This window comes from Oncorhynchus masou, chromosome 5, assembly GCF_036934945.1.
Source record: "Oncorhynchus masou masou isolate Uvic2021 chromosome 5, UVic_Omas_1.1, whole genome shotgun sequence".
In the NCBI taxonomy this organism is placed as follows: domain Eukaryota; kingdom Metazoa; phylum Chordata; class Actinopteri; order Salmoniformes; family Salmonidae; genus Oncorhynchus; species Oncorhynchus masou.
The window spans coordinates 63,369,269-63,657,626 of record NC_088216.1 but is presented as its reverse complement, the minus strand read 5'-3'; the positions used below and the strand labels follow the sequence as shown (position 1 = coordinate 63,657,626).

Below are 288,358 nucleotides of genomic sequence, written 5' to 3'. Positions count from 1 at the left end.
ATTGGGATGAGTCAAAACACAAGGCAGACCATTTTTCTGGGGGAGCAGATAAGTGGTGCTCTGAGGGGCACAGAGAATGTGGAGGACAGCCCAGCATAACCCCTGCTGAGCCACATGAAGACAGGCTCACCATGTGTCCTTGTTAGCCTGGCGCACCACAGCCCACACAGGCCTTCAGTACACTGCATTACCACTGTATGCATTTGTCTGCCTGCTTTATAATGAGCATTTGAGAGTGTCTGCATATTAGCCTACTGCTCATTTCTGTGTGCCTTATGTGCATACATAACAGATACAGCACTAGTTGTTTTTTTGTGTAGCACATTAGTACTAGAGATTACTGTGATACATTACTGTGATACATAATGGAAAAAATCATGGAAAAAGAACCAACAGTGAACCTTGGATGGAATACTAATTATTATGCAGTTGAATGTATGCTGATAATGTTATTATCAGCTATATAATTAGGACTATCCATTTGTGTGTGTGTGTGTGTGTGTGTGCGCGTGTGTGTGTGTGTGTGTGTGTGTGTGTGTGTGTGTGTGTGTGTGTGTGTGTGTGTGTGTGTGTGTGTGTGTGTGTGTGTGTGTGTGTGTGTGTGTGTGTGTGTGTGTGTGTGTGTGTGTGTGTGTGTGTGTGTGTGTGCGCGCGCGCGCATGTGTAATGTCGTGCGTGAATGTGTTCTGCAACTAATAATTTCAGTACACTGTTATTTCCTTTAGCTGATGCTATCTGTGTCAAGATAAAAGGGTAAAATATGTGTGAGGAGGAAATAATAGATTCAATTGAAGATAGAATTACAAAGAGATATGAAAGGAGAGATAATAAGCCAGATAGATTAGAAATAGAGATATGCAGAATGTATGGCAAGATGATTGGCTTCACACCGATTCATGCATTTCCAAAGCCATACCTCACCAAGAGAAAAGAGACACCGTACAACAGCTGTCCATGTGAAATAATGCACAGGAATAATTTACTTTGAAAATTAGAAAGATAATTGTGCTTTCTGGTTTTTGCTAAATTACAGTGGCTCAAGGAAAGATTGTTGATTTAAAATCATACATTTGTTCTGAAAATGTCAGTCTTAGGCACCATCTGTCAGATTAGAAGATGTGGCTAAAGATGGGTTTGGACTTGTACACTTGTAACTGTTACATAAACACTTTGAACATCAATCAATTAGTTATATACAGTATGGTACCTATAGCTCTGTTGTACTTGGTCACGCATAATGTATTTTTTCTCTGAAAAATATTATGAAAGATTATACTGATGTTTCATAATTATATACAGTATGTATAATATGCTAAACATTCTAAATACACTGGTTAAATTTACAATATTAATATTCAATTAATGGAAATCTGTATGTGACAATCTCACATGAAGTTTAAGGTTGTTCACCAGTGGTGTGTAGGCACTTAGATTTTTTTATGCCACGATGTCCATTATAATAGTCAAAGAATGCACTGCCCAATAAAATATCTATTAATCTTTGTTACATTCACAAGGACAAACAATGTTTTCTTTTTAAACCAATCTATCAGGCTTAGTAATCTAATATCACATAGCGAAGCCTATCACTACTTCTGTCACTACACCATAGCTGTCCGTAACAGGCTGACTACACCATTCGCGTTGCGTCCACGAGTGTTGCAAAATAAATGTAGTCAGTTCTATTTTTGACGCAGATTGGGCTGCAAGTCCTGCCTCTCCCATCTCCTCATTGGTTTATAGAAGCAGGTACCCACGTGCATTTCCTCATTGGTTATACCCACAAAGGTGACTGAAAGACGAACGAGGTCGGTGGCGGTAATGCACCTAATTTATGAAAGTTGCCAATCGCAATATAAAGTCCAAAGGAGAAAAAGCCTGGAAGGAGGAGAGATGACTAGAAACAATTTGTTGACCGTTTTATGTGTGGATTAATTGTCAGAGTAGAGGACCTTGTGCATTTCAGGTAAAATAACAACTCAATGTTTATATCCCAAGACAAATTAGCTAGCTTCTTATGGCTGAGATCCCGCTAACGGGATCGATATGACAACAGCCAGTGAAAGTGCAGGGCGCCAAATTCAAACAACAGAAATCTCATAATTAAAATTCCTCAAACATACTTAGGCGGCCATATTTAGGCGGCCATATTCTTTGAGTGTTTCGTGAATGATTGTTCCTGTCTCTGTGTTTGTTTGCACCAGATAAGGCTGTTTCGGTTTTTCACGTTACGTTTAGTGTTTTATTGTTCGTTATTATCTTTATTAAAGATTTATCGAAATAACCATGCTGCATTTTGGTCCTCCTCTCCTTCACCGGAAGAAAACCTTAACATATTTTAAGGATACATGTCTTGTTAATCCCACCAAAGTGTCCGATTTCTAGTAGGCTTTACGGCGAAAGTACCACAAACGAGTATGTTAGGTGAGTGCCTATTCACAGAAAAACACAGCCATTTTTCCAGCCAGAGGAGTCACAAAAAGCAGAACTAGAGATAAATGAATCACTAACCTTTGATGATCTTCATCAGATGACACTCATAGGACTTCATGTTACACAAAGCATATATGTTTTGTTCGGTAAAGTTCATATTTATATTAAAAAATCTCAGTATATATTGGCGTGTTATGTTCAGTAGTTCCAAAAACATCCGGTGATTTTGCAGAGAGCCACATCAATTTACAGAAATACTCATCATAAATGTTGATGAAAATACACGTTATACATGGAACTTTAGATAAACTTCTCCTTAATGCAACCGCTGTGTCAGATTTAAAAAAAACTTTACCAAAAAAGCAAACCATGCAATGATCTGAGTACAGCGCTCAGAGACCAAAACAAGCCAAAAAGATATCCGCTGTTATCCATGTTGTGTAGTCAACAGATGTCAAAAATAGCATTATAAATATTCACTTACCTTTAATGATCTTCATCAGAATGCACTCCCAGGAATCCCAGTTTCACAATAAATGTTTGATTTTTCGATAAAGTTCGTAATTTATGTCCACATATCTTCTTTAGTTAGCGCATTTGCTAAACAAATCCAAACTCCCGACGGATGTGCAAGTCCAGCGGAAAGTTCGGATGAAAAGTCCAATAAGTTATATTACAGGTCGTAGAAACATGTCAAACGAAGTATAGAATCAATCTTTAGGATGTTTTTAACAAAAATCTTCAATAATGTTCCAATCGGAGAATTCCTTTGTCTGTAGAAATGCAATGGAACAGAGCTCGCTCTCACGTTAGCATGCGAGACTGAGCTCGTGGCTCTCTGGCAGACCTCTGACTCATTCTCCTCTCATTCACCCCCACTTCACAGTTGAAACATCAAACATGGTTCTAAAGACTGTTGACATCTAGTGGAGGCCTTAGGAAATACAATATGACCAATATCCCACTGCATCTTCGATAGGCAATGAGTTGAAAACCTACAAACCTCAGATTTCCCACTCCCTGGTTGGCTTTTTTCTCAGGTTTTTGTATGACATATGAATTCTGTTATACTCACAGACATCATTGCAACAGTTTAAGACACTTCAGAGTGTTTTCTATCCAAATATACTAATAATATCTTAGCTTCTGGGACTGAGTAGCAGGCAGTTTACTCTGAGCACCTTATTCATCCAAGCTACTCAATACTGCCCCCAGCCATAAGAAGCTAGCAACAGCAAGCTGTCTTAATTGGACAAATTAGCTAGCAAGTGCAAGCTAGCTAGCTAAATTTCCATATATGTTTAATGCTTTTCAACCTGTCCCCAAATTAATGTAATTGGTTCAGAGTTCGTTTTGATATTTTAACCTGCGTGTCGTGATTGCGTTTGTTGTGGGGGGACAAAATAAATGTATGCACGATGGCGCACGATGGCGCACAGCCGGTTTGGTTTCCGTGTAAGACAACAGACAGATAAAAGTAACAGCACATAACTCAGGCATGAATGCAATTGGCACTGAGTGCCAAAAAACACCAGATGTTTTGATAGTGTAACTCCAGTCTTGACAGATTTTAATTACACTGTGCGTAACACAAGTCAACTCACCTGATTGAGGCAAACAGTGTGATTGTCAGTACATTTCTTTAATCTCTCCCAGAAGTTACTTTTTATTTAATTAAAGTGTGGCACTTGTGTTTGGTACAGTAGCTCCATCTGCTCCAGACAGCCTCTCTGTGTGCCAGGCCAGCCCAGCCCAGCCAATAGCGCGGCTCATGGACAGCCTTCAGACACACACTGTTTCATTTAATGGTGTTGCTTTCAGGGTGACCACACAGAGCAACCCTGTCAACCGCCGACCTGACAGCCAGGAGGAACATCTCATTGAGCGCACAGTGACAGAAGAGAGAAATATCTGCTCCAGAGGGAGCCAACTGATTAACCATTACTGTCAGGTGCCTGTAATTATTCCCCTCCATTTAAAAACTGAAGACAGTTGAATTCAATACCTTGCTGCTCCTACAGTACTCTTACTGCAGAGGCTAAATGTTTTACCCGGGATATCACCAAGTACCACCTGCCACATAAATGTGCTTTAAGCTTGAGGGTGAAACTGCAGATGCTCTTATGTCAAACTGTAGCAAATGCATACCGTAGTGTTGTATCAAACACAGAACCTCTCTGGTCTTTAATACAAAGGGAGAACACTCTTCCTCTGCTTGTCCGCTCACTCCCACCAAGCCACAGGCAGACAGACTCTATTAATCTTGTTGTCCCGATGTTGTATATAATTGCACTATGACTGCATTTTTTAAGAGGATGGAAAATAGAGAGATAGTAGCCTCACCAGATTTCTCCACCTTTCTGTAGGAATGGCTTTGTTGGCTTTGCGGTTCACCACAAATACATTTATTTACAGCCCTCCAGTTGAGCACGTGTAAATATTCTTCATGAGAGAAGAGGCTGTCACCAAAGCACTGCACTTCATAAAAAACAACCCTTTCCTGTCAAGGACTAATGTGGAGGTGTATATCACACCAGGAACTCGCTCTCCAAGCAGCGAGCAGTAAAGATTGTGGGTCTGTTAGGGAGCAGTGGCGCTCCCAGAGAGACCATCCACCTCCACTGAGTGCAGGTCCCGCTCTACTGGGTGGTAATTAGATTAATTGGTCTAGAAAATAGACTTTCTAGACCAGTGGGATGTCTTTAAACCGATGTTTCAGCCAAGGAAACAGTCATTTGGAGTAGGCTACTGTACAACAGGTATACCTGTAGGTCTGATCATGTTGGTGAGTTGAGGTGAGTTGATTAATACAGTACATTGCTTGTGCTTTAACATGTCAGTGTCCACACAGACAGGTCATGCTGTGTGACAAATAAAGATATGACTTAGTACTGAGAGTGCTGTTCTAAAATGGCACACCCTCCTAGGCATGACAATCATCATAATTGCACTGGGTGATCATAACCTTACATAATGTCCCTGTAATGCCCTTGTGTTCTGTGAGAGAAGCCTAAGGTTTTCAGCATGACCCTCCTAAAGGAGTCCTTATTGGATTAGCCTGCCATATCACCAGACTGATGTGTGATCAAACACTTTTATTTTCTTCTGCAGTCTTTATTACACACAATCTTCAGGGAAATGACTCATAAAGAGCTGTTATGAATCACTTGCAGATGGATGGTTAACCTGCAGTTAGTAATGGATAGTACAATATGAGACGGAAGGATCTAATTTGATTTCATTATGTGACTATTGTGGCATTATCAGGTCGCTTTAGTCAGGTTTAGAACCATTAGTACAGATTCAAAAAGTGATTTTATGTGTCCTATAGGTTGTAAATGGAGTGCTGCATTGGTATCCAGACTAGAGGTCAGGATCCACCTGTATCAGAATACCCCAGACTCAATCCGGGACCAGAGCGGGACCAGATCCAGAATTCTAAATAATGTCACGGGTCCGGGTCGGATCTGATATGGGGAGATCTCTCTCAGGTGTGTGTAATTTTAACTGACTTTTCCTGAAGAACCCTATAGAGCCGAATGTGACTGCTGCAGTAGAGACCAAGAGAGAGAAAATTGTACTGTGGAATTTATTCTGCTGCTTTTTGCTTTCCTTTAGAGTGGCGCATGTCTTTTTTTCTTCTTTTTTACCCCTTTTTCTCCCCAATTTCGTGGTGTCCAATTGTTGTAGTAGCTACTATCTTGTCTCAATGCTACAACTCCCGTACGGGCTTGGGAGAGATGAAGGTTGAAAGTCATGCATCCTCCGATACACAACCCAACCAGCCGCACTGCTTCTTAACACAGTGCACATCCAACCCGGAAGCCAGTCTCACCAATGTGCTGGAGAAAACACTGTGCACCTGGCAACCTTGGTTAGCGCGCACTCTGCCCGTCCCGCCACAGGAGTCGCTGGTGCGCGATGAGACAAGGACATCCCTACCGACCAAGCCCTCCCTAACCCGGACGACACTAGGCCAATTGTGTGTCGCCCCACAGACCTCCCGGTCACTGCCGGTCACGACAGAGCATGGGTGCAAACCCAGAGTCTCTGATGGCACAGCTGGCGCTGCAGTACAGCACCCTTAACCACTGCGCCACCCGGGAGGCCCCAGAGTGGCGCATGTCACTTGATGTTGCTGTTGTTGTTGGCCAATCATAAGTAATCAAAATGGCAACAGGCTACAGTCCTAGAGCCTCTGGGCAGAAGTTAGGAGATATCTAATCAATGGAAGATGGAATTAAAAGTTAAAGGACAAGGATAGGCTACAACAACCAAGAGCCAACAGGTAGGCTGCTACTTAATATTCTGAATGGAGTTGTTGTTTTTAACTGTGTAGTATGGGATAGCACATGCAGCCTCAATTAGCCTAGCTAGTTAGCTTAATTAGCTTCTCCCGGTTTGATGGAGTCAAGACAGGTACTTCATAATCATATGGGATGATAAATAACCTGTAGTTATGGCAGATATTTGTCTACTACAGCGCAAGTCTGCTTGGCTGGTTGCAATCTCTCATCTGCCCCTCCCTCCTCCCATGTCACTCGCTCACACTCACAGTAGCCTACACACACATAGCAGGCCCCTGCTGGAGACTCACCTATTTCTACCTCCGCTCACTTGCACTTTATCAGCTCTGGTGAATAAAGTATCTTAAAAATTGACTTTTGTGCTGCTTCCCTCACTTGGATCAGAGCAGACCGGGTCTAAACGGAACGGGTCTAGTCTCTATATTTAAACAAATATTTATGCATATCGGTTCTGGATGGGAAACCTTTTGAACCCGTGAAGGCCTCTAATCTAGACCACCTATCCCATGAAGAGGCCTCCTGGGGCCTAATGAGCTCAATACTCTAGAATGCATAATTTAACCATATGCCTCATTCTTCCGCCTCTCAGTGTGTTAGAATATTTTTAATATTCATAGGTTATTTAATCTGGCACATTTATAGATCAGTTTACAGCTCTGAGAGGACAAAGGGGTACGAGGGCACAGCGTGGGAGAAAGGAAAGTCACTGGCGAGGTCACAGTCCAGATAGTATCAGCAGGACCTTTGACTTCAACACTTTTAAACAGCTCAGAGTATATGCAGAGGAATATGCAGTGGTGGTGGTGTACAGTTCCGCAGCTTGATTCAACTCCTGAGTGGCACAGACTCTGGCATCTGAAAAAATAATGTTATCCACAGTCTGATACATTTCATCTGAGTGTTTCAAAAGACCAAAGCAAAGGGAACATCAATCTCTGTTTTACAAAACTGAAAATAATGAGTTTGAATCCAGGGTGATAACGTACTGTATATTTACAGCTTATCAACCTCATGTCAAATTTGATAATTACTCCTGACAACAACAATAAAGACAACTATATTTTTCACAAGACACTTTGTTATTCCCCCTCTCTATATTTATATTTGGGGCCTCGATCTTTTGTGTTCATTAATTAATTCCATTAAGCCTTCTTATGTTTTGCAATTATGTCAAGCATGTATTTGTTGTACTGATTTAAAAAAAGAAACACTGTTAAAAGACAGTCCTTGGTAAAGAGGAACAATAGCCTTCCCCAGGACATCATCCCTTTGGTGCATCATCCAGGGGATATATAGTACCTTTGTCATTGGTGATGAATGCATACATTTAGGTCACAATGATAATTGCCCCATGAAAAGTACAGTGGTATTACAAACATGTTGTCTAATTTGTGTATTCTACAGTTAACCTGACAAGGGGCTCTGACTTAGACGTGGGTTGATGAAAAAGGGGTATACAATAAAACATTTGAAACAATTATGTACAATAGAAGGAAAGATATGAACACTTTGTCATGTGCCCATAAGTATCCATTGAGTGGAGAACACAGGTGTGTAAAGGGGTTGCCCATAGTGACATCTTTAACCTGTAATATAACTGCATTCTGTCAGTTGTTTCTGTAATGATATCCCATAAGACAACCCCCGTACTGTATATGAACAGTGATGATACTGTACATTTCACACCTCTCCTATCTAAAATGGTTTATTTCGTGGTAATGTAATGAGGGGAATCTAGATTCAGTTGTTGACTTTTTGGGGCATCTGTTGTATTGAGCTGAATTTCCTTCCAAAACCATTTACATGGTAGTTTCACTGGCTTTTTCAGGGGGATGAGCTTGGCTGAAAGGGATTGTCTGCTTCTGTAAGTTGCAAAGCTGTCTCTTCTCAGCCCATAGGATGAATCACAGACTCATTGTAATAGCCTGCCTCTGTCACAGAGCGGATGTACCTGTCAAATCATTTAAATTACTACACATATTTCCGTTGGGGTAGAAGTGCTTGGATCAGCGCAGCAACTCTCTGGAATTTTAAAGACAGAGAAAGAACTCAACTGTATTTGTGTGTCCCAAAACCATAGTAATGCTGGGTGGCATGTCTCTGTCCTCATACACAGTAGACTCAAAACTAACAAACCACAACATTAACCCACTGATGACAGTAGTGTTCATGGACGCATGCACGTACGCACATATAGACACTTGCAGTAAATTGCTTCCTGACACGTGAGCGGTGGGTGAGTAGGGTGGAGTCAGGGGAGTTGTAAAGTAGTTTTTTTTTACCTCAGTGAAGTTCAATCACACTTTCATAAAAAAAAACTAACTTAGAGAGAGGGATGAAATCTTGCATTTTCATTTAATTTATACATTTCTCACTCCTCATGTCTCAATAGTTAATGGATTCTTGAATAGGCCCTTGACTGTTCATAAATCAGAAGTCCAGCTCCGGCGCTGTTATAAAAGGAGTGATCTACAGTAGCAAGACCAGCTCCACTCATGAATCTCCTGGGCTAGGGGGGGGGGACTGAGAAAAACACAAGCTACTATGGAGGCCCTGTTTGTCAAGACTCACAGATCTCCATTCACTTACCATTGGAACATAATTAAACAGAAATAGGAAATACTGCTGGATCATGATGTGACAAACCGTGGTCTTCCTACTCACAGTCTCCATGCTGAAAAGTTTAAATGGCTTAAATTGTACTTTCTCCCAGATCCAATGTTCTTTTTACAAAGAGGAACTCTATCTGCGGTTTGGATCTCGAGGACGTCTGTTATATCTCTCAGAAAATGCCTTGAGTCTGAAGGTATCAATGCAGGGAAGGAAACAGATGAGACTGGACACTCAATTGATTTTCAGCCAACACATCCTTCACATAGTATTTATGTGTTAAATTATTCAAAGTCTTATACTGCTTGGGAGGTGGGAGTTAATATCCCCCCAAAGGAGTTGGCAACTCAGATTCATTGCTTATAACACATCAAGCATTTTCATTCATTTTTACCCTACAGTAAGATGTTCAACCCAGACTGACTTAACATTACTAAGGAGAAGAGTTGAAAAATGTAATCAGGTGTTGAAACACTCTCCCTGATGAGAACATGGGTGGGTTCAGCCTTTGTTATATGGTGGGGATGTGCTTTTATCACAAAGCTGCAGTTGATTCATACCAAGTCAGCTAATGTCAATTCACCAGCGTCTTCCAGTGTAAAGTAATTGGTAGTTTGGTAAACTATGATTTCAAAGTAACTTCCCCAACACTGGTTACACTCTTAGAAAAAGGGTTCCAAGGCTGTCCCTATAGAAGAACTCTTTTTGAATCCAGGTAGAAACCTTTGAGTTCCTTGTGGAACCCTCTGTGGAAATGGTTCTACCTTGAACCAAAAAGGGTTTTTCAAAAGGATCCGCTATGAGGACAACCGAAGAACCCTTTTAGATTCTAGATAAAACCTTTTTTCTAAGTGTGTAGATCACTCATTTAAACTCTGTCTTGACAGTTGTATCCACAACCTTGACCCTGTTTGTAATGATATTGATGGCTGAGGGATCTCTCACAGCATCATACTTTTGGGAATGGCTCAGTTAAACTCATTCCTACTGGCCACTCTGTCTTTATCTTCACACATCAGCCTTCCAACAGCAGTATTCCCCTGCTAAATGACCACATTCATTATTCATCAAGGATTTCTGTCATAATCGATTTCTTTCGAGGCGCCTGCGTCACACACTGTGTTCTTAATCCTTACCCCGAGAGACTCTGAACTTTGTCATATCTAATTAGGCAGCTGGAGTCAGCTGCATTGAGACAGCCTCTGAAACCTACCTATTATATGCATGTTAATCTAGCCTGTCTGTTCTTTTGAATTGCATAACTGCCTCTACATATTTTCAACATGGCCAGTCGGATGATGTTATTTGACAGCGGAGTCATGAAGAGTGTGACGGGAGTTTCTGGGCTCCAGCACTCTGAGATCACTGAGCGGGTATTCCTCCAGTGGATTGTGAGTGTGTTTGAGATGGAGCAGTTTCTCAACCTGAAGGGAGGTTGGTGTTTGTCATTCATGCTGAATTAGACCACAGCATGTGATAATGTTAACTTCTCAAAGCCACCAGGAGCACTTCCAATAAGCTTTATACATTTTTCTCGGGCTACACAGAAACAATCAGTGAGAGCTACAACAAATAATGAAGGGAAAGTATTCTTCCTAAATTCAGAAGATGGTAATTCATTCACTTTGACGCACCCTCCCTGCCCTCCCGTCCCCCTCCTGTGATTCCTTGTGCCTCCTGTAATGTGATATGTGTTCTCTTCACCATTACGAGGTGAAAGCTGGGCCTGTGCTGCATGTGACATCTGAATCTGCCACTGTCCATGCTGAGCTGGCTGTCACTCACCAGTGTCCGTGTCTGCGTGCAGCTTGGGACAAGAGGCATTCATGGGTCCAAAAAGTTTGACCCATTCCGAAATGGACCTGGGGCTTTCCCATCCAGAATCGATATAAATAAATACATTTTTTAATATAGAGACCCGTTCCTAACGGTCCCGAAGACAACTCGACCTGTTCCGTAAAGACCTAGTCGAATCCAGACCCGGTCCGATCCGAAGGAAACAGAAAAGTACATTTTTAAGCTACTTTATTAACCGGAGCTGATAAAGCATGAGGGAGAGAAGGTAAAGAGAGGTGACGCTGTAGCAGGGACCTTGTTGTGTGTATCGGCTACTGTGAAGATGAGCGAGTGACACATAATGGGGATCAAGGAGGAGGGAGGGAGGGAGGGAGGGAGAGATGAGAGACTCAGGCAGGAAGGAAGGAGAGATGAGAGACTTGCACTATAGTAGACTAATAGCTGCCATAGCTAGGTTATTTATCATCCAATATGATTAGTAGTATCTGTCTTGACTGCATCAAACCGGGAGAAGTTAGCCTAGCTAGCTAGCTTAACTAATTGAGGATGCATGCACTTTCTCATTCTACATAGTTACAAACAACAACTCCATTCAGAATATAAAGTTGCTTTTTGTTGTAGCCTATCCTTCCCCTTTAACTTTTAATTCCATCTTCTATTGATTAGATACTGTATCTTCTAACTTTTGCACCGAGGTTCTATGACTGTAGCCTATTGCCGCTTTGATGATTTAGGATGGGCCAACAACAACAAGCTACACGTGGCACTTTCGTGAAAAGCAAAGAGCAGCAGCATAAATTATACAATTTCTCTCTTTCTACTGCAACAGTCATGTTTGGATCTATATGGGTCCTTCAGGACATTTACCTGTGACAATCATATCAGATCCTACCCAGACTAGTAATGTGATTTAGAATTCTGGATTTGTTCCCGCTCGGGCCCGGATTGGGTCCAGGGTATTCGGGTACAGGTGGATTCGTGAAGATCTCTACCTGCGACACAGCCATCACTGGGACACAACGAGACAGGAACAATCTGCAGGTCCTCTCATCCTCTTGTCTGCTTGGCAAACTGATGCAAACTGATGTTTTTGAAAGGATGTGAAATTCAAAAATTCATGAAATCACTCACATTATTTCAATATCATCTGATAATTAGATACATGTGGTATTATGTATTCACATTTACTTAACCATTTTCCTGTGTGCAGGTGGGCACTGTACCTTAATTGTGACTGACCAGCTCAATTCGGTCATAGGTAGCAAAATTTGAAATGTTTTTTTAAAACTTTGGATAAAAGTAGAGACTCAGAGCTAGACAATTTTATATCATACACTACAGTTAAGGAACAATGGGAAAGTAATTCTGCTTTGAAAGTTGATTAACTTGTAACTTCACTTTTCTTAAAATGGCACTTGAATATTTTGTTACCTACTGGAGAGCTCTTTTTTGTCTACTCCCATTCAGTATTGTTCACAACTTCTTAAGCTTTAGCCCCACTCATCTCTTTAAGGATTCACATGTGAGACTATTGTTGTGTATTTATATTCTAGTTGTGTCCCTTTAGGGCACCTGTAACCCCCCTTGCTTACCTAAATGCTTGGAATGTTGAAAATGCTTGGAAATGCATGAAGCAATGCCCACGTTAATTTCTACTCGTCTCATGTCCTTTCCTTATATTAGTTGTATAAGTAATACAGTGTGCTATACAACAAAGCTGGCGACGAGGAAGAAATGTTTTCACGTTTGTGCTCATTATTTTTGGCAGAAAGTCTGAATTAAATTCGTTATTTTTTTGCTATAGAAAGAAGCAAACAAAACGTGGAGCTAGCCAGTCGAGTGATGCGAGCTAGCTTTTGATGTCACAGCAACGAGTGTGACACGGTCGTCATATGGAGGAGACCAAGGCACAGTGTGGTAAGCATATATACTTTTTTAATTAAAGAAGTAACACTGAACAAACTATACAAACCAACAAACCGAACTGATATCCAATCTAGGCAACCATAGACATATAAACACCTAGACATACAAAAACACATAGACTTACAAAAAACCCTAGACATACAAAAAAACTTAGACAATACAAAACCTAAACAAACCACCGTCGTCACACTCTGACATAACCAAAATAATAAAGAAAACAAAGATAACTAAGGTCATGCGTGACAGAGAGCCTCGAGGAATTGGAAGAGTTTTGCTCCGGGAGTAAGTGAAATCATGAGTTAAAAGAAGAAGAAAAATGGTCTGGGAGTAAGGGACTGTCTGAAAAGTGTGAGAAAAAAAAATAAACCGAAAATGTCTGCATTGGTTGGAAATATAGGAACATTTGGTGAATCTGTGGAGTTCTTACACAGAATGTTTTGAGTACTTTGTGTTGGCAAGTGGAATTAAAGCAAAGTCATTGTGCCAACATGTTTGACTGTTATGGGAGGAAAAACATACAATCTACTGCGCAGCCTAGTAACGCCCTTGAAAAACCTGATGATAAATCATATGATGAAATTGTGCTTACCTTAAAAGGACATTCTTTTCCCAAACCACTGATAATTGCAGAGAGATTCAGGTTTCATAAGAGAAATCAAGAGGAGGGGGAATCAATCTCACAGTTTGTGGCTGTATTGAAACAGTTATCTGAACACTGTGAATTTGGGCAATCAATGAGTGACCCAATACGTGACTTTTGACTAAGAGTAACTTAACATTGCAGAGATCAATAGAAGTGAGTACGTCAATGGAAATTGCAAATAAAGACGCACAACAGCTGTGCATAAGGTGTTGTCGTGTCTTTACTATCATTAAACTGAAAACGTATAGTTTCTATGAAAGATTCTCTGTAATTAGTATTACGCTATGAAACTGATTAATCATGTGACTGTAATTAACTAGGAAGTCGGGGCACCAAGGAAAATATTCAGATTACAAAGTTCTAATTTCCTAATATAACCTTTCAGATATTTTCATATCAGATCAATAGTCTTCTGATTAATGAATTATTTACTTTAACTCACGCTAGTCTCATTTCAAACGTCGTAAATTGTTGGTTATCTGCACAATGAGTCATCCATACATCAATTGTCTTAAATAATTTATTTATTAACTAACTAAACAGTCACAGAAGTGCACACACAAACAAACAAAGTAAATATGGTTACAAGAAATGACAGGAGAATGTGTCCTAGACCGGCATCGCAGCTTGGTGGACAAAAGGGGGAGTGGGGGTCAGCTGAGAAGTCACTACAGAGTTGATAATTATAACAATTGAAATGCTAATCCTTTGCACATGAATGCTCACTCATTCGGGAACAATTGCAATCAATATACAGTGCCTTGCAAAAGTATTCGGCCCCCTTGAACTTTGCGACCTTTTGCCACATTTCAGGCTTCAAACATAAAGATATAAAACTGTATTTTTTTGGGAAGAATCAACAACAAGTGGGACACAATCATGAAGTGGAACGACATTTATTGGATATTTCAAACTTTTTTAACAAATCAAAAACTGAAAAATTGGCCATGCAAAATTATTCAGCCCCTTTACTTTCAGTGCAGCAAACTCTCTCCAGAAGTTCAGTGAGGATCTCTGAATGATCCAATGTTGACCTAAATGACTAATGATGATAAATACAATCCACCTGTGTGTAATCAAGTCTCCGTATAAATGCACCTGCACTGTGAAAGTCTCAGGGGTCCGTTAAAAGCGCAGAGAGCATCATGAAGAACAAGGAAGACAACAGGCAGGTCTGAGATACTGTTGTGAAGAAGTTTAAAGCCGGATTTGGATACAAAAAGATTTCCCAAGCTTTAAACATCCCAAGGAGCACTGTGCAAGCGATAATATTGAAATGGAAGGAGCATCAGACCACTGCAAATCTACCAAGACCTGGCCGTCCCTCTAAACTTTCAGCTCATACAAGGAGAAGACTGATCAGAGATGCAGCCAAGAGGCCCATGATCACTCTGGATGAACTGCAGAGATCTACAGCTGAGGTGGGAGACTCTGTACATAGGACAACAATCAGTCGTATATTGCAGAAATCTGGCCTTTATGGAAGAGTGGCAAGAAGAAAGCCATTTACTAAAGATATCCATAAAAAGTGTTGTTTAAAGTTTGCCACATGCCACCTGGGAGACACACCAAACATGTGGAAGAAGGTGCTCTGGTCAGATGAAACCAAAATAGAACTTTTTGGCAACAATGCAAAACGTTATGTTTGGCGTAAAAGCAACACAGCTCATCACCCTGAACACACCATACCCACTGTCAAACATGGTGGTGGCAGCATCATGGTTTGGGCCTGCTTTTCTTCAGCATGGACAGGGAAGATGGTTAAAATTGATGGGAAGATGGATGAAGCCAAATACAGGACCATTCTGGAAGAATGGAGTCTGCAAAAGACCTGAGACTGGGATGGAGATTTGTCTTCCAACAAGACAATGATCCAAAAAATAAAGCAACATCTACAATGGAATGGTTCGAAAATAAACATATCCAGGTGTTAGAATGGCCAAGTCAAAGTCCAGACCTGAATCCAATCGAGAATCTGTGGAAAGAACTGAAAACTGCTGTTCACAAATGCTCTCCATCCAACCTCACTGAGCTCAAGCTGTTTTGCAAGGAGGAATAGGAAAAAATTTCAGTCTCTCGATATGCAAAACTGATAGAGACATACCCCAAGCGACTTACAGCTGTAATCGCAGCAAAAGGTGGCGCGACAAAAGTATTAACTTAAGGGGGCTGAATAATTTTGCACGCCCAATTTTTCAGTTTTTGATTTGTTAAAAAGTTTGAAATATCCAATAAATGTCGTTGCACTTCATGATTGTGTCCCACTTGTTGTTGATTCTTCACAAACAAATACAGTTTTATATCTTTATGTTTGAAGCCTGAAATGTGGCAAAAGGTCGAAAAGTTCAAGGGGGCCGAATACTTTCGCAAGGCACTGTAAATGCAATTTGGACATGGTTCACTGACTTTTGGCTTCGACTTTGACTTCCTATGATATGATATTGCAAATGTACAAAACATCCTGATTTGGCACTTTTGATACTTTCATATTGCATTTGGACATTTCTTATGGCATTTGGCAATGGTTCATCGACTTTTGACTTCGACTTTTGACTCCCTATGAAATCATATTGCAAATGGACAAAACATATGCCTTATGGACAAGTAAAAAAAAATATGACAATAGAATATGACAAAAGTATGTTCATACAGTTGCAATACATGTATAATTGACAAAACAATTGCAAAGAATTTCGAAAAAAAATCCAGAAAGCACTTTAAGGTGGTGATAAGTTTTTCAAAAATATTTCACATTTTCAAAATTTGACCCTTGGGTCTTGACTTGATGTGCATTTGCAATATGAACATTTACTGTGGAGCGCGCTCGCCATCTATTGGATTTTTGCTGTGTGACACTTGGCATTTGTCATACGACATTTGCAATGCGTTTTGAATTAAATGGCATCCATTTGAATGGTATTGTACATCATGTATATGTTTCATATGGTGCCAATAAGTTCCCATTCATTTTTGTCCATTTCAGGGGGATATTCCCTTATATTCCCTTAATAATTAAAGGGGAAAAAAATAGAGAGAGCATACTTAAAACCAGTTGCGACGAGCAAACCCGTATCCGGGAGCGTAATCATAGCCTCAAACGCATTAGCATAACGCAACGGACATAAATACCCCTATAAACTTTTCCTATTCATGAAAATTGCAAATGAAATTCAATAAATATATTCAAACACAAGTTTAGCCTTTTGTTAACAACACTGTCATCTCAGATTTTCAAAATATGCGTTACAGCCAACGCTAGACAAGCATTTGTGTAAGTTTATCATGGCATAATGCTATGCTAGGCTCTGCTGGCAGCAGGCAACATTTTCACGAAAATAAGAAAAGCAACCAAATTAAATCATTTACCTTTGAAGAACTTTGGATGCTTTCACTCAGGAGACACCCAGTTAGATAGCAAATGTTCCTTTTTTCCAAAAAGATTATTTTTGTAGGCGAAAAAGCTCCCGTTTCTTCACCATGCTTGGCTGAGAAATCGCCCGAAAAATGCTACAACTATAACGCCAAACTTTTTTCAAAATTAGCTACATAATATCGACAGAAACACGGCAAACGTTGTTTAGGATCCATCCTCAAGGTGTTTTTAACAAATATATTCGATAATATATCCGTCGAGGCAGTTGGTTTCTCATAAGAAGCGATTGGAAAAATGGCTACCTCAGTATTTTACGCGAGGTTTTCTGCATTAGACACCATGTGACCAAATGCCATATATGGTCCCTTACGGCCATTCTTCAATGCAAAAGCCTAAAAAGACGTCACAATGGAGTAGACACCTTGGGGAAAACGTGGAAAACATAAGCTCATTCGTAGCTCATTCACAGCCATATAAGGAGTCATTGGCAAGAGGCGGTTTCAAAAAATGCGGCACTTCTTGGTTGGATTTTTATCTGGGTTTCGCCAGTTCTGTGGCACTCACAGACATTATCTTTGCAGTTTTGGAAACATCAGAGTGTCTTCTTTCCAAAGCTGTCAATTATAAGCATAGTCAAGCATGTTTTCATGACAAAATATCTTGTTTAAAACGGGAACGTTTTTCATCCAAAAATTAAAATAGCTCCCCCTAATTCCAACTGGTTAAATTCACACAGGACACCGGATAAGTCAGGAGAAGTATTCCAGATATAACAAACTGACCCTAGTCCCAGCATAAGTACTGGAGGCTGAGACAGGAGGGGTCAGGAGACACTGTGGCCCCATCCGATGATACCCTCGAACAGGGCCAAACAGGAAGGATATAATCCCACCCACTTTTCCAAAGCACAGCCCCCACACCACCAGTGGGATATCTTCAACCACCAACTTACCATCCTGAGACAAGGCCGAGTATAACCCACAAAGATCTCCGCCACGGCACAACCCAAGGGGGGGGCGCCAACCCAGACAGGAAGATCACATCAGTGACTCAACACACTCAAGTGACGCACCCCTCCTAGGGACGGCATGAAAGAGCACCAGTAAGCCACTGTAATAGGGTTAGAGGCAGAGAATCCCAGTGGAAAGAGGGGAACCGGCCAGGCAGAGACAGCAAGGGCGGTTCGTTGCTCCAGAGCCTTTCTGTTCACCTTCACACTCCTGGGCCAGACTATACTCAATCATATACTCAATCATATGACTCAGAGATGAGTCTTCAGTAAAGACTTAACCTGTTGCGCCGAGCAATCCCGTATCCGGGATCCTATTTATAGCCTCAAGCTCATTAGCATAACACAACATTAACTATTCATGAAAATCGCAAATGAAATGAAATAAATATATTTGCTCTCAAGCTTAGACTTTTGTTAACAACACTGTCATCTCAGATTTTTAAAATATGCTATTGAACTATAGCTAAACAAGCATTTGTGTAAGAGTATTGATAGCTAGCATAGCTATAAGCCTAGAATACAGCCGGCAACATTTTCACAAAAACAAGAAACGCATTCAAATAAAATCATTTACCTTTGAAGAACTTCAGATGTTTTCAATGAGGAGACTCTCAGTTAGATAGCAATTGTTCAGTTTTTCAAAAAATATTATTTGTGTAGGACAAATCGCTCCATTTTGTTCATCACGTTTGGCTACGAAAAAAACATGTATCCAGTTATAGCCTCAAGCTCATTAGCATAACGCAATGTGAACTATTCATAAAAATCGCAAATGAAATGAAATAAATATATTTGCTCTCAAGCTTAGCCTTTTGTTAACAACACTGTTTCTCAGATTTTCAAAATATGCTATTGAACTATAGCGAAACAAGCATTTGTGTAAGAGTATTGATAGCTAGCATAGCTATAAGCCTAGAATTCAGCCGGGAACATTTTCACAAAAACAAGAAAAGCATTCAAATAAAATCATTTACCTTTGAAGAACTTCAGATGTTTTCAATGAGGAGACTCTCAGTTAGATAGCAAATGTTCAGTTTTTCAAAGAAGATTATTTGTGTAGGACAAATCGCTCTGTTGGCAAAAGTTGTTTAGAATCAATCCTCAAGGTGTTTTTCACATATCTATCGATGATAAATCATTCGTGGCAGTTGGCTTTCTCCTCTGAAGCAAATGCAAACGCGCATGGAGTTGGAGATTACGCAATAATTTCAGAGGAGGACACCGGGCGGACACCTGGTAAATGTAGTCTCTTATGGTCAATCTTCCAATGATATGCCTACAAATACGTCACAATGCTGCAGACACCTTGGGGAAACGACAGAAAGTGCAGGCTCATTCCTTGCGCAATCACAGCCATATAACGAGACATTGGAACACAGCGCATTCAAAATCTGGACCATTTCCTGTATGAAATTTCATCTTGGTTTCGCCTGTAGCATTAGTTCTGGGGCACTCACAGATAATATCTTTGCAGTTTTGGAAACGTCAGAGTGTTTTCTTTCCAAAGCTGTCAATTACATGCATAGTCGAGCATCTTTTCGTGACAAAATATCTTGTTAAAAACGGGAACGTTTTTTATCCAAAAACTAAAAGAGCGCCCCCTATCTCTAAGAAGTTAAAGGTTGAGACCGAGTTTGCGTCTCTCACATGGGTAGGCAGACCATTCCATAAAAATGGAGCTCTATAGGAGCCCTGCCTCCAGCTGTTTGCTTAGAAATTCTAGGGACAATTAGGAGGCCTGCGTCTTGTGACCGTAGGGTACGTGTAGGTATGTACGGCAGGACCAAATCAGAGAGATAGGTAAGAGCAAGCCCATGTAATTCTTTGTAGGTTAGCAGTAAAACCTTGTAATCAGCCCTTGCCTTGACAGGAAGCCAGCGTAGGGAGGCTAGCACTGGAGTAATATGATCAAATATTTTGGTTCTAGTCAGGATTCTGGGAGACGTATTTAGCACTAACTGAAGTTTATTTAGTGCTTTATCCGGGTAGCCGGAAAGTAAAGCATTGCAGTAGTCTAACCTAGAAGTAAGAAAAGGATGGATTCATTTTCCTGCATCGTTTTTGGACAGAAAGTTTCTGATTTTTGCAATGTTACGTAGATGGAAAAAAGTTGTCCTTGAAACAGTCTTGATATGTTAGTCAAAAGAGAGATCAGGCTCCAGAGTAACGCCGAGATCCTTCACAGTTTTCTTGAGATGACTGTTCAACCATTAAGATTAATTGTCAGATTCAACAGACGATCTCTTTGTTTCTTGGGAGCTAGAACAAGTATCGGTATTCATCATTTCATTTAATTTCAATGTTTAAAATAATTTCTCTGCACTGTTTGGAGCCCATCTGTACGATTGGTTCAGGTTGTACAGTTTATTTTTTAATTGAGTATTGCTGGTTAATTTCTTCAGAAACATGTCGATTGAATGTGATCTGACAAAGGTGTCTATGGTCTGAAAGTGAATGCACTAATGGAAGAGGGGTCCATGTCAGTGATGACATAATCGACTACAGTTGAACCAAGGGCTGACCAGCAAGTAAACTGACCGAAAGATTCCCCTCTGATTCTACCATTAAGCATGTACATGCCTAAGGCACGACAGAGATGTAACTACTGTACAAGGAGAGGTGTCCAAATATGTGGTGGTCACCTCCCACATCAGTGTAGTCAGGCTCTGAACTTGTTCTCACATTGAAATCTCCACGAATAAGTACTTTACCCTCTGCCAAAAATTGAATGATTTTTGTTTGGAGATTGTAAAACAACGGATCATAATATGATGAATCTGAAAGAGAATAAGCTGCGCATCCAGTACCAGTCAAAAGTTTGGATATTCAAGGGTTTTTCTTTATTTTTACTATTTTCCATGATGTAGAATAATAGTGAAGACATCGAAAGTATGAAATAACACATGTAGTAAGCAAAAAGTGTTCAACAAATCCAAATATATTTTATATTTGAGATTCTTCAAAGTAGCCACCCTTTGCCTTGATGACAGCTTTGCACACTCTTGGCATTCTCTCAATCAGCTTCACCTAGACTGATTTTCCAACATTCTTGAAGGAGTTCCCACATATGCTGAGCACTTGTTGGCTGCTTTCCCTTCACTCTGCGGCCTAACTCATCCCAAACCATCTTAATTGGGTTGAGGTCGGGTGATTGTGTAGGCCAGGTCATCTGATGCAGCACTCCATCATGCAGCACACCTTCTTGGTAAAATAACCCTTACACAGCCTGGAAATGTGTTTTGGGTCATTGTTCTGTTGAAAAACAACTGATAGTCCCACTAAGTGCAAACCAGATGGGATGAAGCTGACGCAGCCATGCTGGTTAAGTGTGCCTTGAATTCTAAATAAATCACAGACAGTGTCACCAGCAAAGCACCCCCACACCATCAGACCTTGTCCTCCATGCGTCACGGTGGGAACCACACATGCGGAGATCATCTGTTCACCTATTCTGCATCTCACAAAGGCACGGCGGTTGGAACCAAAAATCTTAAATTTGGACTAATTTGACAAAAGGGAAGATATCTACCGATCTAATGTCCATTGCGCGTGTTTCTTTTGCTTATTTGAGCTGTTCTTGCCATAATATGGACTTGATCTTTTGCCAAATAGGGCTATCTTCTGTATACCACCCCTACCTTGTCACAACACAACTTATTGGTTCAAACGCATTAAGAAGAAAATAAATTCCACAAATGATCTTTTAACAAAGCACACCTGTTAATTGAAATGCATTTCAGGTGACTACCTCATGAAGCTGGTTGAGAGAATGCCAAGAGTGTGCAAAGTTGTCATCAAGGCAAAGGGTGGCTACTTTGAAGAATCTCAAATATAAAATATATTTGGATTCGTTTAACACTTTTTTTGTTACTACATGATTCCATATGTGTTATTTCATCGTTTTTTATGTCTTCACTGTTATTCTATAGTGTAGAAAATAATGAAAAACCCATGAATGAGTAGGTGTCCAAACTTACTGTATGTATACATCATTGTCACAATTCATTGCACCTATGTTAAGTTTTTGCCAAATGTGGTAAGTATCTTTTTAAATTTAATTCAGTGCTAAGTCCTTCTTCTGCCAAATGATGATTCCACCCGAGACCTATCCCGGTTTAACATTTTTATGTTTGATGGTAGTAAACTTTCACTGTAGCCTGAGGGACACTGAGTATCATCGCTCTCTCTCTGTGTATAAAGTAGGGTAGCAGCAGTGGTTATTTTTATTCTGTTAGGCTTTCCAAAGTTTATTTGGAAAGGGTCTAACCATCCCTGTCAAGGCTGATCTTTAATCTGAGTAAGGAAGTACGGTGGGATAATGGACTTTTCCACAGGGCCCCTGGACTGACTTGCACATATACTCAACAAAATTATAAATGCAACATGCAAGAATTTCAAAGATTTAACTGAGTGATAAATTCCTTTGGCACTAATCTATGGATTTCACATGACTGGGAATACAGATGTACAACTGTTGGTCACAGATACCTTTGAAAAAGTTTGGGCGTGGATCAGAAAACCAGTCAGACCTTTTGACTCATGCAGCGCAACACATCTCCTTCGCACAGAGTTGATCAGGCCATTGATTCTTGACTGTGGAATGTTTTCCTTCTCCTCCTCAATGGCTGTGCGAAGTTGCTGGATATTGTCAGGAACTGGAACATGCTGTCGTTCACGTCTATCCAGAGCATTCCAAACATGCTCAATGGGTGACGTGTGGTGAATATGCAGGCCATGGAAAAATTGGGACATTTTCATCTTCATCAATTGTGTACAGATCCTTGCGACATGGGGCAGTGCATTATCATGCTGAAACTGAGATGACGGTGTGCGGATGAATGGCACAACAATGGGCCTCAGGATCTCGTCACGGTATCGCTGTGCATTCAAATTGCCATATATAAAATGTAATTGTATTCGTTGACCATAGATTATGCCTGACAATACCATAACCTCGCAGCCACCATGGGGCACTTTGTTCACAAAGTTGGAATCAGCAAACGGCTTGCCCACACAACGCTATACACGTAGTCTGCGGTTGTGAGGCTGGTTGGATGTATTGCCAAATTCTCTAAAACATTGTTGGAGGCAGTTTATGGTAGAGAAATGAACATTCAATTCTCTGACAACAGCTCTGATGGACATTCCTGCAGTCAGCATGCCATTTGCACGCTCCCTCAAAACCTGAGACATCTGTGGCATTGTGTTGTGTAACAAAACTGCACATTTTAGAGTGAACCTGTGTAATGATCATGCTATTTAATCAGCCTCTTGATATGCCACACCTGTCAGGTGGATGTATTATCTTGGAAAGGAGAAATGCTCACTAACAGGGACATAAACAAAATTGCACATACAATTTAAGAAGAATAAGCTTTTTGTGTTCATGAAACTTGGGACCAACACTTTACATGTTGCGTTTATATATTTTTCCAGTGTACATGACACGGTTATGGAGTCATAGTTTTCAAATGGAGTGAAAATCAATATCAATGGTGACTGACATTATATTTATTCAAAATGAAATTCTGCTTCTGATATCATGAGGAGAGGAGGTTGGAGCCTGCACAGGAAGCATACCATTCTGAGAGCTGTCAGGTCTTAGCGGGTGGACATTCATTGTAACCAACATCGACAGGGACTATATTTAAACCTCTCTCATCCATATGACTCCTGTTATGCAATATACCACATAGTCATATCCTGTTTTCTTGTCACAAACGAATGCAGAAAAAACCCGAATAACCAATTGTTATCAAAGCAGCAGGCAACTCATAGAACTGCAGTCAGATTTTTCCTTTGTGATGATTTTACTGTCATCTACATAGCCATATAAAGATATGGTTATTATACTGCAAATATGGCTTTGGTCGTACTCCTTTAGATTTTGAATTAATGATGACTTGCTGAAGAAGCAGAACTATCAGGAAAAATAAAAATATCAATCCATTCCTTTTTCCTGTGGGTCATTTGTTTTGCAATACTATTCCACAAACGCACCACAACAGATGTGATACAATTAAACAATAATGCCAGAGGAGGTGTGGTATATGGCCAATATACCACGGCTAAGGGCTGTTCTTTTGTATGACGCAACACGGTGTGCCTGGAAACAGCCCTTAGTGGTATATTGGTCATACATCAGAAACCCCTGAGTTGCCTTATTGCTATTATAAACTGGTTACCAACGTAATTAGAGTAGTAAAAATACATGTTTTGTCATACCCTTGGCATATGGTCTGATATACCACGGCTGTCAGCCAATCAGCACTCAGGGCTTGATCCATCCAGTTTATAATATTAAACAAAATATGACAGAATGGATCACAAATATTAGTTTCAGTACTCCTGAAGATATTAACAAAACAATCACATATTACATGCCTTGGATTTCTTTCACAGGATTATCACATGATCTCACATAATGTCATTTTAATGGGTCCTTCTAATGGAGTAACTGCAACCTCCAACACATTAGCAAGGGTAAAATAGCAAAGTAAGAAATGGTGCACATTTTTGGTTGTATTGTTACTTTCCCCAGCAAGAAAACCAAAAATTGTCACGCATACAGAAAGAACTAACAACGTCACTGACAACAACCAAAACAAAACAGGTAAGGTTTTAGGAGGGGTTCTGAAAGACACACATTGGGGTGTCCACTGAAAGTTGGGACCTAAGACCGGCATCATGAGCGCCAACTACATTTACCCAAGTAGAGGCAAACAAAAGAAAAATCCACAATAAATGTAGACACAGGAAGCGAACCAAAAAGTGTCTCAAAACAAAAACAGGGAAGATGAGATAAAGGATTGTTTTTCTAGAAATCAAATAGGGAGAGCAAACTAAAGGTGTTAACCCTCCACATCTCTCATGCCAACTGGAAGGTGAAACACCTTCCAACTAATGAGATGGAGAAGCTACCACAGGTGTAACACAATCAGTGCCAAACCTCTAAATATAAATGGAAAAACCAAAGCCTGTAACAGTATCTACACATCTGCCTAACACAATTGACATCACACTTTTGCAGAGCCAGTATTTCACAAACAATTCATGGTGTTAAATGTATGATTCGTTGTCCATACGCCAGGGAAGAAATTATACTTAATTTCAAGACAGAATGAAAAACTTGCATCAAAACATACATGAACTGCTGGTTCATTTTCCTTCTTGAGGTAATTGTGACTCACACTCATCTACAAATAGAAGATGCAGACAAATCAACTTGGTTACCACAGTTAATATGAGTTTTGTGTCTCATTGCAAATGGCTGAGGCTATGTTTTGGTTCAGTTCACAGGACAAGATTAGCTAAATCACAAAACAAGATTACCCTTTTGGCGTTGGTGAAGCCTGGATGTGATGCATCACGCTGTGCACTTTCATCAGTTGAGCAGTGTCCTTTTTACTAAACAGTATGGGGCCATCATCAGACAACAGCACACCATGTTTGCTTGGTAGGGAGCTTTGACCTCCCCTTTCAAAAGGCAGCTTTGTGATGTTGTACAAGCCATGCAAATGGGAGCCAGGATTTCTTTATCTGCTTCCAGCAGTGGTAGAACAAAAGGGTGATGGAATTATCACAGCCAAAGATGTTTGATGACTGTAAAGTGCAGACACTGGTTGCTATTTAGAAAATTGGTGACTCAAATCGATTTGGACACCCATTACTCATTAAAACAATGTTTGTCTGTGATTCCAGATGAAATCACCGTGTTCTGTCATGGCTTTGACTATTCAATTGACCACTTTATTGAGGCAGAGAATGAATCCTTGTCAAGCATAATGGTATGCCAGCTAGAACATGCTGTTAACATGTCTGTTAATTTACTGATAGAATAATATTGATCCAAGACGTTAAAGAGTTCCTTTAAATATGGTTGAGACACCACATAGCACAGTCTAAGTGTACAACTTTTTACAGCAAGAGACTCCCTTGACTTGGACACAGTGGTGGAGAAATCCATACCCCATTTATCTGGCTCCCTCTGGGCACATAGGTTTAATTCTAGACCGAGAGGACAAACACAACTTGAACAACAACATAACAATGGTGGGTAATTGACCAAGTCAAAAGGCAATCCCCCACACAATCAATCCCTCTTTGACCACCTCTCTAACTGCATCAATGAATGACTGGAGGTTGAGGATGGTCATGCTCGCACGAGGTTGTCTGTTGAGTTACCTGTTGCACAAGACCAAAGCCCTGAAGAGTGTAAGCTCTTTACATCTCCCCGACTATCATGTATTGTAGAATGGTGCTTTCAGTTTCATCATTCAACCACTGTGCTCAAACACAGCTTGTTTACGGTTAACCTACCAAGTGTTTTATATCCCCTACCTTTTTCAAATAGAATTTAAGAGTATGATTAAAAATAACATGATTGAACATTACCAGTGTTAAAACAGTCCCAAAATTGTTTACACAATTGGAAGCTATGTCTTTGCATGAGTGCATTTACATGTAGATGTACTTTTAAACTGATGAAGTGAAATTGAGGGGGAGGATGTTTTTCTCTCAGTTTGTCTTCCTTTTAAGGTTCAGCTACTGAACAGAGCTGGAACATTATGCACTGACCTTGTTTTACCCTGCATTTGTTAATCTGATCATTTTAATCTCAAATAATTACAATTTGACACAGAACTGTAATTTATTGTTGGTATACGCTGAGAAGATTCATAAAAGGGTTCTGTATCCACAGGTTATTTTTGCCTTGCTTCCCTCCATGTTATTATTACACTGTTCCTCTTTTCCAACTGAACCTATACCTCATATTATTCCACAAAAAATCTCTGCCTCTCTTGCTTACACATCTACCCTCTGTAACACATAACCTTTAACTTTGACAGTTGTTCATAACATAAAATAGATTTTTTTTAAGACCCTACTAACCTGATTTACAATAATATGTTAAATTAATAATGTCTGCTATGAGGAAATCATCCCATTTCTGACACAATAAAGGGAATATGAGATAGCTCTTCAAATCTAGGGTTTAGTCACGTATTGTTGAGAATGTTACAGAAATGAATTGGAGGGCCGGTTCCTAGGAGGAATGAAATCTGTAACAACTATGAAAAAATATAGTTAATGCTCAAAATACACTCAACGTGCCCATGTGAAACAGCTAAATGAATCAACCATCCACTCAACAAATTGGTCAACCAGGGACGTATATGCACCACACCACCATGTGTGCTGTCACATGAATGCCTATCCATACTCGTTGATACAGTACCTTTAGTTTCCTCTCCACCTATTATCTTTCTAGGAACCATAGCAGAACAGTGCCTTCTATAGATTCAGTCTGCTGGGTTATTCACAAGCATTCCTGTAGGGTGAGGGGTGAGGAGGCTGAAGGTAATTGCTAAACCCACTTCCCCTTGAGGGGGACAAAGATTGTGAAAAGTGAGAGATAATAAGCATGATAATCACATAAGCTTACATGTAAAAGGCTTGAGGCAATGCAATAGACTAGACACTTGCTCTCAACATTAAATCAGACACTGGGAACTCTGCTAGGTAAATACATTTGCACATGGTTTCATTCATTTTAGGCATTAATTGTTTTATTGTGTATTTTCATGTAAATATGAATGCAATGCAGTGGGTGAAATGACATGCATTAAAGTAATGATGTGCTTTACAAGAGGAACAACTATGTGCTTTCATAGGAATGCATGATCAGAATACAGTATAGCACTAGCATACTCACACACACACACATGCATACATGGCATGTACACACAGACATATGTGTCAAATATAGATTACTTTGACACTGTGCATGGCAATAACATATCTTAATTAATGCTGTCTCACAAATACAAAAAAAGTGGTACAAAGTGTAGCTTTTTTGTCTCCTTTTTAATGTGCGTGCAGGAATAATTTATAGACATTTTTACTGCTTTTCTCGCCCCCAGTCTGCAAACAGCTCAATACCCTTGCCAACGGATTCCTTTCAATATAGAACGGATACACTCTACAGTTCACTCTACGCCATGTTTCCACCTATTGACTATACATAAAATAAATGAATAATTGATTTGCAGCTCTACAATGTAGAAATCAATATGGTTTAAAGCTTGAACATGAGACACAGCACTCAGTTTTCATGATTGGAGTAAACATATTACCAGTAACCCAAAGTCTACAGCATCCAAGGAGATACCATAGCGTAGAGTAGACTGGCGCTCCAATTTGACACCAGCGCTTCAAAGGTTTTATGGATGCTGTTTCTCAAATTATAGAGGTAACTACAAATCTAAACACTACTTTGATCGGGGAGATTGGTTTTTGTACTTTAGAGTTAGAGGGACGTGAATCACCTCTGATTTTAATTAAATAAACGGGTGGATAATTATGAACTCTCTGGTGGCAGTGCCAGTTAATTGCTGATTAAGCGAGTTGGCCATTGTTTTTCCTCATTGCTCTGAGGATTAATGAGATGGCCACCAGTGTGCTGTAGCTGACTCACCTTTCAATTTGGAAAGATGGCAGTAATTGAAAATCGGTTGATTCCAGACTGGTTCGGACGGAGACAATTACACCAATTAGTCGTAAGCTCTGGGTAAGTGCTGCTCATGTCTGTATAAAAGTGTCATACCTGGTCAGAGAGGGGAATTATGGGACTTGGGCTGTGGTAAGGGCGTCCAACAGGGAGATCGCTCTAGTTTGAAGTCAAAGTTCAACGTCCATCCAGGTCCCAAGAACATCTAGAATTGCCTTCAAAACCGGCCACCAGTGGGCAACAGTGAGATCTATTACCTTCAAGTAGCCTGGAGGCTTTCTAGGGTGTTTTTGGACGGGGATGGTGGATGCCTTTCCCAAACTTGAACCCTTCCGAGATGTGAAACCCCTAGCCCGACTTGAGTGTTCGATTTGGTAACAGTGTCTCAACTTAAATTTCGAAGTCAAACTGTGACTAAGCACAAAGACTACGTTCTACAGAGTCCAAATAGTGAGCTTATACCCTCTCAGAGAAAATGGATGAACATGAACACCAATGATGCCAGCATATTGATGTGCAGGGTAACCACCAACACAACAACACAAACAGAGACTTAGGTGATTTTAATAACGAGTCACCTCTTCTTTTTTAATTGATTTGTTTAATTTATTCCAATTTGAGAATTTAATGTGTACACAGCTGTCACATTGCTCTTTAAGACCATTAAATAGCAATTGATCTCTTTGCATTCAAAGTAGCGAAGGCACTATGCTAATGCGGTAGGCAGATCATTTGTTTGCTGCTTTTAATGAACACAAGGGGTTCATCAAGAGTAGAATAGTATTTCAATTATCTCTTGTCCGTTCCTTATTCATCATGTGTGACAGAAAAGCAACACTTTGAAAAGAGTAAAACATCTACAGTACAGCTTAACACTCAACTCCTTTGTATTACATCATTTTGGTCAAGTACTGTATCTGAAATTAGCATCTGTGTCTCCATTGCTGTATTTACACAGCCACCCTAATAACCCACATTTGATTTTCTTTCTATATCCAATATTTTTTTATGACTGTCAACACTCAGTTTTACATATCAAATGTGTGCATTCATGTAGCCTCTGAAGTAGCACACAGATGCAATGCTCATTTTCTGTCACTGTTCCTTCACATTTTGGGGTAATTGTCATGGTAACTGCAGAGCATGTGCAAAAAAATCTGATCCGAGCATCCAGACACAGGTTGCATATGGAGGATTGGGTTTGTATCTGGATTCAGATCCACATATGGAGGTGGTATCCACTGAGTATACAAAACATTAAGAACACCTGCTCTTTCCATGACATGGCTATGATCCCTCATTGATGTCACTTGTTAAATCCACTTTTATCAGTGTAGATGAAGGGGAGGAGACAGGTTAAAGGATTTTTAAGCCTTAAAAAATTGAGACGTGGATTGTGTATTTGTGCCATTCAGATGATGAATGGGAAAGACAAAAAATGTAAGTGCCCTTGAAGGTGTGCCAGGCGCACCGGTATGTGTACAATATGCAACCCTGACAGGTTTTTAACGCTCAACAGTTTCCCATGTGTATCAAGAATGGTCCACCACCCAAAGGACATCTAGCCAACTTGACACAACTGTGTGAAAAATTGGAGTCAACATGGGCCAGCATCCCTGTGGAACGCTTTCAACACCTTGTCGAGTCCATGCCCCGATGAATTGAGGCTGTTTTGAGGGTCTTTAGTTGTCTTTTAAAAAGTGCATAAGTCTGGAATGTCTACAAGTAATTGTAAGGTATTTTTGTCTGTAATGTCTTTTTCGTTATGTGTCGGACCCCAGTAAGACTCGCTGTTGCCATTGGCATCGGCTTATGGGGATCCTAAATAAAAGTACATGTTTTTTTATGTTGCTGTTTACACATTAGGGAGAAGATCAGAGAATGATATGCAAATAATTGTCAAAAGATCTGAATTGGGCTGCTTGTGTAAACACAGCTTAGGTAATTCATAATCATCCATCAAGTGATCATTCAATGAATGAAAAATAACATTTTAATCAACAGTTCATATTTTCAAATACAGGCCTACACATTGGCCTGTATTTACATATGCCTACACATTGGCCTGTATTTACATAGGCCTACACATTGCACCACAGCTTAGCCCATTCCTGTTTCGTGAGACATGTTTTCCAGTTGTTTGATTGTCATTGGTTATTGTGATGACATCATCCTAAATAACTGGGTGTCTCTGAATTAGGTAATCTAAGTACCACAGTCATAAAGCAATTTTCCAGAATAATTGTCATTTCAGAGTCACTCGTATTTCCAATGTATGACATTTCATTAGTCATTTAATTGGGTGGCTTGATAGGGCCCACACAGATTTAACAAAGAAAAGATGTCTGATCACCCCCTACCTAATACAACTGATTACCTTTTCAGCTAAGCTGTTTAAACTGAAGTTATTGGAGGATCAAGCTCTCTGTAGAGGATGGATATGAACTCACTCCATTTGACTAAGGTGCTGTCAAAATACAATTCACTTAACCGATTTGCTTCGTAGATTTATATTCTGAAATGTATCACCTGACTGACTAGGTATCTCTGCATTATTCATGGAACAGAAAGCCCACCGAATGCAGACACCGTTGTACTCACACAGAGGGTGATATGACAGCATTGTCTCTACAACGCCCTTGTTAGAATTTAGCTGTGGGTAATGGGAGACACATACAGAAACACTCAGCCTCATTAGAGGCCAGCCCCATGTGTCCAACATTATGGATGGGGAATGCCTAAACTGTCAATTGCAAACAGTCAATGTCATTTTCTATTTACTGCAACATCTGCAACAGCAGGGCACCATATAATGACATCCATAGGTCACTTAACGGTTTAAAAGTGGAAGCATAAAGACTTCTTTCAAATAACCTATTAACGGTTCATTAATGGTTAAGGATTTCTCTTTGAGCCATCAGATAACATTGCATCTCAAAACATTTTAATTTACTGTGACCAAAGTACACTATAATAATGTTCAAAGGGAAAAAACACTTTCATAAAGAGTTGTGTAGCTTTCTATGCTGTTGAAGTATTCCCTTCTGCACATCCTTGGCAACCAACAATGGATGCTTCATGGTTCTGCCCTGAATGGAACTTCAGAGCTTTTCTTCTAGTGATATGCGTGGAAAAGATCACGTAAATGTGTTTTGACATAAACATCAAAAGAACTGTGTTACCGTGACATTTGTTGGAAGGAAATTGTGGGTGGAATTTTTTAGTAGCCTACTAATTTTCTTATTAAGTAATCCCGGCTGATTGAATCCTTTGAACATGCATATGTCGATTTACCATTAGCAGTATGCAGTGGCCGAATTAAAGACTAATATTCTTATGAAGAAGGTAGAGACTATTCAAACATTCTCTTTCCTGAAAGCGATTAATGCAATTCTAACCTCCCTCCCAGAATGTCTAACATAGTAGTAACCTTTCCATGGTCTTCTTCAAATGGCAAAAGATCAAGAAACAGCAAGACAGAGTCCTGCAGCTTGATTTTATCCTCTTTTTATGATAGTGGGTCTAGCCCTGTACATGGACTCTAGCCCTACAGTAGGTGGACTCTAGCCCTGAAGTCAATGGATTCTAGCCCTGCAGTCTATTGACCCATTGCGGTATAGTTAAACAGATACATACAGTGCATTTCTAGTGTACGTGGGACTGTAGCGTCCCCCACCTGGCCAACATCCAGTGAAATTGCAGAGCGCTAAATTCAAAAATACTCAATTCAAGTATTTTACATTCTTGAAAATATATGTGTTATACTTCAAAATAAAGCCTAACTTCTTGTTAAAACCTCTTAGAACTACCCATACCGGATCCGGTATATTTGTCATCAGCAACGCTGAATAGCATAGCACAACAGTCAAAAAATATTACTAGCAAATATTCAGAAAATCACAAGTGAAATATAACGAAACACAGCTTAGCCTTTTGTTAATCACCCTGTCATCTCAGATTTAGAAATTATGCTTTACTGCGAAAGCAATACAAGTGTTTGTGTAAGTTTATTGATAGCCTAGCATAGCATTATGTACACTTAGCATCAGGAAGCTTGGTCATGAAAATCAGAAAAGCAATCAAATTAATCGTTTACCTTTGATGAGCTTCGGATGTTTTCACTCACGAGACTCCCAGTTAGACAGCAAATGTTCCTTTTGTTCCATAAAGATATTTTTTATATCCAAATACCTCCGTTAGTTTGATGCATTATGCCTAGGAATCCACCGGAAATAGCGGTCACGACAACGCAGACAAAAATTCCAAATTATATCCATAATATCGACAGCAACATGGCAAACGTTTTTTTGTAATCAATCCTCAAGGTGTTTTTCAAATACCTATTCAATAATATAGCAACCGGGACAGTTGGCTTTTCACTAGGACCGGGAGGAAAAATAGCTACCTCTCCGTGTTGCGCAAAAATCACACTGAGACCACTTACCACTTACGCAATGTGGACGTTTACCCTCATTCTTCAAAATAAGGGCCTGAAACTACGTCTAAAGGCTGTAGACACCTTAGGGAAGCCACAGAAAAAGGAATATGGTTGTTATCACTTTCAATGGCAATTGGGATGCATAGAAAGACAGGGGTTTCAAAATAAGAGTCACTTCCTGATTGGATTTTTCTCAGGATTTCGCCTGCAATATCAGTTCTGTTATACTCACAGACAATATTTTTACAGTTTTGGAAACTTTAGAGTGTTTTCTATCCTAAGCTGTCAATTATATGCATATTCTAGCATCTGGTCCTGAGAAATAGGCAGTTTACTTTGGGAACGTTGTTTTTCCAAATATAAAAATACTGCCCCCGAGCTTCAAGAGGTTAACCTATTTTTGGAGATTTCAAAAAGGCTTTACGGGGAAAGCAAACCATGCGATTAAGTGAGGACAGCGCCCCACATACAAAAGCATGACAATCATATTTCAACCAGGCAGGTGCGACACAAAAGTCAGATATAGCAATATAAAAAATGCCTTACCTTGATGATCATCTTCTGCTGACACTCCAAAAGGTTCCAGTTACATCACAAATGGTCCTTTTGTTCGATAATGTCCATATCCATTAAAACTCAGTTTAGCTGGCGCGCTTCAGTCAATAATCCACTCAGTTTCCCTCCATCAAAATGCATACAAAATGAATCCCAAACGTTACTAATAAACTTTTGCGCCACCTAGAAAAACTACAATTTCTGGCTAATTTTTCCAAAAAACAGCCTGAAACTCTTTCTAAAGACTGTTGACATCTAGTGGAAACCCTAGGAACTGCAATCTGGGAGGACTTCGCCTTATTATTAAAATACAAGCCATTGAAAATAGTGGTAAGCTGAATTTTCTTTTTTTGGGATGGTTTGTCCTCGGGGTTTGCCATATCAGTTCTATTATACTCACATACATTATTTTAGTGTGTTTTCTATCCAAATATACCAATTATATGCATTTCCTAGCTTCTGGGCCTGATTAACAGGCAATTTACTTTGGGCACGCCTTTCATCCAGATGTCAAAATACTGCCCCCTACCCCAGAGAGGTTTTAAGACCATTTGACTTTTTCCACATTTTGTTGTTACAGCCTTGTTTTAAAATGGATTAAAAAAACATTCTCCTCATCATTCTGCACACAATACCCCATAATGATAAAAATCCAAATAAATAAAGTAATACAGAAATACCTTATTTATTTATCAGACCCTTTGCTATGAGACTCGAAATTGAGCTCAAGTGCATCCTGTTTCCATTGATCATCCTTAACATGTTTCTACAACTTGATTGGAGTCCACTTGTGGTAAATTCAATTGATTGGACATGATTTGGAAAGGCACACACCTGTCTATATAAGGTCCCAAAACCAAGCAAGGAAGTCGAAGGAATTGTCCGTAGAGCTCCGAGACAGGATTGTGTCGAGTCACAGATCTGGGGAAGGGTACCAAAAAATATATGCAGCATTGAAGGTCCCCAAGAACACAGTGGCCTCCACCATTCTTTAATGGAAGAAGTTTGGAAACACCAATAATTACTAGACCTGGCCGCCAGGCCAAACTGAGCAATTAGGGGAGAAGGACCTTGGCCAGGGAGGTGACCAAGAACCCGATGGTCGCTCTGACAGAGCTCCAGAGTTTCTCGATGGAGATGGGAGAACCTTCCAGAAGGACAACTATCTCTGCAGCACTCCACCAATCAGGCCTTTATGGTTGAGTGGTCAGACGGAAGCCATTCCTCAGCAAAAGGAACATTACAGCTCACTTGGACTTTGCCAAAAATCAAAAAAAGGACTCTCAGACCATGCGAAACAAGATTCTCTTGTCTAATGGAACAAAGATTGAACTCTGGGAAACTAGTCAGGATCAAGGGAAAGAGGAACAGAGCAAAGTACAGAGAGATCCTTGATGAAAACCTGCTCCAGAGCACTGAAGACGTCAGGCTGGGGCGAAGGTTCACTTTCCAACATGACAATGACCTTAAGGACACAGCCAAGACAATGCAGGAGTGGCTTTGGGACAAGTCTCTGAATGTCCTTGAGTGGCCATGCCAGAGACTGAACTTGAACCCGATCGAACACATCTGGAGAGACCTGAAAATAGCTGTGCAGTGACGCTCCCAATCCAACCTGACAGAGATTGAGAGGATCTGCAGAGAAGAATGGGAGAAACTTCCCAAATACATGTGTACCAAGTTTGTTGTGTCATACCCAAGAAGACTTGAGACGATAATCGCTGCCAACGGTGCTTCAACAAAGTACTGAGTAAAGGGTTTGAAAACGTATGTCAATGTGATATTTCAGTTTATTTATACATTTGCAAACATTTCTAAAACTGTTTTTGCTTTGTCATTATGTGGTTTTGTGTGTGTAGATTGATGAGGGGAAAAAACAATTAAATCAATATTAGAATAAGGGGTCTGAGTACTTTCCGAATGCACTGTATGTGTGATTTCAGAGAGGTTGGGTTAAAAGGTTGGAGCTTTTGTGCATTGTAGTACATTGTCTTAACAATAGCATCTGAAGGGTGTGGATCACTATTAATTAAAGAGGTTATGAATACCGCTCTTCATAGATTTTATTTTTTATTTCAATGTTCAATTTGCAGTTTGAATTATGTACTGTAACAGCCCACTGTAGGATTTAATAGGATTCCAGGCAATTATAGAAGGGTCTAGAAGCAGCCAGCTTGTTATGGGAACAACAGTTGACTGAGATCTCAGGAAGGTGATGTCATATTCCTGGACAACTAGCAGTCACTAATTTCTTCATTTTAACAGTGATGCTTGGTACTCACAGTAATGAAAATTGCTTATCATTTAAAAGCCCAAAATTTAAACAGATACATGCAGTATAGCTGACAGCCAGTCGTCTTAGAACTGTTGTAGACAAGAGGTGATCAAACATTGAGATATCATTGTGTGCCTTGGTCTATCAAAACACTCTAGCAAATATTTGCAATGCACCTGAGAAGATTTTCAAACCTACTTGTGTTCAATGGAGAACCTAAGGACAAAATGATGATGTAGTTAGAATAAATATTGTTTTCCTTCTTTGTGAATGTAACTGCACATACAAAGCAAACAGCGGTGATCTCAGGCATAAAGCTACCCCTGCTCAAGCAGAACATATGATTAAAGTGAGGGTCAATCTTGCTGCACTAGGATTACAATTGTGACTTATTTCACGAAACAGTCACTACTTCACTGGAGCGCCATTTAACACATTTTTTTATTTATTTGATCAAAATGTGTTTTTGGGCAGAAATGCCTTCTGGAATATGTGCCTTAAAACAAGCTTGAATGCCATCTTTAAATACAAATAAAATTGTTAAATTAGGACCCTAGTTGGTTTAGCCATGGAAAAAGTCAGCAACCTTCCCATTAGCCATGATTGACTGAGACAGCCTCTGATTGGGACCCATACCAGGCCATACCATACCATACCAGTGTTGGTGCAAAGACCTAGATGCCGAAGTTGTGGGAAAAAGGGTCAAATCAAACGTGCATGTAAAAACAAAAAAAGAGACAAACAAAAGAAAAGCGACTTCAGGTAGTACAAAAGGAAAATGCATAAAATGGAGCACACAGAGGATGAACAAAGTGATACCCTGTCTGAAGGGAAGAATCTTTGCATGTTTTGTTCATTTCAGACAATGGACACGGATACTGGGTGACACCGCTACTGGATGGAGACGCAGTACGGTTGCAATTGGACACTGGAGCAGCCATATATTTGCTGTCTGAGGCTGTATACAAGGAGAAACTACATCACCTCATACTACAGCCCACAAAGATGACATTGAAAACATACACCGGTGAGCTTGTTCCAGTGAGAGGAAGCGCGATTGTTACAGTGGAGCTCAACAAACAGAAGGTAAAGCTACCACTCTACATTGTGAAAGGCAACCATCCAGCATTGCTAGGATGCACATGGCTGGAAAAGTTCAAACTAAACTGGCAGGAAATTCACATGTTTGTAAAAGAAGACACAACCCTGCAAGGGATGTTGAGGAAACACACGGCTGTGTTCAAAGGAGAACTTTGCAGTATGAAGGACAGAACAGTTAAACTGACAGCAAGCCTAAATGCTTCAAAGCTAGACCTGTCCCATAAGCCATAAAACCAAATGTTGAAATTGAGCTAAACAGACTTGTTGAGAATGGAGTATTGGATCCAGTGAATGATTAGTGAATGGGCTACATGCATTGTTCCAGTCATGAAAAAAGATGGATCACTCAGACTCTGTGGGGATTTCAAAGTCACCATTCACCTATTTGGGACTGGAGGGCAGTATTGAGTAGCTTGGATAAAAAGGTGCCCAGAGTAAACTGCCTGCTACTCAGGCCTAAAAGCTAGAATTTGCATATAATTAGTAGATTTGTATAGGGAACTCTCTGAAGTTTCTAAAACTGTTTGAATGATGTCTGTGAGTGTAACAAAACTCATATGGCAGGCAGAAACTTGAAAAAAAATCCAACCAGGAAGTGGGAAATCTGAGGTTTGTAGTTTTTCAAGTCATTGCCTATCGAATATACAGTGTCTATGGGGTCATATTGCATTTCCCAAGGCTTCCACTAGATGTCAGCAGTCTTTAGAACCTTGTTTGAGGCTTCTACTGTGAAAGAGGGGGGAATGAGAGCTGATTGAGTCAGGTGTCTGGCAGAGTGCCATGAGCTCAGTCTCGCACGCTCCCGTGAGAGTTAGCTGCGTTACATTAGATTTCTACAGACAAAGGAATTCTCCGGTTGAAACATTATTGAAGATTTATGATAAAAACATCCTAAAGATAGATTCTATACTTCGTTAGACATGTTTCTACGAACTGTAATATGACTTTTCATCTGAACTTTAGCCTGGACACACCTCCGCAGAGAGAACCATTGAAGAGCTACGGTCAATCTTCAGTCGCTTCGGATTGCCAACGCAACTCATTAGCGATAATGGCCCCCAACTGGTGTCCGAAGATTTCCGGTCATTCATGGAAGCAAATGGAATTCAGCACATCAAGTCAGCGCCGTATCACCCTGCAACGGACGGCCTCGCTGAAAGGTTTGTCCAAACGATAAAGCAAGCTTTAAAATCATCACAAGGGAATGGCTCCCTCAATAGGCGCCTAAACACATTCCTGTTAACCTACAGAAACACTCCCCACACTACAACCAAAGTGGCACCCGCGTCAGCCATGATGAAAAGACAGCTCTGCACGCGACTCAACCTCCTGAGACCTCCAAAGACTAAACAGGTTCTACAGACACAACAGAAAGCACAGGTGGAGAGACAGAGCAAAGCAAAAGACAGAAGCTTCATAGCTGGAGAGAGAGTTCTTGCTCGGTACTACTGCAAAGGTCCAAAGTGGATACCAGCTACAGTGGTTGCACAAACAGGGCCTGTGTCCTACACAGTTCACACACCGGAAAACATCATCTGGAGGAGACACGTGGATCAACTGTTGACAGGAACCAACCTCAGAGATGACCCCTGTCAAGTAACAAACCAAGATCTGCTACTGGAGACCTACCATGACTACGGGCCATCGCCTGAACATCCACTGCAGCAACCTACAAATGTGGAAAGTGCTCCAGACTCACCTGAACCAGCCAGAGTGCCTACCTACTCAGGGTACTGTTGCACCCCAGTCTGGGAATACACCATCACCACTCAGACTCTTAGACCATGTGACTGTAGACTCACCTGTACGTCGTCATTACCCTGCAAGAGAAAGACAACCCCTTGACAGGTTGACTATTATCTGCCCCTCTGACATTGGGGCAGAATACACTCCAGGGTTAAGTCTGGGAACTGAGGCAGTCTTCCCTCTTTCCCTATTTTAGAAAAGGTTATTCTGAAAAGTTCATTTATTTACATTATTATTATTTTAAAAAGAAAACAATAGGCAAAACATATGAAATTTTACTTTTTCCTTATGAGTCATCAAAAGTAAAGGGGGAGGAATATGTTGTGTATTGATATTCTAGTTTTGTCCCATTAGGGCACCTGTAACCCCCCGTTGCCTTTCTAATCGACCTGGCCCAGGTATCCTGGAAGGAAATTGACCTCATCCCATCTGTAGAGGATGCCTGATTATTCTTTAAAAGTGCCTTCCTCGCCATCTTAAACAAGCATGCCCCATTCAAAAAATGTAGAACCAAGAACAGATATAGCCCTTGAATCTCCCAAGACCTGACTGCCCTTGACGAGGACAAAAACATCCTGTGGCGTTCTGCGTTAGCATAGAACAGCCCCCGTGATATGCAACTTTTCAGGGAAGTTAGGAACACAAATACACAGGCAGTTAGGAAAGCTAAGGCTAGCTTTTTCAAGCAGAAATTTGCATTCTGTAGCACAAACTCAAAACAGTTCTGGGACACTGTAAAGTCCATAGAGAATAAGAGCACCTCCTCCCAGGCTAGGAAACACTGTTGCCACCGATAAATCACAGTGCCATCCGTTTTGTTACTATAGCACCTTATACCACTCACCACTGCGACCTGTATGCTCTAGTCGGCTGGCCCTCGCTACATATTCGTCGCCAGGCCCACTGGCTCCAGGTCATCTACAAGTCCAAACTAGGTAAAGCTTCGCCTTATCTCAGTTCACTGGTCACGATGGCAACACCCACCCGTAGCACGCGCTCCAGCAGGTGTATCTCACTGATCATCCCTAAAGCCAACACCTCATTTGACCGCCTTTCCTTCCAGTTCTCTGTTGCCTGTGACTGGAACAAATTACAAAAATCTCTGAAGTTGGAGACTTATATCTCCCTCACTAACTTTAAACATCTGCTGTCTGAGCAGCTAACCGATCGCTGCAGCGGTACATAGTCCATCGGTAAATAGCCCACTCAATTTACCTACCTCATTCCCATACTGTTTTTATTTATTTACTTTTCTGGTCTTTTGCACACCAGTATCTCTACCTGCACATGACCATCTGATCATTTATCACTCCAGTGTAAATCTGCTAAATTGTAATTATTCGCCTACCTCCTCATGCCTTTTGCACACAATGTATATCTTTTTTTTCTACTGTGTTATTGACTTGTTTATTATTTACTCCATGTGTAACTCTGTGTTGTTGTCTGTTCACACTGCTATGCTTTATCTTGGCCAGGTCGCAGTTGTGAATGAGAACTTGTTCTCAACTAGCCTACCTGGTTAATTAAATAAAGGTGAAATAAAAAATAATTTAAAAAAAATCCACAATAATTGAGAATTTCAAAAGCATATTTCTTTGGCTGGCCATGCTTTCTACCTGGCTACCCCTAACCGGTCAACAGCCGGTTAAAAATTATCTACTGAAACTGTTGCAACCACTATTACGAGCCTGTATAAAACCTCTCTTTTGTATTGTCTGAGATTCCCATAGATTGGAAAGCTGCCGCGGTCATCCCCCTCTTCAAAGGGGGAGAAACTCTAGACCCAAACTGCTACAGACCTATATCTATTTTACCCTGCCTTTCTAAGGTCTTTGAAAGCCAAGTTAACAAACAGATTACCAACCATTTCAAATCTCACCGTACCTTCTCCGCTATGCAATCTGGTTTCAGAGCATGTCATGGGTGCACCTCAGCTACGCTCAAGGTCCTAAACGATAGCATAACCGCCATCAATAAAAGACATTACTGTGCAGCCGTATTCATTGACCTGGCTAAGACTTTCGACTCTGTCAATCACAACATTCTTATTGGCAGACTCAACATCCTTGGTTTCTCAAATGATTGCCTCGCCTGGTTCACCAACTACTTCTCCGATAGAGTTCAGTATGTCAAATCGGAGGGCCTGTTGTCCGGACCTCTAGCAGTCTCTATGGGGGTGCCACACGGTTCAATTCTCGGGCCTACTCTCTTCTCTGTATACAACAATGATGTTGCTCTCGCTGCTGGTGATTCTCTGATCTACCTCTACGCAGACGAAACCATTCTGTATACATCTGGCCCTTCTTTGGACACTGTGTTAACTAACCTACAGATGAGCTTCAATGCCATGCAACACTCCTTCCGTGACCTCCAACTGCTCTTAACCTCTTACATCTATGGGGGCGCTCTTTTCATTATTGGATAAAAAACGTGCCCGTTTTAAGCGCAATATTTTGTCACAAAAAGATGCTCGACTATGCATATAATTGACAGCTTTGGAAAAACTTGTTTCCAAAACTGCAAAGATATTGTCTGTGAGTGCCCCAGAACTGATGCTACAGGCGAAACCAAGATGAAACTTCAAACAGGAAATGAGCAGGATTTTTGAGGCTCTCTTTTTCATTGTCTCCTTATATGGCTGTGAATGCGCAAGGAATGAGCCTGCCCGATCTATCGTTTCCCCAAGGTGTCTGCAGCATTGTGACATATTTGTAGGCATATCATTGGAAGATTGACCATAAGAGACTACATTTGCCAGGTGTCCGCCCAGTGTCCTCCGTCGAAATTGGTGCGTCATCTTCAACTGCACGTCTTTTTCCAAGCGATTCAGAGGAGAAAGTAGACATCCACGAACGATATATCAATGAAGAGATATGTGAAAAACACCTTGAGGATTGATTCTAAACAGCGTTTGCCGTGTTTCAGTCGATATTATGGAGTTAATTTGGAAAACAGTTCGCCGTTTTGATGACTGAATTTTCGTTTTTTTATGTACTCAAACGTGATGTACAAAACGGAGCGATTTGTCCTACACAAAGGATATTTCAGGAAAAACTGAACATTTGCTATGTAACTGAGAGTCTCCTCATTGAAAACATCCAAAGTTCTTCAAAGGTAAATGATTTTATTTGAATCCTTTTCTGGTTTTGTGCAAATGTTGCCCGCTAAATGCTACGCTAGCTATCAAAACTCTTACACAAATGCTTGTTTTGATATGGTTCAAAATCATATTTTGAAAATCTGAGATGACAGTGTTGTTAAGAAAAGGCTAAGCTTGAGAGCTGGCACATTCATTTCATTTCATTTGCGATTTTCATAAATAGTTAACGTTACGTTATGCTAATGAGCTTGAGGCTATAACTGGATACAGGGTTTTTTCATAGCCAAACGTGAACAAAATGGAGCGATTTGTCCTACACAAATAATATTTCTGAAAAACTGAACATTTGCTATCTAACTGAGAGTCTCCTCACTGAAAACATCTGAAGTTCTTCAAAGGTAAATGATTTTATTCGAATTATTTTCTTGTTTTTGTGAAAATGTTGCTGGCTGAATTATAGGCTTATAGCTATGCTAGCTATCAATACTCTTACACAAATGCTTGTTTAGCTATGGTTGAAAAGCATATTTTGAAAATCTGAGATGACAGTGTTGTTAACAAAAGTCTAAGCTTGAGAGCAAATATATTTATTTCATTTCATTTGCGATTTCCATGAATAGTTAACGTTGCGTTATGCTAATGAGCTTAAGGCTATAAATAGTATCCCGGATCCGGGATTGCTCGACGCAAGGAGTTAATTAAATCAGAGGACCGCCCATGGGCCCAGTTTGGGTCAGGCATCCTGGGACAGCCTCTTTTCTGAAATTCCGAATAAAACCCCAACTTTTAGAAATTCTCAGGAGACCATGTTTTTCTCCATTAAGAAGGGACGAAGGTTGCAGACCATTGCTGAATCTCAACCATACCACATGGTTAAACTCTTAGAATATCGATACGACAGAATAAGAACAAGTCTTTGATATTAATTACTCGTCTGCAGCTAAGGAATTCGATATCATTGAACGCGAAGAACGAAAACCGCCGAAACATAAATTCTATAATGAAATGAATCAATGTCACTCTGAGAGACAAAGAGAGAGAGAGAGAGAGAGAGAGAGAGAGAGAGAAAGCTCTCCAACAGAAACTGTTTAACAGCAATCAAGACGACACACTGAGCGTAAATATATACAGTGCCTTGCGAAAGTATTCGGCCCCCTTGAACTTTGCGACCTTTTGCCACATTTCAGGCTTCAAACATGAAGACAGAAAACTGTATTTTTTGTGAAGAATCAACAACAAGTGGGACACAATCATGAAGTGGAATGACATTTATTGGATATTTCAAACTTTTTTAACAAATCAAAAACTGAAAAATTGGGCGTGCAAAATTATTCAGCACCCTTAAATTAATACTTTGTAGCGCCACCTTTTGCTGCGATTACAGCTGTAAGTCGCTTGGGGTATGTCTCTATCAGTTTTGCACATCGAGAGACTGAAATTTTTTCCCCATTCCTCCTTGCAAAACAGCTCTAGCTCAGTGAGGTTGGATGGAGAGCATTTGTGAACAGCAGTTTTCAGTTCTTTCCACAGATTCTCGATTGGATTCAGGTCTCGACTTTGACTTGGCCATTCTAACACCTGGATATGTTTATTTTTGAACCATTCCATTGTAGATTTTGCTTTATGTTTTGGATCATTGTCTTGTTGGAAGACAAATCTCCATCCCAGTCTCAGGTCTTTTGCAGACTCCATCATGTTTTCTTCCAGAATGGTCCTGTATTTGGCTCCATCCATCTTCCCATCAATTTTAACCATCTTCCCTGTCCCTGCTGAAGAAAAGCAGGCCCAAACCATGATGCTGCCACCACCATGTTTGACAGTGGGTATGGTGTGTTCAGGGTGATGTGCTGTGTTGCTTTTATGCCAAACATAACGTTTTGCATTGTTGCCAAAAAGTTCTATTTTGGTTTCATCTGACCAGAGCACCTTCTTCCACATGTTTGGTGTGTCTCCCAGGTGGCATGTGGCAAACTTTAAACAACACTTTTTATGGATATCTTTAGTAAATGGCTTTCTTCTTGCCACTCTTCCATAAAGGCCAGATTTGTGCAATATACGACTGATTGTTGTCCTATGTACAGAGTCTCCCACCTCAGCTGTAGATCTCTGCAGTTCATCCAGAGTGATCATGGGCCTCTTGGCTGCATCTCTGATCAGTCTTCTCCTTGTATGAGCTGAAAGTTTAGAGGGACGGCCAGGTCTTGGTAGATTTGCAGTGGTCTGATGCTCCTTCCATTTCAATATTATCGCTTGCACAGTGCTCCTTGGGATGTTTAAAGCTTGGGAAATCTTTTTGTATCCAAATCCGGCTTTAAACTTCTTCACAACAGTATCTCGGACCTGCCTGGTGTGTTCCTTGTTCTTCATGATGCTCTCTGCGCTTTTAACGAACCTCTGAGACTATCACAGTGCAGGTGCATTTATACGGAGACTTGATTACACACAGGTGGATTGTATTTATCATCATTAGTCATTTAGGTCAACATTGGATCATTCAGAGATCCTCACTGAACTTCTGGAGAGAGTTTGCTGCACTGAAAGTAAAGGGGCTGAATAATTTTGCACGCCCAATTTTTCAGTTTTTGATTTGTTGAAATAGTTTGAAATATCCAATAAATGTCGTTCCACTTCATGATTGTGTCCCACTTGTTGTTGATTATTCACAAAAAATACAGTTTTATATCTTTATGTTTGAAGCCTGAAATGTGGCAAAAGGTCGCAAAGTTCAAGGGGGCCGAAGACTTTCGCAAGGCACTGTATATATCACTATGTTAAGCCAAGAATCAACCTAAATGGTCTATTTGTCATGTATGATGAGGGAGAAGTGGGACTCTTGTTTTTAAATGATTCTTTGAAAAACGTCCAAAATTACCAGAGGCGCACCCTATTGGATGGGCACGGGTGGGGGTGGGGTGCTCCCTGAACCCCTTGCACCCCCTAAAGGTATTAAACAACCCATTACAATCACCAGGTACATGGCTGTCCATTTGCAATATGTTTCAATGGGCAAATACTCATAAAAAAACATTGCTAAAAGATACAAGTGTTATGCATGGAATTTTAGATCCACTTCTGCTTAATGCAATCGCTGTGTAAGATATCAAAAAAAACCTTACGGAAAAAGCATACCATGCAATAATCTGAGTACAGCGTTCAGACAACAAAACAAGCCATACAGATACCTGCCATGTTGTGGAGTCAACAGAAGTCAGAAATAGCATTATTAATATTCAGTTACCTTTGATGATCTTCATCAGAATGCACTCCCAGGAATCCCAATTCCACAATAAATATTTGTTTTGTTCGATAAAGTCCATAATATATGTCCTTTTTGTTCTCGTGTTTAGTACACAATCCAAACTCACGAGGCGCAGGCAGGTCCAGGCGAAAGTTCAGACGAAAAGCCATATTACAGTTCGTAGAAACATGTCAAACGAAGTATAGAATCAATCTTTAGGATGTTTTTATCATAAATCTTTAATAATGTTCCAACCAGAGAATTCCTATGTCTGTAGAAAAGCAATGGAACGAGAGCTACCTCTCTCATGACCGCGCCTCAGAGCCTGTGGCACTCTACCAGACACCTGACTCATTCATTCTGTTATACTCACAGACATCATTCAAACAGTTTTAGAAACCTCTGTGTTTTCTATCCAATACTACTAATAATATGCATATATTAGCAGGCAGTTTACTCTGAGCACCTTATTCATCCAAGCTACTCAATAGTGCCCCCCTGTCACCAAGAAGTTAACTTAAAAAAGCGTTGAGGCCTCGATGCCATCTTGTTTCTGGGCTAACAGCCCATTAGTCCAAACCTATGCTCACCAAGTTTCGTCTTCGAAATCTTTTCCGAAAAATTACCAAAATTTGAACATTTTCTAAAACGGATACCGAATGTCCGAGAGACTTTGTTCGATAACTTCCTGGAAAATCTGGCCCCGGTGCACGGCCCGCCGCCGTCGACGAATTTTACAAACATTCGCGGAAGTCTAGTAAGGGACCATACATTTGCAATATGGACATTCTCATCGATCATACAGCAATGCTGAAAAGTGCTCTTCATGTATGGAAGTGCAGTGGAGATATTGTACCCACTGTGGCTATTTACACCTACCCCAACCTGAAACCGGGGATAGATGGCGGTATTCAAACAAAACTGAAAGCGCGAACCACAGTATTCAACCCTGGAAAGAGGTCGAGGAATATGGCCAAATATAAACAGTGTAGTTATTCCCTCCGCAAGACAATTCAACAAGCAAAATGTCGGTATAGGGACAAAATGGAGTCGCAATTCAACAGCCCAGACACAAGATGTATGTGGCAGGGTCTGTAGGCAATTACGGACTACAAAAAGAAAACCAGCCACGTCACGGACACTGACGTCATGCTTCCAGACAAGCTAAACATCTTCTTTGCCCGCTTTGAGGATAATACAGCACCAGTCGCGGCCTGCTACCAAAGACTGTGGGCCCCCGCTTTTGATTATATTTGACATGAAGGTCTATTCTTCAAAATTATACAAATAGGGCTTGAAAGTAAGCTGTATGACTTAATGAAATTTATGTACACAGTAAACAAGTGTGCAATAAAAATCCAAAACCAAAGAACGTAATTATATTCGCAACATCAAGATGTGAGACAAGGCTGCTGTTTGAGTCCAACCCTGTTCAACATTTATATCACTGAATTAGCAGACATGTTGGACCACTCACACCATTTGATACAGAGCTACCTGCTATATGCTGATTATTTGGTTATTCTATCACCAACCAAAAAAAGGTCTTCAACCGAACCTTAAAGTGGAACTGACAGCCTTTTAGCTTAGATATGGTCATTTTCATGAAAGAAAGAGAGAGAGACTGAGAGAGAGAGAGACTGACAGAGAGAGACAGAGTGAGACAGAGAGATAGAGAGACACAGTGAGACAGAAAGTCAGACTGAGAGAGACTGAGACAGAGAGAGAGACAGACTGAGAGACTGAGAGAGACTGAAAGTGAGAGATAGACTGACACTGAGACAGCGAGAGAGACTGAGATGCAGAGCGAGAGACTGAGGCACACTGACAGAGAGAGAGACACTGACACAGAGACAGAGACACAGAGAGAGAGACAGACACAGAGAGAGAGAGAGAGAGAGACCGAAACACAGAGAGAGACAGAGACACAGAGAGAGACACAGAGACAAACTGAGGGCGAGAGACCGAGACTGGCAGAGAGAGAGAGAGAGAGAGAGAGACTGACTGAGAGAGAGAGACAGAGACCAAGAGAGACACAGAGAGAGACACACAGACAAAGACAGACAGAGAGACAGTTGAAGACAGAGGGAGACAGCGAGAGCAACAGACAAAGAAAGAGAGAGACAGAGACAGATGAAGAGAGACACAAATAGAGAGAGACAAAGTAAGAGACTGAGTGAGAGACTGACATGGGACCGATATGGTTTATACTGCTCAATGTTCGCCCACCAGGGTCTTGGCTGGTGGTACAGCTGTCATACAAAGGATACCGAAAGGAAATTGTGTGGGATTACTGGGCGTTTGTCAGATGGAGAAGATAGGAGCAGCAAGTACTGATTCTGGGCACCAAACAGACACACAGTGAAATAATAGCCTCTCAATATGGATACCCAGGGGGAAAAGTATAGATTAGTTGTTGTTCTTTTTTATATTGGGGATGCAGCAAGTCATATTTTGCTCACCTTGTAAAACACAACCGGGCTGTTGTCATATTCAATGCATATTATTTACCTCTGAATTGTTCTGGACATCATCCAAATTCAACAGAGATGGGAAGAGGAGAGACCTGAATGCTTATGCTCTCATTTTGTTTGAATAGTGGGAGAAATGTTGACATAAAAGCGATTTGATTCACTGCAAGACATAAAACAAAAATGTATCTCCTTCACGGAGGTCCCAATGAGATAGTAGAAGAGACGTACAGCAATAAATATATGAATTGAAGGTCACCCTTCAAAAATTCTCATGAAATAAATGCTGCAGCTCAGGGAAAAAAGTTGTGTGTCAAATGTTTTATACTTCGTAAGGTAAATAAGGACAAGGGGCTACAATCTTGCACCTGTAGCATGAGAGGTTTGAGGACATTGCCTGTAAAATCCTATGTTGCTTTATACCTATTATGATTTTACAGACTGTTGCAAATAAATCGTAACATCAAGGACTGGGACTAGGGAGCAGTGAATGTACTTCACAAGAAAATAAAGCTGTCATTGTTATGATGTGTGAAAAGAAGGCAGAACATCTATTTTTCAATAGCCCTTCTCCCAGTCTCTGGACATGGAGATATATTGTACAATCGCTGAAGATAAGTAGCACCATGGTGTCAAGCCATGGAGCAGACCGTCTCCTAGGAGACAGGCTGAATAATGTACAGCAATCAACATTTCATAAATCCTCTGCATGATTAAAAGGTGATAAATAAAATATATGGTTGAGTCACTCCATGAGCCTTCACAAAGCCTCCACAAAGGTCTTCCCAGAGCAATGAGAGAGTGATGGGCCTGACAATTAGAGCAACATGTTGGGAGTTGGTTACCCCTACTGCATGGCAGATCTGTCTGGGAAACTTAACACAATGGCTTCTGGAAACCTCTCAGAATAGGCCTATGATTATTCATATGAGCTTGAAATGGTCAGTATTACCAACATTTGCCATCGCATTAACCTGAGCTGTGCCTATTCCAAATACATCTACCAAGAGCATTGGAGGCCCATAATAACACCCAATATGACTGTGTACTGTATGTACTGTATGTGGGCCCTATCCTTGTATTCTCTCAATGCAAAACATCAGCTCCAGCTTCCTTTCTCGAGGACGGTTAGTAAATCAAATCAATTTTATTCATATAGCCCTTCGTACATCAGCTGATATCTCAAAATGCTGTACAGAAACCCAGCCTAAAACCCCAAACAGCAAGCAATGCAGGTGTAGAAGCACGGTGGCTAGGAAAAACTCACTAGAAAGGCCAAAACCTAGGAAGAAACCTAGAAAACCTAGTAAAGTGTGCTGTTTTTTCCATCTACGTAACATTGCAAAAATCAGAAACTTTCTGTCCAAAAATGATGCAGAAAAATTAATCCATGCTTTTGTCACTTCTAGGTTAGACTACTGCAATGCTCTACTTTCCGGCTACCCGGATAAAGCACTAAATAAATTTCAGTTAGTGCTAAATACGGCTGCTAGAATCCTGACGAGAACCAAACAATTTGATCATATTACTCCAGTGCTAGCCTCTCTACACTGGCTTCCTGTCAAAGCAAGGGCTGAGTTCAAGGTTTTACTGCTAACCTACAAAGCATTACATGGGCTTGCTCTGATTTGGTCCTGCCGTACATACCTACACGTACGCTACGGTCACAAGACGCAGGCCTCCTAATTGTCCCTAGAATTTCTAAGCAAACAGCTGGAGGCAGGGCTTTCTCCTATAGAGCTCCATTTTTATGGAGCGGTCTGCCTACCCATGTCAGAGACACAAACTCGGTGTCAACCTTTAAGTCTTTACTGAAGACTCATCTCTTCAGTGGGTCATATGATTGAGTGTAGTCTGGCCCAGGAGTGGGAAGGTGAACGGAAAGGCTCTGGAGCAACGAACTGCCCTTGCTCTCTCTGCCTGGCATGTTCCCCTCTTTCCACTGGGATTCTCTGCCTCTAATCCTATTACAGGGGCTGAGTCACTGGCTTACTGGGGCTCTCTCATGCCGTCCCTGGAAGGGGTGCGTCACCTGAGTGGGTTGATTCACTGATGTGATCATCCTGTCTGGGTTGGCGCCCCCCCTTGGGTTGTGCCGTGGCGGAGATCTTTGTGGGCTATACTCAGCCTTGTCTCAGGATGGTAAGTTGGTGGTTGAAGATATCCCTCTAGTGGTGTGGGGGCTGTGCTTTGGTAAAGTGGGTGGGGTTATATTCTTCCTGTTTGGCCCTGTCTGGGGGTGTCCTCGGATGGGGCCACAGTGTCTCCTGATCCCTCCTGTCTCAGCCTCCAGTATTTTTGCTGCAGTAGTTTATGTGTCGGGGGGCTAGGGTCAGTTTGTTATATCTGGAGTACTTCTCCTGTCCTATTCGGTGTCCTGTGTGAATCTAAGTGTGCGTTCTCTAATTCTCTCCTTCTCTCTTTCTTTCTCTCTCTCGGAGGACCTGAGCCCTAGGACCATGCCCCAGGACTACATTTACATTACATTTAAGTCATTTAGCAGACGCTCTTATCCAGAGCGACTTACAAATTGACTACCTGACATGATGACTCCTTGCTGTCCCCAGTCCACCTGACCGTGCTGCTGCTCCAGTTTCAACTCTTCTGCCTTATTATTATTCGACCATGCTGGTCATTTATGAACATTTGAACATCTTGGCCATGTTCTGTTATAATCTCCACCCGGCACAGCCAGAAGAGGACTGGCCACCCCACATAGCCTGGTTCCTCTCTAGGTTTCTTCCTAGGTTTTGGCCTTTCTAGGGAGTTTTTCCTAGACACCATGCTTCTACACCTGCATTGCTTGCTGTTTGGGGTTTTAGGCTGGGTTTCTGTACAGCACTTTGAGATATCAGCTGATGTACGAAGGGCTATATAAATAAATTTGATTTGATTTGATTTTGATTTGTTCTTCCTTTATCATGTGTGCTGCCGAGCTAGCGGAAGTTAAAAGCAATGCAAATACGCTCAGCTTTTAGGAGCCAACAGATAAAGCAAGAAGACCTCCAAACTGCATTGCTTCATCAGTTCCAGTTTAGCCTTGACCGAGCCATGCAAATTATACCTGAGACACAGGGAGAGTGACGCTGCCAGCTGCACAGGCGCAAAGCTGGGGCTCAAGATAGGGAGATCTCCCCTGGGGCAGGGGTTAATTGGCAGAAATATCTTTAGAATGCTTTACAAAGGGGAATCTGAAGTTCCCCTGGAAAATAAGGACACACATAAAGCAGTACTGTTTGAGTTCTATTTGACAGCAAAAAGCTTACACAGCATTTTGGGCTTTTTCTCAATGTGTCATTTTGCTTCCAGGGAAGGATGCGTTCTATTGCTGACCCACGTAAAAGCTGCAATTCAGCAGAGCTTTATCAGATCAGCATTCTGTTCCCAGCATTATGTTCCTATTTTAGGATACATTCTCTTCTGCCTAGGTTTGTGTTTGTGGAATTGTAACTCAATGCATTATGTTGCAGAGAATAGGCTGCAATGAGGGAAACATTTGATCAGCTGATAGTTGATCAACATCTACTGCAAGATCCCTAGTGCCTTGCCGTAAGGCTGTGGTGTGTATTGCTGTTCTGAATGAGAAGTGTATGTTCCCTTGAAAAGAATAACACTCAAAGGGCAGATGTGGGGACCACTAATTCATTGATTCGTTAGCTGAGATACTTTTTGTGCATCTATCTACTTTATTGAAACAAGGCCAGTGTAGTCAGAAAACGTGTTTTTATGTTGGCAGTTTGGCATAATGGCCCATATCAGTTGAATGTTTCATGATAATCCATTTACCAAAGATGGTGATGCTAAAACTGGTGGCATTCACACAGTGAAAACAAGTGGCACTCATATTAAACACTATTGCATGTATATCAGGAGACTTTAACAGAGCATATATAATTGATGTGTCCTTTCATTACTGTCAGTCACAGTGGCTTGATGGGAGTGTTAAAAACCAGAGAGCGTTCTGGAAGAGAATACATATTAGACAGTAAGTACATTGATGTCTTATGCCAATGTGGATAATGGACACAATAATTAAACCACAAGTGCTTTTGAGTGCAGGACACTAGTATTTGAAAGGATATTCTACCCATGATCCAGTGTAAGTATTTTTAAAAATTGAGGAACACCTGTAGTGATCATATTCCCCCATCCTGGACTGACATGCAAACCATATGAGAGACAACATTGTGAAACATTCCTGGGGCCTCATTAATCAATCATGTGTAGGCACAAATCTGTGAGTAAACTAATGCGTGGGATCATATCCACGCAAAGTGTGAGATTTATCAACATGAACGTTTGCTTGAGTGTGTGTACATTTACCCACAGACATGACCATGCGTACACACAGTGCCAAGTGGTGGAATAAGAGAACTGCTTGTCAAGCATGAAATTGGGGAAATATATTTGTATAATCGTGAGAGTAATAGTTAAATAATTTTTCCATTGAATTGTATTTCCATTGTGAATTCATGCAACAATTATTGACAGGCTATATACATAAAGTATTAATTCACCTCATCAGTGCATTTGTTAGGATAATTATCTATGTAAAGTACAGTAATTTGTTAAATTTGAGGCACACGTGAAAGTAAAACCATTGTTGAAATACTGTACTTTATATAGATTATTATCGTGAAAAAATAACTGATATAATGGGAAATGGAATGAGAGATGAATGATCTGTTGGAAGATTTGGAACACTTTATTCACAGAGAGCGCATTTTTAGAGACAGGTGGTAGTTTTTTGCAGAAAATATAAATTGGCTCATTAGATATCGTTTCCCATAACCAACCGTATAGGATCTTTGCGAAAATTTAAGGCCTACACTATACAGTGCATTTGGTAAGTATTCAGATCACTTTACTTTTTCCACATTTTGTTAAGTTACAGCCTTATTCTATAAAAGCCCTTATTCACACAATACCCCATAACGACAAAGGGAAATCAGGTTTCTAGAAATGTTTGCACATGTGCACATGTGGTAAATTCAATTGATTGGACATCATTTGGAAATGCACACATCTGAAAAATGAGCGACAACCATCACATCGCGTCAGTGGATGGCTGGGTGCCAGCAGAGTTTTGCATGTGTCACGCCCTGGTCTTAGTATTTTGTGTTTTCTTTATTATTTTGGTCAGGCCAGGGTGTGACATGGGTTTATTATGTGGTGTGTTTTGTCTTGGGTTTTTTGTAGGTGTTGGGATTGTGAATTAGTAGGGTTATCTAGAAAAGTCTATGGTTGCCTGAAGTGGTTCTCAATCAGAGGCAGGTGTTTATCGTTGTCTCTGATTGGGAACCATATTTAGGCAGCCATATGCTTTGAGTGTTTCGTGGGTGATTGTTCCTGTGTTAGTTTGCACCAGTTTAGGCTGTTTCGGTTTTCACATTACGTTTCTTGTTTTGTAGTGTTTGTTTATTTGTTTTATTAAACATGAATCTAAATAGCCACGCCGCATTTTGGTCCAATCCTTGCTACACCTCGTCATCAGAGGAGGAGATAGAAGAAAACCGTGACAGCATGAGCAACAGCATGGAGCAGACATTTTCTCTCTCTCTCCTATTGAAAAAGCTATGGACCCGTTGAGATATTATCAATTATTTATTGTAAATACAACCTGAGGATTGATTATCAAAAAACTTTGACATGTTTCTACGAACTTTACGGATACTATTTGGAATTTCCCCGTCGTGACCGCTCGAGCCTGTGGATTTCTGAACAAAATGCGCCAACCAAATGGATGTATTTTGGATATAAAAATAATCTTTATGGAACAAAAGGAACATTTATTGTGTAACTGGGAGTCTTGTGAGTGCAAACATCCAAAGATCATCAAAGGTAAGCGATTCATTTTATTGCTTTTCTGACTTTCGTGACCAATCTACTTTGCTGCTTGCTGTGTGTAATGTTTTGTCTGCTGAAAGAGATGTCCTAACATAAATGCTTGGATAGCTTTTGCTGTAAAGCTTTTTTTTATCTGACACGCCAGGTGGATTAACAACAAGCTAAGCTGTGTTTTGCTATATTGCACTTGTGATTTAATGACAATTTATTATTTTTAGTCATTTAATTTGAATTTGGCGCTCTGCAATTCAGTGGATGTTGACAAATGATCCCGCTAATGGGATGGGTGCGCCAAGAAGTTAAGAAAGAAATGACACATTAACTTTTAAGAAAGCACACCTGTTGATTGAAATGCATTCCAGGTGACTAGCTCATGAAGCGGGTTGAGAGAAGGCCAAGAGTGTGCAAAGCTGTCATCAAGGTAAAGGGTGGCTGTTTGAAAAATCTCAAAATAGATTTTGATTTGTTTAACACTTTTTTGGTTATTACATGAGTCCATATGTGTTATTTCATAGTTTTGATGTCTTCACTATTATTCTATTACATAGAAAATAGTCAAAATAAGAAAAACCCATGAATGAGTAGGTGTTCTAAAACTTCGGACCGGTAGTGTATATTCAGAAATTGTGACGTTTGTTTTACTGCTACTATGATGTCTTGAAATGTATATGAAATTTGAGTCTTGTAAGCCACACAGATGTGTATCTGTGCATATGCATATGGCAGGTGTTTTGATGTCTACAAATGTTTCTGTACATTGATGTCTTGAAAATAAGGCTATATGAAATTCAGACTTGTGGAAGCCCCACTGCCCACATACCTGAGTATTGCTTACTATAGGCTATGCATATGGCAGGTTACATGGCTGTTTACTCCGTCTTCTGAACTGCTAAGTTGTGTTTGTCACTCTTTTTCTCATGCCTTCAGGTACCTCAGAGCCTCCTAGATCACTCTCCGTTCTCGAGCTCACAATTTGTTCTGGGACCTCCCGATTTTTACAAATTAAGCACTGATAGAGTCCACTTTCTGCGCTGGTGTCAAATGTCACTATTGCATATTATTTGTATATTAACATATTTTGGAGAATCCTTATGGATATGTTTGACACACAGTACACACTATGTATTTTCTCTTTAAATTAATTTGACAACTGATTTGTATTTCTAGGGTGAGGCTGGGCTAACTAAATGGCAAGCCAGGAGAAATGGAAATACAGCATACTTTGTGATATCAAATGCCTTCTTACACATTAAAATGGGGGATGCAACCAAGCTTACATTAAACCATTCATGAACACAAATGTTCGGAAGTACGTAGGCCCCCTTCCTGCTGAGTACAAAAAATACATATGATTATAGATACACAAAATAGATTGAATGGGCTTGTCATTCAAACAGTACTGATGAAAAATCAAGTCCATTTGATCTACAGTAAATATGGGTATACGAGGACATCTAGTGGTCACTGGGTTTTTCATTCTCGGCCAATTCCATCATAAACGTGTATCCCCCTTCACAAGCTTTAGGTTGGGTGAGTCCCCTTTCCTATAAAACAAAAAGAACACAACTAGATATTTTATGGACTAGCATGCAGTGCAATGAGATATATTTGATGCAGATATTTACTTTGCAACATGTATTGTCATTGACTTGAACAAAATATAATTGTATGAGCTATGCATCTATGTACCGGTGTTTTTGTACCTCTCTACTGGCTAGCTAGCTAGCTAGATGGGGAAGTCCAGAGGCAGTCAGTTCTGCATGAATTCTTGACTTCGATACAATGTGTCATCATGCATTTCTGCATGCCCACTGGTAACTGTCATAGCAGTCTTGCGAGCTAACTTAGCTCATCAAATATTTTCTCTTGCAATTTCTGCATGATGACACTGATTAAAGCCTTGAATCTCATAAGGACCTCACTGTGCTAAATCCGGCTGCTAGAATCCTGACTAGAACCCAAAAAATGTATCATATTACTCCAGTGCTAGCCTCCCTACACTGGCTTCCTGTCAAGGCAAGGGCTGATTTTCAAGGTTTTACTGCTAACCTACAAAGCATTACATGGGCTTGCTCCTACCTATCTCTCTGATTTGGTCCTGCCGTCATACCTACACGTACGCTACCGTCACAAGACGCAGGTCTCCTAATTGTCCCTAGAATTTCTAAGCAAACAGCTGGAGGCAGGGCTTTCTCCTATAGAGCTCCATTTTTATGGAATAGTCTGCCTACCCATGTCAGAGACGCAAATTCGGGCTCAACATTTAAGTCTTTACTGAAGACTCATCTCTTCAGAGGGTCATATGATTGAGTGTAGTCTGGCCCAGGAGTGTGAAGGTTAATGGAAAGGCTCTGGAGCAACGAACCGCCCTTGCTGTCTCTGCCTGGCCGGTTCCCCTCTTTAAACTGGGATTCTCTGCCTCTAACCCTATTACAGGGGCTGAGTCACTGGCTTACTGGGGCTCATTCATGCCATCCCTAGGAGGGGTGAGTCACTGATGTGATCTTCCTGTCTGGGTTGGTGCCCCCCCTTGGGTTGTGCCGTGGCGGAGATCTTTGTGGGCTATACTCGGCCTTTTCTCAGGATGGTAAGTTGGTGTTTGAAGATATCCCTCTAGTGGTGTGGGGGCTGTGCTTTGGCAAAGTGGGTGGGGTTATATCCTTCCTGTTTGGCCTTGTCCGGGGGGTATCATCGGATGGGGCCACAGTGTCTCCTGACCCCTCCTGTATCAGCCTCCAGTATTTATGCTGCAGTAGTTTATGTGTCGGGGGGCTAGGGTCAGTTTGTTATATCTGGAGTACTTATCCAGTGTCCTGTGTGAATTTAAGTATGCTCTCTCTAATTCTCTCTCTTTCTCTCTCTCGGAGGACCTGAGCACTAGGACAATGTCACAGGACTACCTGGCATGATGACTCCTTCCTGTCCCCAGTCCACCTGACCGTGCTGCTGCTCCAGTTTCAACTGTTCTGCCTGCGGCTATGGAATCCTGACCTGTTCACTGGACGTGCTACCTGTCCCAGACCTATTATTTGACCATGCTGGTCATTTATGAACATTTGAACATCTTGGCCATGTTCTGTTATAATCTCCACCCGGCACAGCCAGAAGAGAGCTGGTCACCCCTCATAGCCTTGTTCCTCTCTAGGTTTCTTCCTAGGTTTTGGCCTTTCTAGGGAGTTTTTCATAGCCAACGTGCTTCAACACCTGCATTTCTTGCTGTTTGGGGTTTTAGGCTGGGTTTCTGTACAGCACTTTGAGATATCAGCTGATGTACGAAGGGCTATATAAATACATTTGATTTGACTGTCACCACTGGTCATCAGGATAGCCACTTACCCAGCAGGGTTGCATCAATTTCCATTGGGCGGGTGCTAGCTAGGCTGAGCTAGGCAGCTAATGCGAGCTGATTATCAAGTAGCAGACGCTATGCTAACATTAGCTAGCTAGCTAATGTCGCTACACCATAGTCATGACAAAATCATGTTTTGACAGTGTAGTGGCTATTGTTGTCTTGTTTTGTGATATTGTGAATATCACCTTTTTGTCATTCAACTTGGATTTAACTACAGGTATGTATCTAATCCAGTTTCAGCATGAGAAAATGAGTGAAGTCCCAAATTCCTGTGAGATACTGGGAGAATTTGCGCACTGGATATGGAGCCTCAGAAATGAAAGATCCTGTCACACATTAGGAGCCACTACCCTTTTTTAATGATGTAATATATTTTATGTGATAAGAGGGCCAGAGGTAATTACAGATGCCTGTGATTATCTGAAGTACCCAAACGGGCCACTTGATGTCTTGTGATTACATACAATTCTGTTAGTTTACTGGTAAATTTAGAAGGTTTCCAGTAATATACACTCCCTTTGCAACCCTAGGTGTGGAGACATATGGGCAGACTGAGCACAGAGGGCCACACCAGGTCCAGTTTTCCAACATACTGGGTTAGACCATACTGCTATGGGCTGTACGAACAGAGAAATGTGAAGTCTGGGTCCAGAGAAATCTGGGGATGAGCCAAGGGATTGGATACAGTGGCCTCTAACAGACAGACTCTTATTAGGCTTCACAAAATGGGTCAAAATGTTGACATATTTTATGGTTTGTGGGTCATTGAACTGGTTCAGACTTGTAAATCTTCAAATCAGCACACCAACCTTAATTTGAGTCCCACAAAAGATAATTAGACTCATGTTATCACTATGAAGTATTTATTTAACATTGCCATATTACACATGAATGATGAAACACTTTTACAGTACAGTATGTAAGCATGTGTTTAGTAACGTACCAATAGGACATTGGAATTGACATGTAATGGAGAAAAGCAATGTTTTATATGTGCAATGTAACTTAACATTATTAATCTAATGTTAAAGACTTCTCACTCTATCAACGTACACAACTGAGTCACATAATTATTTCATCATAATCAAAAGTTAAACCAGCCGACTCATCACAAGCCTCTTCCTCTACCACAGGTGTGTCGAAGTCTTTAGTATTATAAGTGCACATTATTTTCAGTTATGTGAATGAAAGTTGAATTAAGGGAAGCTTCAAAAAGCTGCACAAATCGGTTTTATAAGAACAGACAGTATGGTCGGTATGAGTGTGAAGTTATAATGGACAATCTCCATTTAGGAGTTTGAATAGATCAAATAATAATGAGTGTGAATGGATGAGAGAGATGGAAACACACTAAGATATATGGTGCAATAACGTCTGAGCAAACACCCCAGCAGTGGGAAAGGCAAACCACTGAAACAATTGTTGTACATACAGGTAGTGTTTGTGGATGAATAATCTATACTACATAAAGGTTACTCAATCATACCCTCTGGCTACATCCAAATAACCTTGACTTGTTGGGGACCTCCAGAAAAGTGTTGTGGAATAGTATTATCATAGAAACACTAAATAGGTTCTGTGGTTTTTGACAGTATGCTTTAAACAGCTTTTCTCATGTGTACGTTTGGATAGAAACACCTCAACGCTCTGTATTGAGTTGTGTTTTCTATTGAAAAGCTGCTGTCTGTCAATGCCAGGGAGATTAAGTAAAATGACAAAGAATGTTTCAAAACCATAGAAAGCATGGCCTTCAACTGGGATGAAATAGAGTAGTCAGATGTGGAGATGTAACTGGAATTATTAACAGATTCTACAGAAGTCGTGACAAAATATGTAATCAACCATCACTTCCATCCAGCAGTTCAGGCAATTTAAAAGAACACTTCAATGCCATGCATTCATAGCCAAACATCTCAATTAATTTGTAAATGAACACTTTTCAAAGATGTTGTCAAAGGTCTTTTCCATTGTGGAAGAATAGAAACAGGAACAGGGCAGGATAATACCATGTCTCTGTTAGCACACCAGACCACCGATGGCAATGGCTTCACAAAGGAAGTGAAGGAAAGGAGACAGTTAATTCAGTAGGCCTTTTGATGTGTAACAAAGGTTAAATAATTGTGAGCCTATATGTTTGCTTAACTAACTTAAAATTAACAATGTACAATGTCTTTGTCATCGACAATAAAGATCTACAGTATGGTATCTATTTTGCAGTAATGCGAGTAGGAACATTTAAAGTTAAAACCTCTAAACTGATGTAGACCAGGACACATCTGCCTTCTATTCCCTCTTAGGAATCCTCTTTGTCAATGATACCTCAGATAACCCGCATATTTATGCAGTATACTGTAAAACATCAGACGATTAAGGACTCATAGTCAGTGTCTAACACACTTTAATTTCCTAGAGGCACAGATTCAATTGTGACACACTATGACAGACATTTCACATATTTCACATTGCCAGGGAGTGAGCACGAGGCTTACTGAACTAACAGAACTAAATAAGTCCTTCGTAAACCAACAGTAGTTTCTCAGCTCTAAACTGATGGGTTCTCTCCCAAAGGATCAGATAAAAGATGTCCATCTCCAGCACTGCAGCATGGTAAATTCAACAAACGGTCGCTCTCAAAGGAATGTGGTCCATTGTTACAGAGGAATGCTGTCAACTGTGAGAGATAAATGTGTGTGAGGTGAGCACAGTCAGTCTAATGACGCTTGATTTCGGGATATCCATTTTGGCAAGGAGGGGAGAGGACTAGTTTAAGCTGTCACAAGAAATGCCCTGGGCCTATGGCTGAGGAAGAGGATACACACAGAGCCACCAATGGGATGTCAGTGCCCCATGCCTCACAGGCCACCAGCAGGTCTCCTCAGATGGAGCATGCAGGAGTTCCTGAACCCACACAAGGAGCCATCTGCCTGGCCTTGTGCTCTGTGCCAGCACTAACACACTTCTCTCACATGGTTCAAGTTCCTGTCATTATTGAATGGAGAGGATTCGGGGATAAAGAGCTGTTTCTCCACTCTACACTGCATGAATGTTGATGTCCAGGTCACACAGTTAGTGGCATTTGCCATACCATCAGGGTTGTTTCTGAAGTCTCCACACCCGTGCACTCTGCTGTCCCTTCCCTCAGTCTTTGGAAGCCCCTGCCCCCGGATATGACCGCGGCCGAGGTCACCCTGTCCCTACGCCCCCTATCTCGCTCACAGGGGCGCCCCCGCACCCACATCTCAGGGTCGTCACTGAGCTCATAGATGGAGCCGTCCTCCAGTCTTTGTTCCAAAGATTCCAGAGAGGAGTCAGACGCCTCGTCGCCCCGTGCCGTCAGTGCTCGCCCCGGCAACCCCGACGTGGAGCGTAGCCTGTACTGTAGCAGCACACCCCGACCCTTGCCCCGCCCCTCCCCCTGGGAGCAGCCTGACTGCTGAAGAGACTCCTGGGAGGAGGAGTCACTGCGGTCCTCCCCTCCGCAGGCAGAGTCGGGTCCATCCCCCACAGAGTCCCTCTTCAGCAGCTCTGCGGACAGGGTGCTGGAGGTGGCCACCAGGAAGTCCACCGGACCACAGTGGGCATTCAGAGAGGTCATCCCCTTTCCTGCAGGACAAAGACACAACCAGAAAAGCACAATGTTGACATACATATCCCCAGAAGCAATTAGTATTCCCATTTTGATAATGGATAATTTGTCATAGTGAAAACCTTAATATCCTCCTCCCCTCATCTGTACCTGTTATTTTGGGAATGCCCTCCAGTTTGGGCACGGGCAGGGTGATGATGACTCCCTGGGCAGTCCCCACCCACAGAAGCCCCTGGCAGAGGAGCAGGCTGGTGACACGCATGCTCTTCTGGCCTATGACATAGGAATAGGGAAACATGAGAGTTTTGTTAAAATCTCTTGGGGCTAGGGGGCAGAATTTTAACTTTTGGATAAATAGCGTGCCCAATTACAACTTCCTGCTACTCACGCTAAGAATATAAGATATGCTTATTATTCATAGATTTGGATACAAAACACTCTGAAGTTTCTAAAACTGTTTGAATGATGTCTGTGAGTATAACAGACCTTATGTAGCAGGCAAAACCCAGAGGACTCACCGTTCAGAATATTTTTTTCTGTTCAGTGAGTTCTCGTTGGAAAACGATATTTCTTAGGAACTGGTTTTGAGTTCCTACCGCTTCCACTGGATGTCACCAGTCTTTGGAATTTGGCGGAGGTTATTCCTTTGTGCAATGAAGAAGTAGGAACTGGGTCCACTGTTGAGAGTTGCGCAAGACGTGAAAGGTATCGCTGGTTTGTTTTCATTCCTGTATTGAACACAGAAAGACCCGTCTACAATTTGATCGATTATTAATGTTTAAAAATACCTAAAGTTGTATTACAAAAGTAGTTTGAAATATTTTGGCAAAGTTTATAGGCAACTTTTGAAATCATTTCTAGTGACTTTGCGTTTTTTGCAAGCTTTTTTTTCTGGATCAAACGCAATTTATAAATTGACATTTACAGTGCCTTGCGAAAGTATTCGGCCCCTTTGAACTTTGCGACCTTTTGCCACATTTCAGGCTTCAAACATAAAGATATAAAACTGTATTTTTTTGTGAAGAATCAACAACAAGTGGGACACAATCATGAAGTGGAATGACATTTATTGGATATTTCAAACTTTTTTAACAAATCAAAAACTGAAAAATTGGGCGTGCAAAATTATTCAGCCCCCTTAAGTTAATACTTTGTAGTGCCACCTTTTGCTGCGATTACAGCTGTAAGTCGCTTGGGGTATGTCTCTATCAGTTTTGCACATCGAGAGACTGAAATTTTTTCACATTCCTCCTTGCAAAACAGCTTGAGCTCAGTGAGGTTGGATGGAGAGCATTTGTGAACAGCAGTTTTCAGTTCTTTCCACAGATTCTCGATTGGATTCAGGTCTGGACTTTGACTTGGCCATTCTAACACCTGGATATGTTTATTTTTGAACCATTCCATTGTAGATTTTGCTTTATGTTTTGGATCATTGTCTTGTTAGAAGACAAATCTCCGTCCCAGTCTCAGGTCTTTTGCAGACTCCATCAGGTTTTCTTCCAGAATGGTCCTGTATTTGGCTCCATCCATCTTCCCATCAATTTTAACCATCTTCCCTGTCCCTGCTGAAGAAAAGCAGGCCCAAACCATGATGCTGCCACCACCATGTTTGACAGTGGGGATGGTGTGTTGTGGTTGATGAGCTGTGTTGCTTTTACGCCAAACATAACGTTTTGCATTGTTGCCAAAAAGTTCAATTTTGGTTTCATCTGACCAGAGCACCTTCTTCCACATGTTTGGTGTGTCTCCCAGGTGGCTTGTGGCAAACTTTAAACAACACTTTTTATGGATATCTTTAAGAAATGGCTTTCTTCTTGCCACTCTTCCATAAAGGCCAGATTTGTGCAATATACGACTGATTGTTGTCCTATGGACAGTCTCCCACCTCGGCTGTAGATCTTTGCAGTTCATCCAGAGTGATCATGGGCCTCTTGGCTGCATCTCTGATCAGTCTTCTCCTTGTATGAGCTGAAAGTTTAGAGGGACGGCCAGGTCTTGGTAGATTTGCAGTGGTCTGATGCTCCTTCCATTTCAATATTATCGCTTGCACAGTGCTCCTTGGGATGTTTAAAGCTTGGGAAATCTTTTTGTATCCAAATCCGGCTTTAAACTTCTTCACAACAGTATCTCGGACCTGCCTGGTGTGTTCCTTGTTCTTCATGATGCTCTCTGCGCTTTTAACGGACCCCTGAGACTTTCACAGTGCAGGTGCATTTATACGGAGACTTGATTACACACAGGTGGATTGTATTTATCATCATTAGTCATTTAGGTCAACATTGGATCATTCAGAGATCCTCACTGAACTTCTGGAGAGAGTTTGCTGTACTGAAAGTAAAGGGGCTGAATAATTTTGCACGCCCAATTTTTCAGTTTTTGATTTGTTAAAAAAGTTTGAAATATCCAATAAATGTCGTTCCACTTCATGATTGTGTCCCACTTGTTGTTGATTCTTCACAAAAAAATACAGTTTTATATCTTTATGTTTGAAGCCTGAAATGTGGCAAAAGGTCGCAAAGTTCAAGGGGGCCGAATACTTTCGCAAGGCACTGTAGATATAGATGGATGGAATTAATCGAACAAAAAGGACCAATTGTGATGTTTATGGGACATATTGGAGTGCCAACAAAAGAAGCTTGTCAAAGGTAATGCATGTTTTATATTTTATTTCTACTTTTTGTGTAGCGCCTGCAGGGTTGAAATATGCTATCCTCTTTGTTTGCTGCTGGTGCTATCATCAGATAATAGCTTATTATGCTTTTTGTTGCCGAAAAGCCTTTTTAAAAATTGATATGTTGGCTGGATTCACAACGAGTGTAGCTTTAACTGAGTATCTTGATTTTATATAATTTTTTTGAATTTGCCGTGCTGCATTTTCCCTGATTTTTGCCCAAGTGAGACGCAACTGTCCCACCTATCCGTACGAAGTACTGTATTCATAGCATTATGGAAATGAAACAATAACTCATGTTACGGTTATTGTTGTTAAAACCGCATTATTATTTCTGGCACCACATACAGTATGTTTACATAACGTCAGTTATTAGTATCATTCAACAGTACACAGTTATGCGTGTTGTGCTGTTGTGTTTCCATGCACTTTCAGTACAATGGGCATTAGTTATCAGTATACATTTGAAGTCGGAAGTTTACATACACTTAGGTCATTAAGACTTGTTTTTCAACCACTCCAAAAATGTCTTGTTAACAAACTATAGTTCTGGCAAGTCGGTTAGGACATCTACTTTGTGCATGACACAAGTCATTTTTCCAACAATTGTTTACAGATTATTACACTTATAATTAACTGTATCACAATTCCAGTTGGTCAGAAGTTTACATATACTAAGTTGACTGTGCCTTTAAACAACTTGGAAAATTCCCGAAAATGATGTCATGGCTTTAGAAGCTTCTGCTTGGCTAATTTACATCATTTGGGTCAATTGGAGGTGTGCCTGTGGATGTATTTCAAGGCCTACCTTCAAACTCAGTGCATCTTTGCTTGACATCATGGGAAAATCAAAAGGAATCAGCCAAGGCCTCAGAAAAAGAATTGTAGACCTCCACAAGTCTTGTTCATCCTTGGGAGCAATTTCAAAATGCCTGAAGGTACCACGTTCATCTGTACAAACAATAGTACGCAAGTATAAACACCATGGGACCACGCAGCCGTCATACCACTCAGGAAAGAGACGCGTTCTATCTCTCTGTCTCCTAGTAATGAACGTACTTTGGTGCGAAAAGTGCAAATCAATCCCAGAACAACAGCAAAGGACTTTGTGGAGATGCTGGAGGAAACAGGCACTAAAGTATCATTATGCACAGTCAAACGAGTCCTATATCAACTTAACCTGAAAGGCCGTTCAGCAAGGAAGAAGCCACTGCTCCAAAACCACCATAAAAAAGCCAGACTACGGTTTGCAACTGCACATGGGGACAAAGATCGTACTTTTTGGAGAAATGTCCTCTGGTCTGATGAAACAAAAATAGAACTGTTTGACCATAATGACCATCGTTATGTTTGGAGGAAAAAGGGGGAGGCTTGCAAGCAGAAGAACACCATCCCAAGGGGGTGGCAGCATCATGTTGTGGGGGTGATTTGCTGCAGGAGGGACTGGTGCACTTCACAAAATAGATGTCAGGAAAATTGTGGATATATTGAAGCAACATCTCAAGACATCAGTCAGGAAGTTAAAGCTTGGTCGCAAATGGGTCTTCCAAATGGACAATGACCCCAAACATACTTCCAAAGTTGTAGCAAAATGGCTTAAGGACAACAGAGTCATGGTATTGGAGTGGCCATCACAAAGCCCTGACCTCAACCGTATAGAACATTTGTGGGCAGAACTGAAAAAGCATGTGTGAGCAAGGAGGCCTACAAACCTGACTCAGATACACCAGCTCTGTCAGGAGGAATGGGACAAAATTCACCCAACTTATTGTGGGAAGCTTGTGGAAGGCTACCCGAAACGTTTGACACAGGTTAAACCATTTCAAGGCAATGCTACCAAATAGTAACTGAGTGTATGTAAACTTCTGACACTGGGAATGTGATGAAAGAAATAAAAGCTGAAATATATCATTCTCTCTACTATTATTCTGACATTGCACATTCTAAAAATAAAGTGATGATCCTAACTGACCTAAGACAGGGCATTTTTACTAGGATTAAATGTCAGGAATTGTGAAAAACTGAGTTTTTAAATGTATTTGGCTAAGGTGTATGTAAACGTCCAACTTCAACTGTACATGCAAACGGTATGATTGTGAAATTACACACAGAATAGGAGCCAATACATGATGTTTATGGTTTTCTGGTCTCTGTCATTGGCTTATCGGCTCTTGTGGTCCTGATATGTAGAGTTTGACTTAATATCCACGGCAACCACCTCATTGAATTACAACATCAGTCATGTGATCACTACTGAGAGAATGCTAATTTACATAAAGAGCTGCATTTACATGGTTGTTCTGTGTCACGCTCAGATTATGACGTGTGATTCGCTTGAGTGCTTAGAAAGCGCCTTAATTGATTCATTTCATCACGCATGAACACAGCCCATGTTTGGAAGCAGCAGCAGTGCTGTGCAAGGAGGGAGTTGAGGCAGCATCGCTGAGGTGCATGTTAAGCTTCTGCAGAGAGCGAGGTATTTAGGAAAAATATCTCAGAGGATCAGGACAGAGTTAAAGGCACAGTGAAGAATTCAATCTTGTACAAAAATTGACTAAATTTAAAAAATATTTAATCAATCTACACACAATACGCCATAATGACAAAGTGAAAAAAGGTTTTTAGAAATATTTGCACATTTATTACAAATAAAAAAAACAGAAATGCCTTATTTACATAAGTATTCAAACAATTTGCTATGAGACTCAATTGAGCTCAGGTGCATCCTGTTTCCATTGATCATCCTTGAGATGTTTCTACAACTTGATTGGAGTCCACCTTTGGTAAATTCAATTGACTGAACATGATTTGGAAGGGCACACACCGGTCTATTTAAAGACCCAAAGTTGGCAGTGCATGTCAGAGCAAAAACCAAGCCAAGAGGCCGAAGGAATTGGGTACCAAAATGTTTCTGCAGCAAAGAACACAGTGGCCGCCATCATTCTTAAATGGAAGACGTTTGGAACCAACAAGACCCCTCCTAGAGCTTGCCCCCCCCCCCCGATGAGGAGCAGCACATTAAAGGGCGAGGATTTGGGCAGTAGATCATTAATTCTTGTCCTATCAAAATTAAGGGAGAGGCAGATGGGAATGGAAGTGCATTGATCTGTAATAACTGTATCCGTATTCCATGTTTCATGTGTATCCAGAGGAACAGCAGAAGAGAGAGTAAGCAGGAGCCCTCTAACCACCCCTCATCCTAGCCCCCCAAACCCCCTTCGTGCCCTGTCTCCTAACTTCCCCTGAGGCCAACCTGCCTCCCTCTCTCATTCTCAAACATCCTGCATATTTCATCAGGAAGTGCTGGAGTAGGGAGGAAATGACCTAAGGTTCACCGAACTATATAAAGTCTAGACATCTTGACCGATAGGCACTTGACAAAGAAGACATTTCAAAAAAAAAAAAAAACTTTGACCGGAGAAAGACAAGTTTGGGCTTTCTGAACCATGTCTCTTTTTGTTCTTTCCTTCTCCATCCAACTTCTGAAAGAGGACAACAACAATGGACCTGTTGACAGTAACTGGCCGCCTCTCCTTCCAGTTCTCTGCTGCCAATGACTGGAACGAACAACAAAAAGCTATGAAACTGGAAACACTTATCTCCCTCACTAGCTTGAAGCACCAGCTGTCAGAACAGCTCATAGATTACTGCACCTGTACAAAGCCCATCTATAATTTAGCCCAAGCAACTACCTCTCCCCCTACTGTATTTATTTATTTATTTATTTATTTAGCTCCTTTGCACCCCATTATTTCTATCTCTACCTTGCACATTCTTCCACTGCAAATATACCGTTCCAGTGTTTTACTTGCTATTGTCACGTTCTGACCTTTATTTCCTTTGTTTTGTAATTATTTAGTATGGTCAGGGCGTGAGTTGGGGTGGGCAGTCTGTTTGTTTTTCTATGATTTTGGGATTTCTATGTTTCGGCCTAGTATGGTTCTCAATCAGAGGCAGGTGTCATTAGTTGTCTCTGATTGAGAATCATACTTAGGTAGCCTGGGTTTCACTGTTTGTTTGTGGGTGTTTGTTTCCGTGTCTGTGTTTTTTCACCACACGGTACTGTTTTGGTTTTCGTTCAGTTCACGTTTATTGTTTTTGTATCAGTTGTCTTCATGTTGAGTATTTCTTATTAAAAGAAACATGGACACTTACCACGCCGCATATTGGTCCTCCGATCCTTCTCGCCTTTTTTTGCCTTTACCTCCCTTATCTCACCTCATTTCCTCACATTGTATATAGACTTATTTTTCTACTGTATAATTGACTGTATGTTTGTTTTACTCCATGTGTTGTTGTATGTGTCGAACTGCTTTGCTTTATCTTGGCCAGGTCGCAATTGTAAATGAGAACTTGTTCTCAACTTGCCTACCTGGTTAAATAAAAACTCCCTGTGTCCGGCTGCTGAAGCTTGATTTGGTGCACTGCCTTTCTCTCCTTTGAGTTCTGTCTGACTCTGATCCTCAGTCCTTTTTACGTGCAGAATATCAAACTGAATAAATCCAGACAGCATTAGGAGAAAGGGAGCACAGGCTTGACTGAGTTGAGGCCGCAGGATTTTAGGCTGTAATGGCTCCGTGGGCCATGGGTCCCTGGACTGATATTGAATCAAATTGATAAAATGTGTGGAAAGACCACCCTGAAACAGGCTCATTTCTGTTTCAGCCAGTCCGACGTGTTTACCCTGACTCCCCCATACTAACACTGGAAATACCTGGATTGGTTGATAAATATTTCATTCATCATGAAGGAAGATGGAGAGTGAGGAAAATGTATACAGCATCTTAAAGGGGCTGCAGTGAGAGATAAAATAAAAGAGAGACAGATAAGATGAGAGAAAGCGTGAGAGAGAGAAGAAAAGAAAATAGAGACGCAGGTAAAAAGAAAACAAACCTGGCATAATACAAGTGTTGCCAGGATATTGAAGGAAAGACGAGTGCTTCCATGGCAACTCGTGCAATGAAAACCTTTGTCTGGCAGCATTGTAACAGCTCGTCAATGATTGTACTTTTGTGAATTCCTGCCTCTCACCATATGGCTCCATCGGAGCTTCTCAGGGTCTTTAGATGGCTACTTATTCAGGTCAGTCCCGGAGTGCAGGGCCAAAGGAGCAGCTCCAGCAAGACAAGACCAGAATATCATTCCAGCGAGAAGTGCAGTATCGACGTGGCTTAATTGGTGCCATCTCATTGCTCTTGTACAATGAGGGCCCCCAAAAATGAACTAATGTATGCCATATGTTTTCCTCCTAACCCCACAAATACAGCAGGTCAGAATCATGACAAAATAGATTTTGTGACAGAACCCTAGCAAAGACGTGTGGAGATGACCCCCGGAATGAGGAGGTCAAGACGAATCCCTATAGCAACCCGAGTGTAGGCGTTTTGAACTGTACCTGGGTTGTGCAAAGATACTCGTGTGGAGATATTGATTTCCTGCAGATGCTCCAGTGTCTCAGTGTGGAACAGGCGAATAGAAGAGCCCTCACTAAAGGCCATCCAGACTCCTCCTCCAGCCCGCACCATATGGGCCACGCTCACCATGGGTTCTGGGTGCACCTCAAACCTCTGGAAGAGAGAAGGAGAGAAGCAGTGAATAACTGTATTGGAAACTATAGTAGAGATGGGACTTAGGCATAGAGAATTGGCATAGAGCTGCCAAGCAAATGCTTACACAGAACATGTAGTTAAAATAAACAGTATAGCCCCATTTAGACCCGGTTGACATTGGTCTTTTAAATGAAATATACTGTAGACCTGAGTTTTTTATGAATCCGATCAATGTTACATGCAGACATCTTGGTCTAAATACAACAAAACAGATGTGAGATGCCTTGTCAGGAATTTGATATGAAAAGATTAGAGACGGGATTTTGTCTGGGTTGGCTTTCTCTGCTGTCAGATATGATGATAATGGGAAAAACTACTGAGGTACTTGGGTCCAGTCCGGGGTGGGGGGGGGGGGGGTTCTTACAGAAATCTGGAAATCTATAATATGTTTCTATGGATAACTGATTACCATATAAAGTGTGATGTTACTGTCTGTAATTGCTTCTTTACCATTGCTCTGCACATTGTTAAATGTATGTCTCTGTACGTAGACATCCAATCCATAATGAAGTTATAATATCCTAGATCTACAGTATGACTTCATTAAACAAATGCATAAAGTATCGTGCATCCATGTCATAAGAACCCCTCTCCAGGAGTTCTAGTTCACTGTATCCATGGACAACACTGCTAATGTGCTCAGACATAATCATACAAAGTGAATTACACATGAACACCATTAACAAATTACATTCGGATATTACTTGTTAACAAAAGACTAATAGAATGCCTGAGCGTAGGTTTGAGTACCCCTCTTTAGAGCTCTTTCACGAAACCCAAGTCGGCCAGATGACTGGAAATTAACAACCCTGCACCAACCCAGAAAAGGCTATAGCGTGTCTCTCTTGAGATTGTAATGAACTGCACCAATGTTTCACAGACAGGGGCATCTTTTCTACTGTGTCAGTATACATCTTCCTCCCACCCTCCAATTTCTCAAGACCACAGCAAAAGAGGAGGCGTTTCAGGCACACATTCTTAATGAGTAGCTGAGGAAGAGCAGCGCGCCTTATCATAGTTAGGCATGCTACCCCCCGAGGTCTGCACCATGACAGGGGCTGGCTCTGGCATCGTCTCCCCGCTCCTATCACTCTCGGTTCATGAGTCCGGGGATGAGAGATTAGTCAGGGAGACGGCTGAGGAGGGGTGCTCCCCCCTGTGCACCGGAGGACGGGGATTACCACCTGTTTGTGTGCTCTTGCCAGAGGGACCTCCTTTGTTTGAGAGTGGGGAGAGGAGAGAACCCTTTGATGTGTTTTCTCTTTTAATTGACTCCGCGGCAGAAGGTGCCTGCTCTGCTCCACCTAGGAAGAGAGGAAATCGCATCCCTTCCATTTTCAAGTGCAACCATTAAATTCTATAAAATATTTAAGTTCAAAGAGCCCTATTTCAAAGAATTGACTAACTAAATACAAATAAAGTTTTTAAAAAATCATAATTAAAAGAGCATTGAAAATGTCAGTGAACCATTAGAAAATCATGGGGCGGGTTTAAATCTGTGATTTTGGCATGAACAGACAAATTGTTAATTAACAGGCTAATTATTAGTTGACACCCAGTCATCATGACACCTTGTCTAGCATATGTTTCACTGGATATGTCATTATCTGACTGCTTTCAATTTGATCTGTCCCCTGTATCCCAGTGAGGCCAAATGTAAAACAATGCCATAGCTACTGTAATAATAATGAATTAACTGGTAGGGTAATTGAATAGAAGAGGTTAGTGGAAGTGAGATCTGTTTACAGGGCTGCATGACTGCCAGCCTTGACAAAATTGGATACTGCCTGGAGAGCCTATCAGAGCAGATATTTGGTACTAAGGTCTCTTCTAAAAATGGATGGTGTCAAATAACTGATGGCAACAACTGTTCACCCAATTGACACACTGGTATTAGCGAGATGAGTTCTGCATTGCTTACAGCCATGAGAGTGGTAGCAGTGTGACAGAGTTAAAATGCCCCTTCCACCCAGCACTTCTGTCACACAAACAGCAGCACCAAGTCCTTCATAAGCAGAGGGGAGAATCACTGCAGGCTAAAGACCCAGCGCTAAAGCCCCACTGCCTGAACAGCTCATTAGCCCTGCATTACACTGGGTGACAAGGTGTCTGTTCTCAGGAGGAGCAAATCCACAGCCACGGAGGTGGAGGAAGGAGGGGAGTGGGCATGGGTAGGACAGAGAGGAGAGGGAGGGGGGACTAAGCATCATCCTCTCTTCTAGAGAGAAGAGGGGGGAGGGAGGGAGGGAGGGAGGGAGGGAGGGAGGGAGGGAGGGAGGGAGGGAGGGAGGGAGGGAGGGAGGGAGGGAGGGAGGGAGGGAGGGAGGGAGGGAGGGAGGGATGCCATGCCCTGAGGGAGTCATGCCATGCCCTGCATCCTCACAGTCCTGCCTGGTTAGGCTCTGATGACAGTTCTCTTTATTTTAGGGCACATGGGTCATTCCCGGAGCTCTGTCATAATGCAGAGCACACACAAGGGTCCCTTCAAGCACACACACAGGAGGAGTGGGGGGAGGAGGACAATAAGGCTGATCTGACTTAGGCAAGCGGGCTAGACCGCTAAAGTAGAAGAGGGGTAAGTCTGAGCGATCACGATCCTGACACCCCCCCACTAAGAGAGGTGCAACCAGCACCGACGCAAGCACACATGCCTGTTCACCATGCAGAGGGGATACGCTGGGACGAGCCAGACAGAACCTTGTCTCCTTTGCGTGGTCACTCAGCTGGCTAAGCTCTGATCTCCAGAGAATTGAACAGGGAGGAAAGTGTACAAGCATAAAGATCCACTGCTGCCTGAAAACACATTCTGATGCCAACATCCCCACAAATACTTTAGGTCAAAGTATCAATGTAGAACTCAAGGAGTTTTGAGTTCCAATATAGTTTATAGTTCCAACATAAAGTGTGTTTAGGTGAAGGAAAGGACAGTGTATTGTCGAGAAAATTCTGTGCATGAGCCTCTGCTCTTAAGCAGTTGTGAAAAGGATGCAAGATGGAGGTGAAGATGCTTTCCTGGAGCATTTCGAGAGGCTTGTATTTGTGTGCTGTTGTTTAAACTATAAAGCACTTGGTGCATCTCCTATTGTACCTGAGTGGAAAGGCTGGAGCCCTTGATGACGGTCACAGAGTTGGCACAGCTGGCCCACACAGAGTCCTCCAGTACCAGAAGAGTTCGCACAGGCTCCGGGCCCACACTCACAGTCCTGCAGGTGTCTGGCTCCCACAGCTCACCTGAGAAGACAACACAACAAATTCTCAGAATCAGAACCCTTTAAACTCTTACCATACTAAGAAGAAAACAAAGTTTTGCTCAAACAGCTAACAAAATCATGACTTGTTATCGCCAGTTTATGATTATGTTTTAAATACATGCAAAACTTTCCGTTTGACTGCGCAGTGTGGTGATTCAGCAGCTGTTGCCTTGAGCAAGGCAATTAAACTACATTGCTTCTACTTACACTCAAGCAACTTGCCCTGGTGTTCTCTAGACAAATATTCCGAAGTGAAAACACAAGAAAATACTTACACTTACTGTTTCACACACGTGCATGTGCAACTAAGCATGCACTCACACACACAGAGACATACACGCACACACACAAAAACCAGCATGAATCACAATTTGATGAAAACAAAGTGTCTATGGACTATACTTTGAGACTAAACAAAAAGGCATTCCTAACATCCAAATGCTAACAACTGCCATACAATTTAATCAGCTTCCTAACCTCCTTATCGCCACTTCATTTTTTCCGCCCGTCGGTGTGAAAATGAAGCAGACATTATTGGTTTGAGTTGTAAACACAGGGCACCCATTGCAGCTACCCTGGCAGTGCATTATGAAGCACCTTACATAAGCTTTTCCTTTGCTGTGCTTTAATGAAGCAAAATTAAAGAAGGAAGTGCGCCCAGACATTTAATTAACATTTTGAGTTGTTTATTTCATGCCTTTCAAATCAGAATAGCTTCACAATGCCTTCTGACTTCCTCAGGTTAATTGCTTGGCGTGTTCTAAATGTCATTCTTCCACATTTTTTAATTCACTTTCCTTTAAGTCCCCCTAGCCCCATGCACAAGCCTTGGCCATGTCACAGCTCTACCACACGCACCACCGCAAAACACTGGAAAATGGTCAAAAATGGGTTCAGACCATCAAAAGATTTTCTAAATAAGTTTCTGAAGCCCAGACCTTCAACTCTATGAACTGTATGAATTATATTTATATGAGAAAAGAAATTGGGATTTTCCGCTAAGCAACAATGTGCTGGGCAGGCTATTCATATGCATTTTGATAGAAATCCCATGTGAAGACTTGATATTTTCCTACTCTTGCAGACATGGTTTCCAGGCAGCAGTGTGCCATCCAGGGGCATCAATCTTTAACAGCTGTGCAGAATGCACAAACATTGCCTGGCCCCATCCATGCTCCACTCCAGAGCTTGTTCACCGTCTTCTACCTCTTTATTATTTATTTATTTTACATAACATGAATAGTAATATTTAATCGGCACGCAGCACACTGGCGTAATTAATCATCCTTTCTGCTTGGCTGGAGGTGAGAGGACAGCAGAGTGTTGGGTGGATGCAGGCAGCCACACTGACACAGCCAGGTAAGACTCACCACACAGCAACCGGGCAGCCAATGTGCTACCGCAGGCTGTGATGACCTACTGGGAGAATGAGTGTTGAGATGGTGCTCCTAGTCCTATGATATGCCTGTCTGACCACAACACGAGCACACCAACCACTGTATGGTGACTTCAGGAGTCATTTCCTTACACTAACTGGTAGCGAAGATCACCAAGAATGGGCATGAAAAGAGGTACTTTAAGTATTTAAAATATCTTCCAAGGTTGCTTGTCTGAAATTAATTGGCCTTTTGCAAACGCATCCACTTGATGGATTCCCTGAAAATCCTATCACTCATAGCACGTCTACTCATGCAGACTGAACGCATGACAGAAATTATATTTCTCACACACTCACGGAGGCATTCACTGCAAAAGAAAGAGACATACATGGGAATTTGAAAGATGTACAAATTGAAACTAGGAAACAATAAGATTAATATTTGCACTACTAATATGATTGATTACTTAATTAAAGGCCATTTTAATAATGTTAATAATGTCTAATGTCAAAATAACTATTCCATTTTAATGTCACATTTCATACAATACAATGCTTAAACATTGTTGCTACAGTAGGCTAATGAGTGAATGAAATGATTACCTGAATTAATACAAATGACTAGCTAAGAGCATTAGTGGCGTAACGTAATTATAAAATTATTCCATTCTCCTGCTTTAATTGTGCTGTGATTGCTTTCCTTGCTATATTGGTGATGGCTTGAAACATATACTTCTATGTAGCTAACATTAAATAAATTGCTATGTTAGTAATGTGATGATTCAAGAATTCTGTCATTTTGGATTGAAATCTGATGACTATCTTCCTGACATACAGGGGGAGACCTTGGAAAGACCTTACCACCATTACTTCGTCCATACACCATCATGGTTCCATCTCTGAGCCCAGCGAACAGGAAGTTGATGGAGTGTTTGAGGCACAGGACAGGACAGCGCTGAGGGTTACACAGGGTCAACAGGCACTGGGCTGCAGTGTCCACACTGCCATACACCAGGATGCTGGTGGCAAAAGGAGCAGGAACAATGTACACTGTACATGATAAATGAATATCATTTATGAAGACTGAGTACCTTGATGTAACTGGGCACTTTGGACCTTATAATGTGTGTGCAGCCCCTTGCTCTTTCTTGTGTTTAAGATTCCATCTGAACTTCACTGACTGTTCTGCACATTTTTCCTAAATTTACAATGAACAAATGCACACCTTTGTAAAAATGTATGTATTTCTCGAAAGAGAATGTTAACTAGTTGACAGTCAATTGTGTTCCACAAAAATAAATGCTGAAATTGTGCTTCTATTACACTTTGTATTTTCCCTCCTCTCAGGACACATATAGTGAATGAGTCAACATAAACAAATAAACTGCACACTTTTCATTTTATTCTGGTGCCCAAATGATTACCAAACAAATTGCAGAGGAAAATAACTACAGTCAACTGGCAATATGAGATGCAGGAGGACTGTTTTCTCTTAGAAAGTAATGTAATCACCAGGACTGTAACAGTTTGAGATTCAACTATTCCTCCATTACATGCAGTAAAATCTGAAAATATAAACAGTAGATGGGAAAATAAGATATGGTTGAGCACCAGGATTTGAGGTGTATGAAATCAACTCTGATTTCTTCGTCCCATCTACTATTGACAGATTTTGTTCGTCTTGAGATTAACCTAACATACTATACTGCATGGTGATACAGAATATGACTCTGTCAAAACAAATAGACTTTGTAAGTAGGATAATAGTGGTGACCAACAATAATAAATACAATAATATTTCTGTATCATCATCATCCATCCATGCATCCATCCACATTACTTAAATGTAACTTACACCATTGTATTTGGCAATTTCTCTAAAAGCTGTGTTGACCTCACCTTCCATCATCCAGTCCCAGACAAATGGTGTTCCCCACCCCAGTAGAGCTCCTGAGGGCCACAGCCTCCATCTCCTCTGGGGTGCTGGGTTCAGGCACATACTCCAGACACCTCACTGGGGCCCCCACCTGGAGGCTCTTCACTGGGCGTGGTGTGGGTCTGTTCAGGGAGAAGATCTCCACCTGCCCCTGGGTAGCATCTCCTCCACTGGCCACCTGCAGAGAGAGAAGGTAGGTATCCAAGGTCAGTAAGATATTCTCCTCCTCTGGCCACCTCTAGAGAGAAAAGTGGGTATAAAGGTTAGTAAAATACTCCTTCACTAGTCACCTGCAGAGAGAGACATTTAAATACTCCTCCATTGGCCACCTACAGAGAGGGAAGTTAGGTATGTAAGGTCAGTAAGATACTCAATTACTAGCCACCTAGAGAGAGAGAGAGAGAGAGACACGTGGGCATCTATAGTCAATAAGATATATCTGGGTCAAGACATCTTCTCCACTAGCCACCTAGAGAGAAAGAGGTGTCCATTTAAAGGTCAGTAAAGTCTGTAGGTCACAGCAATTAACGGCTAACATAGCACAGGTGGAGAGGGTGGATGGTCGTTTAGAAAATGTACTGTAGCATAGGAGAGTTACTTGCTCATGCTTAAGTCTTTGTAGAATTTCTGAATAATTTTAGAAGACACAGAACACTCTCCTGTAATACGTCTTAGCTCTGATATCCGCACCTGTTAGCAAATCCAGGCAGTTTCAGCAAAGTGTAAAGTTAAAATCAAATATCCTTTCAAATCCTGTCTATATTCCTCCCTCACTTTTAAATATCCCTCAGATTCAGACACCACAAACCGCAATGGGTTCACAATGTCATCTCTAGAACATCAAACCATTTCTAAAACAGAGATCTTTTCATCAGCAGAGAACAGACAAGGGAAAAAAAGACTTTCAAAGACTGTGCATCGCTTGACAATTGAGGGTTTGTATAAGATGATGATTGATCTAATGCTTGAGTCGGGGACTTAGCAATGACACACTCAATCCCAATGAAGGGATGAAATACAGCAGTTGACTGTTGAATTAGGAGACAAGGTGACCCCATTAAAACTCATCTTCACTGAATGGACAGAATGGTACAAGGTTTTTGGTCATTAGGAGGGGGCACATTGAGCAGTTGTTGTATGTTGGTGGTCTTCCTTTACTCACAGTCTATAGTGTCTGCTAGGGCTGAGTTCGACATAGCCTATTCACCAACACACTCTGAGTGAGTCATGAATAGCAGTCCAACTTCTAAAAAAGTCCAAAATCCAATAAGAATCCCTGACAAAACAAGAGAGCGGACCTCATATAATCAAAAAACCGCCAGGCAATCATCACCAACTCCCCCTTGGGGTTCCACACTCTCTGCTGTAGGCCTGAGTGGCTGCATGCATGAATAGAGGCTTGATTCTGCAAGTGTCACACTCATATTGGCCTTGTGTCAAGCCTGCCAATGTCAATACAGGGGAAGGGAAGAGAGGTAGGGGGTAAACCTGGATCTGTAGCAATTTCAATTAGGAGGCTCCAAATCACTCTCCAATCATAAGTGAAATCTTCATAGGTTTTCACAGGATTCTTTCACCAAAGTTGTTTTTCTCTAGATATGGGACTGGTGCAACTGTCCAACTGTAGTGTAATGTTCCTCACAAAAACTGACAGTGAAGATCAAATAAGGATTTTCCCCGATTCACATTATGGGAATAAGACATAGGATAAATATAGTCTTTAGCCCCTTCCACCCCCCTGCCCGGCCTTTTTTGCATGCAATCATTTGTTAGATTTGTGTCAGCATGCTGGACAGGAGTAGTCCCATGGGCTCTGGAGAGCGAGCCAGAGAAAATAATGGACTGTTGCACAGAGACGAGCTCCCCAAAAACAAAGCTTAAAGGCAAATGGCTCTGTCCAACCACAGCCCTAAGCAACCCCAACTTCAACATTCTCCTACACTTAAGCACTCACTCATTCAATTCCTTCACAGATCCAGTGAAATGACTGTGCCCTGACAAACTCATCACTACTTGTTTGTGGGAATAGATATCTGTTTTGTCAGAGTGCATAAGAAACTTCCTGAAAGTAACTAACTCTACCAGTGTTAATTAATTTAACCTTTATTTAACTAGGCAAGTCAGTTAAGAACAAATTATTATTTACAATGACGGCCTACCCAGGCCAATCCCTAACCCGGACGACGTTGGGCCAATTGTGCGCCGCCCTATGGAACTCCCAATCATGGCCAGGTTGTGATACAGTCTGGAATCGAACCAGAATCTGTAGTGATGCCTCTAGCACTTAGATGCAGTGTGCTGGACCCCTGCGCCACTCGGGAGCCCCAGAAATTAGATCGGTCTGGACCGAGGGAGGCAGTGGGAGAGGATGATCATGGACATGCCATGGTGGGGACGCTGAATGAATGCTCAAGTCCATGTTATTAGTCACAATGTGTTAAAATGAACCATTTCTAAGGTTGACAATGACTCATTCTAAACTTTATCTCGTGTTCTGTTTCAAACCTGCTGTTTTGAACACCTTTACACACCATGAGGATTCATCTGAACCTGTCTGAAGTATGGAGTGGGTGAGAGGAAAATTCATTTATGGTATACGTGGGAAAACACCAGTCAGAAAAGTGGAGTGAACCGGTAATGTAGGCAAATAGGGAAATTCATGTGAATCAGGTTGATTAGAAACAATGTCATTACTCTGATCAAAGTCAGGAGAATCCCACCAGCCCATCTCACTTTAACATGATTAGTGTCATCCCTCATTTGACAAGCCTGCCAGGGAGGTAGATCTGAGACAAGTGGGGGAGTGAGCCGAGCAGACCACTTGATCAGATGTTTATTCATGGATCCAATTATAATGATATTGTGTATTTTATTAAACCCTTTTCTCATAACTTTGGGATGTTATGGAATAAAATACAGGCATGTGACATGTCTTGGAAAGAACATTTACTTAGGTGCTTAAAACACTTGATCTTTCAAGTTAGTTAACGTGTCATGTGTTGCAACTTGTCACACATTAGGCCTACATAACTCCAGCACTTGATAATATCAAGCAAATCCTCTAAATGTAATGCTTTATTTATTAAGGTTTAAAGGATATTCTGTTTTGTGAGCTAACATACCATAACAAACACCGCATGGGCACGTAAAGCACTGTTTAAAAAGGATACTGAGAGATGTAGGTCATTTCTCTACTTACCCAGAGTCATCTGAATAAAGAAAAATAGCGTTTTTCATGGCCCTTTCCCCCATTTTGACTATCACATGTAAAGTAATAAAGAAGGTGAAATATTTGGTTTTGAGTAATATAATACAAAATCATATATGCCATTTAGCAGACACTTTTATACAAAGCGACTTACAGTCTCATGTGTGCATACATTTTTAAGTATGGGTGTGTAACGGCTTTCGTCTGGTGGAAGAAAAGCGGACCAAAATGTAGCGTGGTAGGTGCAGACTCCCGGACGCACATCAAAACAATAGGGAAGGGTCCGGGTGGGCGTCTGTCCATGGTATCGGCTCCGGCGCGGGACGTGGACCCCACTCTATCAATGTCTTAGTCCCTCCTCCTCTCGTCCTAAGATAGTCCACCCTCGCCGCCGACCATGGCCTAGTAGTCCTCACCCAGAAACCCACTGGACCGAGGGGCAGCTCGGGACTGAGGGGCAGCTCGGGACTGAGGCAGCTCGGGACTGAGGGGAAGCTCGGGACTGAGAGGTAGCTCGGGACTGAGGGGAAGCTCAGTACTGAGAGGAAGCCCAGCACTGAGAGGAAGCCCAGCACTGAGAGGAAGCCCAGCACTGAGAGGAAGCTCAGCACTGAGAGGAAGCTCAGGCAGGTAGTTGGATCCGGCAGATCCTGGCTGGCTGGCGGTTCTGGCAGATCCTGGCTGACTGGCGGATCTGGAAGAGTCTGGTTGACTGGCAGATCTGGAAGAGTCTGGCTGACTGGCAGATCTGGAAGAGTCTGGCTGACTGGCAGATCTGGAAGAGTCTGGCTGACTGGCAGATCTGGAAGAGTCTGGCTGACTGGCAGATCTGGAAGAGTCTGGCTGACTGGCAGATCTGGAAGAGTCTGGCTGACTGGCGGATCCTGGCAGACTGACGGCTCTGGCTGCTCCATGCTGACTGGCGGCTCTGGCTGCTCCATGTAGACTGGCAGCTCTGGCGGCTTCTTGCAGACTGGCAGCTCTGGCTGCTCCATGCAGAGTGGCAGCTCTGGCAGCTGCTTGCAGACTGACAGCTCTTTGCAGACAGGCAGCTCCTTGCAGACTGGCAGCTCCTTGCAGACTGGCAGCTCTGGCTGCTCCATGCAGACTGGCAGCTCCTTGCAGACTGGCAGCTCCTTGCAGACAGGCAGCTCTGGCTGCTCCATGCAGACTGGCAGCTCTGGCTGCTCCAAACAGGCAGGAGACTCCGGCAGCGCTGTAGAGGCGGAAGGCTCTGACAGCGCTAAACAGGCGGGAGACTCCGACAGCGCAGGAGAGGAGAAAGGCTCCAGCAGCGCTGAACAGGCGGGAGACTCCGGCAGCGCAGGAGAGGAGGAAGGCTCGGGCAGCGCTGAACAGGCGGGAGACTCCGGCAGCGCACGAGAGGAGGAAGGCTTGGGCAGCGCTGGAGAGGCGAGGCGCACTGTAGGCCTGATGCGTGGTGCTGGCACTGGTGGTACTGGGCCGAGGACATGCACAGGAAGCCTGGTGCGGGGAGCTGCCACCGGAGGGCTGGTGTGTGGAGGTGGCACAGGATGGGCTAGACCGTGAAGGCGTACTGGAGAGCTTGAGAGCAGTGCTGGCACAGGATGTGCAAGGCTAGGGAGGTGCACAGGAGGCCTGGTGCGTGAGGCTGGCACCATCTTCACCAGCCGACTAACACGCACCTCAGGACGAGTATGGAACGCTGACCCAGGTGCCATCAAATCCTCGACATGCTCCGTCGGGCGAATATCATGCATAAAGCACCAACACAGCAACTCCCTCATTACTCTCTCCTCCAATTTCCCCATTAACTCCTTCACAGTCTCTGCTTCGCTCACCTCCAACACCGGCTCTGGTTCTGGTCTCCTCCTTGGCTCCTCACGATAAACAGGGAGAGTTGGCTCAGGTCTGACTCCTGACTCTGCCACACTCTCCCTGAGCCCCCCCCCCCAATAAGTTTTTGGGGCTGACTCTCGGGCTTCCTTCCGCGCCGCCATGCTTGCTTCGCCAACCTCATTCTCTCGTAACCCTCTGCACACTGCTCCATCGAATCCCAGGCGGGCTCCGGCACTCTCCCTGGGTAGACCGCCCACCTGTCTATCTCCTCCCAAGTTGTGTAGTCCAGATATTGTTGCTCCTGCTGCCGCTGTTGCTTCTCCTCATACCAGCGCCTCTCAGCTCTCTCCGCCTCCAGTTCTTCTTTGGGGCGGCGATATTCTCCAGGCTGCCCAGGGTCCTTCTCCGTTTAGGATTTCCTCCCAAGTCCAGAAATCCTTATTATGTTTCTCCTGCTGTTGCTGTTGCCTGTTAAAAGGCCGCTTGGTCACGTTGTGGTGGGTGAATCTGTAACGGCTTTCGTCTGGTGGAAGAGAAGCGGACCAAAATGCAGCGTTGTATCTTTGAGACATGTTTAATGACGAATGAAAAAATGAACAATACAAAACAACAAACGGAACGTGAAAACCTATACAGCCTATCTGGTGAACATAAACACAGAGACAGGAACAATCACCCACAAAATACTCAAAGATTATGGCTGCCTAAATATGGTTCCCAATCAGAGACAACGAAAATCACCTGACTCTGATTGAGAACCGCCTCAGGCAGCCATAGACTATGCTATACACCCCCAAGACAAAACACACCACAAAAAACCCATGTCACACCCTGGCCTGACCAAATAAATGCAGACAAACACAATATACTTCGACCAGGGCGTGACAGAGTGGTCACGGAAGTCGAACCCACTATCCTGGTGTTGCAATGCTCTACCAAAAATACAAGTTTATAAATACTTTGTGAAGCCTCAATTTAATATGATTTATAAAGCCTTTATTGAGCAGTGCTTATGCCACCATTTATAAAGCAAAGCTTTTTGTCATATTTGACAGTGGGCTATGAACCCTTTATAGAGCATGACATACGGTTATAGATGATTTGTGACACATTTATGTAGTGTTTATGAAGCGTTTATAAGATAAGATGCATGGAATTTAAATATTGTTTGAATTATTTAATTTTTTGTCCAACATAAATAAACAATTCCAGGTGAAAGCCTAGGCCATTTCCTTCAGTAATCTGATTAGGAATAAGTTGGTTTTTTTAAAGAATTTAATATATGTCCATATTCTCATCAACAGGGCAGCTGAACCCGTGTGTCTTGTGCGCTTCTGTTTGTTTGCGTGTGGGTTTTTTTATAATTCCAAATACTCCAGTAATATTTTGATATAGTCAAGAAATTACTTGCTATATACATTTTCCACTAGAAGGTGCTGCCCTTGCCTGCTGCCCTTACCTGTCTACCTAACCACATTGGGCCATGCACCTGTCTGGTTGAAAGCCTCCTCTTCTACCCAGCCTCCCGACACAAGCCTCTACCAAGTGAGTGTGATACCTAGGCTTTTCCCATGGTGTGCTGCACTGCTTGGTCACCACCATTCGGTCTGCTCCTGATTACACAGGCCTGCTCCCCCCGTCTGGTACAGGTACCCCCAAGCTTCGCTCACTGCTTCCGCACACACGTACACTTACAAACTACAGTCTCTGATCTGAATTGTACCTGAAGCCTGTGGACATCTGTGAGCTTTGACTCAAGAACTTGTATGCATTTAAGATTGTATTACTTGGCCTTTATTGTTATTTTATTATAGATTACTTATTGAAGTTTTCTATGGTTATGCCTCTTAGGCGCATGAACCGCTAGTGGGACACCCTGTGACAACATTCCGGTGAAATTGCAGAGCGCAAAATTCAAAATACAAAAATCGTAATATTAAACATTCATGAAAATACAGGTGTCATACATCATTTAAAAGTGTAACTTCTTGTTAATCCAACCGGGTTGTCAGATTTCAAAAATACAGTAATCCACTCTTTCAACATGCATACAAACTAATCCAAAAAGTTACCAGTAAAGTACATCCAAACGAGTCAAACAATGTTTGTAATTAATCCTCAGGTACTCTAACATCGAAATAAACTACAATATTTAAGATGGAGAATAGTATGTTGAATAGGGAAGATAAATAACGAAGAGCGCACACCTCATTCACAAGCCAACAAGACCACTTTTCTAATGAGCGACTCCTTGTAGTTCTTCCAACTACCTGTTAATTTTTCAAAAAACAAGCCTAAAACCCTTTCTAAAGACTGTTGACATCTAATGGGAGCCATAGGAACTGCAATCTGGGTCCTATCTATTTGTATTTCCCATAGGCAAGCACTGAAATGGCCTGTGACCTCAAAAAAAGAGAAGATTCCGGGTTGGATTTTACTCTGGTTTTCGTCTGCCATATCAGTTCTGTTATACTCACAGACATTTTTTAACAGTTTTAGAAACTTCAGAGTGGTTTCTATCCAATGCTACCAAGTATATGCATATCCTAGCTTCTGGGCCTGAGTAACAGGCAGTTGACTTTGGGCACGTCAGTCATCCAAAATTTCGAACAAAAAACAATCTCCAAAACAGGTTAAATGCTGAGAAATGTGAGTGTTTTTCCCAAACCATACGCTTGCCAGGCTATTGCACTGGAGAACTTTGCAAGTTTTTCCCAATCGACAAGGAAGAAACTGCATGCTTGCGTTTACATGTGTGGATTGTTCTTTCGGTACTTAATCATGTCTCTGGACTGTACGCACCTTTTGAAATACCTTGTATTAAAGACTTGTTCCTCTCAACTTTAGTCTCTGAATCCAAAAGTTGTAAAATTCTATCTAAACTTGCCATTATTTTACTGCTTTTAATGTCAGGAAATGTGGAATCTAACCTAACCATTTCTACCCCATCTGAATTAAAAAGTAAGAATGGTCTGAAGTTTCTGCACATAAATGTAAGAAGGCTTCTTTAAAACTTGATTTTGTGAATATTTGAATTAAAACCGTAGAGAGCATATATACCTCTGGGTCTTTCTGAAACCTGGCAAAAAAAATCTATCATTGACAAAGACATGGCAGTGATGTTTAGAATGTTTTTTGGTCAGATCGCAAATCTAACGTTGGTAGTGTTGCTATATACATAAAAGACACATTTTTGGCAACTATTCTGACCTTTGTTACCAAACCCAAGCAATTTGAATATTTGTCCTTGAAAATAAATCTCTGTGCATCCTTGAATCTTGTTGTCTCCTGTTGTTATAGACCCCCGTCTGCGATTGCTGGCTCTCTGGATTGCATTTTTTATTTATTATCACAGAATGTGAAATCTGAATTTGTGCTTATGGGCGACCTGACCTGAACCTAGACTGGTTGACATCCAACTCTGATCAACTCAAGAATCTTTGTAATACCTATAATTTTAATCAGATTGTTAAAAATTGTTTGCAAGGTGTCCTATAAAATCAACTTTGTTTGTTCTTATTTTAACAAACACTCCACATTGTTTTAATGCTTCTGGTGTATTTGCAAATGATAAATGATCACTGTGCTGTTGCTTGTGTAAGGGATGGTACAATTCCTAAACTACCTCCATGTACAGTATCTACATGAAAATAAACTGGAAGCAGTTTGTGTCACGCCTTGGTCTTAGTATTTTGTGTTTTAGTTAAATAGTTGGTCAGGCCAGGGTGTGACATGGGTTTATGTTATTGTGTTGTTGTATTGGGTTTTTTGTAGGCATTGGGATTGTGGTTGATTAGGGGTGTGTTTAGTTTAGGTTTGGCTGCCTGAGGCGGTTCTCAATCAGAGTCAGGTGATTCTCGTTGTCTCTGATAGGGAACCGTATTTAGGTAGCCTGGGTTTCACTGTGTATTTTGTGGGTGATTGTTCCTGTCTCTGTGTAGTTTCACCAGATAGGTTTCACGTTCCGTTTTGTTGTTTTGTATTTGTCTCAGTATTTTCATGTATTCGTCATTTGTTTCATTAAAAAACATGAGTAACCAACACGCTGCATTTCGGTCCGACTCTCTTTCGACAAACGAAGAACGCCGTTACAGTTTGATACTCAGGGTTTTTTTCATTATGTTTTTAACATTGCCAGGAATAGAGTTGAACATCTCTGATTAGCATTTTCTTACCTCCATAAAGCATTCTAGGATGTATGCAACAAGCACGACCCTTTCAAACAATACAAAATTAACGTCAGAGACAACCCTTAGTTGTCAGATGAACTAGTCTGAATTCATAAGGCTTTGGAATAAGGGTGTGGCTATGAACCGAAAGCTGAAAGCAGACCACTATCTCAAAATGTGGGCAAGTAGAGGAAGGTTTAAAGATGCACAGCTCCCTAAAGAACTGCTGGTTGACTCACAGGTGGTAACTGTGATAACCTCTATTCTGAACTCTTTCAATCAACATTTTCTTGATGCAGGCAGATTATTTGATCAACTTGAGGTCAACATGAGCCCCATGTGAAATTACCTGACACTCCTGAGCACTCATTCTCCTGGTTCTCCTTCTTGCCTTTCTCTGTTTCAGAAGTGCCCTGAAACAATTGATGTAAAAAAATCCCCTGACCCTTATCATCTAGACCCCCACATACTACAATTAGCTGCAGACATCATTGCTCCCCATTTAACATGCATCTATAACATCACCATAGACTGTAATGGAAACCCCAAGATGTTTAAATCAGCATTTGTCCTACCTCTTTTGAAAGTAGGTTATCCCACTCTACTGAATATCTATCGCCCCATATCTAAATTGTCTGTTCTGGTAAAGGTATTGGAGTTCCTAGTCAATAAGCAGTTTAAAGCCTTCCTCCAGGAAAACAATACCTTGAGTGTTATGCAATCAGGTTTCAGTTCTAGCCACAGCACTGTCACAGCAACTTTTAAGATTTTGAATGATATTCATTGTGCCCTGGATAAGAAGCTACATTGTGTATCTGTATTCATAGACTTGTCAAAGGCATTTAACACTGTGGACCATACTGTCTTGGTGCAGAGATTGAAGTGTATTGGGATTACTTGTCATGCTCCGGAGTGGTTTGTGAACTACTTGTCAAATTGAACCAGCAGCATAACCAGCAGCATACAACCCTGTATCCCACTGCTAGCTTGCCTCCTAAGTTAAGCAGGGTTGGTCCTAGTGGGAGACCATATACTGCTGCAAGTGGTATTGGAGGGCCAGGAGGAGGCACTCTTTCCTCTGGTCTAAAACAAATATCCCAATGCCCCAGGAAAATGATTGGGGACATTTCCCTGTGTAGGGGTGGCGTCTTTTGGATGGGACATTAAACGGATGTCCTGACTCACTGTGGTAACTAAGAGCAGGGGTGCTATTGTAAGAGCAGGGGTGCTAACCCCAGTGTCCAGGCTAAAATCCCAGTCTGGCCCTCATACCATCATGGCCACCTAATCATCCCCATCTTCCAATTGGCTCATTCATCAACCTTCCTCTCCCTTGTAACGATTTCCCAGATTTTTGCTGTAAATAAGAATGTATTCCCAGTTAACTTACCTGGTAAAATAAGGGTTAAATAAAATAAATAAAAAAGAACCCAGTGTGTTAAAGGAAAAATCCACCCAAAACCACTCATTCCTATAATTTACAGTGTTAAATAACATGAATGCGTGAGAACAATATTTTTTTGTGAACAAATGTTTGATTTTGGCGTTATAATAATGTTGGTAGCAACATGTGAAAATCGTTGTGGAAATCTTTTGCAGCTCAAGTTGACTACAAAATCCACAATGTAATGTTTTCTCTATCGGCTGGCACTATCAACAAACTGCACTATCAATTTAGCAGTCTACAATCTCACCATGTTCAACCTACAGGTTGATGTGCCTCACAGAGTGGAGTCTGGAATTCACAAGAACAGAGAAACTTTTGAGGAGATGGGAAATTCCATAGGAATCGTATTAATGCCCATTGTGCACATTGCCCATTCTACGTCAATGGGCCACGCAGTGCATTCTGGCAATTCTGGACAAGGAGAGCTCTCCTTCAAGGAAATAATGGGAGTCAATTGGGCGCTAGCTCAAAAACCTAACATTAGTATGAATTTCGTCAACAGGAAGTACACAGTGGTGGAAAAAGTACCCAATTGTCATACTTGTGTAAAATATACCTTAATAGAAAATGACACAAGTAAAAGTTAAAGCTACCCAGAAAAATACTAATTGAGTAAAAGTCTAAAAGTACTTGGTTTTAAATATACTTAAATATCAAATAAAATGTTATTGCTAAGATGAACTTTTTTGAACTTTCATGTGCTTAATAACAAACGTGTATGCCATGGGTAAATACGAATAACATTGCTAAATTACAAGCCTTGTTGGTTAAGCCACAGAAAAAGAGAGCGAACCTTCCCACTAGCCATGATTGTCTGGGATAATGAATGGCCTGGACATGCCAAGAGAGGAGTTCAGATTGGTCTGCCACATAGCAGGCTTCTGTCTATTTGAGCTGGTCAGTCTGTGTTGGTAATCCTGTCGAACGCTGCTTTAAAAAAATATTGTGTAGTGGAGCTGTATAAGTGTTGCTCTCCACTTTCTGGAGGATCGAGTATCGAAATCAGTAGAATTAGAGTATGATGGCTAAAGAGATGGAGAAAACACCTGTCTCCGGATTGCATCTTCAAACTAAGGGCAACTGTGGCATAGCATCCGTGACAGGGAGATGCATCCATCATGCGTTAGCTAGCTACATTTTCAAATATTACACGTTTCTAATTTTTACAGAAAGGGGTTTCATTTCAAGCTAAAGTGTACTATTAGCTAGCTAGCTAATGTTACGTGTAATATTTTTTGTAACCCAGAACCGTTTGCTTTTCTACAGTAGCTAGTTAACATTGGACCTGGTTGGATTATCTCCCAGCAGATTCTTGCAGGGTAGTAATGACATGATATGGGACTATGTTCATTGTTGTTTAACTAGCTAACGTTAGCTGGCTGGCTCGTTAGCTAACGTTCTGTGGCGTGTGTGATGTTACACGTTGTTTTTCTAGCTAGGTTCATTTTCTAGCTAGGTTCACAGGATAGGATAAGTAATCCTTCTCACCCCCCCCCCCCCTTAATGATTTAGATGCACTATTGTAAAGTGGCTGTTCCACTGGATGTCAGAAGGTGAATTCACCAATTTGTAAGTCGCTCTGGATAAGAGCGTCTGCTAAATGACTTAAATGTAAATGTAATGTAAATGTTTACCTAGCTAGCTAGCTACATGTCTTAAACTAAAGTGTACTATTAGCTAGCTAGCTAAAGTTAGCTGCTGGCTCACTAGCTGACATTATTATTCGTATCCCAGAGCCGTGTCCTTTGCTAGTTTGATCCTAATGTTAGCTAGCTAACATTGAACCTGGTTGGTTAGCTCCCAGCAGATTCATGCAGGGTAGAAACAACATAATTTGGCACTATGTTCAACTAGCGAACGTTAGCTGGCTGGCTCATTATCTAAAATTACGTGACATGTGTGATCTTACACGTTGTTTACCAAGATTCATTGTTTACCCATCTATAGTAAACTCACGTAAACTCGTACATCGCCTTGGTCCGTACAATTGCACATATTTTAGCGCCCCAAAAACGTAATACTTCCAGATCAACTGTAATGTCAATACCATTGTGAAGCACAATTTCTCCCCTTTCCAAGAAAATAAATGACCTGACCAAAACGCTGCCCGTTTCTGCATAATTCAAGCAGGCAAATGAGCCCCGTCCAGTGTTTTTAAAAATGGCGGGTGGGGAAGCGAAACTAATGCGGGATAGTGAGGAGAGATGTAGTGTGTTTTTTCACTCGATCTGTCCAACTTATCACCTTATTGCCTCTAAAATGTAAATAAAACACTATGAATAGTTTATATAATGTGTCATTACCTATTTGAAGGTTTGTGTCGAATTTGAATCAGATTTTTAGGGCGGTGCTAAAGTGATCTTAGAAGTAAATAGCGGCTTTGAGAATGATGATTGCATGCAATGATGACGCAAAAACTGACTTGGTATCCCCCCCTTACCCCCATCACTGTCCATTTCTTGTTTTTAAACGATCAGAGAAGTGCTACACCTGGTGGAGAGAGATTGTAAGACAGAAATAGTTGCTTTATGCGTGCTGTACGTTACGACATGACACGTCTAGATGTAACGGAGGGTCCGTTTTTTCAACTTTTCTCCAATACTATAGAGCCATTACCATGTCGATCAACACTTGAATAGAAACCTAGTTCACACATCCGATTTTGACGACAACACAGTCGCTACAGTCCCATTAGTTTTCTTTGGAGCCTAGTTTGAATGTTGCGGTTGCGCATATTTGTACGGAATGGGGTGAGTTCACGTTAGTTAGCTACATGTCTTAAGCTAAAGTGTACAACACCTGTTGAATATGGCCAGTGTCAGCAAACGTCAGAAAAAAAATCTGAATTAATTTGTTGCCAGCAGAGCCGGTTAGGCTGTTTTCATGTTATCCAGAGGTAAACAAATCATTGGCCAAAGCATCAAGTGTGCGCTCTGAATGCTCCGAGATCAAAACAAGATGGGTGGGGCTAAAGCTTAAGAGGGTGTGAATGATGCTGAATGGGTGTAGACAAAGAAGAGCTCTTCACTAGATACCAAAACATTCAAAGTAGGCCTAAAAGTAATCTCAATTTTTTTCAGAGGTTTGGAAGATTCACAATATATATCTACATTTCTTGTTTTTCTCTAAACATATTAAAAAAGGCCAAGACATAATTCTTAACTGAATCTTCTTTATTAAAATAAAATTATATATACAAGGCCTCAAGGCCTATTTGTGCAAAACAACTTAACAACACACACCCACACGTCTATTCTATTGTTTAGAATGTTAGACCACTAGCTGTTAGAATATGTAATTTATATAATGATTTGATTGAAAATGTATTAATTTAGTTAATGTGTTGTTATAATTAAAACAGCCTGTGGTTATTTGCTATTGGATTGGCAGAATGATAACTACTAAAACATTAGCCTACAGAACATAACTTTTTTTGGATGCACTTTAATTATCCAATGTCACACTTACCTATGGCAAGGTGAAGCCTGTGCCCAAAGCACTGCAGGTGGGTCCAGTTGTTCAAGCACACCTTTCAGTCTTCGTTCATATTCCACGATGCCAGAGAGTCTCTGAGACCCTGGGATATTACTTCACCCGTATGATCATCGGGGAAGTAAGACATCTGGAGGCAGACATTTTGCAATTTACAGTCTTCATTTATGTAGTGGACTGTCAAAACGTAGGTATGGCTCTGTCGTTCTGCTCGACCATAACTCAGCTGTGGTTAAAAAATAAGAAACACTAGCCAGCTTCTCTGCGGTTCTTTCGCGGGAAGCAGTGTATAATCACGACAGGGCTTCTTCCGTGAAATACTTGCGGGCTTGGCAGCTGATATTTCTGGTCAACTGTACCTAGCAGCTTTTTAAAGCCTGGCTTTCGTACTGTAAAGATTGGTACCATATCTTTCGCCATGGTCACTGCATCCGTTATCTCCTTCCACCTCTAACTTTTCTTGTCATAAGGGATTACGTTTGAAAAGGATGCGACTATGGTAGTTTGTCTTTTAGCAGACGTTTTGGGAAATGGGGCGACTGGAATTGGCATTCCTCCCATTCCACCGCATGTTTCAGTTGCAGGTGATGGAAGAGGTTAGTTGTACTGCTGCTTTTCTTGGCAATTGTCTTTTGACACATTTTGCACAGGCCATTCGTTTCCTGAACATCAGACCTAATTAAACACAAACCACTTCCATATTACTGAAAACATATTGCTGCCTTTTTTGGGGATGATTTCATCCTCACGAGAGGCTGAGCTGGCTTCCTCATTTTCCATTTTGGTGGAAGTTTTACCGCCGCTACAATTCTCCAGCGTGGTTACAATTTGTGAAAGGCTGTCTAGGGTTGTGATTGGTGGATAACCTCTGTGCACGTGTTGCATACAATTGGGACATGATTCGGCATTGGGCTGACAGAGAAGAGACAGTGAGATGCTGCATTTGTAAAACATTATAACGTTATAACAGAACCTCGATTCTTGCGATACAGAGCTAAAACATAAACTTGAATATGTCTTAAAAACTAAATTTCTCGCTCAGCCCTAATTCAAAGGCCGTTTTCTCAAAAGTGAGTTTACAAGTTGATCAACTTTGAAAACAGAATTACTTTCCCATTTTGAAGCTCTCTACTTTTTCCAATGTAAAAAAAAAAACACAATTTCAAATTTTGCCTCATAAGACCGAATCCAGGTTGTGAGTCACAAATGACAAAAATGCAAATGTAAATATTGGGTTTTATTACTGTCACAAAGCTTGTTTTTTCCTTTGCCGCCAGAAAATAGTTGTTTCGTTGTACTTTTCTGTCAGTGTTGGACTATGGTGTTACTATTTACTGTATGTGCAAGCTTCAAGCGCTACACTGAAGGCTCTTGACTATGTGTGTCATTCAGCCCTTGATTTTGTCACCAATCAGAGACGTCTAACTCACCATTATGATTTTTACAGTGCTGTCGGGTGAACAGGCTCAAACACTGGTTCATTCTCATTTTAGGAAAAGTGCCATTTTATCTATCCTCTCTTCTAGCTCGAAATTAAAACTAATTTAAGCTCTCAATCTTGTTTTATGCTAACAGTCCTAAAAATGAACCGAGCATGGAAAAAGGTCCTTTCAATAATCAGCCTTCTGGTCTTAGAATTCCCTCCAAGCCAACCTTAAATTCCAGGACCTGGTGTCCCTGGAGCAGTTCAAATGACAAATAGATGAACAGGTTCTTGAGACCCGATGTCACTAGTTTGTGTTGCCCTATGTAAGGAAGCATGTTGTTTTACTTCAAACATACCACACACATGCCTGCTCGCACACACACACACCTACTGTTTGTTGTCTGTTGTATTTGTGCTGATGCCCGTGTCTTACATTGTTTTATTTTTAATCCCGGTCCCCACAGGAGGCCTTTTGCCTCGTGCCAAGCCATCATTGTAAATAAGACTGTTCTTAATTGACTGGCCTGGTTAAATAAATAAAAAATAATACTGAAGGTCTATTGTTTCAGAGGTACAAATTCAACATATTTTAAACAACCTTTGTCTATGGTGAAAATTGGTTAGATTATGATATGATCCTGTGGTTGAAATTGCAACCTCAAAACAACTGTTTATGTTGATGACTCTTTGTAAATCCAATGTATTTTACACATAGATTCCACGTCACAATACGTTGAAAAATGACTATGTTGAAACAACACTTAGTGGGAGGGAGCTGAGTCTGTCTAGATGGGGCCTAGAGGGCCTTATCCAGCTGGTTTATCCACGTGCTTTACAGGAATTACCCAACAAAATGCCCACTCTTCCCAGAAAGGAGGGGGCACCAAAACATTTTGCTTTAAGATTAACAGACAATTTATTTTCTGAGGCAAGGTTTTTCACAGAAAGTGTTCCTCTTAAAACCAGCAAAATTCCAACAAGTCCAGGGACTGTGGCACTTTTTTCTGCCAGTGCAATTTGCTCCACTCATAAAAAAACCCATCTGTCGTCTTTTATTTCTCCCACACTCTGGTATATACCTTTTTAATGGCTTTTGGAGCGGAAGTGAACTCTGGAACCTCAAAGAACTTTGGGTGCATTTGTAAACAACAATTGTGCCGTTGTAGCTGTAAACAGCTAGCCAGCTAACTTAGCATAGTTGTTTTCTTAAGTGTATTTTAAGGTGAGATGGTTCCTTTACGTCTGGGGACGATTCTATTTTAGAATAGAAAAGTTCATAGATTTCCCAAAGAAGCATCGCAGCGCACCGTATTGCCTGCATGGACAGTAATGGGTAAGTTGTGGCAGCTCAGTTATACTGTCGGTGGCATAGGAGGTGAAAGGGGTGTAACTGTAGCAGAGGTGAGCTGCAAGTGAGTTCGAGTAGCCACTGTGATGTCATCCCCCTGAGACTTCAAGTAGTGTCTCCTCCTGTCTATCATGAATGTATCTATATTTTAATACTTTAAGCATCTCAGCTGCGGGAGGTTCTCCTTATGCAATTTTGCCCTGATTTGCTTCATTCTGCTACACTCATTATCATCCATCTCCAGTGGTTGGCATGCTAGCTACAAATGTCATTTGATTAAGGTTTGCATCCCGGCCCGGTCAGCCATACAGGGATGGAACTCATACATGACATGGCTACTCTGCAGCCCATGTAAAAGTGACCATTTACTGTGGTCACTCTACAGGGTATTTTTTCTCTTGCCTCCACTATCTGTGCTCTACCCTTTTGGTCACAGTAGAAGTGATATTACTTATGGCATGCATGTCCAATGCAGACATATAATGGGATTAGTATTAGCCTTGTGGGCATGTCCAATGCACTTGTATATGTGGCTTGTACATTGTTTACATTTTGTTAATTTGTTTCTTTCATTTGAAATGATACTATTAGAAATAAGAAAAGTACTCACACATCTGAGAACTTATGTGTGTGGGAATCATTTGTTAACAACTTGAAAGAAAATAAAAGGCTGATTCTGGCAAGATCAGTGTGTGTGGGTTTCTATTTTTATTATGCCATTAATGAGGCGAACCATGTTGAAGGATACCAGGTTTGACTTCTACAGCTACTGTACATGCCCCCATGAATTGGATTAGTGCAAGCCCTATCCTTGTAATGAAGGTAGACCTTAAGGTTGACATGCACAGGAGAGAGACATTATTAGCAGTTATACAACGGGTGGGCCTAATCCTGAATGCTGATTGGATAAAACCGCATACCAGCCGGTGTCTATTCCACAAGTTACCACCGGCTAAATCTATGACGTTAAAATGCCTATTTACTCTGTTCCATCTGACTGCACAATCCACTGTCTCATCAGCCAAGCAATTTAAAAACGTGATCTCCACTATAAAAAGCATGTAGACATTATCTCACTTTTATTTTCGACTAACATTGCCATTTTCAACTGTGGAGATTTGTAAAAACCTTGCTGTCTGTCTCTCTGACATTTGCAACATTGTTTCAATATTCAAATTCGATCTCCAACTGTCCCATCGTATTGAACGTGTCGGGAGTTGGGACGAGACAGACAGGCAGGCAGCGTTTCTCAAACAGCCAAAATCATGAATAAGCTGGCATCATTTTTATGGATATACAGTTGAAGTCAGTAGTTTACATACACTTGGAGGTTGGAGTCATTAAAACTCATTTTTCAACCACTCCACAAATTTCTTGTTAACAAACTATAGTTTTGGCAAGTCGGTTAGGATATCTATCTTGTGCATGACACAAGTAATTTTTCCAACAATTGTTTACAGACAGTCTTAAAATTCACTGTATCACAATTTCAGTGAGTCAGAAGTTTACATACACTAACTTGACAGGGCCTTTAAGGAGCTTGGACAATTCCAGAAAATGATGTAATGGCTTTAGAAGCTTCTGATAGGCTAATTGACATAATTTGAGTCAATTGGAGGTGTACCTGTGGATGTATTTCAAGGACTACCTTCAAACTCAGTGCCTCTTTGCTTGACATCATGGGAAAATCCTAACAAATGAGCCAAAACCTCAGATAAAACATTGGAAACCTCCACAAGTCTGGTTCATCCTTGGGAGCAATTTCCAAACGTCTGAAGGTACCACGTTCATCTGTACAAACAATAGTGCAGAAGCATAAACACCATGGGACCACGCAGCCGTCATACTGCTTAGGAAGGAGACGCGTTCTATCTCCTAGAGATGAACGTACTTTGGTGCAAAAAGTGCAAATCAATCCCAGAACAGCAAAGGATCTTATGAAGATGCTGGAGGAAACGGGTACAAAGTTATCTATATCCACAGTAAAACGAGTCCTATATCAACATAGCCTGAAAGGCCGCTCAGAAAGGAAGAAGCCACTGCTCCAAAACCGCCGTAAAAAAAAGTCAGACTACGGTTTGCAACTGCACATGGTGACAAAGATCGTACTTTTTGGGGAAATGTCCTCTGGTCTGAGGAAACAAAAGTAGAACTGTTTGACCATAATGCCCATCGTTATGTTTGAAGGAAAAAAGGCATGTGCGAGCAAGGAGGCCTACAAACCTGACTCAGTTAAACCAGCTCTGTCAGGAGGAATGGACCAAAATTCACCCAACTTATTGTGGGAAGCTTGTGGAAGGCTATCTGAAACATTTTACCTAAGTTTAAATTGTTTAAGGCAATGCTACCAAATACTAATTGAGTGTATGTCAACTTCTGACCCATGTGATTAAAGAAATAAAAGCTGAAATAAGCCATTTTCACATTCTTAAAATAAAGTGGTGATCCTAACTGACCTAAAACAGGGAAGTTTTACTAGGATTATATGTCAGGAATTTTGGGAAAACTGAGTTTAAATGTATTTGGCTAAGGTGTATATAAACTTCCGACTTCAACTTTATACAAAGAAATGTCAATTGAAAAAAGGTCAATTCAGCTAGTTTGCAGTCTTTCCAGCTTCAGTTTGAAGTGTTTGTGTTAGTGGTGTTGTTGGCTAGCTCCTTTGAACAACAGTGTCCTGATGAGTGAGCACATTTTCTATGCCAGGCGAAATCGCACCTCATTTGCTCAATGTTATGGATGTATCCAAATAAATGTCTCTAGAAAACAGTTTACATAAATGCAAATGCAGCTACTTTGCTGTTACTCTGACTGCACTTTTAGATGTGACTTAGTTAGCCATAGTTGGCTAGCTAACAAGCAAGGGTTCAGAATGTTGCCAGCCAGTATGACAATTGAACATTTAGAACGAACGGCTGGGTCGCGTCCATAGATACAGAACAAAAAGACTGAACAACTGGGTTGCATTCTGTCGGCTTGGGTAGCAACCCTAGATTTGTATCGAGACTATATCTTGTGGAAGGATGAAATAGTATTAAGAAATTCATCAAAATAACATTTTTAATTAAAATATGTCAATCATTATTTTAATATGTTTGTAACCCGTTGTAAAAAAAAAATTGATAATGCCCTCAAAGCCGGTGTTTGGAGGATATATTGGCACTGTTTGCCGGCCCTCAAGTTTGTCTCAGGCCTAACAACACCCGTGCCAATATATCCTCCAAACACCGGCTTCGAGGGCATTAACACTTAAATATCACGATCACGAGGGTGTGCAGAAAGGAATATTTTATGGTTAATTAGACTTCATTTCAAAATAATAAAGTTGACATAAAGTTGCAATTTGTTTGCTTCATGTTATGTATCATCCTGGTGCAATTAATATGCAGTTTAACATTATCACCACAAGGCGCTAGCATTTGTGTAGTCTAGCTTTACAACATGTAAACAAACCACTAGCTAGGTCTCGTAACGTGAGGTCCATAATTCATGCCTAGCACAAGTTAGTGGTTCATATATACCTTGGTAAAACACCTAGGCAATACACCTGGCTAAAATATAGTTGCGTTATGGAGGAAGCAAACAAAGAGCTAGGAGAAACAGATTGGTGAACGGGGAGAGAGTTTGATAGTGGGCTAATTACTGCTGCTGGCTAACTTTTGACGGAAACAATGTGGCCCTCAAACATTGTACTCGTATGCTAGCTACATTTAATTTAGTTGTAATGTTGGCTGCCGTGGGAAAAATGCATCTAACATTAGCTGGCTAACAAGGTAAGTTCATCTTTCTCTACCTTCATATCACACTAGCTCTGTGGTTATTTGCTGTGCTAGCCATATGTAACACCACCAGAACAAACAGATAATTAACGGGAAATAAACATTGTCTGATGATTTTGTTTAGTGGATCTGATAGCAACAAGTCAATGTGTGTATATAACTAACGTAAACTCACTCACAAAACTAATGCGTGATAGTGAGAAGGAGAGATGTTGTATGGGAAAATTGCTTTTATTCACTCGGTCTGTCCAACTTATCACCTTATCGGCTCTAAAATGTAAATAAAATGCTATAAAGAGTTTATATAATGTGTCATTATTACACCTATTTGAAGGTTTGTGTCGAATTTGAATTGGGTTTTTAGGGCGGTGCTAAAGTGATCTTAGACGTAAACAGAGGCTTTGAGAATGATGATTGCATGCAATGATGATGCAAAAAATGACTAGGTATTTACTTGGTATTTACCCCCGTCACTGTCCATTTCTTGTTTTTAAACGATGAGAGAAGTGCTCCACCTGGTGGAGAGAGATTGTAAGACAGAAATAGTTGCTTTATGCGTGCTGTACGTTACGACATGACACGTCACGATGTAACAGAGCGTCAGTTTTTTCAACTTTTCTCCAATACTATAGAGCCATTACCATGTCGATCAACGCTTGAATAGAAACCTAGTTCACACCCCCGGTTTTGAAGTCAACACAGTCGCTACAGTCACATTAGTTTTCTTTGTAGTCTCATTTGAATGTTGGGGATGCGCACATTTGTACGGAATGGGGTGAGTTTACGTTAGTTTGTTCTGTTTTTTGGTTGGATCAAGAAATACGAACTTGTCATTTTGTGCTAGCTAGCCAACTTTTTATTGCATTTTTTATTTAACCTTTATTTAGCTTGGCAATTCAGTTAAGAACAAATTCTTATTTATAATGACGGCCTAGGAACAGTGGGTTAACTGCCTTGTTCAGCTGCAGATCGACAGATTTTTACCTTGTCAGCTCAGGTATTCAATCTAGCAACCTTTCGGTTACTGGCCCAATGCTCTAACCACTAGGCTACCTGCCACCCCAACTAGCTAGCTAGCAATTATGGGGCTCTTTAGCGCCAGATGTTTACTGGAGAACCTATAGTGGGTACATATAGAACTTGTTATGGTTTTTACAGTTGAAAAGGTCTATACTAAATGAAAGTGAAGGGTCAGTTTGCATGGCAACGCTTGTTTTTGTAGAGAAAAACTATTTGTATCCCTTTCATTGCCACATTTTTTGTACTTTTGATTAATAGATGTGATCAACCCTGAGGCCACTACAAATGTAATATTACAGAGGATATATTTGTATCAAAGGGTGTCATGGTTAATGTTTTTTTTAAATACTTCTGTGTGCATGCATGCATGTATGTATATGTGTGCCTGTAAACTGTGTATGTGTAAGTCACTCACCCAGAGATAGCCTTGAGGTAGCGAGGTGCTCGCTGCAGAGAAGCCCAGCAAAGCACACTGCACCGGATTGTGAAGGGCAGCTTCAAGCTGTAAGGGATACAAAACAAATATTAAGTAACCATAAATAGTACATGTTGTTTTGTTCATTTAGATAATTCAATATGCATCATCCCCATATGGTTGAGATACTGTTGCTCTTATAGTGGGAGACTGATCTATCTGTCTCAGCTTATAGAGGTTAGTAGGAGGATTAGACTCATCCATGACATACTGTAGGCCCGTTTCTCAGTGGTGTGGGGTCAGTTCACGTGTTCCATTATCAACAAGTGTTGCCATGTCCAGCAGCTCTAAGTTGTCAACCGAGGTGTTTTTAGATTTAAATAACCAGCTGTCTAAAAAAGCCACTCATTTCCTATTGGTAACACCCTTTCAAGCAGTGCTCACAGCACAGTTCTCCTACTGACAAACTGACAGTACCACATTGGGAAATTGATTGGGACCCACTGTTTCGAAAGTCGAAATAAACAAATACACAGATGTAGGCTTTTCATTTGTCAATTGTACTAGTGACCTCCTGTTACGAAGGACTTTCATGACTGTCTCATAGCTAGATTGGGCTAAAATAACTGGCCAGATTTTGAACAATGGTCTCCATAGCTCTTACGGTTATAATGGAAACCCTGTGTTTCACTGCTGTCTAGATAAATCCTACCAACTGCCCACAGCCCTTTGTAGCTTCTGTTTCCCAACACCCCATCAAATTGCGCCCTCACAAGTGAAAGACCACAGCTAGTACCTGGGACCAGCAGAGCACTTACAGACAATCTGTTTTCCGTTACTCCCGAGTGAAGCTTTTTTGGGGGGTGTATGAATAGATGTTGAAAGAGACACTTTAGCATCAACACATTTTCTATTCCTTAAAAGGTTGTAAAGTTATAGTATACATGGGGAAAAAAGGAGGAGTGTGACATGAAATGGCTCCTACCTGAGATTTCCTGGGGGTCTAGAGTAGACAATAACAGACCAGTCCAGAGTTGGAGCGGTATGAATGGCTGCAATGAAAAGCCAATGACTGGCGTAGAATAGCACAGCTCTCAGATCCATGAGTCAGTTGTAAAAGTATAGAAATAGACATCCAGAGAATAATAGCAACAACAGCTGTCTTAGGCTTGGAGGCTTTCAGTGTTGGCCAATGAATTGCTGCTTCTATCCCTCAGTGTCCCCATGAGACACAGCACTGTGAGCATTTATTTATTTTTAATTTAACCTTTATTTTAACAGGGAAGACATGAGACCTAGGTCTCCTTTGCAAATGACCATCTGTCCAGGCACGCAGCCTACCTGACCGACACCATGGCCGTGAGGGAATGTTTATTATTATGTATGTGTGTAAGTGGTGATGCTGGGCCATGTGGCAGACGGAACATCTAATTGTGTGGTGCTAGGGTGGGGATAAGGCTCAGCCGGGTCAGCTATGGATGATGCACGCCTTTTACTGTTGTCCCCAAGGCAGCAAACATAAATCATGGATAATTTATAACATTAATTTGCTAAGTCCCTCCCTCTCTCCCTGGCAGGGTCTGTTTGTAAACACAAACACAACACATCCCCAGAAAAATTATGTCGGCCAGATGACTGCTTCTGCCCATCTGTCCTCCACACTCCCTCTGTCTCTCTACATCTATTCACATTCATCATGCAGAGGCACTGTCTCTCTCTCTCTCCATCAATTTTTTGCTCTCCCTCACCCTTTGTCTTCTGTCTCTGCTTAAAGAGCCCATGTGAGCTATTTCTCTCTCATTCTGTCTCTCCCTCTCGGCTAGCCATCCCTTAAGAGGAGTGAGCTGTTTTTTGATTGGTAATTAAACAGCAGTCATAATAGGGCCCCATATGGAAGCCCTGAGGTCAGGAGGAAGAGGCTGGTAGCTGAACCAGAGGGACAGCAGCAGTAGCGATGGGATGCTGGTGGTTTTGTGGGCTGCAGACGGTGGGTTTTATCAGTCATCGGAGACAGCTAGCCTTCGCGGGCAATCTTCACAGACGGCAATTGCTTTGTCTGTTAGCACTCTCTGGAGAAAGTCTGCTAATACTAAAGGGATCCCTACTCTATCAGAACTGTCCCTCTATATATACCCTTCCTGTCCCAGGTATACTGTATATATACACATGTAGCTAGGACCTCGACCGAATGGAATTAAATGCTCCCAGCAAGATAGATTGCCCACCGCTGAAGTGTACACTCGATAATATAAATCACAAATCAAAATACCTTAAAAGTAATGCTGGTAGGTGTAAACAAATCAAGCTGTATAAACACCAGTTCAACCTCAAATCAGCATTGAAAGGTACAGAGGCCACGTGGGGTTTTGATCGATGCACACGTCATTGAGGTTGCCAATACTAATAAGGTAGCAGTGAGGAACCATTTAAAAATCATTGTGATACAAGATTCCGCTAAGGCAATTGTCAATCAGAAGAGGAGATCCAAGTTGGAGGGAGGCAGGTAAGCCAGATCGAATGGGATATTTGATGGAGGACTTTGGGGAATGCGGGAAAGAGAGGGAGGGGGGGTTTATTTTTTTATTTTAAACTTTATTTAACTAGGCAAGTCAGTTAAGAACAAATTCTTATTTACAATGGCGGCCTAGGAACAGTGGGTTAACTGCCTTGTTCAGGGGCAGAACGACAAATGTTTACCTTGTCAGCTCTGGGATTCAATCTAGCTCTAACCACTAGGCTACCTAGTGATCAGCAGGAGATCAGCAGGTGAGCTAATTGTGGTTTGTCGATGGAATGAGAGGGCAGTCTCCCAGCTGTAGGTTCCCAATGACCCAACTCCCGACACTGGGGTTCGTCCCACCCATTACCCCAAGGGGGCGCCAGCCCATATGCCACCTCTAGGTGGCCACTATGGTTAGTGTATGCCGTAGCCTGCATTGCAGCATGCTGGAAGACAGGGGAAGGAGCTATAGCCGTAGATATCCCTACACACATCATCAGGGACTGGCCTCCCCCCTATGATAGTCACCATTCATGTTTTAGCTTGCATCAATGGCAGCCAGAAAGTAATATGCATTAGCACCTGCAGTCAAATCCAAAAATCTGGCCTTTGATTGAAGGTATTGTCACTGGTAACAGTCCACAACAGAACCATGTTTTATACTATTTATACAGTTGGCATGTGTTGTCAGGCTTTTGTCTCTGGTTCCACAAGGGAGGGATGACTTACTGAGGGAAACACAGGTGGACGTGTTATGTTCCTGTGCATCTGCTGTGAAATCTATGCTCCACTGTGTCTAAATTTACCACACATTAGATGTGTGATGATCGCTGTGCGCACATCTACGAGGCACATGCACCGAACCCACTGGAGGTTTGTAACGTTATCAATGAGTAGTCACACTGCAGCAAGCAGGCATTGCATTGTCTGGCTCCATTCTTTCTTGTGTAATGGATTCTCTTTATTGGATAGTGTGCTGTATTACCAATTGTGGGATTCATTCTGGAGTGTGATTCCTGAGCTTACAGTTTGGGCCTGCCCAGCAGAGAATTGTGAGTTTGTTTGCAGATGTATTATATTTTAAGCTCAGTATTACAATAACAAAACCGGCCAAGACAAAGCAACCCAATGGAGTTAGGTGTAATACACCCAAGGCAACTCTCCTCCCATCACCTCCCTTCCCCTCTCCTGGTCAAATCCACATAGCAACAATCTATCACACGCACTAACAGGCACTAATAGAAAACTTCTGCTGTTTATTAACTGATAATTGACTGGCTCCAGCACTCGCACCCAATTGCATTTAATCAATAGAGTAGCAGTCAGTTAAAGCCCACACACAGTCAGTGTCAGTATGTGCAGAGACACTCTCTTAGACAGCTTCCAGTCTAAGGAGCACATGGCACTGCCACCAACGGGACAGCCCTGTGTATGCTTGTTAGTTGTTGTTCAATATCCTCCAGTGAATCTAACCCAGAAGGATGGCTGGATCAAAGTTAAGACACTCTGCTCATGTTATCATTTCATGATCTGGATGTCATCCAGTGACTTAAATTAAATGAGCGTCAACCACCTTCTGTGCTTGCAGCCCTCTACTACTCAGAATGTTCAAAGTTATTGAAAGACTAAGATTAAACCATCTGCAGCAGTAGGAATGGATTGAATAGGGTGCAGCTGCTTTCTGTTTTTAACTCTTTATTGTCATGAAGCTAAGCTCACAGTGTGGTTAAAGTTCTGGGATAAACATACTAATATCAGCGTATTATTAAGCCTGGCCAGGGATGTCTCCTTCAATTTAATAAGTATTGTCTGTAAAGTAAAGATTCGGTATCTCCTTTGGCTGTTCCACAGATCAGATCAGGCAATGAGTGGAATGAAGTGGAAGAATAGTTTTGCATACATCTGCTCTGAGCATGGCCTGCCATTGTCAGGAAATCACAAACTGATATTCGTGACTCAACACAGATTTGTCTGTTCCACGTGTCCTTCTCAGCTGCTCGCTGAGCAATAGCAACACGTCCGGCCAATGTGATGCACATTCTGCATGTTGCTCTCTCCATCCCCGCTGGCTCCAGCAGCAATGGCAGGCGGCTCCAACTTCCCTGGATGAAAGCGATGGACTGTCCGTCAAATAATGGGTTTCAAAAGAGGACCACGGGCCAAGAGTTATCTGTGGCGTCAATCGCCTCCCTCCATCTATCCCTGCCAGGCACCTATCTGCATGAGGCCCAGTTGTGCTAGGCTATGGTGATCTCTGCCCACCTATAAGATTCCACAACCACAACTCTGTCTCGACAGGGGTCCTGGATGGCACCAAACGGGAGGCACAGGGTGTGTGGCAGAGGCTGTTTAATCCTCCTGATCAGATGGCATGGAACTCAGAACAAAGGGTTCTCTGGTAGCCACTGAGACAAAAACAGGGGGACCTGGACACCGTTGCCAGGCCGTCTCTACATAGGATCAAGGAGTAATATCTTGGGTTTCAAATTTCCCCTGCCATCCTTGGAACCCATTCTATTGTGGCCAGATTGTTCTCAACAAAACAGGAATTCAATGCAAAGTCTCTCAAAAATATTAATACGTTTTCTGCTTTTGTAAGTCAAGACTTGATTCATTTGCTCACCCACTTTTCTGGACAGTAAGAAAATCAAGCCAACTTCTGGCAACAGGGAAGAACTATTACATTATAGAATATGAACACGGTAGTCAATTAGCCACTATGTGCTCAAAAGAGGGTGCCCTCTTGTTTTGTCTTACAGTTTTCTAGATGTAGGTAGCTAGTGTTCTTGTAAGACCTGGCAGTGGGCCATGTATTGTTCAGGTAGAGGAGAGACTGACAGAGTAATTAGTAGAGAAGAACAGAGAAGGAGAGAACAAACTGTGAGAAAGACAGAACAAACCAACAGAATAAACACACAGGAACACTGGAACATTCAGAACAGGGTAGAACAGGGTGGGATGCAGAACTCGTTTCCTTCCTCTTCAGTGATGCATGGATTTCATATTCTGACACATTAGAGTATCCTTTTATATCATACAAAAGGAGGAATGTTTACATCAGCAGGCTAACATTTAGCCCATCTGCTGTGTTCCCCTCCTGGTTGTACAATTTGTCTGTGCACTATCTTGACAGGAACAGAGTGAAGTAAGACACTGGTGGAGGGGGGTGGAGGACGGGAGCGGCACTCCCCTCTCCAAGGCATTGCTAGAGAACGTATTATTTACAGTAATTAGTATGTTAACTGTCACAACGATGGATCAGCCAAGATGCAGATGACCTCGCAGTCAAACAGTGCATTGGCTCAGGCTGCCCCTGCATCTGAACACTAGCACCACACTGCCCTCTGTTGGTATGGAGAGCAGTAGAAAAGAGAAAAGAAGACATGGATGGAAGCCAGACTGAAAGAGCTTTAAGCAAGGAAAAACAGAGGGTTGTGAAAACCATTTAAATTCCATGGTAATCACACAAACAACTCATAATGATGTCGACATCATTCAGAGGCCTGAAAGGATGATAATGTAAAGCACGTGATTAATCCTGTCTTCATACATATTTAATTACCATAATTTTGGTATTTTTCAAATACAACTCATACTTCATCAGTGCTTTTTGAGTTTACCTCTGAAGTTCCTACAGATCGGCACAGCAGTAACACTACTCACAGGAGAGATAGCCTTCTGCTGTGTAGATTGGTCTGAGGTGGGCTGAGTTTGTGCTGACTATCACCATCAATATAAAACATTATCTTGACTCAATACACTTGGCATCTGATAGTCTTTAGTGCTGACATAAAGAGATCCACAAAGATGAGAGCTTGGCCACTGTCTACACTACACCTTGGTGAAGATGTTGGAATAGTGAGTTGTTTTCTCTAAATGACAGAAGTTTGCCCTGACCCTGTAGTGAGTGGTTCTTTGATGAGGAGTATTAAGCAGTATGAGATTGTGTGCTGTCACTGTGTCCCCGCGATGGTGACAAGGTGGACTGAAGCAGTTTTTCTTTTGCTGAGCCCAGCAACCCCGCAGCATTGACCAGGAGGCCTGGCCGTATCAGTCCAAGCGACACGTCGGCTGTGATCCAGCTAGCACAGAGAAATCAGATTGACACTTCCTCCTGCATCCCTATAATCCTCCCTCCGAGGGCCTGTCGCCTTACCCCGTTTGAACTGTGGGGATGAGCAGCGGCAGTCTGTTTGTGTGGAGAGATCAGTTCTCCTCTGATGCTGGGTGACACGCCAGGAGAGAGGAGAATGAGATGAATAAACAAGCAGCAGATTAGGGCTGTTTGAAATGAACCCTCCTTCACCAAAAATCTATAGCCCTCCTAATGAATCACACCACTCCTGTGAGACAGGGGAGCTGGGGAGGTTACGGCTTTAGCAATTAATAAAGCAAAGCCTTGATGAGAGCTGGGGAACATGGCTGTGGGGACAGTGTGTACTTTCCAAACAGACAGGCTCAGGCACTTTTGCACCCTGCTGTTTGTGTGTTTGTGTTTGCCAGAGGGATAGCGCTGCAGACTAGAAAGGGAGCCTGCTACGCCCCAGCGGATCTGTGTCAAGGAAGAGCTTTTAATCCATGCTGTGGCATCTGTTCCCCACAAATCAGAGAGGAGGATGATATCTGCTGCTCAGAAAAGAAAAGAACGACCTTCATGAAGAAACGAGGAAGAGAGCGATTGCATAAGGTGTCATTTTGATGACTTTACCAAAACCATGTTGGGGAGAGAGAGAGAAATCAACAGTCAGATGTTGCATCATCAGGGAAAAGGCTTTCTCCCTTTCCATTTTTCTCCCTCTTTTTTGATCCATATTTCATGGGCACGTCGTCTACAGTGTGGTGAGCAACACACATACAGCCTTCCAATCGAGCCACCTTTGTCACCAACAGCTTTAAGTCAGTATTGTCGTAAATCAGCAGTTCTTTCAAACCCAACAAAGCTATAAATAGACTCCAACACTTACAGCCTGAGACCAGTGATGATGGCCCCCCTACAAACTCCTCTCCAGCACTGAATCACTCCTTTAGGGCCAGTCGTAGAACACGCCACTGCCTCCTCTCTTATCCCCACCATCAGCAGGAAAGATGGATGAGACGGAGAGCGGGAGGGACATGCACAGCAAGCAGCACAAACACGCACAACAAGTCCAGCGCAGAGACCCCATGTTCAATGTTTCTCCACTGCACAGAGACCCCGGTGACATGTTCAATGTTTCTCCACTGCACAGAGACCCCGGTGACATGTTCAATGTTTCTCCACTGCACAGAGACCCCGGTGACATGTTCAATGTTTCTCCACTGCACAGAGACCCCGGTGACATGTTCAATGTTTCTCCACTGCACAGAGACCCCAGTGACCATGTTTAATGTTTCTCCACTGCACAGAGACCCCGGTGACCATGTTTAATGTTTCTCCACTGCACAGAGACCCCGGTGACCATGTTTAATGTTTCTCCACTGCACAGAGAATGTTTCTCCACCCGACCCCAGTGACCATGTTTAATGTTTCTCCACTGCACAGAGACCCCGGTGACCATGTTTAATGTTTCTCCACTGCACAGACCAGATGTTTCTCCACCCAGAGGTGACCATGTTTAATGTTTCTCCACTGCACAGAGACCCCGGTGACCATGTTTAATGTTTCTCCACTGCACAGAGACCCCAGTGACCATGTTTAATGTTTCTCCACTGCACAGAGACCCCGGTGACCATGTTTAATGTTTCTCCACTGCACAGAGACCCCAGTGACCATGTTCAATGTTTCTCCACTGCACAGAGACCCCAGTGACCATGTTTAATGTTTCTCCACTGTACTCAATGAAGAGAACAAAGAAGATGGTCTTGCCATGACGTCTGTTTAATGGATTTTAAAAACAAATAACAGTGACCTTGCTTAGCCAGGCTAGTGATCTCTGTGAACTAATTGAGTGTATTAGGCCGAGATGCAAGCCAGCCAGTCTCTGTTCCGAGACACAGGAGATAATCCTCTTAAAAAAAAGTGAAAAAGGAGGCTAACCTGATGCAGCCCAAACCCTTTTTCCAGCTTGTCATTCTCCACTTCAAAGCCTACATGATGAAAACCCCTAAAAGTAGTATAAGAGCTCTACTGCTGCATACCAGCCATCACCAGCTTCTTTCCTTCTCCTAATGCCTCATAAACGGAATATGGTAACATTTATTTTCTTTGTGGTCTTGGATCTGTGAGAGCCCTATGAGGGGCTGAGGATGTAGCCTTTTCAGTCTGGAGGATACGTGGAGGGTTTCTGCTGTGTAAAGACAGGTTCATCACAGACACACACACACACACGCATGCTCACATACATACACACACATACAAAGTTCTCAATGGAGCTGCTATATGATACACTAAACCACTCATCTGCTCTAGGATAGTGGGGATCATCATCATTGCATCCGCTCCATTAGTCCGGCCTTGGAGCGTCTGAGTGTGACATATGCTAGATGGAATGGAAATGGGTGGCCTTGGAAACACAGCAGACCACATCCCTGTGACATTCAGATGCCTACTCAGAATTGAGATTGGAGGAAAGTGAAGTGGTGGAAGGAGAGCTGGGCCCTGTCTGGGGGATTCAAGCTGAGCACCACAGACTGTAAGCCAACTAAAATTATTTTACCAGCCAACACTTAGACACAGGCAGCAGCCTACGGCCAGCTCCTTGGGCATTTTGAAACAGCCATCTCTTTCACCCCTCAGTATTAGTTAAATGAACATCAAGTTCACATGGGGTAGAGGTATGGTGTCCTAATAGCATAATGTATATAATATATTCTACAAAGACCTGATTTCAACATACAGTAGAGTTTAAAGTTTGAGGAATTGCATGGTTGAGAGATTATAATTAATTTCAAGCACAACAAAGGGCTACAGGATGTGCTACATTAGCGATAACAGCTTCTGCTTATGTGCCTCAGAAGTGGGGCAAACCATGCCAGATAGACTGGGTCTCGTAAGTGTGTGAGTGTGTGTCAGTCAATCCCTACTGATCTCACTCAACAGAGACTTGTGATAAGGGTTAACTCCGGTGCCTAACGAATCTGCCCAGCAGCCCACTCCACCTCCCAGTGAGCAGAGTCCAGAGCGCACAGCAGTGATCAGTTGGCAGAGCTCCCTCAGGTGACCCGCGCTCTGCTCACATGTTCATGCTACGCTGCTTTAGAACTTTATTTTCTGTTGGAAACGGCTCTGGCTCCTTCAGCCACATCTCTTCTTTTTATTTTCTCGCCCTCACTGTAAGTCAGACTGCCAAGTGAGGCTGCCAACACTGGAGAAAGAGATGTTGGGAGCTTTGGCACGTATAGACGTGTGCTTCCCAGTGGAAGTGCAAAGCCTGAGCTGGAGAGAGAAGAGAGAGAGAGACAGAGAGAGAGAGACAGAAAGGGAGGGACAGAGTGAGAGAAAGAGAGGATGATAAAGAGAGGGAGAAAGAATGAGAGAAAGACAGAGAGAGGGAGGGATAGAAAAAGAGGGGGGGAGGGGTCTGTTGTTGAGTTAAGCCCCTAATCAAAGGCTGTTCTGCATGGAAGACTTAGTCACTCCCTTTAATGTCACCTTCTTCCAGCCCCCTGTTTCCACATGCGCTCCAGCAACAGCTAATGTGAACACAGACACACAGTGCAGGCACACACACATGCATAAACACATACATTTCAGAAACTCACCTGCACATTCATGTAAACACAACAACAACGTCTCTCATCCCGAGAAAATAATTCGCTATCAGGCAGTTTTGTGGTCAGCTCATATGACAGACATGGTTTCCATGCCCTTTGGTTGGCATGCTCAGGTGTCTCATTTGTTTGTGTTAGGAAAAGAGAATGTGGGCAAATCCTCTGGGGCAGTGTGGTCCTGCTGGCTCCAAATCCATTAATTGCCTTGGCTCACTCTCTCAGCAGGTGTACCAGACATTAGTAGAAGAATCCAGAAGCCCCATGCGATCCTTTGGGAACGTTCTAAAACCCACAATAATACAGAGGGATGTTTGTCTCCTCCAGACTCCACTGTTCCAGCTGCCGAGGACCCCCCTTGCTCCGTTGCCCATATGGCTTCCAGACAGACTATTGGGTTGTGTGGAATCTTAATCTAATGTCAGAACATTGATTTATGCTTAGGTGTCCCATAGCCATTAAGGTAATTGCATGATCACTTTATAACGTCCTCCCCTGGTGGCCATGGTAATTTGGCATCCCCCACCCACCTTGCACTGCAAGCCCTGTAACTACATTATAGCTGAAAATGTAGTCAGAAATATCATCTTCCAGCCACTGCAAATTGATTTGATACCTTTTTGACTGAGTCCTGAAAACCTTTTAGTTCATCTCTTACAGTTTGCCAGTTGATTTATGCGAGGCTCCCAACTCTTAACAGGCTCTATTGATCGCCACTTTCTAGCCAGCGTTGCTGGGGAATGTACTGTTCCAAGACTCTAGGACCATTGGAGCGAGATCCTCCCTGAGATGGTGTATTTTTAGCTCCTGGGGTGCAGCAGCAAGTACTCTTTGATTACCCGTCAATGGGAAAAGACTGTGTTTAACTGCACTGCAATGTAGCACAGTAGACATGCCCCTCATTCTCTGCTTGTAGATGCTGTGATTATTGATTGAGTGGTGATGTCGATGGGCCGCGGCCATTCTGTTAAGCCATACAGTGTATCTCAGTTCATGTCTGAGAAACAATCCTTAAAACTATTGAAGACCGCACACTAGTCTGTTTAACTAGACAACTTGAGCCGAGCAAAGAGGCTTTTGAAGCTGGAACTCACCTTCCTGTCCGAGGATTTGGTGGCGAAGACAGGCACACGGCAGGTGAGTAAAGGCCAAAATGGTGCCATGGTCTTCCCTTCATCTTCTGCACAGAACCATCCTGGTGTGTTCTCCTCTCCTAGAAAAGGATGACAGGTTTAACTACCACTCAATTATACGTTGTTAATGGCCTAAATAACTATATATTTCTTTAGGACCCACTCCAAAAAGCTTCCTATGCTTCTTAAAAATGTGCAATACCTGAACAAAGTGGGCACAGGTCTATTTTCTTGTTTCAGAAACAAAGTGTAACACAATGAATTGGCTTCAGGTAAGAAATATGAGTATGTAGGATAATTAGCATTGTGTGTGTGTGTAATCAGCCAGAGGCAGGGAGAGATGGGGCCAGGTACAGCCCACGCGTAGCAGCCCCACGCTAGGCCTCAACACTGATTAAGGTACTGGTAATGAGCCTTTATGAGATTCAAAACAACAGTAAGATTCCACCACAGCAGGAGAAAGGCATCTGCCGGATTGTAGTTAATAAAGGAGAGAATTTGGCTTGTGCACGCTGTCTGAATACCTTGAAGCCACTATGCACCCCCTCACCAGGCACAACACAGATCTGCCAACATTCCTCCATTAAGTAATTTAGTAACTGTCAATTGCAACTAACTAAAACACAATTTTGTGTGCAATCAAACAGCTTGTTTTAATTTACTCCCTGTGTCTTGTGCATAACTGCATACATCAATATGTAATAAGCCACAGAAATACAGAGTTGCTGTTTCCAAAGCGTTAACATCCCAGTGTAGCCTAAACTCCTCATTTGGTTTGAGATGTGCGACCAGTTCATTTGACAGGCATGGTTGTTTACTTGTTGTTTGCCTGTTGCAGTGCAGATAGGAATACAGCAGACTTAAGGGCCAATTAGTTGAGTTTGGTCTCCACAAATCATAACATTTCAGATGGTTTCTCTTAACAGGACTGGTACACAAAAAAGAGGGAGTCAATTTGCAGGTGATATACTACCGCAGGATGTTGCACTGCTTTTAAACCCTTATTCTGCTTTTCTAAAGATAATTAGATAAACTGGGTTCGAGCCCTGAATGCTGATTGGCTGATAGCCGTGATATATCAGACCGTATACCACAGATATGACAAAAACCTTTTACTGCTCTAATTACGTTGGTAACCAGTTTATAATAGCAATAAGGCACCTCGGAGGTTTGTGGTATATGGCCAGTATACCAAGGCTAAGGCCTGTATCCAGGCATGCCGCATTGCGTCATGCATAAGAACAGCCCTTAGCCATGGCATATTGGCCATATACCACACCCCTTTGTGCCTTATTGCCTAAATATACAGTACCAGTCAAAAGTTTAGACGCACCTACTCATTCCAGGGTTTTTCTTTATTTTTACTATTTTCTACATAGTAGAATAATAGTGAAGATATCAAAACTGTGAAATAACACATGTGGAATCATGTAGTAACCAAAAAAGTGTTAGACATATCAAAATATATTTTATATTTGAGTAGCCACCCGTTGCCTTGATGACAGCTTTGCACACTCTTGGCATTTTCTACACCAGCTTCATGAGGTAGTCACCTGGAATGCATTTCAATTAACAGAATTGCCTTGTTAAAAGTACATTTGTGGAATTTCTTTCCTTCTTAATGCATTTGAGCCCATTGTGTTGTGACAAGGTAGGGATAGTATACAGAAGATAACCCTATTTGATAAAAGACCAAGACCATATTATGGAAAGAACAGCTTAAATAAGCAAAGAGAAACGACAGTCCATCATTACTTTAAGACATGAAGGTCAGTCAATCCGGAAAATGTAAAGAGCTTTGAAAGTTTCTTCAAGTGCAGTCGCAAACTCCGTCAAGCGCTATGATGAAACTGGCTCTCATGAGGACCCACACAGGAAAGGAAGACCCGCAGTTACCTCTGATGCAGAGGATAAGTTCATTAGAGTTACCAGCCTCAGAAATTGCAACCCAAATAAATGCTTCACAGAGTTCAAGTTACAAACACTGAGTCAAATAGGCCTTCATGGTTGAATTGTTGCAAAGAAACCACTACTAAACGACACCAATAAGAAGAAGAGACTTGCTTGGGCCAAGAAACACGAGTAATGGACATGAGACCGGTGGAAATCTGTCTTTTGGTCTGATGAGTCCAAATTTGAGATTTTTGATTCCAACCGCTGTGTCTTTGTGAGACACAGAGTAGGTGAACGGATGATCTGGAGGAGGAGGTTTGAGGGTGCTTTGCTGGTGACGCTGTCACAATTTATTTTGAATTCGTCACACTTAACCAGCATGGTTACCACAGCATTCTGCAGTGATACACCCTCCCATCTGATGTGCGCTGAATGGGACTATCTTTTGTTTTTCAACAGGACAATGACCCAACACACCTCCAAGCTGTGTAAGGGCTATTTGACCAAGAAGGAGAGTGATGGAGTGCTGCATCAGATGATCTGGCCTCCACATTCACCCGACCTCAACCCAATTGAGATAGTTTGGCATGAGTTGGACTGCAGAGTTAAGGAAAGGCAGCCAACAAGTGCTCAGCATATGTGGGAAATCCTTCAAGACTGTTGGAAAAGCATTCCAGGTGAAGCTGGTTGAGAGAGTGCCAAGAGTGTGCAAAGCTGTCATCAAGGCAAAGTGTGGCTACTTTGAAGAATATTATATTTTGATTTGTTTCACACTTTTTTGTTTACTATATGATTCCATATGTGTTATTTCATAGTTTTGATGTCTTTTATTATTACAATGTAGAAAATAAAGAAAAATAGAGAAAAACCCTGGAATGAGTAGGTGTCCAAACTTTTGACTGGTACTGTATACTAGAGACACATACATTCAACACCTCTGAATTCTGCATAACTTTATGTTAACAAGCCACAGTTAAAACATATATTTCCAGTACAATGACAATAATTGAGATACAGTACAATAACCTAATTGAGATTGATTACCTTCAGAATATTCATCCACGCAGTGATGTTTAGAGAGAGTGAGAGGACAGGGTCGACGTTAACATTGTTCAAAAACAAAAGCCCCTTCTGTTGAGATGTTTTCATATGATAACTTATTCCATATTTCCCAGAACCACTGTGAATAGGATCGATGGAAACTTGAGTGTGTCTTTTGAATGAAAGATTTCAGAGGTATTTTGACAACAATGCTTAGAGATTTTTAAGATTTTCTTATGATACTGCATTGCTATGATGACTGAGGAGCAGTATTTAGGACCATGTTGAAAGGTAGGTTGCAAATTAGGATATATTGTAACTTTTAAATGTGTTGATAGTTAAAATAGTAGTGCACATGCTCTATGTATGAACAATTGATAATAGACATGGTATTTGACAGGAGCAACAAGATGAAGTCTCTGCTCCCAGAGAAGACTACCTGAACAATTAGAGGAGCAGGCTCAGCCAGATCATAGATTGAATAATCAATAATGATGAAGTTGGGCTATTTAGTGTTTGGGTTGCAATCATGTATAAAATCTTCATACAGTTCCTGCAGAGGATTTCTTAATGATCCCCCTCTGAGATGACCTCTGAGTCTGTCTCAGATATAGCCTTTCCCAGGGATGATCAGGGCTTTGAGGGTCATTCATTAAAAGGCTGTAATTGAAGGCATATTGCCAGGACTGGTTGGTGTGGGTCAGAGGGTCCACTGCTTTCCTTTGCACCTGAACCGCTCAGCAACTTTCTTCAGCTAATCATTCAATTAGTATGAATAACACTCCGCTATGTCCGCCGTCCAAGTGATTATTGGGTCAGCAAAGGTATTGGTCCTGCTGTTGTTATTTGTCGTGGAAGGTGTTATTAAATATGATTAAATACCTGACTAAGCCCAAGGCCGTGTTTACCCATTCTGATTTCCATAAGTACTGTGTGCATGAAGGACGGGAGAAGTGAAATGCTGCCAGTGTGTGTGAACACACCCTGTCTCTGGCCTTCAGCCTTTACTATGTATTAATGACGACAAATAATGGTGCCTACCCTTCGGAACAAATGGTAAATACAGAGCCATTCTATCAGAGGCCTTAATGAGGACAGACAGTCACTTCACACACACACACAGGGGCAAAGTCACTAATGAATCCGAGATAAAGCATTCTATTCACATAAGACCCCCTAAACCTTTCACAGACAGAGCAGAAAGCCAGAGCTCCACAGCCAAATCCCTATCTTTCTGTCTCTATCTCTCTCTCCCCCTCTCTCTGTTTCTCGCTCTCTCTGTTTCTCGCTCTCTCTGTTTCTCGCTCTCTGCAGCTGCCATTATTCTGTTTGATGAAGGGATGTAAACTGAAGCCTCATGGAGAATGATAAACAACAACAACAATGAGTCTCATCAGGAGGTCTGAATGAAAGAGAGCGGAAAGAGAGAGCTTGGGCTAGCCACTTAGTACACCACTGGTCAGTACACCACTGCCAAAGCCTTGAATAGATCAGTTGTGACGGCTCACACTCCATCACAAAAAATTGCTGGCAGGAGCTGCGTGTGGAAGCTTTCAGATGTCAACCACTCGAAATGAAACCTTAGTACCAATACACTAAGGATGGATACTGAGGTTGGATACTGTGGAGGTTAAACAGTCATCCACTCCAGTCTTGAATGCAGCTATGGGGCTCCTTCACTATTCCACCTGGCTGCCCTGATAATGTTTACTCATCATAAATATTTCCCACATTTGAGCACAGTGAGATGTTGAGATAATCTTTGCAGTCTGACAGATACATTTTGGGGTGTGGAAATTCTAAAGTTTAGCAATGCTGTATAATTACATCAAATAATACACTGCTCAAAAAAATTAAGGGAACACTAAAATAACACATCCTAGATCTGAATGAATGAAATATTCTTTACATAGTTGAATATGTTGACAACGAAATCACACAAAAATTATCAATGGAAATCAAATTCATCAACCCATGGAGGTCTGGATTTGGAGTCACACTCAAAATTAAAGTGGAAAACCACACTACAGGCTGATCTAACTTTGATGGAATGTCCTTAAAACAAGTCAAAATGAGGCTCAGTAGTGTATCTGGCCTCCACGTGCCTGTATGACCTCCCTACAACGTCTGGGCATGCTCCTGATGAGGTGACGGATGGTCTCCTGAGGGATCTCCTCCCAGACCTAGACTAAAGCATCCGCCAACTCCTGGACAGTCTGTGGTGCCACGGGGCGTTGGTGGATGGAGCGAGACATGATGTCCCAGATGTGCTCAATTGGATTCAGGTCTGGGGAACGGGCGGGCCAGTCCATAGCATCAATGCCTTCCTCTTGCAGGAACTGCTGACACACTCCAGCCACATGAGGTCTAGCATTGTCTTGCATTAGGAGGAACCCAGGGCCAACCGCACCAGCATATGGTCTCACAAGGGGTCTGAGGATCTCACCTCGGTACCTTATGGAAGTCAGGCTACCTCTGGCGAGCACATGGAGGGCTGTGCGGACCCCCAAAGAAATGCCACCCCACACCATGACTGACCCACCGCCAAACCAGTCATGCTGGAGGATGTTGCAGGCAGCAGAACGTTCTCCACGGCGTCTCCAGACTGTCACGTCTGTCACATGTGCTCAGTGTGAACCTGCTTTCATCTGTGAAGAGCACAGGGCGCAAGTGGCGAATTTGCCAATCTTGGTGTTCTCTGGCAAATGCCAAACGTCCTGCACTGTGTTGGGCTGTGTTGGGCTGTCGGGCCCTCATACCACCCTCATGGAGTCTGTTTCTGACCATTTGAGCAGACACATGCACATTTGTGGCCTGCTGGAGGTCATTTTGCAGGGCTCTGGCAGTGCTCCTCCAGCTCCTCCTTGCACAAAGGCCGAGGTAGCGGTCCTGCTGCTGGGTTGTTGCCCTCCTACGGCCTCCTCCACGTCTCCTGATGTACTGGCCTGTCTCCTGGTAGCGCCTCCATGCTCTGGACACTACGCTGACAGACACAGCAAACTTTCTTGCCACATCTCGCATTGATGTGCCATCCTGGATGAGCTGCACTACCTGAGCCACTTGTGTGGGTTGTAGACTCCGTCTCATGCCACCACTAGAGTGAAAGCACCGCCAGCATTCAAAAGTGACCAAAACATCAGCCAGGAAGCATAGGAACTGAGAAGTGGTCTGTGGTCACCACCTGCAGAACCAGTCCTTTATTGGGGGTGTCTTGCTAAATGCCTATAATTTCCACCTGTTGTCTATTCCATTTGCACAACAGCATGTGAAATGTATTGTCAATCAGTGTTGCTTCCTAAGTGGACAGTTTGATTTCACAGAAGTGTGATTGACTTGGAGTTACATTGTGTTGTTTAAGTGTTCCCTTTATTTTTTTGAGCACTGTATATTGAAATGGATGTTGCTTGAGCAAAGCAAATGAATTGCAGTTGCCATAACAACACTCGCATAACAGTTTCTTTGGACCCCAGCAAGGTCGGAGTTTGTCCCCCAAAAATTGAATGTGTCAAAAAATATTGAAAAATGACACATCAAATAGCCTAGCAATGAGGGAAAATGTAGTTGGCTTGAGGATAAATTCAGCCACTCTGCTATTTATTGTTGAAATCAGCAGGTTTTGTTTGGCTAATAGCTTACACAAATGGGCTGCAATAATCAAAGTAAATTACATTAAATCCAACTTGAGAGCTCCCTGGGCTCCTGAAATCCTCCTTTTTTGTGTGCAAATGTTTTCACCACAGCCTGTAGGTTCAGGTTGAGGGCCCGACTGTTTTGCCAACCCAGACAGTCATCCTGAGACATTCTGCATTATATGTCCATTGCGCTGTACACAATTTAAACTTGGTCTTGAATGATGCACGCCAAGATATAGAAGAAATACGGGACTGTTGATAATTGCAACCACACAACTCAAACACCAGTTCACTAGTATGAACAAAATCGCAAACCGCTTTTTTTGTTCAAGCCCTCAAACTGTTGTCCTCTAAATATGATAATCTGTTTGCATCTGCTGTCACAATATTCGTAGGTGGAAGGTGAAGAGGACCAAGGTGCAGCGTGGTAAGTGTTCGTGATGTTTAATAAAATAAACAGAACACTAAATGACCAAAAACAAAAGTTCTGAATGGTAAACACAGACATAAAAAAGGAACTACTTTGCTGGAAGCGCTGGACAGGAGGGAGACTCTGGAAGCGCTGGACAGGGGGGAGACTCTGGAAGCGCTGGACAGGGGGGAGACTCTGGAAGCGCTGGACAGGGGGAGACTCTGGAAGCGCTGGACAGGGGGGAGACTCTGGAAGCGCTGGACAGGGGGGAGACTCTGGAAGCGCTGGACAGGGGGAGACTCTGGAAGCGCTGGACAGGAGGGAGACTCTGGAAGCGCTGGACAGGAGGGAGACTCTGGAAGCGCTGGACAGGAGGGAGCACCTGGAGGGAGGAGATGGACAGACAGCCTGGTGCGTGGGGCTGCCACCGGAGGCCTGGTGCGTGGAGGAGGCACCGGATGGACCGGACCGTGGAGGCACACTGCAGGTCTCGAGCACCGAGCCTGCACAACCTGTCCTGGATGGATAATCCCCGTAGCCCGGCAAGTGCGGCGGAGTAGAACAGACCGCACTGGGCTGTACTGGCGAACCGGGGACACCGTGCGTAGGGCTGGTGCCATATAACCCGGGCCGAGGAGAAGCACTGGAGACCAGATGCGCTAAGCCAGCTTCATTGCTCCTGGCTCGATGCCCACTCTAGACCGGGCGATACAAGGAAATGCGATGTAGCCCACCGGGCTATGCCTGCGCACTGCGCCTCACGGCATAGCACAGTGCCTGCCTCTCATCCATGTTGCGCTGCCGTGCTAACTCCTCATAACGCCACCACTCAGCTTTAGCTGCCTCCAGCTCTTCACGGGGGTGGCGATATTCCCCAGCCTGTGCCCAGGGTCCCTCACCGTCCAAAATCTCCTCCCATGTCCAGGAGTTCAGAACCCTCTGCTCCTGGTTACCACGCTGCTTGGTCCGGTTGTGGTGGGTGGTTCTGTAACGATATTCGTAGGTGGAAGGTGAAGAGGACCAAGGTGCAGCGTTGTAAGTGTTCACAATGTTTAATAAAATAAACAGAACACTAAATGACCAAAAACAACAAAGAGTGAACGACACGAAACAGTTCTGTATGGTAAACACAGACTAACTAAGGTCAGGACGTGACATCTGCCAATTGATTGGCTGTCCAGTAACCAGACGACCTGTCCCCAGATCTTCCTATACAGTTCATCTCTGTCCGTAACGTGTTGAGGCCGGCTATTAAGAAGAATGAGAGGCTCAATTAAAGATGTTGCAGAATAGCTGTATTTGAAGCACCATTCACTGCAGTATCCCTGAAGTTGCTACAGCAATCAAGCTGTTTTTACCATCCTGTAACTGTCGTTTCTGCAGAGAGATTGTTTGCTAAACTAAAACTCATAAACTAGCTAAGAAACATTATGCTCCAGGTCTGATATGCGCTTTTGAAAGCCTGAGTAAGCTCCTCTCCTTGAACTGGCACCGTCGTATCCTTGACCACAGCATTTTACACTATATACACCTTATACACTATATATACAAAAGTATGTGGACACCCCTTCAAATTAGTGGATTTGGCTATTTCAGCCACACTCTTGTTGCTGACAGGTGTATAAAATCGTGCACACAGCCATGCAATCTCCATAGACAAACATTTGCCTTACTGAAGAGCTCAGGGACTTTCAACATGGCACCATCATAGGATGCCACCTTTCCAAAAAGTCAGTTCAAATTTCTGCACTGCTAGAGCTCAACTCTAAGTGATGTTATTGTGAAGTGGAAACATCTGGAGCAACAACGGCTCAGCCACAAAGTGGTACAGTAGGCCACACAATCTCACAGAATGAGGACGGCTGAGTGCTGAAGCATGTAGCGCATAAACATTGTCTGTCCTCGGTTGTAATACTCACTACAAGTTACAAACTGCCTCTAGAAGATACGTCAGCTCAAGAACTGTTTGTCGGGAGCTTCATGAAATTAATTTCCATGGCGAAGCAGCCTCCCACAAGCCTAAGATCACCATGTGTAATGCCAAACATCGGCTGGAGTGGTGTAAAGATCGTCGCCATTGGACTCTGAAGCAGTGGAAACTGGAGTGATGAATCATGGATCACCATCTGGCAGTCCGACGGACGAATCTGGGTTTTGCGGATGGCAGGAGAAAGCTGCCTGCCCCAATGCATAGTGGCAACTGTAAAGTTTGGAGGAGGAATAATGGTCTGGAGTTGTTTTTTATGGTTCGGGCTAGGCCCATTTGTGGCAGCAGTTTGGGGAAGGCCCTTTCCTGTTCCAGCATGACAATGCCCCCATGCACTAAGCAAGGTCCATACAGAAATGGTTTGTTGAGATTGTGCAGGTCAGTCAAGTTCTTCCACACCAGAGCTCTGACCTCACCCCCATCGAACAGCTTTGGAATTAATTGGAACACCGATTGCAAGCCAGGTCTAATCCCCCAACATCAGCACTTTGTGATAACAGATCATGGAAAAAAGGCTTTATAAATACATTTCATTGATTGATCAGTGCCGACCTCACTAATGCTCTTGTGGCTGAATGACAGCAGGTCCCCACAGCAATGTTCCAAAAGCTAGTGGAAAATGTCCCACTGTGGAGGCTGTTATAGCAGCAAAGACCAACTCCATACTAATGCCATTTATTTTTGAGTGAGATGTTTGACGAGCAGGTGTCCACATACACTAAAAATATGTTCAATCAGTAAAAACTATATTTTTCAAGGCCTGAGAAACATTTTCAGTCACATTCCTGAAGCCCAAGAAACTGAAGCACTAGTACAGTAGGAAGTTTACATACACTTAGGTTGGAATCATTGAAACTCGTTTTTCAACCACTCCACAAATTTCTTGTTTTAACAAACTATAGTTTTGGCAAGTCGTTTAGGACATCTACTTTGTGTCGTTTTTCCAAAAATTGTTTACAGACAGATTATTTCACTTATGATTCACTGTATCACAATTCCAGGGGGTCAGAAGTTTACATACACTAAGTTGACTGTGCCTTTAAACAGCTTGGAAAATTCCAGAAAACGATGTCATGGCTTTCGAAGGTTCTGATTTTTAATTGACACCATTTGAGTCAATTGGAGGTGTACCTGTGGATGTATTTCAAGGCCTACCTTCAAACTCAGTGCCTCTTTGCTTGACGTCATGGGAAAATCCTAACAAATGAGCCAAGACCTCAGATAAAAAAATTGTAGACCTCCACAACTCTCGTTCACCCTTGGGAGCAATTTCCAAATGCCTGAAGGTACCACATTTATCTGTACAAACAACAGTAAGCAAGTATACACACCATGGGACCACGCAGCCGTCAAACCGCTCAGTAAGGAGACACGTTCTGACTCCTAGAGATGAACGTACTTTGGTGCGAAAAGTGCAAATCAATCCCAGAACAACAGCAAAGGATCTTGTGAAGATGCTGGAGGAAACAGGTACAACAGTATCTATATCCACAGTAAAACGAGTCCTATATCGACATAACCTGAAAGGCCTCTCAGCAAGGAAGAAGCCACTGCCCCAAAACCGCCATAAAAAAGCCAGACTATGGTTTGCAACTGAACATGGGGACAAAGATCATACTTTTTGGAGAAATGTCCTCTGGTCTGATGAAACAAAAATAGAACTGTTTGGCCATAATGACCATCATTATGTTTGGAGGAAAAAAGGGGAGGCTTGCAAGCCAAAGAACACCATCCCAACCGTGAAGCACGTGGGTGGCAGCATCATGTTGCGAGTGTGCTTTGCTGCAGGAGGGACTGGTGGACTTCACAAAATAGATGGCATCATGAGGCAGGAAAATTATGTGAATATATTGAAACAACATCTCTAGACATCAGTCAGGAAGTTAAAGCTTGGTCACAAACGGGTCTTCCAAATGGACAATGACCCCAAGCATACTTCCAGAGTTGTAGTAAAATGCCTTAAGGACAAAAAGTGTGTGAGAGCAAGGAGGCCTGCAAACCTGACTCAGTTATACCAGCTCTGTCCGGAGGAATGGGCCAAAATTCACCCAACTTATTGTTGGAAGCGTGTGGAAGGCTACCCAAAACATTTGACCCAAGTTAAACAATTTAAAAGCAATGCTACCAAATACTAATTGAATGGATGTAAACTTCTGACCCACTGGGAATGTGATGAACGAAATAAAAGCTGAAATGAATCATTCTCTCTACTATTATTCTGACATTTAACATTCTTAAAATAAAGTGGGGATCCTAACTGACCTAAGACAGGACATTTTTACTAGGGTTAAATGACAGGAATTGTGAAAAAGTTGAAATGTATTGGCTAAGGTGTATGTAAACTTCCAACTTCAACTGTCCATACATATGTAAATTATAAAGGTTAATACGGATGACTTTTTGGATGGTTAATGTCAAAACTATGTATTAAATTAAAGAAAATAGACATAGATGACAGGCACATGGGTCCCCAGAGTTCGTGGGCCCCCCTGCCTTGCACTGGCTGCAGGGCTGTTTGGTATGCCACCGCATAACAACCAGAATACATAACATGAATCCTCCTGCTTTGAAATTGAAGGAGATTGACCAATGCCATTGTGGTAATTGCTACAGTACTTGAAACTGCAGCATGTAAGGACAATTATTTGTACCTACAGCATTGTACAGAAAGCACATGGCCTGTCTCCTGTATTCTGCTCCCTGGTGCTTCACCATAGTGCTGGCTAGCAGTGGATTAAGAGGGCGTGTCAGAGTGTGTGCCGGGACGGTCAAGCCACACTCCACTTCTCAGGCGTTGTCTATTGATCGGCTGCTGGGGAGGAGAGTCTGACACACTTAGAGATAGCAGGGTAACCGCAGGCAACAGCCCCCTGCCTGCCCTCTGCTCCCTGTGGTGGGACTGATTGCTTGTCTCAATCATCCTTTCCACACACCCCCTCCCCCTTCCCTCCTTTCAATATCGCTCTTCATGCCTCCATCCATTCCTCCGTCTCTCTGTCTCAGCGCCTCATCAAATCAGCAGTCCTAACCCTGCCTGGAAAGGCTGGAGGTCCGTACATTGAAATAGCAATTAATTGCTCTACAAAGAATCAACCCATTCATTAAGCTATGCTCTTGGCTATGTTATTATAGGACCCCCTCAGAAAGAGTAGGCTAACTTGAAGCGGCATGGGAGATGCTGTGGAACACGTTGCTTTCCCCAATTCATATTATTAATGGCACCCAGAGCTCTGAGTGCGCTGCAGCGCCGATGTGGGGCAATTCTCCCATTCCATTTCCAGGCCTCATAACTGCACCATATGTGGTCTAAAAGTGACAAATGTTGTTTACTGGAGGCATCTGTTCTATATTCTATCTGTGATGTTATGCCTCGGTGCTGGTCCCATCCTAAGTAAAAACTATCTCTACATCAGCAAACTTTTCATATCTGGCAGATTTCCGTACTGTATATATAATGTCAATGCCCAAGACAAAGAGCTACACTAAAAGACAACTCATGCTATAAATGTGCTTCAAATTGTACCTCAGGCATACAATTATATTCCTGTACTGTAGCTTAAGTGTAAGAACTGAGATGAGATGTGTGTTTTGAAAGTACACTTTGGGGATAGCATTTGGAACGACGCGTATTCTGTGCAGTACAGTAAGGAGTGTACATGAAAACATACCTGAGGGATATAAGTGTGTTAAATAAATGGCGGTAACAGTCATAAACGCTGGTACAGAGTTTGGCTCCAAAATGAGCTTTGTGATGTCTAATCGCTCACTAAATCATGCATAAAAGCGTTTGCTATTTGGGGCATCAGCCATTTGGAGACATTTTGGAGCATTGCACTCCTCTGTCCATACAGGATACAGCTGAGTGGAGTGCAACTGCTGATTGAACTGAAGGACTCCCCAGGGCGTGCATCAGGCCTGCATTACCATGAAATGACAGGAGAGCCTAGTGACTGCAGGCCATGCGTAAAATCGCATCAACAACTCCCTTATTGTAATTACATTTGGTTAAATGGGGAAGGCAAAGTGTGTGTTTAATGCAATTAACATGTAATTGACATTCTGGCCAGGTTGGTGTCGATTCATTCTCTTTCACACCAGAGATTCAACAAACAACACCTCAATGGATTTTCCCCTAAATATGGAAATATGGCATGGAAACCTGCATAGACACATTTTCTCGGTGTTGATAAGTCTCTAAACCTATAGTTCTAATCTATGTAACTACCGCAATAATGCATAGTGAGCATTACCTGTGACATTAGGAAGCCAGAGAAATAAATGGATATGGAGTGCATACAAGCAGGTAAAGTGATGGAGAGAAAGTCTTAGGGCAGGTTGTGATGTTTTGTATTAAAAACATTCCAAAGATTGAAATCTAAATAGGCTGTTGAAAATGCATGTCCCTCTCACTGAATCTGTGCTTCAGGGATCTTTACCCTTAGACCCCAAAAACCACGTATTAGTGTCAGCCCAGATTGTTATTTGCTCATCACCATAAAAACATTTTGTGAAGCATCGTGAGCTTGGCATTGGGGAGGGTTGCCGTTGTTGTGCAGCCAGTGTATTCTGCAAAAACATTCACTCTCCTAGTAATGGATGACTTTTTGATTTTATTAGGATCCCCATTTGCTGACTCCAATGGCGATAGCAAGTCTTACTGGGGCCAAAAATGAAAAAGACATTACAGACAAAAGGGACATTACAGACAAAAGACTTTATAATTTACATACATTTAAAAACATGAACATGTAGTGTGCGCGCATCTATCAATTACACATACATGTCAGTACATACACACAAAAATCAAGTCACATGGGGGAGAGGCGTTGTACCGTGAGGTGTTGCTTTATTTCGTTTTTGAAAGCAGATTTGCTGTTCCCTTGTGCTACATAAGATGGAAGGGAGTCTCACGCAATCATGGCTCTGTATAATACTGTATGTTTCCTTGAATTTGTTCTGGACCTGGGAACTGTGAAAAGACCCCTGTTGGCATGTCTGGTGGGGTAAGTGTGTGACGACTATGCAAATCATTTGGAATTTCCAACACATGAATGTTTCTTATAAAAACAAGAAGCGACGCAGTCAGTCTTTCCTCAACTCTTAGCCAATAGAGACTGGCATGCATAGTATTGATATTATCCTTAGGATTACAATGAAGAGCAAAATGTGGCACACTGTTCTGGGCCAGTTGCAGCTTAAAAAAAAAAATCAGGACTTGCTTTGTGGATTGTGGTGTCAAAAAAGCGTCTCTCTTTATCACAGGCAAACTTCTCACCATCTTTACACACAATTAATTAATTGTTTAAGTTTAAGTTTCGACCATGACATTTTACAATCTAGGGTAACACCAAATAATGTAGTCTCTTCAAACTTGCTCAACAGCCACACCATTCATTTCCAGATTACCAAATACAATGCTCTTAGTTTTAGAGATGTTCAAGACCAGTTTATTACTGGCCACCCATTCTAAAACTGACTGCAACTCTTCAAATCAAATCGTATTGGTCACATACACATGGTTAGCAGATGTTAATGCAAGTGTAGCAAAATGCTTGTGCTTCTAGTTCCGACCATGCAGTAATATCTAACAAGTAATCTAACAATTTACACAAGTGTAAAGGAATGAATAGAATTTGTACATATAAATATATGGATGAGCGATGGCCGAACGGCATAAGCAAGATGTAGTAGATGGTATAGAATACAGTATATACATATGAGATGTAGGGTATGCAAACATTATATTAAGTGGCATTGTTTAAAGTAACTGGTGATACTTATTATTAAAGTGGCTAGAGATTTGAGTCAGTATGTTGGCAGCAGCCACTCAATGTTAGTGATGGCTGTTTAACAGTCTGATCGCCTTGAGATAGAAGCTGTTTTTCAGTCTCTCGGTCCCAGCTTTGATGCACCTGTACTGACCTCACCTTCTGGATGATAGCGGGGTGAACAGGCCATGGCTCGGGTGGTTGCTTTCCTTGATGATCTTTTAGGCCTTCCTTTGACATCTGGTGGTGTAGGTGTCCTGGAAGGCAGGATAGTTTGCCCCCGGTGATGCGTTGTGCAGACCTCACTACCCTCTGGAGAGCCTTTTACGGTTGTGGGCGGAGCAGTTGCCGTACCAGGCGGTGATACAGCCCGACAGGATGCTATTGATTGTGCATCTGTAAAAGTTTGTGTGTGTTTTTGGTGACAAGCCAAATTTCTTCAGCCTCATGTGGTTAAAGAGGCGCTGTTGCGCCTTCTTCACCACGCTGCCTGCGTGGGTGGACCATTTCAGTTTGTCCGTGATGTTTACACTGAGGAACTTAAAACTTTCCACCTTCTCCACTAGGTTTGTTTAGAGAGCAGTGATTTCACTAGCAGTGGTTGATGATGCGCATATTGTTGAATCATCAGCATACATGGACACACAGGCTTTGTTTCATGCCAGTGGCAGGTCATTGGTAAAAATAGAAAAGAATAGAGGGCCAAGGGAGCTGCCCTGCAGTACAACACACTTTACATGTTTAACATTAGAGAAGCTTCCATTAAAGACAACCCTCTGTTTTCTACAAGATAGATAGCTCTGAATCCACAATATGGCAGAGGTTGAAAAGCTCTGCCAAAAGGATGATACAAGCACTTGGCAAAAGCTGGGGAAGCGGAGGGAACAACGCAAACCAAAATACCAAACAAATACAAAACAAACCACATCTCCACACTGTTGTTGTCCTAGCTCGTCTTAGAAAACCATTTTGTTTCTACGGTAATGGGATTGAGAATATGCTGCGCAGACTAAAGCTTTCAGAATGGTACTAAAATGTGTTTTGAAAGTAATTTGGCTTTGCATTTCGTCCAATGAGCGACAGGTAGCCTAGTGGTTAGAGCATTGGGCCAGTAGTAGAAAGGTTGTTAGTTCGAATCGCCGAGCTGACAAAGTGAAAAGATCTGTCAATGTGCCCTTGAGCAAAGCAGTTAACCCTAATTGATCCAGGCTCACTGCTAATTATGGCTGACCCTGGCCTTGAGCACACTCTCCGAGGGTGTCTCCGACAGAGTTGGTATATGCAAAAAAAACATATTTCCATTTACCATTTGTATAATACACACTTGTGTGAAACTGGACAAATATAAGCAACCACCAAACAATTATCATATGGGTAGGGTGGTAGCTATGATTGCTATAAACTATCTATATGCTACAGTTTATATAGATCACATGTCCTAATCAGTACTCCTGCTGTGTTGTTGATGTAAGTGTGGGCAGCGGTGAATGGTGATTTTTTTAAATTCCTTTCTGACACAGTCAGACAACATCACAGGCTCTGCTGGAGAGCCTACAGATGTACTCCAGCACACAACCTCACACCCTGTGAGAGCTGCAGCACCATGCAGAGATCCACTTTATTGGTCTTTTCACTGGTATTTCTGAGGACAGATATTCAGATGTCTGATGGAGAAACGAACACCGGGGATAGCCAAACAGACACGACTTTAGCCTATAACACATGACGCTTAATCCCGGCCCCATCAGTCACTGTGTGAGTTGTCCCTTGGGGCTGCACAACAGGATGTTGTTCAATTGCATCTCTGGCTGCTCATCTGTAAAATGCATTTCATGTTGTGGTATTTAATCTGGTTCCAGTAACTTCCTTTGAAACCTTTACAGATCTGTGCGGGAGCTTACTGTGTAACCAACGGCCTCTGGGAGTTAAGCAGCCTAACACAGAGCAGTGCCCAAGCAACACAATATCAGAGCGCTTAGAGAGCAACACCATAGACGCAAAACCATGAGTGGGTTATGTGTGTGCGTGTATGTTTGGATGAGGGTATGCGTGTGTCAGGAGGGAGTGCCTGGGGTGATGGGGAAATAGGAATGATCATCACCCCAGGCACTCCCTCCTGACACAAGCATACCCTCATCCAAACATACACGCACACACATAACCCACTCATGGTTTTGCGGGGAAGCTAGTGTCACCATGGCCAAATAATCAGATTAATATCATGTGCAGTAGCCCTGCCTGGCTCTGCACGGGCCAGTTGATCAGAACATGCTTTGATGAACCTCCCAATGGATGGTCTCCAGAATCAATGGGTGGAGTCAGGCTATACAGCCAGGCTTTCGGTAGTGGCGAGGGGGAGGCTGGAGTGGTAGGCAGTAGGAAAGCACAGTGCTGCTCCCTGCTGGAAAGGGACCAGCGCTGGTGCAGTCCCCTCAGACTGTGAGTGTGCTTTCATGCTCAGCTCAATATGGCCCCGCCTCTGAGGCCAAGCACACATTATACAGAACACACACATTATCCCTGAGGGAGGTCTTTGGTTAATCTGATTCAATAACACATATCACCAGACTTTCACTGAGCCAATGACCATAGAACAAACCACACAGGGCCTGAGCTGGAGCATGTGCCTGAACCACTGTGTCTGATATATTACTGCTATTTTGCAAGTATTTGTAAATTAAATGTTTTAACCACTACTCTATAAAGCCTAAACAACACCACAGAAATCAATTCACCATGTGTAATTTGCAGCTGTAAATATGTATTAAGTACGAAACTGGTGTTTTGTATCCACACCCCATTGATTTCAGTAAGGGTAAGGAAGGGTAATGTTATGTAGTACTCACGCTGTGCGACCTTGGCCAGGTACAGCCGGTTGACCCAGGAGATCTTGCTGAGGGGACTGGGGGTGTTGAAAACCACCATGAAGCTGACAGGACGTCCCGACCTGGAGGGGAATACCCACACACACAACGTAAAACATCTGACTCATGCTCTGTGGGGACCTCATCAAGATCATTGTTCTACTGGCCACAGCAAAGCAGCAGTTAAAAGCCCATTTGTGTTTTATGGGTCTGTTCTATGGATATATGTTGGGTTTCTTTGGATATCTCATGAGATTGTGATATGGTTGGATTATATGATTCTGGGCTCCTGATTGTGTAAACATATTTTAATGTGATTTCTTGAAGCGGTTTGTGATGTATTTTACACATGTTGTAAACAAACCCCCCGCTGGAAAACTAAAAACATACTGTCGTTTTATTCTAGTGTACTATAAGACTGCCTACTCCTCCCCTTTGGAGGCCCTTCTGGGAGCAGGAGGAGGAGGAGAGGAGAGGGAGAAGAAAGCGTCAGAGTCTTATAACCACGGAGCTGTGACAAACAGCACATTTCTCCCCGTTTTAATCAGGATAGTGGAAGTGATGTGAAGGTCAGATGATGCAGCGCTCCGTTTGACCCTGAAGGCTGTCGTGCAGTCACCGCCGCACTGAGATGCCCAGATCAGATAAGAGAGGGGATGAGAGGGGAGCATGAGCTGCTAACACACAAAGAAAGAGACCCTCTGCTCCTTGCCCCTGGACATGCCTTTTACACTCTGTGTAAGAGCCGAACGTTCTGGTCCTGCATGTGGGAATAACGTGATCCTTGAACGGGGGGAGCTCAGTGTAGAACTATTAAAGGTCAAAGGCATCCGGTAGGGGCTCAGTACCCTGAGATCAGCAGCTGTGAACCAGCCACCAGGTTACCTCTCATAATGCCACACACTTTTACATCCACCAAGTCCCCCGGCTCACACTCTCGTCCTTGCAGTCTGTAGAGACATAGGATCTTAATTTGATTACTCTTTTGATGCTGAGAATTTTCCTGCACTGCAGATGAGTTAGGAGTTAGTGATTTACATCAATTCACTGAAAATCCACACTAACACAAGGTTATAGTAACAGTACTGCACTTTCCATGTATAGCCTAACCACTGATCAAGCAACATTATGGACTAAACGTTCAAATCCTATTGTTGCAGGATTATTTTGCTGTGACAATATAGGTAACCTTAAGATCCTACATCTGTATATGCAAAATACCTGTTTGTTTTTCTTCTGTTCTACATGAATAAACAGGGACACGGATACTACTTGCTTTAGGTTGAGTGCCAGGCTAAAATATATAACACCAGTACACATCTCCAGTGACTCGATTCAGCAGCAGGCCTCCAGATAGCTGTTTTCCCTGAAAGTTGGCCCCATCTTAAAGGTGAAGCTCTCATACATTCCTCTCTGTCTCTGTATCTCTCTCCCTCTCTCTTCACTTAGCCAGTGAAGGTGCATTTGTCACTGTACCCAATGCCCTGCTTGTTAAAGAGACATTCCTGACATGCACACACACACCCCACCCACACATACACACTCACAAAGGGAAGGCATTTCACATTCAGCCGTTCAGACATCATTAGAGGGTAATTGAGTGGAGAACGGTGTGCAGCCTGAGAATCTGCTTCTGTCATACCTGCCTGCTGCCCGGCCCGCACCCAATTCATTTTCACTCAGACAGAGTGAGAGAGTGAGAGCGAGAGAGTAGACAAGGACAGGAAGATGTAAGTAAGATCTCCAACTTCTTTGACAAAAGTGGAGCTTTCACACCGAGATGTAATTCATACCCTTCACTGCTTAAATACAGCAGAAGCAATTTGTTGAAGAACGAGAGACGAGACGAGAGGGGAAAGAGAGGGAGAACGATGAGAATGAAACTGCTCCCTTCATCGGATTGCCAGGAAGGGTAATACTCTATGCTCTCACAGCTCCAAACATGCTAAACAGAGCGGACTCTAAGTCCTCGGACCGGCTGATTGACAAGTGTGCTGGTGTGCTGGTACATGGGCAGAATGGGGAAGTAGAAATGGGGGAAGTAGGCATGGGCACGCTGGCGGAACAGAGTCGAGCGGTGTGGAGTAAGATCCCAGCCCTGCAGCCTGGACCCAGGCTGGTACATGACTGTGGGTCACTGCTGTGGCACACATGGGACACTAACGCACAAGGACGGGACAGATGTTGGAGTGAGTGTGAGCGAGAGGCGGCACACACCCATTGTCCAGACATTGATAGAGGTCAGTCAGAGACTCCTGTGGGAGATACAGTGTGCCTAGACCAGGACCTGGCTGGACTGGGAAAGTCACAACTTAGCTGCTCATTGAGAGAGGAGTAAAAGACATGCAGGTGGCATGCAGCAAGTCAAAGAATAGAGAACACTAGAGAAAATAAACCACGAGTCATCTGGCACAGCCTTGGCATTGACCCATGATTGCTGTTCTTTATACATTTGGCCTGTGTGTGTGTGTGTGAGCCCCATACTAAAGCAGCCATAGATAAAGCGAGTGCTAACGATGTGCTGACAACATACCGCAGTGCCTTTGCGGCAGCAGCAGATCCCCTCATGTCCTCAGCTCAGCCTGTCCCTGCTCTGTGAGAAGGGATGGAGGGAAGGGGATGCTGTGATGTGCTGCCTTCCTGGCGATGGAAACGCTCCCAGGCTGACAGGAGAGGACTAACTTGGTACAGGGCAGCCCTGCGGTGGACCCACTCTAACACCACCACTCTCACAGAGACACAACTAGACTGTGTAGAATATCAGCGTGTGTGCATGTGCATGTGTGCGTGATTGAAAGAGAGAAGGGTAGAGAGAGAGAGATGCGCCACCTGACACACCACCACCCCCCCCCACCCCCCCACACACACACCACTACCAATCACCACCAACCCCTAGCCCTAAGGCCCTAAGGCCCTCTGCTGGCCCTGCCACCTCCAACCCACTTCCCTGCCTGCCAAGCAACCAGACAGGCACCCGCCACAGAGGCCTGGCCTCAATTAGTCTGCTATCAGAGTCCCTGCCCAGCTCTCTCTCCTAAAGGAGCTCTCTCTTTTTCATCCTCGGGTTTTATCTCATGCTTCTCACAATCTACAGGTCCAGGTCTCTATAGGACTTCACTTGCTCAAAGCACCCCCCACTCAACGCTGTAGAAACCTGCTTATCTGTGTGGCAGAATGAGGTCTGTAGGCTGCTACAAACAAATAGTGTTACACTATGTGATACTGCTCACAGAGATGGGTAGGGGATCTCCCGCGCTGGTCCATGATGCTGCTAATGACATGGGTGGGGTAGTCCTCACAAGGGAAGCTGGGACCAACCTGCCTGCATGACATCTAGCTACACCAAACATAGAGTAAGCAGCTTGACCGGGCAGACCCATTGTGGCCCCACTGAGAGAGGGGGGGGGGGGGGGTACCAATCTGCAGTGCTCTGCTGCTCAAGCTGTCACCTTAGGTTTGATATGGACATTTAGGTCTTTGCTGCTAGGTATCCCCCTTTGTCACCCTACCAAGCCATGTTCCTGTGGTGGAGGTGGATCAAGGTCTCTTTCCCTCCCTGGATGATACTCCCCTCCTCCTCTCATCCTCCTCTCATCCTCACACACTAGCAGCCACAGCACGACTCCCTCTTTAATCTGTCTTCATTCTCAATCCACCTCCTCTACTCTCAGCTGAGTCCGTAGCCACTTCAGCACAATACGATAAGCACATTCAGACTCACCACAGTGAGACAGAATTATATAAGCTCCCATTAGACCTTTAGATTTGGTACATCTAAAAATTACAAAATGAGCTGTCAGTCAAAGACCACTTCCTGTGTGTCCTTGAGGTGAACTACAATAACATTTTAAAAAAAGGATTCTGAACAAGTGAGAAACACATTTAATCTATGAAAATAACATGGCCAATGCTGTCAAATATTCCATTTGAGTTCTCAAGGAAGTGAATACTGTATGTAACGATCAGTTAATGTCCCATCGTGGTGTGCAGTCCAGACCTCATTTGCCAGCCTGCTTGGCAGAGGTGGGTGGGGGCAGGCTTTTAACACTGGCTGAGCATAATGCCAGGTAATGTGCTCTTTGAGGGTAAGTGAATGCAGCATCAGGCTCCTTCATCATCATAACGTTAGCGCTCAGGCACATTAAAATACTTGTCACCAGCTATTATCTTTATGTGCTCGTGTGACGGCCTGTTTTCCGAGTTATGGATTAGGCTATTTCTCCAGCAACCTGTTTTCTGGAGTCAAGGCGGCAGTGTAAAACAAGCCCTCGCAGTTCAATTTGGCCCCTTTAAATCATAAAATCACACAAGTGAAGATAGTGGATGAAATCCACACATTTGATGGTACTACAGTATGGCTGACTTTAAAACAAGGTCCAGTAATATTGAGGTAATACTCACTTGTCTGGTCTTCCAGGCACCTGCAGGCGTAAGCGGCACTTGTTGGCACTCTGAATCTGATCCTCCTTGATCCGGATGAGTCTCTGGAGAGCTAGACACCAGTCCTGGGCCACGGTCGTGTTCAGGTTCTATGATCCACAAACACATAAGAACATACAGCTGTGACATGAAAATATAGCAGTACATACTCCCATGTCCATGCTATGCTGCTTCCATTCACAACCTTCCATTCACAACCATAATATATGTATGCCATGCTTATAGTCACACCATCATGTATGGACTATAATGACATACAATCTCTATTAAAAGAACCGACCACACCCTCCTCGTAAAACTGCTCTGATTTATACACCCTTTCATCAACTCATGGCCAAAGTACTTTCATACCATCAAATATAACATTTACACGTCATTTCCACATTAAATATAATCAATGATCCATGCAGAAGTATTTCCTATATTTGTTTGGTGGACATTTATATCATAACTGGGTGGGGTGTGAAAATCAGTGATATGGAGAAAAGCCCATTGTACTCCACCTAAGGACATTGTGGTCATTAAAAACAGAGGCCACCTTTCCACTGAGAGGCTCTTTGGTGATTGCTGGAGTATACTGTGACTATGTTATGTACAGTTACTTTAAAGTCATGATGGCAGACAGACACACTACTGAGGTGTCCTGATTTGAAGACAGCATAGCTCACTGCAAGAGAGAGGCACTCCGTTCTTCAGGAGATAGGCTCAGAGATGTGACAGATTTGAAGGGTCACATATGATCACTATTGTGGCACTGTTTGCATGGGGATATTGAATGAATTCATGATGGTATCAATTGATGATTCGAGAAAGATTTGTAGCTTTTCTTTGCTCATGTTTGAATTGCATTTTGAATCTCATTTAGAAGGTTTCCGGAAAGAGATGACCCCAAATGCCCTTCTTCTCTATCTATGTGTAATTAACATAGTTGTTGTTGTACAGCACTGAGCATTTTACAAAATAACACTTTGTTCATGTTCAAAGCATTATGCGTTCTCAGGGATTTAAACCTGTAGTTAGTTGGGTAGTAGTAGAAACAAATCGCCTTTGATCAACCTTACATTTGCAAGCAGTATTTAGAAATATCAGCTTTATTTATAATTTGTCAAGCTGCAAATGAAATATATTTCAAGTAAGAGGTCAGATTGCAGTGCATGTTTTTAAAGTGGGTAATTTGGACATAGACTTTTGTGAGTAACTCTGAGGCAGTCTGGGCTGTGTAGTGATGCGAAAAATTACTATAGTAGACCCACAGGTTGGGGTTTGGGCTGTGTTCTAAGTAGTGAAGTGGGGTGGGGTAGTGGGGTGGGGTGTACCTGGTATGTCCCCTGTAGCGTTCCCACCAGTAGTGAGATCTCCTCTACCACAGACAGGTCGTGCTGCAGCTCCTGGAGCTCCTGGTAGAGCCGAGGAGGACCCAGGATCACCTTCCCTGTGGACAAAACACAACATGGCCTGTCACACTACAGTACACACATCAACAGGTTACATTATTAACATCAAATCAAATGTTATTTGTCACATGCTTCGTAAACAACAGGTGTAGACTAACAGTGAAATACTTACGGGTCCTTTTCCAACAATGCAGAGTTAAAGATTTAAACCAAAAATGTTTTTGAAATAGTGACACAAGGAATGTGAATAACAATAATGTGTGTGTGTGTGTGTGTGTGTGTGTGTGTGTGTGTGTGTGTGTGTGTGTGTGTGTGTGTGTGTGTGTGTGTGTGTGTGTGTGTGTGTGTGTGTGTGTGTGTGTGTGTGTGTGTGTGTGTGTGTGTGGTGTGAGTGTGGGTAGAATCCAGTGTGGGTCCTTTGGTTCTAGACTTGGTGCACTGGTACCGCTTGCCGTGAGGTAGCAGAGAGAACAGTCTATGACTAGGTTGGCTGAAGTCTTTGACAATGTTTAGGGCCTTTCTCTGACACCGCCTGGTATCGAGGTCCTGCTTGGCCCCAGTGATGTACTGGGCCGTACTCACCGCTCTCTGTAGCGCCTTACGGTTGGGTGCCTTGCAGTTGCCGTACCAAGCGGTGATGCAGCCTGTCAAGATGCTCTCAATGGTGCAGCTGTATAACTTTTTGAGGATCTGAGGGCCTGTTCCAAACTCTTCAATGTTATTGGATAAATCCATGGAATATTATATTCCAGTCTATGCTAGGGAAACAATCCTGTAGCTCTGCATCTACTTCATCGGACCACTTCTGTATTGAGTACATCACTGGTACTTGCTGAATTTTTGCTTGTAAGCAGGAGGATAAATTTATGGTCTGATTTGCCAAAGGGAGGGTGAGGGCCTTGTAAGAGCTCAAGTTCAAACAGCTATTGCAATCCCCAATGGAACTGCAATGGTTTACTTTCCTGAACTACAATCACTAGTAGAAGTACCAAAGGAGATCAATATTTGATGGATCGATCACTGCCGTTATTTGTTGAACAATCTGAATGTAGTCTGGATGTATAACTAAAAAGCAGATAGAGAAATGTGGCCATTTGGACGTGAGATTCACCAATCAATTTGGGAGCATACTGTCTTCACATTTTCCGTCTCCAACCTCAGGGGATCAATAGTCCTGCCTCTCACTCCCATTCTCCCTCCTTTCTGCCCTGGCCCACATCTCTACACACCGCTCCAGGAGAGTGGCGTTATTACATTTGCAGCAAGATGTAGCTGTGGAGCTGTCCTGTCCTGTGCTGTCACCACAACTACATAATCAAGTAGCTATGCAGCTTCGTCAAAAGGCAGGTTACTGAAGCATGGTCCTTTGTGGGAGTCTCGTGGCTTGTGGAGCTAGGTGTGTGGTTGTATCCACAAATAGACAGAGAGAGAGCCAGCGAGAATGGAGAGAGACAAGTATTGTTATCTTAAAGAGAGCCTTTGTAACCTTTGGGGATTTAATGGGATCTCTGACACGGACGGGCACAGACATCTGTCATCTGTGAGACACGATCAATAGCAGACATCTGAATATAAAGAGGTGTGCCTGCCGTGAGCCTCTGTACACAATGGCTTCCCTGAACCTGTGAGGCTTTGGGATTCGCTGGCACACAGGTCCGCTGTGTCCCCGCACGCCTGGAGTTGGACTCAGCCCCGGAGGTGAATGTGCTGAGTTGTAATCCAGCGTAATCCCGTTGGTATGGCAGGATTGGTTTTCACACTCAGACAAGGTTATTCACAGTGGCCGCCGGGCACGTAGCAGCAAGGCAGGGCTGAGCCCACAGGGGACCCTGCCCATCCTTCCAAGGGCAGCCACCTCATGTAACAGCAGCCAGCAGGAATATCCATGTAGCTGGTGCTGCATCCAGCTCTGGGACATGACCTGAGGGAATTCACAGCAGCCACTGCTTCTAAATCCCCAATATAGAGAGATAGAGACTGGGACACAGAGAGAGACTGGGACACAGAGAGAGACTGGGACACAGAGAGAGAGACTTGCTTTGGCAATGTTAACACATGTTTCCCATGCCAATAAAGCCCATTGAATTGAATTGAGAGAGACTGCGACACACACACACAGAGAGAGAGAGGGAGAGAGAGAGGGAGAGAGAGAGAGAGAGAGAGAGAGAGAGAGAGAGTATTGAGAGATCCCTTCTCCATCAATAAAGGAGGGGACTAGGGCCAGAGATGAAAATTGTGTCAATTTCTCACAAAGCCGTGGGAGCGTGGGATTTAGGCAGGACGCCCTGCCGAATTACATCACAGGGGACGGGGAACTATAAATAGAGGGGCCAGCCTGTGTGACTGGCAGGCTGGAAAGTAATTCAACAGATGCACAGAGGAAAATTCCTGGAAAGGCATGATTAAGGGAATGACTTGCATTGGGCCAGTGCAAAATGTTTTATTTAACCATAGCTTTTCAAACACGAGAGAGAGAGATTTAAATTTACCGTTAAATGATCTTACAGTGTTGTAAGGCTTAATCTGCAGAGAATCTAAGCCTAATCTTGGCCTCCTTGTTAAACTGTTTCTCTTCGCTGAGCGTGACACGGTCAGGCGCTACTGTAAAAGTCGCCATTAATATTGAAGTCATGGAGCTCCAACTTAAAAAATTTTTTTTTTTTTAAATTTTACCTTTATTTAACCAGGCAAGTCAGTTAAGAACAAATTCTTATTTTCAATGATGGCCTAGGAACAGTGGGTTAACTGCCTGTTCAGGGGCAGAACAACAGTACCTTGTCGGCTCGGGGGTTTGAACTTGCAACCTTCCAGTTACTAGTCCAGCGCTCTAACCAGCGCTACCCTGCAGCCCCAAGACATCCTGATAAGGCATTGTATCTTCTCCTTTACATGGCACATTTATCAGGGATCTCTCCACCAAGCTGTATGCGCTGTGAGGGGGGGTAAAAGGACTCCATTCCATTCCTATCTAGTGCTGCTGCTTCTCTAATTGGAGCTGGAGAGGAAGGGAATAATCTCTGCAGATTGATGACACCACTCCAGATATGTTTGTGGTCTATCAGAGAGTGAAATGAGACTGTGGAGGGTGCGGCAATGTTTTCCATCGTCGCTATTTTTTTCACAAACACATCCTCAATCAGAGTGACAGCTCTGTGTCACCAGAATTCACTTGGACAGTTGACAGTAGGAAACAGATTAGAGGGCTGTGCTGAGTCAGACCAAGGGGGTGAGACTAGGAGTCTGGCCAAGTGATGAGATTAACTGGACTACATGTAGGAGATGATGAACAGGGATAGAAAGGTCATGGAAGGATGACTCAGGAGGCTTACCAACCTGGGGGACAGGCACTGCCAGGGTGCTTGGCACCGCCATGCTGGAACAAGGTATCCTTGGCCTGGGAGGCCTCCTGACCCACCTCCACCACCTGGACCTGCAGCAGGGGGGCACTCCACTTCATTGTGTACTTTGGCCCAACAGGGACCAGGCTGCTGATATCAGGGGCCCCTGGTGGTGGAAAAAACAATACAAGTTAAATCAAAGCTCTTCCCAGCGTTCCTCTCCTCCTAACAGAAGCACTAATCCCAAACCACCATCAGGAGGAGAACCGAGGTGTCACTCTTTGAATTATCACAAAAATAGCTGGAGAGCATAATTAGAATCTGTCTGATCAGCAGTGTTCACGGCAGAAGCAGGACCCCCGGCTGTGAGCAGGGTTAATTTTATATTAATATATTCCTGTAATCAAGCACACAATCAACATTGTGATCAGTTTGTCAAGATTCTAGAGGGCAGGCAAAGTCAACTTCAGGGGAATCAAGTTGAACAAAACATGGGGTGATAATTACTTTGAAGGCTGAACAAGAGAGCTTTGAGGTATGAACGTCTCAGACAGGAGCTTTGCAAATAGAGGAAAATCTTTCCTGTTTACCTTCAGCTCTGAGAAGATGTGATCAATGGTGCTGTCATAGAGGATAAATTGGAGAGGGACCAAGAAATATGTTATGTCAGTAATCTAAAACTCCTGTTGCTCTAGTTAAGCTGCCTGCCATTTGTTAAAAGCTGATAAAACTCTGGTAACTCCAGATAGTGCTAGAGAACGCTATATTACTCTTTGCTATGCAGTTTGCCTAAATATATCCCTGTAAAGCCTTGTAGGCTGAGCCTCGTGGTGCTAATGCTGTGGCGCCGGGAAGGTGTTTGAGTATTTTTACTGAAGAGCTGTTTAGCAGAATTTATTCTACTCTACAGAGACACCAGACTTGTTCCATGTCATTTCAGCAAGCCATGACACCCACTATCTCAGATTGTTCTGAAAACAATTTCTGTAGTTAGAAACCGATAATATTAGCAATCCTGCAACATTATTTTGTGGAAATATAATTTAATCTCTGAGAAATGTAGCTAATTTGTTGCACTGAAATTGGCCATTTTAAATTATTAGGCTTAATATAATATTTAATAAATATAGAAACATAACATCCGATTTGGACCACGTTTTTTCTAACAATGTGTAAAAGCTGAAGATTCCAAAGAAATGGCCAGAAGCCACCCGATGACCCCCCTCCAATCCCAACCCAACAACAGCTACACAACATCACTATGTTTGACAAACAGTATGGAGCTACAGCTCGGAGTATTGTTTCTTTATCTTATAGTGCCTTCAGAAAGTATCCATTCCCTTCGACTTATTCCACATTTTGTTGTTTTACAGAGCATGAATTCAAAATGGATTAAATAGATTTTTTTCTCACCCATCTACACACATTACCACATAATGAAATACAGAAATATCTCATTTACAGATCTTAAGTATTCCTGAGTATTCCTATTTCCTCACATCCCTGAGTCAATACATGTTCGCATCACCATTGGCAGCGATTACATACTCTGAGTCTTTCTGGGTAAGTCTCTCAGAGTTTTGCACACCTGGATTGTACAATATTTACACATTATTATTTTTTAAATTATTCAAGCTCTGTCAAGTTGGTTGTTGATCATTGTTAGACAGACATTTTTAGGTCAAAACTGTAACTAGGCCACTCAAGAACATTCAATGTCGTCTTCATAAGCAACTCCAGTGTATATTTGGCCTTGTTGAGGTCATTGTCCTGCTGAAAGGTGTATTTGTCTCACAGTGTCTGTTAGAAAGCAGACAGAACCAGGTTTTCCTCTAGGATTTTGCCTGTGCTTAGCTCTATTCCGTTTCTTTTTATCCTAAAAAAAACTCCTTAGTCCTTGCCGATGATAAGCATACCCATACCATGATGCTGCCACCACCATGCTTGAAAATGTGAAGTGTGGTACTCATTGATGTGTTGTGGTTGCCCCAAACACAACACTTGGTATTCAGGACATAAAGTTAATTTCTTTGCCACATTTTGTGCAGTTTTACTATAGTGTCTTATTGCAAACAGGATGGATGTTTTGGAATATTTTTTATTCTGTACAGGCTTTCTTCTTTTTACTCTGTCATTTAGGTTAGTAGTGTGGAGTAACTACAATGTTGTGGATCCATCCTCAGTTTTCTCCTATCACAGCCGTTAAACTCCATAACTGTTTTGAAGTCACCATTGGCCTCATGGTGAAATCCCTGAGAGGTTTCCTTTTTCTCTGGCGACTGAGTTAGGAAGGACGCCTGTATCTTTGTAGTGACTGGGTGTATTGATACACCACCCAAAGTGTAATTAATAACTTTACCTTGCTCAAAGGGATATTCAATGTCTGCTTTTTTCACCCATCTACCAATGGGCGCCCTTATTTGTGAGGCATTGGAAAACCTCCCTGGTCTTTGTGGTTGAATCTGTGTTTGAAATTCACTGCTCGACTGAGGAACCTTACAGATAATTGTATGTGTAGGGTACAGAGATTAGGTTGTCATTCAAAAATCATGTTAAACACTATTATTGCACACAGAGTGAGTCCATGCAGCTTATATGCAGCTTATTATGTGACTTGTTAAGCACATTTGTGCTCCTGAACTTATTTAAGCTTGCAATAACAAAAGGGTTGAATATTTATTGACTCAAGATACTTCAGCTTTTCATTTACAATTCATTTTTACACATTTTGAATATTATAATTCCATTTTGACATTATGGGGTAATGTGTATACGCCAGTGACACAAACACATTTTTTTTTTAAATCCATTTTAAATTCAGGCTGTAACACAACAAAATATGGGACAAAGTTGTGGATTTGCATTCTCTGTGAATTTGGTCATGTTTTCACCCCCCTGATGAAAGTCCTAATATAACCATTTCCTTGCATTGAAAACCAATATGTAATTTTGTAATTTGGGTGAACTATTCCTTTAACATTGAGGTGGGGTGGATTCTTTTTTATATAATCTAATAGCAGGAACAGCACCATCTAGTGGTCTGAACCTGGTCATAACAGAATTTCGGATGGGATATAAACCTAAAAACTTCAATGACTCACTTCTCTGAACAGGGGGGGCATCCCTAAATTCACTGAGAATGCATTACATAGGATGAAGAAACAATACTCTGAACTGCAGCTCCATACTACTTGTAAAACAATAGAGAACTGATACTGTATACTCGTTGTTGGCGTGGGGTTGTTTTTCTGCTTTCTTTTTATTTCACCTTCATTAACCTCTTGATGCTCTGGGGGCGCTATATTTCATTTTTGAATGAAAAACGTTCCCGTTTTAAACAAGATATTTTGTCACAAAAAGATGCTCGACTATGCATATAATTGATAGCTTTCGAAAGAAAACACTCTGACGTGTCCAGAACTACCAAGATATTTTCTGTGCGTGCCCTAGAACGTGAGCTTCAGGCAAAACCAAGATGAGACAGCATCCAGGAAATGAGCAGGATTTCTGAGGCTCTGTTTTCCATTGTCTCCTTATATGGCTGTGAATGCGAGAGGAGTGAGTCAGCCCTTTCTGTCGTTTCCCCAAGGTGTCTGCAGCATTGTGACGTATTTGTAGGCAGATCATTGGAAGATTGACCATAAGAGACCACATTTACCAGGTGTCCGCCCGGTTTCCTGCGCCGAAATTGGTGCGCAAAAGTCAGCTGCAAGTATTTTTCCATGGAATTTAGAGAAGTATGCAAGCTTCCACGAACGATATATCAATGAAGAGATATGTGAAAAAACACCTTGAGGATTGATTCCAAACAACGTTTGCCATGTTTCGGTCGATATTATGGAGTTAATTCGGAAAAAGTTTGACGTTGTAGGTGACTGAATTTTCGGTTCGTTTCGGTAGCCAGATGCGATGTACAAAACGGAACGATTTCTCCTACACACAGACGCTTTCAGGAAAAACTGCGCATTTGGTATGTAACTGAGAGTCTCCTCATTGAAAACATCCGAAGCTCTTCAAAGGTAAATGATTTTATTTATTTGGTTATCTGGTTTTTGTGAAAATGTTGCGTGCTAAATGCTACTCAAAATGCTAAGCTAGCTTTGCATACTCTTACACAAATTAGTCAATTTCTATGGTTCAAAAGCATATTTTTGAAAATCTGAGATGACAGTGTTGTTAAGAAAAGGCTAAGCTTGAGAGCAGACGCATTATTTTCATTTTATTTGCGATTTTCAGAAATCGTTAACGTTGCGTTATGCTAATGAGCCTGAGGCTTTAGTCACGATCCCGGATCCGGGATGGGGAGTTTCAAGAGGTTTAACCAGGTAAGTCAGTTGAGAACAAGTTCTCATTTACAATGAGGTGGTCTGTGAGAGACAATGGGGGGTCTGTGAGAGACAATGGGGGGTCAGTGAGAGACAATGGGGGGTCTGTGAGAGGCTTTTGACCATTTCTTTGGAATCCTCATGTCTGACTCATTGTTCTATTTTTGGGGGTCGAAATCGGATGTTATGTATTATATTTATTTAATATTATATGAATACTATCATTTAAAAATCGCCAATTTTGGTGCAATCAATTAGCTTAATTATTCAGAGATCAAATTACATTTCAACTAAATAATGTTGCAGGAATGCTTATCTTATCTGTTTCTAACTACAGAAAGGATTTCAGAACAATCTGACATGGTGGGTGTTGAAATCGTCTTTCTTGTTCTTTTTGAGGTGGAACCACCCACCACTTACTTGATGTTGATGTTGGCACAGATGAGTATATCGTTGAAGAGGAAGACTTTGCGCTCCTTAGACTTCAGGACCTGGCCACGCTCCCCGTACACCGTCTCAATCAACGTCTCACAAAGCACCAGTGACCCCTGGTCTGAGTTCAGTTGCTAAAGGGACAGAGCAATCAGGACAATGTCTCAAGACACATTACAAAGTGCCAATTCCCCAGGGTTTCAGTTCAATTTCTAAGGAGCACAGCAGGCAGGCTAAAGTCTGGTTAAGTGAGTGTCTCATTGGGAATCAGTAGCAGATCAAGGTAGGGTTGTGCAGTCAGGACAAACAGAACACATTCACACACACACACACACACACACACACACACACACTCACACACACACACGCTCACAGGCTCACACACACACACGCACACACACGCACACGTGCACACACACACGCACACACGCACACACATTCACACGCTCACACATTCACAGAAATGTTGTTGTATACTACAGTATGTGAAAACACACAAGGCATACTTTCCTAAAGTGCATGGCAAAGGGTAATATAATAGGAAGTAGTTGTATTACTTGGTCCAGTAACTTCTTATTTTCAGCTGAATCAATAGTCAGTTTTATGAATTCTAAAACAATCTTCTGAAAAAGTTGTAATTACAACAACAGTAAAGCCGAAAGACTGAACGAACGCTAAAGTACAAATATGCAACTCTGATACAGTGTCCCACTTTAATGTTTATGTTTGTTCCATAGACTCACAATTTTATGAATAGTGCATTTTTGTTTTGTCCATATTACAATACACAGTGCTCTACATCCTGTCACATCTCACAAAATTGATTGTTATATCTGTGGGGAATCAGTAACAGTGCTTGGCATTTGTTCAGATGGCTTGGGAAATGAGTCATTAGTCAAACAGTAGCCTGTCTTCTATGATCACAGAACTACAGCACCCTCAACAGGCAGACAGATGTAAGTTATGGAAGCTCCCCTCAGAAGTGTCAACCATGTGTATGCATGAGTGACTGTTTTGTGTCAGAGATAGAGTAAAATGGAAACCTCAACCTGTTCCCACTCACAGAGTTATCTCCCCTATTCCACTGACTTAGATACTTAGAGAGAAATAATTAATATTTCACTGGACGGTTATAGAAGAGAGCTGCTTCGTATTGCAATTCTGCAGTCTCACTGCAATAAATGGAATTATGTGTGGAGCAGACGAGATTGGCCGAATCAGCTCATCTCAGGCCTCTGGAAAATTCACCATCATGGACCAGTAGAAAGAAAGAGAGAGAAGAAAGGACAGAGAGAGAGACCGAGAGAGAGAGACAGAGAGAGAGAGACCGAGAGAGAGAAAGAGAGAGAGAGAGACAGAGAGAGAGACAGAGAGAGAGACAGAGAGAGACAGAGAGAGAGACAGAGAGAGAGACAGAGAGAGAGACAGAGAGAGAGAGATGAAGAATGAGAAAGGGAGCAAGAGAAAGAGATGGAGAGGGAAGAAAAGAACAGCAACAGGAAAGGAGGGGGAGGTGGAAACGAGAGGGAAAGGAGAAGGCGAGAGACTGGGGAGAGATAACTCTCTCACGGTTTCCAATTAAATGTCTCATTTACCCCCTAATTCCTCTTTTTCAGAAATGCATTTGTTCAGATTTGCAGTGTCTAGACTGTAATTCCAGTGTGGTAATGGAGAAGAAACGCCCCTGCCGTGGTGTTTGGATGCTGTTCAGGGGCGATAATGGGCATCATTTCTGGGCAATGATTTTTCTAAATAAAAATGCTTTCCTAGACTGTCTGGGATGGTAATGTAAGTGATGGCTATATAGCCTAATGCATAGATGTTTAGCGCATGCTTATACCACAGTGGGGGTAGAGGAAGAGCTCTGGGGTTTAGCCACATAGTGAGCAGGTTGATTGCTGTGTCGTTGTGTGTGTTGTGTGTGCAAGTGTGTGTGCATGCATGTGCATGCTATGCCATGCATGTGTTTTCTGTGTTTGTGCAAGTGTGTGTCCATGTGTATCGCAGTGGTTCGGTCACCTTGCAGAGCAAGCGGTCGCTGACACTGCGTGCTAGCTGCTGAGTCTCAGCTATTTGGTCGGCCACACGTTTCTGTTCATTCAGCTTCTCGGCCAGCATTTCCAGTTCAGTCAGAGCCAGCTGCACAGGCAGGCGGTCTACGTGACCCTTAGGTGTGTTCTTCAGCATGTCCTAAGAAACAAACACAGAAACAAACATTAAATAAAGTGAATAGGTGTGTGTGTGTGTGTGTGTGTGTGTGTGTGTGTGTGTGTGTGTGTGTGTGTGTGTGTGTGTGTGTGTGTGTGTGTGTGTGTGTGTGTGTGTGTGTGTGTGTGTGCGCATGCTTCTGTGTGTAAGGCCCAGAGCAATGTAAAAGCCCATCATTTAAGTTTCTTCAGCATGTACTAAGAGACAGACACAGAAACAAACATTAAATAAAGTGAATAGGTGTTGGTGTGTGTGTGTAAAATGTAAAAGCCCATCGTTTAAGTTTTCATATTTATGAAAAAAATCCAAGGATTTATTGAGCTTCATCACAGATCTGTGTGTGTGTGTGTGTGTGTGGTGTCTGGCTTACCTGAAACTGTGTGTTCTTGTGGACCTGCAGAAATATGTCCTTGTATTCTGTGTGTGAGTCCCAGAAGGGTTTAACTGCTTTAAATTTAGTTCCCTGTGTAATGTATGATTTAACACAGACACTCCTTCTCCGGAGTCTTGAGTTTTAGGCAAGAGGAAAACGCCTAATTCATATTCATAACTTATCTTTGAATTCATGGATAATCGATGCCTACTGAGGGATGAAATGAGGTACTGCTGTTCCAGTACGCAAGTTCAAATCAAAATCTTTGCACACACAATCTTGAGAGAGGAGGAGTAAAGAAAAAGGAGTTGACTGCATGAAAAGCTAATATGGTTATGCACTTGGCAGCCCAAGCTAAGTAGAGCCATGTCTGGTGTTGGATTTAGAAAATGTTGCTATAGTAGATTCCATCTGCCCAATGTACAGTATCATGCCATGTGCATAACTCTTGATTAGGTCAATAAAACATTGTCTGGTGTAAATCTCAGATTGTTTATAGTTATGTTTTCTAATATGACATTATCTAGTCACTGTTAGCAGTGATGAAGATCCTGGTAAAGGCATATACCTGCAGTAATAGGATGAACTGGGGAAAGCGTTGGATGGGCTTCACCATGAGGCCGTACAGGGTGATCCGATCAATACTGGATGCCTGCTTCTTCTACACAACACAGGACAAGTAGGTTTACATGAACAACATAGCATAGTACAGTCAGAAGATAATCCATACACTAAGAGAAAGACACCTTTAGTGCTTATTCTGAGGAACAAGATATATAGAGTTTAGGAGTGTGGGAGTAGGAGTGGGTTTAGGTTAGTAAGGTGTGGAGAAACAGACTTTGGTGTCTGTGCTGGTCAGTAGAGAATGAGTAAATGGAGGTGGTCAGTGTACAGTATATGGGTGTGGGTGTAGGTCATAACACAGGGAGTGAAGTGCTACGGCTGTGTATGAATAGAAAACTGCTGATAATAACAGCCACAATGTGCTACACTGACATCATCCGAACAGGTTCTTCATTAAATACAATTTAAATACAGTCTACTGTGTGAAACTTCAGGTTTGAGAAGGTGCACTGTACAGTATGTAAGAGTTGCTAATTGCTAATGTTGTTTTTATATATACATCGTGTTGTTTTTAAACAGTGAGAGTCAGAATAACAGAATAACAACATAAAAATCCTGAAAAACGCATGTCAAAAATGTTAGAAATTGATTTGCATTTTAATGAGGGAAATATATATACAGTGGGGCAAAAAAGTATTTAGTCAGCCACCAATTGTGCAAGTTCTCCCACTTAAAAAGATGAGAGGCCTGTAATTTTCATCATAGGTACACTTCAACTATGACATATATATCGTTTTGTTTTTATATATATTTATATACATATATATATATATATATATATATATATATATATCTTGTTTGTTTTTATATATATATAAATAAAACGAAGGATTTCGAGTTGTTGAAAGAGAAACAATAAAGTAACTACATTTTTAACCAAGTATCAAGACACTAGTAGAATATAGTATAATATTAGAGCCTAATTAAATTGTAGCTGTTACCGTTGGTTAGAGAGTATTTAAAGAGAAATAGTGTATTAGAGAGAAAAAAAGCACATAGACAAGTCTACTTTGTAACTCACCTTTAAGAATTCCAGGAAAGCTGGTTTGGACATGCATGCCTTCTTTATGAGGGCCATGGCATTGGTGAAGTTATTGACATAGTCGCTGTAAACATCTAGCACCATGGACTTGGAAAACTGTGGAAACCCAGAAAGGTGGGATTATGGGAAACACAAAATCTTTGGATATCAGATCAGGAATCTGGTGGCTTTTTCATGAAACAAATTATTTCAGGGACAAGTCATGTTTGGTTATTTGATCTGTGAAAACATCTGACAATATTTTTCTTCTGACAGATCTTCGAAGTTCCTAGAAATTCAACAGCTCATCTCGTAATCCTAATACTGGAAATCCACAGGTTATTTCAATGTTGCGGAGGGTAGAAAATTGCCATTTAAATGTGGTATTTAATACCCCGATCTGTTAACACCCTTCACAATCCTTTAGAGGGGGTGAGGTGGGGATGTTGAGACGCGGCTGTGACAGCACAGTCCTTCGCTCTCCTTTGATTAAACACTAAGCGGGCTGCTGACAGCAGCAGTAGCTGGAGGAGCAGTAGCTGGAAAATTACCCAGTCTCACATAGAAATGAACCCTTTACTTCACCTGTTCTTCAGGCCAGGGAAAAACAACACACAGATGCAAGTGTGAGACCTATAGCATAAATCATTAACATCTGGGTTACAAATCCAGACTCAGGTGAAAAAGAGAAATCCCCTCTCACTCTCCAACAACAGGCTCCTTTGGCTGGTGTCAGGATATTAATGAAACATCACAATAAACAGGGCCAGTAGGAAGGCAGATGGGTCGGAATGGTGTCTTTGATAGGTAAATAATGAGCAAGCCTTATGGGTGAGCACATTGCAGAGGGTCACAGCAGCACACTCATAGATTAGTCCAATGGACCAGTGCCAATGCAATAAACACACATATTCTGAGATTATTTGCTGCAAAAGAGATATTCATCTAAAATGTAATTATCTCCATGTTTGAGGTTAGTGTTGTTTTCTCAATTTTAAGTGCAGCTCATTATAACTGTGTGTGTGGAAATTGTCTTCTGATGGGAAAACTGACTACTTTTAGTTGGACAAATAAAATATCTCTCTCTCTCTCACTCTCACACTCTCTCACTCTCACTAACCGAGGCCACAAATAGGTCCCCAATCTTCTCACTGCTGTCCCACTCAGCCACACGTGATGCCAGTGCGATCTGGAACATGGAGTGACACTGAGTGATCTCCCGTAGACGGTGAAATATGGGCCGGATCTTCCGTGGGCTCAGAATGCGTGGGTCCGCCTCTAGCAAGGGCCTTTGGTACTCCTGGGGAAACAGTACACCCAAGTTAACTTGGATTAGGTGTGCTTTACGGTAGAGAATGATATAAAATACACAGCTAGGCCCTGATCATAAAAAAGCCACACATCAATAGCAACATCTCTCAACAGATACAACAGCAGCATCCAACAGGGCTTGGACCCTTACTGGAAGGCACATTGATGCAATCGTCAGTTAGTAACACTCCTATAAGCAACTGCAATTAGTTAAGATGCTGTACAGTATCAAAACTAGTCGACTGTGTAAAACATGTGCACATTACTGCAATGTCTTTTAAAGTGAGTCATTTAAATATGGCAAATGTAATCTGTGAAATCAGAAACTGCCAGATGCAGTAAGCAGAAAATCAGCAATGAAAGTCAATGTTTGGAAACAACAATAGATGATAGACTAGTGCTGCTATTGTTGTTTTACAAGCTTCCCCTGCCCAACCATAAATCCTCCACAGCAAATTAATTATCGACAAGTGGAATATGGACAGGGGGCATAACACAGGCAATTTCTGATTTTATAGGACTGAAGTCGCAGTTCTTAATGTAATGGCTTTTTTCTTTTATGTTTCCTCTAGCAGTGAGCTGGCCTTGTTGAATGGAAAGCAACATCACAAAACAAGGATTAACATTCCAATTATCAAACACAATCATCTCGTGACAAAACAAAGGTAGTACAGTGTTGTATCTTAACAGAAAACATAACCCTCCCACTGATCGCGCCTGTTTCCATTTCAGCTGGTGTGTCTCTTCATCTCTGAGGGGAGATAACGAATGCTTCTCTCTCCACCACAGAAAAAGAGAAGAGAGAATCCCATTCTGTGATTCTGTGAAAACCTGACAGAGAGAATCTCTCTCTTAGCATCAGCAGTGCACCAAAGATGTGAGAGGAATCTGTTCTATCACGATTATTTATGCGGAGCAAGCCTGGTAATTTCATACTCATCTCCAGTTTCCTTTTCAGACGCATTCTTAAATGCTGAAAAGATGAAAGTATTACATCTGTCAGAGTAAAAGCATAGGGCGGAGAAGGGATGGTAGGGAGTAAAGCACTCACCTGAAGGATTCTCCTGAGGGACTCAAGATAACTGCGCTCACTCTGAATGATGGAACCCAGGATGTGGCGTCTAACCACCTGAGAGAGGAGGCCAGGCAGGGAAACATACAGGTGAGAGGTCAACGATCACACAAAGAAAACGGCATGATGGGAGTGTGTGACAGGTTGTTTGATAGTACTAGGCTACTGTAGTCATGCCTGGGCGTGTGATTGTAATCGGGTAAGAGAGTTTGGGTTGGGCAGCCTTCTTTTCATGAGGCCCGGATTTACCCTGAGGTTTCCCTTGAAATGAGTAGCCCTGTACTTAACTGTAACAGACATATTTCTCCCAAATTGTACTACCGAGTCAGTGTTGCCAATCTAAAAAAAAATTGTTTGCATCATTGCCTGCATATCACATGAATTTAGATGTTCACAGAATACTCTGACACCCACACAAATGCAAACATCTGTATACACACATACACACCTGCTGGCTGCTCAGCCCCTCAGGCATGGGGCTCAGCTGTGCAGGAGGCTGTTTCACCTCCGACACAGCCACATCCAGGTACCCTGCATCATCCTCCACATCCTCTGCACAGGGGAACACACACACGCACACTCAGAGGCACATTTACAGCTTTCACATCTCAACTGGAGCCACAATCCCAGATGCACTCCAACTTTATTATCTCTAAAATATAAAGAGATTTGCACTCTGCATGAAAGACTTAGGAGGGGAAAAGATATTGCAAATGAACAGCATGAATACAAAGGTGTTCAGAAGGCACTCAACAAAATCCAAACTTCCCTGCAACCATATAGACATAGATACTAAAACTGATTTTCGCCAGCCAACACCACTCCAATTAATGACTTTGGAACGATAATCGTGTATCAGTATCTGAAATATATAATGCTGCCCAGATTCCCCCTGATCAACAGCTACAAATAGAACCACTGGCCTCTTTACCTCTTTTTGATTGTAGGAAAATTATTTGATTTGTGGCTCTGTTATCTGTGGTTTCTGGAGCTGCTCGACACTCCATTAACGGATGGTAATCTGGTTCCATTGTGTACCGAGGCTTCCTGGGGTACAACCTCTGTCATGTGAGATTTTCTGCCCGTTCCTCTCCCACACATCAAACCCTTCCGTTCGCCACAGAGTATGTCTTTAATCGGCGCGAGCCGCTCGACTTATCCCAGCTGTGTCATTTGAAATATCTTACATCGTTTAGATCATTTGCCACGAGTCTTTTCTCTTTTAAAGCTGGGATTGGAAAGGAAATGGGAGGCTTTCTTCTCTATCTGCCGCTAACATTACTTTTGGCTCGGCTAGCGTCACACAAGTTCTCCACAGCAGCTTAATTCAAAGCGGCAGATGAAATGTATGTGAACTCCTGTCTTCCACAGAAACTCTCATTTCACAACAAATTTACACATATCTCCATAAAAGGGATACTTTCATCTGAGACAGTCATTTGACAAAAAGTCATTTTGAAGAACTTTTTCCCAGATTACCTGAGTGGTCCTTCTTGTGCAGGAAGGAGACTCTCCGCATGAAGGCTATTTTGGTCTTGTCCAATCCATCCTTGGTCCCACTTCTAGCGGCCTTCATTAGCTGATGAACCTGGTTCAAAAGGACAAAGAGGCCAAAACAGTTAGTCCACGAGGAGAGAGAGGACAGAGCCAGGGAACACTGCAGAGTAATCCACAAGGAGAGATAGAGAGAGATGGGACACTGGATGCATCAAGCCATGAATACTGCCATATGCGCCTCTCAGTTGGTCTGTAACTGTCTGATCTAGTCACTAATCAGGAAGTCTATGAGGAGATCATAGATTCTGCGAACCACAAACCCCACCCTGAGCATCACTGAGGCCTGGCAGACTCGTGATGCACACAGACCCAGAATATACCCATGGTGGTGGTATTTTTAAATGATGCCACTTCAGGAAACTAGGTTATCAACTTGGAAAAACTGGCAATGTGTTTATGGATGCAAATGTGTTTTACTCATGCATGTATCCCTAAAACTTGTCCTCATACTAAACTAGAAGGAGAGACAAATCTCTCATGAGAACGACTGTTTGGAGGAAAGCAGAGAAACATTAGCAAGGACAGGATGGTAAAGAAAGTGAATCATTATAATGCACTTCATACTACAGCAGGCATATTTTGGCTTCGGTAATATTGTAATCATTGCATAGCCTTCTGGATGCTGTAATTTTGAGTTCTAAATTGATGTCATGTTGTGTTTTCTTACTGCCAGTTATATACCTTGGTGTCATAGTTGTTTTTCCCACCCAGCCTCATGGCTATTTCACGTTTGGTCCTGGCACAACGCTCCCTCAGCCGACGCACGTCAGGGGAGTACTGCTAGAGTACGGGAACGCCACAGGTGTTGGGCAGTGTGGTGCGAAGCAGGTCAGGGCAGGTTGTGTTAAACCACACAGCAGGACACAGGGATGAAGGAAGGGAGATGAGACAGCAGAATATTGAGGGAAAAGGGATCAAGACAAAACAAGCAAGGCAACACCTGGATTAATCACAAGGGTGGAGAGCGGAAGCTTAGAGCACTGCGCTGGTCAAAGGGTAATGTCAGCCTGGACTAATAGCAATGATCTTGGTGAAGGAAGTGAGTGCAGGGGGGAGGTTGAGGCAGACATGAAGAGGGAGGAGGGGATGTTCATAGACTACCTCCTGCTGTGATATTCATTTCAGTAAAGCCACCATCGTTTCTGCCCAAACGTAACAAGCAAGTGTTCATAACAAGCAGGTCATCGCTCCCCTCTGTATATGGATATCATTTCATAGAATGTTTTCTCAATCTACGTATCAATAGCACCAGCTCTGTCAAATATGTTTTGGCAAAACGTCCCCATAGTGTACTCGACATACACGGTATATACACAGGGATGAGCCTGGACCAAGTCTGACCAGAATAGCGCACAACTTCAATGAGTATATACTGCCCCCATGTGGCAGAGAGAGAGCCTACAGTCACCTACAGTATGGTTATAACATACAGCTTCTGGACAGTGTCATGACTTTGATGCCTTTCAAGTGAGAAGGAAGCTTGTTTATTCTCAGGCCACAAAGCGAGAATATTAACCCACCCAGACAGGGCTGATACATGTTTCATGTTCTTTGTATTTTCCCCAACAGTTTCTCACATGAATAAAATAATTGTGGTGGGAGAGCAGTAGCATTGGGTGAAATATTCTCTTTGAGTCATGTCTTATGCATTGAAGACAGACAGACAGACCAGACAGACCAGACAGACAGACAGACAGACAGACAGACAGACAGACAGACAGACAGACAGACAGACAGACAGACAACAGAACGCCATCTCTCCTACCTTGCTGCGGGTTGGTAGCTTGCTCTCGGTATCAGACTGCTCGTCGTAACTTTCAAACTCACTGGAGCTCCAACCATTGCCTGCACCCTGGGGCATTTCTTCTCTGTGCACATCCTCGTAGATCATGTCCCCTGACAGACACACACACACACATAGATATACTGACATCAAAAAAGCACAAAGACTGTACAGTGATCCAAGGACTGACAGTGCATTGTCAGACAGCAGATCCTCAAGCTCAATCAAGCACAGCTCAGTATTTAAGAGGAACCAAATGCCATTTGAACCCAGGTCTGATGTGCATTGATCCAAAGACTGATGGTGCAGTATCAGAGAGTGGAGACATTCAATAAAAGCAGTCAGTGGCCCGAGCCCCTGCCCCAGAACTCACCTTCGTCAGGGGAGAGTGGTCCCTCACAGGGCACGTCATCATAGATCACCTCCGGGCTCCCTGTCTGGAGTGCTGCATCGGCCTCATCATCATCCACCCCCTCACCTATTGGGGAAGACAGTAAGGACCAGTCACAACCCCAAGCCACAGAGCCAGGAGGAGGGTTTGTCAGTGATTATTTTGCATGGCAACCAAACTTCAAGAGCAAAACCACAAGCATTATAGCCCAAGGTTCTGTAACTTCGATGTTGTAATTGTCAGTGCCATTTACATCAGTGAGATGTACAGTGGCAAGAAAAAGTATGTGAAGCCTTTGGAAAAATCTGGATTTCTACATGAATTGGTCATAAAAGTTGATCTGATCTTCATCTAGGTCACAACAATAGACAAACACAGTCTGCTTAAACTAATAACACAAACAATTATATGTTTTCATGTCTTTATTGAACACACCGTGTAAACATTCACAGTGCAGGGTGGGAAAAGTATGTGAACCCTTGGATTTAATAACTGGTTGACCCTCTGGCAGCAACAACCAAATGTTTTCTGCAGTTGCGGATCAGACCAGCACAACGGTCAGGAGGAATTTTGGACCATTCCTCTTTACAAAACTGTTTCAGTTCAGCAATATTCTTGGGATGTCTGGTGTGAACCGCTCACTTGAGGTCATGCCACAGCATTTCAATCAGGTTGAGGTCAGGACTCGGACTGGGCCAGTCCAGAAGGTGTATTTTCTTCTGTTGCCCACCCAACTTCTGTTGAGCTTCAATTGGCGGACAGATAGCGTTACATTCTCCTGAAAAATGTCTTGATAAACTTGGGAATATGTTTTCCCATCGATAATAGTCCAGGCCCTGAGGCAGCAAAGCAGCCCGAAACCATGATGCTCCCTCCACCATACTTTACAGTTGGGATGAAGTTGGTGAGCTGTGCCTTTTTTCCTCCACACATAGTGTTGTGTTTTCCTTCCAAACAAGGAAAACTGTCTGTCTGTAGTTTCATCTGTCCACAGAATATTTTGCCTGCAGCGCTGTGGAACATCCAGGTGAACCTTTGCAAGCGTCAGACGTGCAGCAATGTTTTTTTTAACAGCAGTGGCGTCTTCTCATGAACACCATCCTTGTTTAGTGTTTTACGTATCGTAGACTCGTCAACAGAGATGTTAGCGTGTTCCAGAGATTTCCGTAAGTCTTTAGCTGACACTCTAGGATTCTTCTTAACCTCATTGAGCATTATGCGCTGTGCTCATGCAGTCATCTTTGCAGAACGGCCACTCCTAGGGAAAGTAGCAACAGTGCTGAACTTTCTCCCTTTATAGACAATTTGGACTGATGAATATCAAGGCTTTTAGAAATAGTTTTGTAACCCTTTCCAGCTTTATGCAAGACAATAATTCTTAATCTTAGGTCTTCTAAGATCTCTTTTGTTCAAGGCACGGTTCACATCAGGCATTGCTTCTTGTGAATAGCAAACTCAAATTTTGTGAGTGTTTTTAATAGGGCAGGGCAGCTCTAACAAACATCTCAAATCTCGTCTCATTGTTTGGACTCCAGGTTAGCTGACTCCTGACTCCAATTAGCTTTTGGAGAAGTCATTAGCCTAGGGGTTCACAATCTTTTTCCAACCAACATTGTGAATGTTTAAATGAAGTATTCAATATAAGACAAGAAAAATACGATAATTTGTGTGTTATTAGCTTAAGCACACTATGTGTGTCTATTGTTGTGACTAAGATGAAGATCAAATTTGATGACCAATCTATGCAGAAATCCAGGTAATTCCAAAGGGTTCACATACCTTTTCTTGCCACTGTATATCATAGTCTTGAAAACATCAACAGTTCATTGATTATATTAGCAGGGACTTAGCAGGGAGGCCCTGTGTGTTGTTGTTATTTGTGGTAAGTGTGGGGTTGTGCTATGGAATTGTGGCAACATGATTATATCCACCTTGTTTGTAATGTATCGACCCTATCTATCTCCACGGTCTGCAGGATTTGTAATTAATTGCTTTGGGAGTGTTTCAGCCTAATTTAGCTTAGGGGCTTTATTGATTCGTTTTTAAATTGTGATTTGTCTGGAACGGTTCCTTATAAACCTCAAACATCAACAATCACTGGATTCAATTAATCTGATGAGAGATGTGTATTCTGACATGGATTAGCCACCACAGCTCTATATAAGATTCTAAATAACCTTGGACACAATCCAAGAGAGAGACAAAACAGCCAGTGTTCTTCTACTACAATAGGAATTAAATACGTAATCGTGCACACACACAGACACGCACACATCCTCTCTCTGTGAAGAATGTGTACCGAATGAAAGAGGAATAACTGAATCTTGGCTATCAGCCTGACTATCTGCAGATCTGCAAAGTAACTGACTCAGTCTTCTGAACAGTGCTCATTATTTCAAACAGCCTGGGTGTAAGCCTGAGTGTATTTCTTCAAGCTGAGTTCATTTTCCCCAACAATCCCAGAAGGCAACACAACAGAACTCAGGCAATTTTCACCTTGGTTTGGTGAAAACCTTTTTAGCACAGTATGGCATTTCTTGACGGTAGTCCTGGGATTAGGACCCAGACTGGTCGTAATGTTAGGACCAGAAGAAAATGTAAAGCTGGTATCGAACTCAATGACAGAGCCCAGGTACCAGAATCTTTGAATCGGTTACAAAGTTACTATTACACTGTAGTAATCCAGTACTGATAGTAACACAGAACATCCATACTGTAGTACGACTAAATGGCAACAGTGTTATCAAATGTGTCAAATAGATTTGTATCAATCTAGAGGAATGTAAGTCCACACACACCCATACAGTTATAGAGCGGACAAAAAATAATATTTTCCCCCTCGGAATGCTGAAATTAAGGTTCTACAGCTGCACCATTGAGAGCATCTTTGCTGGCTGCATCATCGCTTAGTACGGCAACTGCAAGGCACCCGACAACAAGGTGCTAAAGAGGGCGGTGAGTGCGGCCCAGTACATCACTGGGGCCGAGCTCCCTGCCAACCAAGACCTCTATACCAGGTGGTGTCAGAGGAAGGCCCAAAAAATTGTCAAAGACTCCAGCCACCCAAGCCATAGACTGTTCTCTCAGCTAACATATGGCAAGTGGTACCAGTGCACCAAGTCTGAAACCAACAGGAACCTGAACAAATTCTAACCTCAAACCATAAGACTGTTTAACAAGACTGCTAAATAGTTAGTCCAGGTAGTCATTTAATTATCTCATTGACCCTTTTTTGCAATAACAGTGTAAACACACTGGATGCTTCCCCACACTCACACATACTTACGCTGACTGATACCACAACACACACACACATAACACGAGCACACATGCAAACTGCTTGTAAAGTAAGCATTTCACTGTAAGGTCTAAACCGGTTGTATTCGACAGATGTGACAAATACAATTTGATCTGAATCTGACGCCACACATACAGTTGAAGTCGGAAGTTTACATACACTTAGGTTGGTCATGACTTAGGTCATTAAACTAGTTTTTCAACCACTCCACAAATTTCTTGTTAACAAACTATAGTTTTGGCAAGTTGGTTCGGACATCTACTTTGTGCATGACACAAGTCATTTTTCCAACAATTGTTTATAGACAGATTATTTCACTTATAATTCACTGTATCACAATTCCAGTGGGTCAGAAGTTGACTGTGCCTTTACACAGCTTGGAAAATTCCAGAAAATTATGTCATGGCTTTAGAAGCTTCTGATAGGCTAATTAACATAATTTCAGTCAATTGGAGGTGTACCTGTGGATGTATTTCAAGGCCTACATCCAAACTCAGTGCCTCTTTGCTTGACATCATGGGAAAATCAAAAGAAATCAGCCAAGGCCCCAGAAAAATAATTGCAGACCTCCACAAGTCTGGTTCATCCTTGGGGGTAATTTCCAAATGCCTGAAGATACAACGTTCATCTGTACAAACAATAGTATGCAAGTATAAACACCCTGGGACCAAGCAGCCGTCATAACGCTCAGGAAGGTGACGCCTTCTGTCTCCTAGAGATGAACGTACTTTTGTGCGAAAAGTGCAAATCAATCCCAGAACAACAGCAAAGGACCTTGTGAAGATGCTGGAGGAAACAGGCACTAAAGTATCATTATGCACAGTCAAACGAGTCCTATATCAACTTAACCTGAAAGGCCGTTCAGCAAGGAAGAAGCCACTGCTCCAAAACCACCATAAAAAAGCCAGACTACGGTTTGCAACTGCACATGGGGACAAAGAAAAAGTATATTTATACTTTTTGGAGAAATGTCCTCTGGACTGATGAAACTAAAATAGAACTGTTTGGCCAAAATGACCATTGTTATGTTTGGAGGAAAAAGGGGGAGGCTTGCATGCCGAAGAACACCATCCCAACTGTGAAGCACGAGAGTGGCAGCAGCATGTTGTGGGGGTGCTCTGCTGCAGGAGGGACTGGTGCACTTCACAAAATAGATGGCATCATGAGGGAGGGAAAGTTTGTGGATTGATTGAAGCAACATCTCAAGACATCAGTCAGAAAGTTAAAGCTTCGTCACAAATGGGTCTTCCAAATGGACAATGACCCCAAGCATACTTCCAAAGTTGAGGCAAAATGTCTTAAGGACAACAAAGTCAAGGTACTGGAGTGGCCATCACAAAGCCCTGATCTCAATCCTATAAAACATTTGTGGGCAGAACTGAAAAAGCGTGTGCGAGCAAGGAGGCCTACAAACCTGACTCAGTTACACCAGCTCTGTCAGGAGGAATGGGCCAAAATTCACCCAACTTATTGTGGGAAGCTTGTGGAAGGCTACCTGAAAGGTTTGACCCAAGTTAAACAATTTAAAGGCAATGCTACCAAATACTAATTGAGTGGATGTAAACTTCTGACCCACTGGGAATGTAATGATAGAAATAAAAGCTGAAATAAAATCATTCTCTCTACTATTATTCGGACATTTCACATTCTTAAAATAAAGTGGTGATCCTAATTGACCTAAGACGGGGAATTTTTACAAAATTGTATTAAATGTCAGAAATTGTGAAAAACTGAATTTAAATGTATTTGGCTAAGGTGTATGTCTTCAACTGTACACTCACTGTACACTGTACACTCACACACACACTTTCACACTCACCAAATAAGCTGCTGCTACTGTCTATTATCTATCCTGTTGCATAGTTACTTCGACCCTACATATACACTACCGTTCAAAAGTTTGAGGTCACATAGAAATGTCCTTGTTTTTTTTTTAAAGCTAATTGTTTGTCCATTAAAATAACATCAAATTGATCAGAAATACAGTGTAGACATTGTTAATGTTGTAAATGACTATTGTAGATGGAAACAGCAGATGTTTTATGAAATATCTACATAGGCGTACAAAGACGCATTATCAGCAACCATCACTCCTATGCTCCAATGGCACGTTGTGTTAGCTAATCCAAGTTTATCATTTCAAAAAGACTAATTGATCATTAGAAAACAATTTTGCAATTATGTTAGCTCAGCTGAACACTGTTGTTCTGATTAAAGAAGAAATAAAACTGGCCTTCTTTAGACTAGTTTGAGTATCTGGCTCATCAGCATTTGTGGGTTTGATTACAGGCTCAAAATGGCCAGATCAAAGACCTTTCTTCTGAAATTCGTCGGTCTATCCTTGTTACGAGAAATTAAGGCTATTGAATGCGAGAAATTGCCAAGAAACTGAAGATCTTGTACATCACTGTGTACTACTCCCTTCACAGAAAAGCGCAAACTGGCCCTTACCAGAATAGGAAAAGGAGTGGGAGACCCACGTGCACAACTGAGCAAGAGGACAAAGACAGTGTCTAGTTTGAGAAACCGACGCCTCACAAGTCCTCAACTGGCATCTTCATTAAATAGTACGCGCAAAACACCAGTCTCAACGTCAACAGTGAAGAGGCGACTCCAGGATACTGGCCTTCGAGGCAGAGTTGCAAAGAAAAAGCCATATCTCAGACTGTCCAATAAAAATAAAAGATTAAGATGGGGAAAAGGACACAGACACTGGACAGAGGAACTGATCACAAAACTGAGGTACAGATTGTTAAATCAGATTTCTACAGTATCCATGCATGATGCTGAAAATGTTTACACCACACTATTATAAACTAAGGCATACATTTTTTAATATCAACAAGAACAGGGAGTATGTGAAAGACAACTAAAGAGAAAGGTGAAATAAAGTTGAGCAGAGCCTGGCTTCGTCAGGCTCCTTACAGAGTCCTTAGTGGACCACCTTCAAATAGCCTAATGTCAGCAAGAGCAATTTCCCTCGGTGGAAATAGGCCAATAGTCTACTATTGATCCTCATCCTGAATTAATTGAATTCCTGTCATGTCCATGTTGAAATCAAATCATGGGAGGGAGAGAGTGTGTGCTGGCTGTTGCCCTTTGGAAGTTCCACACAACGATGACAGACCAATACAGTTTCTTTTATTACTGTAAAACAATGGAAGTTATGAAGGCCTATACTGTAATTGGTGTAAGCTTGCTCTCTTCTGTATATATCATGTTTCATGTATCTATATCTATGTAGTTCTGTACCTTCAGAGTGTTCTCTCAAGCTGGAGCTCTTCTTCTCAGTCTCCACGCTATGGTCCTCCGAGTCGGTCTGGTTCTCCACTGGTAACATGTCTCCAGGACCAGACCTTTCCTTGGACTCCTCCCTGGGCTGCTCTCCCACTGAAGGTGCTGCAGCGATGGGCTCAACCAGCTCAACCGGGCCAGAGACCCTGGAACATACCAGGCAGAGTATTGAAAGCAGTTATGACCACTCTAGGCTGGGTCCTGTGTGGCTCATTACAAGTGAATTGCAGTGTGGAGGAGGAGGAGGTCGAGGAGGAAAGGTGAAGTAGGCGGGGCAAAGAGTCTGAAGCACTGCTGTCCCAGCATGTTAACGCCTTGATCACACAGACAGTGTCATTGCACAAAATGGTGAGCAGCATAATCTGGAAATGTGTGCAACAAAAGTTACCATTTTTGTCAAGCCGTCTATGCATTTTTGTCAAGCCGTCTATGCATTTGATGCACATGTTCGATAAATCCAACGTTTGCACCACACAACACACTGCAACTGCAACGCAATGCTACAAGTTAAATACAGAGTTCCATTGGAAATTAATTAACTTCTGGTGTACCAAAACGCAATGACGCTGTTGATGTGAACGAGGTGTAACACTTCCTTAAACCTGCCACAGCTATATGTTCCTAGTGCAGCTCATTTCTGATAGGTTGGTCAGTCCTATTCACTGTGGTGTGATGATTCTGCTGACTGCTGTTGTGAGGGATGGAGAGAGTCATCTGATCCAGGTAAACTCATGTGAGACCATGAATATGATAATGTGACCTTACCTCCTGCTTGATATATTAACTGTGAGCTATGAAAGATCCCCCTAAATGATAGCCATTGATCACCTGACATTCCTAAAGCCTAACCATAATAATGACTGGCCCTGGAATATTGCCTTTGAGACATCTCCTAATACTGATCTTGTAGGTATTCTGTAAAGAGCTACCACTTTCTTATGTTTTCAAGCTACCAGTGAGAGTTACAGCAATCCTCCCACATGCTTGATTATACAGCTAGATCTGGGATGGAGGAGAAACCAATCTCATTAAATGCATCCCTCCCACCATCCCTCTCGACTTTGCCAACAGCCAATATGTCAATCAGTCAGCAAGATACTGTACCTCTCCCCTGATCCAGACATGCCTGACAGTCCTCAATGTTTACAGAATTACTCAGTTTAGTTGTGTAGGAAATATTTTGAAGCCAAATATAGCTTGCAAGTAACCTATTGGCCAGACTTTCTGTATATATTATTGCATTACCTTCTTTGGCAAGACAACAAAAAGGCATAAGCTAAAGCTTGTTTGAGTAATGTTGAAACTTCAAACCCAGTTCCTAGTAATGTCCGCTAATAAACGTTTCAACTGTTCACATTGCACTGCCTCCCCAAAGACACCAGACTCAGTCAGGAAGCAGCTCACGGGGCTGGCAAAGACAACCCAACATATTACAGCTAAGAGTTTTTACAGAGTAATGTCTACTCAAGCAGTTTTCTATGAATAAGAACTTTCTAAAATAAATGAGAAGAAAAACTATGCTGGTGTATAATGTGCCTCAGACATATTAATAACACAGCATACCTCATCATGAAACACAAGAAACCTGTTCTGTAAAATTCATACAGAACGCATGTCTCATTACTGTGGTTTCAAATGGGTATTTAACCAGACGTTTTTTGAGAACACAAACTATTTCAATGTTTAAAAGACTGAAAAGTATATATTGTATGGTTCATCTTTGTAGGCCTACGCCCTTCACTTGTCTATACAAGCCCCTGTGATTCATAGGCCTATAGCAGAAGAAATGGCAAACGTGTTTCAATGCAAATAGAACAGACGGAGGCACAGTGAGCAGCCTGAATGCAAGGCCTTAGATGTGTTTCAACGCCCTCTAACTACAGAACACAGTCAACCAGGGAGCCATGTTTACTTGGCTTTCCTCCCGTCTCTATGGAAATAGTGCTGACCATGCTGATGATGGGCTAGCTAGACCTTCATTGTAACTACAGTTACTATAACGAGTCGAATCAAACAACACACCATCTGCTATAGCAACTGCATCTTGCGTCTGCGCCCTGACAGTGTACACAGGTCTGTATACGGCATCGGTGTCTTTTGTAACATTGTTTACTTGAACAGCTTGCAAACCCAGCTTGCAGATCTACCACTAAGCAGAAATGGGAGTGTTGTAAAGTGGGGTTTCTTCGGGGGAGTGCTAAAGGTGAGCCCCTGTAGTCTAAGGCTACAGCTCAACAGAACATAAAGCAGAGCCATATAAATGTCAAGTGTCAAGTTGTCATGGTGACCATTGTCCAGGACTTTTCATCTTAAGGGTCTCACTTAATGAAAGCTATCTGTCAAAGGTCCTAGAATCAACAGATGCACCTAGAAACGCGCACGCACACACAATACCACTGCTTTCCTGACTTGAATAGACCTGTAGACATGTGATGCATGTTCTACAACAATGTTTCTACTACAAAGTATTCTTTGCGATGCAAATATATCTGAATCTGAGCTGAAACAGACACACAGAGCAAACGTGCTGACACACAACTTACACCTTGTTGGAGGAAAAAGCTATTGATAGCTCCACTAGGAAAGGGAGAATATTGACCCGCAGTGAAACAGTCTACTCAGCAGAAATCTTCCAGAGGAGAAATCGCAGAAACCACAGTCCCTTCTCTCACAATCCAACCCTGTTCAAACATACACACACACAGACACACTGAGAGATACACACTATCACAGTCACTCACATACACCCAGCTTTTCAGCACAGGAAAGCCCACAGGAACGACAGGCCCTGGCTCTCCTATCAGCATGGGTTTCCCAGCACACTTCCTAGCACACCATCATGCTGGGACCTAACCAGGACCAGTGCCCCCCACCAAGACAGGGGACCCCAAATTAAAAGGTTGATAACATGTTTCTAATGTACATTCTAGTGAACCCCCTAACTCATATACAACTTTTTACACTGCAAACTGCTATAACCTGCAGACTACAGAGTACCTGTTTAGGCTACTGATTCAATATGTTAGACATGGAAGAGTTTTTTTTCCAACATAGCCTCTGTCACAGATTTGCCATCTCCTTTGATTTCCTTTTTAAACATATCAGTACTATACCTTTCTACTTTGACACGCCCCTTCTCTATGAAAAAAGAGATGTTTCTGATTTTGGGTCATGCTAATACAGTATATTGATAACTTAATGAAGACAGATGTTTCCTCCTATGAGGCCAAACCACACAACCCCTGAAGATGGAATGCAGATAGAAAGCAGAGAGTCTCTTACCGCCTGGGTGGGTTGCTAACTGGAACATCTGTGGGGAGAAATGAAGCGGGAGACATTAGACATCTTTTTTTTAAATATAACGTCATGCTTGTGTTTGTTACTATAACTTGTACAGCATGTACCATATGGGAAGGACAGCTAACAAGTTTGGGATACATCCAGATAGGTCTCAATGTGAGGAAATGTGTATAGAAAAGTATATCTTATTTCCTCTTTACTTCATCTTAATTGACCTTGTTTTATGAAGAGCGGTAGGTCCTGTGTCTCCAAGAAGACAATCGCTGATGAAAACAGACCACAGGAATTGTATTATTAGCGCTATATAGGTCCTGTGTGCAAATCAGCTTTTATGGAAGATATTCCTATTCAAACTATTATTTAATTTATCCAGAGACAATGTGAGCCCCCTCATCTTACCTGGGAGGGCAACGTCCCAGCCGGACACCCGTGTCCTCCACCATCCGCTGGGTAACAGGCTTCCACCGTACAGCATCATCAACCCCAGAATTCCCCAGTCGAGAAATGCACCACAACCCACTTAACGGATTACTACGCGTAGGCTTCGTGAGAAGTATTTTAATTAAGCACTAATCGCTTCCTTTTGTCCGACAGAAGTTCACATAGATTTAAATCTCCTTCTTTAGCAAGGAGTGTAATTAGCATCTATTTAAGAACGGGCAGCACCTTATGAGACCAGTGGAGAAGAGTCACTCACAATGTGTTGTAATAGAAAGAACACTTTACCTGAAGAGGCCGTGGAGTCTTGTCCCTGTGAGGGATTGTCCTCCTGACCAGCAGGGGGCATTGCATTGAGGTGCTGTTGTGAGTGTGCAAGGGGTGTTGTTACTGCATTGTCATGTGGTTGGCTTGTGGCCTCCATAGATGACTCATTTGCCGTTTGCATGGCTTCCACTGGGTCTTTCTCATCAGCACTGTCATCAAACTCAAACTTCTCTCCTTGCTCTTCATCTTCCTCCTCCTCTTCCTCCCTCTGTTGCTGCTGATAATTCACAGTGGACATAAGCTCTGGAACAGAGAATAGAGACAAAGGGATAGTACAAATGTTGAAGAAAAAAACAGAAATAATGTTCCTTGTCTGACAAAAACTGACATGCACTTGACTTCCCAAAATTTGCTACAATTTAGAAACTGATTGGAGTATTTGTTTACAAAGCAAACACATATAAATAGTTAAATGTATAAATACACAAACCACAAAAAGGTATAACAGTTGTAAGTACTAATAAAGTGTACTAAGGTATCTATGTAACCACCATGAACATGCAAAGGTTTTAAGACACTTCAAGTGGAATGTCCATTTCATATACATGACAAACTATTTTGGTAAAGCTTATTTACTTTGTGCTCTTTTTTCAATGACTAATCGTTGTTTAAACTTTACACAGTACTAAGACTCTAATCTGTAGTTTGTGTATGGGTGCTGGCTGCTGAGAACTCAGGGTGAAAACTTAAAAGGTGGAATTATGTTGGAATGGGCTCCAGTTCCCCCTATTACAAATTTTTTGATTATCTGTACTTATATGTATATTTTTGACAACTTTTACTTCACTACATTCCTAAAGAAAATGTACTTTTTTAATTTCCCCTGACAACCAAAAGTACCCGTTACATTTTGAATGCTTAGCAGGACAGGAAAACGGACTCACTACACACACATGCTTCATTTGTAAATGATGTCTGAGTGTTGGAGTGTGCCCCTGGCGATCCGTAAAAAGAAGGAAAAAAATGGTGCCATCTGGTTTGCTTAATATAAGGAATTTGAAATGATTTATATACTTACTTTTGATACTTAAGTACCGTATATTTAAAACCAAATACTTTTCGTCAAGTAGTATTTTACTGGGTGACTTTCACTTTTACTTAAGTCATTATCTTCAGGTTAAACGTGGAATGCCTTGAATGCCTTCAGTTGTACAACTGACGAGGTATCCCCCTTTCCCTTTCCCCTTACTCAAGTATGGCAATTGGGTACTATTTCCACCACTGGTTTTAGTTTCATTCCAATCTAAATTCCAGAAAAAAACAATGGTGGAAACATCAGCCTGGTCTCATAGATGAGACATAACAGCAAACGTTAATCTGGGACACTGAAATTAGTATAATATGTTACATTTGGTATGGTTACATAGGACAGAAGGTAACTTAAGGCAAACATGAAAGTAGGGTGGTTGGGTAGGTGTATAACACAAATGTCTAACAACCCGAAGGTTGTGTGTTCGAATTTCATCACAGACAACTTCAGCATTTGAGCTAATTTGCAACTACTTATTACTTTTAGCTACTTTGCAACCACTTAGCATGATAGCTAACCCTTACACTAACCTTAACCCTATTAACCTAACTCCAAACCCTAACCTTAACCCTAACCCCTAGCCTAGCTAACTTTAGCCACCAAGCTAACATTAGCCACAACAAATTGCAATTTGTAACATATCATAAGAAATGGATGATGGACAAATGAATACATACCATACCAAACTTAATATATCATACTAATTTCAGTGTCCCAGATGTACATTTACTATGTTTGGAAACATTAGCCTCATACTGTTTACATAGACATGTATTGTAATACTAAATAATATTTAGACAACTGCAAGATATTTTGTGAAGAAACAGTCTATTCCTGGATTCACAGGTCACTAAATCCTTTCACTGGATCATCTGATGTAAATTTAAAAAAAATAATAGTTAAGTCTGGTCAGAGTTGAGTTGTTGTGACCACTACGCTGTATTACCTACATTACTGAATGTGGGTCACTAGCAACAGGTTGTTTTGACTAGTTTGCTTTCTCAGGACTGTGAAAAATTCCAATCCTTTAAGCACGGCAGAATTATGGCTGCCTCCAGAACCACAAAGGAAGAGACATGCAACAGAGAGGGGATTACAGTTCCAGTATAAAAGCAGGACAAAATTGCTGAGAAAGGCTGTTAGCATAATTAAACAGTCTGACAGGGCTTACCTGAAGATTAAAGGAGATATCTATACCCTGACGGTGATGAGCCCATACGGGTTGTTTCTGTCATTTTAATAGGGTGTTCCTCTCACTACATACAACGCGTCTGGTCTAAATACCTCAACCTCATAGCTGGGGGGGGGGGTTCCCTACATGTAGAGGGCGGCTCTGTATCCTTAGCAGAGCACCACTCCTGAGTCCTGGAGTTCTGGTGAAGTCTCATAGTGCAGCATCTGCTTTACATTTCGATTAGTGCTGAACTGTTTCCTCTGCAGGAACATTCCTGGCCCTGATTGGCCTGTTTGCACGCCCCCTTGGGGAATGACAGCATAGGGTAAAGTGGGGTGGACCAGACCATGGGCGGCAACAGAGTTTGGAGCTGGCCCATTTGGAAATCATTGCACAATTAATTTTCATCCCAAATCCTCCACCGAATACAAAGTCTGACTCAACCCTCTCCTGACAGTTCTATCAGGAAATTAGGTCAGTTATAGGGAGTGGGGTACTGTAATGTTGTTGGCATGGTGATGGCTTGAAACTACTAAACAGGGATACTTTTCTAATCTTAATTTGAGACGTATTAAACATGAGTGGCAAAGTAGGCCAGGTTTGAAAATTGCAGTCACTTTTCTTCAGGGGTAATACTAAGACCATATCCTCACTCGGTCGGTGCAATTCTAGTCATGTGTGGACCCAGCCCACCACGGCCTCTATCCTCTTCGCTGTACCACAAACCCAGTTTCTCCAGACGGCCCACTTACTGCTCTAATAAACAATGAGCCTTTTGTAGGGGAAAAGCTCTGCTCACTCTCAGAAAGCATTGTTTCTGCAATGGTCACTGAACTGCTGGACTGTCTGGGAGTGAGATCACAGGTCAGAGGGTGATGACATGCTGTGCTGTATGTGATATGTCAGAGCCATGCTCTGCTCAGTATAATGGAGGATCTGTGGGATAAAATCAATGAGAACTGCTCCTCCCTCCGAGTTAAATACTTTAGTAGTCTACCGCCATGTATAATGGAAAAATCACCAGGGTTTTTTCCAGAGAAGGAAAAGCAGGATTGGCAAAATAATCTTTCATAATAGGTTCTGTTGGTGTAATTGATATGATCTTTCGAGCAGAGCATCCCCTAAGTTCTTTGACATTGAGCAATATGTATTAAATACTCTAACACAATACAATTGCACAATGAAAATTAATGAGATGTCACTTTTTGCATAAAAAATGCACTTGACATTGCTGGCAGAAAATAGTTTGCTGCCTGACTAATCAAATCAAAGTTTATTTGTCATGTGCGCTGAATACAACAGGTGACCTTATAGTGAAATGCTTACTTACAGGCTCTAACCAATAGTGCAAAAAGGTATTAGGTGAACAACAGGTAAGTAAAGAAATAAAAACAACAGTAAAAAGACAATGAAAGATAACTGTTGCGAGGCTGTAACAGTAGGGAGGCTATATACAGTAGGGAGGCTGTAACAGTAGGGAGGCTATATACAGTAGGGAGGCTGTAACAGTAGGGAGGCTATAACAGTAGGGAGGCTATATACAGTAGGGAGGCTATATACAGTAGTGAGGCTGTAACAGTAGGGAGGCTATATACAGTAGGGAGGCTGTAACAGTAGGGAGGCTATATACAGTAGGGAGGCTGTAACAGTAGGGAGGCTATATACAGTAGGGAGGCTATATACAGTAGGGAGGCTATATACAGTAGGGAGGCTGTAACAGTAGGGAGGCTATATACAGTAGGGAGGCTGTAACAGTAGGGAGGCTATATACAGTAGGGAGGCTGTAACAGTAGTGAGGCTATATACAGTAGGGAGGCTGTAACAGTAGGGAGGCTATATACAGTAGGGAGGCTATATACAGTAGGGAGGCTGTAACAGTAGGGAGGCTATATACAGTAGTGAGGCTGTAACAGTAGGGAGGCTATATACAGTAGGGAGGCTGTAACAGTAGGGAGGCTATAACAGTAGGGAGGCTATATACAGTAGTGAGGCTATATACAGTAGGGAGGCTGTAACAGTAGGGAGGCTATATACAGTAGGGAGGCTATATACAGTAGGGAGGCTATATACAGTAGTGAGGCTGTAACAGTAGGGAGGCTATATACAGTAGGGAGGCTGTAACAGTAGGGAGGCTATATACAGTAGTGAGGCTGTAACAGTAGGGAGGCTATATACAGTAGTGAGGCTGTAACAGTAGGGAGGCTATATACAGTAGGGAGGCTATATACAGTAGGGAGGCTGTAACAGTAGGGAGGCTGTAACAGTAGGGAGGCTATATACAGTAGTGAGGCTGTAACAGTAGGGAGGCTATATACAGTAGTGAGGCTATATACAGTAGGGAGGCTATATACAGTAGGGAGGCTATATACAGTAGGGAGGCTGTAACAGTAGGGAGGCTGTAACAGTAGGGAGGCTATATACAGTAGTGAGGCTGTAACAGTAGGGAGGCTATATACAGTAGTGAGGCTATATACAGTAGGGAGGCTATATAGTAGTAGGGAGGCTATATACAGTAGGGAGGCTGTAACAGTAGGGAGGCTGTAACAGTAGGGAGGCTATATACAGTAGTGAGGCTGTAACAGTAGGGAGGCTATATACAGTAGTGAGGCTATATACAGTAGGGAGGCTATATACAGTAGGGAGGCTATATACAGTAGGGAGGCTATATACAGTAGGGAGGCTATATACAGTAGGGAGGCTGTAACAGTAGTGAGGCTATATACAGTAGTGAGGCTGTAACAGTAGGGAGGCTATATACAGTAGGGAGGCTATATACAGTAGTGAGGCTATATACAGTAGTGAGGCTATATACAGTAGTGAGGCTGTAACAGTAGTGAGGCTATATACAGTAGGGAGGCTATATACAGTAGGGAGGCTATATACAGTAGGGAGGCTATATACAGTAGGGAGGCTATATACAGTAGGGAGGCTATATACAGTAGGGAGGCTATATACAGTAGGGAGGCTATATACAGTAGGGAGGCTATATACAGTAGGGAGGCTATATACAGTAGTGAGGCTATATACAGTAGGGAGGCTATATACAGTAGGGAGGCTATATACAGTAGGGAGGCTATATACAGTAGGGAGGCTGTAACAGTAGGGAGGCTATATACAGTAGTGAGGCTATATACAGTAGTGAGGCTGTAACAGTAGGGAGGCTATATACAGTAGTGAGGCTATAACAGTAGGGAGGCTATATACAGTAGGGAGGCTATATACAGTAGGGAGGCTATATACAGTAGTGAGGCTATATACAGTAGTGAGGCTGTAACAGTAGGGAGGCTATATACAGTAGTGAGGCTGTAACAGTAGGGAGGCTATATACAGTAGTGAGGCTGTAACAGTAGGGAGGCTATATACAGTAGTGAGGCTGTAACAGTAGGGAGGCTATATACAGTAGGGAGGCTATATACAGTAGTGAGGCTATATACAGTAGTGAGGCTGTAACAGTAGGGAGGCTATATACAGTAGTGAGGCTATATACAGTAGTGAGGCTGTAACAGTAGGGAGGCTATATACAGTAGTGAGGCTGTAACAGTAGGGAGGCTATATACAGTAGTGAGGCTGTAACAGTAGGGAGGCTATATACAGTAGTGAGGCTGTAACAGTAGTGAGGCTATATACAGTAGGGAGGCTATATACAGTAGGGAGGCTATATACAGTAGTGAGGCTATATACAGTAGTGAGGCTGTAACAGTAGGGAGGCTATATACAGTAGTGAGGCTATATACAGTAGGGAGGCTATATACAGTAGGGAGGCTATATACAGTAGGGAGGCTATATACAGTAGTGAGGCTGTAACAGTAGGGAGGCTATATACAGTAGTGAGGCTATATACAGTAGGGAGGCTGTAACAGTAGGGAGGCTATATACAGTAGTGAGGCTATAACAGTAGGGAGGCTATATACAGTAGTGAGGCTATATACAGTAGGGAGGCTATATACAGTAGGGAGGCTATATACAGTAGTGAGGCTATATACAGTAGTGAGGCTGTAACAGTAGGGAGGCTATATACAGTAGTGAGGCTGTAACAGTAGGGAGGCTATATACAGTAGTGAGGCTGTAACAGTAGGGAGGCTATATACAGTAGTGAGGCTGTAACAGTAGTGAGGCTATATACAGTAGGGAGGCTATATACAGTAGGGAGGCTATATACAGTAGGGAGGCTATATACAGTAGTGAGGCTATATACAGTAGTGAGGCTGTAACAGTAGGGAGGCTATAACAGCAGGGAGGCTATATACAGTAGTGAGGCTATATACAGTAGTGAGGCTGTAACAGTAGGGAGGCTATATACAGTAGTGAGGCTGTAACAGTAGGGAGGCTATATACAGTAGTGAGGCTGTAACAGTAGTGAGGCTATATACAGTAGGGAGGCTATATACAGTAGGGAGGCTATATACAGTAGGGAGGCTATATACAGTAGTGAGGCTATATACAGTAGTGAGGCTGTAACAGTAGGGAGGCTATAACAGCAGGGAGGCTATATACAGTAGTGAGGCTATATACAGTAGTGAGGCTGTAACAGTAGTGAGGCTGTAACAGTAGGGAGGCTATATACAGTAGTGAGGCTATATACAGTAGTGAGGCTGTAACAGTAGGGAGGCTATAACAGCATGGAGGCTATATACAGTAGGGAGGCTATATACAGTAGTGAGGCTATATACAGTAGTGAGGCTGTAACAGTAGGGAGGCTATATACAGTAGTGAGGCTGTAACAGTAGGGAGGCTATATACAGTAGGGAGGCTATATACAGTAGTGAGGCTATATACAGTAGTGAGGCTGTAACAGCAGGGAGGCTATATACAGTAGGGAGGCTATATACAGTAGTGAGGCTGTAACAGTAGGGAGGCTATATACAGTAGTGAGGCTGTAACAGTAGGGAGGCTATAACAGCAGGGAGGCTATATACAGTAGGGAGGCTATATACAGTAGGGAGGCTATATACAGTAGGGAGGCTATATACAGTAGGGAGGCTATATACAGTAGGGAGGCTATATACAGTAGTGAGGCTATATACAGTAGGGAGGCTATATACAGTAGGGAGGCTATATACAGTAGTGAGGCTATAACAGTAGGGAGGCTATATACAGTAGGGAGGCTATATACAGTAGGGAGGCTATATACAGTAGTGAGGCTGTAACAGTAGGGAGGCTATATACAGTAGTGAGGCTGTAACAGTAGTGAGGCTATATACAGTAGTGAGGCTGTAACAGTAGGGAGGCTATATACAGCAGGGAGGCTATATACAGTAGGGAGGCTATATACAGTAGTGAGGCTGTAACAGTAGGGAGGCTATATACAGTAGTGAGGCTGTAACAGCAGGGAGGCTATATACAGTAGGGAGGCTATATACAGTAGTGAGGCTGTAACAGTAGGGAGGCTATATACAGTAGTGAGGCTGTAACAGTAGGGAGGCTATATACAGTAGTGAGGCTGTAACAGTAGGGAGGCTATATACAGTAGTGAGGCTGTAACAGTAGGGAGGCTATATACAGTAGTGAGGCTGTAACAGTAGGGAGGCTATATACAGTAGTGAGGCTATATACAGTAGTGAGGCTATATACAGTAGTGAGGCTATATACAGTAGGGAGGCTATATACAGTAGTGAGGCTATAACAGTAGGGAGGCTATATACAGTAGTGAGGCTGTAACAGTAGGGAGGCTATATACAGTAGTGAGGCTATAACAGTAGGGAGGCTATATACAGTAGTGAGGCTATAACAGTAGGGAGGCTATATACAGTAGTGAGGCTGTAACAGTAGGGAGGCTATATACAGTAGTGAGGCTATAAAGGTAGAGAGGCTACATACAGACACTGGTTAGTCAGGCTGATTGAGGTAATATGTACATGTAGATATGGTTAAAGTGACTATACATATATGGTGAACAGAGAGTAGCAGTAGCGTAAAAGAGGGGTTGGCCGGGGATGGGTGACGGGACACAATGCAGATAGAACGGTTAGCCAATGTGTGGGAGCACTGGTTGGTCAGGCCAAATGAGGTAGTATGTACATGAATGTATAGCCTCTTCAAACTCAGGAAACCACCCTCCTTTTGTTGAAATACTTTTGTACAACATACATTTAAAGACCAAACTCGAAGTGAAAAATCTTTTAGACTGCCTGTCAAAAGAGACTAGGATAAGTGGAAACTAAGCTTGAACTAGTTCTGTCCTAAAGGCATTCTTGAGGAAATTGGATACAGTACCTTGCAGAATTAAAATGAAACAAACACAACCACACACCCTAACACAAATAAAGAGTTCAGCCCAGCCGTGGTGTGGTAATATTTGGAGAAGATGCAGAGGCGACAAGGAGGTCTTTGGGGTATGGTTGGACCTTGACTTCCAGAACCTTCCCTGTTCACTGCTGGATGCAAAAGCAGATGGTGCAATTACAGACAGGAGGAAGGCACATATTTCCTAATGATTCAATGTTTGGGAGTATAGAATGTGCAACTGCAAGCTGGATTCATAGAGATGTTTGAATTCGAACATGAGATGGGAGAGATCTGCTGAACTGAATGTGCAATATCCCCCACAAAGACTTGAGTCCAGTGCTGGCTGCCCGCATAAGGCCCAGGCCGGGGCAGTCATTGGTTAGGCAGGGAGAGGGAGTCAGGGTGCATCAATGGACAATAGAACAGAGCCGCAGCTGGTGGAGTATAGACTGAATAAACAGCAACGGAATTCTTACAGAAGGCAGCTAAAACAGCCTTCTTTTATCTAGGCTCTTCCTTGGTTTTATGGAGGGTGGTTTGACTGGTTTCCAAACTTCCACTCTCTACTAGACAGGAGTCCAAAGAAGTTCTTCCTCCTTTTTCTGAATATCAAGATCCCCAAAGGAAATAGTCTTGTCGTGAAGAGATAGGGATGTGAGACAACCCATTTAGACGCAAGAAACAGTTAATCTGCTCAGAAGCAGTTGTCTGTCATCCTTTAGCTGTCAAAAACAGAGCTGTGAGTGGGAGTGTTTGTAACACATAGTAATGGATTGTATGCCTCCTCCTTGATTCCCAACTAACTCCTGCCAAACATTGAGCATAGGGACCTGTTAGATTATCTGACTGTCAGATTTAACTCAGAGTAGAATTTATCATAAACCAGAACTCAGTTTGTTTTTCTCCTGATGTAAGCTCCATTGTAAGCTACAGTACAGAAAGCTGTGTTATAGTGTACTGATTACTGAACATTGAGAACAAATATGTGTCAGCATCATAGACTGTATGGACAGCATAGTGAAACATTCATGATGCGCTGCTTTCATACGCACTGCCATGGTCGGCACTGTTCAGACATGCAGGTATACATTATTCATACAAGAGCCACATTGGCCTTCAATTGCCCTCCACTACAGAAGCTGTTGCTGTGCCCACTGTGCACGAAGGTAGTCTGTGATGGTAGTCACACTACTCAAGGTCACAGTGAGTGTTACTGTTCTCCACTGTTTCTCCATCTGGGCTCTGACCACTGACTGTACTGACTATACAGTGGCAAGAAATAGTATGTGAACCCTTTGGAAAAATCTGGATTTCTGCATAAATTGGTCATAAAATCTGACAAACACTCTGCTTAAACTAATAACACGCAAACAATTATACATTTTCATGTCTTTATTGAACACACGGTGTAAACATTCACAGTGCAGGGTGGGAAAAGTATGTGAACCCTTGGATTTAATAACTGGTTGACCCTCTGGCAGCAACAAACAAATGTTTTCTGTAGTTGCAGATCAGACCAGCACAACGGTCAGGAGGAATTTTGGACCATTCCTCTTTACAAAACTCATGCCACAGCAAAACTCTGTGGTCATGCCACAGCATTTCAATCAGGTTGAGGTCAGGACTCGGTCTGGGCCACTCCAGAAGGCGTATTTTCTTCTGTGGAAGCCATTCTGTTGTTGATTTACTTCTGTGTTTTAGGTCATTGTCCTGTTGCATCACCCAACTTCTGTCGAGCTTCAATTGGTGGACAGATAGCCTTACATTCTCCTGAAAAATGTCTTGATAAACTTAGGAATTAATTTTTCCGTCGATGATAGCATTACCGTCCAGGCCCTGAGGCAGCAAAGCAGCCCAAAACCATGATGCTCCCTCCATCATACTTTACAGTTGGGATGAAGTTTTGATGTTGGTGTGTTGTGTTGTGCCTTTTTTCCTCCACACATAGTGCTGTGTGTTCCTTCCAAGCAACTCAACTATAGTTTCATCTGTCCACAGAATATTTTGCCAGTAGTGCTGTGGAACATCCAGATGTTTTTTTGCGAACTTCAGACATGGAAAGTTTTTTTTTGTACAGCAGTGGCTTCTTCCATGGTGTCCTCCCATGAACACCCTTCTTGTTTAGTGTTATACGTATCATAGACTCGTCAACAGAGATGTTAGCATGTCCTTTAGCTGACACTAGGATTCTTCTTAACCTCATTGAGCGCTGTGCACACGCAGTTATCTTTACAGGACGGCCACTCCAAAGAAGAGTAGGAACAGTGGTGAACTTTCTCCATTTACAGACAATTTGTCTTACCGTGGACTGATGAACATCAAGGCTTTTTGACATACTTCTGTAACCCTTTCCAGCTTTATGCAAGTCAACAATTCTAAATCTTGGGTCTTCTGAGATATCTTTTGTTCGAGGCATGGTTCACATCAGGCAATGTGAAAAGCAAACTCCAATTTTGTGAATGTTTTTAATACGGCAGGGTGGCTCTAACCAACATCTCCAATCTCGTCTCAATGATTGTACTCCAGGTTCGCGGACTCCTGACTCCAATTAGCGTTTGGAGAAGTCATTAGCCTTGGGGTTCACATCATTTTTCCAACCTACACTGTGAATGTTTAGATTGCGTTTTCAATATAAACAAGAAAAATACAATAATTTGTGTGTTATTAGTTTAAGCAGACTGTGTTTGTCTGTTGTTGTGACTTAGATGAAGATCAGATCTAAATTTATAACCAGTTTATGCAGAAATCCAGATAATTCCAAAGGGTTCACATACTTTTTCTTGTCACAGTACATACCTTGTCACAGTACATACCTTATCACAGTACATACCTAAGTCCAAACACTGCAGGTAAGTCACTTCACTAATAGCAATGTAATTATAGTATAAATCCACTTTATATTTGTAACGCAGTCATAGTTGACATTGCACATTCATAAATGTATATTGTACATCCTGCTGTGTACATAGCAGTTTTATTACTATGCATACTACCTTTCTCTATTGACTTATTTTGTATTATTATTTTTATTGATATTGATAACGTACTACAATGTTGAGGGAGCTAGCATGTAAGCATTTCACTGCACCTTTTATACCTGCTGTAAACTGTGTATGTGACAAATAAAATGTTATTTGATGTTAAAAGCACGTGGAGTTTAACCAAGATCAAACATTCTAGGTGTATGGTAAGTCCTTAATAATCAAACATTCTAGGTGTATGGTAAGTCCTTAATAATCAAACATTCTAGGTGTATGGTAAGTCCTTAATAATCAAACATTCTAGGTGTATGGTAAGTCCTTAATAATCAAACATTCTAGGTGTATGGTAAGTCCTTAATAATCAAACATTCTAGGTGTATGGTAAGTCCTTAATAATCAAACATTCTAGGTGTATGGTAAGTCCTTAATAATCAAACATTCTAGGTGTATGGTAAGTCCTTAATCAAACATTCCCATCTAGGGTTTATGGTTGGGTGTCAGAATGACCAAAACGTCACTGTGTGACAGCAGGTTCACTGACCTGGGTGTCCTGTTCCCACACTCTCCATTGTGATCTCTGTCAATGGCGCATCTGAATGATCTTTTCTTGGGCCAATGAAAGCTCGGTTTGAAGCTTTGTGTACATGTTCATTGTTGATACTTCCCTATTGTTCAGTCTTGGCCAGCCAGGGTTGTTGTTCAGTATCATTATACAGAATTGTTAGCTGTTACAATACAGAGGGGGGTTGAGCTGTCCCTTTGATGCAGTCGTAGGAATTTGAAATTTGCTATTAATGTATGAATGCAACTTACAGCACAGTTACAGCAAGCATGAAGGATGTGACACAGTACAGAGAGATGGTAGGGCTGTGATGGTCATGGAATTTTGAATGACTTATTGGTCAGCCAAATGACCGCGCTCACTGTTAAAACGTTTTTTCCCCCTTTGCTCCTGACTGCATATGCTGCCATTGAAATATATTATATTTCTATGTGTGCTGCTGCTGCAGGGAGGGGTCGTTGCCTAAAATAATGATTCGCTACAACACCTTGCTTGTTTTAGCGAGGAGCAATAAAGTTTCACGTTACAGCGGAAACGGCCACGAATGTCCGACCGTCCCGTCTTCAGTCAGCCATTCTTTCTAATTATTTTTTTAAGTGGTTATGACGGTTATTTTATTTTCATGCCGGTCTTCATCCATAACTGTCTGTACTAATTCCCCTAGGGCTTCCGGGAGTGGGAAGGCCTCAGCTGTGTATTCACTATGGCATGAGAGGAAAAGGCGAGTGGGGTCCCATTCATAGGAGAATCTTTGTGGTTTAAGCTCCAGGCCAGACATGCATGGACTATTAATTAATGGAACTTGATTGTCGAACAAAAGTTTAACAGTCTGACTCAGGGAATGCTGGGACATCCGACTAAAGCGGGAAACACTACATCTTTCCAAAATGCAGATCAGAGGTCCCCCTCTCCCCATTCCTTTCTCCTCTGTGGGGATGAGGCAGCGTGAAATTCATTCAGGGAGGGGCTATTGTACTCCAGGAAGGAGCCCCAAGACTAGGGCTGGATAGACGACTCCTGTTTCAGCCTGGGGCTATGGAGGGGGTACAGTAATGTATATACTGGAGTGGAGTATCTATGGCCCAGTTCTGCCTGGAATCAATGTATAGATCCTCCCTATAGATGGTGTATGTCTCTGGACCAGAGTGCCTCATGGTCTTTCCCTTGATAATATGGGTAGCCAAGCCCCATACACAGCCCTCTCTGAAGGTTAGTCCTGGTGTAATCGTCTGTGAAAGAGTGTATTCAACAAAGAGGCCACCCGGCTTTGGGTATTGCCTCTGCTCTCCTTTCCTCCTCTGTAACTCCGCTGCCCGAAGCTGCAAGCTCTCGGACCCAGGGTCTGAGAGCACAAAACAACACACCCACCCACCCCCACTCCCTCCATGGCCCCTTCAACAAAGCTCTTGTCTTGGTGAACACGCAGAGAAGTGAAACAAAAAAAGAGGGAGAGTGTGTATAGTAGAATACAATAAAAATACATCTCTCACCTTCTTGTCCTCGGTAGTATTTCCTCCAACAAGCTTCAGTTACTCCCTGTGGACTCTTTAATCCTGGTTAACTCCCATGAACATCCTGATTATATACTGGCAGGTTCCTCACTCATTCCCCTGTATGTCTGCTTTAAGAGCTCCTAGGGCTCCGGCAGAATAGACTGGAAATAATGTTTACTTTCCCACATTAGGTCAGCTCCACTCCTCACACTAGCTGCTCTGAATGAGGCTCCCCCTACTCCCTCCTCTCTCGATTCTATGGTTCAGTCCCTCCCTCTCGCTCTCTTTCTCACAATTTCTTGCCCTGTCTTTCTGTCCCTCTTCCCACTTTTTCTCTCCCCTTATGTTTAGTCCCTCCCTCCCTCCTCCAATCTCCTGCCCCCTGCTGCTTAACAGACACAAAGCAGGCCAAAGGGCTTTCTCAGCATTGATTGGCCAATGGCAGAGCAAAAGTCTTGGCTTCGGCCAATAGAAATGCTAAAGTATGGCACATGCCCAATCAGAGCAGATATGCAGATGTAGAGGGTGGGCTAAGAGGTATTAGGATGGGAAACTTGGGTGAAAGGGGGAATAGATTGGAACAATGTTAGTGATTACATCACCAAGCCAAGGACTTGAGGAATACAAATTTTAAAATAAAGAAATACTAATGTCAACTGAACTAAGATGGACATCAGTAGAGAGGAAAGATAAGTACCTGAGAATATTAGTGCAATATGTGTTTTATAACTACCGTGTAACAATTGTCAGTAAACACATCTCCTTTTTAGGTACAAACATTTTGGTCAATTTATATATTCAAGGAAAGACAATAATGTACCGTAAAAGCTGTGATTGGCTGAATGTCTTGAACTCTGACTTAATATGTCAATGGCTCAATTTCTGCTCCTAAGTTCATTTACTTTGCAGTGAGTGACCTGGATCACTGGCAGACATCAGGGGTCAAGCCCCATTAACAAGCTTGCAGTTCTAAAATCAAACTATTTATTATTTTTCTTTATTGATGTTTCAAGGCAACTTGACTTACTTGGCTTATTCCTTTCAGCTCCTAGTAGAACAAAGGCCTCAGAGCTGCAACTCCAGAAAACTCTGTTCTGGAACGTTTTCTTGATTTCATTCCAGGTGGTTCCTGCCTTCATCTTCTCCTCATTTGTGCTGTTCCATGTCTGTTTTGGGCAGCCAACCTTCCTTCTGCCCTCTGGGTTTCACTCTCAGCAAAAGAAAGTCACCTTAAAATATAGAACTTCACAGCTCACACATACTCAAACTGAGAATTAGCTTATTTTCTCAGATCTGCATTTAAGCAATGAGGTATGTCTATTGTTGTTGAGGGGATTTATTAAAACACATTGAACAAATACACAGAGTACAAAGTAAAAGATGACAATTCACTTTTTTCATTCATTTGCAATTTAGCACAAACATCTGTACCATTATAACACTGCTTGAATTCAATGTCTCTCTCAAAGCTAGCTACACAGAGCAACCATCTCTGAACTTTACGAACTTTACCAAAGTGAACCTTCATACAAAAGATTTCACATGCTGTACATTCACTGCAACATAGGTGCCTTTACCAGGGTCATATGTTAGCTTTTGAAGCCTTGTTTATAAGCATGTACATACACTGTAAATATATTTATAGTATTAGACTGAGGCCTTCTTACAAACACATTACATTCATACTGACTTCAGTTTGATTGCATTTCATAGTCACTTCAGCACTCCGTAAGGAAACAGACATGTGGATTTGATTGAACACATCCTGTGCGCACATTGCAGTTCTATGGCAACTACCCTGCAACATTCAGTTTCTCTCATGCATACTGTGTAGTTAGGTACATGATCGATAAGAGTATGAGAGAGACAAAGCACTGTAAATCTTAGTATTTACATAACGTTGTTATATGCTGCTATCCAGTAACACTATTTCAATCAATGACAAGGTGTGTGGGTCTTGTCCAAACCTACACTATAGCTAGTCCACACAGTGATCCTCACATGACTTACAAATGGAGTAACAGGCTGAACAGAAACACTGGGACTGTACACTCCATGGACAGAACAGCACTGATAAACACACACTAAATTGGGGGCAAAATAGTAGCCTAAGAACTGACATGTGCCCTATTTGTTATTCCTATTTCAACTGGCCAATATCTATTGTTGTGTTTGTAATTGAATGAGGTCAGTCAAGGCCGTGTGATACTGCACTCAGTTAAACTTCAGGTAAAGTGCTTTGTCTGAGAAGACAGTCAGACACAGGCAGACACTGTGCAGTAACACTTTTCAGCCAACAGAGCACCTCAGAACATTCATATAAAAAGCCTATAGAGCAGAGCTACAATCACACCCTGTATACAGTAATCTCTTCAGTTCAGGACAGTCCATTTACAATTCCTTTCTCAAGACCTCCACATGAGGGCTATAGCCGTGTCATTAAAAATAATACAAATAGGTACACTACCGTTCAAAAGTTTGGGGTCACTTAGAAATGTCCTTGTTTTTAAAAGAAAATAATTTTTTGTCCATCACTCCTATGTTCCAATGGCACGTTGTCTTAGCTAATCCAAGTTTATAATTTTAAAAGGCTAATAGATCATTAGAAACCCCTTTTGCAATTATGTTAGCACAGCTGAAAACTGTTGTCCTGAATTACTGAAGCAATAAAACTGACCTTTAGACTAGTTGAGTATCAGCGTTTGTGGGTTCGATTACATGGCTTGAAACAAAGAACTTTCTTCTGAAACTCGTCAGTCTATTCTTGTTCTGAGAAATTAATTTATTTGGGGTAGGGGGCAGTATTGGGTAGCTTGGATGAAAAACATGCCCAAGTTAAGCTGCCTGCTACTCAGCCGTAAAAGCTAGACTATGCATATAATTAATACATTTGGATAGAAAACACTCTGACGTTTCTAAAACTGTTTGAATGATGTCTGTGAGTATAACAGAACTCATATGGCTGGCAAAAACCAGAGAAAAAATCCAACCAGGAAGTGGAAAATCTGAGGTTTGTAGTTTTTCAACTCAGCCCCCATTGAAGATACAGTGGGATATTAGTTATGTTTCACTTCCCACGGCTTCCACTAGATGTCAACAGTATTTAGAACCTGTTTTGAAGATTATACTCTAAAGGAGGGGCTCATAAGAGCTCTTTGAGTGAGTGGTCTGGCAGAGTGCCATAGCCTCGGTCATGGGCGCTCACGTGAAAGGTAGCTATGTTCCACTTCATTTTTACTGACAAAGGGATTGTCCGGTTGGAACATTAAATTAAGTTTTATGTTAAAATCATCCTAAAGATTAATTCCATACTTAGTTTGGCATGTTTCTACGGGCTGTAACGGAACTTTTTGAACTTTTCGTTCGGCGCGACCTGAACGAGCTTTTGGATTTGTTTACCAAACGCCCTAACAAAAGAAGATATTTGGACATAACTGGTGGACATTATCGAACAAATGAAACATTTATGGTGGAACTGGGATTCCTGGGAGTGCATTCTGATGAAGATCATCAAAGGTAAGTGAATATTTAAAATGCTTTTTCTGAGTAATGTTGACTACCCAATATGGTGGGTATCTTTTGGCTGCTTTGTTGTCTAAAGGCTGTACTCAGATTATTGCATGGTTTTCTTTCTCTGTAAAGTTTTTTTTTATCTGACACAGTTGCATTAAGGAGACGTTTATCTAAAGTTCCATGTATAATTTATCAATGTTTATTATGAGTATTTGTGTCATTTTATGTGGCTCTCTGCACAATCACCGCATGTTTTAGAACTAATGAACGTAATGCGCCAATGTAAACTCAGATTTTTTTTATATAAATATGAACTTTATCAAACAAAACATACATGTATTGTGTAACATGAAGTCCTATGAGTGTCATCTGATGAAGATCATCAAAGGTTAGTGATTAAATTGATCTCTATTTCTGCTTTTTGTGACTCCTCTCTCTGGCTGGAAAAATGGCTGTGTTTTTCTGTGGCTTGGTGGTGACCTAACATAATCGTTTGTGGTACTTTCACTGTAAATCCTTTTGGGAATCAGACACTGTGGCTGGATTAACAAGAATTTTATCTTTAAAATGGTGTAAAATACTTGTATGCTTGAGGAATTTTATTTATGATATTTTTGTTGTTTTGAATTTGGCGCCATGCACTTTTCTATTGCGGAGGGGTTCCGCTACACTCTAATGTACTTGTCTTCTTGTTCAGTTGTGCACCGGGGCCTCCCACTCCTCTTTCTTTTCTGGTTAGGTCCAGTTTGCGCTGTTCTGTGAAGGGAGTAGTACGGCGTTATATGAGATCTTCAATTTCTTGACAAATTCTTGCATGGAATAGCCTTCATTTCTCAGAACAAGAATAGACTGACGAGTTTCAGAAGTACTTTGTTTCTAGCCATTTTGAGCCTGTAATCAAACCCACAAATGCTGATGCTCCAGATACTCAACTAGTCTAAAGAAGGCCAGTTTTATTACTTCTTTAAAAAAGGACTACAGTTTTTAGCTGTGCTAGCATAATTGCAAAAGGGGTTTCTAATGATCTATTAGTCTTTTAAAATGATAAACTTCGATTAGCTAACACAACATGCTATTGCGACACAGGAGTGATGGTTGCTGATAATTGGTCTCTGTATGCTTATGTAGATATTCCATAAAAAATATGCCATTTCCAGCTACAATAGTCATTTACAACATTAACAATGTCTACACTGTATTTCTGATCAATTTGATGCTATTTTTTTCTTTCAAAACCATGGACATTTCTATGTGACCCCAAACTTTTGAACGGTAGTGTAATGCCTCTAGTCTTGGAGAACAATAAGAGCAAACATCGCATTTAAAGGTCCAATGCAGACGTTCTTATCTCAATATAAAATAATTTCTGGGTAACAATTAAGTGCCTTACTGTGATTGTTTTCGATTAAAATGATAAAAATGAAACAAAAAGCTTATTTTATTTTTTTAGCAAAGAGCAATATCTCAAGCAAGAATTTTGCCAGGACTGTCTGGGAGTGATCTTGAGTGGGGAGGGTAAACTGAAAACTAGCTGTTATTGAGAGGTTTGGAGCTATCTTTCTAATTGGTCTGTTAACTAATTTACCGCCTGGTGATGTCACCAGGCAGGCCAAAACTCCCATGAAAATAGGTTGAAATGTCAGGCAGTCTTTTCAAAAGCTCTTACACTAAAAGGGCATTATCATCATTTTCACAGTATTATTCCATCTCATAGTGTGGAAATATATATAAAACACAGGTTATTCACGTTTTTGACTGCACTGGGGCCTTTAAGGTTTTCAATGAGTAAATGTAATACACACATTCATGAAAAATCTCAACAAATTAAGTCTCATTGAACATATAAAAAGGTAGTTTCACTTTGGACAATCACATTAGCAGACAGATGGAATAAAAAGTATTGTCAAGTGAATCCATGCTGTCGCTCTGATACGGTTTAGTCCTCACAACATGTAATGCAATAAACAGTTCCCTTCCAAGGAACCCATATAAAACAAAACATCAAAAAACAAGAAAACAAAAACAGCTTTTGATACTTTTACTGTATGGCTATCCAACCTTGGTCCTTGATGGCTATCAAAAACTCTATGAAGATTATAATCTATTGATGATTGAATTAGCTATCTTATTCAACCACTGCCCTCAGTTCTCAATGGAAATAATTCCACCCATTTATAAGATTATCAAGCATACAATCTGGGACATTAGCCATCAGGGCCATGGAGTGAGCAGACCTCTTTAAGTGGCACTAAAGCAGTACATTCTGAAATAACACTTTACCTTAAAAAGAAGCACACACAATAACGCACATTTCATGGAAAACATGAAACCTAGGCCAAAAGGTGACGTAGTGTCATAAGCACTTTTTAGTTTTTAATTTCTCACAATGGAAGAGGGAGGGAAGGAGGCGCTTTGGGGAACTATAACACCATAACTTGTATGTGTTAAAGGCAACAGAATTACTCCCATCCAGCACCATGTCCAGTACACAGTTAGCTTGACATCCCAACCATATGACAGACAGGAGAAAATTCTGTTTATAACACACACTAGTCATGGCCCCGGAGGTTGGCCAATAATCACATTCAAATATTAAAGAAATACATGTACATTTGCAGAAATAGGCTAGTAACTTCTATGTGATCTTCACTTTTTGCACTAATCCAGCCTGTTACAGTTTTATGCATGTATGCGTCAAATTCACAATGACAATGCAAGGCAAAATAAACAGCAGTCTCTTGAACTATGTACATTACAAGGGAGAACCCCTTAGTATATTAATAGCTAATGCAGCTCTGTAACTAGGATCCCTTTCTCCAGAGGCGGGAGATGGCAGTCTTTAGGGGTTGAGGCATAGTGTAGCTGTACTTCCTTAAAGTCACACTTACTCTTACAAGTTCCAACTCAAGGCTCTGCCATAAAACTATAAAAACAAACACGTAGTAAACATAATGAGAGAATTGGCTGCCGTATCAGCACCCACTTATGATCTCTATAATTCTAGGAAGGGAGCCTTATGCCTTCATAGTTCTATTTTCCTTCTATGTGTACGTAGCTAAAGCACACTGCTCCAGCAGAGGTCGGTCCCGATGCACAAAGAATAGGCAAAAGATGAATGCAGAAGGAAGAGACCCAGAATGAAGGAGCAGAGCCAGGCCTAAAGTCAATGAATAGACACAGATGATTCTCATTCCAGCAGCTCCGGAGCATTGGCACCTCCACCGGTTCATCCACCATGTGTACTTTCACTTTTTGCAGCTCTTCCTGTAGCCAATACTTTCCCCTTCAGACAGGGCGGTTCCAGTCATTCTATAAGATCACTTCCCTTCCACGTGTCAGTTAGCAGAAGCCGGGCGTCTGAGGTCGTTTGACTCTCACATCCTAATAGACAGTTCCTCTGCTTGACTCACCAACCTAAGTCATAAAAGCAAATAGCTACTGCATGAAGTATGTTGAAGAATCCTCGAAAGATAGAAGTGCAATTCATACGATAGATAAATACATCTGTGTATTATTCCTAGGTTTATCCTCTAATCCATAGACAGAGAGCTTCTTACAGGAGAGGGGAGGATGAGGAAGGGGGGGTGCGAAGATTCTGTAATCATTTATATAATAGTTGACATCCCTGGGCTTGGCTGACTCCAGATCAATTTTGGGATAGCTGATCTAATCTTCAATACAGATGACATCACTGGGCTTGCCTGACTTGAGGTCAGGGGTGGTGACGTCCCTCAGCGGGTCGCAGGACTTCTTGTCCAGGTGGCTGGACGGGGGTGGGGGGCCGTTGGACACTAGAAGAGGGGGCCCCGGGGGGGAATAATTTGGGGGGAGGGGGTGAAGGGATATCAAACAGGGATACCAAAGAAAGGCTGCTCAGAAAAATAAATGACCCACATAAAACATTTTAAGCTTTTCATTCCCTAACATATTATTAGAAAGGGACACAGAGCAGCATTTCATCTTACAGTGCTCCATCGTTTTCAGTTATCTTGCAGTTTCTGTCCTCAGCTGTTCAGATAAGGAACATCTCATCTTACAGTTAGACCTACAGTCGTGCAGAGACAGGCCTCTTACCACTGACGTAGGGTCCCAGGGGCATCTGGCTGTAGTTGACCATGGCTCCTCCCACAGGCCCCCGGAAGCTGCCCCCAAAACCAGTGCTGTACATCTGGGAACAGGCAAATGAGCTCTGGCCGAACGGCTGGAGGTAGAGTACAGAACACAATTTACACATCTTGTCAATGACGACCAAAATGACTTACCAAACCAAAGCACCCCAACTAAACCAAGCCAAACCTACAGTACCCTGAGCCTAACCTTGCTCCAACGAAACTAAACCTAATTATACCAATCCTAACCCACCTATCGCCATAACCGAGCCCATGCCTGTACAGTACCTGTTGGGGCGGAGGTTCATTGCCGCGGTTGGTGAGGCGGCTGAGGATGCTCCTCTCAGACATCTGCAGACGGGCAGACACGGGGGGGATCCGGGACAACATGTTGGGAAGCCGCGTCACATCTGCCTTCATATCACTCAGCAGCTCCTCCAGCTGGTTCAGTACTGGAACACACAGACACCGTCAATGACAAGAATGCACTAATGTATCCAATCTTATCTACAGTTGATGCAATACTTAATTTTTATTCACCCAGATCTTGAGTTTGTAGACAGTGTTTTAGTCCTGCTGCTGTGTACACACTGGGAGATGACAGACCTTTGTGCAGCACAGCGTTGGCTGGCTTGTTCCCGGCCAGAGACTCCTTGGACAGGTGCTGGTGGGACTCAGCCAGACACTCCACCTCAGCAAAGCGGGTATTCAGGGCCATAGCCGGGTGGTTGGGGTCTTGGGTCATATTCAGGTACGCTGCCCTTCTTAACTGCTCCTCTATCACCAGAGCCTGCTCCAACAGCTAAAAGAGAGAGAGACTTTTGACATTGTCTTTCTTTAATAATACATCCTCATTTAATTTTATTAAAACCTCACCACCACCCCCCTTTAAAAAATGAATATCCCCTGTACTGCCCTCTACCCCACGATACAAAACAACACATTAGACTAACCAAATCTCACTGCTTCTACAACCGTATATCAAACCCATCTTCTCCAGCTGTACAGACAACCCCCCCCCACAACATACAGTGGGGCAAAAAAGTATTTAGTCAGTCATCTTGGGGGAGAACATCACTGCTCTAGAGGAAATCTGCATGGAGGAATGGGCCAAAATACCAGCAACAGTGTGTGAAAACCTTATGAAGACTTACAGAAAATGTTTGACCTCTGTCATTGCCAATAAAGGGTATATAACAAAGTATTGAGATAAACTTTTGTTATTGACCAAATACTTATTTTCCACCATAATTTGCAAATAAATTCATTAAAAATCCTACAATGTGATTTTCTTTTCTCATTTTGTCTGTCATAGTTGAAGTGTACCTATGATGAAAATTACAGGCCTCTCGCATCTTTTTAAGTGAGAGAACTTGTACAATTGGTGGCTGACTAAATACTTTTTTGCCCCACTGTGTCTCCTGAAACATCTACACACTTTTTATAATTTTACAGAACTCACATTCCACCCTAAGACACGCAGAGACCGTCCCATTAAATAATAGTAAAGGGTCTGTTATCCCCCCACCTTTGACCCTGTTCCTCCTTGTTAGCTAAATAGCCAACTTTGCCTGAGCAAACCGAAACACAAATCTGGACTTTTCCTTTTTTGAATACCTGTACCCCATTATAAACATCCCGACAGTAAACTCCACTCCCAACCTCTCACACAAACATTCCAACAGAGACATTAAAGGCATTAACCTGGTGCACACAGAAAACACATGAATCACAGTTTCACAGTTTCACTCATGACACAGAAAGGACACACCCCTGTCTGACTCCCGGGTCGACCCGTGCCAACCAGCTGTTAGTGGCCAGGGCTCCTCATAGAACCATCCACTGGTGGTCCCCTGACCTTTTTGGTACTGGAAGTTCAGAGACCCCTCCATCTAAGACCCGCCATTCTCTCCGCCCCATATACCCCCTGCCACTGATGTGCCTTCACTCCTGTAAGGCTCCTAATGTTCCTCACCTTAATGCAGAGGTTGAAGAAGGCTTTACCCCCCCACCCCCATCTAACAAGGCCTCCAGTTCTTTAAAAAAAAATATTTTGCAAATTTCATTTAACTCGGCAAGTCAGTTAAGAACAAATTCTTATTTACAATGACAGCCTAGGAACAGTGGTTTAACTGCCTTGTTCAGGGGCAGAACAACAGATTTTTACCTTGTCAGCTCTGGGATTCGATCTAGCAACCCTTCGGTTACTGGCCCAATGCTCTAACCACTAGACTGCCGCCCAAGTTCACACAAGTCCCCCTTTTTGGGATAGAGTCAGAACAGCCCGACGGCAGCTCATTGGCAACTCTCCTACTTCGATGCACTCATGCAACACGCAAAAGAAGTCCAGTCCAATTATTCCCCAGAATTTTTTATAAAACTGTACTGGGAGTCCATCGACCCCCAGTGCACGGCCGGGGGACATTTGGGTTATGGCCTCTGCCAGTTCATGGGAATGTCCATTTCATACCTATGTGCCAGAGAGCGCTTAGGGATTTCTGCAAATAAAACCTCAGCACACATAGGATCACACAGTTCTGCCATAAACAACTCCACGGTTCTATACTAAGGTCCCTATGTAAACTGCCCAAGTCCCTACGTAATTCACCTAAATTAGCCTGAAGGCCTACATTGCCTTGCCCCGCCAGCTCTACCTCCACTTCACTGATACTATGCTCAAGTTCCCCTAGCCTCTGAGGATGAGAGAGCTGTATACTGTTGACAGAAAAGCCGAATTTGGACTTTTCCAATATCCCACCATTGACTCAGAGACTGATACTCCTCTCTTCGATGCCCCCATCTTTCCCAAAAAGTCTGGAAGCCTGAGCAAAAAGTGTAAGAACTTTACATTAAACTTCTAATAGGATCCCTGCCGATGCCCTGGTGAAACAGACAGCAGAGCCATGGTTATGTGGTGATCTGAAAAACCTACCGGGAGAATGGTAGCGCCCAGCAGCCTATTACTCTGATTCCTGGACATGTAAAACTGATCGAGTCGGGCTGCACTCACCCGAGCCCCAAAGACCTTCCCCCATGTATACTATCTTGTGTTGGGATGTTTAGTTCTCCAAACATCCACTATGTCAAACTGCTTAATGATGTCCATTAACACCAGCACTGAGCCTGAATGAGGCTCCTCCCCATTTCAGTCTTTTGTATAATCCATCGTACAGTTCCAGTCCCCGCCAACCACCAGCGTCTCCTCAGGCACTACCTGTGAGAGTTCCTGGCAAAGACACTCAAACAGACACCCCCTCTCTCTCTCCCTGTGTTAGGTGCATACACATTTATAAGGACAAGTTTTTTTTGAGTATTTTACAAGCAGTCTACTCCTACACACCTCCTTTGAGGAGCACATTTTTACGGCCAGGCACGGTGCAACGACTGCCACCCCTGCACTAACATTTGTTCCATGGCTCAGCACACTTGCCCCTTTCCACCAGAGCCCCCAATCGACTTCATTCACCACATCACTATGCATCTCCTGCAGAAACAACACCTGTACTTTATTTGTTTTACATATTCACCCAACACATACGCTTTCCCACATCTCTGGTGCCATTTATATTGAGCGAGCCGACCCGACGAGTCTCCATAAGAAGTGGGAGAAAAACCAGCAAAGAATAAGACCAATAGCAAAGCTCAAATAGCTCCAGTGCCAGAAAAAAATGATGAATCTAAACAGTGTCTGAAGGTAAACCCTTCCGCACGGTTGTGACCTACTTCCTCAACCTAAACGTTTCCGGGTGAGAGGACACCATGCCCCTCATTTTTCATAGCGTGTTGTACTGATCTTACAAAACTTCCCAGACAGCAAACCCCCCCCAGCACCAGGCAAATGTTCCTTTGCGCCTTTGACCACACCAGCCTCCAGCCTCCTGTATTCTCCCCCCTTTTTCCTTTTCCGCTTGACACCGTCCTCCACACACCCCTCCAGTCGCTTCCCCTTCCCCACTATACTCTCCTCATCCACTAGCATAACCTGACTAAACCCAGCCTCATCTACACCACCATCCATGTCATGACTAGGCCCAGTCTCATCTACACCACCATCTATAGCATGACTAGGCCCAGTCTCATCTACACCACCATCTATAGCATGACTAGGCCCAGCCTCATCTACACCACCATCTATAGCATGACTTGGCCCAGCCTCATCTACACCACCATCTATAGCATGACTTGGCCCAGCCTCATCCACACTACCATCTATAGCATGACTAGGCCCAGCCTCATCTACAGCATGACTAGGCCCAGTCTCATCTACACCACCATCTATAGCATGACTAGACCCAGCCTCATCTACACCACCATCTATAGCATGACTTGGCCCAGCCTCATCCACACTACCATCTATAGCATGACTAGGCCCAGCCTCATCTACAGCATGACTAGGCCCAGCCTCATCTACACCACCATCCATGTCATGACTAGACCCAGTCTCATCAACACCACCATCTATAGCATGACTAGGCCCAGTCTCATCTACACCACCATCTATAGCATGACTAGGCCCAGCCTCATCTACACCACCATCTATAGCATGACTTGGCCCAGCCTCATCTACACCACCATCTATAGCATGACTTGGCCCAGCCTCATCCACACTACCATCTATAGCATGACTAGGCCCAGCCTCATCTACAGCATGACTAGGCCCAGTCTCATCTACACCACCATCTATAGCATGACTAGGCCCAGCCTCATCTACACCACCATCCATGTCATGACTAGACCCAGTCTCATCAACACCACCATCTATAGCATGACTAGGCCCAGCCTCATCTACACCACCATCCATGTCATGACTAGACCCAGTCTCATCAACACCACCATCTATAGCATGACTAGGCCCAGTCTCATCTACACCACCATCTATAGCATGACTAGGCCCAGCCTCATCTACACCACCATCTATAGCATGACTAGGCCCAGCCTCATCTACACCACCATCTATAGCATGACTAGGCCCAGCCTCATCTACACCACCATCTATAGCATGACTAGGCCCAGCCTCAACGACACCACCATCTATAGCATGACTTGGCCCAGCCTCATCTACACCAATATCTACAGCATGACTAGGCCCAGCCTCAACTACACCACCATCTATAGCATGACTTGGCCCAGCCACTGCGGCCTGCGATTCCATGGCCCCCTAAAACGCTGTTCTCTTCCTCTCTAACTTAAAAAAAACAAACAAACAGTGGATACCACTAAACTAATAGTGCTTTAATCCTCCACCATCGGAAAAAAAAAATGAAAGAAAAGACCAAGGAAAGAATCAAGAAAATATGTATGGACAGAGCCCTCCACATGGCCTCTCAACTACAAAATGCTCCCAGCATGCACACACAGAGACAGAGACAGAGAGACAGAAAGAGAGAGAGAGACAGAGAGAGAGAGAGAGAGAGAGAGAGAGAGAGAGATATTGAATGTTGTTTTGCCCACTATTCAGATTCAGGATGTTCACAAATGTGTTTTTATGACAGCAAAAAGCATCTCACCTTAAAGCGGCGAGCCAGGAACTTGTTCTTCATCTCCAGGTAGTTCCCCTTGTGCATCTCAGTCTTGAATGGCTCATTGAGGATGGCATAACGTGGGTCGTTCTGAATGTCCTGCCAGCGGGCATAGCCATGTCTGAGGTTCCCCCATCAGTGAAAACAAACAGTATAAAAGAACTTCACATCACAAATAGCTTTAAGACTTCAGCTCCTCTGAGACCAGACGAGTGAATTACTGTGCACTGTGAATTCTGACCAGCTCTGTAAGATGCAGAGGAAGGATACGTTACGATGCCAGCCAGCAACCAGTAGTCGTGGCGACGGTGCCAGATGTCATACATCTTCCCAGATGACACAGCGGCCCGCTCCTCGTTCTGCCACAGGGTGTGTAGCTCTGACAGAGATTAACAAACATTAGACCTGACCAAACATGTAGTGTTCCTTCCTATACCTTAGCTGTCCTGTATGGCTCAATTGGTAGAGCATGGCGCTTGTAACACCAGGATTGTAGGTTTGATTCCTGCTGGGACCACCCATACAAAAAATACATGCATGAATAAGTGCTTTGGATACAAGTGTCTGCTAAATGGCATATATTAAATTATTATACTACCTGTATCTCCTGCTCATCCCTCACCTGTGAAGCCTCCGTCGGCGATGTTGAACATGAACCTCATTTTGAAGCCGTTCTTCTCCACCTCCCTCCTGATGTCCTCCGTCTCCTCCTGTGCTTCTTTCTCACCGTTAAGCCGGCCCTCGGGCACTGGCATGTCCTCGCTCTTGGGCTCGTCTGAAAAAACTAAGTAAATGGATTGACAAGATTCCATTTTTGAGTTCCACCCTCAGGAAAAAGCGTTACCTCACTAATATACAGTAATGTGTCTTTCACTCTTGCCACTCAAAGAGTGAAGGTTTTCAGGTTTTTCTTGTTCTGCATTTACCTGGCTTCAGTTCCTTTTCCTCACGTTTGGCTGGGGCAGGATCACTGTCTCCTTTATCTAAAGACTTCTCTGTCTCTCTACAAGGCTCCGCTAAGGGGTCATAGACAGACACATGGCCAAATCAAAACAGAGAAATGTCACAACTGACTTTTATGAGGTGGTACAAACCAAAGCCAATACATTAACCATTAACATCTCGTTGGATCATAATAACCATGTAATGCACCACTCACCTTTTGGTGAGCTTTGATTGGACGACAGCTCTGTCTGTTTGGATGGAGGCTCTTTAGGATTGGTGAATGGCTCTGGAAGTGTGGAGGGTGTGTCTGTCCTTTCACTACTCTCCTCTGAGGAGACTGGTTTGTCCTCTGTGCTGCACTTCACTGTCTCATCCCAGTCAGCAGCCTTGTCTGTCTTCCCTACCTGGGAAGATGACTCTGTACTTAGATTAGTCTGGAGAGACAACCATCACAGACGGAGAGGAAGAGACAGATTGGGGAGAAAGAGAGAGCGAGAGAGAGACAGAGAGTCAGTTTACATTAAAAGGTGATAGTTAGAAGGTGGCATATGTTTTGAATTATAAGAACGATTAAATTAGATGTAGAGGAAAAGAACAGTATGAAGAGAGTAAAAGATAGAGGGAAAAGAAGGATAAGAGACAGGGCAATTAAGGAACATTTCAGAAGAAGAGGAGTGAACTCTGACCTCCAATTCTGGTAGCTTCTTGTACTCTAATTCTGTGGTCTCCTTGTCTTCAGTAGGCCCTGAGGTTGAATCCATCTTCTCTGTAAAAACAGCAAATCAATCACCAACATTGTCTCTCATTCCCTGTTTAATAAATCTAATGAACTAACATAAGTGAAACACACACACAAACAAACACACACACTACACACTGGAAGAAGCTACAAATGGACATGAAACTGCAGGAGCTGGTCTTCTTGGATGAGTTCAAAGTTAGGCTCAAATCTCTGGTGGGCAATAAAGTGATGTTTTGACCCTTAGATGCACCACACTTTCCCAAATATTTATTGCCTGCTCAATGTGTAAATGTATGTTTTTAAACTGTGGTGCTTTGTGTTTTATGTTGTAATTATGTCTGAAACTGTGTGCTGCTATTTTGGCCAGGTCTCCCTTGGAAAATAGTTTTTTAAATTTTTATCTCAATGAGACTAACCTGGCAAAAAACTAAAAAACAAATGTGACTCTGACCTGGTGGGACTGGAGTGCCAGGAGGCTGGGGTGTGGCTACAGGGCTGGCAGGGACAGGGGTGTTGGGGTCAGAGGACAGACTCTCAGTCAGTTTCTTCAACTCTAGTCCAAGTGGGATCAGGTCTGGAGTGCTGTACTTTCCATTGACATGCTCAAACTCCTGGACCTGGATAGAGACACACCAGTGAGTTAACAATCTATGAGAGGACACTGGGTTACTCCACCATTCTACACTTTGTATTGAAGGCATGCTATCTAAAACCAGATGCTAAAGCAGGGAACCAGCCTTACTAAATCTAAACATTGCTCATCCCAGTTATGAGGGGAACTAGTTGTTTTCTGCTGGGTTTAATTTATGTGATTGGTTGGTTAATTTTAATGATTGGTTGATGTGTACCTTTTTCCTGACCAGAGACATAACTCCGATCCTGGTGAGGACATGTTGGCGGGACAGCCCCTCTCGTGGGACACCGTCTGCAAAGGTCTCCGCTCCGTCTGCCCCCGGCTCACAAAGATGTCTCATGAACAGGGACACATAGGCCCTAGAGAGACAGGGAGACATCATACACAGACGGGTATGCATTTGAATGGGACGTAATAGTGAACAGTAGAGACTGTTGAGATGCCGTTGAATCCCAGTTAAAATACTCCTGAATACAAGATGAGCTTAAAATACCTGAACTCTTTCTCACTCTTCCCTCTCAGGTCTCTGACCAGCCAGTGAGAGTTGAAGGCGTCCTGAGGAGGCATGCCCCAGCGCATGATAGCGTTGAGGAAGGCCTTCCGCTGACGGGTGTTGAACCCCAGCACCTGGCACAGGGCATTATACCCACTAGTCAAATCAACATGCACACACGTTGTCTTCTAAAATAAAACCAGAGTGCTTCCTTCCTTACCTCGATGTTGCCCCCTACGCGTGCCAGCAGGGGTGGCAGAGGTTTGTCCCTGTCACTCTTCAGCTGTCTGCGAGAGTGCCTGCGCCCACCTACAGAGAAACACCCCCACCATCAGACAGGTGCCTCAGTAACATCTTACCAATGATAGGTTCCAGGCCCATCTACACAGAGCAGAGCTGGCACTGAGCGAGTTATCTATAACGTAGTGATTACGCAGGTCTCATTGACACCCACCTTCCGGCCTCTCCTCGAAATCTTCGTCCTCGTCCTCGGACCCCACGGAGTACTCGGAATGATTGTCTGAAAGATCATCCTGCCACTCTGAGCCACAGATCAGATCAGAGAGAAACAGCACAGTGCATTCACTTCTGCAGGGGCCCACTAGGGGGGGGCTGGCACTGCAGACCACTACAGTGGGCATGCACACTACTCCACTAGGGGGCAGGCATCCTCTACTGACTACTACTGACTAGCAGCAGAGCCTCTGTCTGCTCGGTCCTCCCAGCCACGACACTGGTGGACTGTGCACTTCATCAACACTTCGTCTCTGAGTGTGCATTTGCTTTAGATGGGTTTTAAAACAGTTCCCCTTCAGTCTCAAATACCTATTGTTGAACTATGGGGGAACGTGTTAAAGAGCACCTCAACACAACTTACATACTGTAAAGCTAAAGCAATATAAAGCAATACAGCTTCTAAATGTGTCACTATTTTCAAGCAAGCTTCTATAGTTACACACAAATAACCAAAAAGAGGTAGAGTGTGCCACTCGTGTTACCAGAGGTATATCTAGAGGGATGCTTAGTTCACTAAACTTTTCCCTAGGAGGGGGAATAATCATATAGTTCCTGTTAAAGCAGAAGAGAAATGCAGGCCAGAGTGTACAGTACAGTATGAGGCAAACCTTGGTCCTCCTGAGACGTGTCGTTGTAGTTGACCTGCTTGCGGATGCGTTTGCCTTTGCCCAGGTTACGGGCCAGGTCCTCTTGCTGCTGCTCATAGTGGTGCCTCAGCAGCTTCTCCCAGTAGTCTGGATCCACATTCTCCTCCTGCTTAATGATCTCCCGCTGGGGCTCCTCCTGAACACACGCACACCCACAGACACACACAGGAACACACACACAGTGAGAATACTGAACAAGGAAACAAGGAAACTACTGGGTAAACAAAGTGGTTACCTTAGCTACTACTGATTAAAGTGAGACGACTGAATACGCATACACACACTGTGAGAATACATAACAGAGCCACTCCTAGACATAGACACCTCCAATGCTGACTGAGTGTGTGTGTCCTTACCTCCGCGTCCTCGTCTTTGACCACATACTGGGCCACCTTGAAGGAGCTGAGGTATTCGTTCATGTTCTGGATCTCAGTGTCCTCCGTGGCATTCTGGCTACGGTCCAGCAGCTTGGAGATGGCATTGTCATCATAGTGAATGACACTGCCCTCATCTCCATCCTTTATATCCCCTGGAGTAAACACACGATTCACAATATACTGTGTCAGAGGAACACAGACTTACATCTTGTTCAAATCAGTTAAAAACTACAATCTGTTCCTGGCAAAACAGGTTTGACTTTTTCATACAGAAAGGAATTATAATTGTGACACATTGTAGTCAGTGTAGTCAGTACGCGCATCATTAGTCTTACACAGTTTCTGGTGGGAACCCATGGCCCGAGCGGCCGCCTCCATCTCATCCTTGAAGAGCTCCTCAGTGCCAAACTTGAGGATGTCGTCCAGCTCCTGTTTGGACATGGAGCCGGTTTTGGAGCCCAGGCCGGGCCTCACCACCAGGTGGGTCAACATCATCTTCCTCTTGGCCACCTGGGTGATACGCTCCTCCACGCTGGCCCGTGTCACAAAGCGATAGATCATCACCTTCTTGTTCTGACCTATACGGTGGGCCCTGCTGAATGCCTGCAGCAGAGAGATGGAGGGAGGGAGAGAGTGAGAGAGGAGCAGAGACCGATACAGAAACAGAACAGGGTGTCAAGGAGGAAGAGAAATGGAAACAGACTATTCACAACTCTGTGAGGGTTCTAATGCATACAGACAACAGTTTATTATGTAGCCTGTCTTAGTGTGTACCATGTCCCACAGTACCTGGATATCGTTGTGAGGGTTCCAGTCTGAGTCGTAGATGATGACGGTGTCTGCCGTGGCTAGGTTGATGCCCAGGCCTCCAGCTCGGGTGGAGAGCAGGAAGCAGAACTGCTGTGCGCCCGGTGCTGCAGTAGAAATTAAGTCACACAGTCATGGAGTGTGCACGCAAGTGTGTGAGTATAAGTGCTGTCTGTGCTGCTCCCTGCTGGACAAAGACAGAACAGCAGCGTAACTCACCATTGAAGCGGTCGATAGCCTCCTGTCGTAGCCCCCCTGTGATGCCTCCATCGATGCGTTCATATTTGTAGCCCTCGTATTCCAGAAAGTCCTCAAGCAGATCCAGCATCTTAGTCATCTGCGAGAAGATGAGAACTCTGTGTCCTTCATCTTTGAGTTTCTTCAGCATCTTCTGGAGCAGGGTGAGTTTGCCTGAGGACTTGACCAGCTGGTTCCCATCATAAGAGCCATTGGGTAACACTGGCGCCTCCTGCATTTACACAAAGAGCAAATAACCCAATGAGAAAGCACAGCACCTCACACAGAGACAGTCAACTCTCACTGATAAACACAAATACCTGCATGTTGGCAACCTATAAACTTCTACAATACATAACTTCCCTTTGCCCTCTCTCCTCCTCATCACTCTCTCTCCCCTCCCCCATCTCTCCACCCTCCCTCACCATAGCTGCCACTGGGAACAGGTAGGGGTGGTTGCAACACTTCTTCAGGTCCATCATGATGTTGAGAAGGGACACCTGGTTGCCCCCGCTCTTGGAGTTGAGCGCCTCAAAGTTCCGCGTCAGGATGAACTTGTAGTACTTCCTGTTAGTCAGAGGTCAAAGGTGAGAGGCGGGATTAAGCCTGGGGGTACAACGCAGAAGAGGTTTTATACAACAATGGGAGGTCCAATAGAAAAGTACTAGAAGAGGACTAACTAACTTCTGCATGGGGCTGAGCTCCACTCGTACAATGAGCTCTGTCTTGGAAGGCATGTTCTTGAAGACATCAGCCTTCAGTCTCCTGAGCATGTGTGGGCCCAGCAGGTCATGCAGCTTCTTGATCTGGTCCTCCTTGGAGATGTCTGCAAACTCTTCCAGAAAGCCCTCCAGGTTACTGCAGAAAGAGAGAGCACAGACACAGCAAAACAGTTTATAGATACCTTTTAAAGACGGTACAGTCAATGTTAAAATGAGCAATGGAAGCCTTGGCTTCAGGCAGTACTGTAAGGAGGACCCTGTGGTCACCATTGCATCTCCCTAAGCAGTAGCTCTTTACGCTCTGCTACAGCAGCAGATAGCAGGCCCCATAGGTAGACTGCCAGGCTAATGGAGGGGCCCCAGTGAGGGGTACAGTACAGCTCTTACTTAAATCTCTCTGGGGTGAGGAAGTTGAGCAGGTGAAACAGCTCCTCCAGGTTGTTCTGCAGAGGAGTGCCAGTCAGTAGCAGCTTATAGTAGATCTTATAACCGTTGAGGATTCTGAAAAACTATGGAACAGTGACAGAGACATTAGAGGCTCAACCAAGTCACAAATAGAGTTGAGTAATAATTATATACGAAGTTGATGAAGTTGAAAGGGAGGAGATGGATAATATATTGATAACAGATTGTAAAGAAATCAGATTTTAGATCTTAAGAAACGGACTATTAGACAATTTACCAGTGACAAATACAATAATGACCAATTATATCAATTTGTTGGACGCATTGGTTTAATTTGAGGTGTCGGGTTACCTTTGACTGGTTGTTCTTCAGTCTGTGGGCCTCGTCCACCACTAGACAGGCCCAGTTAATGGAGCCCAGAATGGTCTGATCAATGGTAATCAGCTCATATGATGTCAACAACACATGGAACTTGATGGCACTGTCTTTCTGTCAAGACCAAAACAGAGATTCTAGATATGACAACCACTCTCCTTTCAATGTAAATTACACGCTTGTCGATGTTCACTGAGATTCAATACATTGTAACTGTAGTTCATGGGGATACCTTCATACGGAAGACCTTGCGGCCTGTCTTGACTGTACTGTCCTCAAATGTGAACTCGTTCTCCCTGATGACCGCTCGGCTATCTTTGTCCCCAGTGTAAGTGACCACGTAGAAGTCTGGGGCCCACATCTCAAACTCCCTCTCCCAGTTGATGATGGTGGACAGGGGGGCACTGACCAGGTATGGCCCTTTGGAGTGACCCTGAAGGGGGGGGGGGGGCATGTTTCAGTCATGACTAAATATACTATTTGACAATATATGCAACATAAATTGTATTACTTTAATCAGTACTGATTCTATTGTGTTGTATTTACCCAAAGGAGAAGTTTTCGTTTATACAACCAAATGTCTATTTTTGATGTAAATGGTATGTTATAGAAAAAGGTGTCTGGACCCTTCTATAAAATAGACATTTGGTTGTAAAAAATAAAACTTGTCCTTTAATAACGTCATAGAACATTAATACCAAACAAATAGACCCCTGTTCTGTATGAGCCTGTCCTCCTCACCCACCTCCTTGTAGAGTGAGTAGAGGAAGACGATGGTCTGGACAGTCTTGCCCAGGCCCATCTCGTCTGCCAGGATAGTGTCTGTGCCCTGTGCCCAGGAGAACCGTAACCAGTTTAGACCCTCCAGCTGGTACGGATGCAGGGTGCCCCCAGTGGCATTGATGTACCAGGGTTGATGTTCAAACTTGATGGTAGGCTAGTGACAGAGAGAGAATAACCAGAGGTATATCAGTTGATTGTTAAGCTAATAGGACTGTATGTCTTAGTCCCGAGTAATGATGGCCACTCACATCTATAATTGGGGCATCGGGGGGGATTTCTCTCTCCCTCCTCTTCTCCTCCTCTTTACCCTTCTTTCCCTTTCTCACCACTAAGGGGCGCTGGTCATCACCAATCATCTGCTCCCTGTCAAATCACAGTAGATATTAACAAATAGTCAACTCAGGATGTGAAATCATGTGAAACAAATATGCTTGTGCGTGTACTAGAGAGAGCGAGAGAGACAGAGAGGGAGAGCGAGACAGAGACACAGAGAGAGGGATAGAGAGACAGAGGGAAAAAGAGAGAGCGAGACAGACACAGAGGGAAAGAGAGACAGAGAGAGAGGGAGAGCGAGACACAGAGGGAAAGAAAGAGAGAGACAGAGAGAGAGATAAAACAAAGTGTGAGATCTGAGCTGACCTGTGGTCCCAGTAGGAGTGTTTGCTGTGGTGATACTCAGGGACATCAAAGTCATCCACCTCCCAGGTGCACTGGTCATAGGGCAGGTCTCTCCACTTGATCATGTAGTGCACATCTCCATCCTTATCATAACTGCAAGGACCGCAAGGAACAATGACAGTCAAAACTCTGTGAGCTTTTGGATTGAACCTCTGAATACAAAGACAATTACTTGTACACATTTCAAACCTGGGACAACAATGTTTTATGATGCTGTAGATATGACTGTCTTTACTCCATTGTATATAAAGTGGTGAGTGTGAGTCTGGGTGAGAGAAAGTCCTTATACGAGAGGACAGTGTGTGTATGAAGTGAGCACCTGTGGTTGATGATCCTGTGGATGACCATCCACTCTGGCTTGATGCCGTAGCGGTAGAATCTCTCCTCCATGGCAGCATACTGCAGGTCTTTACTCTTCCTCTTCTCGTTGTTCAGCTCCTCCTCCCCAGAGCCGTAGTCGTACGGAGGGGGCTCGTCCATGTCGTTCTTCCGCTGGTAGTTACGGTACATCACCGCATGGTACAGCTCTAACTGCACACACCAGAGACAAGGGCATGGCTTAACCAACAATGCTGCGGAAAAAGTATGACATGAAGTTGCCTTACATATTCTTGTCATATTTGTGACAATGTGCTGTGACGTGTTGTCTTGTAAGCAGGCAAGTCCACAAACAGCGGTATACCTTCCCCTTTGACCTCTCACTGGCCAAGTGCCCTTTTGGGTGGTGGTATAATTATAAAAACATTTGTATACAGTTTTTGTTGCCGCTGTTCTGAACCCACAAGTTCACCCCCCCACCCTTGCCTGTACAGAGATTCCGCACGCCCGGTATCCAAACATGCATGGCTTGAAATGCAGTCACAGGTCGAGTGTGTGTAGCAAGCTACTTAGTGTAAATATCAACAGTACTGCCACAGCAGCATAACACTTGATAACACCTGATTTACATCATCGATATTCGGTTTGATTGTCTGATAGCCTACGTGCAGCACTTCATTTATTTCCTGATCAGACAGAAAATAAATCATTCAGAATAGTCTATTACACCATGAGTCGGCCTAAAATTTCAAATCAAATCAAATATTATTTGTCACAGGCTTTGTATACAACAGGTGTAGACTAACAGTGAAATGCTTACTTATGAGTCCTTCTCCAACAATGCACAGTTAAAGATACAGTATACAGGGAGTAGAAAGTAACATGTCTATACAGTATACAGGGAGCAGACAATAACATGTCTATACAGTATACAGGGAGCAGAAAATAACATGGCTATACAGTATATAGGGAGCAGACAATAACATGTCTATACAGTATACAGGGAGCAGACAATAACATGTCTATACAGTATACAGGGAGCAGAAAATAACATGGCTATAGAAAATAGAGGGAGCAGACAATAACATGGCTATAGAGAATACAGGGAGCAGACAATAACATGGCTATAGAGAATACAGGGAGCAGACAATAACATGTCTATACAGTATACAGGGAGCAGACAATAACATGGCTATACAGTATACAGGGAGCAGACAATAACATGGCTATAGAGAATACAGGGAGCAGACAATAACATGGCTATAGAGAATACAGGGAGCAGACAATAACATGGCTATAGAGAATACAGGGAGCAGACAATAACATGGCTATAGAGAATACAGGGAGCAGACAATAACATGGCTATAGAGAATACAGGGAGCAGACAATAACATGGCTATAGAGAATACAGGGAGCAGACAATAACATGGCTATAGAGAATACAGGAATACAGGGAGCAGAAAATAACATGGCTATAGAGAATACAGGGAGCAGACAATAACATGGCTATAGAGAATACAGGGAGCAGACAATAACATGGCTATAGAGAATACAGGGAGCAGACAATAACATGGCTATAGAGTATACAGGGAGCAGACAATAACATGGCTATAGAGAATACAGGGAGCAGACAATAAGATGGCTATAGAGAATACAGGGAGCAGACAATAACATGGCTAGCCATTTGATTAGCTATTTAGCAGTCTTGTTTAGAAGTCATATGGCTTGGAGGTAGAAGCTGTTCGGGGTCCTATTGGTTCCAGACTTAGCAGAGGGAACAATAGCTTAGTTTTTTAAAAGCTTTGGATTGTGTGAAGCGTACAGTGGGTAACGCGCAGCACATCTGTCAGTTATTTATTTTTCAAGGGGGGTGTCCTTTTTTCATTTTTTTTGTAGCACCTGCCCCCTGTGCACGGCCCTGCTTGTAAGCCACTATATTTGAACATGGCTGACTTTCAAACACTGTGATAACTCTGACAAACCCCCAGCAGTCAGCAGCAGTCAGACAAACAGACAGATTATTGTCTCACCTGTAGTTCGCTGACCCAGGAGCAGTGCCAGTAGGAGAGACCAGCCCACTTGACAAATAGTTCCCTCTCCGGGTGGCCCTTCAGGGGGGGCTTGACCAGCGGGTCCACCATCTCTCCATCAGGGCCAGGGGGCACCTCAGTGGGTAAAGGGGGATCCCCCCAAGTCCAGTGGAGAATCCTCTGTACCTTCCCCTTCAGTGGTGGGCACTAGAGGGGGAAAGAGAGTTATGTGAGACAGAATGGTATTATCCTCATTAGTCTATCTCTGTTCTCTCTTGGGAGCCTACACAGAGAGTGACACTTTCCATTTTGTTTCTAGCAGTCTATTTTATTTAATGGAGAACAAAGTGCATTCTCACAAATAACATGACTCAATAACTGGACCATTGTGGAGCATGTGACACTGACTGAACACTGATTCGTGGGAGAACTTGTCACTCACCATGCAGCGTGGGCACAGCCACTCCCCATTGGGTATCTCAGGCAGGGGAGGGTTGAGGCAGTGGATATGATAGGAGGAGGGGCAGGTGTCACAGCACAGCAACTCCCCTCCATCTTTACACACTCTGCAGAACTCCAGGTGGTCATCCTCTTCCTCAACCGCAACCTCCTCCTCCTCCTCCTCATCATCTTCATCATCTTTGGCCTCCCACTGGATGCCCTCCTTCTCCTGAATGCACAGATGAGGGATAGTGATAATGTACTTTGTTGTAACAATGCACTTCTGTCATAATGTGATAGGGATGATGTACTTCTGTTGTGTTTAGTGACAGTCAAGGTTAAGGTGTATTACTCACACAGTGGGGGCAGCTCCACTTGCCCTCGGGGGCCTTCTCCAGCTCGGGGTCCAGACACACCAGGTGGTAAGCTTTGGGACAGGTGTCACACAGGATGATCTCCCCTCCCTGCTGGCACACCTCACAGTAGTCCTGGTGGTCTGTCTCATAGCCGTCCCCATCCTCTCCTGCACACAAGACAGGAAACTCAGATTCAAGTCAATGTAGTCTGTGTCTACACACACAGCAGTAACAGTCATTGTGTTATGAGGGTTATGGAAAGAAGGGAGGATATAAGCTAGTAGAACTGGTTAGTGTAGATAAGACATAGCATACTTTTCCTTTTTTTCCGACCCTTCCGGGCTTTCTTCTTGGCATTCCCCGAGGTATCAGAGCGCACTGAGGCACTGTGGATGCTGACATCATCAAAGTCCGACTCCTCCAGCCCAAAGTCCTCTTCACTCTGCCAACAGACACGGAGTCATTCACAACCTCAGTCAATCAGCAACTACATAACTAACACAATAAGCACATACCTCATCCATACTAGAGTTTGGGAACAACAACCTACTGTATCTATTCTAAGTCATAGTAATGTGACTGAAAGTAAGAAAGGAGACGTGTGCCGCTCCAAACCCTACCGAGGATGCTTTCTTCTTTGATTTGGTCTTCTTCCCTTTACTCTTCTTCTTCACCTCCTTTACAGTCTTTGTCTTCCGTCTTACCCCAGGCCCTATAGGACAACAAGATCAGGCACAGACCAGAGAGGTATAGAGGGTGCTTTATTACTATATCTCTATACATTCTGATATACCGCATGCTTGATTGGCAGCCCTTACCCTTTCCATCTTTGGTTTTGGCTTTTCTGATTGGCCCAGGCTGAGAGCTTGGTAGGGTAGTCACCTCTTTGACAGAGATGGGCGAGGCCACAGTGACCATTTCCACAGCAGCAGCCACCGCGGCAGCCACAGCAGTTGCGGAGGTGCCTTTAAAGGGGTTGTTGGCACTGAACTCACGCCACTTGGACCCTAACACTGTCATCATCTTTGACATGGGGATCTTAGGGTTCTTCTTGGCAATAAGTGGCCTGAGAATAGTCAGGGAAAGAACACTGTTGTCTTACCTTGTTATTTTCTCAGTTAATTATATAACAACCTGCACTAGAGTGACCTGTATCTTTATTCCCCAGTATTAGTGGTGACCCATCTGTGTGACGTCGCCTCTGTGTAACGTCGCCTCTGTGTAACGTCGCCTCTGTGTAACGTCGCCTCTGTGTAACGTCGCCTCTGTGTAACGTCGCCGCTGTGTGACGTCGCCTCTGTGTAACGTCGCCTCTGTGTAACGTCGCCTCTGTGTAACGTCGCCTCTGTGTAACGTCGCCTCTGTGTAACGTCGCCTCTGTGTAACGTCGCCTCTGTGTAACGTCGCCTCTGTGTAACGTCGCCTCTGTGTAACGTCGCCTCTGTGTAACGTCGCCTCTGTATAACGTCGCCTCTGTGTTGTGTGCATGGCATGCTTGTGATTTGTCAGCCAATGTCTTGTGGTTTGGCACAGTGGCCTCTCTAATATATTGGGTCAATACATTCAGTCTCTGAACCTCCAGGCTGTCATACAACCCCCCCCCCCACCCAAAAAAAAAGGTCCAATGTTCAACACACTGCTCCAGTTTCTCTGTGCAGTTTTAATTAGGATAGCTTCAAGCAACAACTAACAACACAGACATGACAGCCATCCATAGACAAGAAAAGCAATAAATGATGACCCTACATGTTGAGTACCTGAGGAACTGGCTGAAAGCCTTGTAGTTGGTGAGGGTTGTATAGTCCTCCTCTGTGAAGCCATACTGCACATCTTCCAGACCCCACTCCTGCATCAGCTGACTGGATGACTTGGGCTCCTGGGGCAGAACAACACAAGTGCGAGTCCAGTCTATGACAACAACAAATACAGGTCAAACTAGACAGATGGTTTAACAGAGACACGCTTAATGTACCTTATTATTTTCATCATCATCATCGTCGTCGTCATCATCATCATCATCCTCCTCCTCCTCCTCCTCTTCTCTCTTCTTCCGTTTGGGTTTCTTCTCTTTCTTCTCCTTTGGTTTCTTCTTCTTCTTCTTTGTGGTGGGGGCAGGGGCGTAGGTGCTGCTCTCGCTCTCTGAGCCAATCTCTGGACGTTGCAGTGGATGGTCATCCTCCCGCTCCAAGGCCTGCTCCTCCTGGTCATTGCCACCAACTCCTATTCCGCCACCTCCTCCTCCCTGACACACACACACACACCGTTTACAGTATACAATCCCACCCCCTCTGTCTGTCAATCAGGAGACATTTTATACACAGACAATGAGTCAGCAAATATCACTAACACAGTCTTCATATTTGAAGAGGAAAGAGGGAGAAAGAGCATACATCCAAAAAACATGAATAATTTCTTGACTTGACCTCCTACTCCTCCACCCCCATACCATCTGGATAACGATTAACATTTAATCAACTGAGTTCATATCTATCTCCCTGCTTGTTGAGAGCTCCATAGATGGCATGATCAGAGGCACATTCACCTCTAAACCTTCTGCTTACATAGAGAACAGCAACAACAAAGCAACATACACCTTCAGAAGCCCAGCCAATCACATCTCCCCCTCCTAGCCAGTCAATAAGTCTAAGGCATATATTGTCTCTATGTATTGTCTCCATGGCCTTGCTATAGCAACATCTGTAAGGCTACGCAGTTGAACGTTTATAGATGGAGTGTATGAGTGAGCACTGGCATTGGGTTGTATGCGTGGGTGCATGCACCCTCGTGCGTGTGTTTGTGTGTGCGTGCATGAACGTTGCACAGTAGGCCTGTGTGGATCCATGGAGAGACTCGCAGGCGTCTTGCTCTGCGGCGCAGAGGAAAGGATCATGTTGCCGCAGCGCCTGCCAACCCCACCGCCAGTCCGTCTGTGTTGCTATGGTGACCAAACTGTGCAGTCTGGAGCTCTCTCTCTCTCCCCCTCCCCCTCACTCTATAGCAGCAGCAGCCAATGGAACAGCGCCATCCAATCAGACACGTTTGCATAACGAGCTTGTTATGCAGAGGCCTGTGGTTGCAGAGCCTGTGTTCCAGCGCCCGTCTAGACAAATCTCATTTATGCATACGGAGAAGGGGAGAGAATGAGTGTGGAGGGGGGGTCCAAATGAAAATGGAGTGGAGGGTGATGGAGGCAGGGAAGCAGAACCACTGTTAATCCAGAGAGAGTAACTACAGAGAAGAGTCTTCACCCAACCCCTGACCGCACAATGTAGAGGGTTCAATGTTTCACAAACGCATCACAGGGCACAAGATCAGGGTGGAAACAAAGAGGAGGTCTCTGCTGGGAGATCAAGAAAAATAAAGAAAGTCTTAAAGAAAATTCCTTTGTATCAACTTCATTTCAGATTAATTAAGGACTTTCAGAACTAAATTAAATTAGTACATACTGTCCAGCCATTATGTCAGAAATAAATGTCAGGTTGAATATACAAAGTCATATCCTCACGATACCTTAAACACTCCAAGCCTTACAATTGTATAGTGTGAAAAAAACACTGCTTACTATCAACATGCACAGTCCCCCAAAGGGATTTTCTCCTTAAAACAGATCTAGCATCAGTACTAACAGCTCTCCTGTGGCGTGCTCGGGCCCTGCTGGAGGGAGTCTGAGCACAGCTGGTTCCTTCCTTCAGCTCTGAGACAACCTGGGGGGAGAGACCCACTGGTGGGGCAGTAACCTCCATTGATCCGTGGCCCATTACTGACACTAGACTTCGGGGAGAGATTGTAAGTGAATAACAGCTAGATGTGGTTTCCCTTAGCAGTCAGTGCTGCCCGATGAACACGTCGAGCAGAGCTTGTGAATTGAGCATGGTAAGAGAGAGGGATGGAAAGGAAGAGAGTGTAACAGAGGGGAAAGGGATGAGGCGACCCCTCATTAGCATGACAGGGTCCAGTGCTCTGTGTTTTTCGCGGCCAGCCAAAGCTCCTTCTAGTACCGCTGGCAGCCGTTGACAGGGACCTCCCCGTTCTGTCACCACCACTATTCAGAACACTGGTCAATCCCAAACCCAGGCAGAGGACACACAGATGATAAACAGGCACCACAAAGCCAACACAAACTGTATAACGGGCAAGGCCCTCAAATGGCATACAGATAACCACATGAAAAAAGATCATAGTATACTATGGTATAAATACTGTAGTAGTCACTGGAGTGTTTTTGCTGACTTTACTGCAGTATTCACTGTAGAGTTTTTGCAGACTTAAGTCACAGAGTGAATACTGTAGTATTTACTGTTGTATATACTATAGTAATTACTGTAGTGTTTTGCGGAATGTAGTATACTGTAGGATTTACTGTAGTGTTTTTGTGGACTGTTGTATTGTTTTATTTTATTTAACCTTTATTTAACTAGGCAAGTCAGTTAAGAACAAATTCTTATTTACAATGACGGCCTAGGAACAGTGGGTTAACTGCCTTGTCTAGGGGCAGAACAACAGATTTGTACCTTGTTAGCTCGGGGATTCAATCTAGCAACCTTTCGGTTAGAGGCCCAACGTACTAACCACGTACTACCTGCCGTGTTTTTGCAGACATTACTATAGTATTTACTGCAGTGTTTTGGGGGATAATACTATAGTATGCTACAGTATACTACAAAACTACATGCTTGAGGGATAGTAAGTGTGCAGTATAGTACTCTATAGTATACTCCATATTTCTATAGTAAGTACTGTAGTATTCTATAGTAAACTAGTATTTTTTCATGTGGGTGTGTTACCCCAAACACTTTCTCCTGGATCACTGTGTTACACCGAACACTTCCCACTGATTCCTCTATGATCTCTTTCAAGGCACACATTGGTTAACCTCAATTAGCCAATAATCTAAAGAGCAGCCATGAAACTAATAAAGTTCAGGAGTTGTTTGATGTCTGTTTTGATATAATGGTTGTGGTGTGGTCTATGGAGAGTCCCCGCTCAGTGCTGCTGTTTAAAGCCTGTTGCCTGAATGTCAGGAACTAATGCCTGGGAGAGTTCAGCTGTCAGAACAGCTCTGTTACAACGCTGTTACTGGCACCCACTGGTACACGCTCTAGCACTCCTAACCTACCGTCCATGTTGACTACCACAGGAGCTCCTCCTGATCCACAGTCTAAATGGCACAAAGAGACTACTACAGTTTATTGCACAACATCTACTGTAGCTTCTTACAGGTTGTGTGTTATTGTGCACAAAAATGTTTGCAGTCTGATAGAGCTCACCTCCTTTTTCCTCTTCTTGACTTTGGGCATCTTGCCCTCCTTCATCTTTTTAGGTTTCTTCTTCTTCTGTTGTTTGAGGGAGTCGTCGTCAGAGAAGAAGCTGTCCAGAGATGTGAGCGGGACAGTGTTGTGTTCGCCCTCCTCATCCTCATCTTGACACACAAACACAAACATGGCATTCAGAAACACATGATACAGGTACAGTACCAGTCAAATGTGTTGACACATCTACTCATTCAAGGGTTTCTCTTTATTTTTACTATTTTCTACATTGTAGAATGATAGTGAAGACATCAAAACTATGAAATAACAATCATGCAGTAACCAAAAAAAAGTGTTAAACAAATCAAAATATATTTTCTATTTTAGATTCTTCAAAGTAGCTACCCTTTGCCTTGATGACAGCTTTGCACACTCTTGGCATTCTCTCAACCAGCTTCACCTGGAAGGATTTTTCCAATAGTCTTGAAGGAGTTCCTACATATGCTGAGCACTTGTAGGCTACTTTTCCTTCACTCTGGGGTCCAACTCATCCCAAACCATCTCAATTGGGTGGAGGTTGGGTGATTGTGGAGGCCAGGTCGTCTGATGCTGCACTCTTTCACTCTCCTTCTTGGTCAAATAGCCCTTACAAATCCTGGAGGTGTGTTGGGTCATTGTCCTGTTGAAAAACAAATTATAGTCCAACTAATCGCAAACCAGCTGCAGAATGCTGTGGTAACAATGCTGGTTAAGTGCGCCTTGAATTCAAAATAAATCAGACAGTGTCACCAGCAAAGCACCACAACACCTCCTCCTCCATGCTTCACGGTGGGAACCACACATGCAGAGATCATCCGTTCACCTACACTGCGTCTCAAAGACAAGGCGGTTTAAACCAAAAATCTCAAATTTGGACTCATCAGACCACAGGACAGATTTCCACCGGCCTAATGTCCATTGCTCGTGTTTCGTGGCCCAAGCAAGTCTCTTCTTCTTCTTTTTTTTCCTTCTTTTTTTACCCCTTTTTCTCCCCAATTTCGTGGCGTCCAATTGTTGTAGTAGCTATCTTGTCTCATCGCTACGACTCCCGTACGGGCTCGGGAGAGACGAAGGTTGAAAGTCATGCGTCCTCCGATACACAACCCAACCAGCCGTACTGCTTCTTAACACAGTGCACCTGGCAACCTTGGTTAGCACGCACTGCGCCCGGCCCCCCACAGGAGTCGCTGGTGCGCGATGAGACAAGGACATCCCTCAAGGACCAAGCCCTCCCTAACCCGGACGACGCTAGGCCAATTGTGCGTTGCCCCACAGACCTCCCGGTCGCGGCCGGTTACGACAGAGACTGGGCGCGAACCCAGGGACTCTGATGGCACAGCTGGCGCTGCAGTACAGCGCCCTTAACCACTGCGCCACCTGGGAGGCCACAATTTGACCATGAAGGCCTGATTCATGCAGTCTCCTCTGAACAGATGATGTTGAGATGTGTATGTTACTTGAACTCTGTGAAGCATTTATTTGGGATGCAATTTCTGGAGGCTGGTAACTTCTGTATATCACCCCTACCTTGTCACAACTCAACTGGCTCAACGTATTAAGAAGGAAAGAAATTCCACAAATTAACTTCTTATGGCTGCAGGGGCAGTATTGAGTAGCCTGGATGAAAAGTGCCCAGAGGTGCCCAGAGGTGCCCAGAGTAAACGGCCTGCTCCTCAGTCCCAGTTGCTAATATATGCATATTATTATTAGTATTGGATAGAAAACACTCTGACGTTTCTAAAACTGTTTGAATGATGTCTGTGAGTAGAACAGAACTCATATGGCATGCAAAAACCTGAAAAGAAATCCAAACAGGAAGTGGGAAATCTGAGGTTGGTCAATTTTCCACCCAGCCCCTATTGAATACACAGTGGGATATTGGTTATGTTGCACTTCCTAAGGCTTCCACTAGATGTCAACAGTCTTTAGAAACTTGTTTGAGGATTCTACTGTGAAGTGGAACCGAATGCGAAGGGAATGAGTAAGGTCTGCCATGAGCTGACCATGCTCTGACCATGCGCGTTCACATGAGAGGGAGCTCTGTTCCATCGCACTTCTGAAGACAGTGGAATTCTCCGGTTGGAGAAAAGATTGATTCCATACATCATTTGACATGTTTCTACGGACAGGAACGGAACTTTTTGATATTTCGTCTGCTTTTAGGGAACGCACTTCATGACTTGGATTTGTTGGATTTGTTAGAGCTAACAAAAGTAGCTCTTTGGACATAAATGATGGACATTATCGAACTAAATCAAACATTTCATGTGGAACTGGGATTCCTGGGAGTGCATTCTGATGAAGATCATCAAAGGTAAGGGAATATTTATAATGCTATTTATGAATAATGTTGATTACCCAATATGGCAGATATCTTTTTGGCTGCTTTGTTGTCTGAAAGTTGTACTCAGATTATTGCATGGTTTGCTTTTTCCGTAAAGTTTGTTTGAAATCTGACACAGTGGTTGCATTAAGGAGAAGTGTATCTATATTTCCATGTCTAACAATTGTATTTTCATCGATATTTATAATGAGTATTTCTGTAAAATGATGTGGCTCTCTGCAATATCACCGGATGTTTTTGGAACTAGTGAACGTAACGCGCCAATGTATACTGAATTTTTTTATATAAATATGCACTTTATCGAACAAAACATATGTATTGTGTAACATGAAGTCCTATGAGTGTCATCTGATGAAGATCATCATAGGTTAGTGATTCATTTTATCTCTATTTCTGCTTTTTGTGACTCCTCTCTGTGTTTTTCTGTGAGTTGGTGGTGACCTAACATAATCGTTTGTGGTGCTAATCGCTGTAAAGCCTATTTGATCGCTGTAAAGCCTATTTGAAATTGGACACTTTGGTGGGATTAACAACAAGATGACCTTTAAAATGGTTTAAGATACATGTATGTTTGAGGAATTGTAATTATGAGATTTTTGTTTCTGTTGTTTGGCGCTCTGCACTTTCACTGGCTGTTGTCATATCAATCCCGGTAACGGGATTGCAGCCCTAAGAAGTTAATTAACAAGGCACACCTGTTCATTGAAAGGCATTCCAGTACCTCATGAAGCTGGTTGAGAGAATGCCAAGAGTGTGCAAAAGCTGTCATCAAGGCAAAGGGTGGCTACTTTAAAGAATCTCAAATATAAAATAGATTTTGATTTGTTTAACACTTTTTTGGTTACTACATGATTCCATACGTGTTATTTCATAGTTTTGATGTCTTCACTATTATTCTACAATGTAGAAAATAGTAAAAATAAAGAGAAAGCGTGGAATGATTAGCTGTGTCCAAACGTTTGACTGGTACTCTATACAACCTTTACTCTTACCGTAATACTCATACAAATTTCATAGGGGTTCTGGTAGTCATTATCACCTATCCACCCTCCCCTTTTACCTTATATCCTATCAGCCAGGTAAAACTCATAGTGAGGTGCTAGTCATCCAGCAACTGTATTGCATCAATGTTCTGGTATACATAGAAGCATGCTGAATAGGGTGTACTACGGCGCTCTAGACTTCAGTGTGGCCATAGTGGGTCACAGAGGAATAAGAGACAGTAGACAGTACATCATTATAAAGAGACACACTCCTCATTCACAAACACACAGACTGGAGGGCATGAAATATGCAGCACGTGCATCAGTCATTCAGCCAGTCAACACTAGGCTAGCCTTGCAGCCTACCACTCCCAGAGGAACACTGAATAGGGGTTCCCTGTCTCCTAAGCACAAACCTTGACTTGCAATGTACTTATACTCCATTTAGCCAGGCTAGTCAGGAGGGGATACACAGACACTAGGGGCTTCCAAGGTTCATTATCAATGAGAGACTCATAGAATTCTCTATTTATACATTCCCATTCACCACTGGCTAAACTGGATGCATCATCCCACTTGTGTAGATTGAGGCTCTCTCATAAACATGTATAATGGCAGCTAGTGCCTCAAGCTCCATAGTTAATAAGCCAACATGTCTGCAGTATCTCATAGGAGCTCTTTCATGTCTGAGCTACTGTCCATGTTTGCTGCCTGCCAGGCATGACATCACAACAACACAGCTAATGTTGTAGTTCATTCAATTGCACTGATGATGCAATTGACTGAGATGAGGAGAAATGCAGTTGAAATACAGGCAGGTTGAGAAAGAAAGTAATTGTCTGTTTCCGGTTCAAGAACACTCCTCCTTGCTGATATGTGACACCCCCCATTATCTACCACCAAGTTGACCACAAATGGCCAATTTAATAAATGTAATTGAGATAAACACATGATGTCCGCACATGTAGAAATGTATGTAAGGCACCACATCTAAATGTACTCACCATGGACTGGCAGAATCTTTTTTTCCTTTAACGAGTCTGACAAGCCCGACGCGAATGATATACTGCTGTCTCGGGAACAGGCTCAGATCTCCGTGATTTGCGTGAAGAGGAGGCGGAGAAAAAGGGGCCAGAGGGCGGGATGCTTTCTGAGAATTCGTAGGTGATCGAATAAACCCCCACTTCCTTCCATTCTGCTAGCAAACGTGCAATCTTTGGAGAATAAAATCGATGACCTACGCGGAAGATTAAAATTAAACTACCAACGGGACATCCAAACTGTAATATTTTATGCTTAACGGAGTCGTGGCTGAACGACGACACTATCAACATACAGCTGGCTGGTTATACGCTGTACCGGCAGGATAGAACAGCTGTGTCTGGTAAGAGAAGGGGCGGAAGACTATGTAATTTTGTAAATAACAGCTGGTGTGCTATATCTAAGGAACCCTTGAGCTATTGCTCGCCTGAGGTAGAGTATCTTATGATAAGCTGTAGATCACACTATCTACCTAGAGAGTTTTCATCTGTATTTTCGTAGCTGTTTACATACCACCACAGACTGAGGCTGGCCCAAAGACAGCATTGAATGAATTGTGTTCCGCCATAAGCAAACAAGAAATTGGTCACCCAGATGCGGCGCTCCTAGTAGCCAGGGACTTTAATGCCAGGAATCTTAAATACGTTTTTACCAAATTTCTATCACCATGTTAAATGTGCAACCAGTGACCAGCTTTACTCCACACACAGAGTTGCATACAAAGCTCTCCCTCGCCCTCCATTTGGAAAATCTGACCATTATTCTATCCTCCTGATTCTGGCTTACATGCAAAAATTAAAGCAGGAAGCATCCGTGACTAGATCAATAAAAAAAGTGGTCAAATGAAGCAGATGCTAAACTACAGGAATGTTTTGCTAGCACAAACTGGAATATGTTCTGGGATTCCTCCCAATGGCATTGAGGAGTACACAACCATCAGTCATTGGCTTCATCAATAAGTGCATCGATGACGACGTCCCCACAGTGACCGTACATACATACGAGGGGTCGACCGATTAATTGGGGCCGATTTCAAGTTTTCATAACAATCGGTAATCTGCATTTTTGGACGCCGTTTGTGGCCGATTGCATTGTAATCCACGAGGAAACGGCGTGGCAGGCTGACCACCTGTTACGCGAGCGCAGCAAGGAGCCAAGGTAAGTAGCTAGCTGGCATTAAACTTATCTTATTTTTAAAAAAATCTATCTTCACATAATCACTAGTTAACTACACATGGTTGATGATATTACTAGGTTAACCTGCTTGTCCTGCGTTGCATATAATCAATGCGGTTAATTTATCATCGAATCACAGCCGACTTCAACTTCACCAAACGGGTGATGATTTAACAAAAACACAATCGTTGAACCAATGTACCTAACCATAAACATCAATGCCTTTCTTAAAGTCAATATACAAGTATTTTTTTTTAAACCTGCATATTTAGTTTTAAAAAATTCATGTTAGCAGGCAATAACTAGGGAAATTGTGTCACTTCTCTTGCGTTCAGTGCAAGCAGAGTCAGGGTATATGCAGCAGTTTGGGCCGTCTGGCTCGTTGCGAACAGTGTAATTAAATTTGCCAGAATTGTACATAATTATGACATAACATTGAAGGTTGTGCAATGTAACAGCAATATTTAAAGTTAGGGTTGCCACCCGTTCGATAAAATACGGAACGGTTCCATATTTCACTGAAAGAATAAACATTTTGTTTTTGAAATGATAGTTTCCAGATTTGACCATATTAATGACCTAAGGCTCGTATTTCTGTGTGTTTCTTATATTATAATTAAGTCTATGATTTAATACTTGGTAGAGCAGTCTGACTGAGCGGTTGATATGCTTATGAGCCTGCTGCTGCCTTCATTAAAACAGCACTATCCTGCATTTGCAGCAGCTCTTCGCAATGCTTGAAGCACAGCGCTGTTTATGACTTCAAGCCTATCAACTCCCGAGATTAGGCTGGCAATACTATAGTGCCTATAAGAACATCCAATAGTCAAAGATATATGAAATACAAATGATACAGAGAAATAGTCCTATAATAACTACAACCTAAAACTTCTTAACTGGGAATATTGAAGACTAGTGTTAAAAGAAACCACCAGCTTTCATATGTTCTCATGTTCTGAGCAACAAACATAAACGTTAGCTTTTTACATGGCACATATTGCACTTTTACATTCATCTCCAACACTGTGTTTTTTGCATTATTTAAACCAAATTGAACATGTTTCATTATTTATTTGAGACTAAATTGATTTTATTTATGTATTATATTAAGTTAAAATAAAAGTGTTCATTCAGTATTGTTGTCATTGTTAGACATATATATAAAAATCGTCCGATTAATCGGTATCGGCGTTAAATCATAATCGGTCGACCTGTAGTACATACCCCAACCAGAAGCCATGGACTACAGGCAACATCTGCACTAAGCTAAAGGCTAGAGCTGCCGCTTTCAAGCAGCGGGACTCTAACTCGGACGCTTATAAGAAATCCTGCTATGCCCTCCGACGAACCATCAAACAGGAAAAGCATCAATACAGGACTAAGATCGAATCGTACTACACCGGCTCTGATGCTCGTCGGATGTGGCAGGGCTTGCAAACCACTACAGACTACAAAGGGAAGCACAGACGAGAGCTGCCCAGTGACACGAGCCTACCAGACGAGCTAAACTACTTCTATGCTCGCTTCGAGGCAAAAAACACTGAAACATGCGTGAGAGCTCCAGCTGTTCCGGAAGACTGTGTGATCATGCTCTCCGCAGCCGATGTGAGTTTGACCTTTAAACAAGTCAACATTCACAAGGCCGCAGGGCCAGACTGTCACATCAGCTCCTGTGACGCCCTCTACTGCTCATCCTGTGTCTCCTTGACCTGCCGACACTCCCCCAGTACTCGCTCCCTCTCCCTCTCTATGTGTGTGATTGTGTGGGCAGAAACAGGTGTGTTGGATTCAGAGCAGATCCCCACCAACTGCAACCTGTTCCATAACAAAGACCTCTACAAATACTCTGCCCTGCCAGATCGTAATCTCTGCTCAGTCAGTCTGTTTCTAGCCATTTGTTATTATACCTGTTATGCCTGTTTTCCTTGGCTGATGCTGTTTTCCTCTCTGCTACAGTTCTTCCCGCTCTGACTCTGGTCCCTGTCTCCAGTCCCACGTCTCGTCATCCTGCTACGCTGTCCTTGATTCCCCACTCTACTACTCCCTTGGATTTCCCTCCCGACCTGCTTAGCCTGTTTCAAGCCCTCTCAATCCAGCCTCAGCCTCCGCACCTGGTTTCCAGCAACCCGCACGAGCATCCCCTGACCTGCATTCCATCTCCCCCTTGTGTTTCAATAAATACCTTGGTTACTTCATCCCAGTCTCCTTATCCTAGTCTGCTCTTGGGTTCCCCTGTTCCACTCCGCGTAACAGACGGATTACCAGGATGTTTTTTTCAACCTCTCCCTGTCCGAGTCTGTAATACCAACAATATTTAAAGCAGACCACCATAGTACCTGTGCCCAAGAACACGAAGGTAACCTGCCTAAATGACTACCGACCCGTAGCACTTAAGTCTGTAGCCATTAAGTGCTTTGAAAGGCTGGTCATGGCTCACATCAACACCATTATCCCAGAAACACTAGACCCACTAGACCCACTCCAATTTGCATACCGCTCCAACAGATCCACAGATGATCCAATCTCTATTGCACTGCACACTGCCCTTTCCCATCTGGACAAAAGGAACACCTATGTGAGAACGCTATTAAGTTTGCCAATGACACAACAGTGATAGGCCTGATCACTGACAACGACGAGACAACCTATAGGGAAGAGGTCAGAGACCTGGCCGTGTGGTAGCAGGACAACAACCTCTGTAATGGTCTGGGTGTAGCTGGTGCAGAGGAGTCAGGCACAGGACAGCAGAGATGAGTAACACAAGTAACTTTACTCAAATATTCCAATAACATGACGTAATACTGAGCCCACAATAACGGACCGAACATACATAAAACAATCACGCACAAAAACCATGAGGAAAACAGATGATAATGAACATGTAATTGGGGAATTGAAACCAGGTGTGTAAAACAAAAAAAATGGAAAATGAAAAGTGGATTGGCGATGGCTAGAAGGCCGGTGATGTCGACCGCCAAACGCAATCCCGAACAAGGAGAGGGACCGACTTTGGCGAAAGTCGTGACACTCTCCCTCAATGTGGTCAAGACAAAAGAGATGATTGTGGACTACAGGATAAAGAGGACCGAGCACGCCCCCATTTTCATCAACAGGGCTGTAGTGGAGAAGATTAAGAGATTCATGTTCCTTGGTGTCCACATCACCAACAAACTAAGATGGTCCAAGCACACCAAGACAATCGTGAAGAGGGCACGATGAAACCTATTCCCCCTCAGGAGACTGAAAAGATTTGGCATGGGACCTCAGATCCTCAAAAGGTTCTACAGCTGTACCATCGAGAGCATGGTTGCATCACTGCCTGGTATGGCAACTGCTCGGCCTCCGACTGCAAGGCACTACAATGCGAACGGCCCAGTACATCACTGGGGCCAATCTTCCTGCCATCCAGGACCTCTATACCAGGCGGAGTCAGAGGAAGGCCCTAAAAATTGTCAAAGACTCCAGCCACCCTAGTCATAGACTGTTCTCTCTGCAACCACACAGCAAGCAGTACCGGAGCACCAAGTCTAGGTCCAATAGACTTCTATCCCCAAGCCATAAGACTCATGAACATCTAATCACAGGCTACCCAAACTACTTGCATTGCACCCCCCACTTTTACACCACTGCTACTCTCTGTTGTTATCATCTATGCATAGTCATGATAATAACTCTACCTACGGGTACATATTACCACAACTAACCCGTGCCCCCGCACATTGACTCTGTTACGGTACCCCCCTGTATATAGTCTTGCTATTGTTATTTTACTGCTGCTCTTGAATTAGTTGTTACTTTATTTCTTATCCAGATTTTTTAACTGCGTTGTTAGTTAGTGGCTTATAAGTAAGCATTTCACTGTAAGGTCTACAACTGTTGTATTCGGCGCATGTGACTAATACAATTTGATTTGGCGCATATTGATTAATAAAATAGCTCGCAGCTATTACTCAAAATGCTCTGTGATGTCTTCCAGAGGTGGCAGTCTAGTAACCAGCCTGGTGGCTGGCTGTGCGTATCTGACTGTGCCAGGTGTTGAGGGGGATCACTGTGGCACGTGTCAAAGGGCAGCTGGCACAAGGCCCTGTTTGAACCACAAACGTCCTGTTTGAACCAGGCTGCAGCCCAACTTCGCACACTGTGTCCACTTTAAAGCACGGACGGTGGGCAGGCAGTACCGCTCTGAACTTCCTGCAAGGGCTTGGCCACTGGACCGCTCACTTAGAGGGGAGATTCATGACCTTCTCCCTTGTTGAAAGTTCAGCATTTACAGAAAACGCATTGGGCCTCTCTCTTTGACAGGCTCCTTATAGAAATAACCAGTTAATGGTGCCCTGTGGAGAGTGACTTCAGGGTTCTCCCCTCATTGAGGTGTTTCTAGCCCACTCTAGTCATGTCTTGGGAAACACAAAAGTGAACTCACACACATGTACTCCAAAGTTTGGTCAATCTAGCAGCGGATATGCCGTCATAGCGTAGCATTCTGAATTGCAGACTGTAGGACTTCATGATACTCTGTAAGCCATCTTCTTACAAATCTGTGCAAGAAAATCTGTTTTGAGCAGTAGTCATTGACTGTAAGCTCACTTTCCTGCTCCTGGGTCTTGGAAGTTAGTGATAATAAATGGTGGCAGGGCAGTGTATATCTAAGGGTACAGAGTGATGGTGTGTGAGTGAGCTAGTTGTGTACTGTGAGACAATTCAGGGCAGCAGGAGCCTGGTCAGCAGGAGCCTGGTGGTGGCAGATGTAACAGAGCATTACAGCTCCTTATATATTTTGCTATTCTTGCTCACCCATTCATAAATATTATATGGTAGTAGTATATTATGACAGTGTAATTAGAACATATATGTGCAGTTGAACACAAATGTAGTGGTAACTAGTGTAAAAGGTGATGCTTGCCCAAGTATAATACACATTTACTCGGGCAAGCATCACACACACACACAGTTGGACAAAAAAAGGTGTCAGCTTTCACAGTGGAGCCTCCAAAAATAGCCCCACCAATCAGGGATGACTTTAGTAGGCACACAAAAGCCCATGATAATCTTTACATTTCAGAGAAGGATGAAACCATGAAAAAAAGAGATGCAGTAGAAACATGTAAAACTGAGACACAGGGGCAGTGCTAGTGACATGACAAATAAAATGTGACAATGGGAAGGACAACTGAATGATTTGACAGTGAGTGGTGATTGTATGGCTGTGACAGCTAACAGTGGAAGCTACTGTACTGTGGGTCCTCGGCTCTCCCTCCATGGCTTGTGGCCAATCCTGAAATTCCTTAAGACTGCTGTCAAGCCTGGCTGGGTCTATATGAAAAACACTCACATCAAAGTATCATGCACGGTTAACATGCTGCATGCAAAATTATACACCTGCTCATTCCATGACAGACTGACTAGGTGAAATCTATGATCCCTTATTGATGTCACTTATTGATCCACTTCAATCGGTGTCGATGTAGGGGAGGAGACAGGTTAAATAAGGATTTTCAATCCTTGAGACATGGATTGTGTGTGTGCATCCAGAGGGTGAATGGGCAAGACAAAAGCTTTAAGTGCCTTTGAACATGGTATGGTAGTTTCAGAGTGTCAAAAGCTGGAACGCTGCTGGGTTTTTCACACTCAACAGTTTCTTATGTGTATCAAGAATGGTCCGACAGCCAAAGGACATCCAGGCAAATGGGCCAGCATCCCTGTAAAATGCTTTTGACACCTTGTAGAGTCCATGCCAGACAAATTGAGGCTGTTCTGAGGGCAAAAGGGGGTGCAAGTCAATATTAGAACGGTGTTCCTAATGTTTTTTTCACTCAGTGTAGAACACACCGGGAGAAAATATATAAAACATATAAATAATCAACTTAAACATAACAAGAAGGATTCATTTAAATCACACATTTTCATAGCTATTTGCATGCATTTACACTTCGTTTTTAACCACAAGTCTTTGGTTATTGGCGTCGTGCATCAGTGATTGCGTTATCCCTCAGGATGTGGCTGTAATGGCGTTCTTCGTTTGTTGGAAGAGAGTCGGACCGAAATGCAGCGTGGTGGTTACTCATGTCTTTAATGAAGGAAAAACGGAACGATACATGAAATAACTAATAAATACAAAAACAACAAACGGAACGTGAAACCTATTACAGCCTATCTGGTGAACACTACACAGAGACAGGAACAATCACCCACGAAATACACAGTGAAACCCAGGCTACCTAAATACGGTTCCCCATCAGAGACAACAAGAATCACCTGACTCTGATTGAGAACCGCGTCAGGCAGCCAAACCTAAACTAAAAACACACCCCTAATCAACCACAATCCCAATGCCTACAAAAAACCCAATACGACAACATAATAACATAAACCCGTGTCACACCCTGGCCTGACGAAGTAATTAACTAAAACACAAAATACTAAGACCAAGGCGTGACAGAACCCCCCCCCCAAGGTGCGGACTCCCAGATGCACCTCAAAACCATAGGGAGGGTCCGGGTGGGCGTCTGTCCATGGTGGCGGTTCCGGCTCGGGACGTGGACCCCACTCCATTAATGTCATAGTTCCTCCCCTACGCGTCCTGGGATAATCCACCCTTGCCGCCGACCATGGCCTAGTAGTCCTCACCCAGTACCCCACTGGACTGAGGGGCAGCTCGAGACAGAGGGGCAGCTCGAGACAGAGGGGCAGCTCGGGACAGAGGGGCAGCTCGGGACAGAGGAAGCCCAGCACTGAGAGGAAGCCCAGCACTGAGAGGAAGCCCAACCAGGCAGTTGAATCCGGCAGATCCTGGCTGGCTGGCGGATCTGGAAGAGTCTGGTCGGCTGGCGGATCTGGAAGGGTCTGGTCGACTGGCGGATCTGGAAGGGTCTGGCTGACTGGCGGATCTGGAAGGGTCTGGCTGACTGGCGGATCTGGAAGAGTCTGGCTGACTGGCGGATCTGGAAGAGTCTGGCTGACTGGCGGATCTGGAAGAGTCTGGCTGACTGGCGGATCTGGAAGAGTCTGGCTGACTGGCGGATCTGGAAGAGTCTGGCTGACTGGCGGATCTGGAAGAGTCTGGCTGACTGGCGGATCTGGAAGAGTCTGGCTGACTGGCGGATCTGGAAGAGTCTGGCTGACTGGCGGATCGGATCCTGGCAGAGTCTGGCTGACTGGCGGATCCTGGCTGCTTCATACTGACTGACGGCTCTGGCTGCTGCATGCTGACTGGCGGCTCTGGCTGCTCCATGCAGATTGACAGCTCTGGCGGCTTCTTGCAGACTGGCAGCTCCTTGCAGACTTGCAGCTCCTTGCAGACTGGCAGCTCCTTGCAGACTGGCAGCTCCATGCAGACTGGCAGCTCCATGCAGACTGGCAGCTCCATGCAGACTGGCAGCTCCATGCAGACTGGCAACTCCATGCAGACTGGCAACTCCATGCAGACTGGCAGCTCCATGCAGACTGGCAGCTCCTTGCAGACTGGCAGCTCCTTGCAGACTGGCAGCTCCTTGCAGACTGGCAACTCCATGCAGACTGGCAGCTCCATGCAGACTGGCAGCTCCATGCAGACTGGCAGCTCCTTGCAGACTGGCAGCTCCATGCAGACTGGCAGCTCCATGCAGACTGGCAGCTCTGGCTGCTCCATGCAGACTCGCAGCTCTGGCTGCTCCATGCAGACTGGCAGCCCAGGCTGCTCCGAACAGGCAGGAGGCTCCGGCAGCGCTGTAGAGGAGGAAGGCTCTAGAAGCGCTGAACAGGCGGGAGACTCCGACAGCGCAGGAGTGGAGAAAGGCTCTGATAGCGCAGGAGAGGCGAGGCGCACTGTAGGCCTGATGCGTGGTGCTGGCACTGGTGGTATTGGGCCGAGGACACGCACAGGAAGCCTGGTGCGGGGAGCTGCTACCGGAGGGCTGGGGTGTGGAGGTGGTACTGGATAGACCGGACCGTGCAGGCGCACTGGAGCTCTTGAGCACCGAGCCTGCCCAACCTTACCCGGTTGAATACTCTCGGTTGCCCTGCCAGTGCGGCGAGGTGGAATAGCCCGCACTGGGCTATGTAGGCGAACCGGAGACACCGAGCGCGAGGCTGGTGCCATGTAAGCCGGCCCAAGGAGACGCACTGGGGACCAGATGCGTAGAGCCGGCTTCATGGCATTTGGCTCGACGCTCAATCTAGCCCAGAGTCGGACCGAAAAGCAGCGTGGTGGTTACTCATGTCTTTAATGAAGGAAAAACGGAACGATACATGAAATAACTAATAAATACAAAAACAACAAACGGAACGTGAAACCTATTACAGCCTATCTGGTGAACACTACACAGAGACAGGAACAATCACCCACGAAATACACAGTGAAACCCAGGCTACCTAAATACGGTTCCCCATCAGAGACAACAAGAATCACCTGACTCTGATTGAGAACCGCCTCAGGCAGCCAAACCTAAACTAAACACACCCCTAATCAACCACAATCCCAATGCCTACAAAAAACCCAATACGACAACATAATAACATAAACCCGTGTCACACCCTGGCCTGACGAAGTAATTAACTAAAACACAAAATACTAAGACCAAGGCGTGACAGTGGCTGGCAGACTATGTGCTAAAATTGCAAAGAACTCCTCTTTCTGAAGCTAAGCTGGTCTTAATTAAATTGTACCAATAGAAATCATTTTAAGGTACAGTATTTTGTGAGTCGGTTTGCTCCATAACACCCATGACTACAGTGCATTCGGAAAGTATTCAGCCCCCTTGACTTTTTCCACATTTTGTTACGTTACAGCCTTATTCTCAAATTCAATACATTTTTGTTTTTTTGTGATGCATTAGAATGATGGCGGTCACTGGAGGCCACTGTGTCCTTGGGGACCTTCAATGCTGCAGAAATGTTTTAGTACCCTTCCCCAGATCTGCGCCTTCTTTTGACCTCATGCCTTGGTGTTTGCTCAGACCTGCACTGTCAACTGTGTGACAGGTGTTATGTAGACAAGTGTATGTCTAATGAATTGAATTTACCACAGGTGGACCTCAATCAAGTTGTAGAAACATCTCAAGGATGATCAATGGAAACAGGATGTACCTGAGCTCAATTTCGTGTCTCATAGCAGAGGGTCTGAATACTTATGTAAATAATGTATTTGTATTTATTTTTTTATAAATTACCACAAATTTCTAAAAACCTGTTTTCACTTTGTCATTATAGGGTATTGTGTGTAGAATGATGAAGATTTATTTTTATTTCAGTCATTTTAAAATAAGTAAAGTACAAAATATGGAAAAAGTCAAAGGGTCTGAATACTTTCCGAATGCACTACACATAAAATAACCTTTTATGTATGCTCCAATGTCAAATGTTGTCGTAAATTATAATAATGTACATGTTTTTATGTAACAGGCTAAGGCTAATATCAGAGAGGAGCTCAGACATAGGCATTCTGTTATTTACGCTAATAAGTTGACCACACCGCTCGTAATGCGTGTGCGAGCGTTGCAAAATAAATTTTGAAATCTATGTTATTTAATTATTGCACCCACACTGCTCGCGAGCGTTTGCATTGCCAGGGGCTAAAATAGAGCTCCTTTCTATTTCTGACGTAGATTGCGCTGCAAATCCTGCCTCTCCCATCTCCTCACTGGATTATAGAAGCAGGTACCCACGTTTCATCTCCTCATTGGTTATACCCACGTGGGTGATTGAAAGACGAACTTCATTGCCGGTCGGTGTAGTAATACTATGAAAGTTTAGATGCCAATCACCATATAAATTCAAAGATGAAAAAGCCTGGAAGGAGGAGAGATGACTAGAAACGATTCGGTTGACCGTTTTATGTGTGGATTAATTGTCGGAGTACAGGACCTTGTGCATTTCAGGTAAAATAACAACCTAATGTTTATATCCCAGGACAAATTAACTAGCAACAGCAAGCTAGCTAAATAGGACAAATTAGCTAGCAAGTGCAAGCTAACTAGCTAAATTTCCATAAATGTTTAATGCTTTTCGACCTGTCCCCAAATTAATATAATTGGTTCAGAGTTGGTTTTGATATTTTAACCTGCATGTCGTGATCGTGTTTGGTGTAAGGGGACAAAATAGATTTATGCAAGATGGCGCACGCACACAGCTGGTTTGGGTTCCGTGTAAGCCTAGTGCAAACGTCAAACTATCCAGAGCATATACATAAACAAAGAAATCTATTTTTTAACAAAAAAACACAACATACAAAACCATTCACTGCACTGCTAGGCCTAATGCGAGGTTATTCTTTATTGCACCATGACAAACTGGTGCCATAACCAGCCAACCATTACACACTGATAGGCTAATGCAAAATGCAAGAGGGCATTTTAGTCTACCCTGGCTAAGGTTGCAAAGGGTCGATAAAACTTTACCAAGGACGTTAAGCCCGGGAATTTTGTGGATTTTGCTTAAATTCATCAAAAATGTTAGCTTATAACAGTGAACCTTTTTTGTGCGATACAAATAAGATAATTCTAGGTCTTGTGGCATATTTTGGTTAAACTATCATTCAATGGAATGGCAACACTCTGCATGCACAGTGCATTCTTCCATCATGTGCAGTGCACTCTTCCATCACATGTACACTTTATTCTCAAGATCTTGCACACTAATGAGATGCTATTAAGCATTAAGCATCTCCAATCCAAAATTAAATCTAGAATCGGCTTCCTATATCGCAATAAAGCATCCTTCACTCATGCTGCCAAACATACCCTCATAAAACTGACCATCCTACCGATCCTCGACTTCGGTGATGTCATCTATAAAATAGCCTCCAACACTCTACTCAACAAACTGGATGCAGTCTATCACAGTGCCATCCGTTTTGTCACCAAAGCCCCATACACTACCCACCATTGCAACCTGTACGCTCTCGTTGGTTGGCCCTCGCTTCATACTCGTCGCCAAACCCACTGGCTACAGGTTATCTACAAGTTTCTGCTAGGTAAATCCCCGCCTTATCACATCTCACTGGTCACCATAGCAGCACCCACTCGTAGCACGAGCTCCAGCAGGTATATCTCACTGTTCACCCCCAAAGCCAATTCCTCCTTTGGTCATCTTTCCTTCCAGTTCTCTGCTGCCCATGACTGGAACGAATTGCAAAAATCTCTGAAGCTGGAGACTCACATCTCCCTCACTAGCTTTAAGCACCAACTGTCAGAGCATTTTACAGATCACTGCACCTGTACTTAGCCTATCTACCTACCTCATCCCCATACTGGTATTTATGTATTTATTTTGCTCCTTTGCACCCCAGTATCTCTACCTGCACATTCATCTTCTGCCGATCTACCATTCCAGTGTTTAATTGCTATATTGTAATTACTTCGCCAGCATGGCCTATTTATTTCCCTAACTTACCTCATTTGCACTCACTGTATGTAGACTTTTTGTTTTCTTTTGTTCTACTGTATTATTGACTGTATGTTTTGTTTATTCCATGTGTAACTCTGTGTTGTTGTATGTGTCGAAATGCTACGCTTTATCTTGGCCAGGTCGCAGTTGCGAATGAGAACTTGTTCTCAACGAGCCTACCTGGTTAAATAAAGGTGAAATAAAAATTAAAATAAATAAATAATGAGCCGACACTACTACACTGTCTGAGCCAAGGACTACATGCTTTTTGGTAAGGTTTGATTACAATACTTGGTGGGGTGAATACATTTTATATGACATACATGATTTTTTGTTAACTAATAAATAGTAGACTACAGCAAAGTGTGTTTAAATCATTTCTAACTTAACAATTTCTGCTAGTTAGTTTTTGCTACCATGTTGGTTTTAGCTTGCTTGAGCCTGCTAACTGAGGAGTGTTAATTCACCTGTTTCCATGCACGTTTCATTTTAAAACATGTATCTTACAAAGGAGTTGTTTAATCTAACTGCTTAACTATTTAAAATTGTATATTTGGGTTATTTTACTCATTTTTTTCTCATCTTTAAAGGAAAATGCCACGGGCACTATCTGATGTGTGGAGACATTTCACTGCAGCTAATGTAGAAGGAAAAGCTGTGTACATTTGCAAATACTGTGCCAAATCATATGTGAAGAATGCAACAAAGATGCAGAATCATCTGGCCAAGTGCATAAAGTTCTCTTAGCGCTCACAACAAGCAACCTCTGACAAAAGTCGCTCTACTTCTATTCGAGTTGAAAATGATGAATCAGACACCTTATCGATAGCAACAGCTCATGGTCCCCCTGGAATCAGAGGTTTTGTTGACTCAATGGAGGAACATAGTCAGAGAAATGCTGATGAATGTTTTGCTCGAGCTGTGTATACAACTGGTTCACCTCTGATGCTCACAGGCAATGTGTATTGGAAGAGATTTCTGAATGTTCTTCGCCCAGCATACACGCCTCCAACCAGACATGCTTTTTCTACTCATTAGCTGGATACAGAGTTCAACAGAGTTCAAGTGAAGGTCAAGCAAATCACAGAGAAAGCAGACTGTATTGCAATCATCTCTGATGGGTGGTCGAATGTTCGTGGGCAAGGAATAATTAACTACATCATCTCCAACCCTCAACCAGTTTTCTATAAGAGCACTGACATAGGGGACAACAGACACACTGGTCTCTACATTGCAGATGAGCTGAAGGCAGCCATCAATGACCTTGGACCACAGAAGGTATTTGCACTGGTGACAGACAATGCAGCGAACATGAAGGCTACTTGGTCTAAAGTAGGAGTTCTACCCTCACATCACACCCATTGGCTGTGCTGCTCATGCATTGAATCTGCTCCTCAAGGACATCATGGCACTGAAAACAATGGATACACTCTATAAGAGAGCCAAGGATATTGTTAGGTATGTGAAGGGTCATCAAGTTATAGCAGCAATCTACCTCAACAAGCAAAGTGAGAAGAATAGGAGCACCACATTGAAGCTGCCCAGCAACATCCATTGGGGTGGTGTTATCATCATGTTTGACAGTCTCCTGGAGGGGAAGGAGTCTCTCCAATAAATGGCCATATCACAGTCTGCCAATATGGACAGCACCATCAAGAGGATCCTCCTGGATGATGTATTTTGGGAGAGAGTGGTAAGCAGCCTGAAACCTATAGCAGTAGCCATTGCACATATTGAGGGAAAGAATGCCATCCTGTCTGATGTTCAGACTCCGCTTGCTGATGTAAGAGAAAGAATCCGTACTGCCCTGCCCACTTCACTGTTGCTCCAAGCAATGTTGGACCCCAGTATGCTGGCAAGAGCATCCTGTCTGATGCAGAGATCAACAAGGCCTATGGTGTCATCACTACCGTGTCTCGCCACTTTGGCCTGGATGAGTGCAAGGTTCTTGGCAGTCGGGCAAAGTACACTTCCAAGTCATGCCAACATATCTCATCAGCCACCTGGTGGAAGGGACTTTGTGGATCTGAGGCTCTTTCCCCTGTTGCCTCCATCATCCTCCAAATCCCACCAACATCAGCCACCTCAGAGCGCAACTGGTCCTTGTTTGGGAACACACACACCAAAGCACACAACAGGCTGACCAATACAAGGGTTGAAAAATTGGTGGCCATCCGGACAAATTTGAGGCTTTTTGAGCCTGACAAAGAGCCATCCTTAACTAGGTTGGAAAGTGATAGTGAAGATGAGGTCTTAGAGTCTGATGTTCAATGGGTGGACATTGAGGAGGTTCAGGGAGAAGACATGGAAGCCTGAGAGAAAGAAAACCAAAGCTTTAGTTTCTAGACTATCATTTTACAGATGTATGTTGAAAAGATGCGATGGATCATTGGGGATCATTCCCTTTCTTTTGTTGTTCAGTGAAGTCATCCCATGTGAAGAGTCAACTCATTTAATTAAAGTTCAATTCTTAACTAAAATAGTTTTTTTTATTTCTATTGGAAGGATTTCATCATTTTCAATTATGTCTACTTATGATAAGGTAAAAGAATTATGTTTCTGTCTCCATATGATATGGTAAATATATCCAATGTAAAAAAACATCTACATTTAAATGGTATTAATATTAATTTGCATATATTTCCGTTATTTCCAATATATTCCCGTTAATTCCCACAGAAAGTTTCCACCTCTGAATATTCCCCAAAATGTGCAACCCCAGCCCTGGCTGCTAATCCAGTAGTAAATCATCTGGGGCCTGGAGCTATCTGGAGGAGAAAAACTATGAATGCAATGATTGTATTGAGTGAACTGACATGGTGGAATAAAAAGGCAGGCTCCTGGCCTGGACCATTCCTGTAAGGTACTTCATCACATCACCCCTGGCCTGACACTGGCTCCCCAGATATTTAGGACCTGGTTGACTGCCATGGATGGAGAAATTGATAAACCAGGCTCAGGGGGCACCCTATTTAACTAGCAGTGTAAATAAGAGATGAGTTGATGGGTTTAAAGATGTCATCTACCATGCTCTCACCATGTTAAGGTTTGGAGGGTTCACATGGGGCGCGTTCAGTAGGACGCAACATTTTTGAATGTTCAAATAGAAATTGGCTATGTAGAACAAACACGCCTCTCTTACATGAAGAATAAGGAATCACATTGGCTTTATTCATGGTATTTCTATCTCCATCATTCTAAAACATTTGGCAACTGAACATGGCCATGGTCTTGAGTGCATTCAAAAGTGTAGGTTTACAGACCATCCAACCTGACAGAGCTTAAGAGGATCTGCAGAGAAGAATGGGAGAAACTACCCAAATACAGGTGTGCCAAGCTTGTAGCGTCATACCTAAGAGGACTCGAAGCTGTAATCATTGCCAAAGGTGCTTCAACAATGTTCTAAGTAAATGGTCTGAATGCTTATTAAGTAAATGTCATATTTCAGCTTTTTATTTTGAATAACTTTGCAAAATTGTCATTATGGGGTATTGTGTGAAGATCGATGAGAATATATATATTTTTTAATCCATTTTAGAATAAGGCTGTAACATAACAAAATGTGGAAAAAGTCAAGGAGTCTGAATACTTTACAAATGCACTGTATATTTATTATTTTATATAATTTTCATTCTTGGACATAAGACTGTAAAATCACCAGGAAATGAGCTCATAGTGATTTTAATTTAGGAAATCTGTTCAAGTATTCCTACACATTAATAGAGAAGCATCCTAATGTAATCAAGGTTTGAAGTTAGGTTTTTTCAAATACTACAGTGCCTTCAAAAACTATTCCCACCCCTTTACTTTATCCCACATTTTTGTTGTATTACAGCTGATTTTAAAATTGATTAAATGGAGTTTGTCACTGGCATCCACACAATACCCAATCATGCCAAAGTGGAATTGTTTTTTTCGAAATGTTTACAAATTAATAAAAAATGATAAACTGAATTGTCTTGAGTCAATACATATTCAACCCTGTTATGGCAAGCCTAAATAAGTTCTCAAGTAAACATTTGCTTAACAAGTCAAATAATAAGTTGCATTAACTATTTTTTAATTGCCTACCTAATTTCTGTAGCCCACACATACAATTATCTGTGAGGTCCCTCAGCAGTGAATTTCAAAGACAGACTCAACCACAAAGACCAAAGAGGTTTTCCAAAGAAGGGCACCTATTGGTATATGGGTAAAAAATAAAAAAGCAGACATTGAATATCCATTTGAGCATGGTGAAGTTATTAATTACACTTTGGATGGTGTATTGGGCTCCCGAGTGGCTCAGCGGCTATAAGGCACTGTATCTCAGTGCTTGAGGTGTCACTACAGACACCCTGGTTCGATTCCAGGCTGTATCACAACCGGCCATGATTGGGAGTCCCATTAGGGCGGTGCACAATTGGCTAAGCGTCATCCGGCTTTGGCGGGTATAGGCCATCATTGTAAATAATAATTTGTTCTTAACTGACTTGCCTAGTTAAATAAAGGTTACACATCAAAGTCATTAGAAAGATACAGGCTCCCTTCTTAAGTCAGGTGCCGGAGAGGAAGGAAACCGCTCAGGGATTTCACCATGAGGCCAATGGTGAAGTTAAAACAGGTAGAATATAATGGCTGTGATAGGAGAAAACTGAGGATGGATCAACGACATTATAGTTACTCTACAATACTAACCTATTTGACAAGAGTGAAAAGAAGCAAGCCTGTACAGAATAAAAAATATTCCAAAACATGCACCCTGTTCGCAACAAGGCACTAAAGTAATACTGCAAAACAATGTGGCAAAGCATTCAACATTTTGTCCTGAATACGAACTGTTAAGTTTGGGGCAAATCCAATATAACATATTCCCGAGTAACACTCTCCATATGTTCAAGCATAGTGGTGGCTGCATCATGTTATGGGTATGCTTGTAATCGTTAAGGTCCGTGGAATTTTTCAGAATTGAAAAAAAAGGTACTGAATTGAGCTAAGCACACGCAAAATTCTAGAGGAAAACCTGGTTCAGTCTGCTTTCCACCGGACACTGGAAGATGATTTCACCTTTCAGCAGGACAATAACCTAAATCAGAAGGCCAAATCTACACTGGAGTTGCACACCAAGAAGACATGAATAATCTTGAGTGGCCGAGTTCCAGTTTTGACATAAATCTACTTGAAAATCTATGACAAGACCTGAAAATGGTTGTCTAGCAATAATCAACAAACAATTTGACAGCGCTTGAAGAATTTTGAAAAGAATAATGGGCAAACAATCCAGGTATGGAAAGCTCAGAGACTTACCCAGAAAGACTCACAACTGTAATCGCTGCAAAATGAGCTTCTACAACGTGTTAACTCAGTGGTGTGAATACTTATGTAAATTAGATATTTCTGTATTTAATTTTCAATAAATTAGCAAGCATTTATAAAAACATGTTTTCACTTTGTCATTGTGCGGGGGTATTGTGTGTAGATGGGTTAGAAAAAAAATAGATATATTTAATCCACATTTGAATTCAGACCTTAAAAACAAAATGTGGAATAAATCATGTGGTATGAATACATTCTTTCGGCACTGTTTGGGATTATTGCGGTCAATTAGCAGTGTACAAATGATTTACAACTATATTCTGGTCCCCTGACCATCCACTCAAGGAAAAATCTGCCCATGGCTGAATGGAATGGGGGCCCCTGCTCTAAACTATTGTTTTCCTGTTACACGTGTTTTCATAGTCACAGCCCAGCACCTCTGCGGCCACTGCTGACTTTGGACAAGAGCCTCAAAACAATTGGGACACAGCTGCACAATTTTTGATAACGGGGCAGTAGCACCTGGGTGAGATGGGACGTTTATTGATATTAATTTATAGACAACGAATACCTTTTATTCAGCTGTCACAGCATGTGATCGATCGGTGCAACTTCTGACCTCATAAAGAAACAATAAAAAACAGTATATGGTAAGAGCATAAAACGGTGCACCAACAAAATTGTGCATGTGCCTAAATCTAATAACAAAAATCAAGTAGCCTATCTATGCTGATCGCAGTCAAAGTAAAATGGAGTTCGGTGGCCTAACATCGGAGGTTTTCATATATTTTTTTCACACGAACGCACTGATGCCTGCCTGCGGCTGTTCTTTTCTCGGACCGGGTCATTTCTGTAGGCTACCACAGATGGCGGCTTTTTATTCGGCCATATCATATCATCATTTGAAGATGACACATTGGCGACCCCTGCAAACCTGTGCCCGAGGAAAACGGGTAGTACTAAAATAATAAATTGGAATGCTTACTGCACCCCACCCCTCCTCTTTTCTCCTAGAACGTGGGGCAAGCCCTTTCCCCCACATTCAACTAGGCGTATAGCAGCGCAAAATATATTCAGGGCAGAAACTCCCCCTCCCCTTACTTCATTCCCTCACCTGGTATCTCGTCTTCAAAATCCATGTCGTCTTGTCCCTCGTCTTCATTGCTTAACGACCCAGGCATCTTTATCGCATACAAAAAAAAACCTCTCTGAAAGTTAACCCTGAAAATGCCACTGTTCACCTCTTCGTGCCTCCCGGAAAATAATTGTATGATACTTGTGTAAATACCATTTATTTTCAAGAAAGATGGCTTCCTTCTTTTTGTTGGGAAAAATCTGTTTCCTTTTCCACTCTTCACTATCTAAGTCCTCCAGTCTGAATATAAGAAAGACAAAAATGGAACACATGCCCAAATTGTGACGTCTGGTCTGTTGCCATGACAATCCATCCCATAATTTTCACCACAACTAGTTAGGCATGCTCCCCTAGTTACTACTTTTACTAGTCGTGAGCAGTGCTGCAAGTAGCAATGCCACTGTGTGCACCACCAGCCTGTCGCTTTGCCCATTTTCCCAAGCAAGTCCAAAGAAATTGAGGTTACACCAGGGTATGGGGAGTGGGGGATTCAATCCCCTCGCGAGTCCCCACTTTGCATGTCGTTCCAAATGGATTCAATGCAACGTAATCATGTATCCAGTAAGACAATCGATCTAAGTCAAACTGGGTTTGAATAACCGCCAAAATTACGTTGTTTAACGATAATTATATCGATTTTAGGTAGCGGTAATTTTGGCTATATTGTATCTTGATTGATGCGTGCCGAAGTGCGAATATTACGAAGTAAATAATCAGCTAGCCTACATTAGAGAGGGTATTCGTTCGTGACATTGTAGCCTAGAGTAGATTTGGTTAAATTGCAATTTCAAGTATAGTAGTCCATTTCCTTTAGGTTTTAGAAAGTATTTAGCAAAGGCATGCATTCAACAAACTTCCTTTCACTGGCAAGAAATACAGTTTATTGGCAAGTGTGCAGCCTGTGCAGTCGCTTGCTTGAATAGTTGTCAAGGTTACCACCGCGGGAACAAGACGCTCGTGTGATCAGACCAGAGTTTCTAAACCCATAGGTCCAACATCGCGATACTTCCGGGAAAGCTTGTGAAGCAGTCGGCAGAACAGGGTTTGAGAAGTCAATGAGAGAAGCGACACATTCTTCCTTAGTTCATTTTCTTGAAATATAAAAGTCACATTGATTCAAGACAATGTTTTAAGTGCCTGAACTTGATATTACCTCGTGAAAGTAGGAAGCGCTCTCATCCATTTATATGCAGATATATGCAGATAGTATTATACTCAGCTAGCCCCTCCCAGGATTTTGTGTTAAACTCGCCACAACAAAGCTTTCTTAGTCTAACAAGCTTTCTCTGCCCTTAACCTTGTTCTGAACACCTCCAAAACAAAGGCCATGCGGTTTGGTGAGAAGAATGTCCCTCTTTTCCGGTGTGATTACCACCTCTGAGGGTTTTTAAGAGCTTGAGGTAGTCACTTCATACAAGTACTTGGGAGTATGGCTAGACGGTACACTGTCCTTCTCTCAGCACATATCAAAGCTGCAGGCTAAGGTTAAATCTAGACTTGGTTTCCTCTATCGTAATCGCTCCTCTTTCACCCCAGCTGCAAAACTAACCCTGATTCAGATGACCATTCTACCCTTAATAGATTATGGATACGTCATTTATAGATAGGCAGGTAAGGGTGCAGCTAGATGTTCTTTACCATTCGTCCATCAGATTTGCCACCAATGCTCCTTATAGGACACATCACTGCACTCTATACTCCTCTGTAAAGTGGTCTTCTCTGTATACACGTCACAAGACCCACTGGTTGATGCTTATTTATAAACCCTCTTAGGCCTCTCTCCCCTTCCTGATATACCTACTGCAGCCCTCATCCTCCACCCTTTCGGCCACACACATACCTGGGTCGCTCCTCTTTCCAGTTCGCTGCAGCTAGCGACTGGAACGAGCTGCAAAAAAACCACAATCAAACTGGAGTTTTATCTCCATCTCTTCATTCAAAGACTTAAATCATGGACACTCTTACTGGAAAGTGTGGCTGATTCACGTGATGTATTGTCTCTACCTTGCCCTTTGTGCTGTGGTCTTTGCCCAATCATGTTTGAACCATGTTTTGTGCTGCCACGCTGTTGACTTTACGTCTCTTTTTTATGTAGTGTTTTGGTGTCTCTCGCCGTGATGTGTTTTGTCCTATATTTTTATTGAATCCCCCTTCCCCACATGAAACCCTTTGCCTAGGCCGTCATTGTAAATAAGAATTGGTTCTTAACAGACTTGCCTGGTTATATAAAATAGACAAACGTTTTCATTTTCTTCTGAGTGACTGACGGGATGCACATGCGCAACTCGTTGCGAAACGACCAAATGACGTGTTTCTGCGCATGTGCCTAGCCAGCCAACGTCACCATGACATCGTCTGCAGGCATGATCAGCGATTTCTTTTGGAGAAAGAAACCGAGTTTTTGGAGTTTCTAGATAATTTAAACCATCTTTGCCCATACACTATGGTTGGACCACATAAAACGAAGGAAGCGTCATTTTAGAGCCCGCCATTTATCTAAAAGCAGATTCAAGAAGTAATTTCAGCCAACACACACTACTATTTGAAGCATTAATTGATAAATGGAATCATTATTTTTATGTACAAACACACAACTAAATCTGAATGCAAATCAACTGTCAGTTTCAAGGTTGAATGTTGTCAAAGTAGAAAGCTGTTGGTAACAAATACATTTATTGCTTGCAATATTTCCCCAGACAACTCCATGTAAACACAGAGCACAAACATTTTTGCATGATAAAGAATATGGGCTTTCAAGTCTAACCAGCGCATTGCAAGAGTAGGTACACCTTTTCAAACGTGCAGGTTTAGTCTCAAATCAGCAAATAAAACCATGTGAGAAGCTTTCGTTCCTTTGAAATTTTATTGACAAAAGACAGTGGCATGGATTTAATCTTCGTCCTCCTCCTCCTCTTCATCCTGGTTGATCTGGAAGTAGCGCAGTTCATAACTCTCCTTGGTGTTGGCCACCACACGCAGCCAGTCCCTCAGGTTGTTCTTCTTCAGATACTTCTTGGTCAGATATTTCAAATACCTGTCAGAAAGGAGAGGAAAGACCAGCAGTGTCAGCAATGTAAAAACCATTGAAAATTACATTGTGACAAAGGTGTACTGTACATTTGTTAGATTTATATTTTGAGAACTCATCAGAAAGTGCAATTAGGACAAAATGACATGCAGAACATTGAATCAACTCCATGTTTAACTTTTCTATCTGCAATTTTCTAAACAATTTGCACCCCCATAACAAATCAGGACTCCCTCGTCACAATTGAAACATCAATGTGAGGACCCCCCCCCCCTCCGTAAACAATTGTTGGAAAATTGCTAAATGTCCTAACTGACTTGCAAAAACTATAGTTTGAATAACAAGACTTTTGTGGAGTGGTTGAAAAACTATTTTAATGACTCCAACCTAAGTGTATGTAAACTGACTTCAACTGTACCTTTCCGAACTGCCTGTCATCGGGGGATGCGAAAGAACTGCCTGATCCCCAATTTTGTTTTTAAAGCAACTTTGAGATTGTTCTTGTTATGAAAAGCACAATATAAAAAAATCCATGATTATAAATTTCCAATTATTTACCAGGTTGGGGGGGGGGTTGCTAGTGTTCTATAATTTCATGTCATATAGGGTTAAATATCGCTTCAGTCGGTGCTTAAGAATCAATGAATGTCTGAGGATACATGGTGACATGGAAAAAAAAAAATTAATAGAACTGACAAAAATCATGTTCACAGCTGGATACATTGATCAGATCACAGCATCTCCACTTGTGGAAATAAAACTGACTGAAGTCCAAAAATAACATGCGTTCTATCCATGTCGCTTAACTTTTTCTATTCATGTACATCTCAGTCCGCCTAATGTTAGTAATTTTATGAGCCTCAGACCTTATTTCAAACGCTAATCACTTTAAAAGCACTTCAAATAATTAATTATACATGGATTTGCTCCAGACTGTCCATCAGACAAAACAATAAAACCAATAAAGGCCTAACATCGATTACAAAACAGTGACATGACCCCATAACAGGAAGCAACATGGAAAACATCACATAAAGCAAAAGACAGCTCCAACTTCCTAATTGAACAAGTGAAAATGCAATAACCCTTACATGCATAACTGTGGAGACAAACCAAGTCCCTCCATCAGACAACAACATAAAATGGCAAGTGATGTTGCTCGGCACATCACATTGCAAGCAGGGCATTTCAAAAGATTAATCCAATCTAGATTTAAACATACCTTTTGGAGAAGGGCACTTCAGAATTCACAGCGATTTTGCTCTTGCTCCTCTCAATGGACACCACACCACCACCCAGGTTCCCAGCTTTACCGTTGACCTTGATGCGCTCCTGCAGGAATTGCTCCTAACCAACAAGACCAAAGGTGTATTTTAGGACAGTCTTTCTCCCAAATATGGATACTAGCTGTAATGACTGCTACATACTGCTGCAAATATTCTGTCAATATAATTTACATGTTAAACATTTAGTAGACGCTCTAATTCAGAGGAATTTAGTTAACGCATTTAACTGTAGTTAGCATGACTATATGTGGTTGTCGTACCTAACAGCAAAATCAGTGCAAATAAGAGAAGACAAGTACAAGTGTCATTGCAACTATCAGGATACGTCGGGCACCCCCAGAACACTTTGGGGCTAACCAAGAGTCAATGTATAATTTGAACCCTGACCCCCATTAAATAAGGCCCAGATGTAGAGTCACCTTGCATTAATGCTAGCCACAAATGGCATTCACGTTTCACAACTGTAATAACCTGGGCCCGAGCTGACCAACAAACAATATGTTAGTCCAAAATACTGATACATCATAACGTAAAACAAATATTTTATTAAAGTAAATAAATTATGGTTAGTAAGTGAACCAGTAATGGGCAGTCACCACCATCAGATATGGTGTTATTACAGCAGTCAACCCACAAAAATAATTGAAACCAAAAAACGTGATTATTTGTTTATAATCCAACCGAAACCAACCTCAAAAACCCCTAATCGCTCAGCACTAATCTGAATCCTAATTGCCTGCGGTGTAATACACCAACTGCAAAATATCATACCCCACTACCCATTACAGTTGTAGCGTAACTACATTGAAGACAGGCCAGTATCAGCATAACGTGGATAAACCAGGAGTATCTGGATTATGAATCATTTGTGCCATGCAATGTTTACATCGAAATAATAGGGCCCTTCTCTAGTAATAAAGACATTTAATAGGATATTGTAGTGAAAAAAATAAAAAATACAATCAATAGTTACATTTCGGCGATATTATTATGGCGTTAGGTTGACGCAACAATGGATTCTACCCCCCAAAATATATTTTTCTCCCCATGAAATGTTAATAACATGCTTGTCAAAATAGATAACTAATTTGAAAACATTATTGTGGCAGTTGTTACCCATGTCTAACAATCCCAATACTGTGCTTTATGATATTAACATGATATGAGCCCAAATGTAAAGCAGGTGCCGTGCTTAGAACATTCAGATCTGTGGGACTGCCCAATTTGTGAAACTTGCCAAATCTGTTTTCATATTTGCGATGAGTATTCCCAAACATACCACAGTAAGACCGATGCAACATTGTATTTCCAAGAAGTGTGGGAAAGTCCTGAGGGTGTTTCAAGTCATAGGACATATTTTGACAGAAATATGAAGTAAAGGTTTTCATCACTACTGTCATTCAAATGTTATCAGAGACAAAACAAACAGAAAGTTACAAAGTAGAGCTTAGTAGCTAAAGTTTGATATATGGGTTGTCGGGGATGGGTCCAAATTCATGTTTTACAACCCCCACATCCATGATGAATGCTAGTGCCCCACGCCGTTTGCTGAGGCTACAACCCAGACGAGATGCAGTGTGGTGCAAAATTAGCTGTAAGTGGCAAATTTTGTGATTGACGTTTTATTCTTTCAAGTAAAAACTACTAGAATTCAGTGGCAAAAGCACTACAAATAGATAAAAACATAGCTACATACCAGTGAATTGTGTCCCATAGCTAAATAACACATTGCAAATGTGTCCCATCTGTGCAACTGGCTAGCAGGCCTCTGTGCCTAGGCTAATTACTTAATGCAGTTTATCCTCCCATCACCGGAGTAACTCATCAACACCAAAAATAACATTACAATTAGGGCTGTGCCAGTCTTGGAATTTGAGGTCACGGTAATTGGCCAGGCCAATGAACACTGTCACCGACATAACCATTCGGGGGTGGTTCTTCAAAGAGAAGAGGCCATAATGAGAGAAATAATGTAGTCTAAGCTACTGAAAATGGGCCTTTCACAAGATTACATCATGACAGGAGTGTTTGATTCATATTAGATAGGCTACTTTAGGAAACTTTCTGAATGGACATATAGGCCAATAGAGAGCATCAGCGAACTCACACCCCTGTAAAATCAGTTTTGATTAGTCTTTAAATTAAAAAACATTCCGTATTGTCCACTTAATACATTAGCGCATTATAGGCCTCAGAGCCAGAACAACCTTGACTGCTGTTGAATAATGCTCATGAAACATGGGACCAACACATGGGTAGGTAGCATTAGCTAGTGCTAGTCGGCTGTGCCTGTGACAAAACACTGGTATTTTTCATCTCAAGGCTTGTTCTTCATCTTTTTAAAATAGGGAGCCAACGTGTTTACAGAACTTATTTCCATGACTGATCAAAAATAATTTTTCATCTCTTTGCAACAGTGAGCAATTGTTTGGAACGTCACTCGCAATAATAGTATCGAATCGCAAGACATATAGAATAGTGAGAAACGCAATAATATCATATTGTGAACTTCGTGGCAATTCCCAGCCCTAGGATATTGCATGTTATTTTCTCTAACATTGGCCACTTACAAAGTTGGCAGCATCCATGATGCCATCCTCCACTGGGTGAGTGCAGTCCAGGGTGAACTTCAGGACCTGCTTCTTCTTCTTGCCACCTGTTTTGGTCTTTTTGATGACCTGCTTCTTCTGTCAAGACATTGCAGAGGGGCTAACGTTATTCCAAATGACTTGATAAATACATTGTCATGCAAAGGAAATCGATTACCATTTAAGAACCAAACGGAACAGGGAGGGACTGACCCGAATTTGTCCAATAGAAACTTGTTTCTGTTGCAAAACGATTTCTGTTTGGAGTAAATATTTTTACTCCAAACAGTTGGCATGATGAATACACCACTGGCAGTTTCGTTTAAGTATCTAACGTGCTAGCAGTGTTTAACATTTATTTTATCTTTATTTAACTAGGCAAGTCTGTTAAGAACAAATTCTTATTTACAGAAGCAATTTCTGCCAATCTGCATATTGTACTGTCTTTGGTGCTTGGTTGTTAAAAACAGGAAGAGGCGAAGCGAGAGGGATAACTGGGCTCAAAATCATTCTCCAGCAGGTGTCGGTATTTCCCGCTCACCAAGCTAGGAGTTTTTGTATGGAAGTCAATGAGATGGTGTTGAATTTGGTCAACTATAAAAATAAATCTTACAATTTGTAATTTAGCAGACTTAATTAACAGTAGTGAGTGGATAATTTTTGTTGTGCTGGTGCCCTGTGGAAATCGAAACCACCCCCTGGTGTTGCAAGCGCCATGCTCGCCAAACTGAGCCACATGGGTCTTATTTGATCTAATAGAAGTTGTGATGCATAGGTTTTTATGAATGTACTGATATAATTAGGCCAGGTAACATTCTGGAAACTTTTAGGTACACATCTACCTGCCCTCTCATGGGCTAGAATTGTCCCTAGATCTTGCCTCCTTACTGCTTTCTATTTTTGAAAACATTTATTTCCATTGTTATATCAGCCATTTTTTTTTATTATTTTACCTTTATTTAACCAGGCAAGTCAGTTAAGAACAAATTCTTATTTTCAATGACAGCCTGGGAACAGTGGGTTAACTGCCTGTTCAGGGGCAAACGACAGATTTGTACCTTATCAGTTCGGGGGTTGAACTCGTAAACTTCCGGTTACTAGTCCAACGCACTAACCACTAGGCTACCCTGCCACCCTGGGGTAGCCTTGACAATAATATAATGGATAATCTGTTTTCAAAACTAGCTAACTTGGTGTGTGTTATCAAACTGGCTAGGGCCCGGTTTCCCAAATGCTTAAGTATATTGTTAGAACTGTTGAGCTCCACGCATTATTCCCATCAGTTTGTGCATATATTATATTTTGTAACGTTTCTGTTCATTTTGGTGTTCCTGCAAGTTCTACTCCCAAGTGGTGCAGCGGTAGCACTCTAGCACTGCATCTCAGTGCTAGAGGTGTCATTACAGAACCTGGTTCGATCCCGGGCTGAATCACAAAAGGACATAATCTGGAGTCATAGAGCGGCGCATAATCATAGAGCGGCGCACAATTTGCTCAGCTTTGTCCGGTTTGGCCGCCATTGGAAATAAGAACTCGTTCTTAACTGACTTGCCTAATTAAATAAAAAGGTTTTTCGTGTGGTCGTGCACAGCCAAAATTTGGCCAGTCAAGTACCCAAGTTTGCTGGATAAAGTTGGATAGTTACTTCCAGTCACAAATGAGAGAACACCTCACTGACCATTTTACCAGCCCTAGCAGAGCTGGTTTGGCTGTTTACAGCTTTGGTGAGCAATTGTACTGCTGGCAACAATTTAATCACGTTTCAATGCTACATTTACTGACACCGGCCATATTCAACGGGTGTTGCACGTTCGTAAATTAATCAGTTATTTTCCGCTCTGGCACTCAAACGAGTGCGCTCTGAAATCGGAGTAGATCGCCAGAGTGACTATACGAACGCACCCTTAGATTAATACAGACTATTTTGAGGACGTATATTACGAACTACGGTGCCCAATATGGACATGGTATTATTGCCGGTTCTTTCTCGTTTTTCAAGCGAAAGTCTCAGATCTTAAATTAAGTATGCGAGCACACTCGTCTGGTTCGCCTAACCAAATTCGAACCGACACATGCTGACTGACGCTTTTGAGAAACCGGGCCCAACGTTATTTGTATTAATTTTAAAAGTGACATTAATCGGATTGTATTTAGCCCGACAACTTCTATCTAGTGCATTGCCAGCTGGTGTGCCGATGGTTCACGTTTAAGATAACAGTTGCCGAATAGCTAGGTAACGCATAAACTAAATTGCTACAACGTGGTTCATTGGGTGCAGGCCCAACTGGTAAACAAAGCCATTTATTGGTACTCCTTTACTTATTTGGCCTCACGGAAACACAGTCCAATATGGATTTATTACGTGCACATGAAGTACAATAAACGACAGACAATAAAAACATAATATAGATAGCTATACAACATATTTCACCGTGAGTACTCACAATCGGAGCCATGTTGGCCAACGATTCTTGTCCAGAAAGGAAGAGGCGGGGTTTATTACAACCCTATATCCGGTCTAGATAAATAGATTAAATCCATGAATCGGGGATAGATTCGGCCAGGAGATATTCTTTGCCCCAGTTTGAGTGAGATGTTTCTGACTTAGTTTTCTTATCATTTTATTTATTTTTCTGCTTGAAAGTATTATTTTGGCAAAGCAGTTGTATCGTCTTTCTACACTTCAACTGTGTATCAGCTGAAATCATCTTGGAACCCAATTTTGAGAGTAGGACTACTCCACAATTATTATAGAGTCAACAGGCATATGTGGGCTACAGCAGAGCCATATGCTTATAGAGTTCTAAATACATGGCTCCGGGCTACAGGTATTCACTAAATTGTTTAGATTTAGGGTCCTCAAAAGGTTCTACAGCTGCACCATCAAGAGCATCCTGATTGGTTGCATCACTGCCTGGTATGGCAACTGCTCTGACTCCGGCCGCAAGCCACTACAGGGGGTAGTGCGTACGGTCCATTATATCACTGGTGCCAAGCTTCCTGCCAACCAGGACCTTTATACCAGATGTTGTCTCAAAGGAAGGCCCAAAAAAATTGTCAAAGAAAAAGAATTGCTCTCAAATGGTGCAACTGTAGAATATTGAGGATCTGAGGACCCATGCCAAAGCTTTTCAGCCTCCTGTAGGAGAAAAGGTGTTGTTGTGCCTTCTTCACGACAGTGTTGGTGTGTTTCGACAATGATAGATCCGTAGTGATGTGGACACCGAGGAACTTGAAGCGCACTACTCTCAACCACAGCCTTGTGGAAGTTGCAGCAGCCCTGTGCTCAGCCCTCCGTTTCCTGTAGTCCAAGATCAGCTCCTTTGTCTTACTGACATTGAGGGAGAGGTTGTTGTCCTGGCACCACACTGCCAGGTCTCTGACCACCTCCCTATTGGCTCTCTCATCATAGTCAGTAGTCATCGTAGTTACAATCATTTCGCTACACCTGCAATAACATCTGCTAAACATGTGTATGTGAACAATACATTTAGATTTGATTGTATCAGGTCTATCACTGTTGTCATCTGAAAACATAATGGATGGCATTGGAGTTGTGTGCGGCCATACAGCCGTGGGTGAACAGGGAGTACAGGAGGGGATTAAGCATGCACACCTGAATGGCCCCCGTGTTGAGGGTCAGCATGGCGGATTTGTCGTTGTCTATCCTCCCCACCAGTGTGCGGCCCGTCAGGAAGTCCAGGGTCCAGTTTCAGAGGGAGGTGTTCAGTCCCAGGGACCTTCGCTTAGTGATGAGCTTCAAGGGCACTATGCTGTTGAACGCTGAGCTGTAGTCAATGAACAGCATTCTCACATAGGTGTTCCTTTTGTCCAGGTGGGAAAGGGCAATGTGGAGTGCAATAGAGATTGCATCTGTGCATCTGTTGGGGCGGTAAGCAAATTGGAGTGGCTCCAAGGTGTCTGAGATGATGTTGTGAGCCATGACCAGCCTTTCAAAGCATTTCATGGCTCTAGATGTGAGTGCTACGGGGCGATAGTCATTTAGACAGGTTACCTTGACGTTCTTGGGCATAGGGACTATGGTGGTCTCCTTGAAACAGGTAGGTATTACAGACTGGGTCAGGCAGAGGTTGAAAATCAGTGAATACACTTGTCAGCTGGCCAGCGCATGCGTCCTGATAATCTGTCTGTAAATGATAACCTGTTTAAAGGTCTTACATTGGCTACGGAGAGTGATCACAGTCATCGGGAAAAGCTGGTGCTCTCACGCATGGTTCAGCGTTGCTTGCCTCAAAGCGAGCCTAGAATGCATTTAGCTGGTGTGGTAGGCTTACGTCACTGGGAGGCTAGTGGCTGGGTTTCCCGTTGTAATCCGTGATAGTTTGCAAGCACTGCCACATCTGACGTGCATCAGAGCCGGTGTAGTAGGATTTGATCTTAGTCCTGTATTGACACTTTGCCTGTTTGATGGTTCATTGGAGGGCGTAGCGGGATTCCTTATAAGCGTTCGTGTACTTGAAAGCACAGAATATTCTAGAATGTCATATGCCGTAGCATTAAGATTTCCCTTCACTGGAACTAAGGGGCTTAGTCCAAACCATGAAAACAGCCCCAGACCATTATTCATCCACCAAACTTTACAGTTGGCACTACGCATTTGGGCAGGTAGCGTTCTCCTGACAGAAGTTTACTTACAGTCAAACGTCAAACGTTTCAGGTAGCCTTCCACAAGCTTCCCACAATAAGTTGGGTGAATTTTCAGATCCTGGAGAGAATTGTACATGAGCAAATGTATGAATATGTTATCAAACAGGGTCTAATGCATGATTTTTAGTCGGGTTTTGTAAAAACACTCCATTGATTCATGTCTGCTTTACTTGACTGACTTCATCAGGAAAGAGATTGATGAGGGAAATCTGTGTGGAATGGTACTGCTTGACCTACAGAAGGCTTTTGATACAGTTAACCACTGTCGGACAGTTAACGGACTGTGCCCTCTGTTCCATGCCAGCCAACCTCAGGCACATTCTCACAGGGTGTAAAACAAGCCTCACCCAAGGACGCTACACTTGGCGTCACAACCAAGTCCTTAAAAACCTTGCGTCCGCCCTGGAGGACAAGCGAGCTGCCACCAACTCCCTACCACCCACAGCAGCATCACACTCCTTACGGACAAACTTTGTCCGCGAAGGGGTTAAACCACCGAAGAGCGGCTCTACACCATTAGAGCGAGACCAGCTGCGCTTGGCCCGCGACTGGAAAATGCTAGCTGACATTGGCCGGCAACTTGTGTTTCCTCCGGAGATCGCAACCACCACCCTAAGACCTGACATGGTGCTCTGGTCCCGTTCACTCAATAAGGTCTTCATCATTGAGCTCACAGTACCCTGGGAAAACTCAGTAGATGAGGCTTATGAGCGTAAACATCTGCGCTATGCTGATCTAGCTGCCGAAGCACGGCATCATGGCTGGAACACAGAAGTCCGACCAGTGGAGGTGGGCTGCAGAGGTTTTGTGGCAACATCTACAACCAGACTGCTTAGAGACCTGGGAATTAAGGGCCAGAGCCAGCGTTCGGCAATCAAAGCTGTATCAGAGGCGGCAGAAGGCAGCAGTCAGTGGCTCTGGATGAAGAGGAAAGACCCCAGCTGGGCCCCGAAGTGAGAGGGCCAGGAGGTATGCGGTCAACAATGCTTGACTCAGGGAGGAGGACGCCCCTGCCATGCATAGTCCCATGGGATGTTGGCTATCAACAACAAGGCAACTCCTATGACTAATTGGGAATGGGACGCAAGCGTAGGATTGATCACCCTGTCTCTGGCCGCCTTTGGGGAGGGTGTATAGTGTGAAAGGCCGAAACACCCTAGGAACCAAAGGTACACTACTGACGATGCGCTCCCCAAATTTCACCACGTTCACTGTTTATTAACTCTTGGAAGTGCTTGCACAACGGATAGTAACATCTCATCCTGTGTTCTTGGAATCTGTCTCCTAAACTCCAAACTAGCACTGGGGGTTAAGCAGTATCCCTCTAGGCTGGGTAAAGTCATATTTATCAGGAAGGGAGCAAGTAGTAGAGATGAATGGTTCACTGTCTCAGGCAAAACCAGTGAGTTGTGGCGTTCCGCAGGGGAGCGTGCTTGGGCCTCTGCTGTTTTTATAGTATATTAATGATATGAAAGATGCTTGTTCTTGCCGTCTTTTTCTTTATGCAGATGGCTACACTTTTGGTGTCTCACAAAAGTAAAACTATGTTGGAGAGCATACTTAGCACAGAGCTTACTAACATTAGCAAATGGCTTAGAGATAACTCTCTGCACTTAGGGAGAACTGAAGCAATTATTTTTGGACCCAGACCTAAATTATGTAGGTCATCTGAAATCAGAGTGGAGTTAGGGGGTGAGGTGCTGACTACTAAAACCTCTGTTTGCTACTTGGGATGTATCCTTGATGGAAGCATGGGAGGTGTGAGCATGGCCAATAAGGTGCTAGGGAATGTTAATGCCAGGACTAAATTTTTGGCCAGAAAGTCCAAGCTGCTTGATAAGGACTCCATGAAAGTGCTAGCTACAGCCCTCATTCAATGCCATTTTGACTATGCTAGTACTTTCTGGTTTGGGGGATTATCTAAACATGAAGGGGAAGCTCCAGATACCCTGATCAGTTTATTCTGGGCTAGTATTGAAGGTGAGTCCACATAGTCACATAGGCAGGAGCTGCTTTCAGGAACTAAACTGGCTTTCTGTTGAGGCTAGGATGTCCCAGATTAGACTAGGTTTGGATTACAGGAGTATTTATGGACATGCACCTAATATCTAAGTGATTACTATCCTTGTGTTAGGGATGCACACAATCACAGCACCAGATCAGGTGTTGCTGATGTGTGCTTATACAGGTTTAGGAGTAACGCTGGGAAAGGTACTTTCTTGTATACTGGAGCCTCAGAATGGAATGAGTTGCCTCTGCCCATAAAAACAACGTCCTCTCTGGGCAGCTTTAAAAAATAAAGTAAAAATATGTTTGATGTCTTCTGTGCCCATATGAAGAAACCCTATAATGTAACTGGAATGACGATCGATGTTCTTCTGTTTTTGTTTTATTATTTCACTGCCATACTGTGTTCGATCTTGTCTAGCCATCTTGTCTCAAGAGGACCACAATGGAAATAAGTCTCAGACTTTGTGTGTTATCCTCAATGATTTTATTCATGTGCATGTATGGCTTTTTCAAGTTTTATGTGGGCTTTTTTTTTAAATGGTCAAATTAATAAACCAAACTACCCCAAGAGACTTGCAGCTGTAATTACTGTAAAAGGTGGCTCTACAAAGTATTAACTTAGTGAATAGTTATGCACACTCAGGTTCTGTTTTTTTTGTCTTATTTCTTGTTTGTTTCCCAATAAAACATATTTTGTATCTTCAAAGTGGTAGGCATGTTGTGTAAATCAAATTATATAAAGTTTTTTTTTAAATCTACTTTAATTCCAGGTTGTAAGGCAACAAAATAGGAAAAATGCCAAGGGGGTGAATACTTTCGCAAGCCACTGTACTACAAAGGCTCAGACTATACTTGAGGGTTCATCAATTAGGTTTCGCCTTGGGCCCATTTTTTTCTGAGCTAATAGTCAGTCAGCCAGAACATAATTTGCACAATTAATTGGCCTACACTACAAATTGACCAAAATGGTTAATATCTGATTACACTCATAAAAATCACCATGTATCAATTCAATTATTAGTTAAGTATATTTTTCTGTGCATTGATTGGTGGGGGAAAACAGGTCTACTGTAGCCTACAATAGTGGCGATTTTAGCCTGTAAATATTGGTGGGGCCAAAATATATATTAAAAAAATGTGGGATGCATGCCAGCAAAGTCACAACACTAAACAATACATTAATTGCACTTTACCACTGCTACACCTGGCTATCAACTGAGCCTTGTCTGGCAGAAAAACAGTTCATTCAGCCTTATTTACTGACTTTAAAAAAAAATGCTGATATGGCCGAAATGTGATTTCTACTGACAATTGAGATGTACAAACTATGGCATAAGGGGACGACAATTGGATAAGAGGCCATCCGTAATTTTGATTAAGACATTAATGAGCGAGCTAGGAAGGACGTAGTCAATATAAAACTTTGTTCAGCACTTCTGAAATGTACAGCGACAGATTTCAGAACATGGGCCGTTCTTACAGTGTTCTCCCTGTACACCAAGTCAGAACTGCAGGATAAATAAAAGGGGGAATATAAGCAGACAATGAAAACCCTTACAATATTCGATGACTACATTTTTCAAAAACAGGTTATAGACTACATATGCACCACCAAGTCAGAACAGTAGGCTAAATTAAGAGGTGAAAATAGACCAAATTATTAGGGTGGGGCAGGCACATGGGCTACTAAGAACATACAACACAATATACTTAGTATTATTTTCTTAGCTACATTATACATATCTCCCTGGCATATTACATCACTTATGTAGCAGCATACAAGACATATTTGGACTCACCTTGTTGTGCTGTGCTCAAAGTCTGGATTTATGGTGCTTTCAAGACAACTGGGAACTCGGGGAGGGGTGAATCATGATGACATAAGTGATTTTCAGGTCGTAGCACTAGAAAGAGGCCCAAGTTACCAATTCCAAGTTGGATGAAAGTTAAACCTATTTTCCCAGTTGTAGCTCATTTTTCCCCGAGTTCCCAATTGTCTTGAACTCACCAAAGTCAAATTTTGCAGTTCTGATTTGTTTTGAGCACAGCACAAATCATGCTTCATTGACAGCATGGCCAATGTTTAATGTTTATAACTTTAAAAACTAGGATTTGGGGCCACGCCACTGAATAGCAGGCTAATGATTGCTTTGCAATGCTTTTAGTTAGCCATCGATTCCTTCCAAACCACTCATTGTTGAATATTCGATCTCCAATGGCCGACGAGCACCGATACGTTTTATCTAGATTTTCTCTTCATATAAGGATTAAAAAGGATTTGGCAGTAGATTGTCGACTTGATTCATGATGACTACTAGCTAAGACTTTCAAAGGCCAATCAAAGCTACTGTAGGTATAACTTGATTTGACATTTGTGGCCATTGACCTTGATTCTTCTTGATGGGAACTTCTAATGCAACTCTATGGAAGTACAAGGGACTAGAATTTTAGAGCTCTATCCTTAGACTTGGTGGTGACATAGTGTCTCCATGAGTGGCAGAACACTGAGCCAATCATGGCGCAATGTTCTGTATTTTCTGCTGGCTTGCCCCACCACAGAAAACACTGAACTAGGCTGAAACACCTGCATTTTGAAGTTGCCTTAAGAAATCAAAAGAGACCATGTTTGTACGCAGCTTTATAAACTTAATATATATTTGTTACATTGTTTGCAAACTTTTGTGACATTAATGCCCCACCTGCCCTGAACGACAGCTTGCCACTGGGCTACACTACCTTTTTTTTAAGTCAACATTCGTTCAGAATAGGCTTGATAGCCAGAGAAAATTGTACTCAAACATATCAAAAAGAAAGGTGGATAAAGAAAGTCATAGTTTCAAGGAAGAATGTACAGAGACATGTGTTCACCTTACCATTTCTTCCCCATGCCAAGCCAGTGCATCTTATTTGCAATGAAAATGTTGCAGTTTTTTTTACTGACATTGCCACTTAAACGCGTTAAATCTCCAGTTACAAGAAAAAGCTTAAACAGTCGTGGACATGGTGGAACAACTTAAGGCCATTCTTAGGAAACTTGAGTTGTTCGATTTGTACTTGTCATCTGGAAGGCTACTACACTTCAGCACCTGAAGAAACGAGGGACCAGGTCGCAGCATGGAGGGATTCATCAAGCAGTTGAGGAACAACTTCACCAGATTTGAAGACTACAGCATGCCTAAGGATATCATTTCGTTTGTACATGCTTCTCTCAGTCCGCCCAGGTGGAGAATTCTCATCCCTTGCTAAGAAAACGATACCCTTGCTGGATGCGGCCGTAATTCAAACTGAACCGATTGAATTCCAGACATTGAGCTAAAATCAGGAATGTGTTTTGGGTGGCATGGTCAGAGGAATACAGCCAATTAAGACACTTGCATTTTATGTGCTAACAATGTTCGTAAAGACTTACACTTGCGAGTCCTCATTTTCCTCTATGAACGCAATATAGGACAGGACCTGCTTTCACATAAATCAATCGGAGGACTGCCTGCCATCAAAATCTCATCCATCTCACGAGACAGCCACAAGATCGTGTCAGAGGGGAAATGCAATCTATTGAGTGAGTAGTTTAGTGGCCTATATGACGGTATTTAGTAAATCCGTGAAAAGGAGAGCCGCACACTAGGCGCTCAGATGCAATAACTGAATAACCAACGTTTCGGCAGACAAGCTGTCTTCTTCAGGGTATAATGACTAACACTGCGGGTCACTAGTTTATATAGTGTCAAAGGACACACACAGGTGTCTGTAATCATGTCGGTGTGTGGCTTGATATCATTTGTTAATTTACAGATGTAAATAGAACATATAAGAAACATAAATGGATAGCACAGGATCATAGATATAATGTGGCTACATAGTTCTACAAACATTTTCAATTAATAGCAAAATCACAAAAAATGACTTTAGACCAAGGTCTACGTTGAGACCGAAGGCAGAAAGGGTCTTTAAATGAAAGATCCAGACAGCCTCTCATTTTAACCATAAATTTTCGAGGTCACCCCCTTTCCTAGGGAGGGTGAAGTGTTCGATGCCGATATAACGTAGGGACGAAATCGAGTGGTTCGCTCCCAAAAAGTGGGCCGCATCTGGGTACGTCAAGTTTTTGCACATATATAATGCTACGATACTCTGAGATTCGTACTTTTAATTCGTGCTTCGTTTTACCCACGTAATTTTTACCACAAGGACAAATTATAAGATAAATAACTGCCTTAGTGGAGCACGTGATAACACCTTTAATTGGGATTTGTTTCTCTGTTTGGGGGTGTTTTGAAGAATCCACATGTGTAAGTGCCATTGCATTGAGCGCAGCCATTACACTTGCAGTTCCCATCCGGTAGAGGAGCAAATAGACGTTGTGCAGGGTATTTTGGAGTGGGAAATCAGAGTTGACCAATTGATCTCTGAGACTTCTGCCCCGCGAGAATACGACCAAGGCAGTGTCCGAAAACACATTACCGATACTGTCATCGGATTTTAGAATGTACCAATGTTTGTGAACGATTCCCACAATTTGTTCAGAGCACTTTGAATAGCGGGCAGTAAGAACGCAAGAATGCTTATTTTTGCGAGACTGTCCTTGAAAGAGATCATGTGTCGATTTATTTGAGATTTTCTTAATGTCAGTATTAATCTGACCATTTTTGTGCCCCCCCCCCCTCCCCTCCCCTCCCCTCCTTGAGTTTTCTTTGCTTCTCAGCCATATTTCTGTCGACATCTGATTGTTTTTTGCAAATTGTTTTGATTCGACAGAATTGGCTGTAGGGCAAAAGTTTTCCTTGGAGAGCGGGTGGCAGTTCTCAGCACTCAACAAACTGTTACAATCAGTGGGTTTCGTGTAAAGATCAGTGTATAGAAAATTATCCTCACACAAAATCAGAAGATTTAAGGAAACTGATTTGACAAATTGCATAGTAAATCTCAGGTGCACAGAACAAGAGTTAAGAAAAGCATAGAATGCCTTGAGCTGTTTTGCATCACCCCTCCATAGAAAATCAATATCATCAATGTAACGTTTCCAAATAATAATGGTAGGCAAGAAACATTTTCGAGAGGATTGAGAATTGACTGTTTCTCCATGTAACCCACATACACATTAGCATAGTTATGAGCCATAGGGGATCCCATGGCAGGACCCTTCGCCTGAATAAACAAATAATTTAGAACTATTTCAGCCGAAGGCGCGCAAAAGATGGCGGTCAGTGTAGATCATTTGTTTTGGTAGCTGAAGGAATTATTGGATTTCCTTACCCAATTATGACCATTGGATTCATTCTACGGTCATTAAACCCCGTATGAATATGGGTTAGTTTATTTAGCAAAGTAATTGATTACTTTCTGCAAGTTATTCACCTTTAAAACTAAGTTTGCGACAATACTAGATAGCCTGATACGTTTAGCTAGCTCAAAAACTAGCTTGTCGAACGTCCATGGAAACTGCCACGACCAGAACCAAAAGAAAAGAAATGGAGGGATCGTCAGATGGATAACTAACCACAAAAGATAGTATGATTTTGGGTACTCCTCTTCAGAATGTAACTGGGGGGAAATACTGCAATGGGTGATGAAAATGTGGTGAGCACGGACAACAATGCTCACAACTTGCGCCCCTTCAGTCCCCAGCTCAGGCCTTTACCTTACAACCCTGGCACTCCAGTCAAGCCCCAGGGGGAAAACATGAGAGGCCAAGAGGGTCTGTCACTTCTTGACATGCAAAACAATATTGGAATGCTTTTGACAGCAAACATAGATGAAAGGGCAAATGGCTTGGAGGTCATGTTTAGGGAGATAACGATTAAAATTGAGGCCATCTGTTGACTTTATCTTTGGAGAAGTGAAAACCCTCAAAAGTGACATGAAGAAAGTGGAAGTTATCTGCCAGGAAAATTAAAAGAAGGTGGCTGAACTCGAGCAGAAGGTGAATGAGGCGGAGACATACCAGCGCAGGTAGACCTGAGGCTCCATAGAATTCCAGAGCAGGCGGGTGAGGACATCAAATGCAGAGTTGTTGACATCTGTGGAGCTGTCATTTCCGAATCAAAAGCCAAACTTCAGGAGCATGTAGACATCGTCCATCATTTGGGAAGACTTAAGGATCAAGACAAGAGACCGAGGACAACCATCATCCGGTTCACCAACAGATCTACACGGGATCTTCTTTGGAGGCGAGCGAAGAATTGTGAATTCCTCATCAAGCAAAAATTGAGGTTCACGGAGGATCTGACCTCAGCAGACAAAGTGACAAGAGTGAAACTGTCACCGATGGTGGCTGCAGCTCGAAAGGCAGGGTAAACTGCATTTTTTTATCGGCGCAAGAGTGATCGTCGATGGGAAAGAAATTCGGCCAAATCAGAACATTTGAGTGAAAGCCAGGGTCTAACTCGGACAGAACTGTCAGGCCAAAAAACTGATTACCAGATGAAAAGCAGCCTTTTATTATAAAAATGTACACAAACACTTGAATGAGAAAAGGCTGACCTGAGAACTGGTAAACTAAACACTAACTATAGGTGAATAACTGCTTATTGTAAAGTCTACACAATGTCTCCCCCTTGTGGGAGTAAGAATACTTTGGTAACTTTATGACCAATATTTTGGGGGATTTTCATTTGGAGAGGTTAGTAATGGGATGGAAATCCTTTTGAGTTACATATCCCTAGGAAAAGCTTATATTAGCATAACAAAGTTGTTGTTTGAAGTTTGTCTTTATCTCTTTGTTCAATTAATGTCAGGGCTATTCGTAATTTACTCAAGCGTAAGGCTATTTTCCTGTATTGCAAACGGTTTAATGCAGACTTTTACTTTTTACAAGAGACTCATGCTTGTTCTTCCAATCTATCTTTTTGGAAAAATCAATGGGGTAACGATATCTGGTTATCATATGGCAACAACCACCCTGCAGATGTAGCAGTTTAAGAGGTGCATTTAAAGGGAAGGTCATCAGTAGTAAGACTCACCACTCTGGACATTGGTTAATTTCAACAGTAAATTTCAACAGTGAAATGTTTTTATTTGGGGTGGCAGGGTAGCCTAGTGGTTAGAGCGTTGGACTAGTAACCAGAAGGTTGCGAGTTCAAACCCCTGAGCTGACAAGGTACAAATCTGTTGTTCTGCCCCTGAACAGGCAGTTAAACCCACTGTTCCCAGGCCGTCATTGAAAATAAGAATTTTTCTTAACTGACTTGCCTGGTTAAATAAGGGTAAAATAAAAAAATAGGGAATATTTATGCATCAAACAAAACAACAGGATATTATTTCAAGAATTTGAAGAAGAAATTAATAGAGTTATAGGTGTATTTCAGGATGTCAAAATTATCTTAGGTGGAGATTTTAATTCTGTATCTAATGGGATGATTGGCAGATATCCCCCTCCTTACAGATCCAGTATAGTTAATTCTGAGTTTAATAACATATGTCTTGGATTAGTCGACATTTGGAGATCTAAATATCCTGATAAAAAGGAATTCACTTGGAGTAAGAAGAACATGTCCAGACAGTCAAGAATTGACTTCTGGTTGATTTCTAATTCATTAGATAATTCTGTAGTCAAGGTATCAATTGAACCATCCATTCTTACTGATCATAAAGTTATATTCTTACCTTTAAATATTATTGGATCTGATGTTATACCGAATTGGAGTTATTGTGAACTCAATAGTAGACTGTTGGAAGATGATAATTTCAAGATGGATGCCAAAGATATTATACAAGACAATTGGAGGAAAGCCCAACTATTTAAGTCTTATGGGAAATATTGGGAATGAATGAAGTATGAAATAAGACAAACAGCCATGAAGAGAGGTAAAGAAATTGCTGAACTTAAAAGATTGAGCGAAGATAAACTTGTTAAGGAAATACTTTCTCTAATCTCTATGGAGGACATTGTGGAAGAAGGAAAGGGTCAGTTTTTCTCTTTACAACTAGAAATGGACCGGATGTATGAAGAGAGAGCAAAAGGGGAATTTGTAAGATCAAGATGGAGATGTTTGGAGGAAGGTGAAAATACAAAATACTTTTACAATTTAGAAAGAAAAAAATTCTGAATTTACATCTATTCATAAGCTCAATATAGATGGCAAAGAAAATGAAAACCCCAAAGATATTTCAAAATATGTTTCAGAATTCAATGGTAACCAGTAATGCCTGTCCTACTTGTGACATATCTGCCTTTCTAGACTCTGTCAAAGACTGTGCAAAATTCATAGATGAAGACTTCCAAAAGTCTTGTGATAAAATTATTTCTATTAATGAAATATAAAAATGTATCAGCAAGTTAAAAGAGAGAAATCTCTAGGGAATGATGGCATTATCAGTGAATTCTATAAATATTTTCAGGAGGATATTATTGAATTTATATTTAATGTTTTTAAGGAGGCAATTGATTTAGGGGTCCTGCCTGTTTCTATGACACTGGGCCTAATTTCTGTAATACCCCAACCAAACAAAGATTCTCTGTTTTTAGAAAAATGGAGACCAATCACATTAATGAACAATGATGGAAAGCTACTTGCATCCATCTTTGCAGAAAGACTTAAAACAGGTATTGACCAAATCATTGATGAAACCCAGTCTGGTTTTATGAAGAGCAGACATATATGTAATAATATTTGACTAGTATTGGACTACAATGAGCACATCATGGAAGATAGCTTTATTTTATTTGTAGACTTTTACAAGGCATTTGATACAGTTGAACATTATTTTCTTTATGATACTCTTCGATTTTTGGGTTTTGGTCAATATTTTCAAAGTGTAATTAAGACACTTTACAATAATAGTAACAGCTCTGTTAAATTATCCCATGGAACTTTACAAAGATTCGACATTAGACGTGGAATTAAACAAGGATGCCCAATTTATCCTTTCTTATTTTTAATGGTCACACAAATTATGGCACTTCATATAAATAAGGATAGTTTTAGGGGTATTCAGATACAAGACAAAGAGATCAAATGTTCACAATTGGCTGACGACACCACCATTTTTTTGAAAGATCATAATGAAATCAAGAAAGCTATTGAGTGTATTAATGCCTTCACACATGTATCAGGTTTATCTCTGAATATTAGGAAATGTGAATTATTTGCATTGAAAAGATGTGACTTAAACTCAGTATGTAATATCCCTGTAAAAGATGTGGTCACATATCTTGGTATTACAGTTAGCAAAGATCAGAGAGAAAGGGCCAGCTTAAATTTCTCTCTTATTGTAGAGAAAGTTGGAAAGAGATTTAACTCCTGGTTATTAAGAGATCTTTCTTTATCTGGATGTGTACTTTTATCACAATCTGAAGGTCTGTCCAGATGAGTTTATACCTCCGTTGCCTTGGATGTTCCTCTGTCAGTAACTAAAATGGTTGATACTAAATTATTTAACTTCATATGGAGGAATAAACCTCATTATTTAAGACAAGCGGTAATATGTAGCACCCGAGGTGAGGGAGGGTTGAATACTCTGGATTTTAAAACCTCTAATATAATATTTAAGATTAAATGGATACAAAACTATTTAAGATATAAGGATTTTACTTCTAACTTGGAACCTCATGTACAAACACAATTTTCCCCCTCATAGGTATACAATCTGGAATAATAAAGACGTAAAATACAAAAACAAGTCTTTGTTTTTCCAGAACTGGTTTGACAACAACATTATTTGGGTCAAACAATTATTGAATAATGATGGACAACTACATTTACATTTAAGTCATTTGGCAGACTATATGATTATCCAGAATTTATTAGAACACACAATGTTACATTCACTCTCGAGGAGTATCAAATTGTTGTCAGAGCCATCCCTAAAGGTGCTATTCTTCTTTTAGGAGAATATAACAATACTCCAAGTGCAACTGTTGAGGATTTTGTAGCCTCAATACTATTAGAAGGAATATACGGAAACTATGTCAATATGTTACTATTTCCTCTGCTAAAATGTACTGGAATGCAGCCCTAGGACAAGTGTACTGGAATGCAGCCCTAGGACAAGTGAACTGGAATGCAGCCCTAGGACAAGTGAACTGGAATGCAGCCCTAGGACAAGTGAACTGGAATGCAGCCCTAGGACAAGTGAACTGGAATGCAGCCCTAGGACAAGTGAACTGGAATGCAGCCCTAGGACAAGTGAACTGGAATGCAGCCCTAGGACAAGTGAACTGGAATGCAGCCCTAGGACAAGTGAACTGGAACAAAGTTTTGTTGTTATCTGGTAAATATTGTATATCAAATAAGGTGAAAGAATTATCATACAAACTCATTCATAGCATCTACCCTGTAAAGACCTTTATTATACACAGATTTAAAATAGCTATTGATAACAAATGTGTATTTTGTGATTGTGACCCAGAGACTCTTGACCATTTATTTTGGGACTGCTCTTATGGCAGAAGATTTTGGTGTGAGTTAGAAGATTTTATTTTTGAAAGAAACAACTATTAATGTTAATTTGAAAGACTCTGATATTATGTTTTATTTTGAACCAAATGATATGGACCCTGATTTAACTTTCATTGTTCATTTGTTTATCTTTCATAGAAGATTCTTTGTCCATAAAATGAAGTGGGCAGAGAACAAACCCCTCTTCACATTATTTAAGATAGAATTGAAATATTATTTTGAAATGATCAGTGAATGTAAAAACAAAAAATCAATACGGACCATGAAATATTTAACAAATTGAATATTAATCTTGATATGCATTTTCAACATGTCCCTGATTGAGTCTGTAATACCAACATGTTTCAAGCAGACCACCATAGTCCCTGTGCCCAAGAACACAAAAGGCAACTTGCCTAAATGACTACAGACCCGTAGCACTCACGCCCGTAGCCATAAAGTGCTTTGAAATGTTGGTAATGGCTCACATCAACACCATTATCCCAGAAACCCTAGACCCACTCTAATATGCATACCGACGAAACAGATCCACAGATGAAGCAATCTCTATTGCGCTCCACACTGCCCTTTCCCACCTGGACAAAAGGAACACTTATGTGAGAATGCTATTCATTGACTTCAGCTCAGCGTTCAACACCATAGTACCCTCAAAGCTCATCAATAAGCTAAGGATCCTGGGACTAAACACCTCCCTCTGCAACTGGATCCTAGCCTTCCTGACGGGCCGCCCCCAGGTGGTGAGGGTAGGTAGCAACACATCTGCCTTGCTGATCCTCAACACTGGAGCTCCCCAGGGGTGCGTGCTCAGCCCCCTCCTGTACTCCCTGTTCACCCACGACTGCATGGCCAGGCACGACTCCAACACCATCATTAAGTTTGCAGACGGCACAACAGTGGTAGGCCTGACCACCGTCAACGACGAGACCTGCCTATAGGGAGGATGTCAGCGATCTGGCTGGGTGGTGCCAGAATAACAACCTATCCCTCAATGTAACCAAGACAAAGGAGATGATTGTGGACTACAGGAAAAGGAGGACCGAGCACTCCCCCATTCTCATTGATGGGGCTGTAGTGGAGCACGTTGAGAGCTTCAAGTTCCTTGGTGTCCACATCAACAACAAACTCGAATGGTCCAAACACACCAAGACAGCCATGAAGAGGGCACGACAAAGCCTATTCCTCCTCAGGAAACTAAAAAGATTTGGCATGAGTCCTGAGATCCTCAAAAGATTCTACAGCTGCAACATCGAGAGCATCCTGACTGGTTGCATCACTGCCTGGTACGGCAATTGCTCAGCCTCCGACCGCAAGGCACTATACAGGGTAGTGTGTACGGCCTAGTACATCACTGGGGCTAAGCTGCCTACCATCCAGGACCTCTACACCAGGCCGTGTCAGAGGAAGGACCCGATAATTGTCAAAGACCCCAGCCACCCCAGTCATAGACTGTTCTCTCTACTACCGCATGGCAAGCAGTACCGGAGTGCCAAGTCTAGGACCAAAAGGCTTCCCAACAGTTTTTACCCCCAATACATAATACTCCTGAACATGTAATCAAATGGCTACCCGGACTATTTGCATTGTGTGCCTCCTCCCAACCCCTCTTTTTACACTGCTGCTACTCTCTTATCATATATGCATAGTCACTTTAACTATACATTCATGTACATACTACCTCAATTGAGCCGACCAACCAGTGCTCAAGCACATTGGCTAACCGGGCTATCTGCATTGTGTCCTACCTACCACCCACCAACCCCTCTTTTATGCTACTGCTACTCTCTGTTCATCATATATTCATACTACCTCAATCAGCCTGACTAACCTGTGTCTGTATATAGCCTAGCTACTGTTATCTTTCACCGTCTTTTTATTGTTGTTTTATTTCTTTACTTACCTATTGTTCACCTATTACTTTTTTTGCACTATTGGTTAGAGCCTGTAAGTAAGCATTTCACTGTAAGGTCTACACCTGTTGTATTCGGTGCACGTGACAAATACACTTTGATTTGATTTGAATAATAGGATGTCTTGGAGATTATGTAACATTCTTGTGTAATTTTGGCAAAGTATAGAAAGTGGCAATTTTAGGGTATTTGTCATGAGATTGTCAGTTATTATCATTGGGATTGAACAATCAATAGCTCTGACCAATCCCCGAGATCTGTAAGACCATGGGTTTAATAATAATCAGTCAAAGACTCAGCTTATGCGAAAAGATATTAAAGTTTATTCAGAGAGCTTTCTAAAGTCCATTATACAATGACTTCCATTTCATAGCTGCGCATATACTTCCACACAAACAGTAGGTATCCTACGCACATACTTCCACACAAACAGTAGGTGAGTTCTATCCTTCTCTATAGTTCTCACCACTGTGTATCACCGCCCAGCCGACATTTCCATTCCCCCGAGATTAGGGAAACCTTGAGAAGCACTACCTATGCTATCATAGGTTCCTCAGAGGCCTAGCCAGGTCGGTCCAAACACAGTTTAACTGTTCTCGTTTTTTTTCTTCAGCACACACATACAAGTTCAAATCATAAGTTACGCCTTGCTCAGACAGTCTGTGTTTTTCTACTATACAGTGGAAAAATTCTAATTCTGACTAAAACTACACACATCATCAGATTATAATTTTATTATTGTAATCATTTTCATACAGTTAAGGTTTCAGAGTGGAATTATGTTATCATTATCTTTCAACATATACATTATTTTATCAACGACTTCCACCGAAGTTGGTTCCTCTCCTTGTTCGGGCGGCGGTCGGCGTCGCTGGTCTTCTAGCCATCATCAATCCACTTTTCATTTTCCATTTGTATGTCTTGTCTTCCCACACACCTGGTTTCAATTCCATCATTACGTGTTGTGTATTTAACCCTCTGTTCCCCCCATGTCCTTGTTTGGAATTGTTTATTGTAAGTGCATGTGCACGTTTATCTGGTGTGCGACGGGTTTTGTAGCCATTGATTGTTTGTTCTGATTCTCGTGGTTTTATTATTAAACTGCTCCGTTGTAAACACCGTTTTTGCTCTCCTGCGTCTGACTTCTCTGCCCCCAGTACGCACCACTTACAGTGTTGAAAAGCCAAAAAGTTGTGTTATTTTTTTGGTGATTTGAACAGAACTTAAATACCTATCTAGGACAGTTAAGATAGTGTTCTGAGATTCTTGTAAAAGGTGTTGTCAAGCAGTTGTCTATGACACTAATTTACATAAACTGTCCTATCCATGAGTACAACCGACCCACCCTTATCAGCAGGGGGGTAAGGATTGACATAACGGATTGTAAATCAAGCAAAGCTTGTTTTTCATCCTTAGATAAATCATGGAAAGATATGTACTCATGTTTGTTCTTAAAAAGATTACCAACATGTTTTTCAACGAGTCTGCACTCGTTGAAAAATGTCTCAATAGAGCAGTAGTGTAAAGTACTTGGGTATAAATACTTTAAACTACTACTTAAGTAGTTTTTTTGGTATATGTACTTTACTATTTATATTTTTGACAACTTTTACTTCACTACATTCCTAAAGAAAATAATGTACTTTTTCCTCCATACATTTTCCCTTATATCAAAAGGTACTCGTTACATTTTAAATGCTAAGCAGGACAGAAAATTGTCCAATTCACACACTTATGAAGAGAATATCCCTGGTCATCCCTAATGCCTCTGATCTGGCGGACTTATGAAACACAAATGCTTTGTTTCTAAATTTTGTCTGAGTGTTGAAGTGTTCCCATTGCTATGCGTAAATAAATACAAAACAAGAACATTGTGCTGTCTGGTTTGCTTAATATAAGGATTTTTTTATTATTCATACTTTTACTTTTGATACGTAAGTATATTTTAGCAATTACATTTACTTTTGATACTTAAGTATATTTAAAACCAAATACTTTTAGACTTTTACTCAATTAGTATTTTACTGGGTGACTTTCACTTTTACTTGAGTCATTTTCTATTTAGGTGTCTTATTCTTTTACTCAAGTATGACAATTGAGTACCTTTTCCACAACTTTAATAGAGTGATTGTGATTGGCTGGGGGTACACAATAACTCTTACTTCTAAAAGGAGTCGGGGGTATGTGCAGTAGAGCAGCCTACATGTTAAGTTGAAATATCACGATTTGGGAGCTAAAGTATTCCCTCATTTAGTAAATAAATACATTATTGTGAGTGCTAATCCAGGAATATTTAGGTCTCAAGCTGACATTGTTTTCTGTTTGTTCTGTCGTTACAGGAGCAGGCTATCCCAATAGACATTCAGACACAGATATCGCCTTTTTTTCTTTAAATTATTTATTATTTATGCAGGATGCTACATTTTTGGCCAGTTGCAATTGTTAATTGGCCTAATAAAAAAAATCTCACTTCTATTAGGCCATATATTTTTTTATTGTGAAATATACTGTTAAATTTTATAGCCTACCTCAGCCAGTTGTTATTTAATATAGGCCTAGGCTCGGAATAAAGAAGACTCCAATTAAGCCCTCTTGTGGTTTGTAAAAACAAATTAAAATAAAGATTATGGTTAAAATTAATTTCTCGACTGGTGTAGGTTTTCTAAATCTGTCGCTGTGCAACACTTGTGTAACAAGTTAGCTATATTTTCAGCACCAGGCGCTGTTCACCTCCTGTTGATTGCGCTATGGTTGCAGCTTTACGTTTCAGCACCAAAAAATGGTCCGCTGCCTGCTTTATTAGTTGACTGTCTCCTGCATTCTCTCTCCTCATTAATGAACTTTTGAATTATTTAGGTAGGGTAACTTCCTTCTTGGGACACTGCATTTGGGAGTTTCTGCATCTCAGGTCTGAGATTTTTCTTATTTTTCTTAGATTTTTTTCTGAAAACAATATTTATAATTAATTTGGCAGTCTTTTGGGGGCCAAATAATATTGTTGGCGGGCCAGATTTGGCCGCGCCCACTAATTGACCACAGCTGATCTTAATGAGTGTTTGTTTCCTTGAAATTGGGTCTGTTTGAATAGACAAAAATTTGAATGAGTGAAAAAAGCATGGCATCCGTCCTGGTGGTGCAGTGGACTAATTCCATGGCGCAAGATCATGGCTTTGAATCTGACTGATGCCGTGCCATAATAAAAATGGAATGTGTTTGTATGATATAATGCCTAAGCAAATTCATTTCCATGTGTCCTATATGTGTTTGAAACAAAACAAACCAATGCTGTTAAAAGTCTTATTGAAACATTCAGTGAAAAAATAAATTATCCAAAAAATGACAATTTATGTTCTCTCTCATTAATAAAACCTCCCAGGGAACCATAGAAAAGTGTTCTCAGAATCTTCCTGCAGCTTAAAAATGTAGGTTCCCAGATAAGGCAATGCTAATATTCCATTCTCAGGACGTTTAAAAAAAAAAATCAGTTTTACCGGTCTGGAAATGTATGGCTTCAATCTCAGAACCAATGGGAAAACAAAAACATATGTTCCCATAGCTTCCAAGAAACTAAATGTGCTAGCTGGGTACCTACCAAAGGGACTAACAGAAGCAAGAGGAATTTCCTGAAGGTCTTCCAATTCACCAATACAAGTATGTTTTAATATTGTTTAGCAGCATATTACCAAGGATTAATGAGTAGTTCTCCTATTCTTTTCCAGTCAATGGCACTTCCCAATACTGTGTGTCAATGTTAGAGGGTGCATGCCTTGCTCTAAAATGGATTACATTTTCCATGTTTATGAGATGCCATTCGTCTTGCTTGTAATACAAAGTACCGTAATGTACTGCAATGAAAACATTGTAGCATAGCTTCTGTGATCCCCAAAAAATGTACAACTTTGGGAAGAGATCCAGCTCGATACGGAGAAACCCCAATGCAATGGTCATTAAGAGTAACTGGCTTTACAATTAGGACAGCACGGGATGAAGCTATGGAAGAAGAAGTGGTTCATGCTGTCAGACATGTTCCTGTACTAGTACAGAGATGAGAAAGTGGAGGGTATACTCGGCAGCATCCTCCTACCTAGCTTTCATATATCTATGCTGTCTGCCGACTACCACTTTAGCAGGAAATATGCCTTCAAGGCGACACATCCCAACATGGTGACGTACTACTTTTGCACAGACACAGACAAAGACATGGAGTCATGGATGAAAGTGATGACAGATTCTGCCCTGGTGCACTCTGAGCCTGTCAAGAGCTCCAGTAGGTCTGAGGTGGCCTTGCCTGTACACCGGAGGGATGTTACAATAGACAGATGACACAGGACAACCAGTATGCCTATCTGCCTGACAGGAGGTTGATGCCAGCAGCAATCCCTGTCCAGACCATCACTACCCAGTCTCTGCAAGGAAAAAGGATGAGCCCAGGGAACACTCCTACATGTGTAGGCCGGAGGAGGTTGATATTGATGCCAAGCTGAGCATGTTGTGTGAACAGGACAAGGTTGTGAGGACCACAGAGGACAAGCTACACAGAGAGTAGGTAAAGAATCTGTCTACAATACACCATGTTGTCTGGCAGTAACTATTCACCATGTACTGTATTCAGCACAACAAGTGTGCCCAACATAAAGCTGTTATAAAGCATTTGGGTGCTTGTCAATTTTGTCATGTCATGACACTTACAGTTGAAGTCGGAAGTTTACATACACCATAGCCAAACACACTCAGTTTTTCACAATTTCTGACATTTAATCCTAGTACAAATTCCCTGTCTTAGTTCAGTTAGGATCACCACTTTATTTTAAGAATGTGAAATGTTAGAACAATAATAGTAGAGACAATGATTTATTTCAGCTTTTATTTCTTTCATCACATTCCCAGTGGGTCAGAAGTTTACATACACTCGATTAGAATTTGGTAGCATTGCCTTTAAATTGTTTAACTTGGGTAAAATGTTTTGGGTAGCCTTCCACAAGCTTCCCACAATAAGTTGGGTGACTTTTGGCCCATTTCTCTTGACAAAGGTGGTGTAACTGAGTCAGGTTTGTAGTCCTCCTTGCTCGCAAATGCTTTTTCAGTTCTTCCCACAAATCTTCTATAGGGTTGAGGTCAGGGCTTTGTGACGGCCACTCCAATACCTTGACTTTGTTGTCCTTAAGCCATTTTGCCACAACTTTGGAAGTATGCTTGGGGTCATTGTCCATTTGGAAGACCCATTTGCGACCAAGCTTTAACTTCCTGACTGATATCTTGAGATGTTGCTTCAATATATCAACATAATTTTCCTACCTATTGATGCCATCTATTTTGTGAAGTGAACCAGTCCCTCCTGCAGCAAAGCACCCCCACAACATGCTGCTGCCACCCCCGTGCTTCACGGTTGGGATGGTGTTCTTCTGCTGGCAGGCCTCCCCCTTTTTCCTCCAAACATAACGATGGTCATTATGGCCAAACAGTTCTATTTTTGTTTCATCAGTCCAGAGGACATTTCTCCAAAAAGTATGATTGTTGTCTCCATGTGCAGTTGCAAACCGTATTCTATCTTTTGTATGGCAGTTTTGAAGCAGTGGCTTCTTCCTTGCTGAGTGGCCTTTCAGGTTTTGTCAATATAGGACTTGTTTTACTGTGGATATAAATATTTTTCTACCTGCTTCCTCCAGCATCTTCACAAGGTCCTTTGCTGTTGTTCTAGGATTGATTTGCACTTTTCACACCAAAGTACGTTCATCTCTAGGAGACAGAAGGCGTCACCTTCCTGAGCGTTATGACGGCTGCTTGGTCCCATGGTTTTTATACTTGCGTACTATTGTTTGTCCAGATGAACATGGTTCCTTCAGGCATTTGGAAATTGCTCCCAAGGATGAACCAGACCTGTGGAGGTCTAAAAAAAAATTCTGAGATCTTGACTGATTTCTTTTGATTTTCCCATGATGTCAAGCAAAGAGGCACTGAGTTTGAAGGTAGGCCTTAAAATACATCCACAGGTACACCTCCAATTGACTCAAATGATGTCAATTAGCCTATCAGAAGCTTCTAAAGCCATGACACCATTTTCTGGAATGTTCCAAGCTGTTTGATGGCACAGTCAACTTAATGTATGTAAACTTCTGACATACTGGAATTGTGATACAGTGAATTATAAGTGAAATTATCTTTCTGTAAACACTTGTTACTTGTGTCATGCACAAAGTAAATGCTTAACCGACTTGCCAAAACTATAGTTTGTTAACAAGACATTTGTGGAGTGGTTGAGAAATGAGTTTTAATAACTCCAACATAAGTGAATGTAAACTTGCGACTTCAACTGTGCCTTCCATTAACCCTGTTGACTCGTCAGTAGGAAAGATTTGTTTCTCTTTGGTCCATTCAACAACAGAGCGATACGATCCTTGTTTCAGCAGGATGTTGTATCTATACCTTATGTCATGCCTTATTGGAATGGTTTTATTGATAATATCTGTTGGAAAAAAGTTTGGATGTTGCCACACACATACCTACTTGTTAACAACATTAAGGAAGTTTCCTTTAAAATATTTATATTATCCTGTCAACCACTATATGAAGTTTCTTTTTAAACTCAAATAGTACATTTTGTAATGATGTCACGCCCTGACCTTAGTTATCTCTGTTTTCTTTATTATTTTGGTTAGGGTGTGACGAGGGTGGGTATGCTTGTATTGTATTGTCTAGGGTTTTTGTAAGTCTAGGGGTTTAGTAAGTCTAGGTATATGTATGTCTGTGGTGGCCTGAATTGGTTCCCGATCAGAGGCAGTTGTTTATTGTTGTCTCTGATTGGGGACCATATTTAGGTAGCCATTTTCCCTTGGGTATTTGTGGGTTCTTGTCTATGTGTAGCTGCCTGTTTGCACTCATATGTATAGCTTCACGGTTCGTTCGGTTGTTTGTTATTTTGTTTCAGTGTTCATTCGTTTAATAAATTAAGAATGTACGCTTACATCGCTGCACCTTGGTCTCCTTCTTACGACGGACGTGACAAATGACAACCCAGAAATGGTGTTGCATCTTTTTTGGCATTGTATTCATGTAAGGAAACTGTAGCAAGACATCAGTAGATGTATAATTGAACACATTAATGAAGATTTTACATTATTGTGGAGAAATATTCTGCTTTGATACTTTACCTACGATAACAATTGAAACAACTTCGGACAAATTTCATATTCACAAATGTACATTTACAAACAAAACACCACATTTTCTTGCCTTACAAAAAGAAATGTAACTATATTTTAAAGACAATTAAATACTCTACTAACATAAAAGCTGTTAGAATTATAAGTGTATGTAAGGTCCTTGTGTAATGTGATATTGTACCCTCTCGCCTAATTGTCCTTTGTATATTATTTATATATATATATATACACTTATATATATATATACAAAAAAAAATCATACTTACTTTAAAAAAGAAAACAAATATTAACCTCAACGTCAATATTAGAGTCAACATACAAGTGTAAGTAAGAACGAATGTAAATAAGTTAGAAATTGTGCGACAAATGCACAAACATCTCATAAAAGTAATGATATTTTTGTTTGGTTAGCTTTTGGAAATTGTAGAAATAAAACATTTTCCTTCTTCAGAAGTAGCTAGGCAGGCTACAGTAGGCGTACAGTAGGCATATATTAATAATTATATAGTGTAATGAAAGAGGTAGGGAGCAGGTCTCGAACCCTCGATCTTCTAGCCTGAAGTCCAGCGCGCTATCGCGCTAACGATAAACAGCTGATTGAAAACCAATCTAGGCAACCATAGACATATAAACTCCTAGACATACGAACCCCCCTAGACAACACAACAAAAACACACCACCCTTGTCACACCCTGACCAAACCAAATAATAAAGAAAACAAAGACAACTAAGGTCAGGGCGTGAAAGTACCCCCCCCCGCCAAAGGCCAAAGGTGCGGACTCCCGGCCGCAAACCTAAACTTATATGGGAGGGCCTGGGTGGGCATCTAACCTTGGTGGCGGCTTTGGTTCTGGACGCCGCCCCCCTTCTTTACACTGAGGGCTGGGGACCGTCGCTGGAGACCCCGGGTTGGGGCCTGTTTGGGAGATTCCGGGCTGGGGACCGTCGTGGGAGGTTCTGGACTGTGGCCCGTTGTGGGAGTTTCCGGTCTGTGGCCCGTCGTGGGAGGTTCCGGACTGTGGCCCGTCGCCGGAGGTTCCGGACTGGGTACTGTCGCCGGATGCTCTGGACAGGGTACTGTCGCCGGACGCTCTGGACTGGGTACTGTCGCTGGACACTCTGGACTAGGTATTGTTGCTGGACGCTCTGGACTAGGTATTGTCGCTGGACGCTCTGGACTAGGTATTGTTGCTGGACGCTCTGGACTGGCGAGGCGCACTGTAGGCCTGGTGCGTGGTGCCGGCACTGGTGGTACCGGGCTGAGGACGCACCTCATGGCGAGTGCGGGGAGGAGGAACAGGGCGTACTGGACTGCCGAGGCGCACTATAGGCCTGGTACGTGGTGCCGGCACTGGTGCTACCGGGCTGGGTACAATCATCTCAGGGCGAGTTTGAGGAGCAGGAACTGGGAGTACTGGACCCTGGAGGCGAACTGGAGGGCTGTAGAGCTGACACAACCCGTCCTGGCTGGATGTTTATTTTCGCCCTGCAAATGCAGGGCTGTGCAGACTCACCGGAGACACAGTACGCAGAGCCGGCGCAGGATATCCTGGTCCAAGGAGGTACACTGGAGACCAGGAGCGCTGAGCCGGCACCCTCCTTCCTGGCTGGATGCCCATTCTAGCCCGGCCAATGCGAGGAGCTGGAATAGAGCGCACCGGGCTAGAATAGCACTGGAGACACCATGCACATCTCTGCATAACACGGTGCCTGAGCAGTTACACGCTCTCCACGGTAAGCACAAAGAGTTGGCTCAGGTCTCCTACCTGACTCACCCCAAAAAATCTTGGGGCTACCTCTCAGACTTCCGTGCTAGCCATGTACCCTTATATTGTCGCCGTTTCTCCATTCTCCTGTATCTCTCCTCGCACTGTTCCATTGAATCCCAGGCAGGCTCTGGCACTCTCCCTGGATCGATCGACCACCTCTCTATCTCTTCCCAGGTTGTCTCCCACTCATCCTTCTCTCGGGTCCATTTTTTCCAACAAGCGCTGTTCCTTCCTTTCACGCTAGATATACAAAAAACCCTAGACAATACAAAAAAACAAACACAACACCCTTGTCACACCCTGACCAAACCAAACAATAAAGAAAACTAAAATAACTAAGGTCAGGGCGTGACAGACTTGATCAAGCTAACCAAGCTGTCAAGTAGCTTAAGAGGATCTACTTGCTCTCGCTCAAAAGCCTTGATGGCCAACTGTACCTCACCCAGCTATGACTTCGAAAAAGTCAGAAACAATATGTTTTGAGGATCACTGTACATGGAGTATAAAACCTCAGCCATGTAGCAGTGTTCACTGGACTTGGTGACTGCGAAAAGCAGCCTAAGATCCTCCCACTGGTCCAAAATGCATGAAACCGCAGGTTCAATGGAGAGCCAACATGTGGCACACACCTTGGTTATCTGTAAAGGTTTCTCCCCACAGTTGATGGTCTCATATATGGCCTTGTAGGCCTCCTAGCACTTTGGAGACACTGAAAACCAGTTATAAGTCTCTTGTACCAAGTACTCCACACTACAGGGGATGGTGTCATTGGAAGCATGACTTACATCAATCTGCAGAGAGTGGCACACACAACGAATAAGAACCAGATATTTGAGGCCATACTCCTCCAACACTTTATGGAGCCCATTGTTAATCCCCGTCATAACAGAGGCATTGACAGTCCCTATCCCCAGGAGTTTCTCTTTAAGACAACACTTCTCCAGGAAAGCCACAACGACATGGGCAATATATATTGCATCTCCTCCCTCCAACTCAACAAGCCCCAGAAATGTTGATACACTTGTCTGCTTGGTGTCACTAAAGTACCTTATCACAACTCCCAGGTACTTAAAAACACTAACATCCGTGGACTCATCGAGGAGTAAGTAGGCTGAAATGCTGGTCACCCACATCTGCAACCCACGTTTTCAGAAAGTATGGTGCTAGGACACCATTAATAATTTCTGTGCACTTTGTCCTGTGCATTTTGAAGTGGGAAGAAGCAGTGGAGTCTGAGAAAGCAGCTCTACATGCTTCTCCAATGTGATCACATGCCAGAATGGAACAGTGTCCAGCGATAGCTAATGCCATGGTGGCCTCAGCCTTTTTTGCAGAGTACATTTTTTAACCATAAATGGCAGCTTGTTTTGGGTAGAACTGGCTTTTCCTTTTGAGTATGTTTTTAAGTTGTCATGTGTTTTTTTTACATCACTCAGTTTGGCGTAGAAATCAGCCTTACAATACAGGCAGTATGCCCGTGTATCATCTCCAATACACGGCTTCAACCAGCCTTTGAATTCAGGGTTTGATTCCCACTCCTTTCTGTATTTTTGATTGTACAGTTTAGACTGAGACATAATGAGCTAGCCAGCTAGATGTTTAGCTCATGTCACAGAGAGGCACACACAGTGGACAAGGTGAGTAAGTGACTGAAGATGTGTGAGTCAAATGCAGTGATTTATTTTTGTGCAGTGATTTATTTTAGACAAAGAACATTTTATATTTACATCCCTCCCTGAATGTAAGCCACGGCGGGATCAGTCAGCGGTGGCTTCCCGCATGCGCGATTAATTTGCAGTCTGGACGAGGAGGGGTGAACATCTCCTGCTCATTGCAACAGAATACATGCAACCCAGCTAGCACTTTTTGGAGAACCATATGTTTCTTAGAGCTTGGTGAGAGCGTGGTTATGCTATGGTTGTTTTACATACAACCTTCCCATAACAATCTGGGAATGGTGCAAGATAGTTGCTTGGCTTTTGAACATTCTCAGCACATTTAAGGAACTTGACAAAGAAACATAATTTTCTTGGTATTTCATTACTTTATCAGAACGTTTCCTAAAAGTTCAAACATGGTTACATTTCATTTCAAACATTATCCAATTGGTTTGGCATTGGGAATGTTTGGAAATAATTCAGAGAACATTAAGAAACAATGTTCTTCTGTGGGAATTTTAGTACTTCAGCATAACGTTTCCTACAGTTTTCAAATTGTTCCAAGAACGTTAAGAAACAACGTTCTTCTGTGGGAATTTCAGTACTTCAGTTCTTCTGTGGGATTTTCAGTACTTCAGCATAACGTTTCCTACAGGTTACCTCATGGTTGTATTCAAAGTCATGGTCTCAAATTGTGCCAAGAACGTTAAGTAAACTTTCCATAAAACCACAAGGAAATGGGCCTCCTGGGGGTGTAGTGGTCTAGGGCACTGCATCACAGCGCCAGCTGTGCCACCAGAGACCCTCGGTTCGCGCCCAGGCTCTGTCGCAGCCGACCGGGAGGTCCGTGGGGCGACGCACAATTGGCCTAGCGTCGTTAGGGAGGGTTTGGCCGGTAGGGATATCCCTGTCTCACCAGCGACTCCCGTGGCGGGCTGGGCGCAGTGCACGCTAACCAAGGTCGCCTGGTGCATGTTGTTTCCTCCGACACATTGGTGTGGCTGGCTTCTGGGTTGGATGCGTGCTGTGTTAAGAAGCAGTGCGGCTTGGTTGAGTTGTGTTTCAGAGGAGGCCTGGCTTTTGACCTTTGTCTCTCCATACGGGAGTTGTAGCGATGAGACAAGATAGTAATTACTAACAATTGGATACCATGAAATTGTGGAGGAAAATGGGGTAACATTTAAAAATTAAAGAAAACTTTAGTAAAATTCAGAGAATGTTCTATTTAAAAACTTAAACATTCTGTTCTCAGCATCAACAACAACTATGCTCTATTTTGTTCAGTGTGTTGGCAACGCCCACTAATTGGCCACACCTGAGGTTAAGGAGTTTCCTTTGAAATGGGGTCTGTTTGAATAGACTAAACTGAACAGCTTTGTATGTGTGAAAACCAACATGGTATGCTAGCTCCATCTTGGTGGTGCAATAGACTAATTCCATGTATAGAGAATAGACGATTATAGGTTTTAATCTCATTAACGTATCACAATAAATAAAAAAATGTGTTTGCATGATTAATGCCTAAGGAAATTAATTTCCATGTGTCCTATCTGTGCTTGGAGTAAAAAAACAAGTTGACCCAAAATAAGATAGCAAGTCTTATTGAAACATTCAGTGAAAGTTTTAAGGAGTTATAAAAAACAAAAACAATAACCTATAATTTCCATTCTCAGAGCATTAATTAAACCTCCCAGGAACCAGAGTAAATAAAAAATCCCAGAAGGAACCCGAGTAAAACATTCTCAGAACTTCTATGCATCCTAAAAATAGAACAGTCGAAATGTTCACTTCTGTTCTCAGAATGTTTAAAAAACATTCCATTTTATCGGTCAGGAAACTTATGACTTTGTTCCCAGAAACAATGGGAAACCAAAAATGTATGTTCCCACGACTTCCAAGGAACCAAATGTTCTAGCTGGGAAGGATGTGAGATACTAGAGCAGGCAGTGCTGGTGAGTGGATTTACTTTTATTCTCTTCATACATTGTGTATTATAACATCGATGGTTCGCAGTCACCCCCTCTGAAAATCCATGTTTTATCTGTATAGTCCTCAACTCCATGGCCTATGTAGTAGCTCTGATTTGTTTCCATGCTGTATTTTACATGCCATAGTATAGGATCCTTGTGTTGTTTTTGAAAAGCTACAGGCTGGGTCTTGGGTTTGAGATAAAGCATATGATCATGTGTGTTTGGTTTAGCTACAGGTTAGTTCCAGGTGAATGAGCATTTCTACCATGTCCATGCGTGAGCCTTGCTTCCTCTGTAGGCAGTGAAAGAGCTGCAGACATTGGCCCGTGAAGCTATTCTCATGCTGAGGGCCATGAAAGGGGAGGTGTGCTCCAATATCGAGGAAGAGGAGAACGCAAACTGTGACCTCTGCAACAGTATACAGGTAAAACTTCACTAAAGAACTCTTTTCAGGTCACCTGAAAGAAAAACAGATGCTATTGATAATGTTGTTATTGAGATACGAATGTATTATATAAACATTATGAAATGTGACTATCTAAGTGCAAGACAATAAATATAATTCCATATTTGAAGATGTGATGATGGTGCTGGACCACTGAGTGTCTCTCTTGCTCTCTTTGTGAAAAGATTGAAAGGTCTTCTGCACTCAACAAACACTTTATCAATGGAGTTAAACCAAACACTTACTGGTACAATTACAAGACAATGTTTACCACAAAATTACATTTTAGAGAAAACTCACTACAAGTTAAATCCCCAGACAGTTATTTGCTCAAATGGAGGGTTGCACAAGGACCACAGTCTTTTTCACGGTAGGCCTACTACTAGCAGACAACGTCATAGCCCACAGCCATTTGACATTTGAGTCATTTTGCAGACACGGTTATCCCGACGACTTACACGTTTTCATATTTGTTTGCACTGGTCCCCTGTGGGAATCAAGCCCACATATCACACCCTGGCGTTGCAAATGCCTGCTCTACCAACTGAGGCACATTTTTCTTGTGGTTAACAGTTTCTCTGCTCTCATCTGTCAGGAAAGAGAGGAAGAAAATTCTGTTGCGAGTGGCTCACAGGTACTGCATTACTTTGCTTTGAAACGGTTGCTTTGATGCCACAAAGACAATGGATAGGCAATCTGTTAGGCAAGGATTGAAGTTAGCAATTTCCCCAAGGTCTCAAGGTGCCTTACATTGTACAGGGTTAACAAACCTAATTTACCACTAAGAAAGTATTGCAGACATTTTATGCCAGAACCCTGGTGTAGGCTAGTTTCCATTTGGCCCCATGAGAGAGACTTTACAGTACACAGTTAAAACAAGAATGGCAAGGAAAACAGAGTGAAGACTGCTTCAAACAATACTCATCGTTCCACGACTGCAGTTCGTGGCTACATGAAAAATGTGTGTAGATAACCTCTGAGAGCTGGGAGCAGTCCATCACAGCTAGTGGAGCAGGAAGCTACAGCCTGGGGGCCACTGGACGGCAGCATTACTGTCTCTGGAGTGTGTGAGGGAGAAAGTGTATCAGATTGCATTGTGTAGAGATTTTTAATGAGATTTGTGTGCCCTTAGTCCTCCATCTTTCTTGCCCGCTGCCTGGAAGGAGACCAGTGACTGTATGAACTCCCGGAAGGGAGTTAAAGGCTATTTATGGAAGGCTGTGTGTTTCCGTCTCTGTGTCTGTGTGTCTGTCTGTGTGTATGTGTTTGTAATGGGAAGCAGACTATAGATAAGGACCTGGATATATAGAGCATGAGTTTCTGTGTTGTTGTGTGGGTATTTGTTAACCCTCTGCATCGAGGGGATAGTTGTGTAGTGGTAATGTTGTGTGTGTGTTTGCAGCCAACATGAAGAAAAGGAAAAGGCGCTAAAGGAGCGCAGATGTCACACCTTGCTGACCTCCTGCCAACCCTGCAGGTTAGGTCATCAGACACCCCTAACTCATATCTCCATATCTCCAACTAATTGCTGATCTCACATGGAACTAAATTATACCCATAAATAAAATTGACAGTGGGGATAGATTGTTAGTTATTACCTGAACAGTTAATTATTCACCAGCCCTCCAGTGTGGTTGACTGCTGACCCTCACTGATGCCCTCTCCAAGGTTCATTCAGCCTTCCTCAGCTCAGCCAACAAGTTTGAGTGTCTGGACATGGGATATGTGAGTACTGGCACTTCATATTCTGGGGAGAATCAAAGATAGAATGGGTAAATTCACCAGAGGTTTGCATCACACATGGTTTCTCTCTTCCACAGAAACTGAGGCTGAGGAGGATTGTGAAGCTCCCTCATTGAATGTGACCAGTGCAAAGCAGCAAAGTGAGTGTGACCCGTCTACTCTGATCTTACAAAACAATGTGATTTTACTCAACATTGTCATGTCATAGAATTAGTATTGTATACGGTTTACTAGAACTACAGTAAATGTCTTGTCCCTTCCCTCAAAGAAAGGTGCTAGCCAAGCTCTGACCTAGATGATCTCTCTCTCCCCTCAGATTAGCACATACTACAGGGGTGAATTTGCTCACTGTCTGCAGCCCTTATTGCTGCTGGGACAACGCCACCCAGCCTCCGTCACCGGGGCAACTAGTATCGCAGCCCCGTGAATCTTTTTGGGCTTAAAATATAATTGTTGGCTTGAAAGGCTTTGAAATCTCCCTTAATCTCTATCTTTCAGTGTACAGGTTGAATGTAACATTTCAATATCATGATGATATGGTGGGGGATTTTTATGAAACTCTGGAACCAAACTTAAGAGTAAAAGATGAGATATAATATGAAAAATGCTAGGAAGCACAACTAGCAGATGGCGATAACCACAGAGAGAGGGAAGGAGATGCCATGAACCCCACCTAGGTCAGTTATTCTGTCTGTCTGTAAGCGCAGGCCACAGACATGCTTAGGCTATGTAACTAAAGGTTAAATAAAAGGCTACGTAACTGACCTTTTTGGTGGCGGTCTTGTTGTTATAGCAGGCACTAGTCCCGTTCTGTCTGTGCCAGAAAGACTGCTGATAATAGCTCGACCAGCGCAAAGCCAGGGTTCCAGGAAATAGCTTTTTTCCTGCAATGCTCTGTTTTACAGTCGTGTCTGTCTGGATATCACAGCACACTTTGGATCCCTAGCCAACCTTGACACACATATGACAGTGTGCCTCTCTATACACACACAAACTGGGTATGAATGTATTTGGCTGAAGTATAAGATCCAGTGAGGACGCCTGGACCCAAATTCAAGCATTGGGCTTAGCTGTTACCAGAGTTTTAACAGAAACTAAATGTCTCCCTCGAGAGCCTTGATTCTTAGTTGGCGTAAGCTATAGTTGTAGGTTTTTGACACAGACAGAAAGGGTCATTGGTTGTCAGAATGGAGCCATTTGTTATCACAAACTCATTCAGATGCAAACTCTGTCTCTGGCCATGTGGACACAAGTGAAGCATGCTCCCTGACCAATTTTCCACATCAATTACTCCCAACCGTTCACAGCTTCCCAAACCCCCACCATACTGACTGTCCTCCCTCCCAACCAGTGCCACTCCATGTAAGATGCGGAGTGGGCGGGGACGGGACTGAGCAGGCTGGCACTATTTTTTACCAGAATTTCACAGAAATCTCCAGGATTCATCTGATAGCTAGGCACACACAGAAGTGGTGGGGCCAATTTGTTATATGCCACTGTTATCACTGACTTTGCCAATGTCTTAAATTAGTATCAGTGGTGGGGGCAGCAGGTGGATGCTCACAGGACTAAATGTGTATGGCAGGGTGAGAGAGCGATGCTCACAGGACTAAATGTGTATGGCAGGGTGAGAGAGTGATGCTCACAGGACTAAATGTGTATGGCAGGGTGAGAGAGCGATGCTCACAGGACTAAATGTGTATGGCAGGGTGAGAGAGCGATGCTCACAGCAAACAATCACAGACTTACTCTAGGGATAGTTCTACTGCTGTATCAGGGCATGTGCCAGGCAAGAAAATCTGGACTAAAAGCATCCCAGAGCCCAGGTAAGCTGCATGGCTTCTCTAGTTGTGTGCCAATAAACTTTCCCCGTAATTATAGAATATCTGTCTTTACCTACTGGCTAATGATACAGTATTTCCAACTTTCATATATTTCAGTTTATTCTATGTTTTATTTGCAACATACATACAGTAGCCCTATCTCATTCATATTTTACAGTACAATGGTAAACTGTGGAAAACATTTGGTAACAATTGTGATATTAACTGTTAGGAAGGGCTGTTAAAGTGGTATACAATATAATGGAATAGCTACAGTGCCTTCAGAAAGTATTCACACCCCTTGACTTTTTACACATTTTGTTGTTTTACAGCCTGAATTTAAAATGGATTAAATTGAAATGTTGTGTCTCTGGCCTACACACAATACCCCATAATGTCAAAGTGGAATTATGTTTGTAGAAATGTTGGCTAATTCATAAAAAATTCAAAGCTGAAATGCCTTGAGTCAATAAATATTCAAACCATTTTTTATGGCAAGCCTAAATATTTCAGGACTAACAATTCTCTTAACAAATCATATAAGTTGCATTGACTCACTCTGTGTGCAATAATAGTGTTTAACATGATTTTTGAATGACTACCTCATCTCTGTACCCCACACATATAATTATCTGTAAGGTCCCTCAGTCGAGCAGTGAATTTCAAACCCAGATTCAGCCAAAGACGAGGGAGGTTTTCCAATGTCTCGCAAAGAAGGACACCTATTGGTAGATGGGTAAAAATACAAAAACGCAGACACTGAATATCACTTTGAGCATGGTGAAATTATGAATTACAATACACCCAGTCACTACAAAGATACAGGCGTCCCTCCTGACTCAGTTGCCGGAGAGAAAGGAAACCAGTCAGGGATTTCACCATGAGATCAATGGTGACTACAGAATTTAATGTCTGTCATAGGAGAAAACCGAGGATGGATCAACAACATTATAGTTACTCCACAATACTAACCTAAATTACAGAGTGAAAAGAAGGAAGCCTGTACAGAATACAAATATTCCAAAACATGCATCCTCTAAGGCACTAAAGGAAAACTGCAAAAAAATTGGCAAAGAAATTTACTTTGGGTCCTGAATACAAAGCGTTAAGTTGGGGCAAATTCAACACAACACATCACTGAGTACCACGCTTCAGTATACCAGGTTTGGGTATACTATTTTTGTTCCTGTGATTATTTTGGACATTAAAGCGTGTTTTTCCCGCATCCTTTGCTCTCTGCGCCTGACTCCACACCTATTCACTCATTGATCGTTACAGGTATTTTGAGTAGATGATTCAGAAGGAAAATAATATTACATTATTTTTTAATTCAGGCTGTAACATAACAATATGTGGAATAAATTAATGGGTATGCATACTTTCTGAAGGCACTGTAACTATTACTCCAGTGGTAGTGGTGTTGGTGGCAGTAGTAGTGGTAATAGTGGTGGGGTTGGTGGCAGTAGTAGTGGTAATAGTGGTGGGGTTGGTGGCAGTAGTAGTTGTAGTAGTGGTGGGGTTGGTGGCAGTAGTAGTGGTGGTGGGGTTGGTGGCAGTAGTAGTGGTGGTGGGGTTGGTGGCAGTAGTAGTGGTGGTGGGGTTGGTGGCAGTAGTAGTGGTGGTGGGGTTGGTGGCAGTTGTAGTGGTAATAGTGGTGGGGTTGGTGGCAGTAGTAGTGGTAGTGGGGTTGGTGGCAGTAGTAGTGGTAGTGGGGTTGGTGGCAGTAGTAGTGGTAGTGGGGTTGGTGGCAGTAGTAGTGGTAGTGAGGTTGGTGGCAGTAGTGGTGGTAGTGGTGTTGGTGGCAGTAGTAGTGGTAATAGTGGTGGTGTTGGTGGCAGTAGTAGTGGTAATAGTGGTGGGGTTGGTGGCAGTAGTAGTGGTAATATTGGTGGGGTTGGTGGCAGTAGTAGGGGTAATAGTGGTGGTGGCAGTGGTGGTGGTGTTGGTGGCAGTAGTGTTGGTGGTGTTGGTGGCAGTAGTAGTAGTAGTGTTGGTGGTGTTGGTGGCAGTAGTAGTAGTAGTGTTGGTGGTGTTGGGGGCAGTAGTAGTAGTGGTGGTGTTGGTGGCAGTAGTAGTAGTAGTAGTGGTGGTTGTGGTGGGGTTGGTAGTAGTGGTGGTTGTGGTGGGGTTGGTAGTAGTTGTGGTTGTGGTGGGGTTGGTAGTAGTGGTGGTGGTGGTGGGGTTGGTAGTAGTGGTGGTGGGGTTGGTAGTAGTAGTGGTGGTGGTGGGGTTGGTAGTGGTGGTGGTGGGGTTGGTAGTGGTGGTGGTGGGGTTGGTAGTAGTGGTGGTGGTGGTGGGGTTGGTGGTAGTAGTAGTGGTGGTGGTGGTGGGGTTGGTGGTAGTAGTAGTGGTGGTGGTGGGGTTGGTGGTAGTAGTGGTGGTGGTGGGGTTGGTGGTAGTAGTGGTGGTGGTGGTGGGGTTGGTAGTAGTAGTAGTAGTGGTGGTGGTGGTGGGGTTGGTAGTAGTAGTGGTGGTGGTGGTGGGGTTGGTGGTAGTGGTGGTGGTGGTGGTGGTGGTGGTGGGGTTGGTATTAGTAGTGGTGGTGGTGGTGGGGTTGGTAGTAGTAGTAGTAGTGATGGTGGTGGTGGGTTTGGTAGTAGTAGTAGTGGTGGTGGTGGTATTGGTGGTAGTAGTAGTAGTAGTAGTAGTGGTGGAGTTAGTGGCAGTAGTAGTGGTGTTGGTGGCAGTGGTGTTGGTGGCAGTAGTAGTGGTAATAGTGGTGGGGTTGGTGGTAGTAGTAGTAGTGGTGGTGGTGGTATTGGTGGTAGTAGTAGTAGTAGTAGTAGTGGTGGAGTTAGTGGCAGTAGTTGTGGTAATAGTGGTGGGATTTGGACAGTTGTAGTGGTAGTGGTGTTGGTGGCAGTAGTAGTGGTAATAGTGGTGGGGTTGGTGGCAGTAGTAATGGTAATAGTGGTGGGGTTGGTGGCAGTAGTAGTGGTGGGGTTGGTGGCAGTAGTAGTGGTGGGGTTGGTGGCAGTAGTAGTGGTGGGGTTGGTGGCAGTAGTAGTAATGGTGGGGTTGGTGGCAGAAGTAGTGGTGGTGGGGTTGGTGGCAGTAGTAGTGGTGGTGGGGTTGGTGGCAGTAGTAGTAGTAGTAGTGGTGGTGGTGTTGGTGGCAGCAGTAGTGTTTGTGGCGGTAGTAGTAGTCGTAGTGGTGGTGGTGTTGGTGGCAGTAGTAGTAGTAGTAGTAGCAGTGGTGGTGGTGTTGGTGGCAGTAGTAGTAGTAGTAGTGGTGGTGGTGTTGGTGGCAGTAGTAGTAGTAGTGGTGGTGGTGGGGTTAGTAGTAGTAGTGGTGGTGGTGTTGGTGGCAGTTGTAGTAGTAGTGGTGGTGGTGGGGTTGGTGGTAGTAGTAGTAGTAGTGGTGGTGGTGGGGTTGGTAGTAATCATGGTGGTGGTGGTGGGTTTGGTAGTAGTAGTGGTGGTGGTGGTGGTGGTGGTGGTGGTGGGGTTGGTAGTAGTAGTAGTAGTGGTGGTGGTGGGGTTGGTGGTAGTAGTGGTGGTGGTGGGGTTGGTGGTAGTAGTAGTAGTAGTGGTGGTGGTGGGGTTGGTGGTAGTAGTAGTAGTAGTGGTGGTGGTGGGGTTGGTAGTAGTGGTGGTGGTGGTGGGGTTGGTAGTAGTGGTGGTGGGGTTGGTGGTAGTAGTGGTGGTGGTGGTGGTGGGGTGGTAGTAATGGTGGTGGTGGTGGTGGTGGGGTTGGTAGTAGTGGTGGTGGTGGGGTTGGTGGTGGTGGTGTAGTGGTGGTGGTGGGGTTGGTAGTAGTAGTAGTAGTGGTGGTGGTGGGGTTGGTAGTAGTAGTGGTGGTGGTGGGGTTGGTAGTAGTAGTGGTGGTGGTGGGGTGGTAGTAGTGGTGGTGGTGGTGGGGTTGGTAATAGTAGTGGTGGTGGTGGTGGTGGTGGTGGGGTTGGTAGTAGTGGTGGTGGTGGTGGGGTTGGTAGTGGTAGTAGTGGTGGTGGTGGTGGGGTTGGTAGTAGTAATGGTGGTGGTGGTGGTGGTGGTGGGGTTGGTAGTAGTAGTGGTGGTGGTGGTGGGGTTGGTGGTAGTAGTGGTGGTGGTGGTGGGGTTGGTAGTAGTAGTGGTGGTGGTGGGGTTGGTAGTAGTGGTGGTGGTGGTGGTGGGGTTGGTAGTAGTAGTGGTGGTGGTGGGGTTGGTAGTAGTGGTGGGGTTCGTGGTAGTAGTGGTGGTGGTGGTGGGGTTGGTAGTAGTAATGGTGGTGGTGGTGGTGGGGTTGGTAGAAGTCGTAGTGGTGGTGGTGGTGGGTTTGGTAGTAGTGGTGGTGGTATTGGTGGTAGTAGTAGTGGTGGTGGAGTTAGTGGCAGTAGTAGTTGTAATAGTGGTTGGTAGTAGTAGTAGTGGTGGTGGTAGTATTGGTGGTAGTAGTAGTAGTGGTGGTGGTGGTGGTGGTATTGGTGGCAGTAGTAGTGGTGGTGGTATTGGTGGGGTTAGTAGTAGTAGTAGTAGTAGTGTGGTGGTGTTGGTGGGGTTGGTAGTAGTAGTAGTAGTAGTAGTAGTGGTGGTATTGGTGGTAGTAGTAGTAGTATTGGTGGTATTGGTGGTAGTAGTAGTAGTGGTGGTGGTATTGGTGGTGGTGGTAGTAGTAGTGGTGGTGGTGGTATTGGTGGCAGTAGTAGTAGTAGTGGTGGTGGTGGGGTTAGTGGCAGTAGTAGTGGTGGTGGTATTGGTGGCAGTAGTAGTGGTGGTGGTGGTGGTGGCAGTAGTAGTGGTGGTGGTGGTAGTAGTAGTAGTAGTAGTAGTAGTAGTAGTAGTAGTAGTAGTAGTAGTGGTGGTGTTAGTGGTGGGTGGTAGTAGTAGTAGTGGTGGTGGTGGTAGTAGTGGTGGCAGTTGTAGTAGTGGTGGTGGCAGTGGTAGTGTAGTGGTGGTGGTATTGGTGGTGGTGGTATTGGTGGTGGTGGTGGTAGTAGTAGTAGTGTTGGTGGTGGTATTGGTGGCAGTAGTAGTAGTGGTGGTGGTAGTGGCAGTAGTAGTGGTGGTGGTATTGGTGGCAGTGGTGGTAGTAGGTGGTGGTAGTAGTAGTAGTGGTGGTGGGTTGGTGGTGGTAGTAGTAGTAGTGGTGGCAGTAGTAGTGGTGGTGGGGTTGGTGTCAATAGTAGTGGTGGTGGTGGGGTGGTGGGGGTGGTAGGTAGTGGTGGTGGTGGTGGTGGTGGTGGTAGTAGTAGTGGTGGTGGGGTGGTAGTAGTAGTGGTGGTAGTAGTAGTGATGGTGGTGGTGGTGGTGTAGTAGTGGTGGTGGTGGTGGTGGGGTGGTGGCAGTAGTAGTGGTGGTGGTAGTAGTGGTGGTAGTAGTGGTGGTGGTGGTGGCAGTAGTAGTAGTGTTGGTTATGGTGGTTGGCAGTAGTAGTAGTAGTAGTAGTGGTGGTGGTGGTGGGTAGTTGGTAGTAGTAGTAGCAGTAGTGGTGGTGGTGGTAGTGGTGGTGGTATGTAGTGTTGGTGGTAGTAGTAGTAGTAGTGGTGGTGGTGGTGGTGGTGGTATTGGTGGTGGTAGTAGTAGTAGTGGTGGTATGGTGGTAGTAGGTAGTAGTAGTGGTGGGGTTAGTAGTAGTAGTAGTAGTGGTGGTGGTATTGGTGGTAGTAGTAGGTGGTGTAGTAGGTGGTAGTAGTAGTGGTGGTGGTATTGGTGGTGTAGTAGTAGGTGGTGGTGGTGGTGGTGGGTGGTAGTAGTAGTGGTAGTGGTGGTGGTGGGGTTAGGCAGTAGTAGTGGTGGTGGTATTGGTGTAGTAGTAGTAGTAGTAGTGGTGGTGGTTGGTAGTAGTAGTGGTGGTGGTGGTGGTGGTAGTAGTAGTGGTAGTAGGTGGTAGTAGTAGTAGTAGTAGTGGTGGTGGTAGGTAGGTGGTGGTGTAGTAGTGGTGGGGTTGGGGTGGTGGTAGTAGTAGTGGTGGTGGTGGTGGTGGTGGTAGTAGTAGTAGTGGTGGTGGTGGTGGTAGTAGTGGTGGTAGTAGTAGTAGTGTAGTATGGTGGTGGCAGTGGTGGTGGTGGTGGTAGTAGTAGTAGTAGTAGTAGTGGTGGTGGTGGTAGTAGTAGTAGTGGGTGGCAGTAGTAGTAGTGGTGGTGGGGTTAGTGGTAGTAGTAGTAGTGGTGGTGGTATGGTGGTGGTATTGGTGGTAGTAGTAGTGGTGGTGGTAGGGTTAGTGGTAGTAGTAGTGGTGGGGTTAGTGGCAGTAGTAGTAGTAGTAGTAGTAGTAGTAGTAGTAGTAGTGGTGTAGTAGTAGTAGTGTGTTAGTGGTGGTGGCAGTAGTTGGTGGTGGCAGTAGTAGTAGTGGTGGTGGGGTTGGTGTCAATAGTAGTGGTGGTAGTGGTAGTAGTAGTAGTGGCAGTGGTAGTAGTAGTGGTGGTGGTGGCAGTGGTAATAGTAGTAATGGTGGCAGTGGTAGTAGTAGTAGTAGTGGTTGCAGTGGTGGTGGTAGTAGTAGTAGTGGTGGTAGTAGTAGTGATGGTGGTGGTGGTGGCAGTAGTAGTAGTGGTGGTATTGGTGGAAGTAGGTAGTAGTAGTGGGGGTAGTAGTAGTAGTGTTGGTTATGGTGTTGGCAGTAGTAGTAGCAGTAGTGGTGGTGGTGGGGTTGGTAGTAGTAGTAGTAGTGATGGTGGTGGGGTTGGTGGTAGTAGTGGTGGTAGTAGTGGTGGTGGGGTTGGTGGTAGTAGTGGTGGTGGTGGTGGTGGGGTTGGTAGTAGTAATGGTGGTGGTGGGGTTGGTAGTAGTAGTGGTGGTGGTGGTGGGGTTGGTAGTAGTAATGGTGGTGGTGGTGGTGGGGTTGGTAGTAGTAGTGGTGGTGGTGGTGGGGTTGGTGGTAGTAGTGGTGGTGGTGGTGGGGTTGGTAGTAGTAGTGGTGGTGGTGGGGTTGGTAGTAGTGGTGGTGGTGGTGGTGGGGTTGGTAGTAGTGGTGTTGGTGGGGTTGGTAGTAGTGGTGGGGTTCGTGGTAGTAGTGGTGGTGGTGGTGGGGTTGGTAGTAGTAATGGTGGTGGTGGTGGTGGGGTTGGTAGAAGTCGTAGTGGTGGTGGTGGTGGGTTTGGTAGTAGTGGTGGTGGTATTGGTGGTAGTAGTAGTAGTAGTGGTGGAGTTAGTGGCAGTAGTAGTTGTAATAGTGGGGTTGGTAGTAGTAGTAGTGGTGGTGGTAGTATTGGTGGTAGTAGTAGTAGTGGTGGTGGTGGTGGTGGTATTGGTGGCAGTAGTAGTGGTGGTGGTATTGGTGGCAGTAGTAGTAGTAGTAGTAGTAGTATTTAGTGGTGGTGGTGTTGGTGGCAGTAGTAGTAGTGTTTGTTATGGTGTTGGCAGTAGTAGTAGTAGTAGTAGTAGTAGTAGTAGTAGTAGTGGTGGTATTGGTGGTAGTAGTAGTATTGGTGGTATTGGTGGTAGTAGTAGTAGTGGTGGTGGTATTGGTGGTGGTGGTAGTAGTATTGGTGGTGGTAGTAGTAGTGGTGGTGGTGGTATTGGTGGCAGTAGTAGTAGTAGTGGTGGTGGTGGGGTTAGTGGCAGTAGTAGTGGTGGTGGTATTGGTGGCAGTAGTAGTGGTGGTGGTGGTGGTGGCAGTAGTAGTGGTGGTGGTGGTAGTAGTAGTAGTAGTAGTAGTAGTAGTAGTAGTAGTAGTAGTAGTAGTGGTGGTGGTGTTAGTGGTGGTGGCAGTAGTAGTAGTGGTGGCAGTTGTAGTAGTGGTGGTGGCAGTGGTATTAGTGGCAGTGGCAGTAGTAGTAGTGTTGGTGGCAGTGGTAGTAGTAGTGGTGGTGGTATTGGTGGTGGTGGTATTGGTGGTGGTGGTAGTAGTATTGGTGGTGGTAGTAGTAGTAGTGTTGGTGGTGGTATTGGTGGCAGTAGTAGTAGTGGTGGTGGGGTTAGTGGCAGTAGTAGTGGTGGTGGTATTGGTGGCAGTGGTGGTAGTAGTAGTTGTAGTAGTAGTAGTAGTAGTAGTAGTAGTAGTGGTGTTAGTGGTGGTGGCAGTAGTAGTAGTGGTGGCAGTAGTAGTAGTGGTGGTGGGGTTGGTGTCAATAGTAGTGGTGGTGGTGGCAGTGGTAATAGTAGTAGTGGCAGTGGTAGTAGTAGTGGTGGTGGTGGCAGTGGTAATAGTAGTAGTGGTGGCAGTGGTAGTAGTAGTAGTAGTGGTGGTGGCAGTGGTAGTCGTAGTAGTAGTAGTAGTGGTGGTAGTAGTAGTGATGGTGGTGGTGGTGGCAGTAGTAGTGGTGGTGGTATTGGTGGAAGTAGTAGTAGTAGTAGTAGTGGGGGTGGTGTTGGCGGCAGTAGTAGTAGTGTTGGTTATGGTGTTGGCAGTAGTAGTAGCAGTAGTGGTGGTGGTGTTGGCGACAGTAGTAGTAGTGTTGGTTATGGTGTTGGCAGTAGTAGTAGCAGTAGTGGTGGTGGTGTTGGCAACAGTAGTAGTAGTGTTGGTTATGGTGTTGGCAGTAGTAGTAGTAGTAGTAGTTGTGGTGGTGGTGGTGGTATTGGTGGTGGTATTGGTGGTAGTAGTAGTGGTGGTGGTATTGGTGGTAGTAGTAGCAGTAGTAGTGGTGGGGTTAGTGGCAGTAGTGGTGGTGGGGTTAGTCGCAGTAGTCGTGGTGGTGGTATTGGTGGTAGTAGTAGTAGTAGTAGTAGTGGTGGTGGGGTTAGTGGCAGTAGTAGTGGTTGTGGTATTGGTGGCAGTAGTAGTAGTAGTAGTGGTGGTGGGGTTAGTGGCAGTAGTAGTGGTATTGGTTGTAGTAGTAGTAGTAGTAGTAGTAGTAGTGGTGGTGGGGTTAGTGGCAGTAGTAGTGGTGGTGGTGGTATTGGTGGCAGTAGTAGTAGGAGTAGTAGTAGTGGTGTTGGTGGCAGTAGTAGTAGTGGTGGTGGTAGTAGTGGTGGTGGTGGTAGTAGTAGTAGTGTTGGTTATGGTGTTGACAGTAGTAGTAGTAGTAGTCGTAGTGCTGGTGGTGGTAGTAGTGGTGGTGGTATTGGTAGTAGTAGTAGTAGTAGTAGTAGTGGTGGGGTTAGTGGCAGTAGCAGTAGTGGTGGTGGTATTGGTGGTATTGGTGGCAGTAGTAGTAGGAGTAGTAGTAGTGGTGTTGGTGGCAGTAGTAGTGGTGGTGGTAGTAGTAGTAGTAGTAGTGGTGGTGGTGGTGGTGGTGGTGGTGGTAGTAGTAGTGGTAGTAGTAGTAGTGGTGGCAGTAGTAGTAGTAGTAGTAGTGGTGGTGGGGTTGGTGGCAATAGTAGTAGTGGTGGTGGTGGTGGTGGTGGTAGTAGTAGTATTGTTGGTTATGGTGTTGGCAGTAGTAGTAGTAGTCGTAGTGGTGGTGGTAGTAGTAGTGGTGGTGGTATTGGTAGTAGTAGTAGTAGTGGTGGGGTTAGTGGCAGTAGTAGTGGTGGTGGTGGGGTTAGTGGCAGTAGTAGTGGTGGTGGTATTGGTGGTAGTAGTAGTAGTAGCAGCACTGTAGAAACTATTACAGCAGCACTGTAGAAACTATTACAGTACAACGGTTTGATTTGTTTGATCGTAGCTAGCTAGCTACATGGTGTATCTAAGACAATTGGTAGCCTAGAGCGATTTTAGTAGGTTAGTAGCCAGCTATTGTCATTCTTTTAAGGTAACGTGCAATCAACCTGTAGCCAGCTAGCCCCGAATAGCAGCACTGTAGAAACTATTACACTCGACGGAAGATTTGATTAGTGTAGTGTCGCAGTAGTAGTCCAGCAGTACTGTATCATTTCAATCATTTTGTCAATAAGATTCTTGGAACATTACGTGTAGTCCAGTCATTATCTCCTTTGCATTAGCGTAGTGTAGTGTCAACTATGTGGTTCTCTCCTCTCTGCACAGACCATTCCACACCGCGTGGTAAGTAGTTCCAGGTCTCCGGTAGTGGTGGGCCAACAAGGCAGAGTTCATCTCAGCCTATGCCTCCCTCCAGTCCCTCGACTTCTTGGCACTGACGGAAACATGGATCACCACAGATAACACTGCTACTCCTACTGCTCTCTCTTCGTCCGCCACGTGTTCTCGCACACCCGAGAGCTTCTGGTCAGCGGGGTGGTGGCACCGGGATCCTCATCTCTCCCAAGTGGTCATTCTCTCTCTCTCCCCTTACCCATCTGTCTATCGCCTCCTTTGAATTCCATGCTGTCACAGTTACCAGCCCTTTCAAGCTTAACATCCTTATCATTTATCGCCCTCCAGGTTCCCTCGGAGAGTTCATCAATGAGCTTGATGCCTTGATAAGCTCCTTTCCTGAGGACGGCTCACCTCTCACAGTCCTGGGCGACTTTAACCTCCCCACGTCTACCTTTGACTCATTCCTCTCTGCCTCCTTCTTTCCACTCCTCTCCTCTTTTGACCTCACCCTCTCACCTTCCCCCTACTCACAAGGCAGGTACGTCGACCTCATCTTTACTAGATGCTGTTCTTCCACTAACCTCATTGTCCAAGTCTCCGACCACTACCTTGTATCCTTTTCCCTCTCGCTCTCATCCAACACTTCCCACACTGCCCCTACTCGGATAGTCCCCCGCTACTCTCTCCTCTTCCATCCTATCATCTCTTCCCTCTGCTCATACCTTCTCCAACCTATCTCCTGATTCTGCCTCCTCAACCCTCCTCTCTTCCCTTTCTGCATCCTTTGACTCTCTATGTCCCCTATCCTCCAGGCCGGCTCGGTCCTCCCCTGCTCCGTGGCTCGATGTATTGTAGTCACAGAACAGAGCTCCGGGCAGCCGAGCGGAAATGGAGGAAAACTCGCCTCCCTGCGGTGGTGTCTCTGCTGCTAAAGCCACTTTCTACCACTCTAAATTCCAAGCATCTGCCTCTAACCCTAGGGCTCTTTGCCACCTTCTCCTCCCTCCTGTGGTGCAGATGACTTCGTCAACCACTTTGAAAAGAAGGTCGAGTATCCGATCCTCGTTTGCTAAGTCAAACGACACCGCTGGTTCTGCTCACAGTGGTGTGCTCTGGTCCAGATGAAATCTCGCTTCTTGTGGCCCAACAACCTGCCCGCTTGACCCTATCCCCTCCTCTCTTCTCCAGACCATTTCCGGAGACCTTCTCCCTTACCTCACCTCGCTCATCAACTCATCCCTGACCGCTGGTGTCCCTTCCGTCTTAGCGAGAGTTGCACCCCTTCTGAAAAAACCTACACTCGATCCCTCCGATGTCAACAACTACAGACCAGTTCTTTTCTCTCCAAAACTCTTGAACGTGCCGTCCTTGGCCAGCTCTCCCGCTATCTCTCTCAGAATGACCTTCTTGATCCAAATCAGTCAGGTAGACTAGTCATTCAACTGAGACTGTGGTGGCGCTCCGCACTGCTAAAGCTAACTCTCTCTCCTCTGCTCTCATCCTTCTAGAGTACTGTGAACCATCAGTCCACCCTCTCCGAGTTGGGCATCTCCGGCGCGGCCCACGCTTGGATTGCGTCCTACCTGACAGGTCGTACCAGGTGGCGTGGCGAGAATCTGTCTCCCGCACGCGTCACCACTGGTGTCCCCCAGTGGGCTCTGTTCTAGGTATTCTCGCTATACACCAAGTCACTTGGCTCTGTCATAACCTCACATGGTCTCTCCTATCATTGCTATGCAGACGACACACAATTAATCTTCTCCTTTCCCCCTTCTGTGACCAGGTGGCGAATCGCATCTCTGCATGTCTGGCAGACATATCAGTGTGGATGGTCAAGCTGAACCTCGGCAAGACGGAGCTGCTCTTCCTCCCGGGGAAGGACTGCCCGTTCCATGATCTCGCCATCACGGTTGACAACTCCATTGTGTCCTCCTCCCAGAGCTAAGTAGATCCTGGACAACACCCTGTCGTCATGGCGGTGGCCCGTTCCTGTAGGTTCATGTACGACCCTGTCACACAGGAAGCGGCGCAGGTCCTAATCCAGGCAGTATCTCCCGTCTGGATTACTGCAACTCGCTGTTGGCTGGGCTCCCTGTGGCCATTAAACCCCTACAACTCATCCAGAACGCCGCAGCCCGTCTGGTGTTCAACCTTCCCAAGTTCTCTACGTCACCCCGCTCCTCCGCTCCCTCCACTGGCTTCCAGTTGAAGTGCTACAAGTGGTGGTAGCTGTGAGGGGAACGGCACCGCAGTACCTCCAGGTCTGTAGGCCCTACACCCAAGCAAGGGTGGTTCATGGTCGCCTCCCTACCATTGAGGAAGTGGTCAGCCCAGTCAAAACTGTTCGCTGCTCTGGCCCCCAATGGTGGAACAAACTCCCTCACGACGCCAGGACAGCGGAGTCAATCACCACCTTCCGGAGACACCTGAAACCCCACCTCTTCAAGGAATGGTAGGATAGGATAAGTAATCCTTCTCACCCCCCTTAGTGAGTAGTATTGTAAAGTGGGTTCCACTGGATGTCAGAAGGTGAATTCACCAATTTGTACGTCGCTCTGGATAAGAGCGTCTGCTAAATGACTTAAATGTAAATGTTAAATGTAGTAGTGGTGGGGTTAGTGGCAGTAGTAGTGGTGGTGGTATTGGTGGCAGTAGTAGTAGTGGTGGTGGGGTTAGTGGCAGTAGTAGTGTTGGTGTTATTGGTGGCAGTAGTAGTGGTGGTGGTGTTGGTGGCAGTAGTATTGGTGCTCTTAGAGGTAGTAGTAGTAGTAGTGGTGGTGTTAGTGGTGGTGGTGGTAGTAGTAGTAGTGGTGGCAGTAGTAGTAGTAGTAGTAGTGGTGGTGGGGTTGGCGGCAATAGTAGTGGTGGTGGGGTTGGTGGCAATAGTAGTCGTGGTGGTGGTGGTGGCAGTAGTAGTAGTGTTGGTTATGGTGTTGGCAGTAGTGGTGGTGGTATTGGTGGTAGTAGTTGTGGTAGTAGTAGTAGTAGTAGTAGTAGTAGTAGTGGTGGGGTTAGTGGCAGTAGTAGGTGGTGGAGGTATTGGTGGCAGTAGTAGGTAGTGGTGGTGGGGTTAGTGGCAGTAGTAGTGGTGGTGGTATTGGTGGCAGTAGTAGTAGTGGTAGTGGTGGTGGTGGTGGCAGTAGTAGTGGTGGTGGTATTGGTGGCAGTAGTAGTAGTAGTGGTGGTGGTGGTGTTAGTGGTGGTGGTAGTAGTAGTGGTGGTGGGGTAGTAGTAGTAGTGGTGGTGGTGGTAGTGGTGGTGTTAGTGGTGGTGGTAGTAGTAGTAGTGGTGGTAGTAGTAGTAGTGGTGGCAGTAGTAGTAGTAGTGGTGGTGGGGTTGGTGGCAATAGTATTAGTGGTGGTGGTGGTGGTAGTAGTAGTAGTGGTGGTAGTAGTAGTAGTGGTGGTGGTGGTGGTAGTAGTAGTAGTGGCGGTGGTAGTAGTAGTGGTGGTGGCGGTGGTAGTAGTAGTAGTAGTAGTAGTAGTAGTAGTAGTAGTAGTGGTGGTGTGCCAGGTGCCCTCTGTGCATGTCCTGTTGTCTTTGTCTTAAACTAGTAGTCAGTAAGCCTCAACAATGCAATGACTCAAGGTCAGTAGTTGGCATTTGTTGCAAATATATTGAGCAAAGTACTGTGGTTTTACTGTCCTCCATTTTTATAGCAATTATGTCCAAATGTTTTGTGTTTGTCTTAAAGTTTTAATATACACTCTTGGAGAATCACTTGAACATTAGCAGGGAGGGATGAACAAAATTAAAATGGGATATGGGATAGATAAGCTGGGAAAGATACACAAGTACATAATTAGAGCCTTAAAATTTACCATATTATCTTTACCTCATCCTCATCTGAAGTATTTGTGTATAACCCTTGAGGGTGGCACTTGATCCTTCAACACCTTAACTATTGCAGCAAGGAAATACCGTAATAAATATGAGACAGAGTGAAGGTACCCTAATGCCCTGTGGTTGGGCCTCCCCTCTCCATGTCCTGCCACTCCCCGTCCCTCAGTGACATGCCCCGGGGCACGGCCATAGGGTGACAGTGTTGTGGTGTGTGTGTGCACGCTCGTGAGTGTTTATTATTGTCCCAGATCCTCCAGACTAAGATCAAGAACATGAAGGTCCAGGTACAGGAGCTACACAGGGACCTGACCAAGCGCCACTCCCTCATCAACACAGACACCATGGGGAGATACTGGACCGCTCCCTGCACATCGACAGACATATCAATCAAATTTAAAAATAAAAAAAGCTTTAAAACCCAGGTTGAAGGGACCACCCTCACCACCCCAACGGCAGCAAAGACACCTGGATCCACGTATCCCACTGTAAGCAAGTAGCAGAGCCAGAAGAAGATGCTACTCCTGTTACTCCTAGAATCCAGTAGGAGCTCTGCTTACCCTGGGACTCGCAGATATTGTGGCTGTGGGCATCCTCTGGGTGGTAGCAGACTTCGAGCCAGAGGCGGGAGAACGTGCTAGTAACCTCTCCCCGACCTCTTCAGTCCAACGAAACTGTGGAAGCCGAGAAGTAGTAGATGACCCTGCTAGTAGATGAGAAGTAGATGACCCTGTTGACCTGAACCTGGACCCTGGTGACCCCGCTGAGCTGAAGAGAAGAAAAAGAGGACATAAACATTATGGGGTTTCCCCCGGGTCAAACACTTTCTTACAAGTAACTAATAATGTTTCTGTGCTACAGAATGTATCAGATTGTTGGGTTTTTGGACTGTTGACAGACAGTGCTGAGACTATGCCATTGCTAGCTATACCCCTTAATGCTTATGTAATATTGATGTGGACCAAAGCAGGTAACCTTTCAGATTGAGAGCTTGATTGGGTGGAGGATGAGGTGTTTTTATATGAGAAGATTTGATTTTAATAATCACATCTCTCTGCCCAAGCAACCCATCACCCTGGTATACTCTCCCCCAGGTTATTTGGGTTATATAGAAAATGGAACTGGTCCCCAGTTGTGGGAAAGTAATTGTAAGTATAACCTTTCTGTATACAATAACCTTACCCTACCCTTACTGTTGAGAAATGGAACATTCCACCCTAACATGTCATTGAGAATGCATTATAGACTCACGAATGGCAGTGTGTATGCTAAACATACTTCCTCAGTAAGTGGAACTATGTATGTGTGTGGGAGAAAGCCTACTCTTATCTGCCTACAAACTGGTCAGGATCATGCTATGCTGCCTATGTTGTTCCTGCTGTGCGTGCTACCCCAGTACCCACAAATCACAATTTCTCCCACTTGTATAGGAGGACCATTGTAGCCGGCTCTACAAAACAGATCCCTATGAACCTTCCTTTTCGCCAGATTGTTATTATAAAGTTACCTTTCAGAAGTTCCATTCAGACCACCCCTTTCTGTGTAAAATGACAATTTCCCATAAACCAAAAGGTTTTAAGTTCTGTTTGACAACAGCTCAGATATATCACATATCCATTGCATCAAAGGGGTAATTGCTGTGGCAGAAGTGGAGTGAGCTGGGGTTTTGTCTTTGTTCTGTCTTTGTTCTCTGTTCTGTGATGTTATGCATTTCATAGACTCATGTTATCACTGCACCTTAACAGAAGGCCATTGTGTTCTGGAACTGTTGCTTGTATAAAATAACTGTTGTGTAAACAATATGATTGTATATATATAGATATGATAGACATAAGGGACATGTAACCACTTACTCTTCGAGCTCCCTGACTGCGATCAGAGACGGATCTGCCTTACAGCTGCCCGTATGTATTAAATATTCGCTATTATAATCATAAATTAGTCTCTGCATAATCTTTGGATTTAGTTTTCTACAACAGCATTCATCAAGACCATCGACTACCATTGGCCAGGAAGGCAGACAGCCAATCACAATGAGATGCCAGCATATTAGACTGCCCTCCCTCCTGTGTGGTCCCCAGCTCTGTGTCTAAATAGGCCCCTGGCCCCCACACACAACAGGGCAGAGACAGCATGTGACCTCTTCTTCTGTTCATATAGCCGCTCCTGACATCTAATGGTGACATTTCCTGGCATAGAGGAGTTGTCATCCCTTAGACACTGCAGTCCTCTGAGACCTGTTTAACACTGACACGCACTGGACTCAATCAGTCACGAACTGTACTCAATGACTCACTAACTAGAGTAAATTGACAAACTGAGAGGGTGGTGAATCCCCTCCGATCTCACTCCTCAACATGAAACGATCAATCTGAAGGACTCACCTCTCATTATGGATTGAATGGATGAAGGATCTGGAGTTTTATGCTGAGGAAGTGACTGACTACCATTTCTCAATCATCAATGCATGGTTCAGACATACAATAGCATACAGAGGAAGAGTGCTTCCATAGTCTATATTACTGAAATTGTAATATGCTGTTATGCTGTGAGTTATCCTGAATGGGCAAGTCTGTCTGATTGTATGGTTCTAAAACCAATTGTTGTATTTGAATCATATGATAACTAGTTGTCATATACATTACATAAGGGAATGTACCTATCTGGTGATGCTGGTCTTCATCCTCAGGAGGTCATAGATAGTTCTGGTTTGACACCAACAAATAGAACAGTCCAAATGTAAAGTGCAGTCATCTGTATAATGCATTAATGTGCATGTAACCTGTGCATTAATCATGGTGAAATGAGGTGAGTATTGACAGTATGGTTTCCTTAATTTACCCAAGAATAAGTGGCAAATTGGTGAAATGTATGTAAGGCACAGGCAGGCATCCCTTCCCCCTTTCTCCTGCCACCTCTTCTCTCCCCCGCCCCCCCTCTCTCCTTCTCTCTCCATCCCTCCGAGGCACAGGCACAGCCTAGTAAATGTATTCCTTCGTGTTCTTCCCTGTCCTCTCCTCCAGCACATTAGTAAAGTGTCAGCAGCATGCTCCAGGGTTTTCCACCACCAGGAAATCAGCAGGCTACTCTCTGCATCTTTCTCTCTCTCTCTGTACCACCCTCTTTCCATCATTCTTTCTTATTCTCCATTCCCCCATAATCCTCTTTGTCCCTTTTTGTACCAGGTAAACATAGATTGCACACAATTACATTTTGAATTCAATAAAGATTTAACTGTACATTTCTATCTGGTGTATTTTGTTTTTTGTTACTTGTCTTTTGAATATTTATTTGTATAATAAGGTCCACAACATAGGCTACTAGGTGCAAAATATTCCTTTGAAAGTAATTGCTTCACCAGTAAGTACACTGAACAAAAATATAAATGCAACATGTCCACCAGAGCTGTTGCCAGAGAATTTTGTGTTAATTTCTCTACAATAAGCCGCCTCCAAAGTTGTTTCAGAAAATGTGGCAGTACGTCCAACCAGCTTCACAACTGCAGACCATGTGTATGACGTTGTGTGGACAAGCGGTTTGCTGATGTCTAGGTTGTGAACAGAGTGCCCCAAGGTGGCAGTGGGATTATGGTATGGGCAGGCATAAGCTACAGACAACAAACACAATTACATTTGATCGTTGGCAATTTGAATGCACAGAAATATCATGACGAGATCCAGAGGCCCATTGTCGTGCCATTCATCAGCATGATAATGCACGGCCCCGTGTCGCAAGGATCTGTGCACAATTCCTGGAAGCTGAAAATGTCCCATTTCTTTTAGGGCCTGCATACTCACCAGCCTTGTCACCCATTGAGCATGTTTTGGATGCTCTGGATCGATGTGTACAACAGCGTGTTCCAGTTCCCGCCAATATCCAGCAACTTCGCACAGTCATTTGTATTTATTTGTATTTGTATTTATTAGGGTCCACATTAGCTGCTGCCAAGTGGGTCCTGGGGTCCAAACACATTAAGGCACTTCCATCACACATAGAACAAGATAAAACAGTACATAATATAACAATATTACACCACTAAATATCCACATTACAAAATGTATAATGTATAATACCACCATACAACAATATTACAACGTACATGGGTTTAGAGTGTGTGTGTATGTGTGGCTGTACCTGTGTGTGTGTCTCCATTGAAGAGGAGTCGGACCACATTCCACAGGCCATAATTAACAGCATGATTAACTCTATGCGAAGGAGATGTGTTGTGCTGCATGAGGCACATGGTGGTCACACCAGATACTAAATGGTTTTCTGATCCACGCCCCTACCTTTTTGTATAAGGTATTTGAGACCAACAGATGCATGTATTCCAAGTCATGTGAAATCCATATATTAGGGCCTAATTACTGTATTTCAATTGACTGATATCATTATATG

General features: G+C 42.9%; 3 protein-coding genes across 9 annotated transcripts; all 3 read right to left on the bottom strand.

Moving 5' to 3' along the window:
• Positions 1-57,586: 57,586 nt before the first annotated feature.
• Positions 57,587-174,858, bottom strand: arhgef10la (Rho guanine nucleotide exchange factor (GEF) 10-like a). Its single transcript, XM_064966416.1, is given in 27 exon segments — positions 57,587-60,337; positions 60,471-60,593; positions 68,387-68,558; positions 71,689-71,831; positions 74,091-74,248; positions 75,129-75,343; positions 97,291-97,377; positions 108,571-108,689; positions 126,189-126,289; positions 130,608-130,735; positions 131,963-132,078; positions 135,374-135,544; positions 140,113-140,269; positions 142,155-142,325; positions 143,285-143,377; positions 144,362-144,478; positions 145,482-145,661; positions 146,724-146,801; positions 147,193-147,296; positions 148,224-148,332; positions 148,983-149,081; positions 150,067-150,197; positions 150,458-150,562; positions 157,026-157,213; positions 160,350-160,377; positions 161,094-161,375; positions 174,595-174,858. Coding segments are annotated over 26 exon segments (3,915 nt in total). The 5' UTR covers positions 161,371-161,375; positions 174,595-174,858; the 3' UTR covers positions 57,587-59,792.
• Positions 174,859-179,165: 4,307 nt separating this feature from the next.
• Positions 179,166-229,825, bottom strand: LOC135540075 (chromodomain-helicase-DNA-binding protein 5-like). 7 transcript variants are annotated; one of them, XM_064966411.1, is made up of 40 exons: positions 227,847-228,240; positions 204,899-205,172; positions 204,512-204,663; positions 201,217-201,486; positions 201,002-201,120; positions 200,063-200,310; positions 199,865-199,956; positions 199,560-199,686; positions 199,245-199,411; positions 198,890-199,117; positions 198,448-198,654; positions 196,419-196,630; positions 196,061-196,192; positions 195,670-195,784; positions 195,384-195,575; positions 194,871-195,071; positions 194,615-194,752; positions 194,246-194,367; positions 193,821-193,994; positions 193,562-193,703; positions 193,119-193,368; positions 192,882-193,006; positions 192,428-192,695; positions 192,072-192,244; positions 191,677-191,851; positions 191,007-191,093; positions 190,773-190,861; positions 190,553-190,686; positions 190,274-190,418; positions 189,877-190,042; positions 189,370-189,449; positions 188,898-189,117; positions 188,665-188,754; positions 188,361-188,522; positions 188,009-188,117; positions 187,727-187,859; positions 182,760-183,021; positions 182,508-182,671; positions 182,185-182,311; positions 179,166-181,901 (listed from the first exon to the last, which is right to left on the bottom strand). In XM_064966411.1, the coding sequence occupies exons 2-40, from the start codon at positions 204,933-204,935 to the stop codon at positions 181,777-181,779; spliced, it is 6,159 nt and encodes a 2,052-aa protein (XP_064822483.1). In that variant the 5' UTR covers positions 204,936-205,172; positions 227,847-228,240; the 3' UTR covers positions 179,166-181,776. The 7 variants fall into 7 exon arrangements, with proteins under 7 accessions (XP_064822483.1, XP_064822486.1, XP_064822481.1 ...); XM_064966414.1 differs by lacking the exons at positions 204,899-205,172; positions 227,847-228,240 and adding an exon at positions 229,708-229,825; XM_064966409.1 differs by lacking the exon at positions 204,899-205,172 and having other exon boundaries at positions 227,847-228,239.
• Positions 229,826-230,523: 698 nt separating this feature from the next.
• On the bottom strand, positions 230,524-237,285 carry LOC135540074 (large ribosomal subunit protein eL22). Its single transcript, XM_064966408.1, has 4 exons — positions 237,214-237,285; positions 234,752-234,868; positions 232,118-232,242; positions 230,524-230,901 (listed from the first exon to the last, which is right to left on the bottom strand). The coding sequence occupies exons 1-4, from the start codon at positions 237,223-237,225 to the stop codon at positions 230,757-230,759; spliced, it is 399 nt and encodes a 132-aa protein (XP_064822480.1). The 5' UTR covers positions 237,226-237,285; the 3' UTR covers positions 230,524-230,756.
• Between the last annotated feature and the right edge of the window lie 51,073 nt (positions 237,286-288,358).

What these genes read in the sequence shown, in the direction of transcription:
- LOC135540075 (XM_064966409.1), bottom strand. Translation starts at nt 227,913, where the DNA reads ATGCCTGGGTCGTTAAGCAATGAAGACGAGGGACAAGACGACATGGAT. An exon ending in TCAAAGACGAGGACGCGGAG is followed by an intron (nt 191,852 to 192,071) that starts GTAAGGACACAC and finishes GCGTGTGTTCAG; the next exon opens with GAGGAGCCCCAGCGGGAGAT. An exon ending in AGAAGCTACCAGAATTGGAG is followed by an intron (nt 189,118 to 189,369) that starts GTCAGAGTTCAC and finishes TTGTCTCTCCAG; the next exon opens with ACTAATCTAAGTACAGAGTC.
- LOC135540074 (XM_064966408.1), bottom strand. An exon ending in TCATGGATGCTGCCAACTTT is followed by an intron (nt 232,243 to 234,751) that starts GTAAGTGGCCAA and finishes CTTGTTGGTTAG; the next exon opens with GAGCAATTCCTGCAGGAGCG. An exon ending in GAAGTGCCCTTCTCCAAAAG is followed by an intron (nt 230,902 to 232,117) that starts GTATGTTTAAAT and finishes CCTTTCTGACAG; the next exon opens with GTATTTGAAATATCTGACCA.